Source organism: Camarhynchus parvulus, chromosome 1A, assembly GCF_901933205.1.
Source record: "Camarhynchus parvulus chromosome 1A, STF_HiC, whole genome shotgun sequence".
Lineage (NCBI taxonomy): Eukaryota > Metazoa > Chordata > Aves > Passeriformes > Thraupidae > Camarhynchus > Camarhynchus parvulus.
This window is the reverse complement of record NC_044586.1, coordinates 3,880,455-4,141,754: the sequence shown is the minus strand read 5'-3', so window position 1 is coordinate 4,141,754 and position 261,300 is coordinate 3,880,455. Positions and strand designations below refer to the sequence as shown.

At 42.1% G+C, this 261,300-nt stretch overlaps 2 protein-coding genes across 6 annotated transcripts; one reads left to right on the top strand and one right to left on the bottom strand.

The window, feature by feature from the left end:
• Nucleotides 1-73,370: 73,370 nt before the first annotated feature.
• CALD1 (caldesmon 1) lies at nucleotides 73,371-244,938 on the top strand. Of its 5 annotated transcripts, none has more exons than XM_030960808.1 (17): nucleotides 73,371-73,628; nucleotides 110,710-110,794; nucleotides 141,859-141,952; nucleotides 161,672-161,783; nucleotides 215,041-215,187; nucleotides 216,154-217,063; nucleotides 217,714-217,788; nucleotides 222,202-222,338; nucleotides 227,706-227,955; nucleotides 230,113-230,253; nucleotides 236,682-236,725; nucleotides 236,821-236,899; nucleotides 238,219-238,347; nucleotides 239,303-239,398; nucleotides 241,809-241,889; nucleotides 242,102-242,135; nucleotides 243,250-244,938. In XM_030960808.1, exons 4-17 carry the CDS (start codon nucleotides 161,713-161,715, stop codon nucleotides 243,279-243,281), a joined length of 2,226 nt encoding a protein of 741 aa, XP_030816668.1. In that variant the 5' UTR covers nucleotides 73,371-73,628; nucleotides 110,710-110,794; nucleotides 141,859-141,952; nucleotides 161,672-161,712; the 3' UTR covers nucleotides 243,282-244,938. The 5 variants fall into 5 exon arrangements, with proteins under 5 accessions (XP_030816668.1, XP_030816669.1, XP_030816671.1 ...); XM_030960811.1 differs by having other exon boundaries at nucleotides 73,372-73,628; nucleotides 243,253-244,938; XM_030960809.1 differs by lacking the exon at nucleotides 110,710-110,794.
• Nucleotides 244,939-245,600: 662 nt separating this feature from the next.
• LOC115910561 (aldo-keto reductase family 1 member B10-like) lies at nucleotides 245,601-253,558 on the bottom strand. The gene is made up of 10 exons (XM_030960805.1): nucleotides 253,338-253,558; nucleotides 252,498-252,665; nucleotides 251,358-251,474; nucleotides 250,623-250,700; nucleotides 250,040-250,162; nucleotides 248,728-248,834; nucleotides 248,384-248,465; nucleotides 247,326-247,409; nucleotides 246,423-246,505; nucleotides 245,601-246,108 (listed from the first exon to the last, which is right to left on the bottom strand). The coding sequence occupies exons 1-10, from the start codon at nucleotides 253,404-253,406 to the stop codon at nucleotides 246,066-246,068; spliced, it is 954 nt and encodes a 317-aa protein (XP_030816665.1). The 5' UTR covers nucleotides 253,407-253,558; the 3' UTR covers nucleotides 245,601-246,065.
• Nucleotides 253,559-261,300: the final 7,742 nt, after the last annotated feature.

The window sequence follows — 261,300 nt, the reverse complement described above, 5'->3', positions numbered from 1 at the left end:
TTTTCCTTTTAGTAAGAAGCATTACTTTTTGATGTGTGTTTAAAGCTGTGGCTTCTGGAGACAAACCAGCCCCTTCACTCTCCAAAGCACTTTGGTGCCAAGCAGAGTTGGAGCTCCAAGGACAAGCACATGGAACTGCAGGCTTGCTGAGGACTGCTGACCTTCACACAGAAAGCCTTGGATGCTGGGATAATGGCAGGCAGGGTAAAAGTCCTAAGAAAAGTTAGACATGCAGATAGAAGTGGGGAAAGCACAGCTGTGGGGCTTAAAAATAAAAAAGCATACTGAAGAAACAGACTTGTAAAAACTTGGTCTTGTGGTTGTGTTGAGATTGAGTGGGGAATGGAACAGATCTGGCTGAGCCACTTGTGTACTGGTGCTTATAATTTTGCAGTTAATGTGGCACTGCTGCCAACCCAAAATTGTTCTGGTATTTTATGGTGTATCCTTCCCTTTCCCCCAGTACTTTGCTATGGTAAACACCTCACATTGTTCCAGAGCCATGCCCACTGTTTCTTGTGTTGGGAAAAGACCATCTGAAGACCAGCTTGGCTTCAGTCTGCCATACTTTTGTGGTAAGGACTTTGCTATGAGCCTGCTCTGCACAGCCTGAGGAGAGACTGACTCTACCTAGTCACATTTTCAAAATTACAACTTTGTTTTCTTCTTCCTTTTCTTCCTTTTTTTTTTTTTTTTTTAGTTTTAATTTGTGGAGAGTGCTCCTTCTCAGAGTTCACAATAAATGACTTGTCTTATCTGTCTTTGCATCTCCTCAGCTTTGAAGTCCCATGGGCAGGAGAGGAAGTTGCCATGACAACCCTGCTGCTCAAGGAAGCTCGGAGCTATGGTAGGAACTCTCTAATGATTCAAATAGAGGGTGCAGAAGGGTTTGGAATCTCCTTTTGACAGCTGTGCTGAGCAGATGTTGCTGCCTTTTCCTTGTGTTAGGTGGCCAGAGGCTCTGGGTGTGGGTGATATGAGAGGGAAGCGCAGTTTAGCCTCGAGAGCAGGATGGCTGTGCCATGGCACTCCTCCTCCCACTGCCTCATCCCTTGTCACCCAGCAGCTATTCCAGCCTTGGGGCTGTTCCAGCAGAACTGAGCAGCCAGGTTGTGTCCCCACAACGCCGAAAAAAAGGCAGCAGGGGGAGAGGCTTCCTGTCCTTGCTCTTCCCATTCTGCTGGCGGAGCAGGGGAGGGCAGCAGACACCCGACTAAGGCTGTGCTGAGCTGTGCTGTCCCTCCCAGGGCAATGAAATGGCCTGGAGATCACTTCTGATGGCTCTTCTGAAAGGAGGGGCATTGACCCCCAGCTCAGTTGGAGGCGGCAATGTAGATGATCCCTGTGGGTGCCTTCCAGCTCAGATTATTCTGTGGTGCTGCAGTTACTCCTATCAGGCTTCAGAGAGCAGTTGTGGCCCTAGTGGCACCCCAGCACTACAAATGCTGTTCGCAAGCATTATTGCCTCATTACCAAAGCCATCTTCTCCCTCTGGTCTGTCCCAGCTCCCCCTCAGCACAGCACCTGAATATTTCCTCACCTTTGGTCTGGTTCTTTCTTGAAAGCATGACATTTGGGAAAAGGATTTATCTCTCCCAGAAAAACACTGTGAATCCAGAGACAGCAAATGCTGTCAATTTGGGCTGCTCTTGGCCTCAGAGGAGCCAGGCACTAGTTTGCTGCCATCTTCCAGCTTGGTCATGTCTGCCCATGAGGAGCAGATGGCACACCTGAATATACTCTTTAGTGGAAGTGCCTGTTTCTGTCAGTAAAAGCATTTTTTTTTTCTCCTTGTTCCTGGTGATAATCAAGCAGAAGAGCTGGAAGGTAGGACTGTGCATGTGCTATTAATCCCTTAACCTAGGCTGGGGATTACTCAGCCTTGCTGAGTAATTAACTCCCCAGTGCATCCTGCTTTCCTGGCACTTGCCAGGCTCTCAGTAACTGTGATTAAAGCGAGCTAGACCTCTAAGAGCTGTGGTTCTTCAGCTGTTCCTGAACTGCAGGTTGTTTTTTTTTCCAGAATCTCTATGGAAGGCAGTGATACTCGCTGTGCTAGGGGTGAGAAAGCAGGCATAAAGATTCCTGAGCATCCCTGCAGGCAAAGCAGCTGCAGATGGGCTTGTAGAAAAGCAAGTGGACAACAGGTGGAGCAAGTGCATTGTGGTGAAGGATGCATGGGAAAAGGGATGGATTTTACACTCCTGTGTGCACATGGGGACAGCAAAGTGTCATCAATCTCTCCTGAGAGGCGGTGCATTTTATGTCACAGCCAGAAACGCCCCGTGGTGTAACAAGTGGTGTGCAAGTGAGTTAGTTCTGCTGGGGAATAAATTGCAGTCATCATCTAGGGTCACTTGTGCAGATTAATCCTACTTTAGTCTAACATCAGCAGCTTCACCAGAGCATTCAGTGCTGCATGAGAAAAGGTGCTCAGCAATGAGTAAATGCCAAATCAAAAAGAACATGAATTAGAAGTTGCCTTGAATTTCAGGGATCTGATTTCAGATACTCTTGTATTAATTTTCTCCAAGGGCTCTTGTATTCTTCTGTCTCCCTGTCAGAATTTGTAGAAATTTATAAGCATTTTGCATGCATGCTGTCAAATTGAGCTTTGAGAAGGACAGTTCAGACCTCCCTTACACCCTGTCATATCTTGAAATATGTGGACTGATGTGAGTTATCCAAGCAGAGTGAGCCTGTAGGTGTAGCTGATAGAAAAAGACTCCTGCAAAGTAAATTCTCATTCTTGTTCTGCAGCCTTCCCTAGCACGTTAGCGTGAAAAGTGCTCGTTAGTGATGCAAAACTCATGAGCTTTGTGTTTGCAATGGTGTCTATTTCAACCCATATCTCTAAAGGAATTTTCTGAGTAACATACACATTTCAGTTTCATGAGATGGTGTGGGAACAGATATGTAATTTTTGTTGGACAATAGCAAAACAGAATAAACTTTCCCAGACCTCATTTTCTCAGGTGAAAGCTTTAGGAGGCCCTACAGAAATGAAAAGTACTTTGTTTCAATACTGGAAATCTTATATTCTGTGCTTTCCCTTCTATGTGGTTGGCTTGAGTGTTTTCCAGGGCCAGAATTACCTCCTTTTAACTAGCACTAGTACTTTATATCCTCTTGTCCTCTAGTTCCTTATTTAACTTCTCTACTCTTCCCCTTCTGATACCTTAGAACTCAAATTCCACAGGAGCTTGGATTTTGGTCCTTTTTTCTTAGCTTGGAAAGCATGAGTCAGATTTGGTCAGAATCCACCAGAAATACTGACATCTTTGTTCAGAACAATGGAAAAAAAAATGAACACCGGCAAGTGCCAAAATGTTTTCCATAGAAAGCTTCTGTCTGCACAATGAGGAAACAAATTCCAGTTGGCTGAAAACTCAGGTGGTCCTTAATGTTTGTTTGGGGGCAAGAGTTATCACTTGGCTCTGGGTGATGCCTTTGGCTACTGTTTCTCAGGTTTGTGTTTTTTCCCTGTCCCCTGATGTGGCCGTGCCCTGAACTTCTCCATCCAACCACAAAGTACCTCCAGATGCTCCCACACAGCCTCCTTCCATGACACCTTCCTCCATGGAGTGTCCTGCCAGCTTCAGGCTGCTTATCTGAGGTGCTGAGATGGAGGGAGACAGGGTCAAGTGTGGAAAAGGTTTGAGAGGGAGATACATCTGAAAAAGCCTGAGAACTGCTGTGCTGAGGTATGGATTTCCAGCTGGATCACATTTTGTATTTTACAGTCCTGTCTGCATTCCAACGATGCACGGGGGAAAACGAGGATTTTTATATTTGAGCTGGAAAAAGCCACCCACGTGAGAGAAACACTGAGTGACCTGTTTTCCTCTGAACAGTTTTTATCTGCTCGTTCTGTTCCTCCAGTGGAGCTCTCTCCCACCATGATGCCCAGGGGCTCTTGCAGTGTGTCTCTGTGGTGCTGCATGACAAATGACTTTTTATTGCTGTGGCTGGCCAAGGACCAGTGTGTGCCTCCACCACTGCTGCTGAGATCTGTGGTTGTTCATCACCTCATGGATCAGGTCTTTTGTTATTGATACCCCTCCAAAAAAGCATCATACTCAACAGGCACTGCTTGATGTTAATTCCTTCAGTGTCCAAGGGTGGCGTGCCAGGAATGAAAAAGAATTGGTTGAGTTAACAAATGGAAAAATCAATTACAGGAATATTAGGGGTGCTGTATTAGATATGCTTGTACTCCCCAAAGGATCATCTAAAGGCTGTCAAAACACTGGGCAATCTATTTTCCAGTTTTATGTAGCTTTGACTTGGTTTTCATGGAGATGACGAAAAAGGCTCCACAAACCCTGGTTATTTGGTCTCAGTTCAGAAGGTGCTTAATAGGTTTGCCTCCCATGTCCCTGGTTTTGAGTGTTACACACAATAATTTCCACTCAACTCAGCATTTCTGTAAAAGCAGGTCACTTGAAGAGCTGTCTCAGCTGGATGCAGAGAGTGTGAATGTGTGATGGTGTCCAGCTCTGAGACAGCCCAGGGAAAGGAGGGAGGAGCCTTTGGGCATGCAGAAGCAGCTGCTGGACAAGTGTTCAGCCCTCCTGTGTTCAACATGTCCACTGGTGACCACAGAACTCCTGACTGGAAACACAAAACTGAATTCAGCTCTTTACACTCTCCTTTTGTATGTATGGTCTTTCAGGAAATACCTTTTGTCTCCACCTACTCATATTTTGCCTTATTTTATGTGGAAAATGGGGTTGTTGGTTGTGCAGTTTGCCCCTGTCCCTGACAGATTTTGAAGCCCCCTCCGTTCCTGCATGTGTCCATTACAAAATGCTCCTAATTACCCTCATTAACCTCTGACTTTGAACGAAGCAGCTCCCAAGCATACATCATAGAATCACAGAATGGTTTGGCTTGGAGGTTCAGGGAAAACAAGGCCTCTTGTCCTGGGCTCCCACCCAGAGCTCAGCCTACAGCAGCTGCAGCCCCTGCCCTGAACGTGGTCCTCAGCAGGAGGAACCTTCCAGAACATCCAGCTCCAGCCCCTGCCATGCTCAGGGCCACCTTCCTCTAGACCAGGGTGCTCAGAGCCCCATCCAGCCTGCCCAGGGCATCCACAGCTTCTCTGGGCAGCCTCTTCCAGGGCCTCACCACGCTCACAGCAAAGAATTCCTTCCAGATATCCGACCTGGAGCTGCTCTCTTTCAGCTTGCAGCCATTCCCCCCTGTCCTGTCACTGCCTGCCCTAGGAGTCCCTCTCCGTGTTTCTTTTAGGCTCCCAGCAGATATTACAAAGCTGTATCTGTGAAAAGCTATATGCTGTGTTCACCTTGATTCTTATAACCTGGCATCCTGATCCTTGTTTTCCTTGCAATAAATTGTGGAGGTCCAGCTCTGCAGGGGGAGAGAGCCAGACTCCCCATGAGCCCTTTTTCCCACTGGATGCAGAAATAAAGAACAAGCTTTGAAATGCAACCTTTGTATCTTGTCAGAGTATTTCTTGCTGAGATTCCTGGGAGGGCCCTTAACGACAGCACCCTCCATGGACAGACAGGAAGAGGGCTAGACATTGCAAAGCATGAATAATCCTGAATTCTAGCCTGGTCATCAACCTAATGGAGCTCTGAGTAATAAAATGAGGTTTCTGGAAAAGCTTGAGATTTCTACCTTACCTTCTATTTACAACAGCTTTGTGCATTTTATCTTTGCAGCGTGCTTAAAAGATCCATTTGTTTTTAAAATGGAGTTTCCCTGCCTCTTCACTCATGCTACAAGAACTGTAATAAGCATTTATTCTGTAAAAATTGGAGACAGACTAGAGCTCAGGAGTCTTCAGTGGCAATTTACATTGCTTTGGTAGAACCATGGCATAGGTGTCTCTGCAAGAGTTCATTCATGCAAGTAAATCAATGTCCAAAAATAGCCTGGCCACTTCCAGCTCTGCAAAAGGCATGAAGATCCTTCTCACAAGTCCTTGTAATGCTGTTGCAAATGGCCAGGAAGTTTTTCAAGTTCAATTCAAGCATCCATGATGCCAAGTTGGAAGCGGAGGAAGAGTTCCTGCCTTTTTTGATGAAGCACTTCAAGGCATGTCCCTGATGAGTGTTTTCTTTACCAAGGGGGACTGATGGGACAGGCTTTAGCTCACCTCCTTGGACATGTCTGCAGTATAAATATCCCCACTTGAGCAAGGCTCTCCCCTGGCTCCTTCCATTAGTAAGAAGGACGAGCAGTCCTTTTTAGGATGTGAATCATCAGACCTATTTTGGACATTTCATTTAGGTGAGATTAATAGTGGCCTCCCACTATTTTCTTCTCTCCAGTGACTCAGGGAGCTCCAGTGTGACTAGATCTGATTTGGGATGTGTTTTACAAAAGCCTTTATCAGCACAGAGGCACCACCATGCCTGATTAGAATGGTTTCTGAGCTGCAGAGTTGATTTTAGTAGGTGATACACATAGCGTGCAAACAAACATATGGATTTATACATTTATACCCTTTTAAATCATTTGTCCCAAAGCTGAATTTTGCTGTCCATAAAGAAGACCCAGCAAACCTGGTGTTGTGTATGACTTCAGCTTCTTTTCCACCCCATTTAGGGCCATGGCTTTCCAGCATGCCTTGCAGTGTCCTGTGCTGCCCCAAACCACCCTGAGATGGTGTCTGCAGACTGATGTCTTTGCTCCTCAGCTGCAGCACAGGAAAATCCAGTGTCCAAAGCCATCCTGGGGATGTGACCCTGCTCCTGGTTCTGTGATTGCACAAGCAAGGAGGATTTCATCAGGGTCAGGAGAGAAACACACCCACATCTTTTCTTAGAAAGCCAAATGCTCCACAGAACTTTGCTTCTCATTTTCTCCAGGCTCCAGTAGGTCCTGCTGGGGAGACGGGTCAAGGTGGAGGGAGCTCTTTTCTCTCATTATTGGAGTGTTAAATGTTTTGCAGAATTCTGGTGTTGAAAGCTGCAATCTGAACAGTTGGGAAAAAGTTCAGACCTGCATACTTAGCTTCCAGAAAATGCCCACATGGATTTCTCTGATTGAAGTGGAGCAACCACAAGGGAAATTCTCAGGACAGACAATTTCAAATTCTAAATAGAAATGTAACAGGAAATTAAAGTAAAAAAGAAAGACCTATGACCAATATCCACAAAGAATCATTTGACCAGTGTCTAGATTTCAGCTTTGTAACAAATCTAGGCAAACCACCAAGAAATATGCATTTGTTATGCTTTCCCAGTTATGTTTCTCCAGCTCAAACCACTTGAAGTAAATAAAACAGCCTCAGGAAATCAGTATATTACAGTTGTCATTGATGCAATTGCAACTGTAAAACACATTTTACAGTATTAATGTCAGCATCCAGTCATTACTTTGCAGTCAGTTTAATTGGAAGCATCTGATCATTAAGAGCTCAACCCTGACCCCAGTGATCCTTTCAGGACTTCTTCCTTTGCACAGCTGAGTCTGTGTTTGCTGTGTATAACCAACAGGTAGGAGAGATTTCAAATAATGAAACTCCAGTCTTCCTGACAGCAATTCTCAATTGTTTTTTTGTTTTTGGGACACAGTGGAGACGGCACAGGAAGGACATTGACCTGTTGGAGCAAGCCCAGAGGAGGCCACCAAGATGATGAGAGGGATGGAGCTCCTCTCCTATGGGGAAAGGCTGAGACAAAATTGGGATTGTGCAGCTTGGAGAAGAGAAGGATCCAGGGTTACCTCATCGTAGCTTTGCAATATCTGCTGGGAGCCTGAAAGAAACATGGAGAGGGACTCCAAGGGCAGGCAGTGACAGGACAAGGGGGAATGGCTGCAAGCTGAAAGAGAGCAGCTCCAGGTCGGATATCTGGAAGGAATTCTTTGCTGTGAGCGTGGTGAGGCCCTGGAAGAGGCTGCCCAGAGAAGCTGTGGATGCCCTGGGCAGGCTGGATGGGGCTCTGAGCACCCTGGTCTAGAGGAAGGTGGCCCTGAGCATGGCAGGGGCTGGAGCTGGATGTTCTGGAAGGTTCCTCCTGCTGAGGACCACGTTCAGGGCAGGGGCTGCAGCTGCTGTAGGCTGAGCTCTGGGTGGGAGCCCAGGACAAGAGGCCTTGTTTTCCCTGAACCTCCAAGCCAAACCATTCTGTGATTCTATGATGTATGCTTGGGAGCTGCTTTGTTCAAAGTCAGAGGTTAATTAGGATAATTGGGAGCAATTTGTAATGGACACATGCAGGAACGGAGGGGGCTTCAAAATCTATCAGGGACAGGGGCAAACTGCACAACCAACAACCCCATTTTCCACATAAAATAAGGCAAAATATGAGTAGGTGGAGACAAAAGGTATTTCCTGAAAGACCATACACAAGATAATGAATATATGTACATTTCCTCATGCAGGAGCATAAAGGCAGCACAAAGTTTGACAGTGAGAACCCAAGCAAACCTGGGTCTGAGACCTCAGTCTAACTGTGTGCACAGATATTTACTGGGATAAGAGAGATCATGCAGCAGTTTGAGGTGTGCAAGCTGCCCTCTGCTGCAGAAACCCTCCTGTGTGCCTGGGAGTCTTCCATCTAATCCTGCAGCAAGGTGTGCCTATCTCTATACAAAAGAAGGCAGAAACAACCATGTGCTGCTATTGTGAAGAGCTGGTTATGTTTTGGTTTTTTTTTCCTTAAAGTATTTCAGAAGACAAAAGTGGTTTTTTCTTCTTCCTTTTTTTTTTCCCACAAATTTTAAAAAATGAAACAAGAAACCACAGCTTTGGGGCATAAATATTTTGTTTATAAAAACTGGAAATTATTTTGGGAAGGGTTTTTATTTCTTTTTTTCCAAGATTGTTTTTAAATAGAAAATCGTCTAAGAAAACAGGAAAAAACTCAGTTTTAAGTCTGTGCTGCTTTGTCCAACAGGAAAATATTTAGTGAGGACACAAAGATGGAGGGGGAAAAAAGCCATTGTCATCTGCTACAAAAATACTTGGCATTTTAAGAACATTTTAATGCCTTTGTTTGCATCTTGCTCTGCTTCTTGTTTGTTGTAATTTTATGCAATATTATTTACCCAGGCATTTTGTGAAATACGTCAGGCTCTGAAAGGAAGGTGGCAAAAAGGACAGCTCCTGTCCCAAGACAGCATTCCTGGGGGAAAATCACTGTGCTGCAGCTCTCTGGAAGGCAGAGAAATATGTCACAGAGGAATTTCATCCCACTAAGAATGTTTGCTGTGAGTTGTCTTTTCCTCAGAAGTACAGCACGTACGTCATCTCGCCAAATGGTTGTTCTCACATCAATAATTAAATTAATATTATAATTCCCGTGTTGGGAAACTGCAAATCTCTGTGTAAAACTGCAGCTCCCTAAAGGCTGAAAGTTCAGGGTGGGACTGGGTTATGGGGTGGATTAAGCTGGGGAGAAAGGGGATTTTTTTCTCCTCATGTTGCACCAAACACTCGTTCTAATCCTCAGTTATCAAACACTGGGGAGAAATGATCCTTGTTGTAGGATTTGTTGTTAACATGAGACTGTTTCTGTAGGACTTTGTAACTTTCTGTGCCTGCATGTTGGATTTCTTTTGTCCTGTCATTTCCTCTGGTGGCAACAGGGCTGATAATTAAGGTTGCCAAACATAAAAAAAAAATATATCCTTAGACTTGTCTACATCCTATTTTATTTTGTTAATATTTTTGTTGAACTTCAGCCCTAGAGAATGGTGGTGTTATTGTCCACACCAGAAGCTTTTCTCAGAATAGAATATCAAATGCCAGGTCACAAAGGGCCTGCTGAATCTCCAGTTAGGAAATAATCAGGTTTTGCACTGTAAGGTCTCAGGAAGGAGGAGGAGAGGATGCACTTTGCCTCAAAAGTGCAGGGGCTGGCAGGGAGCTGAAGTTAAACTCTGACATTTTGCCACAGATCTAAGGATGTGGGAGAAGAGGAATAACTCCAGTGGTGGATTTAACTGGAGCTGCCAGACAACCTGCAGAAAATATCACTCCATCAATCAGTACAACCAGCAGCTCCCACCCCAAGAGACCCTGCAGCCCTCCAGGTATTTCTGAACTGGTGGAAATCCATGCTAGACCCTCTGTGCTGGTAATACCCAGGAGGAGTTTTACCAGGGAAAATTGCATTTATTTCAGCAAGGAAGAACCAACAGTGGCTACAAGAATCAAATCAGCTTCCTGCCATGGGTTGGCAGTAGCTGAGGTGTCCCTGCACTGTTGTATTTGTGGGGTGCCCCGTGGCAGGAAGGAATGATGAATCTGGCTCCATGTTCTCAGAAGGCCAATTTATTATTTTACAATACTGTATTATATTAAAGAACACTATACTAAACTATACTAAAGAATACAGAAAGTATACAGACAGAAGGCTAAAAAGATAATAATGAAAACTTGTGACCTTTTCCAGAGTCCTGACACAGCTTAACCCCAGTTGGCCAATGAGTCAAAACAATTCACATAAAACCAATGAAACAATCACCTGTAGGTAAACAATGTCCAAACACATTCCAAAGCAGCAAAACACAGGAGAAGCGAATCAGATAAGTATTGTTTTCATTTTTCTCTGAGGCTTCTCAGCTTCCCAGGAGAAAAATCCTGGGCAAAGGGATTTTTCCAGAAAATGTGAATGTGACACCTGCACCACTGGTAACTCAAACCTGCCCATGGGGGCTGAGCTGGACAAGAGACACCAGCACTGAAAATTCCCATTCCTCCAGAAGCAAAGGCAGCAGGAGCATGGTTTGTGTAGGTCTGTCAGCCACAGCATTACTGAGGCTGGGAACCAGGGTGGCAAGAACCCTTCTCTGTTTGAAGACATTTACCATATCAGGGAATTCCCCCTGATTTTTGAGTATTGCTCAAATCTGGGTAAATCCCCCTGATTTTTGAGCATTGCTCAGCCACTGAAGCAGAGCACTGACATTGCTGGAATAAAAGGCAGGAGCTCTGTGGTTTTCCAAGGCCTGTGAATGGAGCTGGGCTGTCCCAGTTGTGAGAGTCCCATTACAGAACTTTGGCATCCCTTCTACTAGATGCTCTTGCTCCATCTAGTGAGGAAATTTATTGCTCATCCTGGCTTAGTGTTGGCTGTGGAGGAGGCCTGGGGAAAAGTAACATAATTTATGCATTTGACCTATGCAAAGATGGGAATTACCCAGGAAGATTCTAGTTTTGATTTTGTTAGAAGAGTGAGAATGACAATGATTTTAGCTTACAGCTGCTCATTGAAATATCTATTAAATTATTAAAAAAAAAAGACTTGAGGGTTTTTTTAAGTGAACTTTCCCATGAAAATCTATTTATGTTTATGTTCAGTGGGTGGATTTGCTTGTTATGTGAATTGAATGGGGAGGGGAGGGCAAAGAGATAAAATGAAAAAAGTTGGTTTAAGGGGTTTAACTGTATCTGTTACAACCCATCTTTGCTGTTCTTGTTCAGCAGCCAAAACACATTCCTCTTTCATAAAAGAAGGAGCACAAGGGCACCAGCTCCCAGATCTTTGGTGCAATAAAGCTGTCCCTGAAGCCTGTGTGAGGGGTGTGTTCTGCTGGGCACTGAAGAGCAGGGGCAGGGTGAGGAGCACAGAGATGCTCAGGACCCTCTGTGGTGCCTGCCAAACCCCACGTGAGCTCAGAGGGGTCAGGATTTGCCCATTCCTTCTTCTACCCTGCCTTGCCAGACACATTTGATGTCCTATTCCCCCTCTCCTTTGCCCTTTTTCTTCCCAAAAGGCATTTGTTCAAACTATGAGTGGAAAGCAGAAAGAACAGGTTAAAAGAAGCAGACAAAGAAATGGCATTTTGTGCTGTGACTTGCATTTTTGGGTACACAGTAGGTGACATTTTCTTTGGGTAGGAGTTTCCTAATTTTATTTGAAAACTCCTGTTATTACTTCTGAGTTTGTTTAGGCTCATGCAATAGATGCCATATATATATAGTGTGTATATAAATATATATATACACATATATATATATACACACCATATATACCATATATATACACCATATATAAAATATATACACCATATATTAAAAAGTAGGTATATATTCTGCAAACATACAAGCTGAAGGACACAGGGCTGCCATGTCAGAAGGGATTTTTTGCTTTTTAAGTGAAACCAGTTTTTTGTTAAAAAAAAAGATTTAATAAAGAACGTTCCCTTCCTCCACCACAAAACAAACAAACAAACAAAAACCCAACCAAAAAACCCCTGCCAAACCAAAAAAACAACAAAACCAAACATGAAAATATATTATCTTCAGAGATAAGGTATTATCTACAGATGGCCTGATCCACTGGTTCCCTCTGTACAGTCTTCTGCTGTTAGATGCCCCTTGTATAATTCTTTTTGCATGGTACCATTTTTATGTCTTCTGGCTGTCATCTTCAATGCTATCATCAAAAATTCACATCTGACCCAATGAGCAGAATAACATTTGCAGGTAAAGTTGCAATAAAAAATCAAAAACTGGCCTAGGGGAAATCAGAATCTGCTTTCCTGAGCTAAGGAACACATACAGAAAGGCAGAGGGAAAGGATGCAGAAGGGGAAAAGTTCTGGATTGATTAGAAATTGTAGAAATCTGACAAACCAGTATTATTTTTCCTCTAGGGCAATGCTAAATGCATTTGAAAGTCAAAAGACAGCATAAAACAAAGCTCATTTTTTGACACGATGCAAAAGGAATGGATCCACTTTGGTGAAAAAACAGCAAAGAGAAGATTTGAAGCCAAAATCTCTGACCTTGGAGCCTTCTGATGACATTCAGGAGTTGGTGGGTGCCCTGTGGAAGATCTGTGCTGGTCTCAACCACTGCTGCCCCTGGTAGGGTGTTGAAATGTTGCCATGGGGTTTGTAGACAAACGTAAATTCACTCTGTATTAAGGAAATGGGACAACAGGACTGAGAACTGCTTTTTAAAGACCAAAAACTGCCCTGGAAGTTTTGTATTTAATGAATCAGTTTACCTAACAGATAACCAGGCATTTCCTGCCATGAACACAAGCAAAGGCTTTTAGCTGTGCCTGGGAAAGTGGGGCTGAATTAAAGAAGCTCAAGTGGTTCCTTGACAGAAGTAAGGAGGAAGATGGATGACAAGGAAAGGACAGTGAATTTATGGAGTTCCTGTGGAGAAGAAAGAAAGATGTTACAGTGGGGTGGCAGCTACTGAGCAGACTTTGGGGTGGCTAATGTGTGTAATTTATCAAAGGCAAAAGAGACTGGAGAGCTTTTTAAAACATGCCACAGTTTCCTGAGTACAAATGGAGCAGCCCTCTGATTAGTTTTTCAGATCTCTGGTCCTTTGGAAGCTTCATGTTGGAGGACATTCACTTCCCTAGAGCTGGTTTGTGTGTGCTGCCTGGGGGAGAATGGGAACAGGGACAGGGACAAAGACTCCTCTGGTGACAAAATTTCATGGAGCACAGTTCCATCTTCAATCTCTTGTGAGAGACCCAGTCTCTTAGCTATAGGATGCTCTTGATCCACTTGTCTGGGGGATCACTGCCATGGAGTCTGCCAGCACTTGTGCTTCCTCTGGGAGACTCCCAGCAGGGCTGTGGAAAGGAAAGGAAAAGGAAAGGAAAGGAAATTTCAAGAAAATTTCAAGGAAAGGAAATTTCAAGGAAAGGAAAGGAAATTTCAAGGAAAGGAAATTTCAAGGGAAAGGGAAGGGAAGGGAAGGGAAGGGAAGGGAAGGGAAGGATATTTCAAGGAAAGGAAAGGAAAAGGCTGGTCTTTTCCCAAGGTTTTCCAGCCCTATCCCATAATTCCTGTAGGATGTGGAAAGCTCCAAGGTGGGATTTGCCCCTTTTAGGGTCTTTTCCCAAGGTTTTCCATCCTGCCCTCTGGATGAAGGAAAGTTCCTAGGTGGGATTTCCCCTTTTCAGGATCTTTTCCCAAGGTTTTCCATGGCTGATGTGATGGAATCACAGCCCAGATTGTTCAAAGCCAATTGATTGTTGGCAGAACCCAGCTTAGTTAGACTGCACTTTAAACAAAAAAACCAATCAAAACCCCCAGACACTTTGCTTTTCTTTCTTAGCATCCTTGACATCTATTCTAGAAAAAGAAAATAAAAAATAAATATATATAAAAAGACATTTCCACCAAAGGTCAAAGGCACTTTATGGAGTTCAATACACTCTGTAGTTGAAAGGCCAAAAAGTGCATTAAATTAAAATAGTGTATTTTATGTAGGGTATGAGTTGGCACCTGAGATCATCCCCTTGCACCCTTTGCTTGTGGGCCCAGGGAATTCTAGCTGGGATCCAGCCTGAGCACCAGGTCTAGTCTGAGCCTGATCCATGCAGGTCTTCATCCCTGGCTCAGGGATGAACAGCTGGGGCTTGGCTTTTAAGCTTCAGAACACACAAGGGACGGGCTGATGTGTCTGTGCTGTTCCTAAAGTCCTAAACTTGGTCATGCATTTTTATTCAAATGTTCCTCCTTCAAAGAGTGAGCAGTGCAATTCCACACAGTGTCTTTGGATGCACTACAGAAGTACAAATGATATTGGCAGCCCACTGCTGTTATTTTTGCAGTTTATTTTAATTAGTAATCAAATATAATTTTTCAACTCTGTGTTTTTTATTCCATGTCTTTAATGTCTTCCAGATCCACTCCAGGTTCACTAGACTGGGTGGTAACAAAATTTTAATTTTGATCCAGAGGAAACAGCCATGCCCATTTTGAGCATTCCTTATTTGCTTACTTTTGCTCTTTTATTTTTAGCCGTATTTTGTACTGCCTTTTTTTCTCCCTCTGTATTTAAAAATTATTTTAGACTTTTCATTATTATGTGGCATTGATTCTTGGCACTGAGATTGAAGTCTGGAACTGAGTAAACCATGAAATTACTGCCTCAGCACAACCACTTGAAAGTCTCTGTCATGTACTTGGCACTGTGTTTGTCAAAGCTCTGCTCACCCTTTGTGTAGCATCCCACAAAATGTATTCCTCATCCTACAAAACGTATTCCTCAGCCTGGGAAGAGATAGGAAAAGGGAGGGTTGAGAACACCAGTTATTCGTCATTTACCTGCTCCAGGATTTGCCTGCTGAGCCTTAACATGAAAAGTGTTCAAATCTTTTCCTAATAAGTGAAACACTGTAAGGAAAACCCTCTTCTTTTTTGTATGTTCTGCACCAGCCAGTGCCCCAGCAAGAAATTTGCTTTACCAGGAGGAAATGCAGCAGTAATGGCTGCTGATGCTTTGTTCAGCAATGCCCAGGATGGACAAAGTTCTGGGCTGGTGACTGAGATTCCATGCATGGAAACACCATGACTTTGTAATCCTATTCTCTGCATCTTTTTGAGAAGCTGGAGAAAAGGAGAGAAAATCCCTTTGCATAGGGAAGAGAGGTTCTTCAGTTTCCTGGTTACACTCTGTGCTTCAGGAAAGCAGTCAGACAAAGCTGTGATATTCCTGCTTGGCAGAGGTGTTACGGAGAACTTGGAAAAGGCTCTTAAAATCATCAAATCCAACTGTAAATCCAGCACTGCCAAGCCCACCACTAAACCACATCCCTAAGTACCACATCCACACGCCCACTAAATCCCTCCAGAGATGGGGCTTGAACCCCTTCCCTGCTCAGGCTGTTCCAGAGCTTGCCAAGCCTTTCAGTGGGGGAATTTCCCCCAAAATGCCACAAGCAGAGGTGTCTCTCAGCACAGCATTTTTGCCATTCCCACTGCCATTTTACCATTCCTTCACAGCACTGGCAGTGCCTGTGGAGCAGCCGAGGGGCTCTAGGTGTCAGGGTGGAAAACCCAAGGGGTAACACCATGTGCTGAGGCAACAGGGACCATTTCTAACCCTGAGAATCTCCACCAGTGTCATGGAACTGTGGCTTCATCCCTCTCCTGGCAGCAGGGTGGTGTCCCCAGTGAAGCACTTTGGTTTCTTGTCACTGTCATATTATCTGAAAAATCCTCTTTGCCCAGGATTCTTCTCCTGAGAAGCTGAGAAGCCACAGAGAAAAAGGAAAGCAATATTATCTGATTTGCTTCTCCTGTGTTTTGCTGCTTTGGAATATGTTTGGACATTGTTTATCCAACAGGTGATAGTTTGATTGGTTTAATGTGAATTGTTTTAACTTAGTGGCCAGGCTGTGTTGGGACTCTGGAAGAGAGTCAAGAGTTTTCATTATCATTCTTTGTAGCCTTCTGGCTGTATCCTTTCTCTATTCTTTAGTATAGCATAATATAGCATAATATAATATAATGTAATGTAATATAATATAATATAATGTAATGTAATATAATATAATAATAAATTAGCCTTCTAAGAACATGGATTCAGATTCAATCATCTCTCCCTTGCTGGGGTTGCCTGCAAATTCAAGTTTCTCCCTTCTCAAGGGCTGGTGGTGGCCCAGCAGAGCCCAGCAGAGCCCAGCCCCTCCTCTGGAAGTGCTCTTGGCCAGGAGCAGAGCCAGGAGGGGGAGAGGCCAGGCTGGCACAGCAGGCAGCTGGCAGCAAGGAGGCCTCATGTTCCCAGAGAATTGCATTTTTCTTGATGTTAAATTAATATACAATGGGGTGTTATGGATGTTCCTTCTACATCTTAGCCACAGCTAGTTGTTAATGCCAAGTATAATAAAAACGTTTCCTAATCTTGATGGAGTTCTCCCTGACATCTTATGTTTCATTGTCTTTTTTAACTTCCAGCACTTCTCTTTTTATCAAGATTCTTGTCTGTCTTGGCTTTCATAGTCTCTATTCCTTTTAAGGGCTTTCTTTAGTTGGTTGCAAAGTGCATTTTGACTTTTTTTGCTCTTCCTTTGTTAACGTGTTTGTTTGTTTACAGAGAAACAGTGAGGGAGTGCTTGGGGAGGATCTCTCCTTCTTCCTTTTGCTTTAATTCTCTGTCCATCATTTTGCATCACCTCCTCCTTTCTGTGCTGTGGAAACCTGTCAGAATCTCTGGATCCTTGCAGGTTGTTGGATGTGCAAGGTCCTAAAAAGCAGCAGGTGAATCCATGCAAAATAGAGATATTTCCCTAAAATCCAAGCCACAGCTGGTAGATGCTTCTGCCAAAAGCACCAAAGCAGCAAAGTCAGAGAATTATAAAGGGAAAAGCAGTAAAATGTGGGTTCTCCACATCTTTGTGGAGAATAATGAGAGGAGGAAGTTTGAAAAAATGTGATTAAAAATAACTTTAAAAATTCCTTGTCCTGTTATAGACCAAAATTGGTCCAAATCCTTGTATTTTCTTACTATTTTCTCCTCTAGTGCACAAGCTGAGCGAGGTTTCAAGTACTTCAAATATTTCCAAAAGACTGGAAAACTTGGAAACATTTTTCCTGAACATTTTATGTGAAAACTTTCTGGTGTTTTCTCCTTTTCACTGCTGCTGACTTGACTAGAGAAGCTTTACCCTGGAATAATGACACGTGCCTTGCCTTGTGCGAGCTCCTGAGTCACTTCTGAGCCCATATATAGGGATCATTCCCTTTCCTCTGGACAGGAGGCAGTGCCACGCTGCAGAGGGGAAGTGAGGAGGCATTTTTGCTCTGGAGTGACAGTGGAAAGTCTGACGTGGACAGCAATGTGATTACCTCAGCCATCATTTACAGGAGCACCCGGGGCTCCCTCTCAGAAAACAAATGTGTTTAATGGCCAGAGATGCTCAGAATGTCTGTGCAACACGTGGGTTGGAGGACAAGTCTCCTCTTTCCCTGAGCAGTTGATTTAAAGTGGCAATAAGCATATTGGGAGGCAATAGGAAGATCAAAGGATGTTAAATATTGCAGCTGTTTTCTGAGGTATTTTGCTCAAAATATCCGATATAATACCTGATATCTGATCCTCTGCTTGATGGAGCTGATGGCCACAGAAAATGCTGCTCCATGGGTCACTGGGGCCAGGATGCTGGAGGTAACTTTGGTATTAGTCTTTCTTGCTAACCATCTGTCTGTCATCATCAATAACCCTCCCAATCCTTTACCATCCAGGTTCTTGCTTGATCTCCGATGAAAATTGATTGCTTGAAATGTTAAAGTCATTCATCAGCCATTCCTAAAGCCAGATTTGGGGGAGAAGAAAGAAAAAAAGGAAAGGAAAGGAAAGGAAAGGAAAGGAAAGGAAAGGAAAGGAAAGGAAAGGAAAGGAAAGGAAAGGAAAGGAAAGGAAAGGAAAGGAAAGGAAAGGAAAGGAAAGGAAAGGAAAGGAGAAAGGAAGGAAGGAAGGAAGGAAGGAAGGAAGGAAGGAAGGAAGGAAGGAAGGAAGGAAGGAAGGAAGGAAGGAAGGAAGGAAGGAAGGAAGGAAGGAAGGAAGGAAGGAAGGAAGGAAGGAAGGAAGGAAGGAAGGAAGGAAAGAAAGAAAAAAAAAGGAAGGAAAGGAAGGAAAGGAAGGAAAGAAGGAAGGAAGAAAAGAAGAAAGGAAGAAAAGGAAGAAAAGGAAGAAAAGGAAGAAAAGGAAGAAAGAAAGAAAGAAAGAAAGAAAGAAAGAGAAAGAAAGAAAGAAAGAAAGAAAGAAAGAAAGAAAGAAAGAAAGAAAGAAAGAAAGAAAAGAAGGGAGGAAATAAGTTTAATGGTTTTCTTTGTAAGAAAGAGGCTGAGACAGCAGGGGCTGCCTGAGAGTGTCCAGGGCCAGCCAACACTGCTCTAGTATGTGTCTGAATATAAAAATGGGCTCTGGCAAGAGCAGAGAACAAGAAAGGAGCATATCTAAAGCTGGTTCACCTCAACCTCTGCCTGTTTCTTCAGTCACTTGTTCTTTCCTCTTAGACCAGGAGCACTGCTCACTCCTTCCCTCTCCAGCTGTGATTCTTGTCCTTATCATGGGGATGTCACTTGTCCCCTGCCCAGCAAACTCTGCTGTGGCAAAACATCTTCAGGGCAGAGAGGGACAACTTCAATGCCTGCTTCATGTGAAGGGTTTTTATGAGCAGTGCTTCCCCTTTGGACAAGAGGGTAGCTTTTTTGGCTGCAATCCAGGATATTCAAAGGTGAAACAAGCTCCCTGTCAATAGGAGCATCACACAAGTCTGGGTGAGGAGGGGACAAAAAAGGAGACTGGGAGGTGGGGATTTGTGGCATTCACATTCTCTCTTTCAAGGTTTTTTCCTAGAGAAGCACAAAGAGAAGAAAGAGAAAACAATTCTTATCTCTACTCGCTGCTCCTGTTGTTTTTACACATGTAGAAAAGTGTTAAGAAGATTGTTTACCTGAAGTGATTTGTCAATTAGATTCTGCTAAAAATTGTTTTGTTTTCTTGGCCAATCACTGTGTCCTGGCTGTCTGGAGACAGTCATGAGTTTTCTTTAGTGTTCTTTAGTATTCTTCGTAGTATCTAATTTAGTATAGTATAATATCTTTTTAATATAGTATAATGTAACATAATATGGTTTAATAAAGCACTTGTTCAGCATTCTGAATCAATAGAGTCAGATACCAATCCTTCCCTGCATCAGGGCTACCCTGTTTTTGATAGGGTTTGTGGGGTGAGAGGCTGTAAGCAGTGAAATGAGGACAGCACATGGAGAAGCAGCACACTTCTGGTTTGGTTTCTGTTGTCTGTTTTGGTCAGGAAAAGAGTTCTGTGTTTGGAAGATAAAGCAAGCCCTGAGGAGAAGGAGCTGATCCAGGCTCCATGGCTGGTGTCAGCCCTTCCCTAGCTGCAGAGCTGGGCCAGCCCTGTACAATGGAGAGCATTTTTGTGTGTGTTTGGGCTGTAAAGCTTGCCATGTGCTTTGCCCCAAGGGATTAATGCTGGTTGCCCTGCAATGATCAGCTCCCAGAGCAGAAAGGCAGTGAGCCCCTGTGTGTGAAATGCACTGCTCAGCTCTGGCCTTGCCATGCCCAGCAGGGTGAGAGGGTTCAGCTCCTTGCTGTACGTGCAGGACTGCTGGGAGGGGAACACTTGGGCTGCTCAGATGCAGCTCATGAGTTTGCCAGCCCTGGTGGAATGCATCCCTGGATAATTTTTTGTGTACTTTTTTGTTTATGTGCTTGTTCTTTAGCTTCAGCTGGCAGGGTGGTAACTGGCAACTTCAAGTCAGTAGACTCAGGGGTACACACAGCCTGGATTTCTCCCAGTTTCTTTTGGACAGTTGTATGAAACTCTACTTTCAAAATACCTACTGCTCTACACTCCTCTGTGGCAGCAACTTCTGCTATTCCAGGCTTTGTAGTGTGTGTGCTGTAGCCACATTTAACTAATAACTTAATTTAAAAGCTGATGAGCAATTTATTTCACCCTCTGTAGCCAGGAAATAATGATGATCAGCAGTTTTATTAAAAGGATGGCTTGGACTCTGACTCCTTTTGCTGCAGGTTGTAGACTTGCCAGCCCAGTCACTTTCTGCAAACAGCTGATTGTTTTTCTTGGCAATTCAGTGGCCCAGTCAGTTCTAGACATCTGGCTGCTGCATAATTCCAGATCAATTGGTGCACCTCTAATAGCTAAGGTTTGAAAAGTGGCTGCTGCACACTCCTGAGGATGCCAGGGTGGGTGTTTTGGTTTGCTGTGTGTGATCAAGCTGGTCCTGCCTGCTGGTAGCGGACCAGGCCTGAGCTGGGTGAGTGCTGTGTGGCAAAACTGCTCAGGATTCCAGCTGATGGAGCAGGAATCCAAAATATTCCATCAGGACAGGCTCAATCAGAAATACACTGACACTTCTGCTGTTGCCGTTCAGCTCTGGCTTTGTGGGTAGGTGAAAAGTGATCCAGAGCTTGCCAATCCTCCATGAGCACTGAGTGAAAGTTGTCCTTCATTAGAATGTCAGATGTGTGTCCTAAGGAGATCTTGCAGGACAGGATGAACACTCATTTTGCATGTAAGTAAGTGACACAGTCAAGAGATATGAATCTTTCAATGCCTGTACAGCTCAAGCTCAAAAGCAAATCCTAGTTCCCAGAATGTGATGTGCTGCCATCTCAAAGCTGTGACTTCACATTTCCATCTATTGTGTTGAAAACCTGTTGCACTGTGGGACAAAAAACACGGCTCAGAAGGAAGAACAATGCTTGAACAAAGACTTTTTTCCCCTGCTGTCCTTAAGTAAGCCAAACCCCCCATCTAGGACACATTTAAGAGCTCCAGCTGGACAGAGAGGAGTAACTGGTGTTATTGTTGTGCTCTATCTCTCTGAAATGCCTGACAGCCCTGGCACTCTTATTTTAGGTCTGGCACTGGGGAGAAACTGACATGCAAGTAAGGAGGACCCAGTCTGAGGTGCTGCAGGATGGAAAAAAAAAAAAAAAAAATCGCCATTCCCCCTGTAGCAGTCCTGTTTATGGAGCTGGCAGAGGAACAGGCTCTCCAGGAGTACCAGCTAAAGAGAGCTGTGGGAATTTGTCTCTTGTTTTATATTCCCCAAATCCACTTTTGGCACCTCTGGAGCTGAAGGCACAAAGGCAGCTCATTAGGGGCCTTATCCAAACCCTGTGGATGTCACTGGGAGTTTGTGCCAGCAGTGGAGTTTAGTTGTGAGCCTTTATCTTCTCTCCATGGATAATTTGTTTCTAGCATATAGCAGTTTTTTTTTTCTTTTACTCCTCAATGCATCACTTTGTATTCTGTCCTTTTATCTTCTACTTTGGTTCCAGAAGACTTTCAGTTCTTCTTTTGTGATATTCCAGGTTTTCTCTGTATTGACATTTTCTCCCAGCCAGTGCTGTCAGGGAATTTCATTAGCACATTTCTCATGTCAAAATAATTAATGATTTTTTCTTAAACGCTTCTAGGACTTATACCTGTCCCTTCTCTGCAGCATGATCACTTATTATTTCTTCATTAACCAGTTCTCATAATTATTGGGGAACCAAATTCTTTAGCCTACATAGTTTGACTATACCAGTGTGGTCCAATAAGTACAGGTCTCTCACATGGTGCATTTTAAAAGCAAATGCATTCATATTTGCACAAAGCAATTGTATTAGGTAAGACAGCAATAAAACAATGAGAGAAACTAGGGGACTTTACAGGTAGTGGACGAGGAGTGCTTGGAGCTGGCATTGGGTGAAGAGTGTCAAAACAGTGAAGGGCTGCTGGTCCCTTGGGCGTCTCTAAGGCTACAATTATTAAACAAGATTGCAAATCAGTTAATCTCCACACGTGTGGAGGTCTGGGATGAAACTGCAGGTGAGTCCAGGTGAGTCTCACCACCTACTCCTTCTCTGTGGGGTGGCTGCAGGGCTCAAAATTGTGTGTTTCACCTCCCCCTCTCTCAAAAAGGCTCATCCTTTGTTTCTCCCTGCATCCATTAGCCAAAAGGACATTATCTCAAGTGAAAACACATTCCATTATTGTAGTTCTGCTCCTTGGAATGCTATGACACATCTCTCAAATATCAGCTTTGTTAACTGTCAACAAATTGGTGTCCTCTCACTCCCAGCATGTGCACTCATGGGTCCTCTTGGCTCCTGCCCTTACAGAGAGCAGGACCGAGGCTGCAGTCCAGGGAACACTCCCTCTTCCCGACCTTCTGCCCCAAAATTCACCTTCTTGCCAGCTGAACAGTGGGACAGCATCCCATCAGCTCGGGAAGCTTCCTCTCCTTCTCCAGCATCAGGAGAAAATGGCTGGCACTGAATTTATTCACTGCTGCCAGCAGGACTTGAGGCAAAAGCTGTTGGGTCCAATCCTGAACCAGCCTGGTTGTCCCTCCCACCCAGATTTGTTTCACATCCTCATTAAAGCAAATAAGGGCCTTGAACAAAACCACTTGGATGTTTTTTGCAGTAAAAAGCTTCTCTGGGTGCCTGACCCAGCAGAGAAACTGCTGCTGATGGGGGGAAACCACAGCCTGAAAGGCAGGGCAAGGCAAACAAACTCCCAGTTTATCTCTAATCCCATGTTCATCTCTGTTTAATCTCTTATCGCATGTTCATTTTATCTCTAACCTTGTTCACTTAGACAATAGGAGAAGAGAATTTTCTACACCAACCCTGGTGAGTTTTCTGCACCACCCTACTGAGTTATGGTTGGACAAAGGGCTGAGCCTGTTTTGCCCCAGCAGATGAGGCACAGCACCCCCTTTTCCCCCTCTCAGTGGCCCAGAGGCTCCCCTTGGAATCCTGGTGCCATCTAGGCAGAGCAGCTGAGCTGGAAAGGACTGAGGGTGGCTCTGCTCCCTGCACTGCCAGAGCTGGGGCTGATCTCAGGCTTTAAATCCCTGTCAGAGATCCCAGGATGTGGCTCTGGCAATTAGAAACCAGGCATTCCAATCACATGGTTAGAATCTGGGTAAACACTCAGGGAGTAACCAAGGCACGTCCCCCAAATGCGGTGTCAGAGACACCATTTAAGGGAAATGAGAGGGAAGCAAAAAACCCCCCAAAAAACAAAAACAAAAAACCCAAGCAGACAAAAAAAACCCCAAAAAACTCCCCACCAAAAAAAAAAAGCAACCAAAAACCAACCAAAAAAAACCCCAAAAAACAAACAAAAAAAACCCTCCAAAAACCAAAGTGAAACAAACAAACAAACAAACAAACAAAAAAAAAAAAAACCAAAAAACTCCCCACCAAAAAAAACCCAAAAAAACAACCTACCCAAAAACCCCTCTGAATTTTCCTGCTTAGAGATCTGAATTTTAGCAGCAGATGTACCATATCTGAATTTCTGGGGGGCCTCCAAGCATTCAGACTGACCATAACAGTTCAACAGAGCAAATGAAGGGGAATTGGGCATGCTTGTTAGTCAGCTCTGCTTTTTCACCCTCACTCTGGTTGTCCATCCTGCCTTTTCTCCTCTTTCAAAAGACAAAAGGTAAATTTAGGGTGAATGAAGGCACAGAGGACACGTTTTTGGGTTGAGTTTTTTTTTAATTTATTTTTTTTTAATTTTAATGTCAGTCTTGCATTTAAAGTATAGAAAATGCTGCATGGTCTCCTGTGAAGTCAGTTTACACTAAAGTCAAAGCCTTGCAAATATTCAATTAGGAGGCCAGTCAAGTATGTGGGATTAAGTTGTTTATATGAATGTTTGCAGAACCAGAGCGTGAGTTCACAGGCAGGCATGGGAGCTTTGCTTTCCCAGCTGATCCATAAAAAGGGTCAAACACTGTATACTGATAAATGTAGCACACTCACAAAAAAAGCCAGCCAGCCCCAATCCAGTCCTGACTGGAGCTCCCAGTACCAATTCCCAGTTGTTTTATCAAAGTTAAGTTGGAGGCTGATGAGTTTGCAGGATGTGTAATTTAAAAACAATTTCAGAGCCTTCCCTGGGCAGCACTGCACATCTCCACAGCGCCATGTGCGGTTGGGAGCTAAAAGCAGATTCTGCTTTAAGTAAACAAAGAGCTTCCACTGATTACCCAGAAGCAGCTCTGGTGTGAGCAGGAGTGGAAGAGGCCCCATGGAATGAGGTCTGAAGACCCAGGGTAGCATCATTCCCTGGAATTTTCTGCATTTCCTCCTCTTTGTTTCTGCTTCTGGCACCAAATTCCTGAGAGAAGCTAGAGAAAAGTCCTGGTGCTCAAACCCATGGCTAAAATGTGGAGCTGAAAAAAATACTTATTAGGAGGCTCTCAGAACAAAAAACATGGCTAAAACGTGGAAGATAGAGGAGAAAATGAACTCCTGTTATGAGGAGAAGCAAATGCTTTCTCAGCTCCAGATAGAATTTTGGTGAGGACTGGTGCAGTGTACAGTGGAAGAAAAAACTGGGCAAAAGAATAAAAGGTGAAAAGAGGAGAATCTCATGCAATCATATTTCTAAAATTTCATTTGGGAGTGGTGTCATTTTTGCAATAAATTTCTCCAGTCTCTCAGGAAATAGAGAGAAAGCAAGGACTGCAGTGCTCTGAAGGTGCTTGGTGCCTGGGTCCCTGATCTGCTTTCTGTGCTGGTCAGGACAGGGACACAAGAAGCCATCAGTAGTCAGGAATTTCCCCAACCCCAGTGGGCCAGAAGGAGGAGTGACTGCATTATGACTGGTTTTTCCCCCTCTGATTAACTGGCATGAAGTCAGGAAGGCCCCTACACCCTTCTATTATTTTAGGGTAGTTTCTTTAGACAGGTTTTGGTGTTGGGAGTGTGCAACTGGTCTCTTTTGGGATGAAAGGTGCTGTGTCAGTACAATATGTTGCTTTTTTTCCTTGACTTTAAGCACTGATATCTGTACTGGAGTTATTCATAGACTGAACTGTCCAAACAGGGATTCTTCACCACTCCTGCTGCAGAATACAGGCTGTGTTCCTGTTGCTACAGCATATTCTGCTAAGTTACAGCTAGTACAGTCTGTTTTTCACTAAGTGCATCAGTGAACAGTTTAAACAAAGTTAAAAAAAAAAAAAGTACTGGCAACAAAGAGATGACTTATCATTTGCAACTTTAAAAAGGAGCCTGCAGCTATAAGAATCTGGAAATAATATAAACTTAACCCACAGGACTGTTGCATTGGTTTTAGAAGAGCTTACTTTAAAGCTGGTATGTGGGCTCACTAAGAGACTGAGTGGTTGGCAGGGATGCTAACAATTTATGGAATGTGTCTTTGGAAAGGATTAAAGCAAAAAACATGTTGCTTCTTACCAGCTCTGGGCTGGGAATATAGCTCTAAGGGGCGAGTGTTAAATTTTAAGCATCCAGTATGTAAAGCTTTTAGAGAATAAACTTTTTTCTTTCCTTGCCCTGCTGCTAGGGATCAAATTGAGTCCAGACAGGATAGACTAAAAATCATTCCCATCTGACGTCCAGGAAAAGGTCAGGAGTTGCAGCAGAGCTGGCAGTGCTGGAGCAGTTCCCAGCTTGCGTAAGGGCTGTTTGTGAGCTGCCCAAGATAACAGTCAGCATTTTAGCTCAGTGTTCCAGGCCTCACAGAGCTCTGCCTGCTCATTTTGTCCCTCTAAGCTGCTTTTTGTACCCAAGTAAAAGCACAATTAAAACTGAAGCCTGAGAGCCCAGTCGAAATGCAAAATCCCTATGACTTGGTTGGGAAATCTTTCATTTTCTACTTTCATTGGCCCTGTTATGACTCTTTCTCTGCCTTAGGTACTCATGGTCCAGCCCCTTCTTCCTGTGGCACTCCCTGTCCCAGGCTGTGCTGGAAAAGCCAGTGAGGAATGTCTCTGAGTGGCACCATTTTCCTCTGACAGAGATTCCCTGTTCCTGATGAACCCACTCCATATTTTCCCCGTGTTTGTGGGTGGATGTGGTTCTGCATCTGCAAAAAACACGGAGAGAGGACTTGCTGCCAAACCCAGCTTTGTCCCCAGTGTGGAGGAGAAGAGAACCATGGTGCTGTTTCCAGCTCTGACAGCAAGAGCTTTGCTCTGTCACCAAGAGCAAAGATCTCCTCTAAACAGTCTGTCTGTCCTGCTTAGCAGCTGCTGCCTCTGGCAATGCAGTGACCATGATTATTGGGCATCCCAGAGTCCAAAATGTTTGCAAGATTACAGCCACTCCCACAAGGTGAGGCCAGCTGCTGTTGGGAATAGGACATGGAGGCCTAAAAGGTGTTGGAGATAATTCCAAGGGGGACAGTGTCTCTTTTGCTGCAGGAATGTCTGGCACCCCCTCCATCTGCTCTTTCTCCACGTGCTCACGTGGCTGTGCAGGGACAGCCCTGGTGTGGTGGAGTTTGAGGGTCCCCAGGACAAGGGAAGAGATGAGAACCTTGACTCCATGTTTCAAAAGGCTGATTTATTATTTTGTGATATATATTATATTAAAAGAAAACGATATATTAGAACTATACTAAAGAAAAGAGAAAGGAGACACCAGAAGGCCGGCAAAGAAAGGAATGGCATGAATAATAAAATCTTGTGACTGCTCAGAGTCCTGACACAGCTGGACTGTGATTTGTCATTAATTAAAAACAACCACATGAGACCAATCACAGATGTACCTGCCACATTCCACAGCAGCAGATAACCATTGTTTACATTCCGTTTCTGAGGCCTTTCAGCTTCTCAGGAGAAAAAATCCTAGTGAAAGGATTTTTCAGAAAATGTGTCTGTGACAGCCCTGGTTGATGGGGCAGTGCAGGGTGATGCCAGGGTGTGTGGCACCTGTGTTATCTGCCACTTGTCAACACCCTGGGGGTGAAACCATGGGTGAGCCTGACCCTCAGGTGCAGAGCTGGGGGCTCTGCATGTGGAAGATCACATCAGTGGGTCACAGTCATTTTGGAGAGCTTCCACTGACTGTGGGAATTTCTTTCCTTCCCTTAAGAGATTTTGTGGTTTTCTTTCTCTCCAACCATTCATGAAACCCAGAATCCAGTCCTGTAGCATGAGGATGTGAGACAGGATAGGCTCAGTTTAGGAGTGATCCATGCCTCTAGAATTTGCACCAAATGGCTGGAATGTCTTTGTAGTCTCACTTTGAAATCATTGATGTCTTACTGGCTGTGACAGGGTTTGTGTATGACTCAACTTTATCTGTTTAGTAAACAGTCTGACATGCTTTATTTGACAATGAGCGTGTACCTCAGTGCCATAAAAGCACGATATCACACACTTATTATGAGGCTCTCAGGACAAAAAACATGGCTAAAATGGGGAGGTGAGCACCTCTTTCTTCTTTCAAGTGAAAATCCTAAAATTCTCCTGTTGAGAAGAAGTGAATTTCCTTCCAAATGAACTATATTCTATTGAATGCTCACCTTTTTTCCCCCCATATTGCTTATGCTGATGAAATGCCAGAAAAGGTAACACCAGCTGTTCATTGTTAGGGCCCTAATTGGCTCTGATGGGCCTGATCAGCTTCACCTGAGTCCTGCCTGCACTCCCCTGGGCACAGGAGCCCTATTTAAGCTCAGCCCCAGGAAGGGACTGTTGGTTTCCAGCCTTGCACTTGGTTTTTCCTCCTGAACTGCTGTTGGCTGTATGGTTTTGGTGGCTGTTTTCTGCATGGGGTTCTCCAGGGTGAGCTGTACGTTTCCAGCTCTGTGACTCAGCTGCTCTTGAGTGGATTCCTGAATGGACCTTGGGCTTGCTGGGCCTGGGCAGCATCCCTAGAACTGCCTGATCTGCGTCCTGCCTCCTCTGCTTTGTCTTCAGCATTTAGGAAATTTTGTGTTCAACTGCTTCACAAAGGTAAGCAGAAAATGTGTAGCTTGGAATTAACCTGGTGAGGAAAATGAATAGCTTGGAATTAACCTGGTGATAATAGAGTCAGCAAAACCTGATTGTATTTTTGTCCCCCTCATGTATAATTCAATGATTAGGGTGTTTTGAAGCTGTTTCCCATTTCCTTCTCCCCCACAGAATATCTGCACCCCTGCCTTTGTGTGCCCCTCAGCTACTGGCTGGGTGAAAGGCAATAATACGTCTGGTTTTAAATTGCATGCGTGCTCTCAGCTACCTGAAAAAGGTCAAGCAGCATCAGATAACCTGTGTTGCAGTCTTGCTCTTGGGATGGGTGCAGGTAATTTGCAGAAATCATCATAATTGCAGTTGCAAGGGTGTTAGGAGAAAAAAAAGGAAGGTTTGCATGAAGTTCTTGCAAGAAGGGTTGCACCAGAAGGGCCTTAAGAGCTCAGTGAGATGAGTAGCTGCAATCTCATCTTTGTGGCCCTGGACAGACATTTTGGGGAAGGGCAGTGCAGGAAGGCTGAGCTGGTTCATGTGGAGTTCTGGGCTGAAGGACCAAGCTGCTCCTCCACTTTTTCCCCTTCTGTGGCTTTGCTGCTCTTATGACCCCTAGTGAACTTTCTGGAAGGGAACCTGAAGCTAATTAAGAGGGTCATTTTTGTGGCATTGGCTAAATGGGAGATGGAATTTCTCCCCATTTACGTAAACAGAGATCTGGCAGCAGCTGGAGCCCACTGCTGGAAAATCAAGGGGAAGAGGTCTGAAATGGGTTTCAGAAGAAACAGATTTGTTTAAAATGAGGGTTTACAGATCTGTGTGCCTAGATAAGAAGTGTGTGCCTTCACATATTCTGTTCTGGCCCTTAGTTGTGAGGTAGGTCCTCAGGCATCTGACCCTGTGGGGGATTTTCAAAGCTGTGTAAAGGACACTCAGTATTTAATGCCCCAATACTCTGCCTCTCCTATTGCTGCACAACTAATAAAATGATCTTTAATTGATTAGATGCCATCATTGCCTCAGGAAGGGGATTCTTAGGTTGCCTTTTGTGTTATGATGTAACCATAGGTCTTCTGGTTTATTTTGGCAATGGTTTGGACTTGAAACAAGCCTGGCTAATTTGAAATTAAAACAATTGGGTCCTTTATGCTATTTATAATTGGTTTTGCAGTAATTGCTTACTTATAAAGGTTATTTCATTGTCCATTGGGGGTGGTTCATAACTGCATGGTTGACATGATTAAATTTGATCATTGATGAGTTTCTGGGTTCCGAATCCAGGTTTGTGCTCAATTCTGCTGTCCAGACTGAGATGTAGAAAAGTGTGACAGTGGGTTTATTTAATATTGATAACACTGAACATTCCACTATCCTGAGACAGACTCCTCCCAAATTCTGTACTTGGTTTAAGTTAATGAGACTTAGAAAAATATTGAGTTATCCATTTTTCCCCCTCTGCAATAGTATGACCATCATTTCCAATGAAACCTGTAATTCTCCCATGAGCTTTTGTCTCCAGGTGTTCTAAAATATTGCCAATTATTGAAAAACTTGAAGTAAAATGTTATTAGTCCTTCTGTTTTTAAGCTAGAACAATGGACCTGTTAAAATATTTATAGTTAATGTTTGGGCAGCCTGTGGGAATTGGGTTTGAGAGTTTCATTCAGACTTTTTTCATTTCATACCTATATTTCTGTTCTTACTGAGTAAGCAGAGATTGCTGCAGAGTTGGGTTAGGTCCGATACCTCTGCATTTTATTGTCTTAATTGTGAGCTGTGCCTTTGTAAAGAATATTTCAATTTTTTGTTTAGCATAGTGTACATCTGATGGTCTGGTAAATGTTTCTCCAGTATTCATGCCATGGTACTTTCTGCACTCTTGCTGCCCCTGTCCCAAAAGCATTACCAGTTCCCCGTTTTTTAGTGCTGTGGTGCTGATCAGGAGATGCTGATTTCATTTAAAGAGAAAATCTAGGAGCCTCAGGTGGCTGGGATGCTTGCCCAGATCAGGCAGTAATGTGATTTTTATTTTAATGGCAGTGCAAATTGTGGGAATCCTGACTTGCTAGGCTAATTTACACTGGGAACATTTTCCCACCCTGTTGAAGTAGCACAGAAATTGGTGAATTTCAGCTGTTTGTATCTTAGAGGATGACTTTTTTCCTAAGCACACACTGGATCTTCACCCAAGAATTAGCAAAAATTAGGCAGGGGCTAATCAGATAATAAGTAATTCTACCTGAACCAACTGTAACTTCTGTGAAACCATGCTAACAAAACAGTGTTAGTGTTTCTGCTTCTCTACAGGAGAATGTGTCCCCACAGGAAGAGGACACTGCTGGTTTCAGTGAGTGTGCTCAGATGCTGGGATATTTTTTTACGCACGAGTTTTATTTCAGAGGACTCTGCTAATTCTTCAGTCTCTTTCTTTTCAAACCAGACAAACCCATGTAATCAATCTCAGATTCAGTGTTCTGCTTACCTGCTGCTGCCCAAACCCATAGACTCTGTTTGCCCTCAAGCTTTCTTGTCTTTTGGCAGCTGCTCTCATTCCAATTACAAAATATCTTTGGAAATTCAATACCTCATTTTTCTATTATTTAAATTATGGCTCACATTGTAGCTCCATGAATTCAATTAAAGCATTTCCTTACACACGTGGTGTCCATGTGGATAGGGAATAAGAACTTTTAATCCTTTTAATCTTAAAACTGGACATGTGTAATAGTTACAGCATTATAGATCATTCCTCCTTATTGCATCCTTCAGGTAAGATGAATGTTCATGTTGCCTGGAGGAAGACACAATCTGTAGGAGCTGGCTTTAAATCCTTAGGTAGCAGAGGGAATAACGTGTTTTAAATGACCATGTTGGAAGAGGTGACCTGGATCTTTGTGGGGTGTTGGTGGGGTGGGCCAGGACCTGCAGATCTGGGGGTTCCCAGTGGAGTTTTGGCTGTTGCTGCCTCAGCCCTGGGGCTCCCACCAGAGTTATTGGCTGGTGAGCAAAAAGTCTCACTTCTCATCACAGTGAAGGTTTGCAGATCTGAGTGTTAATTTTGTGGGAGTTTGTCTTCAGAATATCCAAAGCTGGCTTGTAAGCTTTCTTTTTGAAGTTATTTTTGCTAAATTCCATTTCTGATGCCCTGAGGAGGATGCTCAGCTGATATCAATCCTTCTCTTTCTCCACCATCCCGCAAGCCTGTTGGGTTAAATTTGATTAAACTTCCAACCTTTGGCCAGCTTCAGTATCGCCTTTATTTATTTATTTATTTTAAAAGACAAAATTCCAAGAGAAAACCAGCATTTGTGTGTAAGACAAAAGCAGGCAACATATGCCGCACGGGCTTGGCATGAGTTTGGTTTGTCCCAGCAGCTGAATGGTCACCTGAGGTCCCTCAGCCCGTGCTGCTCCACTGCAATCTGTGCCTTGGCTGCTGGGTGGCCCCTTGTCAGGAGGTGAAGGTGCTGAAATGTTTGTTCCAGGCTGAGGAGAAACCAATTTGCCAGGAGTGAAGAAGCTGTCCATATTTTGTGCTGCTGGGAAGTGGAGCTGAAGGATGTGGGCTGTAACCCATAAACAGTGGCCTTCAGTTGTGCTTTTCCTTTTGTGATGGCTTGTTCTGCTTCCATTGGAGTGGGAGAATTGTCATTATGGGCCAAGCCAGTGGTCTGCTAGTCTGTTACACTTCTGAATGGACAGCAGCAGAAGCATCCAGGGAAAATTGTAACTGGCAGCTGTTGAAAAACTCCTTTCGACTCAGCAGCAGCTGCTGCAAACTCATTTTCCCTTCCCATCCTTGGGCACCACTTTGTTTGTTGCTGCTTCCTTTAGGAATAGAAGGCACTGCTGTCAGGGCTGTGTGAGCACTGACATTGGTATTGTGACTACAGTGGAGTCTCTTTGCTCTCTTGTCAAGCCTGGGGTGATGCACTCTTTTTCCTTTGCTCGCCATTCCATGTGTTTTCCTAGAAAAATTACAAAGTAAGTGCAAACCCAGCTACTGCATATTTAAGATAACACAAGTAAACACATGCAACAAATTAATTGGTAGTTGTATTTGGTATACAGTCAAGTCTTTTAAGGGCAGGAAACTTGAAAATTGTGGAATATGAAATTTCACCAATTTCCAAACCATGTACTTTGCTGGCTTTTGATGCTTTTGCAAAGAGGTTTTCTCAATCCCTATCTGAATGTCAGTGATTCTATTTCACCATGGCCATGCTGCTAGATGGAGTTGACCTAACAATTTAGCATTCTAGTGAGATGATGAATTCCAAATGTAACCAACTGCTTGCGTTAAAAACCCCTTTAATTTACCAGGTTCTTCCCTTTCCTTGGTCATAGTTCCAAGCGTGGATATGGACACTGCTTGCCTCTTCTGCTTTAGTAACAGGCAGTTGGTTTGCACAATTTAGAGAGTAGTTCAGCAGCTTCTTTTGGGCAGGTTGCTAAATGAGGGAAAATATTTTCTTATTTCAAGTTCTCAGTAATTGTGGCAGTTCTGGTATGATGCTGGTCGCACTCTTGGGTGCAGAGTAGTAAGAGGCATTTTCAGGATGCAAATTGTGTCAAGCATGTTCTTAAACAAGGGAAGTGCTGTGCAGTAAATAAGATTATAACACCTTCAAGGCAGGGTAGTCTGACTCCCTGGTACCATCTGCACTTGACAGCTTGTGATAACACTGAGTTAAACCACTGCTGTGGCTGTGCAAACCAGGGAAAAGTAATTTTTAATGATAAACTAATTATGTACACAACTGCAGGACCTCTGAACCTTAGAAATTAGCCAATTATAACATTCTTCTTTGCTGAAATAGCCTAACAAGGAAGCTAATTTAAGCTAAATGTAATCAATGGTTAGCTTATAGCTGATTGCTTGTTTTCCCAAAGCATCAATTTTTGTAGCTCTTCCTTCCAAAATGATTTTAAAACGTGTCTCAACATAGTAACTGTGTTTTCAGCTACCAAGGTGCTGTCATCTCTGAATGAAGTGTGGTGCCAGTGTGACTTTGCCATGTTTTAATTTCTCCTTTGCCTTTCCATGATATCAGTGGGAACAAATGTGTTACCAGCTGCACTGGGCACAAACAGATTCTGCTTGCAGCTGGCAAGAATTTGGGGGAAATCTACTTGGAAGAACTTGTTCTGCTTTAATAGCAAGGAACCTCCAAAACAGGGGTTTCCTGAACCCTTTGGATGTGAAAAACCATCACAAATGAGTGATTTTCAGTCAGCCTGCCTTTCTTTGGAGGAGATCCTAAGCAATGAGAGCATGTGCAGTGAGCTCTATTTATAACTCAGCTGACACAGCTAGTACCAGTGTCTTTGGCCACTTTCATTCTGTTTGCAGAGCAGTTACTAAGATTCTCTGTTTTGGAAGGGCAAAAGAAGCTGTGCCATCTCCTCCCAAGCTCCTGAATTTCAGCAGCTGAATGCTGGGAGGATGTTTTGCTTGTCTCTGCAAGTTTGGGATAAGCGCAGGGCAGGGTTTAGTGTTTCTCTGCTGAGCTGACTGTGCTCCTGATGGATCAGTAGGATTAATTACCTGGGTTTTAGTCTGTAGATGAATGAGCTCTGTCACCTTCCTGCTGAGGGTGAGACCATTTCTCAGCTTGCTGCAGCACTTGTGGCACGTTACACCTGCAGTGCAATTAGCTCTGCCACGCTGTTAATTGCTGCTGGGGATTAGCAGAGGGCACCACGCTCCTGTTGTGTCCTCTGCCAGTGCTGCCTGCTGTGCTTGGGCTCTCATGGACCACCTGGCTAGGAGGAAACTCGTGAAAAATATCCCTCCTGCTCAGCTGGCTCGTTGCAAGGAGAAAGCAGATCCTAGGAAAAGTTTCCTTCCACTTCCCTTCTATGGAAGGAATGGCTTGGGAAGCTTGGGATGGTTTCTTGATTCTCAAGGAATGCATGGCAACCAGCCAAAGGAAAACCCAAATCCTTTAAGTGGCTTGTTAGTATACGCAATGCCAAAATTGGCATTTTTTTCCTCTTTGTCTGTTCAGGGCTGGTAAACTCCACAATTGCCTTTCCCATAGTTGTATTGCAAGAGAGGATGAAGTTTGCCTGAAAATTAATTTTAATTTTTTAAATGTCTCACAAGTGGGAACACTTGTTCTGTGCACTTTGAGATTCTCAGTGACAAGGAAGGTTAGGAAAGATGCATGAATGAAACTTCTATGTAAATACAAATCACAGAGGGAGACAATGTATGGTTTATGTCACTGTGTTTTGAAATCAGTCCAGTATCTCATATTTCTGATTTTAGTCAGAATGAAAGGTTTTTTTAAACCCCCAATTAAATCACTCAGTAGGGGGATGACCTCATGCTACTTTTACCATGCCTAAATACCCAGACTGAGACAATGACTGAATAGACACAACAAAAAAAAAAGGTAATAGCTTCTCCCTACCATTTTTCTGTGTTTTTGCCACAGTTAGATGCTTCTAATTTTGTTGGAGAATTGGAAATCAGAAAACTGCTCACAGTAGTCCAAAAGAGAATGTAGAAATGCGAATTAATGCTGGCAAATGTCTTGTTAAGGGCAAGTATCTGAGTTAACTCCTTTGATTTGATGGAGCCTTGCATGGGCTTTGGGCACGTGCAAGTTGGCACACAAGATAAGGAGTCTTTTAAATGGCAATTCTTTTCATCAGTGGCTTTAATTGTACAAATAAGCTATTTTACTGAGCTTAGGCACCAAACATTTAATTTGGAAACCAAATGATGCTTTTTTTGTTTGTTTCTTTTGTGGATCTGCAGCAATAAAGATTTTGCAGCACATCTTTATTAAAATTATCTTTTGTTATGATCCCATATGTTTCTTTCCTCCCTGTGTCCCCGGTTGGTTCCAGCAGGTGGTGTGGGCATTGCCCACAGTTATCTGTTTTGGAAATCAGACTATTTGTGATGCACTACCTTTTTGTAGGTGTGAGATTTAATTTTTTTAGGTTCTATATCCATTGCCTTTGGCTAACAATCCCTGCTCTTCCAGATAATTTGTTCCCAGCTTTGTAATGACTAGCTTTTATGAAAAGGAATTCAAACAACTTGAAGAAAACCAGGGCATATTATAATCAAAGTCTGGACTGATCCCCATATTCTGGATTTTAGCATAATTATAAAGCATTTAATCTGCATTTGATATTTATTTTGGGTATCATTTTAGCTTGGGAACGGTAAACCATTACTTTATAGCAACTTGAACATTTTGGAGAGTAGGGCTCTACTGAGATTTCTAGTCTCAAGTTCTTTGCCACTCTTAGAGTCCAAATGCATTTATTAGAGACAATGCTCAGTTATTTAGTGTTGATTTCCAGAAACTGTGAGCTGTGGCTACATGAGACATTGGTTTGGTGGATGGACTGCTCAGTGAGTAAGGAATTGCCTGGATGGTCACACTCAGAGTTGTGGTTGATGGTTTGGTGAGCAAGAGGAGAGCAGAGATGAGTGCTGTTCCACAGGGTTCAGGATTTACAGCTAAAGGGGGCCTGCAACCAAGCTGTAGAGGAGCTTTTTACCAGGCCATGCAGTGCTAGGACAAGGGGGAATGGTCTTAAACTGAAAGAGGGAAGGTTTAGATTGGATCTCAAGAAGAAATTCTTCAGCTGAGATGTGGAAATACATTGTCCAGAGAAGCTGTGGGTGCCTCTTCTCTGGAAGTGCTCAAGGCCAGGCTGGATGGGTCACTGAGCAGCCTGGTCTGGTGGAAGGTGTCCCTGCCCATGGCAGGGGGGTGGAAGGAAAGGATTTTTAAGGTTCTTTTCAACCTAAACCAATCTATGGTTCTATGTGTATTTTTTGTTAGCATTGCCTGGTAACTCTGAGCATTATTCATCTGTTAAGATATCTTTAAGGTTGCTGATCCTGTGGAATTTGCTTGATGTTCTGTGACTGCTGTATCCTTAGGAGACCAAACAGAGTTGGCGCTATCTCGTACTTGAGATAGTATGAACCAAATGCTCCCCCCTTATCCTGAAACTGCTGCATTGCACAAGCTGCCAGGTCCCAAAGGGAGAATTTGGTCTGTGTTTTGTGGGTGTGCTGAGCCACAGAAACTGGGGAGACCCAAGGAACTCTGCTGTGTATTACCCTGGTCTCTTTAGGGGAGGTTATACAATATCCTGAGTTCAAAGGGACCCACAGACATTGTAGAAGTTCAGCTGCTCCTGTGCAGGACAGCCCCAGGAATGTCACCATGTGCTGCTTGGGAGCATTGCCCAAGTGCTTTTTGCACTGCCAGCCTTGATGCCAGGACCATTCCCTTGGGGAGCCTTTTCTGGTGCCTGACTGCACCTTGGGGGAAGAACCTTTCCCCAATATCCAACCTAAACTTGCTCTGCCACAGCTCTCTGGGGTTTCCTTGAGTCCTGCCTCTGCCTGATGAGATCAGGGCCTGCCCATCCTGAGCAAGTTGTAACTGCAGTGAAGTCTCCCCTCAATTTCCTCCTCTCTGGGCTGAACAGACCAAATTACCTCAGCTGTTCCTTGCATGGCTTCCCATCCAGACACTGCACCCCCTTTGTTTCCCTCCTTTGGACACTCTTGAATGGCCCAATATCTCTCTCACTTTGTGGCACCCCAAACTGCTCACCATATTCAAGGTGAGGCTGCCCCAGCCCAGAGCAGAGTGGGACAATCCCTCCCCTGCCTGGCTGATGCTGTTCCTGATGTCCCCAGCACAGGCCTGGCCCTCCTGGCTGCAGGGCACTGCTCACTCGTGTCCAGCTTGTCATGAAAGAGCACCAGACCTGCAATGGAGCCCTGCAGATCCCCACTGGGGGCTGCTTGCTGGCATGTGATGGTGGAGATTCCCAGGGAGACTGGAATGGCTGATCTCTTGCTCATGATTTTTTCCAAAAAATCATTTCACATATTTGTAAGGGTGTTTTGTCTCTAAAAATAGACGATCTCTGAATACTTGCCATTAGAATGAGATTTTTTTTTAAACCTACAAGGAGAAGATATTAGTTTCATTGGTAACCAAGCATCCCTACCTTGGGTGGCAGGTAAAACTGGTTCAGCTGGCCCAAGCTGAATGAAAGATGCAATAATATTTGCAAATATTTCCTGAAGTCAATACTGAAAGTTTTCCTGGTTCTCTGAGGTGTGGACCCCAAGTTCAGTACTCCCCATTTTTCAGATTCTGGTCTCACAGGTGCATACAACTTTTTCTAAGTTAGTGGAAGCTGTATTTATATTTTGTTGGATCCTTCCAAGAGTGAGTAGATTACTGGGGATGGACATGATCACCCTAAAGGACCAGAGTTACATAAAATGCTCCTGCATATCTTATGTAACCCATTCTGGATTTCAATTAATGTTATCAAATTTTTTTTTTGTAAATTTGGCTCCTCAGAGATGAATGTGATTTATTTGTGGACAGAGGAAAGTACGAAATACCAGAATATCTTGGCTTTTTCAGTAGTGAGAAGTGGCAAGAAATAAACATGGCCACTTTCTCATTAATGCAATTACCATAGCCCATCAAACATGTGCTGATAAATTTGAGAGGCTTGTACTATTAATTAGGCATATACATTCATTAGTGCAGCCATCACAAAATAATGAGGGGAGTGTCCAGCTTGGGGAAAAATGCAGAGGACAAGAGCTCACATTGTACAGAGCTATGATGATAAATGTCTCCAGTGGCATAATTTTAACTCTTACCATCTGTTATTCCCTGTTGCCATAGCAACTTAAAATAAATATTAAAAATAGTCTGAAACCAGGAAAAGCACAGCAGGGAATGTCTGTCCTGAAAGAAAACAAACCCTCAATGTTACCAGGAAATAGCAGGGAAAACGACTGATGAGAACTTCAGGAGATTTAGCTGGGAGCATTTTCAACATGCAGGGGTGGGTGAGAGAAGGATCCCAAACCAGGGTTTATAAGCAGCTGTAGGTGGGCTACCAAAGCACCCTCAGATGCTCAGTGCTGTATTTGCCATCTGTTTTCAGCTTTGAGCTTGGAAAGTAATTTTACTTTAACTGTTAGAAGATTTGTGTATATGTGCACAAATATGATTTTACATTTTTGAGAGTTTTAAAATAATTTTTACTTTTTTTTGTAGCTGAGCTAGAGGGCCATGAGGAGCTGTTCTGATGCTGCCTTTGTGAGCCGTGAGCATTAACTGGTGTTGATCAAATGATGCCATTCAAATATTATTAGAACTGAGTGTTTAGGCCAAAGGCAAGGCTTAAAAGGAAAGCTTCACTTTCATGCCAGGCCAGCACAGGAGCTGATTCCAGAGGCTTCTTTCTGGAAAATACAAGAGCAGGAAAAGCTGAGCTGGGAAAGAAAGGCTGAGAGAGCGCATTTAGTGTCAGGGCCATGAAGAGTTGTTTAAGTGATTGCAAGTGTTGTGAAATAACAGCAGTTCAAGAACCTAGGAACTTGACTCTTTTTGGGAGGAGTAAATCATCTGGGGATGCCCTATCTAAAGGAATCCTTGGCTGAGAGATGCTTTGCATGGGAAGAGCAGCCCTGCCTGGGGGAATTGCTAACTGTTCTGGGTGGGTCCTTTAGTTTAATTATAATGAAGATTTGTTTAGCTCCCTTGGTGAGTGCTCCTGGATGTTTTTAGCATTCTCTTTCATTTGTTTGGCACTCACTTCAAGAGTGATTTATGATAAGAGAGGAGAAAACAAACTGAGAGTCGATGTTAGGCAGTGGCCTACCAGGGAACTCAGAAGGAATCACTGCTGGATAACATCCTGTGCAGTGCTGTGAGCAGTGTGTGCACCACGGTGCACTCCAGGCACAAGATCTCACAAATCAGGACAGACTGGGTACACAAAACAGCCTGGGCATGTGCAAATTTAGGGTCTCTGCATGGGACCTGAGGAACACAAATCAGAAATTTTGTTTGGTCCTGATGACCTGATAGGCAGATTTTTATCTGCAGCCTTGTGGTTTCCTCTGCGGCAATAACAAATGCAAATTCTAAAAGGCAGCCAAATGTAGAGGCTTTGATTTGCAGGGAAGCTCTGACCCACCAGAACTGTGACTTGCAGTGATAAAAGTCACTTGAGCTCCTGTTACAGCCACTGCATGCCTGAGTTTTCCTAGAAATGCCTTTTCCTCCCCTCTTCTGCTCCCTGCCACCTCAGAAACCTCGGTGTAATCTGAGTTTTCTATATTTGGCCAGAGCAGCAGATGAGGGCTGCCCTTAGCCTGCTCTGTGTCTGGGAGCTGTGGACACCTCCATGGCACAGCACCAGGCTGCTCAGCTCCTGTGCACGGAGCCAGGAGCTCTGGGAGCTGGGCTCAAAACAGCTGCTGGAGGTATTGCATAACCCTGATGCACCTCAAAAGCCTCGGGTTCACCCCCAAACCAACCTAAGGGAGGTCCAAGGTTTCCCACAAGGCTTCATATTCCTCCTGATCAGTTAATAATGCCAGAAATGAGGCATCTCCTGCGGGGATACGGTCTGGTAAAATCTTTCCTGGTCTTGCTGTGATTTGGGAGAGACCTGGAGCACTTTGTTCTCACTGACACAGCTTTTCCCAGGCTTGCTGTCCCAGTCTGAGCTGAGGTGTGGAGAGTTCCAGAAGGTTTTCTCTGAGACCTGTTTTAAGTGGTGATAAGGGAGCCAATACTGTTGGGATATGACATCAGATAGTTTCAGTCTTTGTTGGCACTCCTCTTTGGCCATGGTGGACTCTCGTGCCCATGACAAACTGAAAATTCCCCAAATCCCATCATCTGAATCTCCTTCAGCTGATCCAACAGTTAATCTAAAGCTCCACTCACTTCATCTGTGCTTCAAGTATTAATTCTGCAAAAGGGTTTCTGTGGAGCAAAAACACTGTGCAATCTTCTGAACTTTTCTCTTAATTTTTTTTCTTGTACTCCATTCCTGTCTGCTTATTTTTGTGGGGAATCCATGCTCATGCTGAAGTGCTTTCTGGCATGCTGCAGGAGGGGAAAGGGTTTCCCAGGAATTCTGGGAACAATCCAATGACTTGGAAGTCCTGCTGGAAACACTACTTGGAAGATGCATAGAAAATAATAAAACTTTCTTGCATTCTGCTCAAAATAGGCTATTATTTAATAGCATATCTAGTTAGATATGGTGGAGGGGTGTGTGTGCTCTGACTGTGCTCAGTGTGTGTGTTACTAACACAGACCTTGTGCTTGGCGGTCTCACTACTGAAGAGAAAATGTTTCCTGCTTTGAGGAATTTACAGCCTGGATGGACACTCCAGGAAGATGGAAAATCCAACAGCAGCTCAAGATGGAGTAGTTCATTTTAGGAAGTTTATCTCTATTTCATGATGGTGATGACATAATTTTTACTTGGAGGGGTAGGATTTATGCTGATGGACTTTGAGCTTTTATGCCAATCTCCTTATGTATTGCATTAGACAGTCCCTGCTGCAAAGGTTTGAAATCTCAGCTAGATTAAGATATCTGATCTCTGCTTCCCAAAAATTCCTCTGTGTTGTCAAGTGAAAGCAGAAAGCTGATGGAAGACATAAAGTGTGCAGAAGGCCTGCCATATTTCACTGGGATTTACTCTGACATCTGTGTGTAGCTCGTTGACTTTTTCCTTTGACCTGAGTAGCGGTGTGAGTTGAGCAGTGTGCATCCAGAGAATTCAAATTATTGTTTTATGGGCCGAGTGATAGCCATGCAATTAGGATTTCCCTCTACTTTGGGATGGTGGCAAACATGTAGCATGAAATCAGCTTATCACAGCTGTGGGAGGAGAGCTAAGGTTGAACTTCCCTGTTTATAGCTTTGCCGTAGAATTTCGCTTTTTAAGGAAACTTTGCAGATGTTTACAAACTTCCACATAGCTGCTTCCTGAAGTTATGCCTTGCCTTTAATCAGAACTCAATGTTTAGATGGCCCAGAAGTTCCCTAACTCCCTGTTTGCACAGAAACCTTGCTCCAGTTAGCTCTGAACTTGTGGGGTCCCCTTAATGAAATAATGATGTCCCCTTGCTGTGTCCTCTTGTATCCCCCTCTTTTCACAGCATAAATTATGTATGTTTTCAAGCAAACCTGAGCCTTGTTTTCCATGAACTGAAGTTTAGTTTGGACCCAGTTAAAACCTCTATGCTGCTTTGCATTTATAAGGGATATGTGGGTTTGTATCTATTAGAGAAACTTCTTCAAAGTTTAGGGCTGGTTTTTGGTTTTTTTTTTTTTGACTGAATGCTATTTTGCAATTATTAGCCATGTTATGCTGTCTGTTTTCCGAGCTGGAGATGTATCATCAAATTGTAAATAGCTTCCAAGCTGCAAAAGGCATTTCCTTCCTTATTCCATCCCCTTAGCTTTCTTTTTTTTGTGCAGGCAGCAGTAGTTTCCACACTCACTGTTACAGATCCATGGATCTGGAGAACTCATGGTGACTATCATTTTATTCTGCTGAGTACTTTAAAAGCTGTAATGAGACTGTGTGGTAAAGTTAATAGAGCCTCCTGGTTATTCTCACAGTACTTGTAAAAAATTACTTGGTGTCATGACTTCATATCCAGATGACTGTATAAAATTAGGAATACTCTTAACGCTTGTTCTCTGAGATATATATATAATTTTAATTTATTGGTGCCATGAAAATGCAGTCATTTTATCAGGGAGATAACTTGGAACTTTCCAAATGCTGATGGATAGCATGCCAAATCTTTTCAGTGTTCAATAATAAAGTTCAAGGCATAACACATTGGACACATGGGAAAGTTCCCTTTTGCAGATGATTGATCTGCCAACCTTTCATTCTGCTTCCAGTGTGCTTGTACTTTGAGATGCAGATTTTTATTTTTTTAGGTTACAGGTTTTTCAGAATTTTTCTTATTTATGCTATTTAGAAACTTAATGTTTTAACCATTAAGTTGAATGAAAATTAAGTTTCATGTTGTCCCTTGCAGGATAGTGTTTAGGGCTTTGTGGAGTAAATGACTGTGCTCAGAAAATGTCATCCCCCAGCTCATTACCTTGTGGTCTGTAATAATTAGATTTGTGTATAGGTAGCTTTCCTGTGGCATTGTATTTTTTATTAATCAAGTGAGAGGTGGAAATAAAATGCTGGCATGGTTTTCATCAAGAATAGTCTTTATTCTTGCATATATTTATTGATTACAGAACTTTATGCCATTATTCAGTTTTGTCAGACCATTTCAGGTAACTTGTTATGGCTAAAAAGATGATGGGTAAGGCATTAACATTTATTTGGATTTACTGAAGTGTGCACCCATAAAAAATAGTCCTTTCCTTGTTTATAACCTTTCCTGTAAGCTCTTTCTAGTACTTCCTTTGCCATCAGCCTTCATCCTTTTATTTTTTTCCCTGAGAAACTAAAATGGAAAAAACTGCATTGGGTGTTAATTCTGTGCTGAAATGACCATGCTGCAAAAAAATCAACCTTTGCCTGCAGCTGCCTTTAATAGTCCCACACTGAGGATAACACAGTCTGTCATTGCAGAACAACAGTCACTGGGATATTCTTGTGTGCCAGCAGTGGAAGAGATGGTTCTGGTACCTGATGTCCAGGAGGTTTGGATGTAACCCTTCAGACACAGATTTTATGGAGTCTGACAATGATTTGTTGGGTAATGCTGGAAAAACACTTTTTCTTCTGCCGTGGCACATATGAAGTCGTGTGACAACTGAGAGGACTGGTTCTTTCAGATGCTGGGGCACTGCTTGTGAGGTGTGTGGCACAAAAACCAGGTACCAGGTGTGTCTTCTTAGAATGCTAAATGCAGGGCTTTGTGGAGATGTTAAATGTCTGGGGTTGAGCAGTTTAGGTGGGTGAGGTTCCAGGAAATGTGCGTGCTTTAACAAACAGACTTACTGGACCTGGTATTCTCTGATTTCAAAGTCTATTGGTGGAATCAAAACAAGTATAATTCACGAAATTATGCATTCTGAGGTTAGCTCAGCTGATTAGAGCATGGTGATGATAATGAATTCCAAGGTCAAGGATTCGATCCCCACATGGGCCATTCGCTTGAGAGCTGAACTTGATAATCCTTGTGGGTGCCTTCCAGCCTGGAATACTCTGTAATTCCTCATTAGCTAAAGCACAGGAAACACATGCATGATATGAGATCATCAGCAAGTGTAATACATGCTTTGAATAATGTTGTAAGAGGCTACTGAAGCTGATGGGAATTTTTTGCAAATTTGGAGTTCTTCCAAGGGTGGCATGTGTTTGTTATCCTTGGGAGTAATGTCCTGGTGTTCATTCCTCATGAAGGATCCATGGCTGCAAGTGAGGTGTCTGTACCTGTGCAGGGTGGGCTCCTTCCAGAATGGAGGATCCCCAGTAGGTGCCTGCTGGGAATGTGGTTGCCAGCATCAGGAGCAGACATGAAGGGACTGAGTGTCCATCCACAGATCTACCAGGGGTGGCATTTTGTCACACGTGCCACCAAGTCACCCAGAGCAAGCACAGTAAATCAGTACGAGAACAAGAGCTCATCCCTCCCAAAGTAGAGATACCAGTCACTGGCAATTCTGACTTGGTTTTGCTGAGAACATCAGGAACTGGTGGGGTTTTTGGATGGGAATTCCTGTCCCTTAAGTGTCCCTTAAGGATGTTTTTTACCTCTTGGTGTCTCTCAATAGTTGGGTTGCCACAATGGCCCTTAAGGCAAAGAGTACAAATGGCACCTGCAAATGTCTGATATTTCTTTTTTATCTGAGAATCTAGACTGTGTACTCAATTAAATGTTCTGTTCTAGAGATGCAAAATAATGTAGCTTCTGGCTCATCTGCCTAAAATACAGGCTTGAGAGCTGTTTTGCAAGGTCCATGTTTCTGCTAATTGTTAATTTGGCGAGCTGGAGATGATTATCAGCATGAGAAGTGACAAGGGTCATCTTTGGCCCACACAACTGCCTAGACTCAAGAATTCTGCAAGTACTCTGAAGCTGCTCCCTCAATATACCTCCCTCTCTTAATTTGTATTTTAATTCAGCCCTCAAAGGCATGTGAGAGCTGCAGAGTATTTCACTGCTGATATGATGTGGCTGTCAGTTGTGTTCTGTGCCAAATTAAGCAGCAATACTTCTGCATGGCTTATCTGTAATTAAATATGGAACCCAAGCCTAATGTCTGACCTTGGGGAATTTAATTCAGTTGATTGTAGTGTTGGTGGGAAAATGAATTCCATAACTGAGGCTGAGATCTGATGTCCCCCATGGTATTTGAGTATTCAAATACAAAGTTTTGGGAGAAGTCCATTTCTAATATTCATGCTAATTTATCATTTTAACTGACATATTAGGATTCCAGAACAATTGTAGGTTAAACAAAAGGAAAACAGGATATTAAAGGATCTGATGGATCCTGTCCAAGTTTTGTGTGAGTCTTTCTCTACTGGCTTTAATGGAATGTGGCCCACTCTGTAGAAATAGTTCTTGAATTCCTTTCACTGGAAACACTGATAAAAATTAATATGGCCCTAAAGTGAAACAGACCTGGGAAACAAAATAAAACTCAGCTCTTGGAATTGTCCAAACCAGAGGAAGTGCAGAAGCAAAACAAATACCATGAGAATGCAAGAGAAGAATGTATTCTTTCAGTTTTAATATTTAAAGTATGAATATCAAAGATAAGGTAATGGTGGTCTATCTGCTAATTAGAATAGTGCTGCAGATATGGTGAAAATGGAAATTTTAAATGTTCAGAGCCTTGCTGGCATTGAGACAGTGGGTATTTGAACGACATGATTTTTAGGATAGTGCTGGAATGAAGTATATCTTATTGACATAACAGCTTTAAATAACCAAAAGTGTACAAATTTAAATATGAAGCAGTTTTTGAAATCCCAATACACCCACCTTTCATTGGGAAGAAAGGGTTCCTTAGTGAGTGGCATTTTCCTTTGTTATTTTAATTTGTATGGAATTGTTTCCACCTTGCATATAGTGTGATGTGGCTATTTTTGTAGTGATGGTTTTGGCTTTGCAGTGTCATGCAAATGGAAATTGTCAGGATATAGAAACTGGATCCTGGAATTCATACCAAAAAGAATAATGAAAAATAGTGTCTTTTTTCTATGCATTAACTGCAATGAATCAGATGATGCAGGATCCCTTTGTGGTCAGGTGGTTTTTTGCCTTTCTTTTTGAGTTGAAGCTATTCTGTGCAGAGTGCCATTGTGGGAAGTCCCCACTCTTCAAGCTGAGAGTAGTTTTAATGTGACTTAAATGGTGTCAGTCAATTTAGTTTTAAATGCAGTGGGCTTTAATCCTGCAGGAAGGCAGTGCATTGCATGAGAGGACATGAAAATTCCGTTTTTTTGTGGGGAAAAATACTAGCAGGCTGTGATAGTATTGAAATAAGTATTGGAAGAATACATTTATCTATTTGCAGAGCAAAGCAGCTTCTAGAAACCTCCTTGTCAGAATGCAACAAGGGGAATTTACAGATATATATATATATTTTATTTTTGTGATGGGTTGTTTCAAGTTAGTTGTTTGGGTGTTGGTTGGTTTTTTTTTTTTCACTTGAATTTTGGCCTCTGGTTTCCAATTCTGAGCAAAGTGTGTTTGCTCAGAGTGCTCTTCTGCTGTGGTTTGCAGCATGAGGTGCAAAGCCCAGAACTCTGCCCAGGTGGAAGCTCTTTGTGCCTGCTCAGCACTGGTGACTGATGAGCATCCAGACCTCACAGCCCATGGTGCCACTGGAATTGTGCTCCAAATAGTGTCTGGACCAACACAAAAAATCCTGAGGGTTTAAGTCAAGGAAAATCCCTCTAACCTTGGAGCAGCTTGCAGGGGTAAATGCAAAGTGAAATCTGCATGAGATCACTCATTGCAGCACAGCCTGGTTAGCAGAGCATCATGTGATCTGTTCCTGCACTGTAAACCCTCCAGAAAAATGTATTTGTTGGGTTTATTTATAGGCACTTCTGTGGTGCTCACCACTGCAATATCATTTAATTACTCTTGGGGTGTTCATGCCTTTAATGGAAAAGGACAAATGTTTTTTCTCTTCAGAGTTTTGCAAGTGAGGACTCATCAGTGTACTTAATCTTAGGTCTAAATTGTTAAAATAACTAAAATAATGGGGTTTTCTTCTGAAGAAAGGCTACTGTTTTGCAGCAGTTGTTGGCAGGTTTCCTAGCAGAAAAGGAGTAATGAATGTACTCTTCATGTTTCCTTAAATGCATTGTGTAGTAAATGGCAAATTAAATTTAAGAAATTCTACTAAGCCTAGTTTTTCTGACCTGCAGCAGTGTTTATCTAGAAATTTGCTTTTTCTGGTAAAGGGCATGTGCCACAGGGACTACAGCTGCTTGGAAAATATTAGTCCCTTTAGTGGCCTCCTTCTATCTCAATCCCCCAAATTCTGATGACAGTGAAAAGAATTTCACACTTAACAAGAAAATTCTATTGAAAGTTTAATTTGGGGGAAATGAAAGAAACTTAACCATAATTTAAGTGGAATAAAAACATTCTGTTGAGTGATGGTCTCAAAATTTGGCCGCTGCCCTCTGCAGTCCCTCACAACCCCAGGGTATAATTCCGATTTTTTTTTTATTAACTGGGCCACCTGGAAGAACATCAGAAGAAGCCAGAATCATCTGAAAGACTAGGTCTCAAAAAAGTGATGTTTAGAGGCATTGGTCCAAGAAGTCTTGAGATGCTGTGTCCTAGCATTCCTGAAGTTAAGGATTATTTTTAGATGAAACAAAACATCTATTTTATTTTTGAGGTTGGTTTGGTCCAAAAATTTAGCAGTTCTCAAAGTAAAGCATTATTTTTATGAGGAGGAAGAATGTCTGGCAAAATACATGCATTTTATATCATTTTTTCTAACTGGATTTTTTTAATCCTAAAAAGAATATTAAGCAGCTTGAAGTCTTAATCCTACTTCTGCTGCTGATGTGAATCCTTAAAATCAATTTATTTCCTCTGATTTTTGAATACTAATATGAAGCCACTGACTGGAGGAAAAACTGCTATAAAGATTTAACTTTGTACCTTTGCACACCTAAAACACAGTAAATAAGTTTTCATATTAAATCACTGCTATTATTTTGGGCCAAGATTCTCTTTGCAATGTGATCCAAAAATGAGAACAGAACGATAATTTAGGAAAAAATGCTGTAACTGTCAAGCCTTTAATCTACATTATTAGCACACCGTGTGTGGTTTCCCTGAAAACCAAAAGCAAGCTGAAAGTTTTGACTCTCATAACTCATATGCACCATGAGTTTGTCTTCTGGTGTATGTTTTGTGAGGTTTTTGCCAGTCCTGAAAATGTTGAAACTTGCAAAGGAGCCTGCAGGCTTAGAACAAGAGTTTTCTAAGTAAAGAACAACTGGAAATTCAGAGGCAGAGAAGCAACCTGACCCTGGAGAGCTTTCTGGTAATGCAGAAAGTCTGAGGAGGAAGAGGTGCATGCCTCTTAAAAGCCATGGTTGTTGGAAATGAACTATTCAAAGTGAAATAAGAGCAAAAAGAACAGGAGGAGAATGGATGTGAAGGAAGAAAAGGAATTTTTTTTTTTGGTCCATGTCTGGAGGGACAAGAACTTGTGCTGGTCCTGCAGAGCCTGTTGTGGAGATACTTTTCTGTGATCAAGGAAGAGAAAAATTTGCAGAGATAGGTGGTTCTCCAAGAGCAAGGAATGGGAGGTTCTCATCAGTGTAATGTGCACACCAGGAACAAATTTTACTTATCCCTGTTGAAAATACTGTTTCTAAAGCTGGGTGACTAAATGACAGCAGCTGTCACTTATCCTTTAGGATTTTGATGTATTGAAATACAAAATGGGGATCACAGATATAGTGGAAGATTTTCTTCCCTTCCACATGCTTGCTGTTCTGATACATGAGGGAGAAACACCTTTTAAAGGCAACACCTTTCTGTCCAGAAGGTGTGAGGAGTTTTTTTGTTTACTTATAGGGCAAAAAAATACTCATTGATAATAGAAGCCAAATCTTGTGTTAGCAGCATTGCGAACACTGAAGACAAGTATGTTAGAATTACAAAGACCTCTGTAAAAATCATAATATTAGTTATAAAGCTCAGACTTAAGAGCCAGATGTCCCTGGAGTTCAGTCATTCCAGTTGGGTGGGTGACTCTAAGTCTTGAGTCTGATGAACTCGAGGAACTTGAACTTCAGTGGAGCAAAAGTTCCTTGCTGTTTAAAATGAGAAACTTTCTTGGCAACCAAAGAATGGCTTCATTTCTGTCCTGTGGGATGCTCCACACACAGAAAGTCCTACTGCCTGACCCTGTTCTTTCTGCATGGAAACAGCAGAGCAGGAGTGTGCTCATGGCTGAGCATCAGAAGTTCCCTCTCTGAGGCTGCATGGGTGTGAGACACCACAGAGACTGGAAGCACTCCTGGCCAGCAGGTGCTGCACTGGTTTCCAATGCAGAACACAATGTGGTGTTGGGGGACAGACCAAATCAGGCCTGGTGCTGTAGGAGAACATCTGTGGGTTGAGTTTTAACACTGAGCTTATAGCAATTTTATCTGGCATAAAAATGGAATGACTTGATGAAGAGAGAGAACTTCAATTCACTGACTTATGTTCTATCTAGCTAAAATTGCTCCAGCATTTTCCTCCTCCCTGTGCTTGTTGGACCCTGTTTTTTGGTGCTGTCTTGCTAAACAATTCCCTTATTTTGCTCTGAGTTGCATCCATTTCATTAGTGGCTGAACCAATTCTGTTTCTGCCAAAAACCTTGAATTTCCCTACTGTGTGAGCTAATGCATAATACAAGATATGTTTAGATGTGTTTGTGTACTTCCAGCTCAACAGGTAACTTCTCCATTGCCAAAATTCCATCAATTCAGGCTCCTACACTGTTCAGATTTGAACAGCTGGTTTTGTTCCTTGCCACCCCAAAAACCCTTTATGTACCTTACACTTACATGGCAGTGATTATTTCCTTTTGGGTTATTTTCAGAGGCCTCAAACAAGAAAAGTCAACTGTACTGCAGACATGTGCCTAGCAGAGTTTTACTGAGACCACCAGCTCGTTTCACATAGGTCATCAAATGGTTTTCCAAGCATGTGCTGGCTTGGACTGGTTTTAAACCATTGACTGAGAGTGGAAATATTTCATATTCCCTGCTAATCCCCTGGGCCTGCTGGCCTCCCACCCCAGTGGCCATTATTTTTAAGGAGAATCAATTAAGTGCAGAAATTCAGCTTTGTGTTCTTTCACTTAGGTCTCCAGCATTCTCTGCTATGTCAGGGAACTTTTATGAAGTCTGGGGGAAAAGAAAAGTAAAATCAGGAGATTGCAAATGAGTGAAGCTTGCTTTTTTTCTAAATGATAACAAAAATATATTTAACTATAAAAAGACGTCAAATAACTTTGCATGCCAACTACAAATTTCTCAGCACAGTTTGAATCCTGGTGCTCTTCTTTGGACAAGCTGGATTACTTGATTTCAAGGGGTTTTATGATTTTGGTTTTTCATTCTTTGCAGAGACAAGCAAATCTGATAAACAATGTATGCACTGACATCTTGAGTCTCCCTAAATGTTTTTTCTGCATTTTATTCCTAATAAGGATTATGAAACTGGCATTTCTAGTCACCACAGTATTTCAGGGAGCTACATCCTTGAATATGAAAGTAGAGGAGGAGCTGCAAAAGTGTGTGGAACAAAATTATGGGAACTTGACATACTGTCTGGAAAATATGTCTGGAAAGCTGTGGGTTTCCTTTTTACTCATATGCCTCTAAGTGGATTTGCTTTATTGCAGTGCCAATAAATAATTTAAGCCATTTATTTGACAGCTTGTGATCCTGTCCATTAGGCTAGTGTGTTTTTTGCTATGAGGGTAGAAATTTCTTTTTTTTTTCCTGCTGGTTCTGTCGTGGATAGCATGGGTAGCTCTACAGCTTTTCTTTTAGTCTTAATTGCATGGGCGTCTCTTGCCTTACCAATGCTGTTGTAACCTCTGCTGAGCAGAGCACAGATAAATGTCTGTTCCCATCTGTAGAAAAAGAGATTAATAAGCTCATTGTTGTGCTACACAAGTCAGGAAAGTGGCAGCTGCTTTGCAGTTCAGGAGTCATCTTTAAGCTCCTTCAGGATCTGAAGCTCTTGAACTGCAAAATGGATGTGGGATTTTGACTTTCTAGAAAGTTTATGAAACCTTTCCAGAGAGATGTGAGGAAACTCCTCAAGAATGCTTGCTCTGAGAATTCCTTATAGTGAAATAAGATTGTTACTGTTAGATATTGACTGTCCCACATTTGTGTGTTTAGCTGTATTTTTCACCTTTTTTTCCCCACTTGGTAACCTCTCTGGGATCAAGTGTTAACAGTATCATCCCTGGTGTCTAATTTTTTTGGTAGTTCTGTTTGATGCCAGTTCAAAACCAATATTTCCCTGCCACCATCCTTCTTCAGTGGTGGCTGGTGGCTCTAGCTATTTCAAAACACAGCATGAAAACCTAAGCAAGACTTGTGAGCCAATTAAAGGCAGTGTGGCAGAAAGTGCTAAAAACATGCCAGTCCTAAGGGAGGGGGAGTTCTCAGTACTTGCAGAGCTCCTTGCTGCTCCTTTTTGCCTGGTAACTCTTAAAGACTGCAGTCAGGGAATTCTTTGAATTCTGAAGATTTGCTTTAGAGCCTGATGTCTTGGTGAGCTTTGTGTAGGTGATAGATTCTGCTGCATCATAGAACTATTCTGAAGTCCAAAGGCTCAGCTACATCCCAAATTAACCAATTTGCTGCCAGTTCAACATTTCTCTTAGTTTAGAAGTTCTGAAGGGCCATTTCTCTGCTATCCTGGTGTAAAAGCTGTTTGGTGATTTGTTGCTGTCTTAGAGAATCTTGCTTTGTCTGTTTTACCTTCCAGATGAGAGCTAAATGTGTTTTTCCTTCCAGTAAACTCCTGTTGGGAGTGTTTTCTTTAAGTGTGGTTTTAGTTCTCTTCTTTGACTTTCAACTGAGCAGGAGAGTAGCAAAAATGTGATCAGATCTGACTTGGTGAGTTCAGTGTGTTGCTGTGCACTTGGGTTTGAAGGGAGAGATATGAACACTGTTGTGGTCCCACAGACTTTGTTCCCAAAGATTCTGGATTTTTAGTCAGCTTCTGCCAAGATCAATGAGAAAAAAAAAATTAAATCTACTTTCTCCTGTAAGAGCAAGACCTTTTTGTAAAGACTGTATTTCTAAGATTTTTCCGATTTTTGTGGTCAAATGCACTAAGATACCTTTAAGGTGGATATATCAGTATATCTAGTATCTACTTGGCAACATGCAACTAAAAGAATAAATGGTAGGAAGGAAAGGTTGTGCATCTATATACAGCAACTTTGGTCTCTGTGTCTCATTTTCATGAAAAAATCCTCCTTTGTGTAGTTTCAGGTTTTTCTCACATGCGATCAGATCAGAGAGTAAGATCAAATCCCTTCCAGCTCTCTCTGCTGCAAGTGGCAAAAGCTCCAGCTAGCCCCAGGAAAGCATTTTGTAGCTGTGCCAGTTGTCAGCAGCTTCCTTTCCTCTGACACTGCCCCTCACTCCCAGAAAGCCCTTTCCTGGGTAAGGGCAGTGTCTGCTCTCAAAGCAAATCCAAATCTTCTCAGAAGCCCTCGAAGGGAGATGATCCTGCCCTGCTGGGATAAGTGGAAGGAGTTCCTCTGGAGTCACTGTGGCTTTGCTGATTTACATGCAAATAATTTGTTGACATATTTTTATAGACTATTTCCATGTTGTCTGGAAATGAGAAGGACTAATGTGTCTCATACTTGCTGACCTGACCTCTTCTGTCCCACTTAAGCTAATCTTCTCCCTGCAAAACTAACTTATCCTAAAAATTTCTCTTCCCTTTTCTGAGTTTACATGATCATTTACAGTAAGGGCAGTAACTTTGTTAGTCCTAACAAATATTTTAGCCTTTGTGTTTTATCTTCCTTCCAGAAGCTGCTGATTTGTATTCTTACCCTGTTGCCTCTTTCCCTCTTGCTTTATGCCTGCTGAATCCCACTTTGCACCACTGTCATGGAACACTGGAAGTTGTGCCTGTTCTCAAAATAATCGCTGCTGTCCTCATTCATGGCATCTTCCAGAACACTGTAACAAAAAGTGAAAATTTGTCAGCTGATGTTTCACCTCCCTCAGTAGCACGGGGTCTATTGCTTGCTCTGATGTTCTTCTTGCTGAGCTTTTGGAGCACAAATAAATACCAGTGTTGACTTTTGTGCCCCAGCATTTCTCTGCAGTCAGAGGGAGGTGTTATCACAAAGTAGGATTAATAATCAACAGGAGGTGTCCATCTTAAACTAAAATCTAGGACTAAAATCTTGGGAGAGAGGTGGGGCAAGTGACATACCTGGGATTTCACAGGGCAGGAAAATCTGGTGGCAGCTGTTGCCATAAGAAGTGAGTGGAAGGCCATAGGGTGGATGAGGGTTCATAGAAACATTTCATCCACTTTTCCAACATTGAGGCACTTGATTCTCTTGGGAAAGGTGCTTTCCTTGAATATGAGAGGTTTATACTGCTCTGCATGAAGCCTTGCACATAATAAATATAAAAATGCTGGGAGGAATCACTGGTTGTGTATTTTGGAGTTACAAGTGCTGAGCTCTTGGGTCTCTCTGCTCCCTGTGGCATGGAAGCACTGGTGGCCACAGGGTGTTGCTGAGTTTAGGCAGTGTGAATAATAGTGGGAAATTAGGAACAAAGAGCATTTGAACTCCTGATCAGCAGTTCAGCTATGCACCAAAATGTAAACATTTGGCAAAACTGTCTGGCACACATGTTTCGTATTTCAAAAGATGAGTTAAAAATTTCTGTAAGCTTAAGGGCTTTGATGTTCTCCAGTTCTTTCAAAATGAATTCCTCCTAAATGAGTCTGTGAGGAATAGATTCTCTTGTCTAAGAATTCATGAAATGTCTTGGAATTTTTACTTTTGTCTTTACAAAAGGAAAGTGTGGGGATGTATGAAATGAAAAAATGGGAATACAGAGGCAGTACCCAGGTTAAGGCTTACCAAAAGTTCCAGAGTTCTTGGCTGAAGACAGCTTCCTCACAACAAAAAGAAATTAAAATTTAAAGTGAGAATATTAACTCTCCAGGATCACTGCCCTTGTTCAAGTAAAACCATGTGTACAGCAATTCTACTGAATGAGCTATGCATGCATCAAGCCCTACCCAATGCTCATGAGGAAAAACAATCCCAAAAATATTTCTTATTGGTTATTTTTGCCCTTTTGGGGAAGAACTTTGACTAAACCAAAACAACATCCAACTAATGTTGAACAATCAGGAAAGACCTTGTATCCAGGAGAAGCCTGGCATGTCCAAGTGCCAGCAGCACAAGGGCTCTGCCACTTTCCATGGGACCCTCACTCTCAGTGACCTCAGCCTGGGCTCCTTCCTCTGCCTTTCCATTTGAACCTCAAGATGACAAAACCCTGGGGAGGAAATTTTCAGTTCAGTCTTCTAGGGAAGGAATTTTTCAGTTCAATCTTCTAATGCTAATTCTTCCCTTCAGTGTACTTCCAAATGATTAGGGAAATCAGGATGTTGGGCCTGGGATACCAATGTTTTCCCTAAATCCCCAAAGCTGAATAGAAGCAGAGCAAAGTCTATCTGTAGAAAGTATGTTGCCACTTTCTTTTTGGTGCAGGTTGTGTTATGAAATTAAGGGTAAATCTATCATTGTTGGTATATTCCAGAAACAGGCAGCAAAGATACATGGCACCCTTATATTTTACCACCAATCTGCAGATATCACAGTATCAGACAAAAGCTCAGGGGGCTGCAGCCTGAATTTTGAGTGCAGGCAAACTGGGTGACAGAGGTGGAAAAGGCCAAGCATTTCTTGAGATTTGCAGCCCAACTAAGATGTGTCTCTTCCTTTGGCAGAAACTTTGGATCCTCTTGTGCCTGAAATCATCTGCTACAGACCTTACCTGTTCTGGTGCATTTAATCACTACTAAATAATCGCTAATTATAATAATTATATAATAATAAAATTTTAATCACTACTGAATAAGTGACAGGAAGAGGTGCTCAGCCTACCTCTGTAGTTTGGCAATGATGCTGGTTCTGTGTGCAGGGATTGTGTGAGGGTCAGGATGTCCATGGAGAGGGGCCACAAAGCAATGAGTGTTCAGAGAGTATTGCCTAGGACAGAGTGGCAGATATCCTCTCCCTTTTCTCTTGCAAATGTCAGAGGTCATTTAAACCTCACAAGAACCCCAAATCAGCAAGAATCATTCTGTTTGGTGAGAGCTGTGGTTTGGGATCAAAATGGATTTTTAACATTTTTACTGGTGCTGAAGTCTATGAAGAATCTACCCAGAGTAAAGGAGATGTGGAACAGGATATCCACAAATAAGTCCAGAAGTTAAAAATGCTGGGTTTTTTTTCCTAATAGGCATGGGATTTTAATTTTTGCTGTACATTTGGTTTTATAGGTAGGGGAAACGTAGAAAAAAAGTATAGAGCTGCTCTTGTACAGGTCCTTATGTCCAAAAAATTACCTCCTCTAATTTAGATAGCTCTTTTGCTTGGGCAGTAAGTATTTGTGAGCACAGCACCCAATGTTTAGTCAGTCTCAACTCATCAGCTCAGCACCAGCATGCTCTGACTGCAGCCCAGGCTCACTCTGCAGGCCTGGCTGCAGAAGCAGATTCCAGAAAATTAGTTTAGCATGTCAGTCCAGCCCAGAGCTCCAGGCTTTGGGAGGAGGGATGAATGGAGGCACAGTTCTTGTGCAGACCACATGGGCTGGAGGCTGCCCTCTGATTTACACACATGCTGGGCTGGGGGGAGTGCACAGGTGTATGTGGAGGCAGAAAAAGGCACTTTTGTGTTTGTTTTTTTTATTGGAAAAAAAAAAAACAACTGTGCAGCCAGATCTGTCCCAGTCTGGCACATGCTTTGTGTCCATCCAGTAGCTAACCTCATACCTGAGGCTAGGTTACAGAATCTGGTGTTAGTTCAGAGTGACTTTGTAGTGCTGCCAAACAAGGAACAGGCTCATTGCTTCTTCTCCCAATCAAAAATACATTGTAAAAAGCAGAATTAGGGTTGCATGGTTTAAACATTAAACAGCCAGCAGAACCAAAGGGAAAAATTTCTGTGTCTGCATCAGCCCCAAGCCAGGCTATTGCTATTACTGTTTTTCCAGCTAGACATGCAGCTTGTGTGAGCAGTGCTTGCTCCTGATGAAAGCAGTGACATTTTTGTGGTGTGGGAGGCAAATGGAGCCTCTAAATGGGCTGGTGTGAAGAGGTGCCAACTGTTCTGTAAACCTCCCCAGTGCATCTGGGCTACTTTTCAGCCTGAACTGACCTTAAACCTTTTCACAGGATGAGGGATGTCTTGGGATGGTGTTTGTATGGCTGGACACAGAGGCCATGGCCTGGCTTCCTCATCATTGTGATATCTGGTTAATTGAGCCCAAAGGATGTGTGCAGGTGTGCTGCCAGCTACAGAAACTTTTCCCCTTTTTCCTCTTTTTTTCTGTTTAAGTAGATATAATTTGGAGATATTGAAACACACTAAGTATTTTGAGTGCTGCATCTTCCTCCCACCTCTACTCCTGTGTTACAGCAGAGCTGAGTCTGGCAAAAAGGTTGAGCCTATCAAAACCAGGCTGGTTGGGAGAGCTAAAAAGGCACTGATCTGCTTGGCCACCCAAGGAAGATCAAAACTGCACTTCAGGGCCTTCAGTGAACTGAGTTGTTCTCCCATGTGTTAACACAGCTTGTGACACTGACAGCTCTGGAGTATTTCAGGTTTTTATCAGTGAGTGGCCAGCCTTGCCCACGAGCTGTTTAGCATGCTTCTGAGACATGTGGGCTGTAAATTGGTTTAAGAAGCTTGAGGCACAGATTGTTGATCTCTCTCCCTCCCCAGCCGCTGTAAATGCTTGTGGAAGTATGCAATGTGTGGGTTTGCAGCTGGAGCAGTTGTGAAGGTTGGGCAAGAAAAGCACAAGCCTCTGTTTGGCAAACACAGCCCAAGGTTCCACTCCACTGTTATTTGCACATCTTACTCCAGGTTCAGGCTCAATGGGTTTGACAAACTCATAGTTTAAGATTCCTGATTAATGGCCCAAGAAATAAAGCTTGTGGTTTTGTTTTTTTTTTTTTTTTTCCTGGGTTCTGTTCCATACTGCCTAATTTTCATTTGGAGCAGGTATTTCTCTTGGGAGGGGTAGGGAGGGCAGGGAAGTGGCTGCTCAAGGATATAGGGTTTGATACTGCAGAACTCCAGTGTGGGGAATGTAAATCCCTTCAGGAAGCCAGCAGGCAGTGTGGGGTTGATGCAGAGGATGTCTTTCTATTAAATCTGAAGCTTCTGTGCTCCAAAACCTGGATGTTCTCTGTGAAACAGCTATAAGAACATTCTTCACATGGTCCAAAATTTTACTTTAACTTCTGCAAACACCCAGAAAAAACCCCAACCCTTAACCAGCCCCCCAGACTGTCATCAGGTAACATGGCACAAATGCAGAGCATGGAAACTTCCATTCAAACACTTAATTCTGAGCAAAGTTACAAGCTACTGCAAAGGGGGTGTCCTGTAATGGAAAATGTGATGCAAGATGAGCTAGAGGAGAAGCTGCCACTGGTATGTGAGGCTGCAGAGCCATGGGTGGCTTGTTTTTAATTCTGCCTCTCCACCTAAGCTGTATAAGCAGCATCTGCCACCAAGGTTATTTTTGCATTAAATTTTAAACTTGAAGTAGAATTTACAAGCTAGTTTATGGTTGTGTTAGAAGTTTGGTTTTTTTAAATTATAAATATACATGCTCTCAAGTAGGATCTTTCAAATTTAATGCTGGGGGAATCATTCATACTCAGATTCTGAAAAAGAATATATTTTTTTTTCTCTGAATATGTAAAATATCAGCTCTGATTCCCTGACTTTCCCTAATCAGGAATTACTCTCAAAGGATGCTCTCACCTTTTTTTTTTGCCTCCAGAGAGATGAAGAGTGACAGAGACTTGATAGCCTATTTTTCTGGCATAGCAGCCTGCAACTTCAACCCCTTCAGCTGTTGACTGACAAACTGAACAGTCCAGGGCTCAGGGACCCTTGCTTTTTCCTCCCCTTGCTTTTTCCTCCCCTCTCCACCCCAGAAGATGACATAATTCCTCTACAAAATGCCACAGTGGCCATTTTTCCAGCCCAGCTCCTTCTGGGAATTTTTAGTCCTAGTTTGAAGACTCATAAAGGTTCCATTACTCTTCTAATTAGGAAATAAAGAAGGCTCATTATTTTGTGAGGGGCAAAGGACTTAAACCTTTAAAGCAATTATTTCCATGGTGAAATCCTACCTATAATTGTGAAATCAAAATGGAAGCCAAAGAGATTAAGATCCCAACAACTCATTTGACATGAGAAAGACTAGGGGGAAAAGCCCCCAAGATTTGATTGCCCCTTTTTGTAGTCATCCTTCTTGCCAGAATGTAAAAAACCTCCCAAAAATCTGGCAGAGTTAGGTTAGCAAGAGTGGCTGAAAGAACTGAGACACACACAAAGGGTTACAGCAGCAAGCTACAAGATTATTTGTAGAAACTGGATGTGCAAAATGCCTTGTGCCTTACAAACTGGGAAGGAGAGGAGTAAGAAAACAATGACCCAGTTTTGCCAAAATCCTCACATTTTTAGGAGTTGAGGAGTACGGATCTTGCTTAATATCCAAGGTTTCCCAGCCGATTTCTACCACTGCACAAGGTAAGGCTGGCTGTCTCTTGCTGCAGCTGAGCCCATTGAGTTACTTGTGCAGAGTTACAGTGACCCTTCCTTATTTGAAGGGCACAGGAGAAGGTAGGAAGGGGTACAAAATCTGCAGGACGTCTCCAAGCCTAGCTGTCAGCTTGCTTCTTGATTCCATTTTATTTTTGTGCAACTTCTAGGTGAAAAATGAACTAATTTAAAATCAGGACAATAAGCTGGTATATCACTGACAATCTGTTTCAAGAAGTCTTCCCAGTTTCCTGTCTAAGAAATATTAATTTGGGGGTGAAAATGGTTTTTCTGGCCAGCCACTTCACAGTGCAAGCTGCACAAAAAACCCTGTGCAGAAAGTGCTGCCCACCAAAACCTGTAGCTCTTTAGGCAAGGAAAGGCTTGCACTTGTCTCTGGACATGAAAATCCTATTAAATTCTAGCTCTGTGTAGCTCCAGCTCCCTCCCTGCACTGAAGGCAAACAGGTCTGGGTGTGACAGAGGAGCAGCCAGCAGAGTGAGGATGAGGATGGTGGATGGGACACAATAAAACCCCTGGAGATTTTAGGGGGCTGATCTTTGCCTGGGCAGGATGTGCCTTTTCACAAGAGCTCTAAATGAGGTTTCAGTGTTGCTGTCTTGATTGGAGGGCAGCTGAAAAGCCCTATAAATCACAGCATCTTATCAAGGTGAGTTTTAAAATCCATCAGCTTCAGGACCTGGATTTGCTGTTGATTTAACAGGAGGAGGATACTGTACATAGAGAGTTTAAATTAGGTTATGTTTGTGTGAGCGTTTTATAAGGAGGGAGTTACAGCTGAAAATATTCTCAGCAGACTCCACGCACAGGGGTGAGGGATGATAAAAATCTAGCTTTCCATTTTCTTTGGAATATTCTGCATATTCAGAAAAGGGAATGTGTCTTAAAACAACAGGGAGAGTTCACTTCCTCAGAGTTTAAAAATCCTTCATCACTCACTACTGTCCCACTTGATTTATGCTGCCTAAGGTGGGCCAGCCACACTTGAGCACTACAATAGCCAAATACATAATAAAAAGCTAAAAAAGTCATAAAAGTTTTACACAGAGGATGTGACCAGCATAAACAGCTCACAACATGTGTCTAATGCACAGAATAGGTGTCTGTGGAGCAAGAAAACAGGCATTGTTTAAAACAAAAAAAAGAAACCTTGTGTTACACTAGACAGTCTAAATTCATAATAGCTCTGACCCTGGTGCCTCCCTCTGCTCATGTGCTGGGATCTAAGCAGAACAAAACAATTTTGCACCAAAATCTTGGAGTGTTTCCATTTTGGCAAAAAGTGCTGTTTGGGCCAGACAGGCAGTGTTGCTAAGGTACAGGGATGTAGGAGTGACTGATCCAAGTCTTTCCTTCCTTCCTTCCTTCAGGTCCCAGTTTTCCTTCCCAGATTTCTCCTGGCTAATCAGGGCACGGGCTGGAGTAAACTTCAGGTCAGGGTCAGTGGTTTACTTCTGCTGTAGAGTAGAGGAAACCCAACAATGTTAAATGGAAATAAAAATGCAAGCTTCAGTGAATGAAGTGATAATTCATCTGAGAATTGCACTTTTGTGCTCATTCCCACTGAGATTTATTTTACAGTCATGCCTTCGCCCCTTCCTTTCAGCACCTCTTGTTGAAGATGAACTTACTGTTTGTGTGTCTGGGCAGAACAAAAACCTTTACAGGGGAATGCCCCCCACTGTCCAGTGTTATCTCTTTACTCATCTGAGCAAAGCTGGCTTGTGGGATCTGCTGTTGCTCTCTAGGAAATATTCCCTGGCTGGGCTTGGTTTTTGAGCAAGCTGGCTTTGGTCAGGTGAGCAATCCTGAGTCTGTGCCTCTCCATTTAAAGCAGAGAGTGGGAAAATTGCAGTGAAATGTCATCTCTAAAACCAGAATATGTGCAAACTGAGCCTTTACCTATCCTACAGAAATATTGCTTGTGGTGACAACTCCTGAGGAATCTGCACAAAGCCAAAGTCCTGCCACAGACTTGATTCTAAATCCCCACTTTCCTCTTGATCTCAGTGCTCTGTTGAACACTGTATCCTTGTGTTTGCTGGAAGAGACACAGATGTTGATTCAGATTTGAGAACTCAGAGCACAGACTGGAGTGCTTGACACCTCATTCAGACTGCAGTGATGTGAGGCACAGGGATTTCTGTGTGTCTGTGCTGACAGTGCTGTACACAGAATATCCTCAGAATATCCCCAGCCTGCTCTGGGCTCTCTGTGGAAAAGGAGATGCAAGGGCTGAGCACTGATGACAGCAGGAATCAAGTACTGGGTTTTTTCCTACACTTTATAAAGTAAAGCTTGGCTATAAAAAAGGGAAGGGTTTGGAAATTGCCTGACTTGACTGATTTATTCCTGTTGTGCATGAAGCCTTAAGGCTGTGGCTATAAACACTGTCTTGTATCCATCAGAGACGCTGCCACCACCACCCCATATACCTAATTAGTTCTCAGTAATGGAACTACAGCCTTACACAGCCAGCTGCCACCTTGAGCTTCAGCACTGACCTTTAAGCAACTTGTTTCTGGGTGTTCTTCAGATTTCTTGGGTCATGTGCAGCTTTTCAGCAAGTTTCTGGGGTTCAGGGTGTGTCTCCAGTTCCTTTTGGGGGAGCTGTGGCTCTGACATGGAGTTTCCCCCCATTTTGTACAGGCTTACCTCTCTTTGTGCTATTTCCAGACCTCTACTCTTGTTCTCTGGACTGCTGCTTTGTCCTGTTGGTGAAAGCAACAAATATGGATATTTTAAAGGCAATTTCAAACCTCACGTACAGAACATGGGCACAGCCTGTGGTAGATGCACGACTACAGAAAAAAGCAAATACTGCTTTGAAAGCCTGGGTTCATTTTCCTCCTGCCATTTGACAGGCTCCTCCAGGGAATGCATCCACCTACTTTCTCTTCCCTCTTTATCCTTGTTTCTGGTAGAGGATTCTCTTTTAACAGCTCTGAGGCCTTTTCTCCTCATCTCTGCTTACCCTGCTCCTCTTCCCTGGAGTTTTGCCAATGCTGAGTGGAGGGCTGCAGGCCAGCAGATCCTTTGGGGCAGAGACAGGAGGGCAGAAGCTTTTGGCAGGTGCTGTTGCTCTCTGAAGTCCTAATGCCTGGGCCATGTGAACCTGCTGTGCACCTTTCCCCAAATCCTGGGGCCTGGATGAATTCCTGTGCCTGTGCTGCTCACACCATGGCAGCAGAGTAATGGACAGGGAGGACATTTAACATCAACAGTCTAGAGCTGTCTTCTGCAGATTTAGTAGGTGTGAAGGTTTTGTAAATATATTTTTCTACCTATGCTCTCCTGATCGTGTTATATATGAATTTAGTACCCTTAATTGCCAAATAAGCTAAAAAAGATTAGGAGTTGTCCTTGTTGGTGGGAACTCTGAAGATCCTGTTTGGATTTGAGAACTCAGAACACAGATTGGAGTGATCTGAGTTTGGTGGGGAAAGATATCCAGCTTTAGACAGGTGTGATCCACGGGAACCCATAAAATACAGCTGAAATGAGCAGCCCTATAATAACCACAGAAACTTCAGCATACCATGATAGTGAAACAAAGGATACAGGAAAATTTTAAGATGGCTTGATGACTGAACTATTCAATACTTGGGCTAGTGGAGCAAACTATTTACTTCTTGTGTTTGTGCACTCCTTGAACTGATATTTATATCTCAGAGAAAAACAGGCAATGTCTGGAGAGAGATCTTGTAAGGCTGGGTTTGTTTGGGGCTGGGTTTTGAGAATTTCCACAACATTAACATAAGTTTGCTTACAGGAAATGGAAGGAAATTGTGATTTTTGGTGCAGGAATTAAAAAATACCTGACCTTTTCAAAATGGTAATGCTTCTGTGTGAGTCAAAGCCTCTCTGATGACATTGCCTTGCAGCTGAGGGAAGCACAACCATCTGGGTTGTTTTTGTTTTGTTTGTCAAACCAGTCTCTCATGTGATACTTTCTGAAAGCTGCCAAATCCTCCCAAATCTTGGGTGGCCTGGGCCTGAAACAATGAGTGGTCCAATTTCCCATACTTTTGCAGTATGTAACCACCAATATATTTTTATTCCTGATTAAATTTTGACAGGGTTTATAGAAAATACCCTTCCCCTTGGAGACAATGAATCAAAATGCCTTTTACTAATCCCTTTGAGCATATGAAGTTGAAGTTCATAAGACAGAGCTTGTACTGTAGGAATTTCCTAATCAATCACAACTAATCTGGAAGATAAGATGAAAAAGCAATAGGGAAATTGGTCACTGTGTCAAAAAGCTTAAGCTAAATATTTTTCTGGATATTTCTCTGCTCTTCTTCACGCATCCTTAATGGCTGCCAAGAAATCATAATAGAAAACAGTGAATGAATAATATCATTTCAGGAGCTGAAATTAGTTCTGTTGGAGTCTTTATTTATGGATTTGATGGATATCACTGGGCTGTATTTCAGAAGAGGTTTTTTTGTTGCTTTTTTTTGTTGAAATGTTATTGAAGGGGTTCTGAGAGCAGTTGTTGCGCATTATCGGAGCATTCGTTTATATTTCTGGGAATACTTTATTACAAAGTATTTATTATAAAAATAATTTATTATAAAGTTCAGTGGAGAATTAGAAAGGATGTCATTTCACATTGTGAAGAGGAGATATACATCAAACTTAACTGGAATGTTTCTTCCCTTTTAATTAAATAATGAACTCGAGGAGAGTTCTGAAATGTTGGAATCCCCCACGAGACATTTGGGACTCTGACCACCCCAGTGAAGGGCTTGAATAGAACTTTGCCTGTTCATAGCATTGTGCAAATTCTATTTAGTGCTCAGTGTGCCTCTGGCACAGGTGGGGATGGAGCTGTGGGAGGGAGAGGGGGACTTCCCTTGCATTTCCCAACAGCTCCTGGAGGCTCCAGGGGGCTGGTGGGATTCCTCTGCTGAGCACTGAGGAGTAATCGCTGCTCATGTGGGCTGAGGGGAACCAGCAAATCCTCTCTCTGTGGTTTTATGAGCTCCTGACATGCCCTGGGGACGGGATGACAATGGTTTGAAATATGGAACTGTACATTGCAGCTGCCCCCACCGCCTGCTCCTGCAGCCAGCAGCTCAGTGGTTTTATGGTGTGGCTCAGGGGCTGTCAGAAATGGGGCTGGTGTCTCCCTGAAGGATGGGGAATTTATCCATGATCCAATCAGAAGTGGGAAGTGTTGCCAGGAGGGCCAGGCAGGGACTTCAGCTGTTTCTATGATATTTGATTTGCATGCATCTGTGTATGAAAACTCTCAGTGATTTTGAAGGGAGCGTTTAATTGTATTTAACTGCTCAGAAGTGAAATTCAATAACCTGAGTGGCATTTTTAAAAATCAAATATGGAATAGTTAAGGCTTGTTTTGAGCACTGAAAGCTGGTAACTAAACCCCAGGGAGCTGGGGGTGCTCAGCCTGGAGAAAAGGAGACTCAGGGGTGACCTTATCACTCTCTACAGCTCCTGAAAGGTGCCTGTGCTCAGGTGGGGTTGGGCTCTTTCTCCAGGCAGCACTGACAGAATCAGAGGACACAGTGTCAAGCTGCACCAAGGGAAATACAGGTTGGATATTAGGAAAAAGTTTTTTACAGAGAGGGTGGGTAAAGTTCTGGAATGATCTGCCTGCCTAGTCACTATCTCTGGGTGGGTTTAACACAGCCTGGATGTGGCACTGGGTGCCAGGGTTTAGTTGAGGTGTCAGGGCTGGGTTGGACTCAATGATCTTTGAGGTCTCTTCTAACCTAGGAAAAAAAGAAAAAGGCAGGAGTGAGTTTCTGAACCCATTATCAATTTAAAGCCTCTTTAACAGCTAAGGACACTTCTTAGAAAACCTATCAAATGTTACTTTTTCTTCTTTGCTTTGCTATGTGGTGTAATAGCGTGCTAAATTCTAGAAAAAGTCCAACTTGTGATATTTCTTCCAATGAATCCAAACAATGGGTGTTAGCTAGGAATTCAGCACAGATCCTGACACTCAGAAGCAGCTCTGACTCAAGGCATGTGCATGTTTATCCTGATGGTTATAATATCATATGTGGTAGATGCTGGCAAGGACATCCCTTCCCTTTACCCAAAAGCATTTAGCAGTGGTGAAAAGACTTTGGTCAAGGCAGGCATAATTCTTTCCATATTTGTGCTTTTAAAAAAAGTTCACTGATTATTTTTTTATTTATGAATGTTGTCTCTGTGGCTGAAAATAATAAAGATGTTAACCATGAGCCACTGGTGACTGGTTTATATCATCAGTATCTAAACTTGCAGCCCTGGGAATTGCTCCTGATGACTTGTGAGGCTGAGTGCTGGAAGTGAGATGAGTGTGGTAGTGGGGCTACCTCAATAAAGGGTAGCACATGATAATCTAGAGAGTTTCATGGAAGAAGAATTTATTTTCTTTACAGGACAATATAATGAATCCTCAACCAAATGCTCTTAAAGATGTCTTTTCAATGTTTAATGGGGAAAAGACTGCTGCTTTTTTGAGCTTTGTATCCTGAGATTCTTATCAAGCCAGCTCTGAGGTCTGTTTTGTGAGGGATACTCTGAACATGTGTCACAGACATACCCATGTTCATTTTTGTGGTAACTCATGAATCAGGAACACAAAGCCAAGGAACACCCATAGAAAACTGTGAGCTGCTTGCATTGCTGGGTTCCCTCTGATGTTGCTAAAGCAGATAAGCAGTGATTCCTTACAGACATTATTTGAGGTATCTGGAAGCATTTCTTGTATCTATTGTTACCAATGCAGAAAGATTCAGGAGCACTGCAGCCTTTCCTGATAAATGGCTTCTCTGAGGAAGTGGCACCTGAGGAGATCCTTGTCTTACAAAAGAACAACTCCAGACAGGCAGTTGAGAGTTGACTGTTGCCTTTCCATTCCTCTAGAAACAGAATTGGAGCAAGGTGATTAAAATGACTTTAAAAAGCATTTAAAATATAAATTCAAAGGACTCAATGCCAAGGGGATGGAATAATTTCCCCAGCATTGTGTCTTGTTAATTGATGTGAGTGTTCTTTGTACAGCTGGCCCTTGGTGTTCAATTGCTGTGAAATATTCTTGGAGGGACAGGAGAAAGTTTGATTTTGTGACATTCATCTGTTTCAAAGAACAGGAAAAAGAGAGGGTATTTGCACTCTCTCTGCAAATATCAGTACACTGAAGGTTACACTAAACTCCAGGGCTGGAGAACTTGGCACAGAAGGGGAACTTGTGTCGTTTTGGTAAAGGAAGGGACAAGTAGAGATTGGAGCCATTCAGATCAGATATTCAATGAGTATTTGATGAGCACTGATCATGGGAGAGCTGGAAAATCATAAAGTATTTCTTTTACTAAGTGTGATCCCTGTGTAGAGAATCTAATTCTAACACTTTCACTGTCTGACCAAAGGGCAGGCCGAAGTAGGTTTGATATGAAGTGCAAAAACATAAACCCCAAATTTGCCATTAACTGTGAGTTCAACACAGTTAATACCTCTTGTACAGCAAAGCACAGGGGTTAAATCTCTTGGAAGCAAAGAAATTTAAGAAGTGCAGAGGATCTGTAGGCTGGAACTGTGAGAAACAGATGAGCTGTTACTCCTGTTTTCTGTGTACTTCTGTTACCTCATCACCTCTTATGCCAGGGATGTAGTTTATATAGAGAAATGGCAGAGCTGTCTGCAATTCACACCCCCAGCTGCCCCCTGAGGAATTCTGCCATGCTACTTCTTAAATGGTAACCACTGAGATGGTCTGGGGATATCACTGGGCAGCACAGAATGAAAAGTAATGTAAAACTGTACAGCATGGAGACTTCTGTCCTGGCTATTATTTTTTTAAAATTAATACTTAATTTTTTGTATTTAATAAAGCTGTTGCAGGAAATTGCCAGTGAGGGGACATAACCCAGAGCACTTCACAGAAAGCTGGGTGTATCTAGATTTGAAGAGGATGAACTGAGCAGTTGGCAAAGCCCCACAATTTCCCTGTGAGAGGGGACAAGGAAAGACATTCCACCATGTCCACTATTACACTAAATGCTGCATCTTTAGAGAAACTCCCTTGGGGGTTCATACTTTCCTAGGGTTGCTGGCATAGAGTCCTGCCTGTGCACAAAGGATTTGGCACATGGAGATCCCACCAGTGCAAGTGCCTTCCACATCCTGCTGCTGTGATCCAAGCAGAGGGACCACCTCATGGGAGCTTGAATCCCAGCTGACAGGACTTGGTGATGTTGCAAGAGGGATAATTGTGTTTCGGTGGGGCCCCTCAGCTCTGGAACAAGATGCCTTGGCAGGAAATGCTGCTAGATGGATGTTGGGGACTTGGTGCACTCCCATACCCAGTTCCCAAATTTGGTTTGTGGGATTACAGAAGCCATATTGCTAATATTTCTTCATTTATTTCCTCCTCTGTTTTTAATGATTTCTTTTGAGGCAGATATTGCAGTTCCTCTTCCCTCCACTGGGTAAGCCCAAGGGCAGACAGAGGTTTGGGCTTAGCAAAATCCTGGGACTGCAGTCGAGGTTCTGTCTGCTGCGCCTGCTCCTCGTCCCTGTAAATTTGTTGTCTTTGGCAAAGACAAATTTGCCCCTTCCAAGGAAGTGGCAAAGGCTTGTCCTGTGCAGAGGGGACTGCAAGGCTGGCAGGTTGAGGGAGGGATGTGCTCTGATGTGTAGCTGTCCCCACAAATGCCCCGTGTGACTTTGGCGCAGGCTGCTCTAGCTGCCTTCCAGGTGTGCCTCTGCCCTTGCATCCCACAAGCTGAGAGGGGCGAGATGCAGCCTCTTCTGAAAATGTTCTTTACTAGGGCAGGTAGGACTCAGAGGTGAGTGCTCAGAGTGGCACAGAGCTGCAGTTTGCTCTGAGCTGGACAAACACAGCTCTGCCCTCTGTGTGTGAGAGCAGAGACTGGGTGCTCTCAGCTCTTCACTGTCTTGTTCTTCCCAGTGCTGTCTCTTTTGAGATGGATCATATCCAGGATGAGCTGAGTGTCTGAACAGTGTGGATAACCTGGACCTATTCAGTCTCTTGTTTTCAGCCTTTAAAAAGGGAGCAGTACCCTTTGCTTCCTATTGTTCTGTATTTTACCTGTAGGGCATGGAAATGCAGCACTGTACAGAAAGAATTTAGGTTCTCTGTAGGTGTGTGGTGTGACCTAGACTGGTTAAAGCTTTTTGAATCTGGGGGAGATGCAAGGAAATATATGGCAATAAAATAAAGCATGAGCTGGCTGTAAAGTGGTGACTGTATTCACACTGTTCTCCTTAGGCAGTGGTAAAGTGTGGGCAGTAATACAGTCACTGTTTGAAGCAAATACTGGCAGAATCAGGTATTCCTGCCAGCAGCTGCCTCTGCTTCATTTTGTTCAGTAAATTTGGTTGCTTGAGGTGCATTTCTCTCTCCATGGCTTGCCACCCTCAGGGATGCACTGAGAAGCAGCTGCAAGTGTTGAATTCTCTTACAGCAGCCAGAGCTGCACAGGAGAGACCTAAATGAAGATCACAAGTGCTGTTTGCAAACATGGGCATGTGTGGGACTTAAATGGGCTTTGCCCGTGCAAGCTGTGCTTTTCAGTTGAGTCCAAGTTAATGACCCTGCCCCAACCTCTGCTCGCTGCCTGAGCCAAGCTGCTGCAGCTGAATGGTTCATTAGCATCAGAGCACAAAGGGGGCTGGTTCTCACATTGCTGTGACAATAGGAGATGTCAGAGAATATTGATTTGATTAGGCTGATACTTGGTGTAGCCTGCTCGAAGGGAGGGGAGAATCAAGGCCAAGGAATATGCCATACCCTCCAAGTGCCTGTACCAGCAGCTGTGTAATTTGTAAGCTGGTTGCAAAAGCAGATGATGGCACCATCTTTTCTGCCTGGAAAACAATACTCGAATTAAAGCCAAATTTACAAGGAGGAGTGTGTGCTGTGCAATTGTTTGCAGCAAAGGCACTGATTTGTCTCAAAATAAGGCACATAGAGACAGTGTGCAAATTGTTGAGCACTGCTGCTTGCACTGTGTGTAATTTTTCATGACTGGCAGTGGGAAACGGAGGTGTTTGGAAAACCATACACATCTGCTGTCCATAGTGTGTACTGTGTGTGAGAAGTGGGCATGTTCTTTAAAAAGCAGGTTCCTAAGAGCAGAGTGCCCTTAGCCTGTGTTCACCTGCAGAAAAAGTGGGTAAAATCCCCACTTTTGGAAGCATTGTGGAAGAGCTTTTTTTTTTTACTTTTCTGCTAGTGAGGGAAGGTGCTGTGAAGTCTCTGTTCTTTGGGGGGCACTGTGTACCAATAGCTAGGCTTAGTTTTGTAGTGGAAAAGTGCAGGTATTCTGTTTTCTTTGGAATATGGGCCACTATGTTGTTTGTTTTGCCTTTGGTAAGGTAAAGTCACTGTGACCATGATTAATTCTTTCTTGTTGTGGGCAAAATATATTTTTCCAGCCGGTTTTTTTTGGGATGCCTTTTTAGTTTTGATCTTTTTTAGTGTATAAATGTGCTTTGCACGTATTTATTTGTCTAAACTCAGAGAAATAAAATACTTCACCTATAATATCTGTATATTACTGGATATACAGATACACCACACCAAAATAAATGGCAAAGAGGTATAATTACATGCCAAACTTTTAATCACTTTAATCCAAGGTGAGGAAGTGCTGCTCATGGAAACACTTCACTAAATCCTACTCTAGGGTGCTTAGTCTATTCCCTGTAGCCTTGGGGCTTTTCTTTCCCAATACCTTTAGGAAAGCTGAAAATTGGTACCATCTATTCCTTGCTTGGTTTTCACCACCTGCTTTTTGATTCCTGCACCTTCAGCAGCACCCAGTGTTTATTCACTGACTGCTTTTGTTAGCACTCTGAAGAATTGTGTTGCTTCTCAGGTGGAAGCAGAGCACAGTCCTTGCCATTCCTGGGGGGTTTGGGGCACTTGGAGTGAGAGGCTTTGTGCCCTGGGTATGGGCTAAAAATCCATGATGGGAATAGCTCCTTGCAGGGCTCTGGCTCTTGCACTGGGTATGAATGAGTCCTAGGCAGACTGAGGCTGGAATTTGGGTTAGGAAGTGCCCCCTTCTCAGTCCTTACATTCTAGTCCTGTGTCTAAGCAGCATTAGTTTTTTTTTTTTTTTTTTTTTTTTACTTTTAGCTGACTGACACTGCACTGCACACAGCCCTGTGTTTGAAGAGATGCTCAAATTTCCCTACTCCCTTTTGTGGTAGTTTTTACACCCTCTCTGAGCATGCTGGTGGCTTTGAAGTCCTATGGATTGTGCTGTTTCAGGCCAAAAAGATATCGCCTGAAGCAGCATGTGTAAAACTTTCCTAAAAAGTTACCTCTGCCTCGTGTCTAACACAGAAGCAGCTTGTCTGTGCCCAGGAGGTAATTATGGAGATGATCAAACCTGCTCGTGGTGTGTGGGCTTCTCCCTCCTGCCCTCAGCAGCAATCCCCCAGCCAGAGCTGCCAGCTGGGTGGCTTGCTCACAAATCCCAGCTCCCTCACCTTCACGTCAGAGGGCCCCAGCTGTGAGCTCCAGCACCTGGGAGATGTGTGAGATGAGCTGTGGAAATGGCACAGCCATAGCATCATTCAGAAACGTCTGCTGGGGTGGGGGAAACCCACACTGGGCTCTCCTGATGCTGTCAGGAGGTTTGAGAAAATGTGCAGAGCCAAACCACTCTCCCTGAGCTGGCCTGGAGGGAGAGAGGAGGCGTGAGCAGGGCTGGGGGTGCAGGGCACATCTCCTGCCTGCTGCTCCTCAAAGGAGGGAAAAGCCAAGTGTGAGCTGGTGAACATCTCCTGGAGTGCTCCTGCTGCTGAATTTGCTCTGGATGTGCTCCTCACCCAACCCAGAGCTCAACCCTGAGCTGATTGTGTCCCCTGGGGCCAGGGGAGGTTTAGTCCTCCTTCCTTCCATCCAAGCAAGAGACACAGGCACCACCTACTCTGGTATAGGCACCAAGGCCTCCTGCAAGATCTGGTTAGCCTGGACACCTTGTGTAAGCTCAAAAAAGGCACCCTCATCTTTGATGGTGGAGTTCCACTTAGCACTTCTATTCTGGAAGGGCTGGGAGTGAAGGATGGTGCAGCTGTGCCTGGTTTTTCAGGGGCTGGATACTCCAACAGGTGGTGAGGAGCAAGAGGAGTTTGTTCATGTTGCCACAGAAGGGAATCCTATCTCTCCTCTCAAGACTTCCTTTAGCTCCCTAGAGGTTTTACAGGGTAGGACCAAGCTCTGCCCCAGCCATGTGACCCTCCAGGGATGTATTTGGTCATTGGGAATGTTAAGACTCCTTTCCATCCCTGTTGTGCTCAAAGCATGGCAGAGTTTCCCAGTAGATTCTTGCACTGCAGAGGTGTGAAGGGAACACAAACCTATCAGGTGATAGCACTTGCTAAAGATTTCTGTGCTTTTGCTGTGAGCATTAGGACAGTTTGACCTACTGTTATCTGCGAAGACAACAAAAAATGCCAATCTGGGGGTGAGAGGCAAGAAGTTTGGTACAGATGGGAAGAATGGTGTATATTCCCTGTGGTATATTTGATGCTCTATTTGCATCCTGCTGTATTGTGGGAATGTGAAGGTATGGGGTGGTTCAGGATGTGTCTCTGGGTGAGATTCAGGCTCTGTTTCTGGAATGGCAGCTGAAGAATTGCAGTGACAGCGGTGGGACAGTGCTGCTCAGCAGGGATCACCTGCACCAAGTCAAAAAAAAAAAGATAAATAATTTTGGGCAGCTCAATAATAGTAATGACTTCATTTTGAAAAGCAAAATATTGTCCCTCCAGAAATACCCCCAAGGTTTTTCCAGGCAGGAATCACAGCTGCTTTGGGAAGAAGGCACTCTGGGGCTGGACCAGCAATGACCCAAGTGGACCCTCTGGCCACCACTGTCTGCTGAGCCTCAAGGGCTTTGTGGTGCCAAAATGCAAAAGGTTCAGGGTGTCTGCACACAGCAACCAGAGCTGCCCCTGGGGGATGATATAAACTGGGTTTCTAGAGCACAGATTTACCCCAGCTTTAAACTGTAAGTTTTGCAGGACAATTTGATAAACCCAGGCTCAACAGAGATTTCCAGGTACTTCTAACATGATTCTTCTGAGGGAGAGCCTGCAGGCTGAGGGCTAAGAATGCACTAACAACCCAAAATGTAGAAGTGCTTTGACTCTTATCACAAGCAGTCCCACCCTTGCCCTGTGTTATCAAACTTTGGAGCTGAGCAATGAGCACTTGCAGGGCCCTTCCTGACTGTGATAACGTATTGATATCAAAACTGTACTTGATTTAGGGGTTTAATTTCTTCATAGACTATTTTTTCCCTATGTCTTACATGTGCAACTTAAAAAACAGGATTTGGGTTATTCCAGTCCCAGAAATATCTTTAGGTCTGGGCTGTGGCACAAAAGGTCTCTCACTGTTGAAACAAAGGGGAGGCTGTGGCTAGCCTAGCAGTCCTGGTGGTGAGGGCAAGGACTACCATGGGACTTCCCTAAATCACTACAACTGTGGATTTAGGCAGGTCATAACTGTATTTACAGCAGGCTCCTCTCATAGGATGCAGAAGGGCACCCACCAGAACTTGACTCTGCATTCTTCAAAGCTCAGGTTTCCAGTGGTATCTCCAGGAAAACTCTGGGCTCTGTGACATTTTGTTGGTTTCAAAGCTTCAAGTCGTGGAATTCAAAAGTTCCTCTCAGTGAAATTCAAGTGAGCAAGAAGGATGCAAACTTTACTTTTCATGATGTAATTATCCCAGAGCAAAATTAGGGGTTTTTTTTGGTGGAATTTTGATGGAAAGGTGATTTGGAACACAGAGTTTGGGATGCTTTAGCAAGGGAGTATCAAAGTCATGGTAAGAAAAAGAAAAAGCTTAAACACTACAAAACCACAGTTTTCAAAAGGTAAAATACCACAAAAAAAACCCAGTTGCTTTCAGCTTTAGGTAGTGCATCCCTTCTGTCTCCCTGTTGCATTGGACACTGAGGTTGTAGGGGTTGATGGCTGTGCTGCAATGAGAACCTGAGGGTACTCCTAACCTCCAGTTTTCTTTTTTGAGAGCCCACATCCCTTAATCCTGCTTTTTTCTTAGCCTGGATTCTTCAATGTTTTCCACCTTAAAGATCTAGGGGATGCTAGGATCCAGTAGAGATTGGTAATTCCTTCCTGAATAATGTCATTACCTCTTTTTATTTGGTCATGGATACATAGGCTAATAATTCCTGTCGTTAATGGAATGACTGAGAACAAGGATTTTGCTCTCTCTTGTCTAGTAAATCCCACCAAACGAAGTCATATATATGCTGTAGGTATTACTTTTAATATTTAAAACTGTTGTGGCCACATCATGGGAGCTGTGTGGCATTAGAAGAATTTTCCAAAGGGTTGTTAAAATGAAGGAAAAAAGTGTCTTCCGAAAGCAAACACCACTTTTTGCTTCATATAATCAAGCAGTGAAATTTACAATGGCACTGGAATAATTATGATTTCTTGCTGTAAATCTGCATAGATTTGGCTCTCTGAATTTTTTTATGCTATAAGGATTAGTTTACTGTCTGTGGACTGGATCCTTCTTGCATTACACATGTGACTAAATCTGTGGGGCCCAGTGGCCAGAAAGAAAGACCCAGAAAGGCACTAAAATGGTTTAGCCCATTCAGCTGCAAAGTCATCTTGCACATAGTTTCCCTCTAACTGGTTTTGTGTATGTTCTTGTCAAATATGAATCTGCAGAACATCACCTGGTCTGGAATCTCATTCCCTTAGAGCAGTCAGCTGCTCTGCAGCCTTCCTTAGTGGCTGGTACATGTTGGGATCTCTGCACTGTGCTGTGTTCTAGGCAATCATTTTCATCTTTATTCTCACACTTAGTTTATGTATTTAGTATGTTTCCATGACCAGTCTTTGTCTGTTTGTCCATTTTTAAGATACCTGCATAATTTGCAAAGTTAGCAGCAGCATGCGATCACTAAAGTAAAACAAAGATAAAAATTAATCCAAGTTTACTTTATTGATATTCAAAGACTGTGCAAGTATTGGTCATATTAAGGAGATGTAGGGCTATTCTCATAGTAAATAAGCCAGGCTTAATTCTAAATAAATAGCTGTGGAGCTACAAACTAAATCTGTGCACCCAAACAGTCCAGCTTGCCAAGGATCACCATCAAAGTTTTGAATCTCTTTAAAAGTTATTTTTCAGAACACGGCTATTCTATCTGTAACTTCCATTGTACTGTTTGAAATGGAATCAGGCTGTGAAGCCTGCCAACTCATCTTTCATGTGCCTTTCCCACTGGTGTCTCTCTGCAGAATCAAGGCTGCACAGCACAGTGTTTCTGTTGCCTTTTACATGTGGTCCTCGTTAAAAAAAATACAATGTAGTTTAGCTGTGGTGAAATTATTTGATTTTAAAAAAACACAACCCCCCAAAAAAAAACCTGGTGCAAAAAGTAAATATGTTTACTGTACCCCTTTCCATTCAGAGCGTTTCCTTTTTTTTAAGCTCCGTTTGTGTCCAACAAGACAGCCTCTTTCTCCAAGATTAACATTTCTTATGATTGTTCCTGACAGAGGATTTACTTTCAGAGGCCCTGCTAAGGATAACCAAAAAAGGGCATGTAGCAAGACACTTTTGGCAGCTCGCACGAATTTTCGGAGCTTTTTAGGTCTTGGTTTTCTGATGAGTGGCTTCCTGAGCATGCCTGGGGAATGACAGGCATCTCTGCAGGCAGGCTGAGCCCACCTTGGCTTGCTCACAGCCATTGGCTGCCCGTCGGAATAAATTGAGGACAATGCATTCCGCCGCCTGCCAATTGTAAACATAAGGGATATGTATTCACTTAGCATTGACTTTTGGGAGGGGCCAAGGAAAAGCTGCACTTTTATTGAATAGGGCTGTGTGTGTGTGTGTGTGAGGCTGCTGCTGTGCCTCTCTCGCTGCGCTCCTGCCCAAGCAGCCAGTTATTCATTTCCTTCCTACTAGAGCTGAGAACTTTGCAGCCAGAGGTAAGGAAGGGCTGGCGGGACGGGTTTGCCTGGGCTTTGCCGTGCAGATGGAGCAGCTCCGGCTCTGAACGGGCTGTGGGAGGCTGGTTCTGCTCTGCTGCTCTCTCTCTCCCTGTCCCCCCTTTCCAGATGTTCGTGGTGAACTGAGGGGGATCTCGGGTGGAGGGGGATACATGTCTGCTCACCCTGCTGGAACTCAATGAGGAGGTGCAGGGCAGGATCTGTGCTGGTCCCACCACCCCGTTTTTCATCCTTTGGTGGAGCAATAACCCATTCTAATAACACTTCTATTCTTTATTTCTTAATCCCCCCCTCCCCATTTTTTATAATTTTTTTATGGAGGCATTAAGATGAAAAACCTCTTTGTGTGTTAAGGTCTGCTGAATTGCTTTTGAATTTTGCAACTTAATATGTGGGCTTCCACACTGCAAGGGCAGTCTTGGGGTGTAACTGATACAGACACAGAGAAATTCTGGTTAATGTAAGTGATCTGATACTCGCTGAAGCAGATGTCCCTCATGGCAGCCTTTCACAGAAGCGTTGTTGACAATAGATGGCATCAGTTTTTGTTTTCAGCCTCCAACATGCTCAGCAGCGCGTTGCCAGAATGTTTCTTGTGAAGTTGCCTTTCCTGTTAAAACGGGGGGGATTAAAGAACGTGCCTGGGTGGGACTGGAGCTCTCTTGGAAGTGTGGCTCTGGGTTTGTCAGAGTGCTGCTGGGGAGAGCTGGCTAGCAGGCTCCCCTTCCCAGCTCCTTTGACATGTTGGGACACTTGGAAAGCATTGTGCAAGGCTGGCTGCTGATAGCATGGTGTTCTGCAAAGCAGGGAATTTCTCAGGGAAAGGGCTGGGAAAATGAAGGGAGGGAGGGAGGAAGTTAGCTGCAGATGAATGCTTGGTAGCTGCAGACACTGACCAAGCTGCTAATCTCTGGCCAGACCTGCAGGGATGGAACAGATTGGTCTCATATGTCAAGTGTTGTTTGGAAGAATGAAAACGTAACTGTTTTAAAATGACTTTTTTATGGAGTACTTGTTTTCAGAGGAGAATTTCTTTTCAGAGTATACAGTTTTTGTACAACTCTGCCTGAGAAGGCTCCCCCTGCTAAAAGGCAGACAGAAGAATAATTTGAGAAAATAACACATTCCCTCCTTGGCAGCAGCTCAAAGAAAATAAGGAGGCAGAATTCTTTTTGTAAGAACCATGTATTTATAACAATTTGTCTATTTTAGATACCCTACTGTGAATGATTGTGTTTGTATGATTTGCCATTGGAGAACCCTTGGACTCTGCCTCCATTCTTTTTCTGTCTCATTAAATGTAGCAGTAAGTCCTCATCTTTCTCTCCTGCCATTTAGACAGGATGGGACCCTAAAACTACACACACCAAAATCAACAGAACAGACTCGTAACATAAATTACAAATGGAGCAAAATTTTTAGTCCATTGGCTTTATTAAATTGGTAATGAGGTAAAGGTAACTGATAAGTTCTGCCCTGCTTTCCCTCATTTTCTCAATATATTTGGAGAAATGATAGGTCTGCCTTTTCTGGAGAAACTGCTTTGATAGGCAATCTTAACAAAACCTGCACATGTTAATGTAGACTAAGTCATGATGGGAGGGAAGAAATACCAGATGACATGACTGTGAACAAGAGACTCAGTTGAAATAATTTGTTTTTCCTGAAAACTCCTCTTTGTTGCCACTTGCAATGACAAGAGGATCAATTCCACAGCCTTCATTCTCAGGATTAGTCCTGGTGAAATCAATACCATCATTAATGGATTCAGGGGTCCTGTGTACTCTGAATACACTTTGACAGTGAGTGATGCAAGCACTTTTTAGGAGAATGAGGGATTTTCTACAACTGCTTCTTCCTCTACTCAGAGCATTATTCTGGCATGGAGCAGAGAAAGGAGTCACTTCCCCTGTGCTTTTATTTCTTGTCCAACACTGTTATGCAATAATGACACTGAAAGATTTGAAAGGAAAGTGGGGAAGGGTGTAAGATCCTCTGGCTGGCATTAGAGGGAAAATTGAAGTGCATTTAGATGGGAAGGTTTTTTTATTGGTCTCATTCATGGGGCCACATGTGACACAGAGCATCTGCTCAGTCCTAGTGCTGCTTATTCCAGGTGGGGAGACCACAAATGTGTAGGGCAAGGCTCTTCTCATGGCTGCCTGCTAGGACATGGCTTCTGTGCTAGGAAGATGCCAGGGAGGCTCCATCAGGAGCCTGACTGGAAGTTGTCCTTGTTTCACACTTCCCTTTGCACAGCTGGAGCAGCCCTGCCTATGGGGGTGATCTTTTCACTGTAGAAAAGTGAGAGCCTGCAGGACTTCCTTCCTGCAGGACAAATAGAGCTTGAATGTCCTGGGACTGTGGAAAATACTCTGATTTCTCAGTAGCTGCTTACATGAGACCTGTTCTTGTGGGCTGCCTGAGTTTTACTTTGTGTTAAAGATCAGTGGAGTTCTTAACCCCTATCTGCCAAGGGTGCAGCTTGGAACATTTGATCCCAGTGTGTGTGCACAGAGGGACAGGAAACCATATATGCCTAAGAAAGAGAGGGCCAGGAGAGCATAACTGTCCATCTGCAGGGCTCGTCTGGACTCTCCTGGGTGTGGGAGAAAGCACCAAAAAAGGTAACAGGGCAGAAGGGGAAGTGCAGTCCTGAGAGCATTTCGTTGCCTTTGAGAGGAGCTTTACTGGGGAGTGTGCAGGATTGGGCTCCAGGTGCACAAAGCCTGAGGCACACAGGCCCGTGAGTGCAGAGAGTGGGAGCCTGCGTTCAAAGTGAGCTTTCATTCTTCAAAAATTGTCTCCTCTTAGTAACTCCCCCCTGGCAGCTTGCAGGGAGGAAGCTGCTGCCTTACTGCTTTGGGAAAGGTGTGTGTGCAGGGGATGGTTTGCTGGCTTTGTGCAGAGCTGCTGGGGTTTAAAAGGGGGTGGGAAGGGATTTGGGGGCAATGCAGTGGAAGGAAATCACCTACCCTGTATGTAAGCACCTCCTCTTGGGGTGCTGCTGCTGCTTGGAAGGTGTGGCTGCTGCTTGTCCAGGGTTTGGCTCAGGCTGAAATTTGACTCGGAGGTATTTGAAGGTCGTATTAGATCTGACCTCTCTGGATGAAACACCGAGGTCACAGGACTGTTGAACTATAGAACATTTTTTTTCCTCTTTCCTGATGCTTTTGTGCATTCGACTGGCCCAGCAGGGAAGGAGGCTCAGCACTCTGTAATTTGGGATCCCTCCCACCCCCGGGGGAGCTTGCTCCTATGCTTCTTGAAACAGATTGGAGCAACCAAAAAGGTTAGGGAGTGTAACTCTGTTATTTAGCTGGTGTGTTAGCTGTGTGGTTTACATCCTGCTTTAAGGAAATGCTCCTTTCCATGCATTTTTCATTTGGAACCTCCACCACAAACTGATGTCTCTTTCCCTCTTCCTGCCCTTCAAGAGGGGAAAATTGTCCATGAAGCACAGGGGCACCTCCTGATCAGAAAATCTTCAGTGTTGAAACCAGAATTGCTTTAGGGGACTGACCTGCTGCCTTGCAGTGAGGGCAGGACCAAATAGCTGAGGAAACAGGTGAAAGAAAGGGGAAAAAGCAGCAACCTCTTAAGCCAATGGAGTAATTTCTCCTTTGAATTTTTTCCTGTGTTCATAAATACCTGGTGAGTCACTTAATGGCCATGTGTCTGTTTCTCTATCTCCAAGTCAAGGATAAGCTGTACCTTTCTGAATTTAGCCCATGGCTCTGCTGGGCTTAGTTCATTAGTGTTTATAAAGAATTTGCAATACCAAAATGACAAGCTTAGGCACTGCCTAAAACCTTACTTTTAACTGCTTTCCCAGATCATCTTAGATGTTTTTTCTTGGTGTGTTCACACAGATATGTATTAAATTTCTAGATTATGAGGAGAAGGCAGACCAGGCTCAGTGGTGACACTGCTGTCATGTCTAGAGGGCATGTCCTGTGTGCTTGAAGATGGAATTGTTTGTGCTGCATCTGGACCAGTCTTCCTGTGTAGCTGTCCATGTATGCTCCAAAAATTCACAAAGGCAGCTTTTGCTTACAGATCCACCATAGTTTTGGAAGCAAAACTACTCAGCAAGCTGCTGGACCTTATCTGCTTGTTCAGTCTCATGTTGATGAGAGCAGTTGAAATTGGAACCCTTGGGGCCAGGCCAAGCTGCAGTGGGGAAAATATTAGGGAAAAGATTTCAGGCAATGGAAACATTACATGTTTCCACACCCTCTTGTGTACGGAATACAAATAAAGAGCATTTTCTCTTGAGAGTTGCTGTGGAGGGTGTGAAGCAAAGTGGGACCCACCCGTTTGCACATTTTCTGGTTTATGTCCTTAAATGGCAAAGAAAAAAAAATCTTTGGAATTTAGCTCATGGGAGGGTTATAAATAGATTTGTGGAGATAAAGTTTTGCTGTAAATGCTCTGGTTTGGGATCTATTCAGAAGGATAGGACAAACAGATGTGAAGAGGAAAGGTATTGCTAAATGCAGGAGGACAGTGTCACTGCACATACGTGCATGTGTGACCTTCCCAATCTTCCCCCAGAATTGTGGAGACCTAAGAGGTATGGAAATCACTAAAGGTTAAATAACTGGGTGTGAGGAGGAGCTGGTGTTCATGATGTTAAATGGCTTAGGGGCCTGAACCTGTGACAGCAACGCAAACAAAGGGCCTGAGATGTGTTGGCAGCTCGTTTTGTGTCCCGGTCCAAAGGAGCTGATTCTGCCTAGAGAGGAGCAGAGCAGGGCTGGACAAACCCTCACCCAGCAGCAGCTCCTGGGCTCCTTCAGAAGTCAAGGTTAGATCCTGCAGGCTGGTGCCCATTGGATTCCAGTCATTTCAAAGGCAGCTCTGCCCAAATGAAGCAGTCTGTGATCAGGCCATTGTTTGTTTCTCATTTGCAAGGCTTTGATGTTCTCTCTTGCCTTTCTCACTGCCACAGGGCATGTTACTACCCTTTTCCCACTTCATTCTTTTGACAGTGAGGTCTCTAATGGTGAAATGGCCCTCACTTGGTTTCTTTTTTTCACCCTGGTAAAATCTTTCATCCCAGAAGCACAAAGGCACGACCTTTTCTGATTCCTCTCAATTTCAGAGGACCTAGCAGTGCTAGTGTGATAGCCCAGACCATTGTTTTCTAATATCAGCTGTTCTGAGGACAATTTCTTCTCAGTCTGAGTAGGTTCAGCTGCAGACGGAGGAGGCAAAGGATTTTATCTGCACCTTCCCGATAACCTCATTTCTCTCAGCAATTTCAACAGTCATTGAGCTGGGGAGAATTTGGCTTTGCTCTGGCCTAGTTTAAACTCATAGGTTTGGAAAAGAAACTCCAAGAGCTTGGCCCAAACGTGTGGAAGTAGGAGTGGGTTGGAGAAGTGTTTGGTCAGCTCTCATTTACCTGCGCAGCTTAACCTGCTCTGGTGCTGCAGGATGCCTCTGGTCAGTGCCACTTTGGAGGGCTGCAGCTCTGGCTCTGCGGAGAGGAGAGAGGTTTTGCTGCTTTGTTTGGCTTTGGGAACAGCTCTTCCCCATGCGCAGAGCCACACCCCTCCTATGAAAATGTGGAGTTTCATTCAGATGTCTGATAAGCCACAGCTGTTGCTTTGCCACTTCAAACAGAGCTTGGATTATAAAGACTGAAGTGCAGCATTTTAATTGCTGTAAATATGAACAAGAGCATTTAGGCAATCCAGATGATCCAGAGCCAAGCATTTCTGTGGCTAATGTATATTATACTGACAAAAGCAGGCCAGCTGAGAATTTCCCTACTGCTGTCCCAGTAATTTAAAACACCACTAATCTCTTTTCTGCTGCATTGGGGAAAATGAGGGAGAACCTGGGCATTAGCTGGCCTGGAATCTGAACTTCATTTCAGTGGCTGTACTGGGATACATTTAGTGATGTAAATGATACTGAGGGTTTTTTTAAAAAATATACATTGCATCTAGTTTGATTTCCTTGGGTTAGAGGAATTCAGAATTCCCTGTGAGCTGCTTGCTATCAAGAAGCTGCCCCTTTTTGTTTGGTTTTCTACACATCCCCTGAAGGACAATGACAGCAGGAAATTGGGTCAAAATCCCAGTAACAAGCACTCGCTGGGAAATGATATTTTGTACAAGAGAGGGCACTGCAAACCCAGAAAGCCAGGAAAATTCCATTGCTCCTCACTCCCTGGTGATTAAAAGGCCCTGCCATATATGGGAAAGGTCTGAGCTTCATTCACTCCAGCCACAATAGTAAATGGCTTATTCACTGGACACAGTATGCAATCAAGGAGCAGATTGACAGTAAAGAGGAAAAGCAGAAACTTTTGTATGTAGTCTGCTTTCTCTGCTGTGTGTTATTAGAAGCTTTGTGAGCAGTTTTTTTTTCTTGTTCCTTTATTTAGATCCCTGTAAACTTCAGTCAGTTTTGTTTGCCACTTAACCCTCCTTCTAAAACCAGACACACCAGCCTATTTCCTCTCCTCCCCCCCTCTATAACCCAAACAAGAAAAGAACATTTCCTTTACCAGTGCATATAAAAACATAGCTCCTTGGTCTTCAGTGCACCTAGTGTGCATTTCTATGACCAAGAACTGGGATTAGTGGACAAAAATCTCAATCTCACTAGGTATAAAGCAGTAACTTTAAGAAAAGCAATGATTAAGTGCCAGTGTTCCAGGGTCAGGGATGGGACCACAGCAGTGAAGGAAATACATGTGTGTGTATAAATAGGGATGAGTTTTGGGGGCAGGAAGGGAGCAATGTGTTTTGGATGGGAGCTGCAGAAGGGCTCCCCAGTGCTCCACGCAGCTCCCAGGGGTTTCCTTTCCACCACATCAGTTTCCAGGTAGTGAAACCCTACACAGACAGCCCCGAGATGCAAAGTCACTGGAGCACAGTCGTGTTTACATTCTTGCTTTCCAGTTTATTTTGTTTGGGGGCTGGTGCTCTCTGCCATCAAAATCATGGGGGTAAAGTAGCTGGTGTAGCTGGATTTTATTTCACATGGAGAAAGGCAGTTTAAGTGCGATAATGTACTTTAAGGCAAGATGTGCTTTGCTGGATGGAGATTTTCTGCAGTTTTCATTGTTTGTTTTGCATTGACCATCTTAGAAATACGTTGTTTGTTTCATATTGGTAGGTTTAGAGATTCTCTGATATCTCCTATATAATTTTGCTGCAAACCCACATCTTTGTGGCCAGGAGGGCTGATGGATCAATTGGATTTCCCAGACTACACCTCACTCCACACCACGCTCCTGTTTCATGGCCATGTTGGACACGGGTGTTACAGTCAGCCACAGGACAAGGTGCCTGCATTTGAAACCAGCAAATACTTTTCATCCCTGGCCAGCAGTATTCTGAGGAGGTGGCATTTGACCATTATCACCAAGTCATGCCAAGACCTGCCCACTGAGCAGCTCTAATGTGGCCAAAAGAAGCACGGTCAAGTTGTGACTCTTGGGTAGTGCAATAGTAGCACAATGATAATTCTGTTTTACAGCTCTTAGAAGGATCAGGGGTAGCCAATTTGGAGACCAAAATAACTACTTATCTAATCTCATTCATGTTTTTTCATTCAGGATGTGGATTGAGAGAAACTCTGCATTATATCAGCTTTTTAAATGGCATCTGGAGCCTTTGGAAAAGGTCCTTGAGCAATAATCACGTTGAGTGCAATAAGTACTATTGCATGGTCAAAAATGCTTTTCATTTCTTCTATTTTTACCATCTCCATGATTCCAAAGGGAGAGGGGAGGCTGCTTTGGTTTTTTACCTCTTAAAAGAGGGAAGTGTAGATAAAGCATGTTTTGGAGTAATTTTTCCTTTGGTTTTTCCCTCCCCGAACTGATTTGTGACCCAGCTCAGTGTTTGTGCAATTTCATTGTGGCTGCCTGTAGAGAAGCTTTGCAGCAGCTCCTGGTGTTTAACCCTGCTGCTCTGCACTGTCCCCATGGTCAGTGAAGATGTTTATTGCTTCACCTGACAACACAAAAATTACTTTGTCATTCTTGTGCCATCTGCCACAGTGACCTAATGGCTTTTCTGAAATAGGCAGCTTTTGGTTTGGTTTTTTCCCCCCCTTCTGTTCACTATCATCTGTAAATAGCTGTGAGATCCTTTCTTGGAGTCAATATATAGCAAACTTATTATTAACAAGTGGAGAGGGAGTAATGGTGTGTTTGCCTTCTGTGTCAGAGTATCTGATAAAGATCAGTCCATCTTAGTGAAAAATGAAAGGAATTTACTGTATGTGCAGGAAATATGTTTTGTTATAAATGAACAGATTGAAGTGGTGACAGGCTGTGAGTCTGACTTACATGACAAAATACAGTTATACACTCCTGGAAGCCTGGAGACTGGTGTGATGAACTGGAAAAAACATTATAATCCGAGCAGGTTATTTCTGTCTCTCCTGTGACCCTTCAAGGCAATGGAAAGTCACTGATGGAAATGCTGTTGGCATTAGCAGGCACAGAGCTGGTTTCATTGGTCCTGGTTCCATGCTCAGAGATCTCTGAGGCTGAATTTAAATAGGTACACTCAGTGTTTCCCAATTTAGAATTAAATATCAGAATCTATAGGTGTAAAAAACCCCCATAACCAACACCAATCTCCCCCCACAAAACCAAAAAGCTGGGAAAGCCATATATAGGTCATCTTGTCCCTATCCTGTAGGCAGTGTAGGACAATTCCCACAAGTACATTCACACATGTTTTGTCCATAAACACCTCTGTTTATTAACAAAATACAATAAACTCTTTTTTTTTTTTCAGTGAGGATTGGGGATAGTTTGCTGCACTTTCTAGATTTTAGCAAGGGGAAATAGCTATCATTCTAAAATGTGTTTCTTGGCCCATGGATATTGCTCATGTGAATTCAAGCAAAAAAAACCCCAAAACCCTAATGAATGGAAACTTGCAGAAGAGTTACCAGCAGCTGCTTTTATTATGGACCATGGCTCTGACATGATCTCACACACGTTTGAGACAAGCGTTACCTCACTGGCTTCAATGGAAATGCTTTTCATTTGCAAGGGAGTAAATGAAGCCAGAATCAGACAGAGAGACCTAGGGAAACTCTCTGGGAGGGGGTTTTAGTCTGGGAAATGTGCTTTACGTACATATAAAATATATGAGCATATCTGCACGCTGCAGTAAATGTGTCAGGCCACCTGAGAGAAAGAGGCCAAGTTCTGCTTTGAGAAGCACCTGTGTAAATCCAAAATGGACTGCAGGGAAAATGTGCCAGGGAGAACCAAAGGAGTATCTAATTTTCTTTGAGTGCTGGAGTGCGTTTTTCATACTGGATTTCTCAGGTTTCCTTGATTAGATGGCTAGAAAATACAGCAAAATTAGGCTGTTCTCAGGGAGCTTCATATTTTTTGGCTCCTTATTTTCAACCATATCAAAGTTATGTTGGTTGTGAAACCAGTTCAGACAAGAGCACCGCATTATTCTGCCTTGAAAATACAGGAGGAAGCAGCGGAATAAGAACTGTATATTTCTTGAGTCAACTCTTCAAAATTGGGCAATATTACATCTTTCTGAGCTTGAAAGAAGATGCAATATTGCCCAATTTTGAAGAGTTGACTCAAAAAATATACAGTTATTTTATACAGCTAAATATTGCGAAATTGGAGGAAGATGGCTGTGCTCTATTGAAAATGTAGCCATGGTCTCAAAAAGGCAGAAGAACTTGAAAACTTCTTCAGGTCCAGTAGAGGTGTTAAGAGGAATATTTTGGTGCTGCAGTGACAGCCTGCAGCTGTGGCATGGGCTTTGCTGTTTTTCTGGGTGTGAGGAAACGCAGTTGAAGATGTGACAGGCATTGCTTAAGAGTGAGTAAAGGACATAAGAGAGGGGTTTTCTGTCCTATTTTGTTGCTCCTCTTATGTTTTGGTAGCCCTGCTTGCTGCTCTCCTGTACAGCAGCACCTGAGGTCAGGCACGCCTGGAACCAGAGCCTGCAGCCTCTTGGGTGTGAGCTTGGAGACGTTGTGCTTTAGGTGCAGAGTTGGTTTTAGCAGGATTTCCCACCAGTGTAAACACTGGTTTCAGATGCTTTTTGCTTTGCTCAGTGTTTGAGGCAGTGATGTTTTCAGGTGTGTGGTGTAGAGTTTCACTGTAATGTGGTTTGCAGCTGATGCTGTGCACTCCCTGGGATGGAGGGAAAATGTTTTAAGACCATGGAATTCAGTAGTGTTAACTTTCATTTTTACTTTCCTTGAGGATTTGAAGGAAAGCAGAATGATGGTAATTAAGCTTGATCTGTAGCCCAAAATTGAGGGGGGGAAGGCAATAAAGTGTAGGGAATGTTTTAAATGGCCCTATCTGCTTATTTAAAGGGAGCTCTTAGGGAGTGGGGTTACAAGCCTCTTCTCAGCCTATTACGGGTTTCTAAGTGCTCAGTGCCTGAGCCAAAGCTAATTATATTGTCCACAGAAAAAGCACAGCAGAAGCTGGTGTCCCTGTGGTTCATACAACTGCTAATTATTTCCAGTGCTGATGCTGAAATGCATTCTTGCATAATTGGTCTGAGATCACCAACTTGTTTCACGTAGATGCAGTTCTGCACCAGGCAGGAATGACTCCTGCCAGCTGCAGGGCCCTGCCAGGTTCACAGTGGTAGCACAAAGTAGAGAGCCTGTTGCTGGAAGCATTTGAGATGATATTTTTTAGCTCTCCTTAGATTTTTTTCCCTGAGGAAACGCAATGCTGAGGAGAGAGAAACTCCAGTGGGAGAGCTCATGTTTGAATACAGCACAGAAATCCTTTTCTTCTGCTGGCGTCCAGCATTCTTCTGTCTTTTAAACCACTCCATATTTCTATTTTAATATTGTCTTTAGTTGAACAGCACTTACCAAATTGAAATTCTGCCTTGTATGTGCTAAACAACACCGTGCATGTTGTAGGTCTTTTAACTGAGACAAAAATGGCCAAGGTCATGTGGAAAGTCAGTGAGGGAGAGGGGCAGAGACTGAGACTTCTGTCTCCTACAGCAAGGTCTAAAATATGCTGTCATCCCAGGGAATAATACCCATAGGTGTCCAAGTTTTGGCCAGGATAGGATTAATTTTTTGCAGTAGCTTGAGAGTGGGTGCTGGAGGAGGAGAGGCTGGACATGACCTGGCAGTGTGAACTTGAAAGCCAGAGATGTCCTGGACTGCATCCAAAGCAGTGAGGGCAGCAGGGCAGGGAGGCAATTCTGCCACTCGGCTCTGGGGAGACCCCACCCGTGAGTGCTGCATCCAGCCCTGGGGTCCCCAACACTAAAAGGACATTGGGCTGTTGGAGGGAATCCAGAGGAGGTCACCATGTGGATCAGAGGGCTGGAGCAGATCTCCTATGGCAGAAGGCTGACACAGTTGGGTTTGTGCAGCCTGGAGAAGAGCAGAACAAGCCTGAGATTAAGCTGGAGTTCAGTGCTGGAATGCAGCGTAGGATCAGACTGCACCCATTTCTGCCATGTCCAAAAGGAATGCAAGCGTTGAAACAAGTGTGTCAGAAATGAACAACCAGAATTGTGGAAACCCAGGGCAGTGGGAATATTTCTCTGTCTGCTCTGGGGTGCCCTGACCCCCAGGGGAGCACTGACTTTGACCCTCATTCATGGAGAATGTTTCCCAGACTTCAAGATAGACTGGAATCCACAAAAGTGTGAAATGGATTATAGAGAGCAGTGTAGGTGTATCACTTGGTGAGAAATTCAGGTTTTGGGATTGTTAGTATGTTGTGGATGGAACAACACAGGGTGTTGTTCTGCGTCCTTCTTCTTCATGGGTTTGGGTGGCATTTTGTAATTGGGCAGAAAAGTCTGCATTGAGGACTCTTTGGGATCAGTTATTGGGTTAAAAGGGAAAATAATCTAGGTGTCAGTTCTTAATTGGATAGTTTAGTCTTAAAAGACCTTGTAACAAGAGATTGTTGGCCATTTTGTGCCTTGCCGCTGAACTCACAGCAGTGAGACTGTTTTACTGATAGGAAATGATCAACATTTACTGATAGGAAATGATCAACATCATCATGAATTACTGTCTCAAGTGCCTTCAATCCAGACCCAGAGAAACCCACAACTGGGACCCCCACACAGAATTTTCTGCTGGAACCTCTCTATTGCAGAAGGACAGGAGGGTACCTAGGAGCAGCTGTTTCTCGTCCAGCTTTGGTGCTGCCTGCTTCACAAAGGAGCACAAAAGTATCTCCAAGTACCAGAAAGAGAATCTTTACGTACTGCATGTGACTTTGCATTTATACAGGTGCAATTGGCTTCAACTGAAGGGCCATTTTGATGAGACAGAATGTCTCATTTATATCTTAGAATATAAATTACGTTTTTGACATTTCTATGAGTAGTAGAAAACAAACACACTGCACTTGTGTTGTTGCTCCTGTGTGCGTGAAAGATGACCTGTCCTCTTTCCCCACATGCATTTTCTGTATGGACATAATGCCCCTATTCAGCATTCATAAAGACACCAGTGGCTACCCAACGTGGCTGCTTGATGAGGAGAGGCATTTGCAGAATTCCACCCAGCTGAAATCACTGATTCTGCAAGTGGAATTTGTTTATACATTTTTTTTCTTCGTTAAAAAAAATGCAATTAGTGGTTTACCGTGTTTATATGGACAGCATCAGCTGGATCTTGTTCCAGTCCATTTTAATGTGATCTACAATAAGCATTGTGGAAAAAAATTCTGACTGGGATGGCCAATTTTAAGTTCAAATTCCCACTGTAAGTAAGCAGCTTTGTCAAGCTTAATTAATCTCCTTAGGTGATGTCAGGAACTGGTTTTTTTTTGTTTGTTTTGTGGTTTTTTTTTTGGTTTTTTAAGAGATAGAAACAAAGGAGACTGAAGAGAAGCAAGCTGTTATCCTACAAATTTAAGGGATTAAATACTGAACTGTTGTATTATGTTGAAGAATCCAGTCAATTCAGCACCCAATACTCACCTTTTCTATTCAGCAATCCCTAAAATCTCTTTTGGGGAGCCAGCTGTGCTCTCATCCAATTTCTCCCTATCAGGGCAAGGGTGCCAGTTCACAACTTTGGGGTGTGCCAGCCATGCTAAGAGGGCAGAGTGTCAAAAAAAGCTGATTTGTGTGAAACTGAGGGACCGTGCTATCCCAGACTGCTTTCTCTTTTACCTGATTGCTTTATTTTGTATGTATTTTGCATTACTTTATTGATCTTTGCTACTTCTGGTTTAATAGCACGGTAATATAAAGCTTGTGGACAACTTAAGTAGCTGTTAGGCAATTACATTGTTTAATAAGCAGTATACTACTTATGGCATTGAAACCCAAGCAATATATGTCTAGCTTTTCCTCTGGTGGAGTTAATTTCTAACCACTTGTCATTCTACAGAATATATCTGAAAGTGGTGCAAAAAAAGCAATTGTTTCCCCTCTCCCTTAAGATTTAAAAAATCTTCTATGTTCACTAGATTAGTAAATAAAGAGTTCTAGAGAAAAATGTCTGCTTTGGAACCCCCCAGCACAATATTCAGAGATCACACTTACAGGCAATGAAATACCTTTAGAGGAGTTCCACATCATAAGTTGTAGGCACTCTCCTGCTTGTACTCTGTGGGATGGTATTTCCAGCAGCTTTGAATGAAATGTAAATGTAAATTTCCAGAATGAAAGTAATCGTTCCTCTTCTGGGTTGTCCCATGGCACATGCACAATATCATCTGGATTTCCCCAAAACATTGCTCTTAGGAACTTTTAATTGCCATCATTTGGACTGGGAGTTGCTCTCCTAAAAGAGCAGCTCTGGCTGTTGTGGGGATTTTTGTCAATTTTTCCTGTTCAATATTATTTTAGCATTTCTTCTCCTGCTAACAGCTGATGCAGACTGCCCAAAGAAATGTGTGCCTGCCCTTGACTTTGACCCGTCTGTATCCATTCAGTGGCTTGACATTTCCTAGATTCTAGTTGTGCTCAGTGAAGGCAAGGAACTGAGGGGACCTGAAATGTCATTTTTGAATGCTGTGCTGTCTTCAAACATCTCTCTCACTGCTCTATGGCCAGAAGTACCTGATTTTGTTAGGACTTTCAGCTGTTGACATCAGCCTCAAAATAACATCATTTCTTGTGCATGAATTTATGTAGATTGAGAAAGGCTTCAATTGACAGAGACCAAAGATTTAAACATTTAGGTAATTGCTGTCTAATTATCATAGCCTTGGTGATGTGACAAGGAAAAAGAGAAAAGGATATAATTAGTTTGAGCCATCAGATAAGAAATATAGATCCTGTAGTACATGCTAGCTGCAGTATTTCAGTTCCTAAAATGTGTGTATGGTTAGCAGCTTTAGGCACTTGGTGCTGTCTTTGATTATAACAGTGCTGAACTTGAGCTGCAAAATTGAAAGTTCTGATTTTCCAGTACATCAGTAAGTGAAACCTAAACCCATGTAATCTGTAAATGTAATTACTTTAGCAAATGTGTTACAGCAGGCCAGGTTTGACATGAAGGTACCTGTTTCTTATAGCTGCCCAGTGTCAGAAGACAGAGGTGATGGCTTGGGCTGTGCTTTGCAGGCAGAATGCAGGAGAAAAATTATTGCTTTGCATTCTCCTGTGTGTACATTAAAGTGAACTAAACAGACTTGCAGATCTGACCTCTGACACTTCTTCCCATTATTTTCTTCTGTTTAAAGCATCTTGCTGAGAGTAGCTTTTCTTTTAAATTTCAAAATCTCTGGTAAAACTGTAGTTAAGTGGGCAGCTTCAAAATGGAACACTTGATAAAATCTTGAAGAACACCTGAGCTGTGACTGATCTCTTTCAAGGTGGCAGTCTGCTAGAGCAGGACATAGGACTCTTGCACTCCATCACTGGTGCTGCTTTGGTTTTGCTTTAGCAGAATTTTTGCCCCCTTTCCCTTGGTTACCTATCTAGCAAACATATTTGAGATTTCTGAAGTAGCGGAGAGATCAAGGGCTGACTGCAGCAAAGCTTTTCAGCTTTGGCCTGCGATTTCTATGGTAAAAATAAGATCATGAAAGGCAGTGATTTCCATGGTAAAAATAAGATGATGAAAGGCTGTGCAAGATCTCTCTCTGGTCAGAGCACTGGCACAAAGCACTGCTTGCACTGGTGTGGGTTTCTTCGTTATTCTCCAGACTTTGGTGCCACTTCCTGTTGTGGACAGAACCTTATAAATCTGCCCTAAGAGCACCGTTGTTTCCTGACTTTTTGGAAATTTCAGCAGCTATTTTTCACAGGAATGCTGTGGCTTGAGGCTTAATTAGGGCCCAGGAAGTATTTAGAGGTCTGCTGTCCTTTAATGAAAGGTGCCCTGGAAGTGACAAGCTCACTGTGATGTTATTAACTCAAGTGATGCCTACCAAGAACTAGAGGCAGATAAGGCTATCATCAACTGCTAAGCTTTTCTGTTCCTGCTCTTTGATCTTGCAGGTTTCTAGTTCTTCCACTTCAGCAGTTTTGAATTCCTCCTCACAAAGAACACCTATTGAAGTAACGTGGGCCAACTGATTTTTGGATCACTAATTCAAACAACTGGGGCAAATTATTAGGTTTACAGTTTCAGGCTTAATTTAGAGCATTGGGGATTTTAGAATTGCTTTCTGGGAGCATTTAGGAACAACTGTCTTGAGTAGCCAGGGTATGTTACAGGACAAGAGTACCTGTGGGATCTTCCTGAGAGGTGGCCTCATTCTTGTTCTCACATATTCTGGTCTTTCCAAGAGTCATTTTTCTCCTGTGAGATGTTACTGGGAGTGTTTTTTGTGGCATCATTAACCACTCTGTATCTTGATCTTAACATCCTGGACTTCATGCAGCATCTGGATATAAAAGCTGCAGTGAAAGCCTAAACTTTGTGGGGTTTTTTGTTTTGCTTTGGGTTGCCCCTTTTTTTTTTAAAGAAGCAAAGCTGTAGTTTCTGAATGACCTGCAGCTATTATGCAGGCAAAATTCCTGCTCTGAATGGTTCCCAGGATAACTCTGCATTGTGTATGTCCCCATGCAACTTGTAGCTGGGATTTGTTTTGTTTGCTTGCAAAAGAAAATTAATATGTCATGATGGGCAATGCTCAGCACATAAGTCAAATTGCACAAACAACTGAGGATTTTTGTGTTCTTATATCTGTCCATGGATAATATTTAGAAAATAAAGTCATTTAAAAACCTTAAAGAATTTTGGCTGCCTTTCAGAAATTGTGGAGTTAAGTCAATAAAATGCTCAGTAGAGATTGTATGTCCCCAAACATATTTTATCTTGACAGGTTATATACTATTGGGAGCTGCAGCCATGACTTGAAGCCAAGTTGGGAAAAGAACAGTTCTGTTACAGGGCTGCATTTGATGGGAATCTGAGGAGGGGAAGGGAGAGAATTGTGTGAGCTCTGAGAGTGCCAAATGCAGAAAGCTCTCGCTAAGCTGAGCTCCTGGGCTCTATAAATCACTGTAACATCAGTAGGTCTTTACTGATTTACATCTCTTGGGCATCTGTTTTGGTTTTTATTTTACACAAACCTAATTTCTCTGGATGCATGAAAGCATGGGGTTTTAATAGGAGTTATATTGATGGGCAGTAGCTTGGAGTCTGTGTATGAAAGTTTGTAGTTGGTATCATTGACTTAAAAAAATTAAAACAAGTAAAGTGAACAAGTATGGCAATGTCTACCCTCCATGACCTGGATCAAATCAATTCATGATTTCTCTGCACTGATTTGGCTCCATTGAAGTTTGCTCATCACAGATCTTGCTTCTATGCCAGTGTGTGACTGGAAAGAATAGATTTTCTGAGTAGGAGACTGGAAATGACGAGTTATGTGACATTAGAACAGATACTTTATTGCCCTTTGGGTCCTCCCATCTGAAAAGAATGTGAAAAATACATTCAAACAGCAAGGAGGATACACTGTGCTATCTGTTGAAGGAAGCTCAGCAGATCTAGTCCCACTATTGCAGGATTGTAACTCTTTGGGTTTACAGAGGCAGAAAAGCGGTGCTGTGGAGCAGCAAAGTGCTTTATCTCTGTTTTAGTTAGCCTGCACGGGAGCCATGTACAGTCCTGCTCCTGTGGAAACCCAGGGCATTGGGAATATTTCTCTGTCTGCTCTGGGGTGCCCTGACCCCCAGGGGAGCACTGACTTTGACCCTCATTCATGGAGAACGTTTCCTAGACTTCAAGATAGACTGGAATCCACAAAAGTGTGAAATGGATTATAGAGAGCAGTGTAGGTGTATCACTTGGTGAGAAATTTAGGTTTTGGGATTTTTAGTATGTTGTGGATGGAAGCAAGATGGAGGGTACAGGGTGTTGTCCTGAGTTTCTTCTTCATGCTTCTTCTTCCTCCTTCTTCATGGGTTTGGGTGGCATTTTGTAATTGGGCAGAAAAGTCTGCATTGGGGGCTCTTTGGGATCAGTTATTGAGTTAAAAGGGGAAATAATCTAGGTGTCAGTTCTTAATTGGACAGTTTAGTCTTAAAAGACCTTGTAACAAGAGATTGTTGGCCATTTTGTGCCTTGCTGCTGAACTCACAGCAGTGAGACTGTTTTACTGATAAGAAATGATAAACACCTGAGTCCCAACATGAGTTACTGTCTCAAGTGCCTTCAATCCAGACCCAGAGAAACTGACAACTGGTATCCCACATGTTTTTATCCCAGTGAGAGGCTCCATGTAAAGGTGGAGGTCTGGCACAGGTGTTCATTCATCCCCTTTTTTGGGAAGGTAAATTCTCTTTGCAGGTACTAAAGGGAAGTTGCATGCAGGCAGTGCAGAATGGGCATGGGCTGCAAGAGCTTCACTCGAGGGCAGGGAGGAGTAAACTTTGAAGTGAATTTGAATGATATTTTGGCTTACTTAATTAGCAGAAGTTGGAATGGTTTGGGGTTCAAGTTGTGAAAGAATTATAGAGGATTTAAGTTTACTTCTCACTCATCCTCTATGAGCATATTGGCTAGGATTTGAAAAAGGGAGTTGAGAAAATCTCATTTTGAGAGGCTGTTCTGAAACTTTTGCTTTGGGGAATCTTTAGTATCATGTAGATCCTGTAAGAGGACATGGGACTATTGTTGCTTGGTGAACTCCCCTTTTGCATGTCCCCTTGGAAACCTGACTTCTAAAAGACCCCAAACACTCTTAAAGTAAGGAGGAGCTACAATAAGAAAGTTTGACAGGCTGAATGTCTTAAAAAGTATGACCATAAGTCACACAGCAGTATTCACTGCCTAATAGGGTTATGTGGTGTGTTAAAAAGTTAAACAAATGATATTTAGACTTGTAGGTTTTTAATTGTTTTTCTTTCATAGAAATATCTTGAAGATATTTTGCTGTGTTGCTACTATTAAAATAGATATTTTGGACTGTTATGGTTCACTTGATTTAAAAAAAAAACCCAACAACTTGGAGGAATGTTGATATTTTTCCTCCTCAAGATGTTCTGTCCTTGAGTCAATGAACAGTGAAGGGATAAGGGATGATAAGGGATGCAGTTCAAAAAGCTTGGCTGCAGTGTGGAGGCAGCTGTTGGGAATTAAAATCCTCAGAGGACCACCCTTCCCCACCATGGCTGTGTGTGTTGGCCTGAGAGGCTTCATCTGTCACTGGAAGTCTTTGTTAATCCACTTAGGTGTTGTCAGATAATTCTGTTGGGAAGGCTGGGGTGGTGCAGTTCGCACACAGAGTGAGATTGACCACTGTGGAATTATTTCTCTTATGTGAGAGAAGAAATAGAAATATTTCCCACATTTTCCTATGGGAAATAGGTTTGAATTAAACACCACCTATTCACCCATTCATTATCTCAGAGCTGGGAGGCATGGAAAGCTACTGGTGAAATTGAGTTTAACAGGGCATTAACAGGGTCTCAGGGGTGGCCTTCTCCAGGCTCCCTGAGCTCAGGCAGTGCTGCTTGGCATGGTGTGCCCTTCTCTGCCATGCGATGAGTACCAGGCAACATTTTATCATTTTCTTTCTCCTTTTGCACTGAAGGGTGAAACTGGAGAGCACTGGAGCCATTTCACAAGGACAGGGGCAATTGTCTTGCGCTGTGTTGTGTTGACTTCAGCTAAAGCAGGAGCAAGTCCTTAAGGTCCAGGAGTAGCAATAGCGAAGTGTGGCACATTCAATAAGGTGGAAGCTGTGTCTTGTTTTTCTTCATGGAGAGGCCCTACATTTGAATTGAGAGCTCTCACTAGCCAAAGAATCTCTTGATTTTTTTTTTGTCTTTTGCTGACTCTTGGTCTTGAAACAAGATCAAGACTTGGGTAAATAAAAATTATTAAAACATACCCAGGAGCTAAGATACTTAATTGGATACTCAATTTGAATTGAGTTCCTTACCTTTACTTTGATTAATTTTCAGACAGATACCTGCTAAATGAGACTGACTTGAAGTTCTGGGCAATGAAAGGCACAGTGTGATGCAGAATTGCAAGGTCAGATCCAGCTGAAGTCAGAAATTACTGAGAGCTGTTGCTGTCTGAGAGTTCACAGTGATTTAAGGCACACAAAGCAATATACTCCAGCAGTGTTCAGGAAATGCTCTTCAGCTCAGTTCTGAAGACACATTTTTCCACTACACCCGTGTATATTCATTCTAATCTTTAGTAGATTGCTGCTCAGGACTTAGTGGTGTCTTTAGGGAAGCATAATGAAATCTGTGTTGCTTAGTGTCTGCTGTAACTTTTTCTAAATAGAGGGTTTCATAGCCAGCATCTTTCATCAGCCCTGGATTCCCTCAGTTTGTTAAGCTGCAGTCACCTCTCACAGTCGCCTTCACTGGGGGTGTTTGCAACGTTCTGCTGAAAGAGTGAAGCCTGTAGTGCTGTGAAACAGTGACATAAACTCATGAGGTCCCCCAGAGAGAAAAGAGTTTATTATACTGCATATACTTAGGCATGGCTGTGGTTGTATAGGTCATCTGGCTTCTCTACTTTTGAAGCAATTTGCTGTTTCTTGTTTTCATGGAATAAGTGGAATTATTTCTCTAAATGCTGAACCTGCCATTGTTGGACAAATTTTGCACTTGGCTAAACATATTAAAATATTAACTGAGGCTTTCATTCCTTCAGATGTTTCTTCTGCCTAGGTGTTGAGAAATTGCACGATGGTGGCTGGCAGGGCAAAGAAAATCTAAAGCAAGAAGGCTGCAGTGAGTGATTGACAGGTGATTGGTACAGATTTTTAAATGTGAAAGTGTCCCAGTGTGAGCCAGCTGAAGTTAGTACTCTTATTCCTGAAAGCACCACTACAAGCATGAACCAGTTAAAGTGAAGTGGCATTTTGGAAGTGAAGTCAGGGTTTTTCAGAGATCACACTTCAGAAAAGCAGACATTCTTTTTTTAGCTTTCACTGGTAGAAATCCAGATGCATGCTTTAAAACAGTTTACTCTGGCTGTAGTCAAATAAGTCAAGACAGAATATTGGTCCAGATGGGGATGCTTAAATCACCAACTCAAGTCTTAATTTCTCTTCTTTTCCTTCAGTTTACCCTCCCTTTGAAATCTGGTCACCCAAGAATTTTCCTGAATGCTGTGATGTGGAATATTTCCTTAAAATAGTATCCGCTGAGTTATTTTAGATTGCTGATTTACTGCTGTCTTTCCTATGTCTTTTTAGGTTTTTAATTCTTTCTGCAATGATTCTCCATTACTGTCAAGCCTAGGCCAGTAATAAAAAGAAGCTTCATTTCTTTTGTTTAGTTCCTGTTTGTTCCATGTCCTCTGATTTCTATCATGACAAAACAGGCTAATGGTGAGCTACCCCAGTACCTGGCATGATCTTTCATGTTATGTTTCTTGAAAAATATAATTTATTGGAAGCTGGCTTGTTAGAAGTACTGGATGAGTGGTGTTGAAATGAAATTAATTGGCTTTCTAGAAGAAATAGCCCAAACAGAAGCTTTTATCAGACTTCTCTCCTGCCCTGAGAGAGCCCAGCTGTTAGGAAGTGGGAAGGGATGTGTGCAGGGTTCATACTCACACAATGGTTGGCCTTTTTTATGCAGGCTGTTGGAAGGGCTGCTCATTTATAACAACTGTTTGTGTGAGCAAGTGAAAAACTGTCAGGGTCCTGTCTAAGGAAATTGTGATCCATGGGTGCAAAGCCTCATCAGGTGTCATGAGGTAGATTAGTAAAAATAAATCTGCAAATTTTTCCAGCCATACAGCCCTGGACTGTTATTGTAAAATGAGTAGAGATACTCAAAATACACATTCACTTGGGTTTTCTTTCCAAATCTGAAAAAAACAAATAGTCTATCTAAAGCCTCTTTAATGGAAAATGATTCCCAAGGGGTTAGAGAGCTTCTGTTTTTTTTTTTTTTTCCAGTAATGAAAAAGTTAGCACTGAAACAGGAAGTGCATATAAACATCTACTCAGCAAGCCCATGACACATTTATATAGTGGAGAGTTTAGAGGTTAAGAGTGTCCAGTTGGTACTGGGAATGCTCCAAGTTCTCCAGGCTTCCAGTTTCATTGTTGTGTTTGAAACCTTAGGGAAAAATACAAGTACTTATCAAATATTTGCATTGATCCACTTGCTTGCAAATTACATGCAGGAATGATATTTTAGAGATTCCTTGAATTTACTCAGTGGCTGTGGAAATTCTGTGGTCTGCCCTGTCCCATACCTAAAAATTTTGCTGTTTGTCTAGCTGTTAGTTTTCAAATTTCCAAGACAATTAATTAGAAAAAGAAGAAAAATTAACACACTGGAACAAGGAGAGAAAAAATATTTCAGTAGGTCCCCTACTGAGGTAAGTTTTTCCAGTGCGGGGGTGGTGGGAGAAGCAGGGCCTGGAAGCTTTGTCCATAAAATCAATGGTGGGATAATTTCCAAGGTCAACAGAATATGCTGTGGCTGTACTCCTGTAGCTCCCATAAACACTCCTTTGCAACATGAAAATGCCCCAGCTCCTCTGGGATTATCCCTGAGGAATGGGTCAGCAGGGGAGGCCTGGCCCTCTCTGTCAGTGTTTCTGTCTGGTGATCCTTGGGCAGATGGTCCTCGGGGAATTCCAACGTGATTTTGGGAAATGTGTATTGGGCACGCTGGTCTCTTTGAACAGTTGTTGTTACAGAGCTCCTGAACTGGAAATCTCAGGGAAAAAATATGAAGTGAGGAGCAGAAGCGAAGGAGAGTCGCTACTGGGTGATATTACAGCTGCTACTACTTGGAATCCAGCTAAAAAGCACAGAGGATACCAGGATCAGGAGGGAGGGGGGATAGTAAGCAGTGATGAAGATGAGGCAGTTGTAGAGTGCAATCTGTACCATTCAATAAAGTGACTCTGCTCAGATAAATTGTTGTAATGCAGCCAAAACCAAAATCATACATGAAGGAACAAGAGAAATGGAATGGGGGACTGTGTCTTCTGTGTATGAACAATATAGAACGCTGTAATAAAAATCAAATCTTGGTACCTCCTTGGGGATGGATATTGGCTACTAACTGGCTTTGTGATTCTAGCAGAGAAAATCCTGTGCAATAGCTGGAATCTGGAACCAGACAAGTAAATTAGACACACATTTTTATGCTCAGGGTGATGAACCACTGGAAGAACAACGTTTGGTCGATTCTTCTCTTGATGGTGGTAAGAAAATGTGGCATCTGCCTTATGTCACAGAGCCCACAGTTAAGTAAGTTTTTAAAAAATTCTTTCTTGTAGCAGAAGTCTCCCCCCAAGTTCTATCTAAAAACTGATTTGGGGACTATGTGTGCACGGGGTCAAAATTCCCACTACACAAAGCTGGAACCTTTCTGGCCACCTCTGAAGTGCAAATCTATTGCAGCAGGAGTGTTGAGCTTGTTTAATTAAAACTCCAACAAGAGTAACTTTTTTGCGATGTTGTTAAGCTGTGCTATGGAGCCTGTCTGGAGCTGTCGCAGAAAAGTGATCCAGAGATGTCTGCAAAGACAAGAAACACAAAATAAAATGTGTGGAAAATGAACTGCTACACACCAAATATGAAGGCTCTTGTTGGACTACTGCAAAATGATTTTTGAGGTCCCATGCATTAAGGAACCAGAAACTGGGGATAACCAGCAAGGTACACACTCCAGGGGCTTTTCTGGATGGATTCTTTCATGGGTTCTTTCTTTTCTGAATTCCAGTTCTTTCAGGCTGGAATTTATTGTAGATTTAACTTCGCATTAATGACACATCCACTGGAGAAAAATGAGAAAAGTGAGAGGTACTGCTCTGCTACATCTCCAGAAGGAGAGCAAACTGTTTTGATAACTAATCATGATATAGGCACTAAATGTGTTCTTGGGTCACTCAGTGTGTCAGTACACAGTAGGCATAACAGTGCCTACTGTGTACTGACACCTCAGTGACATAACAGAACAAGAAAATGTAATTTAATGCTTGCTTTATATATAACTTATGCAGAATGGAATGAATTTACTTTGAGCTATCTATGCCTTCCATGCTAGTTTTGGTTTTAGAGTTTTAGGAATAAAGAAATACCATCTTCCACTAGGTACTTATCAAGAGATCAAATCAGTGACTGCTGACCAACAGTTTTATAAGACAACGTGGACCTGAGTTAGAAACCAAGCCCCATTCCTTTTAGAATGTTTGTATGCTTACTTTTGTGCAGAAGCCAGGGTGGAGGAATTCTTTGGTATTTTTTTTCAAGTGTGATATGGTAAGAAAATGGGTGCGGGTGAAAGAGAAGATTATTAATTCTTCTGTGGCATTTATAAACCCAAGTAACTGGGAAGGTTGCAGAGTAAAGCAGATATTATGAAGAATCAGAAAATTTTGTCAGTTTTGTGATTTAGGGTCTTTTTATTACTATTTTTGGGGTGTTTTTTTCCCCCAGGTTTGCATTAATATTTCTAAGGAGGGCTAAGAGAAAAGAATTATGAGAAATGACAGAATTTAGAAAGAGACTTGAAATTGGGAGGAAATGTGAGGGAAAGACATGAAGATGGCATTAGATCTGCAAGTTTGAGGTGAGGCAGAAGAAGAGTTGTCAGGAGTGATAGACAGAAACCAGGAAGATGGGTGCAGGTTTTTGAAGAATCAGTGTGAAATAATGCTGTGAAAAGGGGTAGGAAGGGATGAACAGAAGATTTCTAAGTGATTGGAATGATAGAGTCCTGGAATGAAATCAGCAGTATCAGCTCTGGGCACTGCTGGAGGTGTGATAAAGTGTTTAACACAGGTTTTGAAGGCTGTTTTATTTCCATTTAGATGTGATGCTATTCAGTGTATTTTAGACTAGTAGTGGCAATTTTGTTAATTGTGGCACTGCTCCATCTGGTGGAAAATAATTTTTTCCTGTTCAGCATGGACACTTCACACATCTGATGGTAAAAAGTGATTGGAAAATCCACCCCCACCCCCTTCCCCATGTATTTCAATGCCCCAAATGCAACTAACTACACTTTGAAGCCCTGAGGGAAAAAAAAAAAGTAGTGCAAGAGCAAAATATACATGCAACATATGATATTACATGTATATTTTTGTGTAATTCTCTGCTCTCCAGAAGTTTTTGATAGTTATCCACACTATCTTCCTGCTTATCATCAGTGTTTCGGTAACAAAGATTTGTTTTGTATTTTTCTGGAAACTGTATGTGGGCAGTATTGAATTGCTGTATTCTGTGACAGGTCTGGTTGTAGTTCCACCTTTTTTTTAAAATTTTTTGGTAAGCACAGAAAAAAATGTTGGTAACATTGTTTTTGTGAAATTCAGGAGCATGCTTGTGTTTTATTTTTGTTAATTGAAACCATTAAAATATGTGCAAGGAAAAATGTTTAATCTGTTTCTATGACTCTGGCCCCAGGTCAGTGTTCCAGAGTTGATGTCCTGGGTAGGACACATCATGGCAGAGTATCAGACTTCTGCTCTGACTGTGATTAACTGGCTCAGTGTGAACCTCATGGAAAATGACAGAAGGTGGATCTGCCATCACATGAGCCTTCAGAAGGAAATTTTCACCAAAATACTTGGGTTAGTTTGAGACAGACCTGGGTTTAATGTAGAATTCTTCATATTTTTTGTGTGTTCAGTACTTTTGCTTCCATTTTCTCTGCCCATGAGTTTGAGTCTTGATTTCTCAGTAGGATTCCAGGACACATTTCTAACTTGCTCTTTTGTGACTCAAAGTTATACTTCCAAATGAGTGCTTGCATAGGCTTCTCTGCTGCATCTTTCATCACCATTTTCAGATGTCTCCCTGTAAATGTCAGGCCCTTCAGCACCCCGATGACTTCATGCACCTTCATGCAGGGCTGGTGGCCTGGGATATCCTACAAGTGTGTTTATCTTGTCATCACCGCTTGTGCTTTGGACTGGACCTGCAGAGAGATGGCTGAGTGATTGCAGCCCCTGCTCTGCGCTATCCCACTGCCTAAACTTGCCCTCTTTGCCTGCTTTTGGATCTGGCTGAGTCCCAGGATCAAGGACAAGAGGAATATTATCTCCCCATGGCTGTGAGCTGGAGAATGTGTTGCTAAAAATGTTCCTGGCTGCGTGCAGTGTGATAGCATCTCAGCATTTTAGCAGGATCTGCCACACAGCTGGAAGTGCAGCATGCTCTTGTGTCTGTTTGGTCATCTTGCTGTAAACTGTTTATGAGGATTTTTATCAAGATGATCCATCTTGAATCCCATGTGTGTCATCCCCTTTGTGGTTTCAGCAGGGCATTGCATAATGATTGAAAGGACTGCCTGATTGATAAGTCTGATAAGATCCATCTGATCAGCATGGCTCAGGTTTGTGTGGCTCTCAGCTTTGATGTCTGTGTGCTCTGTTTGAGTCTCAGGTAGCTGCATGGCTTTTAACCACTTATTACCCAGTTGTACTCTTAAATTCTCCTTGTTCTCCTTGCCAAGCAATTTTATTGCCACCTTCCATTTTATGTAATATGTCTGGGTCTATGTATTATATTGCATTGTAGTGTATATTATTACATTTATATATATATATATATATACACACACACAGACACACACACTTTTTCAGGCTTTGTAGTCTGGCCAAAACAATATTGCAGCGTGGATTGGTTGTTGGCTTGTTGGGCTGGAAGCAGTGAATTGAAATGGACCATGTGAAGCAGTGCTCTTCCCTATAGGTTCAGTGCTTTGACAGTGTTGTCTTAAATTGAAATAGCAGGCAGATATTTGCTGGACTTGGAATCACTTACTCCAAGTGACTGACGCTGTGCTATCTGTCATTTTTAATGAGTATTTAACTGTTGGGTGTGAAATGGAGAAAGTAGTAAGTGTAAAAGATATGATTTCCCTCTGCTGCAGTGGTTTGCAGTCCATGTAATAGTAGTTGGTACTGGCTGGAATTAAGTCTGGATTAAAATTTGGGCACTAGCTGTAGAACCCATGCATGAAACAAAAAATAGAGAAATAAATTCCTTCATGATAGCTGATTTTTTCAGAAATGCCTTTTGGTTGAAGTACTGCATGCATTTTACAAAGTTCATGTACCTCTGCAGTTTATTTTAAGAGATCTGAATTTATTTGGTGTAGATTTATTTCAATTATCTAATCAGAAGCAGACACATAACTTCTTAGGCTGTCAAAGGTATTCAGGAATGTATGACAAACTTCAAAGGAATGTATAAGATCTTGCTACACATCTTACTATGCATTTTTATAGACAAGAGTTAATTAAATTTTCCCTTTCTGCCCAGAAATTACTTTTAGGCTAAATTAAGTACGTGGGGTTGTAAGGCTTTTCAATGTTCTCTCTTTCTGCTTTAGCTTTGTGACTGATTAAACAACCAAATGCTTATCTGGATCAAAGAAATAATAAGCAGAGGGGGCATCCTTAGGCCAGTTATCAGTTGAAAACAATTTAGCTGTCAGGTATCCAAGTTCCAAGGCACAGAGCCCACCAGAGGGATTAAGCAACAGGGACTGTGTACAACGTTTACTTGCAAAGAAGAAACTTCCAGGGGGAAAGCAGCTCAGTTTCCCAGCTGATGTTTCTGCAGGCGGGGTTTGCTGGGGAATAAAAGGACTGTGCCACCCTTGGGAGCCCTGCCTGCTGTGGGGTGTGGTCCATGAGTTACCTGGTACAGGATAGCATCCTTCCCTGCCTCCAGATTGGGAATGCAGCTTGGGTTAACTCCTGTGGAGACTTAATTTATGTTCACTTGCTGGGAGGGAAGGGGAGAAGGAAAAGAAAAAGCTCTGGTTATCTGAATATACAGCATTCAAGTATGTTTGCAGGGACAATATTTCAAGTTATTAGTCTCAGCAATTTAGATAAGAGCATGTACTTTCCTGCAAAAGACAAGGCACAGTGTCTTAATATTAATACCTGACAGAGAGTAACCCTGTGTGATAAAGTACATAGATAGCACAACAAGGGGTGAATTAGAAATGCCTGGGAAGATATATGATGCCATTAGTAAAACATGGAGATTTATGTGTGACATGAACATCTCTAAGATAGCAGAAGCAGAATTGTACTACTAAAGCTGCCTAAATGGATTTCTTTTCTTTCCCCCAGATGCAATAACAAAGAGATCTGAGAGAAAGGGTTATCTAATGAGTAAAGTACTGCCTACAATTTGGCAGACTCACCATTCCCTTCAAATTTTCCTCTGTATCCTCTGGCAAATGACTAGGACTCAAATGTGTGCAATCTGTGGCTGATGGCTGTAATGATGGCGATGTTTTGGGTGTGACTGAACACAAGGGTTGGGTTGCCCTTCCTTGGCATTGAGGTACCCTGCTACCTGCTGAGAGTGGCCCTGGAGGAGCAGGACTGGCCAGCAGCAGGCACCAAGCAGAGAGGTCTCCTGGAGTCCACTTCTTGAGCTCTGAGACCAGGATACAGGTGAATTTTAACTCTGCTGGCCAGCTTGTGTGCCATTTTTCATCTGCCAGGGCTGCAGGGTCAGGGGAGGGAGAGAGTGGCTTCATCCTCTCTGGTTGAGTGTGCCCTTTGCTGTTTTACCCTGATAATTGCTGCTGTGGATTCCTGGTGCTGTTTGTCATGCCCACTTAGGCTCTGTTTTGCATGCATGTAGAGCAGTGATGAATCCTCCTTCAGCCATGGGGCAGTCCTGCCCTTCTTGCCAAGGGGGAGGTTTTATTGTCTTGTGCTCATTAAAACACACAGAGATGGAGCCACAATTATAACTCTGGAATGGTTATGATGGTTATAACCCTTTCATGGCCCTGGAATTTGAAAATGCTCTACTGCCTGTTGGGAGTTCCTTGCTGTACAAAGTGAATTCAGTTAACCAAGAACTCATTTTTTCAAGAGAGACCTTTTCTTACAGTGCAGGAAGTTCTCACTTGTGGAGAGCCAGCATGAAAGTCAGCAGTCAGTTTGTATTGTCTTAAAAGCAGAGAAGAAAGAAAAACTGTCATAGTACCTTGAGGAGGGAAATTTTAAGGGATAGCTCCATGTACAAGTAGAGAATGAAAGTTTCTCTTGAGCAGACCATCATTGTGTAGTAAACTGAGGTCTAATTATCTATGTAAATTGTGCTCTTTGAACTGTTAGTATTTGCAGAAGAATATATATAGAATTTATATATTAGAACATGAATAGAAGTTCTGCTGGTTTTGAGGTAAGGCAGTTCAATACTGACGCATGTTGTTGGTAATTTGGGGAAAGTCATCTGGTGCAATGGTGGGTGTGCAACATTTCAATGAAGAGTTTTGTTGGGACACTTGGGAAATATCCTCAGAAATTTGGGAATCTCAAGTTAAAGATGATCCCACCCTCTCAAGTACATGGTTAGTTTGCTGATTGGAAAAAAAAGGTCATTTATAAGAATAACCTCATGTTCAAATGTGGAGCCCTTTTACATTTGGTGAAGTGCCATTAGTAATTTGGTGAAGTGTCCTTAATAATTAATCATGTGTGAAAATACTTCATCTGAAAGGTCTCCAAGATCTTTCCAAAGGTGAGTTTTGTGCTAAAACTCATTGAAAGTATCACTTGGATTACCAAGAGTGAAGCACAGTGAGCATGAAGATTTAGTTTTAATTTACACTTGAAATGGGAGAGGGCAAATTAGAAACCTGATTCATGACTAGTGGGCTAGTTATCTGACAAGACTTTGGGGTCTTTTCCTGAGAGGTGGAAAACAACTCCAACATATCCAACTGCTGCTTCAGAAAGGGTACAGAGACATTTACAAATATCAGAGATGCTGACTTTGTACTTTTTGATGCCTTTTTCATTTTTATGAGAGAAGTTGACCAGAAACAGCTCCACAGCGCGTAACCCTTTATTGTTTCGGGGTTTGTAAGTTCCATTTTATTTTTCATAGTGTAATTTTTTTTAAATCTCATAGTCTAAAATGAAACAAACCCTCACTTTTATGATGTGCAAGCATATATATTTTACATTTATTTTCATAACTTCCAATGGAAAGAAGTCCTCCAAGGAGCTGTTGTCAGGTTAATAAAGCTGGAGTCTGAGGCTCCACAGAGCAGGGAAGTCCTTGAGCTTCATTTCATGACATGGATGGTTCTGGATGCTTTACAGAAACCAAGATGTCAGGGTGTCATTTAGCAGCACTTGTTTTCAGTAGCCACACTGAAATGAAGAGCCTGATGGAAAGTCTTCAGTGAGTTTTGGATCAGATCATGAAACAGTTTGCCTATGAAACACCACAGAATTTAGATTTAATAACAGATTTTATTGGAGACCAGGCTCTTTATATATGTAAAAAAAGACTTTAAAAATATGGTTGGAATAAGTGTTTGTGATTCCTTTAAACCAATAAATGAAGCCATTCTAGTGATTTCTGAGAAAAGTGAAAGTTAGTATGTAGAAACAGATGCTGATTTTTTGGCCCTGCTGAAACTGATGATGAAGCTTCTGTCCAGTTGTAGCCCTCAGATCTGGCAAACTCTGTGGTTTTCTGGCTGTTGATTGTTTTTAGCAATAGCTTCTGGCCATAATACCCCAGCTCTCTGGATGTCCAGTGCCCTAGGTTATTTCATGTCTGTGAATCCTGTGTGAATGTTTAGGACATAAATGCAGGGCATTTTTATGCCACATCTTGGTATGCCTGATGCTTTGGATTTATTCCAGAATGAATGTCAATCAGTGCAGCATAAAGTAATTCTAATAGAGAAATATTTCAGGCTTACTTATTTTGACTTGTCACTGTTGGCAGGGGGCAGAACTCTGCACAGAAACTGCTGAGTTTTCGTGTAACCCCTGCATTCTTCTAGAGTAAAATGGACCAGCTGAACAAAAAAAAAAACCTCATAAAAATCACCAGAATGAGTGTGCATGCATAATAGAGAGCTCCCAGCCAGTCTTGTTAAATCCATGTTTTACACTGTCACACAGTCATGGAATGCATAACAATAGCCTGGCTATAGGTCAAGGGCCTGTTTGTTCTTTCATATTTCTCCTTAAGTTGGCAAGTGGACGCACTTTCTGTCAAAGAGAAGATGCCAAAAGAAAGGGCAGGGTTTTTTCCAAGTTATTTTTGAAAGGCCTTGATTCTTGGATGTCTGATTAGGATATTTTAGACCTGGCTGTCATTACCCTGGAAATCAAATGCTGCAGCAGCTTAATACAAGCAGCCAAAATCATTAAAAACGTTCTAAAAAAATCCATCTGAAGATACAGTTTTGCTCAGCTGCACAAAACAGCAAGGCACTAATTGTAAGCTTAGCAGGGGATTCATATCTTCTGTCTTACATCAGTTTTTAACCCAAATTAAGTGTCTCCTTTGAAGAGCAAAAGATGGGGTTGCTGTGTTCTCCTTTGTGTTCTCATGCACATCCACACACGTTTCTGTAGCAGAAGTTTGTTTCTGTGCTTGGGGTTCCTTCTCTTTTATGGATACAGAAAGTTGAATTCTGGGCTGGATTCTGTGGGAGCCTGAGCTGCAGCATCCAGGCTGGGTGTGTGCCTTCCCTGTCTCCCAGAGGTGAGGAGCAGCTCCACTGGGTGGAAGCACCTTCTTGGGTGTGAATTTCTTCAGCATTTCCCATCTCCTGAAGGGAGAGGCTGCTGTGAGCCCAGGTCGGTCTGATGCCTGGGCCATGGATCACTGGGTGACCCACAGGTGACATCCTTGTGTTCAAATCAGGAGAATTTCAACAGCTCATTTGTTTATTTTATTTTATCCTGTTCCTCAAATAGCCTGGGATTGTTCATGGCTTGTTCCAGATCTAACACAGTTCTGTCCTGCATTTTCAAAGCTGATTCTTCAAATCTATTGTTCCAAAGTCTTCTTTTAAGCTTGGTTTTTCTGCAGTGTTTTGCTTTCTTTATCTGCTTCTGGCATAAAAAAAATATGAAACTGAACAGCTCTAATCAGAATTATTTCTTGGGCAACTGTGAAAGCAGCAGTTTGAGATGAAACTCTCTTTTAGCCCAAAACCAAGTGCTGTTACAGTGAATACCTTGGAGGTTGTAAGATTTCCTATACAAAGATTGCCTGTTTATATGGTATTGGACTCCAACTTGATCTGGGATCTCCACATTGATCTGGGAGATCATCTCTCCCAGCCTCAGGTTATCTACCTGCAGAAAATAGATGATGATTCTGAATTACTTTCAACCCTGTGTTAGCTGCAAGGTGTCAGGTGGGTTTTTTGGTATTTACTTTAAAATAAATCTTTAATAGATACTTTCTTTCTGTGATGTAAAGTGGCTTTATGATCAAGCTGCCCAGCACTGCTTTTGCTGAGTCTATCTCCAAGTTCTTTACGGAGGAATTTGGCATAATTTTCCCTTTTGTCACTCTGACAAAATGAAGCACAAAAAAAGAAAAATGATTCCCATGACAGCACCAAACTGGAGGTGATGCCAGCCAAGTGCTTTGTCCACTGTGTCATGCTGTGCTTTGAAGGGCACTAATCTCCCAGTCCAAATAACATCAAACATCTTACTAAAACCATCAAAATATTATTCCTCAAGGAGATAGATGGGGTATGAAAACAGGGAATATACTTTTAAAGAATCTGACAGTATCATAGAGCTGTAGCAAATGACAAATAGTTTGAAAAATGTAGCAAAGGGTAGAATTAGATTAATTCAGAGATTCAAGAAATAGCATAACTTGTGCTCTGTCACCTGACATTTTAGCATGCAGAGGTGAGCCAGACAACTCTGTTGTTTTAACCCATACTCAACATTCCTATCAGTAAATCTGCTCAAAGGGCCCCATACCCATATTTTGTGTGGTACTATCATTAAATCCTTTTTTGCTACTGCCAGGAATTTCATTATGAACAATCACTGATGTAACACCAAATCTATGGAATATTAAACAGATCTCAAAATCTGTGGAATAAAATGGACTCCTACCAAATCAAAAAGATGCAGTATTTTTTCTTGGTACTGTGTTTTTTCAAGTGGCTCATTCCAACATTTTCCTGAACATATTTCAACTAAAATGTCTCAAAACAAACGTTTTACAGTTTTCAGGTTTGGGGTTAGGGTTTTGTTAATTAACGTTGGTTCTGTTTTCCTCTCCCCCATGTTTCTGACACACAGTTTTTTGGTTGTTTGCTGCCTTATCTTGGGTTTTATCTCTAAATGTGTGGCTTTGACAGCTCTGTGATTGTGTTGTGCCTTCCTATTGCCACACAACCTTCAGTCCCATCCAACTCTCAGCCTGTCACGAAGCTGTGCTGGGCGCCTGCTGTCAACACAGCATTTGTCAAAATTCAGTATTTGGTGCTCAGTACATTTCCCACTTATAGATCTCTAATTGTCCTCCCGATGCCTGTGAGAAAACATGGAGCAAAAATGTTGGGGGGGAAAATAAGTAAAACAGGACATGACCTTCTTTGGAGTATATATATGGAGGAATTAAAGGATCCCCCAAAAGGATATTTCTTTTTTCTAAAATGCCAATGTTTATGATTGATTACAGAATTGATTAGAGGCAGAAGGATAGATGGGTGGTGGATGTATGAACCAAAAATGTCTGAACCAAGATTTTAAGAGGGTTCTGTCTGCACATGCAGCATTCACATGTATGCTGTATTTTTGGATGCTGACAAGGATACAACATTACCTTACATTTTTCCTTGTTACCTAATGGAATATCACACGTTGGGCTGTCATCAAATTGTTGTTAAACACAAATTGTCAGAAATTCAGCTTCATGTTCGAGTCATGAAAGGGACTAAAGCTGTGCTTTGAGCAGGGCTTGTGCCTAACTGTGCTTTTTCTCAGCAGTGGTGAAAAGTACTGTGAGAAAACAACTGCTGGCCTAGTTCAAGTAACAGACAAAACTGCTTGAGGTCTTTAAGTGCTGTTAGAGGAGGAACTCAGGGACTTAACTTCTTTTACACTTTCATTTTACCTATAAAAATATCTTGCTAAAACACCGGAATTTTCTTTCTAACTTTGTCCTATGAAAATGGGCACTTAAGGGAGATTTTCAAGAGCACATGAGAAGTCTGTAAGCTGTCCCCTGTGACTCCTTTCTGTCACATTTCAGTCCTCAGCCTGGCCAGCTGGAATAGTTGGGGATTTGAATCTCAGGATGACCCTACAGAGCATTTCAAATGTGCTTTTGTAAATGTGTGGGTTGCTTGCTGTAAAACACCAAGGAGGTGCTGCTGTCTGTGATGAGTGGTGGTTTCTTGTTGTCTCTACAGGTGATTGTAAATGGAAGATGACATTTCTGGTTGCACTGAAAGAGATTTTTTTTTTTTTTGCTATTTGCATCCTTTAAAATGCCTGCAGCCCAGATCTGCTTGGGTTGTAATGTTTTTTGGTCCTAGGGGCTGAATAAAACCAGGCCAAGTAATCCTTGGGAACTTCTGTGACCAGAATTGCTAGGAAGCAGGGAAATTCAGCTCATCTGATGCTTTCCTCTGAATCAGAGCCATGCTGATATGGTTTCAATGGGTGTTTTGGCTGCTTTTTCTTGCTTTAATAGCCTGACCCAGGGCTCCAAAGATGTTGAGAAATGCAGGTTTGGTTTCTGTAGGTTTTCTCAGCACTTTGGTCAAACAAAACTTCACGGGCTTTGCCATTTCCAGAGTGTTGCATCGAAAGAAGGCATTTTGTTTCTTTGTTTAGGTGATGGAAAGGAGGATCAAGCTTTTTCCAGTAGATTGGAAACAGGTAGCCCTCAGTGCTGTTGGTTTTGCTTGCTAATGCAGGTTTTACCATCTAAGTGTTCCCATACTTAATCCCACAGGCCATGGGCATTGCCCTCTGTGAGAAACATTTCTGGAAATGATCATTTCCCCTTGCTACAGAGAACAGAATTTCCCATTGGAAAAGAACAATGGAAAAGCCATTTGTTTGATTTTAAAATGCTCAATGGTCTACTGCTCTGTTTAGAAGCAGCTATCTCTAGTTGTAAAGTTATGAAGGGAAGACAGTGCTGACTCCTTGAAGAGGAAGAGAAAGTTTTTATTTCCACAACTGTTTGGGTTTGGTACTCAAACCTCAGTTTCTCCCACCTGGTAATTAGTTGATCAGTATGTAAGTAAATATAGGGATGAGATGATCTATTATAGGAGGTTGAAGAAATAATGAGGTAAATAAAGTAAATTAATTTGTGTTGCACTTAGTGTTCCTTTTAAGAACAAAGTGCAAGATAATTCTCAGCTTTCCTTTGTGTCTGTCAGCCAGAGATTTCTAGACTATGAACCAAATAAATTCATAGAAGCTTTTTAGTTATTGGTGCCCCTTGACTTTGATATTTTGCAGGCTATGTGGTATGAAACATTATAAAATTATATCAGCAAGTAGATTAAAAAATTCCTCTGGCTCAGTGTTGTCAGCATTTGCTCATTCATGGTATTTCACTTGATAGATCACAGAATCATAGAGTGGTGTGAGTTGGAAAAGGTCTGAAGTATATTTGTGAGTTTTGTTTCAATAAGGAATTCCTGAAGATATTTGGCAAAATGAATTCCCTTTTTAAAAGTTTTTTTTTTAGTACCGTGCTTAGGACTACAGAGTAAAAACAGCCCAAGAAAGAAAAACATGTCCTTGGTCAGGAATATATATGTGTGTGTGTGTGTTTTGGCTCTGCCTCAACAAACCTGAGCCTCACTTAAAGAAGGTGAGTAATCTTGTTTGGTTGGTGAGGAGAACACTTAAGTACCCTGTGAATGAGAGCACTCAGGAAGGACTTGGTGTTAAGATATCACAGGAAACAAGGCTAAGTGAAAGCCTTAGGAAGAAAACAAGATGTTCTTCTGATTAACACTGATGTCCACCTTCAGGGCTTTGTCTGCAAAACATCTCAGCAGTCGGGAGGTTACACAACTTAAAGGTGTTTCTCTGTACTGTGTTGTACCTTTGAATTTATATTTTCTTCTTTGGATGTAAATGATGGGGCATTCTTTCTCACAGCTACAGTAAATTAGGCAGAGTTTCTGTTGAAACACCTGGATCACTTCATGTAGCTCCATGAATCCTGAAAGACATGTCAGTCCTTGGATTTTATTAGTGATTGGAGTAGTTTGGCATTTTATTGATGGAAGGATAGATCTGGGTTTTCTCTGGGTTAGAACATACAACTGCAATTGACTTTAATGGGAGTTTTATTAAGGCTGAGATAGTCCTGTAACCTGGATTTATGCATTGCACAAAGAGGACCTGCATTCCTTTCACCAGGTGTGCTGGATTTGGGAAAACCTGCATTCTTCAGTATTTGCTGTGATACAGCCCTGGGAAGTTCAGAATGGAGTTTCCTGGGGGAACTGCCGTCTTAGCTGGTCACAGCTGTGATTTTCTGTCTTGGCAGCTCTAGGGGCAGCAAAGGTGTTTGCTGTTTTTGTAAAACAACAGGGTACCCCTTGTGTTTAGCCATGGTGGAGCCCAGTGCTGCTTGTGTGAAGGAGACTTTGCCTCCCTCCTCATTTCATCACACACAACCTTCAAAAACCCCCCTTGGCAGGCAGTATGAAATTGAAACAAGCACCTCAAAATTCTCTATGATGAGCAAATCCTGCCCCTGACACTCCTGCTTATGGATTTAGGAGAAATCCTGTAAAATTGCACTGCCGCTTGCAAAAGCATGATGTATTGTTTATGGGGCTTATTGACATTTCTTGCTTAAGACAGTGACTCTAATGAATACTCTTTAGCCCACTTGCTGGTTGTGTTGATTAGGTGGGAAGGTAAACTCATTTCCCTAATTAAATGCTGATTATGAAGCAAGCTTGTTTTTGGTATCTTTCTTCACCTGGTTTAACAGATAAAAGAATTTCTCTGCACCTTGTAATTACAGCCTTTTGTCTAATGAATATACGAACATTTGAAAGTTTTGTGTTTTTTACTGCTTCTGTAGGTGGAAGGGGATGGGAGTCACCAGAGCCCCTGAGCAGCTTTCCCAGCTGGCTGAGGTTACTCCAAATTGGAGTTCTGAGTCTATTCTCCCAAAAACTGCCTCCAGTTCTCCCCCTGCGGCATGGCTCAGAGGCAATTTTTTCTCACCACATGCTAAGTTATCATTTCTCCCAGCCATTGCTTGAAGGTGGCTGTTCTACCACTGTTGCAGTCAAATTACATGTACAGACAGACAAACAACCTGTCACTGAAGCCCATGGAAATGCAAGCCAGCAGCTATGCACAAATAGCCAGAAGTTTTTTGCATCTTTGACTGGAGGCAGCCAGCAATCAAGAAACTGTGCTGGTCTACAGCCAAAAGAAATAGGGAATTCCCTCAGTTAATTTTTTTTTTCTCTGAAGTGATTAATGAGGGTATAATCAGCTTTGGCTCCATATTAATTGGTGCAGTTTGGATATTAAACTTGTCAGTTCTGTGGCTGGTGCTTCCCAGGGTGTTTTGAGGATTGCATTACTCTGTGGTTGGGTTACAGTCATGGCTGCAGGAGCAGGTGAATGAATGGAGCAGTTTTCCTTGCAAGTGGGAGCCACTCTTTTCCCCTAATGGGGGCTCAGATGCACAGAGTAGTCTGGCTTTGCTTGCTTGGGAGTTTCTCCCTCACAGAGGAGTCCCTGGCAAGAGCAAAGGAGCAGCAAATCAATTTAGTCAGCGGTGCAATTGTATCTAGCACTGCAGCAAGGATCAAGATCTGTTTTGCTTTCTAGATCATCCTAAATGTCAAGTTTCTTCTGCCTTTGGTGCCCTCTTCAGCCCCCCATGTAAACATTTCTATCTTTCCAGTGCCTGTGATAACCATTGGTTTACTCAAAGAATCCCTTGGGAGCTGAAGAGGCAGCATCTTCCAGGCTCAGGGGCATCATATCTGGTGAGATATATGCTTTTTATGCCTTTGTTTCTTTGTTTTGTTTTGTGGTTTTTTTTCCTGGAGCTATTGTTCAGTTGAGACAATCTCTATCATGAGCCTCACTTCAGTGTTAGCTTAGTTTCCTTTGAAACCCAAAGTCTGGTATGGGAAAAGGTTGTTTTGGGTTAGTGATCAGCCTGATTTGAAGACAATTTGTGGTAGCCCTTGATCAAACTGAGTGCCAGAAATTACTTGTATATTTGGGAATTTTCCATCCCAATTCTTCCCTTTTGTTTTTTTTAGTGTTTTGTGCTTTTGCTAAGGATTATAGCTAAGTATGTGCATGGTAATTCAGCTCTCTAAACACCGAGAAATTTTTCCATGTTGTGGCTCCATATTAATCTGCTGCTTCCTGGGAATTACCTGAATGGGAAGGAGGTGTTTTTCCCCTGGGAATGTTGAACTCTTGTGTCTTTGTCATTAACCCTACATGTGGCCATCTTTGCACACACAAGGTACAGCCTGAGGTAATGAGGTCAGCCCAACAGCCGCTCTGGGCTTTCCCTTGGTGAAAGGTTATGAATATGGAGACCATTATGTGTCATTAAGATAATAATGGTGCTGAATATGTCAGCAAAGCCAATGGCTCTCTGCTCCCCAGGTGTTCTGGTTTTGGTTTGATAGGGACATGTAACAAAAAATTCTGCTTGCCAGGTGGGAGAAAATTTGCCTTTCAAAAGATTCAGCACTTGATAGGAATCCTGCTAATAATAAATAAATGTTCCCAGGCTGCACTTGGTCTATAATTGCTGTTTAGCCCAAATTGCTCTGAGTGAGGACACTCCATCATTCTGGCTACACAGGTGGAGGTGATGATGTCATGTGTAGCAAATTCACTGATGCAAAAGGATGGAGCACGTACATAAAATAATAACACGATGCAGTAGTGGAAACTAAGGAAAGTTAGTTCAGTTTCAGTAGTGGAAACTAAGGGAAACAAAAAGGAGTCAAAATTTGAGTGAAGCAGCCAGCCTTGATGAGGAGGTGAGGAGAGTGTTTGCCTTGAAGGGTTTCTCTGCCTGTAGAGCACCACTCTGGAGTGACTGTCGCTACCAGGGGCTGTGTTTGCATGGTCTGATCCTGACTTGCCCTGTGAGGGCAAGGCTTCTAAGGAATTATCCTTACAAAGGATAATCCCAAGGAATTATGGCCACACCTGTGGTAGAGCTGACAGCTCTTGTGCCTGCATACACTTTCAGTGAGTTTCCACCTCTGAGTTCTCTTTCCTCAATACCTTTTTTCTCATTTCTCATGTTCACAGGCAGGTTCAAGTGGCCCAGCAGAGCAAAGTCCTGAGCACAGAGTTCCTGTGGTCACCCTGCCTGCTCTTCTGGTCCCTGGCTATCACAGAGTGTGTCAGGAGATGAGGGAAAGAGGAGGCAGGGTGAGCTGGGCTGAAGCCAGGAGGATAGAAACCTAAAAGTGAATTTGTTGGGCAATAGTGGCTCCCAGACACATTTTTTTTATTTGCATGTGGATCTATAAAGGCTCCGGTTTCAGTCCTTGGGAATAATTAAACCTTAAGCAGTGATAAACAGTGCAATATTCAATTAGTGAGCTGCCCTGACAAAGGCATGTCAAAGTAAGTAGGGGTTTTTTTTTGAGGCTGTTAACTGTGCTGACAGAGAGTTGGTTAATTCTTGAAGGATAATGTTTTGGGCAAATTCCCAGCCTCCAAATGCCTGCAGGCAGACTTGTCCATATTTGTGGTATATTTGAGGTCTAGTGTTCCTCCTTTGGGCCATATATTTTAAGAGGGAATTTTAATGGAAGGAAACATTGCTGCAGAGCAACAGCCTTCTCTGAAACGCTTTCCAAAAATATGTTAAGGCCAAAGGTCTTGTTTTTTCAGGGCAAAAGAAGTGAATCCTCTAATATTTACTCAGTTATAAATAGTGATGGGCAAGGCTCTAAGGATGAATTCCTGGAAGATTGTATCAGGGATAGTTATTCCCCAAACTAAGCAAAGGCAGTGGTTGTCTTTTAATTGTTCCATCTTCTTTGGCACAGAGAATACCGTTATTAAACAGATAGCAAATAATTACAATAAATTTGAGGTTTTTCACTCCTCTCTTGCTTCTCTCCAGTCCCAACAGGAACCAAAATGTATTTTATTTCCAGTAAGAGATGGCAGTTTAGTGCTGGGGGGAATGTTCATGGTAAATGTTTTCGTTCTCCAGCTGTGGCATCAGTGAGGTGGCAGGAGAAGGGGCAACCCCATGGGGCAGGAACTTACCTGGGGTGCAAGAGGTGCTGCTCTTGTCCAGCTGGGCTTGGACAGGGAACTGCATTTCATTTATGCACCCCTCTCTTCCCCTGTCTGTAAATAGGATGGGAGATTCTAACTTAGAGAGAAGCTGCTTGAAAATGTTGTTACTTTCCACTGAAAGCTAAATCTGCTTGGTGTCATTGCTAATAAATAGGTGAGTGTTATCTGATTCCATTAGCAGGTTGGTTTGCCTCCCACAGTGAAATTCAGTCTCTCACAGTGTAGGCCTTGCAAAGTTCAGCATGCAATTTCTGCATCACCAAAGAGCTGACATGAAACCCAAATGAGACACAAGCCTTGCTGAGGAGCCTGGAGGCCAGAGCCTCCAGAAGTGCTGTGACATTTCCCAACAGGAGCACAGCATCTGAGGTGTCTTTACAGGCTCATGAGTCTGCTGGACCCATAAATTCTAAAAAACCAGAAAATGCACAGCATCATTTCTTGGAAAAGGAATGCAGTTTCTCATTTCCTTTTTAATTTTCTGTATCAAGATTAAATGTACAGTAACTGAACTGACTGGAAAATCCGTGTTAGTAAATACTTAATAACAAATGAGACTTCAAATAGCAAGAAAAAGTATTTTTCAGACACTGATGTGCTTTTGTGCAGATGTGTTTTGTTACTACTTCTTACCAGAGAAGAAAAAGTAAAACTGACTTCTAACAGCTTTTAGGTATCATTCCAAAATACTGCAGTTGAACATTTATTTCTACTGATGTAAGACAGGTATTTAGCTCTGTAAAAAGTTGTAGCTGGACTCTGTAGGATACTTGAAACTTTTGAGAACTGATTTCCCACTGTAACCTGTTGTATGCTATTTGTACCCCAAAAAATTATAATTAATTTCAGGTACTCAAAAAAAAAAAAAAAAAGAAAAGGAAAAAGACACAGGGATTAAATGACAGAATTGCTGCTTTTTTTAGTGGCTGTTGGTACTATCATATATGCTGAAGCATTCCAACCAAGGGCATGTGGCTGCAATGGAATTTGATGTACAATCAGTTTTAGGGAACAGCCTGTGCCTTGTTAATATAATCCATAAAAGGCTTTCAAACTTCCTGAAACCAGTCCCTTCTGTTTCCAAGTCTGCATATGATCTCATAGGAAATGATCTGGGAGAGGCCAGCTAACCCTTTTGCATAATCAAGGTAGCATTGTTCTTTTAATGCCTAAAGTGAGTTGTTTCACTGCTATAAACTCAATAATCCCCTTCTCTTCTGTCAACAAATCTCTATTATCAGGCTTTGCAATGATTTTGGTGGCATTACAAAAGAGAATAAGTGGGACACAAGTGGGCAAGGTTTATTTTGCAGGCAGGTGAACAGCCTGCACCTTGCCAGGTTTCATAAAGGGCAGTACTAGCAAAACAGCAAGGAAGATATCTGCCCTTTATACAGGTGTATATATATATATAAATAAATAAATGTATATATAAAAAAATATAAATGTTTTCATAATTTTTGATATTGTAAAACCTCTCTTGCTGACATTAGCAGTAGAAAAGTGAAGAAAGTGAAAGAAAAAGAAGTCTTGAAAACCTTGCTCTTTACACAAACCCAGAGTGCCTCACGCAGTCCATGTTCTGTTACATCCTTGGGATACCCAGGATTTCCTCAATATATTTAGCCCAAGAAGGGAAACACTCCAATGAGCTGCTGTCCCTGAGAGCCTTGTAGGGCAGCGAGCCTGAACCTTCCCTGCCAGGGCAGGGAGAACAGAGGCTCTGGGCTCTGTGACTGTGCACAAGTACAATTATGGTCTAGTCCATGTCAGCAGGCTGAACCAGCTGCCTGACTAACAGGCTGGAGTTGGAGTGAGCCTAAGCAGAGGGCTCTGTGGCACCCTGCTCGCTGCAGAGCTGTTAAATTTGGCACTCTGCTCTGGGCTCCACTCAAACATTTTCTTAACCATATTAGGACACGTGGAAATTGGCCAGCCTTGGAAGGACTTGCTGCTTGTGCTTGTATTTTATAGAGTAGGCGGCCACTGCTTTGCTTGAAAACTAGCAGGTTTGATAGAATAACACAAATAGAAGCCTTTAAAAATTGTCATTGAAGTATGGTAGGGGAAAAAAGAGCATTTCTCAAGACAAAAGATATTGTTATAACAAAGTTTGCTGTTCCCTTGTGCTTTTCATGTTTAGATAGTGATAATCCTGTAATAAGCAGATCCAATAGTTATGTATTGTGCTGTTATTCAGGTGAAAAAACAGTGAAATGAGACTGGCTGGCTATGCCATGAGAATTTGCTGGCATATCCAAGGCTGGGGAAGGCAAAACCCTGCATTGGTGACTCTCAAGGCTTGCTTGAGTTTGGCTTAGGGAGCCAAACTCCCTGGTGGTGATGCAAGAGCAATGGGCCTGACCTATCTGTGTTGTTTCAGAGGTCAAAATGTCTGAAACTTCCCCAACAAGGGATAGAATATTACACTGGAGAAATTCCAAAATAGAAAGTCTTCACTATTTAAGTGACAACTTTTAGGTTCTTAAGGGTTGGGAATTTGTCGAGCAGAAGTGTTGGTTAAGCATATTATCAGGTCTACCCTATGCTCCAGTAGATTTTGCTATTAAAATTACTTTTTTTGATCAGTAATGTTTTAATAATTTTTAATTCACTGCTGCTCCCTGTAGCTGTAAACTTTGGTTTCACTAAAATTATTATCTTTCTAATTTTGTTCCAACACTTGCACACAGTTGTCACATCCCCTACTGAAAACGTATTTGATGCATCCATAGCTCTTTTAATCTCTTTGTAAGTCAGTCCCTCTCTGCTTGCTTAACACTTTTATGGCTGTCTTGTGGTTGTCCCCTGGGTTGTTATTGTCCCTGAGGAAATGAGTTCTCCAGAGCTGAATGAAGTGTTCCAGGTGTGATCATCACAGAGCTGTGTTAGGGATATCACCTTTCTGCCCTGTGTGTTTCATTTAATGTTGCATGGACCCTTTCTGCCACCACTTCAAGCATCGTTTGATGCCTACTACAGAAATAAACAGGCCAGATTTAAGCTTTTCAATCATAAATTTTGATAACCTTTCTCAAAGATGCAAAAAGGGCTGAATCCATGCCTGTGGTTTGTAGCTCAAACAAGTGTTGGAATCATCACTTCACTTCTGACCTTTCAGCTTTTTGCTGATGGTCTGTATGATCTTATACAGATATTTTGGTTACTTGACCCTCATGTTGGTGTTAGTGGTAATAATACTGTAGTAGCTGCATTTCGTAAGGCTGTGAGGGTTGGTTCAAGTTTGTGCATGATCTGGAGAATATAAAGAAGGGGCAATGTAAAATATTTGGGCAAATGGCTGCAGAAAACCACATTACATGACTTGTAAGCTTATGCTGTCCAGGCTTGTGGAAATTGAGGAGGGCCATAAATAAAAATCCTGTTTCTGTGTAATGATTTATTTGCTAAAAGAAGAGCGGAACTAAATCAAATGAAAATGATGAACTTTATATTGAGTGTAACCTCTGCAAAACTCACTAAAGACCCACTGAGAATATGGTTTGAACATGTCCAGGTTTCCTTTGTCATTTTACCCAGCTGTTAATTTTTAGTCTGTGAGACCAGCACAAGCAAGAATACATTTGGTTGACAGTCCTGGAAGAGGAAGTAAGCCTATCTTTTATTTAGGCATGTTGATATCAGCACAAAATGAATGCAATATCATAAAATTGTAGCAGAGCTAGGAGTGGGGCATGGAGAGAATAAAATATTATTTTTACATGTCCTCTGAACTCGTGTAAATTAAGGCACATCACAAATGATTCTTCTGAATCCAGGTTGGTAAAGCCCTTCACTGGCACAGCATATGGATTTGCCAGGTTAAAAAACCCTGAACCTGCATTCAGTTGATGTTAATTTGTGAGGACCAGGTCTTTATTAGTGATATATACCAGGGGAGGGGGTCTGAGTATTGTAACATATCTGAAATCCAGGCTCACTCATGGGCAGTCCTCTTAACCAGGACCAGTACTATTCATGTCAGCTGAGAAATTTGCAGTGATGGTCCCTGAGGTTTACAAAGCCATGCACCATTGACAGTTTTAATAAGCTAAGTTTGTGTTTGGAAGTGAATGCTCTGAGGTGGCTGAGGATAAGCAGTTGAAAAAAATCTTTTAGTGGTAGTTCAATTTTCCACTGCATTGTAGAATTTGGTGTTTGGAAGGTTACAAAACCACTTGGTGAAAGTTACTGCCCAGGTGAAGGCTTCTTTGGAGCCATGGATGAGGACTGAAAGGTTCATGAAATATTTAAAAATGGTAAGGAAAGTACGCAAAGGTGCACGAGTTCCTGGGGTAGGAGGGGAGGGATTTTATATGACTTTTTCATGCTTGCATCACACTAAAACAAAATAAATAGAAATGCAGCCTCAATATTGAATCCACTTAAGGGAAATGAAGAAGGAAACATTTCTGTTGGTTTCCATTTTAGATCCATTACGAAAAGGACTGCTGTAGGGCTGTAATTCAATGCAGGAAGCATTTCTATGGAATTTTGGCATTAGGTGGACTTCCCAAGAACAGCTACTGTCCAGAAGATATTCCAGCTAAAATCTTCTGAGAGCAGTTTGAAATGTTGGCACTATTTCATCCAAGGTCTGATCCAACTTGAGCTAGGAGAGGAACAGAGGAGGCTCTGATTTGGATCTAAATGGCTCCTCTCTACACTGTCCAGCTCGCACATAAAATGTTCAAACAGAACACACTGGCCAAGCAATACCCCCAAATGACCCCTTATAAAGAATATGAGAGAGAAAAGGTTGCACAGAACTTGTATTTGACTGGACTAAGATAAATTTTGAACCACAGGCAGGAGCAGAGGACAGTGAGAGGGGAGATTGTGGCAGGGGAACGTGGCACAGAAACAAAGGTGACCCACACTGTTCTTGTGGGAAGTACAGCCTGGCTTGGATGGCTTTGAGCAGCCTTAGCAGAAATTCTTTCTGCCACAGCTAATTCACTTTTTACTGAATTACTTAGCATCTGCTTGTGGACCTTTCCCAGATTTAATCCCAAACCACCAGGACTGGATTTGAGCTCTGTGGGCAGATACAGGAATATTCAGCAAGATGTTTTGGGTTTTTTGTACTTCAGTTTTCCTTTGGAATAAGCTGACCTGAGAGAGCCAGATTAGGTTATGTTATGAATTTGATTATGCCAGAGGTATATTTGGATGTCAGCAACACCTAAAAGTGATCAATTAAACGCAATTCAAGTGCATACAAGCGATCAATTTAATTAAATGCAATTCCTGCCCAAGGGAGTGTTTCCAGCTTACCCAAAAATAGGCCCATGCAGAGAGAGGGAGCAGAAATTTGGACTGCCTTGTCTAGACGCCTTAAATTCTCTTTAGGAGAGGGCTGGGTTTGGAGCCTGGTCTCCAGAAAAGGCTTCCAGTGGCTGACGTGCTCAATCCTGCTGTGGTCTAAATATTGATGTCATTCCTACAGGCAGAAGAGTCTTGATTTGAGCTGAGGGGGTCTCAGACCCTTGTAGGTGGTGGCTTTGAAGGCCAGGTGACTTTGCTGAAGGAGTCACCTCTACGATTAGTAGGAAGGATGGAGTGGCTGGGCTCACAGAGAACCCAAACTCAAGGAGTCCAAGCACAGGTCTGGATGAGCTGGCTATAACATGGACCCAAACTTCAAAGCCTTCAGTGAAATTCTCAATAACCCAATAGGAGATTTTTGGGTTTGACTTGTTTTCTTAGACATGAAGAACATATCTGGGTGTGTCCTAGATCTTGCCTCCTATTTTATGTGCATAAAAGGCAGCTATTTTGAAGCACTGCTAAATCATTGTCCAACTTTGTTGCCCTTGGGACAGAATAATGGTGTTGCTTTGGATATTTTTTTTCTATATGTGGCCCTCCATATGCCTGTGGCATGTAGCAGAGTGAGCTCAAGAGTTATAACAACATTTACTTGTGTTTTGAGGAGAAAAGTCTCCTTATTGCTATTTTTCCTCTCCCCTATTCCCCACTCCCTATCCTTTCTGCTTCAGAATTTTAATCACTTTGCCAAAAATTTGATTGAGTAGTTTGGATATAAAAAAAAGATTGTTTTATGACTCTTAATAATATGTGTAGATGTGCACATGAAGTTAAAAGTGCATCTCATGCTCCAGACTGTAAGCTGAATGCTAAGGGATACAGCAGAAGAATTTCTCCTGTTTTATCCTGCTTTTAATTGCATGATTTGATAGGTAAATTGCGGATTTCTTTCATCTCCTTACAAATATCTTATAGCCATTTTTGGAGACAGAATGCTGATGCTGACTGAGTGGTAGCTGTAGCTGATACCAACTCATGTTATGCTTGTGATCCAAACAAGAGTAACAGATCAGAGCTCTATAACAACAGGAAAAGGAATTTCATAAGCAAATTAAATAGGTGGGGAAATTCAAGTGAAAGCAGTAGTGGTTATGGGGAGAATTTCAAGGATGGGAAATAGGTACTCAGTGGAAGTCAAAGCTGGTATCTGTCCATTGTATTTCTTTAAACATTCAGATTCTTTAAGGAAAAGGAATTGAATCAATGGATTTAAAACTGTATGCTTGGTAAAAAAAAAAAAATTCTGCATCTTGAGTTCATTACACTTAGACAGGCATCTCAATCTGGCTTTAGATGGGGGTTTTGTATGGTGGGTTGATTGCTATCTATGATTAACAATGTCCATAGTCAAAGTGTCTTGGGTTCTGGTTTTGTTACATCTGTCCTCAATTTTTGATACCTTCTGGCTCTGAGGATTTGCTGTCTGCCAATTGAATCCTTGGGAACCTTTGCAAGTGTCTCTGAGGAGAAGGTGATGACCATGCACTTCCTCTGTGCTGTGCTCTTGTGAGGAGCTGCAGCTTCCTGCTGTTCTTGTGAACACACACAGGCAGCACTTGGGCTGAAACTGGCAGGTAGTATTAAAAGATATATTAAATAATATAGAAGACTGGAAAAAAAATTGTTGGTGTCTAATCTAGTTCATTCTATTGGCCCAGAGCAGAGTTTACTATTTGAAGTGATTTTTGAGCGGTGTATTTTGTTCTGGAAGTGTCCCATGCAGAGCTTTGCAGTTTGCCTCACTTGACCTGTTACAGTGCTTAATTATCCTTCCCTTTACACAGTTTTCCCAAGGGTCTTAATTGGTAGGGAAATTGCTGATGTCAAGGGACAAAATCAGTCTCTGTTGCTCCATTTTAAGCACATTGCATCTTCTCCTGCCCTCAGGGGATGTGAGGGGTTTATCATTCTCTAATATATGTGTGAAAATCACTGGTTTTTAGGCTTGGCAAGCTCGACCCTTCCAAATTCTCCATGGACGCCACGTTTCCTGGAGCGCTGGCAACTTTGCTTGCTCTCTTCCAATAGTTCCCCTATTTCCCAAAGCAATGTGTACCTGTGGATATACTCAGGTTTCCAGCCAGGAACTCAGCAGTACCCAGGAGGGAAGGAGTGCTGTTTGTAGCTGCTGTGTTCCCACACATATGACATGAGTGTGATTTGCCACTAGCCCTGCGTTAGAGTTTTTTGACTCTTTTTTTTATTTTATCTGTCAATTACTGCCCCAGTAAAACATTACCTGGTGTTTGTGAAGGCAATTATCAAGCCACTATCGTATTTTTTGGAGACATTTAACCCACAAATTGAGAATGCTGAAAGCTGAAAATGACCTAATTTTGCATGTTCTGGCTACTTGTCTCTTGGCTTGTAATTCTTAGCTTTCATGGGTTTTTTAAAGCTATTAATAGGAAGATTTGTGTCAATGATTATTGTTAATGATCTCTCTGATCAATGGCTTGGGCTGCCTGATTGATTCAGCCACACTCAGATTCATGGAGTAGGTCAGGTTGAAAAACAAAATACCCTGAAATAGGGAGGCAAGCCCTAGAGCAAGGAGGGGAATGAAAATGCATGCATGAAATGCTTCAGTGAGGTTCTTGCAAGTGCTTAGAGAAGCAATTAGAGAAACACTTTGGGAGAGCAGGATGTGTCTGGAGCCAAGTTTCTTCAACACCTATGGGTGTGCTTCACATTAATTTTTAATATCTGCTTTTAGAAATCTTGAGAAAGAAGAGGTAATGCCGTGACAGAAGAACAAACATATTTTGCTGAAAGTGGAGTGAGTCCTGTGGAAGATATCTTGTTATTAAAATGGAAGCCACCTCCTTCCGTGCAAGAGGGACAGCTTAAAGCAAGGTGCTTGCTCCTCTAATCCCCCTTGCTACACCATGACTTAAAGACTTTGCAGTCTTTGAAGTAAATTTCCCAAAGCAGTGGGAGAATCATCCTGATCTCCCCCAGCCTGGCTTCCTAAATGCTCAGGCGGTTGTTGATGAAGAGGAACAGATCTTATAAATTCCCTGAAGAAGTAAATTGAGAACACCTGCATTGCTGTACAATGAAGAATACAAGGGGTATTTTATATTATTTGCCCAGGTGTGGGTGTGATAGATGGGGCCAGACATCAGTGGTGTAAATCTATGGGTTCAGTGTGGGCAAAGCTGAATCTGGCCAAGATTCTCAGAAGAGACTTCCTAAAGGGATGAGCTTTATTGTGTTGGTGACTTCCCAGCCACAGCGCTCACCCTCAGAAATATCCAAGCTCACCTCTCAGGGCGATGACTGATACACTGTGCATTTTCACAGGGCTAGGAAAAGGAAATACCTGCTGTTTCAAACTTTCCCATGTACTCTGTGGGTAGGGACATATGTTTTTAAACTCACAACATTGTCTTCCTTTTGAATCTGCTGGAAGTTTTCCATCTGAACCTTAGGAATATTTAGTGCATGGTACCGTGGCGAGTATGTAGACCTTAGCTGGCTGCTAGTTATTGTTTATAAAATTATGTTTGTGCATTTACAAAATGGTAATTGAAATCCATGGAAACATGAAACAGACTTTCAGGTATGTTTTGGGGCAGGATCTGAATTACAATAAACATATTGATAAGTCACTTGTGCGAAGGTAGGTATTTGTTTTCCTCTTCACAGTGAAACAAAAGTGTAAACACTGAGCACTTAGTTAGTAATATGCTATCTTATTTTTGTAGATTTGTGGATAAAAAATCAAGTGTTTTCCTTTTCCCTCCCCACCCTTTCCTCTGGGGCATTGTTAGAGCCTGTCTGATCCATAGAGACCTGATCCAAACCTAAGGAGCTTGAAACATTTTTTTCTGGATTAAAAAAAATAACAACAAAACCTGGGTTTGGTAATTTCCCCAAGGCTCAGGAATGCTAGTGATGTCACTTTTCTTTCCTCAGAGCTGCTCTTAAGAGTTCATCCCTGTTACAAAGGCCATAATGGATATTCAAGAAACATTTCAATAAAACTGTGGCAGCTGAAGTCTCCATCTCACCAGTAGGTCATGGTTCAGTGACAAATTGTCCATGAGGGCTCATAGTTGGTTATCCTTAAAATTAGAGGTGAAGTGTAGTGCTCTTTCAAGAAAGAGGGTGTGAATGAAGGAAATTAACTGCTCACAGTTATCATGAGCCACTCAATTTCTGCCCTGAAACCTATGTAAAGACCCACTGAAGTCTTGTATGGCATCAATTGTGTATTTATCATGTTTTCATTCCATAACGTATACCTACTCTTGAAAGCTGATTTAGATGACTGAAACACCAATGGAAAAAGGAGAATATTTTTGCATACCTTATGAGTGATAACAATGAGACCTCAGATATTGTTGTCCCTGTTTTGTAGCTTTTGCTGCCTTGAAGTTTCTAGGTGGATCTGTTAGATCAGTGTTAACAGAAGGGATTCCTTTCATCCTGCTGGGAGAGGTGTCAGTGCTGTGCTGCAGAGATGCTGCTAGGAAAAACAAGTTGACTTGTTTAATGAGATTTAGGTAAGGCTGACATTAGGCTTGAATGCCATGGCTCCTGTAGATGTGCCAGAGGATTTTCCTGCCCCTAAATACGACCAAAGTAAAAGCTAAGACATGTGGCCAGTCAGAAAACCTCCACAATGGTGAACGCTTGGCATATAGCTGGATTGGATCTTTGAGGATTGAAGTTATCCTCTCACTGTTCTATAGCTTTTCCACCTCTCACGTGGGAGCTAGCAAATATGTGGTTCCCTGGGATTTGGTGTGTCTCAGAGGGAAGCAGCATGAAGCAGACTCCAGCATGTTGCTGAGCTCTCTCAGTTTTAGGTGGGTTGTGCAGTGCTGGCATGATTCGCCCTGGAGTTTGTCTCAGGCAACCTTTTGGTTCCTCTCTTGGATCCTGCATATTTCGTGGTTGATTTAGCTGGGTTCACAGAGCTTTCTGTAAACCATGGAGTTCTAGGGAGAAATTTATGGGTTTGAAAGAATAACCGGCTTCTAGGGCAAATGGCACTGTCTCTGATTACTGTATGAAAGGAAGCTTTGGGTTTACCACTAATTGCAGATAAAAATTAATATTTGTGAAGGAGACACGTATGATTTATTTATAAGTGTTTTCTGTTTCCATAATGAAATTTCCTTTGGGTTTAAGTACAGTCATTTGGAGGAAAAAGCAGAGGTCTGTGGCTCATTAGTTTCTGGTGGTTGTCAGAAGCCATTAATCAATTGCCCCTTTTACCAACATAGGTCCTAATTCAGCAAAGCATTTAGGCACAGGCTTAACTATAAGCATGTGTTTCAGAGCACTTTGCTAAATCAGGGCTTTAATGTGATTCAAGCTTGCTGCATTTTTTCCCAAGTTTAAGTTTACCCTGAAATGACAGGAGTCACTAATACATCAGCTCAAGTGTCATGTACCTTCCTCACCTGTCTTTCTAAATAGCCATATGCAAGGGGGGAAAAAATTGGTCAATTTTCCCCTCATATTTTTCAAATCCTACCTCAAAAGGAGGTTACTGTCCTGAATAGTAGGGCATGTGAAATAGCAGCAACCCAGGAGCAAGAGGAGTGAAATGTGGGGAAAGCAGATTGTTTTGTTCTCTGCAATCTCTGTTTTTGCTAAAGACTGCTTGGTTGTGAGGAGGAAGGAGGAAGGCAGCAGATCCATGTTTTGATACAGCCAGATGAATCCTGGTATGCAGGATCTAATAAATCTAGGTGTAGAGTATGCATGCATACTAATCTACAGAGGGGACAGATTCAAGCTCACCTCACTCTTTAATTCTCCCAAGCACTTCTACTACTACTCTTGTAAAAATTACAGTGTGACTTTCAGCAGTGACTAAAGGTCAAGAGTGAGGATTGTGTGCTCAGTCCAAGTCTTGTCCTCTTACACCTGGAAAAGGATGCAGCCCAACCACAGCTATCCTGCAGAGAAATTCCCTGGAAGGAGCAGCACCTGCAGTGCTGCTATAATAATGCCAGCATGGCTGCTGCCTCCCACCATGTCCACCTTTTTCTCATTTTTTATTCCAGTAAGAGGATCAAAGGGACCTGGTTTGGTTTTTTGTTTTTTTTTAATTCATGTATGATTCATAATTTAGGAGAGATGATTGAGAGCTCTCAGAAATTACTGCAGTTACTAGACCAATACAATTTTTTATGGTTCAGCAGGAAGTTGCATATCTTGAGAGTAAAGGTAACCAGCCCTATAATCACTTCAGGAGTCGTTTGGCATAGAAGAGAGTATAGATTTTGGGCAATTTTTCCCCAACCTGTGAAAGCCAAAGTGACATCCATGTGTCACACAGTCTTGATTCGTTTCAGACTTTGCAGTAAGGATGCTGCCTGTCGAATCAGCAGAAGCACTTTTTGAAAAATACAGGTTTCCTTTGGATTTTCTCCTCTCAAATGTTGCTGTCATTCCAACTGGTTTTGCTTGTGAAGCCTGACATCATCTCAGCCTGAGGTTGTATATGGGAAGGAAAATTACTTCATTGCTTCATGTTTCCATTTTCTTCCCTTTCTGCATTTGACAGCAGCAGGAGCACGTGATGGAATGGTGCACAAAAACCTTTGCTGTGTACATTGCACAGATGGAAATGACAAGTGAGCTTTGGCTTTCAGGCTGAAGCAAGGCCCACATTGCTCCTAATGGACCTTGACTCTGCAGCATGCAGTCAATAGATCAGTGTGGAAAATTTTGCGTGCTTCCTTTGACTTTCTATTGGTATTCTTTCTATCCTGGGGAGAAGAAACCAAAACACTTTCTATTTTCTGTATTAATAGTTTTATACCACACTTAGGGGGAGCTTAAGTGTTGTTTATGTTGAAAAGCATTCCAAGGCCTCAAGGACTTAAAATCTGATCAGATGAGAATCAAAGGGCAGCAGGGGAAGAAGCAGCATTGAGGTAACCCCCTGTCCCCAGTCTCACCTCAAAATCACGTGACAGAGCTAGGCAGAGAAGTCTCATCTTGAGTCCTAGGGCACAATTTTCTCTTGCTGGTAAAAGGATGTATTTAATAGGCTTTGGCTGATAATTGTGGCATGCTTTATTTCTGGAACCCTGACAAAAATTGTCACCCTCACCAGTGGTGGGATCTTTTCAATAAAGCTTGTTTTGCCACACTAGAATGAGTTACCAAGGCAGGCAAAGCATAGGCTTTCTGTGGTATGGTTTTTAAAAGTTGTTTTTAAGTTTGTAGCATGCCCCTTTGAGTGATTTTTGGTTTCAGAAGGTTAAAGCAACACTTATAGAACTTTTAAGATAGCTCTCTTTTTTTCTTCACGCTTTGATCATGCAGTTACTTAGAATCCCTCGTTGTCTTGTGCTTTTTAAGAAGTTTAGGAGGTTTCACATCTCTTACCTCTATGACTTGCTAAGCACTGTGTGTTTGAGAATTGCAGCTTCATCAGGAGCAAAAACTGTGCAAAACTGTCCTTAGAGATGCTGAGCAAATATAGGTGGTCTTGGAAAGTGTGAATCCTTAGCCATTCATAGAAGGCACTTGACAACAGCAGAGATGAGATCTTGAATAATTACGTAAAATAAAATGCCTGTGGTTTTATTCCAGTCTATGAAGTTTAACAAAGGAAAAGGGAAAGGATGGTCAGGCAAGAAAGGGAGAAATGGTGGGATATGTGTGATTAATACAGTTTTAACTTTGCTGTCTGTCATGACACTATGCAGTGATGAAGTGGATGTACTCTGTGATTTATTTTCTTCTACTTTAAAGTAGTGGAGCTCTAAAAATGACTAATGAACCTCCTTTCAAGGTTCATATCTATGACCTAATTCATGTGTGCAGGAATCTTGTCTTCCTCTTAACTGCTGCATGAAGTTGAGGGTTGCTCATCTACAGAGCATTAGAGGCCAAAGCAGAGACCCTGGACAAGTTCCAGCACTAATAGCTGCATTCCAGTGGAAACAGGAATCAGATGTACAGTGCACATTATAGGCTAATTGGCAGATGCTATTTACCATATGTTAATTGCAAATTGTATTGGAAGTTATGATGTTGATTAAGGCAGCAATTAGAGCAGTTCCTTGTAAGATGCTGGGTTTTTAAAGATAATTGTTCCAGTAGAAGCATTTTTATCAGAGTACCATTGAAGCTTATTCTTTTGAGAGAAGCCTTATTAATGTGTATTTTCTCTAACCTTGGTTCTGCTTTAGAGCAAAATCTTATTTATGTGTATTTTTCTAGTTTCTCTAGAAAAGTTCCTACCTGAGGAAGTGTTCTTCTGTACTTTATTTAGACTATGGAAGATAGTATGGTGTGTATGTTTGCATACTCTTTTTGTGCTAAATCTGTTCCAAGATAGAGCATATGTGTGTGTATGTATCTATAAAAGTGTATTTGATGCAACCATTTGTATGCCCAAATAGGGATTTTTCTCTGGAGTTATTAGAGGTGAATATGATAATTCATGGACCACCAATACCCTCAGTGGGGATGCTACTATATAAATGAAATTCAGCTTATTTGTGGACAAATTATAGTCTGGAGGCTGGAAATCAGTTTTTGGATTGTGCAAAGCCTGTGAAAAGCCTGATGTTGCGTTGTCTGTGTGGCGTTTGGTATTTAATAGTGGAGGAAAGAGCAGGGGAAAACTGTTGCAAGAACAAGATCCAGAAGGTGCTCTCATCCTTCAGACCAGCTGAATAGGCATAATCCTGTAGTTCCTCTCTGGTACAGAGTGGTCCCAGGATTTTTGCTGCTGCAGACACCAGCTGCACAGCCATGGTGGTTTGTATTGTTAAACCTGAGCAGTTCTCCAGCTGAATCTCACTGCTCACTTTCTTGAGATTACTTCTGTTCTGGTAACTGAGCTGGCTACCTTCACATGGGGCATCTAAAGACATCCCAGAGGAATCAGAGCTAATTATCTGGTTGCCCTAATGATCCTGGTGTGGAAGTGGGAGAAATTGCAGAACCAGAAATCCACCATGGATCCTATAGCCTGTAGTCCTGTTCTGAAAAATGTATTGAAAGCCCCTCTTGGCACAAACTTGTGACTACAAGAGGACTTGTCCTGTGTCACCGCACCTCCCTCATGCCATGGTACTGAGGTTTCCCTCTGAATTTAAGTTGGAGAAAAGCTGATTTTCTGTCATTGTTCTACAGCCAAAATAGTCAACCAGCACCATGTCATTATAACAAGATTTTAAGCTGCACAAGCAAATGTGAGGAAAAAAGCTCGTTTTTCTCTTCTTGAAAAAAGTACTTCACATAATCCATAGTGAACAGTGTGCATGGCTTTGAGAGAACAGTTTATATCCATTCTCTCAAAGTGCAAGGGACTCCAAGCAGAGAAAATCACCATGTTGAAGGAGAGGCTACTTTGATTTATGTCATCTTCAAAGTGTTTGGACTTCCAGTCACACTCCACGCTCTCAAACTGAAATAACTCTATCTGCCCAGGGATTTGTCAGGGCTCAGCTGCATCTGTTCAGCATTGTACTTTTCATTGAAGTAGTGCAACTTTTTCTACCTAGAAGAAGCTGTTTGTGTATTAGCCAAAGGCTGCAGTTGTAAAGGCAGCATTGAACTGGTGAAATGGTATGTGTGAGGTTTTTGGTTTAGGGTTTTTTGTTTATTTCTTTTATCCCCCTTTTTCTGCTCTAAATTGATGGTGTGATCCATTATTGTTTGGCTGTGGACCTGTCACCAAGGAGGTGCTGTGCAGGGTACCAAAGAGAGCAAACCAGCCCTCCATTCCTGTCTGTTGAGGCAGGTATTGAAAAATGGAAACAAACTCTGTCACATGATTAGAAATTTATTATAGACAGCTTTCTCATGAATGTCTGTCTGAAATGCTGTTAGATCTGGCTTGAAAATGGAAGAATGGCAAACTCTTTGGGGGCTGAGAAATCCCTGTGTCTGCATTAACTTCATGGAGATTTTCATGTGTTACCTTCAGGGATGCTTGGTCAAGCACAGGAGATCCTGTGGCAGTTCTAGAGGGACACCAAAGATATTCCTGCTGTTTTGTACGCTTAGAACAAGACTATACTTGGGATTTGTCTGAACCTTCTTCTGTTTTCTACATCCTCCTCTTCCCTCCATTATATCAAATGATTTAGATGTAATTTATGGCTATATGAAGAGGCCCTTCAGCCTGTGTAAAATGTGTGCCTTGGTTCTGGCTCAAGCAAGGAAGCTGACACCCATGGATTTGCTGTTTCTGGAGAAGGCAGCAGTTCATCTTCTGCCACATTTGTCACTGCCCTCTCTCCCTTTTCAGAGCATACCACTGAAAGAATTTTACAGAAACCAGTTTTGTGTTTCTAGGAAATGAATAATTTGTTTCTTTCAGAGTAAGTGGCCTTTTTTTTTCCCTGTAAAGAAAACCAAATAACACTAAAAAAGCTGTTTCGCTGTTTGACACGCTGGGAGGCCCCATGTAAGGTCTTCATTCACAGAACATATCTGTGGCTGTACAAGTTATTTTCTTTTTTTATAATGAGCCTTTTGTAAAATGAGACCAGAAATCCCTCCTTCCTTCACAGGTTTGTTGTGAGAGTGAAATCTTTGAATCACTCATTATTGCAGTGGAAATCCTATGCATAGCACAGACAGAAACAAAAACTGCAATGTGGTTGAATGTTGACTAAAAGTGAGGAGAAATATATTTGTGCTTGTGTATTGCAAGGAACCATAGAGATTTAGGTGAAGAGATAATAAAGTATTACCTGAAGCCTTCTCTGGTTGGAGTTTTAGCTGTGTTTTCCTCATGCTGGAATGCAGCTCTTTTCATTTCCCACAAATATGCACGGAGCAAAGCCATGAGTGGGGCCGGGATTTGCTACTAGAAGGATCCCTAAAACTACTGTCCAGTTCTGGCACCCTGGATGGAAAATTCAGAATATTCAGACATTAATTGGAAGTCACCCTGTGCCTAAGTGGGCTGCCAGAGCTGCCACTGCTCTCAGCAGTGCTCTGCCCAATTCCTGCAGCCCAGAGCTGCCATTCCAGGCATTGCTCCGCAGCACTGAGCTCAATGGGAAAGAGTCAAGGAGCACTGGCTGGAGGAATGATGGAGGCCAGTCCAAATTCCACTGGAGGAATCCCCAGATTATTTTTTTAGATTATCCCTAGATAATTTTTTTAGAAGGTTTCTGATCTCTAGCGGGTAGAAGTCAAAATTAGAAAAATGTATCTGAGATGATGAATGGCCCAGAGGAGAACAATCTAATTGTTCTGATGAAAGCTGTTTGGTGGATCAAACTCAGAGCTACAGCACCAGCCATTGAACTTCTCAAACTCCCATTCTTCTCTTTTCCCCACCCTCTTTTCTTTGATTATCTATTTTTAATCTCCTGTTTCTGGACACACAGGTAGAATGAGCCCTGTTGCAAGCAGTATTTGTTTATCATAAGGCTTTTTGTACACTCCTTCTATCTGAGAGTAAATCAACAGAGATTCCTTCTCTGATGGTGTGTGGGCCTCTCTACTAGACACAAAATCATGCAGTGCAGAATGTCTGTGGTTTTGGTGCCTGAAGAGGGGGTGAGCACCACTGAGGATACTCTATATACTAATTATATATTCTAAATATAGAAGAATAATTTCATAATGCCTTGAAGTGACACCATGAAGCTGGAGGTGCTGTAAGAGCTGCTCTGGGCCTTGGTGTAATGGGCTTATCCAAGCCTATTGTTAAATCTGTCTCATTCCCTTTGTGCCAATCATTCTGCCCATCTTTTTCACCTTCTTTGATGCCTGGGTATCACTGCCTCTCTTTGTTTTTAACATCTTTCCATTGCTGCAATTTCCCAGGTTCTCTTTCACCCTTGTGTTGTGTGTTCTGGGTGTGTTTTTATCTGAAGCACAGTGCAGATTTTATTCCTCCTGTCAGCTTTTTTTTCACTGATCTGCAGGTGGTAATGTTATTTTAAGTATTCATAACGGAGATTTAAACTGTGAGAGGTAGTGAGGCCTAATAAATTCAAAAGCATTGGGGTCTGTAGAGGTCAGAGATCCTCTCTGTGACTTACACCAAAAGAAATGAACCTAAACTGGTGGTACCTTCATGTCCTTGTCACAATGTGGCGGTTCTGATGGAGTTCTCTGCCATTCCAGATAAAATTATCCTGCTCTCAGCTGGGAGAAATGTTAACTTGGCTCCCACAGCGGGGATGAATACAGGCAGCATTTCTGCTTCATTCACAGATTTTCAGCAGGGCTGGGAAAGGAAGATGGAGAGTATTCAAACAGAAATGTGCTTTGAACTGTGGTTGTGTGTATTACAGGATAGGAGAAATTAGTGCAGTGGGTGACTATTGTTTAGTTTTGTATATTTTGACAACTTAAAGATCAAGGAAATCCTGATTTGCCTGACAAGAGGGCTCTGTTTTTAAATAAGAAATGCATAAAATTTAAGCATCAGTCTTCTTGAATTCCACTTGGTGAATGAGTTCTGATGTCCATATGATACTTTTGCTGTGTATCAATCTAATGTGACCTTTATAGAAGGGTTGCTTTGGACAAATGGCACCAAGACATAAAGTTAATAAACTCTCTGTGAGTATTGCTAACAATGAGAGCTGGCAGTAGACAACATCAACTAGTTTCCCATGAGAAACAAAGACATATCAAAGGGCTGTAAATAGCATTCCATTTTCTGTTTGCCAGATGAAGATGGGACTTGTCGATGGTTTTGAATGTTTTACCCATTTTGGCACATGCTTGCATTTTCAGTGGCTTTAGCTGCTTGGTCTGAGATGTAAAAGATAAAGTAGTGCTGTTACATGGTGAGAGAAGCCTCCCAGCATTTTAAAACAGCAAAATCACTGTTATTCTTGCTGCTGCGGTGGTTCTTCTGAATAAAAAGACAGATGGTATTTCTTTATTACAACTCCTTCCCTCTAGACAGGATAGTCTGTCTTCCCCTTGCACTTTTGAGGTTTATTTTGGTTCCCCTGTCCTGCTCAGAATTCATCATTGTACCCTCCCTCCCATTTGAAAGGGAATGGAAGGAACCTCCCAAAACTTTTTCTCGAGTTTGATTTTTAAACTGAGCTGTTGCAGATCTTGAAGAAAAGCAAAAACACTGTGAGAAGGATAATAGAATCCACCTCAGCAGGAAGAATTAGGAAGCTTCTAATCTGGTAGTTAAAGAGTCACCCTACCTGGGAAAGAAAGTTTAGCTGAGAACCCTCTCTGACTTTTTCATGTAACCCTTTGGCTTTGGCAGCAAGTGACGATCTGAAAGATAAAACCATCCCTCCAATCATGTTTAATTCAACTAAAATCTATTCTTGCAGGGAAATTGGTGTAAAACCCAAGGAGGCTGAAGCTTAGCATGGGTAGGGTGTGCCAGTGCCAAGTTATTTGTCTCACTGAGATTCTCTTATTTTCTAATCCAATTTTGTGTTGCCACATAAGAGTTAATGTTCATGGAATGTTTCAGTGTCATGCTTTGATGCTTGGATACCCAGAATTCATTCTGTTGTGTACTGCTGGTCACTAAACTGTTGAGTTATTTATGTTTTGCTGGGATGAGGAATAACATTTCATTTCCAAAGGCCTTGTCTTTTTCTTTTTTTTCTTTCTTTTCTTTTATAGTTTGGGCACCAACGACTTGAACTCTGACTAGTTGCAGTAACATTTATTTGTGAGCCAATGCCCTTGAGACAAAACAAACACATTGCTTTGCCTAATGTGGTTATCTTTCCTATTCCAAAAAATATGCAAAGCATAAAGAAAAATGTTTTGTAACCTCGTATCCTCTTTCTCCTGTGTTTACTGTTGCATGGCAAATAATATGCATTATGGTATTTAGTTAGCTAAGCTTTTGCTCTGTGGTCAACCACAAATTTTCTCTGGAGTCAATGGAAGATTCAAATACTGGAGGAATCTGGATGTGAGTCAGCACATAGTGACCAGAGCTGGGTGAAAAATTATTTCTGTCTTTAAATTTTCATGAATTCAAATCTTTCTGAAAATTCATTGGGATGCATAGAAGGTGTGTGTTAAACAGAAAAGCAGAAAGAGACACACTTCCAGTCTAATCTATTTTCAGATCTCCTTACAAGATTGAAGGTTGAAATGCCCCTCTGTGCAGCTGGGGGTGAATACTGGGGCTTTCTCTTGTAAAAATGGACGTAGAAAATTTGCCATCCTGTACTCTGCTGCTGCTGGTCATGAGTCTCTTTATAGTTGCTCTGCACTGAATGAATAATTAAATAATTATTTTCCCTTTTTCTTTTAATGTAAGCTGGAGTGATTCCAGACAGTCCAGGCAGGGAACAATCCTGCTCCTGAGCACCCTTTAGGTTGATGATGTGATGGTACTACCCTGAGATGCAGGATGTACATGAAGTCAGTTTTATTTCACCTTAATTCTCTTTTCTCACCCTTTAGCTTAGTGCCTAATTATTAGGTAGACCTTTCTTTGATTCAACTAGAACTGATATATTTGCTCAGCTGAAGATGGATATTTCTACAGAAATTATACATTTCATTGATCTGGTTTGGGGAGGCTTGCCCCATCAGCTCCTATGTGTTTTATCAGAACAATTGCTACTGCCTCTGGATATGTATTTCATATGAGTAATGGCCTAAAACATCTTAAATAAAATGTGTAACTAGCAAAGCAGATGGTGAATTAGAAAATAGGAGTTGGTTATGCCTGATAAGATTTTGAAATGTGATGTGGAAGCTGTGTAAAGAAGAGCTTGGTAGCAGGAACCTTCTCTGAGGTCAGGCATAATAAAAGCACACAAGGAATGGGAAAGATGAATGAATGAAAAGCTATGGGCAAGGAAGCTAATGAGGTAGTCAGCCTTTAAAAATAGTTAACCTTTGAGTCCTTGGAATGTGTGAAAATCCTCAACTGAGTCTTTGGATGCTTTGGTTTTTCTCTGCAAAGTGAATCCACACTCCTTTGTGAAGTGAGGACTGCAAAGAAAAAAACGTGAGATCTTCACTGGTCTTGGACACAAAGAAATTTCACAAAAACTAGGACAAACCCCTAACCAGATGTGAGCAAAAGCTACTTTGGTGTCAAAGAGAAGCAAGGCTGAACTTGGAAGGATGAACATGGCTCTGCTGAAGCCTCCATTAGAAGGGCTGTCCTAACAGGATTTTTACCCTTCACACACGTGCACTTTAGTCATGCATACTTGTACAGCTAGCACAGACCTCAGCAGCAGAAGACAAAATAATTAGCAAAATTAAATTTTAGTCTGACTGTTTTTAATCAAAGAGGCATTGGTGTGAGAGAAAGAGGATGCCTTAAAAATAGGGGGTTCTGTGTGGTGCTGCAGATTCAACTAAACTTTATGACCATGTCCTTTTTTGCAAAATCTATAAATACTTTTTTGAAGGGGGAAGGAGGGGACAGAGAGGGGAGGGAGGTTAGGAAGGGAATGAGAATGAAGTAAAACAAAATTCCTTTTTTTTTTTTAATGGAATGCTAACCAATCCCTTGGCAACAAAGGCTATGTTTATTTTTAATTAAAAAATAACATAGCTGGGTTGACTTCAGTTTTCCCAGCTGCTATTCTTCCATCACAACAGCTCTCTGGCCTCTTTTCCCTTGCTGATTTCTTTCATCATTTGCACTTAGCTTGTATGTGTTACATGGATTTTATGTAATATTTCCTACCACTGCAAGCAAGACTAACAGTCTAAACAAGTAGCTGGGGCTCAGTCATCTTGACTTTCATCTGCAGTACCTGAGCATGCCCTTCCTTTCTGAAAAGTTATAGGTGTGACCAGGATAACATTTTTTTTTCCACGTGCACATTCCTTGCTGTTTATATGAGGAGAGATTCAAAACTGCATTTTGAAGTTATGACTTGTAGTTCATTAAAATGAATGGAGTGGGTTTGGCAAAGCTCACGTATCACTGAGGACACAGGTAGTGTTTGAAGGCTGACAGGCAGCCTTGGTGGTTTCCCTCTAGATGATGGATTGCAAACTGCCAGGTTTTGTGTTTGCATGTGGAGTGAGCAGGTAGAAAATAGACAATGCTTGCCATGCCTTCTCCTGCAGCTTCATTTCCTCCATCCATGGGGCAGGACAGGAAGAATTCAGGGTGATGATCCTTTTTCCAGCACGTGGTGACAAAGCTGGTTAATTATGGAGTGGAGCTGATGGTGCCCATCTATAACAATCAATCTGCTCTCCTGAGCAGACTAAAATTTCAGTATTTGTGTAGACATCTAGAGGCCCTTGAGTATTCAGGCCTATCTACTCCTTTCTGCAGGCATTTTTAAGCTAATTGAAGTTGAGATAGTAACGCTGCAGCCTTAAAGGGTTGGTGTAGCAAGAATGTGAAGAGGAGTGAGCAAATAAGCTGGAAGAACAGTAGAGTAGAGAAAAAAAACCAGGGCAAAACCATCAAGATATGATGCGAATAAGATGCATGAGAACTTCTGTGATAGAATAAGTGGGTCTGAACTCAAAAGGGTGTGTACCAGTCATCTCTACTAAACACTGCAGAAATGGAACCTGAAAGCATCAAAGCTCCAGCTGCTCCCAGACAGCAGCTGGAACAAAAGCAGTGGTTTGTTGGGTCACTGGAAAAGCCTATGGAGGAAGATATATGTATTAATCACCAATAATGTGACTACTGGGACATTCTTTGTGATGCCTGATTTGCAAGCTTTCCATACCTGATAAACCCACTTAAAAGAGTTTTTTGCATTGTTTTTTTTTGCATTGTTCCTGACTAAGTGGCAGCATTCTGGTGCAATGTGATATTTTTCCTCTGTGGAAGTTTAACTCTGTCCATCTTGTCTCAGTCAAAATGCAGAAATTTGCAAGCCCAAATGCAGAGGGATGCTTATAATTTGAAGAAATTATGTTATCCAAGAATTTTTTAAGGTGCAAAAAGGGACAGATTGGAGGTTTATGGGAACAACCCCTAAAACTGATAGGATCAGAGGTAGGAGATACCAGGACAATAACAATAAGGAGTAGGAGGAAGAGGATCTGGGCCAAGACATTGGTTTAAGTTTGGTATAGCAACAATGTGAACAGGAGTGAGCAAATAAGCTGGAAAACAGTAGAGCTGAGGGAAAAGCAGGAAAAGAGCAGAGGAACAAATGGGGCTAAACCATCAAGATGTGATGCAAACAAGATGCATGCAAACTTCTGGGATAGAATAAGTGGATCTGAACTAGGTTATCCTGTGAGGAAGGTGGTAGAGAAGGGATGTAGAAAGTGAAGAGGTTAATTTTTTTTCCTCCTTCTTCTTTTCTTCCATTTCCAAGTTTCTGGAGGATGGTTCAGCAAACTGGTGTGTGCTTCCTGTGGGAACTGGAATGCTGTGTCCTTCCCTTGTTTTTGCAAAGGAGCAGCATTGGCTCATTTCCAATTTCTTCTTTTGGAATGAAATGCATTACCCCTTGTAAAGATGGTTTCTTTGAGATACTACTTAAAGATTTGACAATAATCAAATAAAACAGTGCTTGTGGTCAACTTAATCATTTGTTCCATGTCTTTATAGGTGATTAGAGAATTGAAATTTTTTGAGCTGAGTGATGTTGGGAAAATACTAGATTGTCTTAGCAGGAAGGAGGTAGGAATTTAGAAAGTAAAAGTTAGTCTGAACTAAAAGCTGAAATAAATCCAAAAGAAAAGAAAGTGAAACCAAATGTTTCCCTCCACAAAATTTGGGAACACTCATTCTTAGGGTTTAATTTTGACTCCTTTTAGAAACCTTGCCCAAGGACCAACCTAGAAAATGGAAGCAAACCTTTTGCCTCATGGAGAGGGTGTTCTCCAGGGACTTTGTGCTATCCTATCTCCACAGAAAAACCCATGTGAAGGGAAGCCACAGAAGAGGTTCACATGAACCTTCCCTGCTGAGGGAATGCCTTCATTTGCACAAAGCTCTTTTCTGAACTCTTTTTATTTTTATGGGAGCTGCGAGATCCAGGATCCACAAATAGAAACTTTTAGTGCTGGCACTAATCCTGTCAATCAAAATTCTTCTCAGAAATGCCATTAATTAAACTTTCCTTAAAAGGATACAGCTCACAGAATTTTCCCTGCAGCCCCCTCTCTCCCATTCCACTAGGGTATTTCCATTCAAAAGCTGAAGATGACACAGGAGAAAATCAGAGCTTTTACAAGAGACCTTTTTGTTGTTTCAAAATTTTTAGCTTACTTACTCTGTTTCTTTTTGAGCAGATTCTTTTATTTGAAAAGTTAAATGATGCTAGCAGCTGTCAAAATATGCTTTAAAGCAGGCAGTTTCCATTTACTGTCTGCTGGAAGAAACTATTTTGGAATTATTATGCTGTATTTTTCAATGGATTATTAACAACTTGGATTAGAGCTCTGAGCTTTCTGGAACCCTCTTCTGAAAGGGACAGCGAATTTGCAAGCAATTTGGGACTTTTTATTAGCAGTAAAGAGTTCCCCTCAGAAGCACGTTCTGTAGCAGACAGGCCTGCATCCACTGCCAGTGATGGAGGGGAGCTTATGTTCAATTTCCAGATTAAAAACAGGGACATCACCAGCTTTGGATTTTAAATTTTAAAATGTTTTCTCTTGCAAATACACAGTTTGAGAGGGGAGTGCTCCCCTTCAGCTGGCTTTTCCTCCCTGTGCGTGTTGCTGCTCTGTTGGCAGCGAGGTTTATGTGAGGACAAGGGGCTGCTCTGGAATGGGCCTGGCCTGTCCCTGCTGTCCCTGATGTCCCTGTGAGAAGAGCAGATCCTGCATGGAGCAGCTGAGGAGCACAGCCCTCTGTTTATTCCTGTGGTCAGTAAGTGCTGAGCAAAGCAGGAAAAGAAGAGGAGTCTGGTTTTCTGCTAATGTGAATGCCACTGCTGTGTGGTTAGCAAATGGTTTCTGCTTAGTAGCACAAATGTGGCCAAAGAAGGAAGCAAGTGCTAGATTTGCATGGCCAAGGATGCTGTTCCAGCCCACATCTGACAAAGATGCACACATACTTTGCTTATTTGTTATTCTCTACTTTCAGGAATTACCACGCACAGATCTCACAATCTACTTTCACTCAGTATGAGCTGTACCAAACCCTCCTTTTGGGTGTGCTTAACCTCAGGAAGCACTTGGCTTTCTTTCCTGTTCCGTGCCAGGATGTGAAGAATGAAACCCTGTATGTAGGGCAGTCATTGTATCTGAAAGATGCTCACTTTTGTTGAGAGAAAATCATTGTGAATGTAACAGGAGTGGCTTTCCTCCAATATATCAGTGTGTCCTGCTACTGTCCTGGTAATGTCAGTGTAAGCATAATTGGCATTTTATGATGGTGGAGGGGAAATTTGTCATTTTCTGAAGCTTTCACGAGTTTCTCATTAAGAATATCTTAGCAGTGTGGCAGAAGGGAAGGGGGAGACGTGGAGCTCAGGTACAGCAAACTGTGTTCAGCAGAGCCTGTAAATGTGTGTTTAGCCTGAAGCCAGTGGGATTTGACTATGCTTTTTTAATTTAACTCAAGCATATTGCTGCGTGAGGTGTTTTTATCATCTTTGAACTGCTGTTTTGTGCTGCTAATCTGTGTGCAAGTGTCTGGGTGAGCAGCTCACAGGTGCGAACACTCCTCCCCTTTCTAGGTCATGCTAGAAGACAAATTCCGTGGGCAGCTTTTTTGGGTATCCTACTGATGGATGAGTTTGAGGCTTCTTGTCCCCTCTGCTGCTGGCAACACTCGTTTGCCAAATCCTGTATTGAAAAGTCATCTTCTTGCACACAGCATGTTCAAGGAAAAACTTTAATTGCTCCCTCTGTAATGCCTTCCCATGTAAATAAATTACATGACAACAGTGACAACCTAAAAATCAAAAGGAAAAAAGTAGTTCTGGAAGAAGTGGGTATTCAAAGAAATACTTCACCTACATTATTTTTTTTTAAAAGGTGGTTTCCTGCTGTCATTCTCATGACTCAAGGGAAAAGAAATAATTTGCACAACAGCCAATTTTGAAATCTATGGATAAAAATTCCTAGCTGTAACTGGGGTGAGATTCAAGCTCAACAGCCACTCTATGGCTGTCACACACTGTGAGTCTGTCACCATGGGAGTGGGGACAGATGACAGTAAAAACAACCAAACCAGTGTCTTCTTAAAGGTGCCAGTGAAAGGACAGAAATTGAAATTAAAGAAAATCCATTTAGATGTAGGGAACAACTTTATTACTGTGAGAGATGAACACTGGAACAGATTTCCAAGACAGACTCTGGTGTCTCTGTCCTTGGAAATACTCAAACCCCAACTGGACGTGGTGCAGCCTGCTTGGAGCAGGGAATTGGACTAGGTAATCTCCAGAGACGTCATCTAACCTGAACTATTCTGTGTTTCTGTGAAATATTTGCTATTTTTACAGACTAGAGGATGAGTCCTTTTATCTAATAAGTTGCTAACTCAGAGTGCAGTAGGTAGACTGGGTTATCTCCCTTGTCACAAAGAATGCTCAAATGCATTTCTCAACTACTCTTTGTTCCCACTCTCTCCTACTGATGTAATTTCATTTTCCTAAGTGGTTACACATGTAAGTGGGACTGAAACCCAGGTGTGATATTTCCAAGGGAGCTTTTTAACCACCTTGCTGTCAGGTTTGGGATTGCACCATTGTTTGGGATGCAATGCTGAATACTTGGTGTGCATACCAGCTAACTGTGCTCTAGGTGAGTGAGGACTCTGTCACAGGATTTTTTTCAGTGTTGTCAGCTGCCGAACCTAATGGAAAAAGACTGCCATGGAGATCAGTAAATATATGGATTCCACCTTTGACTCAGGCCTTCTGGAAGTCACAAGCTGCTGTAGAGTATTTGTGGGAAGCACCATTATGTACTTTCCCTGTCCCTGTGTCCTACTCTGAACATCTGATATTGATCCCTGCTGGGATCCCTGGATAAAACGGAATACCCGCGACACAGAGTTTGAGAACTGGGCCCCATAACTTCATTTCCATTCAAAACTACCAGGTGTAATGGAACCAGATTCATTAACAGAGCAGAGGGCAGTGAAACCACGCTTTTCTTTGTGTGTGTATGCAGATATTTTTAATAACCCTCCCCAACCCGCATTTAAATGTCATAGGTCAACTGCTGAATGACCTTGGATGGGATTTGTTTTCTCCAGTTTCTATCATCAAGAGAGCAGCAACTCCTGAACTTCTTAAGCCACAAAGTACTTCTGCTGAAGCGTTTTTAAGAACTTCCGATAAAAGCATTTCAGTTACTACAATTGTGTTTAATGGCTACTGTCCCGTGTTATCTGGGAATCTATGATTCCCAGAATTCCTACTGGGAACAACAGTGCCCCTGTTAGCTGGAAATTGAGTGTTGAATGTGCAGTGCTGGGTGTGGGCCAAGGTCTGGGGTGCTTTTAATGCCTTTGCACAAATGAGAGCAGAACATGAACCCAAAGTTTATGGTCAGGGGAATTTGAAGGACTGAAGAATCAGGAAAAATGGTGCCAATTTTACCACTGAAGATTACAGCCCAAAGTTGTATCCAAAGCTGAGGGATGTTTGTTGGATTGGAGGGTTTGGATGTATGGAGTCTGTTTTTTGACCTGGGCCTGAACTTCCTTCACGCTTAAGTTATATAGAAATTACCTTTTTGTTAAATTGTTCATAACCCTTCATAGTCAGCTAACAATGGAACTGTGGTGGGAGAGAAGCTCTTTTGGAAGGCAAACACTATGAGAGAATATTTCAGTCATTTTATTGTTATCACAAATTATGTTGAACTTGACTCACAAAAGTGTTGGTTTAGAACAGAACAAATGCAAGGAGAGTAGCAGAAAAGGTCTTCACAACTGTGGGAAAGAAAATAAAAATATTTTTGGGGTTGTATCCATTTTAGAAATCTTGAAGAGATTGAAAGAGAACAAATGGTCTGAAGCAGAAAAGGGCTTTTGGACCCAGGACCCTCCAAAAGCATGATCTGAATGTCTTGAAGTTATTCCTGCTGAGAGTCAAATGGGGCACATTAAACCATAGAAATGAGCAAAGTAAGATTTTCAATTTAGTGGAAAAGTTGGAATTAATTCAGTGACCTGGAAGGGCCTTATTATTCATGAGTTGAAGCTCTGGACTGATAGAGTCTGGTCTGCTCTTGCTGTTAGCAGGTGTAACCAGGGAGAGGAAGAAGAAGATTTAAAGTTCTTGTTGTTATTTTCAACCCTGAAAATCAGGGTTCTTTTCTTACATTGTTCTTTTTTCTTATGTGAGATACGTACAGTTATGCTCAGTATAAAATTGGGGTTGAGATCTCTTGAATCTAGCACTGAAACTCCTAATACATTGGATCAAATTCCTGCCTTTGGCCACCCAGTCTTTGCAATAATGTGAATTAGTGACAGGTGTCTTAAAACCTAGAGGCCAGACTGTAAAATTGTTGTTGAAATTACAGAACAGCCATTTATATTGAGTCCTCAAAAGTCTGAGGTTATTCCAGGGAATAACCAGAAATGAATGCAAGCACCAACCCCATGCTATTATCTTAAAATGACTGAAAATAGGTTGATTTTTAAATAATCCATTTCCTCTGTTGGCAGCAGATGTTCAACATGAAGGTCCTCGGTTCTAAATAGAACAGACCACTAGAGGCTCTCTGAAGAAAGCTTGCAGTTTTTATTTTTACTCTGGTGTGTCTGTGCACTACCAAAGAAGTAGCTGAATGTAGAGGGAAAGATACCCCAGTTCACTGAATCTTGTTCTTTCTGCATTTTCTGGTGTCCATTGTGGGTTTCTACCAGGTCACCCAGAGATTGTTCAGGGTGGGAAGCCTATTCTAATCCATGGCAACCCTTTTAGGGAGCCTTCTAATATTCTCATAGAGCTCTTCCTCACACTCCAAGAAGTTTTGAGTGTCATTGGCTCGTTTAGATTTGATTGCTGTTTGTAGAATGGTCTTAGGGTTTCTTTTTTCCCTCCTGCACCTTTACTACTGCAAAATGAATTCAGTTTGCCTGTAGAAATTAATTGCTACAAACTCTTTCCCCACTCTGTAGTACTGACTTTTAAGTTTGATTAAAATGAATAGTTTTGCATCATCTACAGACTGTCATCTTGTTGTTTATCTGCCTTTGCAGAGTACTTTTTTGAACATTTTTTATTCTGCAGAAAATATCCTATATCCTTAGGGGGGTGGGCTGGAAACCTGTCTGTGCTGTGAAAATTCACTGCTGGTCAGACAAGATGTTTCATCTTATTCTAACAACAAGAATCTGTATAAGCTTCATTTCTTAAAGATGTTTTAGTGACTGATTTGGTTAAGAGATATTGGGAAATCAGAATCTCCTTTGTCAAATTGTAATTTCTAGAGCTTTTGACAGTGGGTTTTCTTGGTGTCTTAAAACTTTTAAAGTTTTATTTCATACCTAAAAAAGCCCTGGCTTTCTAGGAGTGTCATTAAAGACTTTACCAAAGAAAAATGAAGAATGCAGAGTAATTATGCCTTTGCTAAATAAGGTCCTTTTTTTTTTTCTGTTTTTGTATAGAGTTCACCTCATTTTTCTGGAGTCGTCATTTTGATTCATCAAGCAGCTGGTTTGTTACTGAAAAGCTCAGAATATTTCCTCTGATTGCCTTCCTGTGAGTATGATCAAAGAAGTTATCTCAGACTTCCTTTCCTGTGGTATTCAGAAGCTGGGGGGTTTGTTTGAGGCTTTTTTTTTTCTTGTGTGTTTTCTTATTTCTTTGGAGGCTGATCCAGATTCCTGTGAAAATCAGTGGAGAATCCTGCAGCAGACCCCTGGCTCCTGTCCCTCTGGTGTCACTGACACCAGTGACTACTTTATTCAGAATTGATAGTAGATTTTAAAGCATTTCATGTGGAATTTTACCTTCAACTCAAAAATCATTGTGTTTTACAGTAATCATTTTGTTGGTGTATAGCCATTCTTTTAAAAGCCCTGTTTTCTCCACTGGATTTTAGCAGTTTTTTCTTGCAGTGGGAGTCTTAAATCATATTTATTTGTGTTATGATCATATGCTGGAGTGCTGCTATCCTGTTGTGTCTTCTTTTTGGAGCAAGCAGCCTCTGAGAAATATGTGAGAGACCAAGTAACTGTGTTTACTGACCATTTACAACATGGAACACTTAGTCATTTTTTTTTTTACAAACATTGTTCTTTCACTGCCAGAACAAGTGGGGGCTCACAAACCATTTAGAGGAAGTGTTTATAACGTGTGTAAACTTTAGCCCCTCAATATATGGAAATTCCAGGCTGGAGACAAACTGTGGACTGGCTCTAAAGTTTAAGGCAGTGTCTGTGACAGCAGAATGATGGGTCAGAAATATTGCCTCAGCATTGAGTCAGCTCCCTTAAATACCATCATCTTCAGTCAGTTCAGGGTCTAAGGAGCTGCTGGTCACTGGTGGGGGACCACTTTCTGTGCCTGGGCCTCCTCTGCCCCTCTTTTTTTGGCAAGAGCAGTGAGGAGGAGGAGGCGGCACACACAGCAGAAGGCAGGACACTGCTTGCATTGCCTTTCATCTCCAGCAGCCTTCCCTCCCCATCAGGATCGCTGGGTCCGGGCCCATTTCAGCTGGTTTTGTCATCATCCTTGGGGAAGCAAATTTAACTTTGTCTGCACTTCTGGGAAGGTTTGTGCAAGTGCTAATCGTTGCAGGCTGTTCTCTGCCCTGGGTGTTGTTTTGCAGTTCTGTGTTACTTTTGAGCCTTCGGTGGGGGGAGTGTTTAAAACTGAAGCCAGATGCAATCTGGTATTTCCAGTTGTAGGAAATGCTGATGTTTCAAAATTAGGATTTCTTTTCGATTCAGAACCAGCCAAACTGTTGTGGAATTTCCCATGGAACACTTCTTCCCATGAGATGTCTAGCTTAAAGTTCCCACATGCTTCCACAAGTAGTGTGTTTATGAGGTATTTAAATTCCTTAAAAATATGAATCCAGGCAAAGGAGGCCATACTGTCCAAAAGCAAGTGGGGTCATAAACGCGAGTCCTCTTTGCCTGTGCTAAGGATTGGATGCCCAAAGAGAGCAGTGACTGCCCTCCAGAGTGCTTCTGATACCTCAGCAGTTGGAGTTGTATCTGTAGACAGGTGTTGAAAGAAGGCACTTCAACCCCTCAAAACTGAGGCTGAGCTGGGGCTGGTTCCTTATTTTGGTTCAGGAATTGCATCTGAAAATCCATCCTCTAGGGGCTCAATCATCTTCTCCAAGTGTAGGATGCACGGTAAATGTCACCTCTCTCATCCTGAAGTCCCCCTGGTGCTTGGCCAGCGCTTGTCAAAGTGACAAAAGAATTCTGTCACAAAGGCAGAATCTGATCATATTTTCCATACTTAACATCCACTTTCACGTGGCAAAGCTGAACAGGGGGATGGGTTTTAGGGCATGTGAATAACAATACCATGGAATAGGCCATTAGTTGCCTTTAAAAAAATCATTAAAGCAAATGTTGTGGACCAATACACACATTTGGAAAGGAAAAAAACAGCATTATCTCTGTACTGGAAACGAGACACATCTCTATCTGAATATAAAGGGCAGTAACAGTTAGTGTTATCATGACAGTCCTGTAAAGTCTTCTGTTAGTTTTTGAATACAGTCAAACCTGGCTTTGGAAGGCAATGTGACATGCTTATATGAATTACTTTCAAGAATAAGTGCTACCCTCAAAGGTTAAGGTTCAGAGTCACTGGGTAGGGAGGATTGGTTTTTATTTTCCCTTGGAAATGTTTGTTTTGTTGAAAGATGTTTGCCATTAGGAAACATTGTGTAAGAATGGGTTTGGTCAGCTTTTCTCCTAAATAATAATTTAGGAGAAAAGCATTTTTGTAGAGTCTCTGAAGATATTTCCTATGGCTTTGTGAGGTAAAGTTAGATGGACAGAGGGTCTTCCTTCTCTCATCCATCCTCTCTGCTACTCAGAAAAGGAGGGGCAGAACTCAATCTTGCCCAAGTTTCCCTGTAACTACAGCTGGGGCATTTTTTGGGCAAAACTCTTTTGTGAGAGATGAGAGCCTGGTGGGTTTTGTGTGGCTGAGGAGGTGTTACAACTGTTTGGAGTGGCTGTAAACAAAGCCAGAGCATCATTTAGATATAGAAAGTTATTCTTCATTTAAGGGTGAACCCAAACAAGTAAACCTGTTGTGACTCATCCCAAGTTTTGGATGAAGAACATTTTTTATTTTCCAGAAATTACAGCACCTAGGAATTGTAAAATGGAAATGCTGGGTAGCTGAAGAGAAATCTGCTTCTGACAAATCATGCCTTGTCAGACAGAGGTTTAAGAACATTTGAAAAAAAATTATTAAAAAATTCTAAACAAGCAGAAAGATCATATGTAAGGGCAGAATCACTGCTGTGCTCAGGGTGAAGGGAGTGGAGTTGATTATTTGCATCTTCTCAGTAGGTAGGGAGCAGATCCAGCTCACTGGAGAGGAGGTGGCTGGAATGTGCTGCACTTTGGCTCTGCACACTGGCAGAGAGTCCATCAGGGAGCAGAGACAAGCAGAAGCTGTGTCTTTGTCCTCTGTGCAACTTCCCGGGGCCATTGTTGGCTTGGTGTGTGTAACTTCACAGAGCACACCAATCTCCCTCTGATAAATGGGCCCAATTGTTCAGAACCCTGATAATGATTACACTGTGCAGCATTACACAGATTTTCCTTGCCTACACTTTGGTGATGCTTTCAGATCATGCTATGCCTTGGCCCAGTGTTTCTGTATAATGTGGAAGTGAGAAATGGCTGAAATTTGAAAAGAGTATCTCGTCTCCAGCTCGTGTTGTGTACTCAGGTGTTGTGCTGGGGTAGCCTCAGCAGCACGCCATCATTGTTAGATGTTGGTATGAACTGAGCTTGAACTCCCAGACTCTGGAAGTTGCCCATGCCTATTTTCCAACAAGAGATTGATTTTTTTAAATTTTTTTTTTATTTTTTTGCAACTTTTTCTCACATGAGCTCTGTAGGTTTGGAGCTGTTGAGTCTTTGGCCTGACGCTCACTTTCACTTGAGTCCCTTTACACAGTTAAGGCACTCTGAAACAGGGGTCTTAAAATGAAAGTAGATGACATTTAATAGCTTAAATGAGAAACAGGTCCCCTAAAAAAATAAGTGAAATTGGTCTTCCCTAAATTGTTGAGTGCTGACCTTGAAAAAACCCTTACAGTCTCTGTAAGCAGACTGGAATCTGGAGAACAGATACCCCAAACTTCAAGAGATTACCTGAGGCAGGGTTTTTTCCTGCTCTTCTTTTTAGGATAAAATTCTTTTCCATTACACTTGGTACCCACGTGTCTGTCTTAAAGCACTATTTATTTGTCACTGAACTTCAGAACTGCTAGTATAGTATTTGCTGTCTTCTTTAGGATTTTTTAATTTGCTAGTTTTAATGATTTATATTTAACATGTATTTTGGTTATGTGAGCTTGTTAAAGACTCTGTATTTTGAATATTGGGAGGGCTTTTTTTATGTGGGAGGCAATGTTTAAATATGTTTTGAGAAGGGGGGAGGCAAGAAAAGCTGTCATCCATCAAGTGGCATTAAGTCCAACTTTGAAAGTTTGATACAAACTAAATCTGACTGTTAGTGCAGATATGATACAAATTAGCTGCGACTTTATGATACCAGCTGTTCCTCTGGCAGGGTAAAAGGGCACATAACTAGAATAGCATCTTTTGTTGAAAGCAGCATTTCCCTTTGTTAAATGTGGGAGCCTCAGGCAAAAAAATTGTAGTCTCTAGTTATGTGACATGTGCAGCCTGCAACATGTTCATGGAGCTCAGGAGGCTTTTTACTGATGTTTTTCAAAGTCTGGGTTATCTTAAGTGTTCTATTTTTGCAAGTTTCATCACTGAGACACAAATCTTTGTCATGTTTTTCCCTTGTGTTAAAAGTGAGGATAATCTAAGTGCGGCTCTCCTTACACGTACAAAGCAAATACTGAATGACAAAACACGAGCAAAGTCTACAGATCTCAATGTAAAATTTAATTGATTTAGTAATTTTTGTTAATTGTTCTCTCAATTTTTTTTCTTACCAGAATTTTCAGGGCATTTTATTCGATTAAAAAGTCTGCATAGTCTCTAAAAAAAATAACAATGAGCACTGACTGAGATGTCACTGCACATCTGTGTCCCTGCTGTATCTCTGACCTTAACACCACACTGACCCTGGCTAACTCAGGCCACAGAAAATTGGCTGTAGCATGTAAATAAACCAAAACAATGGAATTTATGAAGAAATCAAATTAATCTTACTTCTGCCCCCGGAAAAAGAGCCAGCAATTTTTCAAAATTTATTACTACAGGTACCAGACATACTCCATTTGAATCAGTCAGGGAAGAGCAATATTAACAATGGAGTTATGTTATTAGTACACAAATACTTAACCAGGAGTACTAAAGGGAGCAACACTGGGGCTAGAACTGCCCAGAGAAGCAAAATTTAGGTTGAGTATGTTTCACACTTTCTTAGCCACTGTGAGAGATGGTAGAGCAAACAAATCCACCTCCTACTGAAGATGGAGAAAATAAAAAATACATGTAAGTAGAATTGTAGCAAGCATGTGAGTGAAAAGGCAGAGTTAAGGTTATTGAAAAATATTCACTTCTACTTGTAAACTTCTTGAAATAAATTTTAAAGATAAATACATTTCAAAAGAAAAGTTGAGGGTGTAATAGCTGTTGAGTTTTCATGCATTGCTGGTGATAATATGAAGCATAAAACTGAAAATTCCAAGCACTACTAAATATGACCCAGCCATTTCTATTGCAAACATCCAGTTTTACTGTCTAACATCTGTTTCTGAAATTATGTCAAGTATTTATTTAAAATGTCTTACCATGATAGTCTAAGTGACAAGAGAACATCTTGTTTTCATGAATGTGTAGAGGGGTATGTCAACAAACAAAGGTCCATACATGACATTTGAAGAACAAAACCCAACCACAAGGAGTTCCACATTCTGTCTTGATTTTTTTGTTGATGTAAGAGTCCCCTTAGCCAGCTTTCTCCTTATGGTTATATCCTTGCAAACCTGGAGTATCTCCAAGGAGAGCTTAATGTATCCCCTCCATCCATGCAAGGAGGCTGAGAATTGGAGCACAGGGCTGGCTATAGAAGCAGCCAAAGTGAAAATGTATGTGAGATGCTAGAGAAACGTGTTAATCACAAATGGGAAGAAACAACCCAGAGGAAAAATGACATGGAGAACTGAAACAGGCAGCATTTTAGCAAGAAAACTGTGCGCTATCAAATGTGTGATAGCTGCAGAAGCCATCATCACAGTTGAGTTTTAGGGCCATGATGTAAGATGTGAGAAGGGATGTTAGCCCCCAAATCCTAGAATTTAATATTTTTATTATCTGAAAATGCATGCCTTTTAATGAAAACAACTTTCCCCCCTCATTTTGAGTTCTAAACTATTGAGTTGTATTGTTCTGAGCTTCAAGTTGCCATATTGTTCTCCAAGATGCTGACATTCAGTGGTGAAATAATAAATAATATTGGCTCTTTTGGGTGTTTGGGAGAGGGAAGTTTGTACTCAGATGTGCCAGCTGCCTCCCATCCTCTGGGGCAAGCAATTTGTGCAGTGATTGGGTTGCAGGGAAGTATTTGGGTGTCATTTCAACAGCACAAGGAGACCTGGGGCTTCTGGAGAAGCCTCTTTATCCACATGTCAAGTTATTCCTAAAGTTGGGTTACTCTGAGATTTATGGTTGATGATAAGGAAAATTCCTTTATTTAAAGTTCCCACTGTTTTGAAGATGCTGATTATTCAAGATGACTCAAGTGTGGGTGTTTCATTTTGTTACCCCTCTGGCTGGTGCACTGCTACCCTCATGGTCATTTGTGTCTCAACTGGATTAACTTGTGAGGGTCAGCAAATCTTTATTTGTTATGGTTATTTAGAATCTGAGTTTTCCCTTTGGAGGGAGCAAAACCTCTATTCTGTAGCAGTAAAATGGGTCAAATTTGACCTTGAAAGTGAGTCAACATTTAAGGATTTGCTACTGCCAGTCAGTGACATGCTGAACATTAGGTTCATTCTTACATATCTGTATTGATCTTAAAGGTTCTTTTCTTTCCACCCCTTTTCCCCTTTCTTTCCATCTCTTGATTTCAATTTACTTTCATCTTTTAATTTCTTCCACCCAGCCCAAAGCAAAAATCTATAAGCAATGGTCTTCAAAGCATGGAAGCTGGCTCCAAAACCAACCTTGCTTCAGTTTTAAAACCTTGCTTGAGGGAGCCAGAATCCCTTTACTTAAATGATTTCATTTTCAAGCAGTATGAATCATGCAGCAACTGCCCAAACTCTGGCTAGAATATATTGTACATGTGTTTGTTCTTTAGGCAGTAAGGAGAGAATACAGAACTGGAGGTCATTTGAGTTACAACTGCTTTGGGGGATTTTTTTTTTTCTGTAAAACATTCCTTCTAACAAATGCAGTTTAAATGGGTTTGTTTATTACGGCGTGGAATTGGAAAGGCCCAAACTAACCAGGCTTTACACAATGTGGCCTTCTTCCAAATTAATCTAAAATATTTTAATCCCTCTGGAGTTTCTTTATCCTCTGCATCTGGGCTATAGTGGAGACACATTTTTAACATTTCTTTGAGGAAAATTACCTTTTTCCCCTCCAACTGTACTCAGCAAGGTCAATGGAGCACTGTTATACGCTATTTAAACATCTGAGATTCATCATATATCTGCACAACAGAAAGAATCATCATAAAAGGTCTAATGAATCCCGACTGCTAGCCAAGTGAGGAAGTCCCCTTACGGATACTGGGGATTAGAAACAAAGAATACATGCAAAACACAGGTTTTTACACTTCAGCTTTTGCAATTAATAACTAAACTACCCCTCCAGAAGGGAGCGGGGATGTTTGTGACCCCCAGAACAATTCTGGCAAATCACACCCTGCTGGAGCCAAATGCTGAAATCATTGCAGGGGCCAGGATGTTCTCTGGGTCTGGCTGGGAGCAAAGGGGTTCACTCTCCTTGTGGGACCAGCCTGGAGGGGCTGCTTGCCCTGGGAAAGGAGGTGCTCCAAGCCATGGGCAAGTTCCAGTGCTGGCTATCCTAGCCTCTCCTTGTGTGCCTATTCTTGGTTTTAAGCCCTTCTTGCTTTTCTTGTTCAGTAGCAGGCTTATGGGACTGAGCACCTTTTTACTACCTGGGAATTGAAATACTGAGAGAGGCCTGAAAATTTAAATTTTTGTAAAATTATTTATCAGGCATTTCATAAGCCACTGCTGCTCCTTCAGTTGCCTGTAGTTCCAGTCAGCCTGAAATGGCCGCAGGGAGCAGATGCAGCTGGGATCTTTTAGGATGATTTGTCTGGAAGTCTTAAATATGGACATTTTTATCTGAAATAATGCTATTTAGCTTTTTTTTTCCCTTTGTATATGACACCTGGGCTGGTTTAATATCTGTGTTCTAGACTCATTGATCCTCTGAATCCTGCTGGATCAGGAAGCTCAGATTGTCGTAGTTGAGATGGTCACAATACAAAGCAACACTCCATTTTCAGAAGGCTTCAAATCCTGTTTTTATTATAGAATGCATGGTTTTTATACATTCTTACAAAACTCAGGAGTTTACACTTTTGGTCATTGGTCAGGAAAGACAAAGTGCTCATTGGAATAGACAGTCATAGGTTTCTCTGATTCATCCTTCTTTCTTGGTTTCTACGTCAATGACCTTGGTAGGAAATTCTTTCAGGGGCAAACATGGATCCTCTTATCAAACTTCCCTCTGGCTCACAGAAGTGGCTGTAAAACCTCTTCCACATCAGATAACTTTAAGACTGAACTTCTGAGGGAAAAATGAAATGCTGAAGACCTCTGTCCTATGAAGGGTTTTAATAGAGCTGGTTTTTGATCCTTATCACTGAGTTCTGCAGGAACTGCAGAGAAATGAGCTTCTCTGCCAACCCAAGGACAGGCTGGTGGCTTTACCCTTAGTCCTGGTTGACTCTTCCTTTCTGAGCTATGATGTGTAGGGAGCAGCACTGTTCTCCTGCCCGGGGGGCTGAAGGATGTGGGATGGCACAATGGGACATCACCCCATATGTCCCTGCTTTCAAATGACGAACCATACCTACCCAAACACATTTTCCTCATAGTCAGAGGTATTCTGGGACCACTGCAAGCCATACAGTAATGGAATAAATTCCAAGTGCAGCAGGAGACCACATTGGAGGGAAAACTCATTATGTGCCAAGGGCATTTCTTTGACTTTTTCTACCGGTACTGGAAAATATCCCCTAAATAATACATCTGGATGTGGAGGAGAAGAGAGCGAAAAGATGAAAAACAATCCTTTAAATTCAGTAGGAGCCTATTTAATGGCTTGTTTAATCTGCCAGCTGGCACAGCATTGACTTCTTGCTGCACATACTTTAAGAAGACCTATGTAGTTCTTGGAAGTGAGTTTATATTAAGTTGTAGAAACTTAAATATGGATAAATTGGCAAGGCTGCTTTTTGGTGCTTAATAGAAATCAAGAAACTGCTTAGTCATCTCCAAAGATATTTCTGTCTCCTTTTCAATATAAATACCAAAACAATATGGACTTAAAGCAGTAGCAAAGATGGTAAAAATTCAGATTTGTTCCCTGGGTGTGCTCTCTTTGAGGTATGTGCACATTGTTCAGGCTTTGAAATCACATGTATTCCCTATACAACACCTTGCTTTGGGCAGTGTTTTTATAATGTTGTTTGTGACACCATTTTCTTTGAAGTAATATTATGGGTTTGCACATTATGAATTTGTGTCTTGTGCAGCACTCTCTGGCTAAGAAAACTGGTGCTATCTTTATGTGGATTTTATTAGGGGTGTCTTGCAGATGGTATCACCTAATAGGTTCATTTATTTTATGCGACTTTAAGTGTTGATGCATTTGGATTTTAATTGGCTTTGTGTGAAGGTAGATGGGTGCAACTGAGAGCAAACTTTGTGCGCAGTGCGATGTAAATAATTACACTTACACTTCCTGAAAAGTCAGGCTGCACCAAGATGCATGTCTTCTGTTTTCAATTACTTTCAGTAGTGGAAAAGCAAGGGAGAAAGGATTTAACTAGAGAGCAACCTGTCTTTTATGTTTAAGGGACTCCTTTAACAGGATCTGAAGTGACGCTTGTCAGTATTTACAAGTTGTAAAGGTTTTATTAGATTCAGGTAAGCATTGAAAAATCTGGTGGTTTGTTTATGATTTTCAGATATGGATTTTATTTTCTTTGTTCTCCTTAAGGGTGCAAGCTATTTTCTGGTTAGTGTGTTTTTTTTTTTTTTTTTTAAATCTGGAGTATGCATTGTAAGTTTGCAAGTGTTATCATCTGGGACTTTGGCTTGATTCTTCTCTGCACACATCCAACTGCACCCTGTGGCTGTGAAAAAGGGGCTTCATGTGCCTTTGGTGCCCAGAACTTACACTGCGAGCAGTCATGTGTGCTCTGTGTCTCAGTCTGAGCTGGGTGGAATTACATGGCAGCAGGGGAGGCTGGAGGAGAGCCCATAGGGGTTTAGGAAACTTGTGGAAGAGGATTTAGGAAATGGTAGTAGGTAACATTTAGTACAGAAATTATATTTATTTTCCCCCCCTCCACCTATTTATTTGATGGATTTTTTTTTTTTTTTTTTTTTTTTTTCCTGTGGACCACACAGATATCTGAGGCGCTGTTCCTAAATAAATGAAACATTTTGAAAATTTATTGGCTTTATGCAGTGCTCAAGCCTAACTTTCTTTTGTCACTTTAATACAAAGCATTTATGTGTGTCTGTGTGGGGCACAGGACACTGTCAGGTCTCACCTGTCTTATTTGACTCTGAGCCAGGCCAAATCCTCACTGTTTTTGGGTCTTCTGGTTTGGTGACATTGTTTGTTTCCTTGTTTTCAGCTAAACTCAGCCTATAGTGGGGGTTTATAATGTAGACTTTGAGGGACATACATCTATTTTGTACATATACCCTGTTTGCATGGTCATGTTGAAAGGCTTTGTGTTTTGGCTGCCCTGCTTTACCTCTTTAAAGCCAGGACTGACCTCCTGCTTCAGCTTTCAGCCAAAATGACATGGAACTGCTGCTCATTAGAGATAAATTAATGGACCTACTTGGCAGGAAACAATCTGGGTTTCATTTTTAAAGATGACCAGAAGTGTGAGCTGGAAAAGCCCAACAGAAATTTCTGCAGCTGGATCCATGCCAGGTGGAATTCTAGAGATTTCCATGATGTTCTGCCATGGAATAACTGGCCTTTCAGCTGCAATGTGTCTGTCATGGTGACATGTGTTGTTTTGGTCTAAGTGTAAAGATATTGGGCGGGAAGATGCGTTGAAGTTTAAAAGCAACTGGCAGCACCTTGAAAATTTATGATTCATTTCTTCCAAGGAACTGGTTGGATTCAAAATACTCAGTGTCTCTTAGGGGAAAGCTAGTTAAGCATCAGCAAACCAAAGAACTTTGCTTGTGTTGTGGTTTTTTGGTCATATTTCTATTTTCTTTAGAAATGCAGGGCTGATGTCTAAAACCTAGTATTGTTGCTTGGTGTTGGCTCAATAGAGCAAGCAACAGAGACTCCCTCAACTCTCATTAGAGTTGATCCTAGAGCTGGATCCTGGAGCTGCATGTTCTAGCACAAAAAGGGTTGAAAACACAAAACTGAAGCCACAGTAAGCTGGCTGCATTGTACCTTCATATTATTTTCTATTACTGTTTTATGACTGACTATGTAGCTTAATGTATCATGATTTTCTGTTTTGAAACACGTTCCAGAAAACATGTGGAGTCTGAAGCCTGGCTGAGTGAATATTGCTGTTGGAACCTCACCTTAAGATTTGTTCAAACATTTCGTTATTTTTAATGGCATTGCCTTAGCCTTTTAATTCAAGACCTGAAAGATACAGAGAAAGTGTGTAAATAGAATGCTAAGACATTTGTAAAACCTGTTTGGAAACAAATACATTTGGGAAATGAATTGGTGAAGCTTCTCCACAGTTGTGCAGCTGCTTCTGCCTGTGTGATACTCTTTTCCATTCTCTGTGGTTTTGGTGTTTTTTCCTAGTAGAAATCAGTGGGAAATTGGCATTGTCATTTAACAGGGCAAGAACTGCACTAATCTTGTGATTATTTATCAAAATGAAGATCTTTGCTGGTAGAAGCAGATAAAAGGCAAGAGTAACTATTGGATGATAGCCCATGAGCTTGCTTCCAAGTGTTTGATTGCAGGAAGAAGTGAACACAAGTCAGAGCTCATTTGGGGATGAAGCACTTTTACAAATGGCTTTGTGGACTACAAAATCTTTTCTGTTTCTTTGTGTTTTGCCTTATCATCATTACCTGCGTTATTCTGACTTATGGTTAAACATTGGTAAAGGGCAATGAAGCTTTTACTGCACTTTGTATCTGCAGCAAAGGCTGAGTGTTCCCTCAGTGGTAATGGTACATGTAAAAATAACTCATTTCCCACAAGTAAGGGTTGCGAGAGTAAAAGCAATTCTGCCTTTGCATGTGTGTGCATAAAGGTACAAGAGCATGAAGCAGCCTATATTGGCAAAATCTGAGACTACACCGAGCTTCTGGCATGCAGAGTATGCCCATGGAGCTTCCATTGTGCATATTAGAGGAATCTGGCCTGTGAGGGTGGAATCCAGTCCTGATTGAAGTCTCTGGGCAATGTGCCAAGAATTCCAACAGGACCAAGATTTCAACTCTAGCTTGTGTATGAATAATATTTCAGTACCTTCTGATCTTTGGGGACCACATATTTGAAATAATTCAGAGGACACTTGGAGGGGAGAGTCAAGGGTTGATCCTCCTGCCATGAGAACCAGTGGCTATGCCAGCAGCTTCCAGCTATGTCCTGTTCCTTCCTTCTTCTGCTAATGGGAAATGATAGACAAATGTCACAGAGATCAGGGGTGGGACCAGTACATGCAAATCCAAATGTCAAGAGAAAGCTCTGCCTGGCCCTTAAGTCAATGTGCAGTAGAGGAAAGGAGAGGAAGGAAGGAGGAAGAGGAGTGGAAATGGCAGTCAGCCTGCCAAAGGGAGTAAAGATAAATGGGGACTTTCCACTGCAACTGGCTGGCTCTGAAATGAGAGCTCCTGCTGCGGCAGCAGCACCAATGTTTGCTGACACCTGTTTAAGCTGTAATTGGAAGATTAACCCCCGATATGCAAATGGACAAAATTTATAAAAATATGAAAACCTGTGACCCATTGTCCATTTTTGGGTGTAGCCCCTGGGTGGGCTTTGTCTGCCCTAAGAGTACCTAAAGGCCCTTCAATAAATTTATTTTTTTATTAATTTTATTTATTTATTTATTTATGTATTTATGAAGGGCTTTTTAGTCCCTTAACTTTGTCTGGCCTCTGGTTTTAGGTAGTCCTGAAAAGGCATCAACCCAAGAAGTGAACTCTGGCAGGAACAAAATTCCATAAAAAGCTCCCTGCCAACATTTTCATGTGGTTCTGTAGCAGCAGGAGCTGTCACAGGGCCTGGCACCTTCAAGAACATTTGTGACATACACTTTGGCAGCCTGTGCTGCAGGCAGGGCTGGTGAAACCTGTTCAGTACCTACTGCAATTGAGGGTTTGGACCATGGCCTGGTCCTTTGGGCCACCAGTAGCTTGCAAAGCATCAGCTGGGAATCTGTTCTGTATAATCACTGCAGATTTTTGGTCAGGTTGCCACAGAGGTGTTCATTAATCTATTCATCAGGTTTGCAGATGCCCCACCAATGTACATGAGCTTCTTTCACTGCCATGGAAGATGAGATGGAAAATGTAATTCATACCAAAAGCAGAGGTTGTAACAGATGGGGGGTTTGATTTCCATGTTGAAATTCTTTGTAATTGACTGCCTTCTTCTCATAAAGTCAGTTTGGAAATAGCTGTAAGTGAAAAGTTTGAAGAACTGAAACAGGGACCTTGAGAAAACACCAAAGTTTGATTTTCTTATGCCAAGGTTGGTTTGCCATTGATGAATTGCCCTTGCAAGTCCTAAGAAGCGTGGTCAGATGAAACAAGGAACAGCTACATAGGAATCAAACTGTGTTCATGTGACCTAGTGTATTTATTTTGCCTCAAATCCCAAAATGAGCTATTCTGTTTGGGAAGGAATAAAGCTGCTTGATATAGGTTTGTGGGTATGTGTGTATATATGTATATGTACAAGAGTTTATTTTCTGCAGTCAACATGAATGCTTGGCCAAATTTACAGAAACAATTGCAGATGTGGTTTTGCATGAAAGGAACATTGAAAATTAATTTATGGAGCCTTACTGTTGGTAGTATATGATTCCAGTGATATCTAACATCTTAGATTAAAGAAGGAGCATGCACGAGGTGTGACAAAGGAGAAATCAATCCTTTGAACTCCACCTTTTGATTTAAATGAAGTCATGCCTGTTTCTAAAAGACCTGAGTGGCACTGAATGCTTCTAAAGCAGAATTAATAGGGGAGCAGTGAAAATAATTTCCAAATGTTTTCTGACAGATTTTAATAAAAAACACATTTATTTGTTTTGACTGAAGATAGATTAAGGAACTCTAATTCTCCCAGATATTGCAGTAGAATGCTTGTCATACCTGCATTTCACGGGTGCCAGATTAAACAAGTCACATTTAGACAATGAGTGTTGCTTGCTGAGTTGCTTTTAGCTTCAAAAGGGGCAATTGAGAGGTTATGTTTTCACTTCTGAGGTGGAGGAGGTAGAAAGAAAGGGCAATGGTAGTCTTAGGGATACAGCGCATGTCATGGCATTTAGCCAGCTAATGCGAAATATCCTTTGTGCTTCTCACTGACCAGTCCTTTTCTGACCTTTGGAAGGTCCATGCTTTGACACCAGGGCTTTGAGCCTCCTGAAGTGGACAAAAATGGGAAAATGGGACACTTGGATTAATGGAGTGCAAGTCACGAAGCTGAATGCACTCTTGGTTTAAGTCAAAATTTAATAGGAAATTTGATGCTTTTGGTGGTAGTATTAAGAAAAATACGGAGGGCAATGACAGCAACAACTTAGGTCTTCTGTCACCACCTGATCCTGCAGTGAGGACAGGTCAGACGACAATCAAATGTTTAATTGCAAGCACATGGGTGTCATGGCTGGCAAAGCTTTGCATCACTTCCCTAAATGTCTCTCATGCCAAACCATGACAATGGGAAGAAAACTTTGTGTAGCTGCGCTTGGAAGGGTCCTGAAATTTCTACCAGATCCTGCAGAACTGGGATTGTGCAGGATGGGCCTGTGCTGGTATCCCACCTTTATTCACCATCCTGAGAGGCTTGTTGGGCACAGAAAGGGAGGGGACACACCTGAGGCACAGCATGCAGAGGTCTTGAGATAGGATGGGAAATTCAGCAGATTTCTCTTGTTACAAGGAAACTTAGGCCAAATCCTCTTGCTTCCCTTCAGGTGAATGAGGAAATTGGGAAATTTGCTGTTGTACGAAGAGAGAAATAAGATGGAATGTGCTTGTGTGATGCAGTCACCAGGCATGGGCAGCACAGAGCCTTGTAGCTGGTGCCTTGTGAGGGCTGAGCTACAACAGAGGCTGGATGGAGTTACAGAATAAAGCAGGGATTTATTCAAAGGATCTCCTCCATGGGCAGCACAAGAGCCCAGCCAGGGCTGCACCCAAGATGAACCAAAATGGTCCCAAAATGCACAGCCGGGCACAGGGTCTCTCCCTTTGATCAGTTCTGCTCCATTTGCATCTTGCAGTTCATTGTCCCATTCCAGCTTTAGGTTATGAAGTCCCATCCTGCTTGTTTTTCTCTCTTCAGCCCACGTTTGTACTTTTGGGCCTGAAATTTGGATTAGCTGGTCCCCAGCTAGAGAAGGAATTGTTTTGTCTCCCTGCTCTGTGCACAGAGTTCACCATCCCCTAATGTGAAGCTCAGACCCACACACTAAAGCAGCACAGAATCTGAAAAATATAAAAGCTAAACCTGAGGCATCAGTGCAGTGCATGGCTGTGTCATGTCAGGGAATTTGCTTTTGTTTGAAGTTTCTTGGCCCAGCCAGGTTGAAGCTGGTGTAGAAGTTCAGCCAAAACATCAGAGCCTGGGAGCTCCTGCAGTGTAATGGAAAGGTGACTGGAAGGTCTTGAAAGACATTTCTTGTTAAAGACCTGAGTAGTAGTTTGCATTTTGCTTGCTGCCAGACTGGCTCATCTCTTTTTAAGACCCCCTGGATGCTGAGTTGTCACTAAAACCAGTGCTGGGAATAGGGTGAGGACAGTGTTAAATCTGAGCCAGAGCAGGAGGCTATTCTGCTCTCCATACTGGATTATACAATTATATGGTTGTGTGTGTATTTCTACTCAGCCAATTTATTGTTTGCTTTCAAAAGGCATATTCCCACCAAGCACTAGTAAAATACTTTGTCACATATTTGCAATTACCATGTGCTTTCTACCTGGATGAAAGCTTGAAGAAAAAAGACAAAACTTTCAAAGTCTCTCATGGGATGAGACATAAGGGGGTGTGGGATTTGCATGTGTGTGCTTTGTTCTGGGAGGGATTAAATGTGGCTGCCCTTGAAGAAAATACTTTTTAGCAAGACAATGAAAAACTCAACAAATTTTAGCAATAAACCATAGTCAGCTGAAGATCCAAAGGCATTATGTGAGGTGCAGAGTGGGAGGGAGGGACTGGTATTGCTTGTGAAGGATTTTTTGGGGAGAGATGACATTTTCAGGGCACACACTTTGCTGTGATTCTGATTCAGGCAACATGGCAGTGCAGGTAAATTCTTCACAGGTCCTTCTTTTGAACCTGGTGGTGGAAAACCCCCACAAGTTTACTGCAGATTATTTCATTGGTGTAAAATCTGAAAAGATGCTCAGGGTCTTGTTTTGAAGTAGAAACAACAACATGGTAAGTGGTGGACCTTTTCACACTGTAAGAGTAGCCCATGTTCCAGTAATTTGCACATAGGTATGGATGCCAGGGGAGTAGAACTGCTCAAATAATTTCAGACATCCACATTTATTCAATAAATATATATATTTATGCTTCTTTAAAATTTATTGGTGTCTAGGTGAATTTGATGAAAAACATACCTGAAAATAATTTGGAAAAAAATAAATTGACATATAAAAATATTTTCCATTTTAATTTGAAGCCCCAAAATTTACATTTAAAATAAAACTAGGGAGTTTTTCCTTTTGAGGTTGGAAGAAGGATTGCTTTTGTAACAGTTTTCTTGAAATAGTTTTCCTCTTTTCAGAAAATGAAATTTTTTGGTTTGACACCAACTTATTAAAAATAAGTGTTACAGGAAAATAAATATGCAATCAGAGTAGAAAAATGAAATGTCTTTGCACACTTTGGAAGGTCATGCAGAGAGACATTTTCCCAAGTGGCTTTGAAGGCAGGCCATGGAGGGGAGCTTGGTGGAGTGTTACATTTTGTCCCAGGATGTTTTTACTCATGAATAATTTTAATCTTAAAAAAGAAGCATTAAAATGTGCACACTAAAAAAAAAAAGGCTTGTTGAAAACACTTCTAATAATTGATACCTACATCAGTAAGTAAAACAATTTCTGAGTCTTCTGAGAATCTTAGATTTTATACCATGTATAATAATGTGTATTGTATTATATTATATATTTTTGTGGAAATGGGAAGAAATTTTAGTTGTTATTGTCAAGTGGTTCTCAGAGGTGAAAGACATCTTGTCATTTCTGGGAGACAGTGAACAGCACCGAATAGCTGACTTCTTCAAGTGAACCTTCTGGCTGATGCCTCCTTTTCTTGCACTAATATGGCCTTGCTAGCTAAAGGTCAAACAGTTCACCTGAACTCCATTTCCCAAGTGGCTTCCTGAGTTTTGAAAGAGAGATTTGGATTGAAAGCTTTCTGAATGTCATGCAGTGGCTGTGCCTCAGTCCTTTGAGACACTCCACTGGGATAAACCCTTGACATCCTCCCAAGGCATCCATCCATCTGATCTTCACTGCGCGACAGAAAAGTATCCTGAGGATGGGGAAAATCTGCTGCATCAGGGAACTCCTTATCACTGCTGGGCAATCTCCCCAGTGCTCCTGGGGAGGAAAAGAGGGGAGGAAGAACAGGAATAGTTCTGGTTTGTTGTTATTATCCTCTTCAGACTTCCTCAGCGGGGAAGAGCTCGAGCTTTTGGAGATGAGAGGTGGTGCTGAGGACCATGTAGAGCAGTGGAGGATGGGCTGGGATATTTGGAGAGGGCACGGGGGTAATGCTGGTGCACAAGGCCTTGAGCAGCCCAGAAGGAAAGTCTGTGCCTTGAGAGGTGCCAGAGGGATGTGCCTGGCTGGGTGGGAGCTGATGAAGGTGCACATAAATCAAAGATATCAAAGCACATCTGCTTTGGGGAGGCAAAGCAGGTAAAAGCTTTGGGATTCTTGTTTCTAGCATGTGAGCTGTCATCCAAACAGCCAACTCTTTGTTTAAATCCCTGATGGTGACTGTGCTCCACAGACTAAATGCTGCTGCCTGGTAAAGTCTTAATTCCTGAGGACACTGTCATTGCACAGAAACCCAGAGTGCTGCTTTGAACTTGTTCTGTAGTGTGCCATTCCTCCTTTGATCCTTGTCTCCCAGCCGGGGGGAACCACATCAGCCCTGCAACTCACAGTCCTCCAGTAAAGAAACTGGGGCCAGATTTAGCTGCACATGTGGGCTGAGATGGAAGCACTTTTTGGGAGAAAATGGAAGATTTGCTGTTCTGGGCTCTTCAAGGGGTACCCAGCACTAACAGTAAACACAAGATTGGCAAAAAAATCTGTTTACAGCTTGTTTTTTAGATGCATGGTCTAACTGAATTTATAAAAAGGCAGCAATTGTAATGTCTCTATCAGATTTGCAAAATTAATCTTTCCCTTGAATCTCCACAAAACAGCCCCAGACAAATGCGAGGAAAATCGCATCAGCAACATCAAAAATTTAAATCCCCCAATCTGGGAACAAATCAAGAAGAAAAGTACCCCCAGGGAAAGTAAACTAATAAAATAACCTCCACAGAACCCCTGCCCTCAGCAGTGTTTTAATCCAAATAAAGGGGCAGAAAAAGCCACAAATTCCCTGAAGCCAAGCAAGGCTTTGCTGGTGCCAGTGATTTTATGGGGAGGGCACTTGGCTGTTGCCCCGGTGGGCAGGAACATAAATAAAGCCACGAGACAGATCTCCATCTGCAAACAGAGCCCTTCAAATAATGCCCAAGTGCACCTTGGCTTGGTTTGCCCGCAGCTGCAAGCAGTTCCTGAGCCACCTCTGGAAGTTTTGGGCTTTCCCTGCGGAGTGAGGGGCTGGGAAAAGTGGATTTTGGGGGTGGGAATGCTCCGAGTGCAGCGCCGGGGCTGGGATTGCAGAGGAAGCTGAGGCCTCCAGCCCTGCACAGGAAGCAATCTTAGAGCAGGCCTTAAATGCCAGATTCCAGGCAGAGTTTAACTAACCACTGACAGCTCTGTAAACAAAGCAGGGACAAAAAGAGAACAGCTTTCCCTTTTCTGGTAGTCATTTTTGGTTTGGGGGCTGCAGGGGAATTCTGTAATAGTCGGCTTGATGGGATATAAACTGAGGCTGGGAAGGCTTTGTATATGAAGAACTGTAAAGGGGAAAATACTTCATGGACTAAATCATAAAGAAGAAGGTAGGGCACGGGCAAAACGCGCGGATTCAGCTACAAAAAAAGGATTGCTGCTCTTCGTTCTTTGAGCAGGATTTGTACATAGTTTGACTTCCCCTGGCTGGTATTTAAAAGCAGTGGCTTATTTTTCTTGTTTCCCTTTCTTTTTCCTTTTTCCCTCCTCTTTTCTCTTTTCTTTTTCTTTCTTCTCTCGTTTTTTCTTCGCTTTCTTTTTTTCTGCATTTCTGAAGATGGGGGTGGGAACAGCCGGCCGGGGACTAACTTCTGCAGAACTTTTAATTATCTGTGCAGCTAAAGAAAATAAGAACCCTCTTGTGCAGTGCTTTTATTGCTTGCGGTGAAAAATTGGAAGCTGGAAGTTAAAAATCCTGCTGAATTGTTGCTTTTGTTAGTGGAAAAGACCTGTGACGTTACAAATAGCTAGTCTGTGGCTAGCAGATGTATACAGTCCTTGCTTGAAGCATGTTGATTTAATTTTAACTAGGAAACTAAACGCAGGCACGGGCTATGTTTATTCTACAAGACATTTCATTAATCTTGTTTATCTCAACAATACCGAGGAAGTTGAGTTTTTTTGATGGAAAAAGAAAATAGTTACAGCGAAGCTAAGGCAGCAAAGCAAAACTAAATGGACTCAGTTGGTTAGATGCATCCCTTGTGCTTTCACTCTCATCTAAGTGCTCATCTCCCTTTTAGATTTGGATCTTCCCAGAGCTTGGAACTCTTAAACACCCACCATGGATGACTTTGAACGCCGCAGAGAGCTCAGGAGGCAAAAGCGTGAGGAAATGCGCCTGGAAGCAGAGAGGTGAGTTACTGCAGCTGGAAAATGGTGCTGGTGCCTGGCCTTTGATTAGCAGTGGCTGTGAAGATTTCTGCCTTATCTTCCAAAGAGTCCTTGTGCTAAAGATATGTTCCAGAAAATCAGCTTTAGTTAATATTGTGGGGTGTGTGTTGCCTAATTTCCTTAGACTGCTGTAAATGTCTGGCTCCTAGTTATTTTGCTACATGGATAAATGGAAACAGCAAAGGTGGTGGAATATGGCATAGAAATATGGCAATATTTCTATGTTTTCTATGGCAATCAGAGAAAGGAAAGCTCATCCTCAGATGCTGTGTGGGTGCTGTGCAGAAGGGATTGTGTTTGCCAGATATTTATATATCAGATATTATATATGCTAAAGGTAAAGTTATCATATATGAGTTGAAAGCTGGGATACAATTGGTATATGTAGTATATGTGTGAATTGTCTGCCATTACTGGGCAGTTGCTGTTATGTTTGTACTGCCTGTTGCTTTTTATTCATTTACAGTCACTTTATGTGGGCAGCAAGAGCAGCATTTGCTATCAGTTGTCACAGATTTACTTTGGTGAAACGAGAGCAGAATTTGATGTGGGTATGATGATGATGTCAATTTATGAAAGAAATACCATGACAATATTGGGAATGACATTTCATTAACTAAACCCATTTTACACCTGTACAGTTCTGTTTGCTTTAATGAAATTTCGTGATTTACACTGGTATAAGCAGGGAGAAAGGCTCCATTTATTTTTGAAATGTCTTCAGTGATAAAAAAATTTGATTTAGCTCATTAACACTGCATTGATTAAAAAAAAAAGCTGGGTTTAAGCACATTTTGTTCTAATTTTTGTACTTAATTCTGAATAGAGACTTCATTTTTGTTTCTTCTTCTTTGAGCAAAGATGTTAAAGGAAAGGCCAAGACCTTGGGGTTTGCTGGGAATAGAGGCCTTGAGTGGTCTGTGGAGGATGTTAGGGGCTGTAGTTTGGGATTTTCTGTAGAAAAACGCCACTTGGCTTCTCTTTGAAGACCTCCAGGCTCTCGTTGAGGGTTCAGAGGCTGCAGGGTGACCTGGGCATCAGCCCTGTGGTGTGGCTGGTTTGGGCAGGCAGGTACAGCCCCAGGGTTGGGAATAGTGGGCTCTGCCCTTGCCATCCCTGGAGCTGAAGCCCAGGGTGTCACCTGTGTCCCATCCTGCTCATGGGAAGGGGATTTCCCATGTCTGGGGTGCTTTGCTGGGGTTTAGTGTGCTGCTTTCATGGAGAGGGTAGCTTGGTGGCAGCCTGGCTGGAGGGGAAGGGCTTGGGCCCATGTCCCTTTTTCTCTTCATCACTGCAGATGTGCTCCATGCCCTTTCCCACACAGTTGAAGGCTTTCAACAATAAATTACTGTATGCTAAATCTTGCTGTCCTCCCTTTGCTGCTGCCAGCTTCGAGCATTCAAGCACAATGAGTCAGACCCCTTAAAAGTCACAAGACTGCTTTAAAAATCTCAGGATCTTAAAAATAATTTAGTCTGGACTTTGTAGTTTTGGTTTGCTTTAACAATAACAGAGCCTGATTCTCAAGTTGGGATGTGACTCCGGGAGCTGGGACCTCCCAAATCCTGCCCCAGAGAGGGCAAAGTGGGGCAGGAGCTGAGCATCTGCCCCCATTGCAGGGCTCACACAGAGGGAAGGGCAGCAGCACTGGGGCTCTTATTAACAAATGAATATGTGATGCTGCATTGGTTTTGGCGAATCCAGATTTTTGGGGATTTGGGGATCATCTTTGCCTTTAATAATATGACCACAACACGTTCACATGTCATAAGCTGCAGAAATCTGCTTGCCAGGCTTTCCTCTGAACACTTTCAGGTGGTTTATGAAGTGGGTTGTGCAGCATGGAGGTTGGAAATGCTCCTTCATATGTTCTGAGCAGAGGCCACTTCCCCAGCTCTCCCATCAGGGGGCTGTACCCTTGCTGTGGGGAATCCAGCATTGGTGGAAGTCATTTCTGCTGGGAGATGGAGAGATGGATATCTCTGTAGGCTGTGACATGCTTGCCAGGTCTCCCAAACACTGTTTAGGCTTTGAGTAGAACAGCAAAGCCAGAAATGCCAGCAGCCATTCCATCAGCAGCGTTGTAACTCAGCATTTTGCCTTTTCCTGGGATAAATGTCCATTGGAAGCCTGTCTTTCTAGCAGGATGCTGTGCCCAAGAAAGACTGAGGGGTGAAAATGTAGCAGCATGGACTCCTGCACCACATGCCCAAGTGGCTTGGTGTTATCATGCCTTCTTCAGAGCCAGAGGCTCTGTTGCGAGTGGTGAGGATACACAAGCTGTCAGGTTCCCAAGTGCCTGTGATGCTGGAGCCACTCGTGTCCAGCTATTTAATCTTTGGAGAAGCTTAGTGTAAGCTCAGTCCTTGAGATCTGATGTTAGGCTTTGTGTTTTGGGGTTTTTTTCCATTTTCATTGTTGGAAATGATACTTTTTTGTGCTGTGTATTCCTGGGTTCATATGCTTAGGACTGATCCTGAGAAGTCATTTTGTCTTTTGAAGACCAACATTGCATTTCACCCCTGGTATGTGCTGTGGCTAGTAGTTCATGTAGAGGCAACTCATGATAAAATTGACACCAACTCAAAAACAAAGTGTTTTTGGTTTTTTTTTGCATTTTAAGTTCTTATAATTTCAAGGTACTCCAGACTTTCTGGATTCCCCACACAGGCTCACTGTGCCCACCCAGAAATGTTGTCCAGCCAGAGTTATTTTTTTAAACTATTTATATTTCTCTGGATCTCTGGAGGCCTATCAATGTGTTTGGAGCAGCGCTGCAGACCTGTCTAGGGGGCACATTTCCAACAGCAGACATATGGGATGTTGTCCAGCTTTCTCCCAGGCTGTCAGATTTATTGCATGTGCTCAGCCTGGCAGGGACCCAGCATCTCAGGTACCTCGGGGGGGAAGGAGACTTTTCAGGCACAGCCTGGGAAAGCCAGGACAAAGTATGGCAGTGTTAACTTGTGCCCATCTGGCAGCATTCTGTATCTGCTGTGAGGTCGGGGAAAAAAGGAAAACCTCCAGCTGTTGGGATGATGGGATGTGCTACATCTTTAACTGCTCTGTGGCAAAGCTTTGGCTTTGTGCTGCTCCCCAGGGGCAGGGGGACTGCTGTGCCTGGGTTTTATAAAGCCCTGAAGTACCAGCCTGGGGCCAGAGGGAAGCTTTGCACTGATTTCAGTGGCCTTTGGATTAAGCCCTACCTGAGTTATTCCAGCCAGTTGATTTATGAGGCAGTGGCAGCCCTGGAAGGAGCTGGGTGAAGGCTTTGCCTTCCCAGCCCCAGGGTACATTGTGTGCTGGAGTGTCAGGGCTGTCACAGGAGTGAGCTGCACGTAGCTGACAGGAACAATCCCATGTGGAATTGGAGCACAGGGGACTGACTTCTTTCAGCAAGGGAAAAAACAAATACCACCTGCTGCTTTGGGCCTTCTTCCTAGGCAGTAAAAGATGTTCTCTTGAACAAAACCATCGGGTTTTGTCATTTTGATGTTGTAACTGATGCTGGAAGAATTTAGCCTGGAGCTGGGTAGAGTCTGTGTGTGTCTGCAGGGGTGGTGCTTTCTGAGTATGTTGCTGGTCCACTTCAGTCTGCTGCTCTGAAAAATTGAGGTGAAATACTTCTTGTAATGACAATGGACCTAATTTCTTGACTTCAGCCTAACCAAGAGCAAAAATAAGCCCCTTGAACTCTCTAAAGAATATTTCTCAGGTTAATCTCTTTAGCACTTAAGCCTCAAATTTGCAAGTGGCTGACTTGCCATTGTACCAGCAATGAATTTTCGCTTCACTTTGTGTGATTGTTGTTTTGTTTGTATTTGGTTTTTATTTGTTGATTTTATTTTTTTTTTTATTTATACTAGGAAGTTGATCCAACTTGCTCCATTGTCAGAGCATCACTACTGCAGACTTCAGGAAGGTCTTAGGGTCATTGTCAGGCTGGCCTCCATTCAGCTGAAGCTTAACTTTGAATTTGAACCAGAGTTTTGCCCTGTGTCATGCTCTTCCTTAAGGGATTGCAGATCACATCATGGGGAAGGAGAGATGTTGGTCATCCTGTTGTGAAAATGTGGCAAAGAGAAGGGGTTAACTAGATCAAGTACCAGTTACTAGTACTACTAGTTATTTATATACTAGTAATTATTACTAGTAATTACTATTACTAAATTCACCCTAAAAAAGGTTATGTGAGTAGGACATAGAGAAAACACTGCCACAAAGCCGTATGGTTCCTGATATCATTAATTTCTAAAGGCAGTGGTCAAAGATTGCTTTATTTTTTTTAAAGAAGATCCTGCAGGTTGGGGATGGCAGCAGCCCTGGCAGGAGGCTAAAAATCTCCTGGGTTAGTAAATTGCTTAATGCAACTTTGGCTAAAACAAGACACGTGGTTAATCCCAACTTGGTATAAATGAAAAAAGAAGTTAAATGAATTTCAGTTTGGATCTGTGAAGGAGTGTAGAGAACTAGAAAGCTATTTCAGGTGCTTTTTGCTGTTCCTGTTGAGCCTGTTGTAGCTCTGGTATGACACAAAAGACTGATTCACTAAGTTAAGAAGGTCAAACCAGCAGGGTACATCTTTGCATGTTTTTTTATCTTCTGGAGAGGTTAACACTGGACACATTTGTGTCCTTAGCATCTTAATGCTTCTGGAGAGCAAGGAAGTGTCATCCTTGCCAGCCACAGAAAGTAAAAAATGTCCTTCTTCTGTCCAGGACAGAGAGGGTAAGCGTGTGCCCATGTCAGATCAATGTGAATGACCACAAATAACTTTTGAAGCTGTTTTTCATTCATGCAGTGGAGTTAGCCCTGGTATGGGGTGTACATTAGTGAGAAATGTTAGACTGTTCTGAGTTTACGAATTACACAGAAATGGCTCCTTTTTGATTTCCCTTTTCATGAAGCAGTAGGAGTTGCCCATTTCTTGTTCTCGAGCGTCTGGTTATGTTTTTATGAAGAGTTCTCAGAGATTATGCTTCAACTGAGGTTGGTGTTGAGGAAAGGAGAATATGATCTTAATACAAGTTTTCAGTGAGTGCCTGTTTGAACATAAGAGAAGCTGGTTGCATGTGTTCCATGTCATTTTTCAGTATTCATGTTTTATTTCAGAATTGAATTTCCCCACAAGTTAAGCCTCTGTCCTCCTAAGGGCTGTGCTCCTGTCTATTCCAAGCCTCTTTTGCTACTAGAAAAAAAACTACAGTGGTTTTATCTCTCCATGAACTTCATATCTCCTGAAGTTGCGAATATTTTGGGGATTTCTGTTTGTCTTTCTGTAAAATACTCACTTTTTGCTAGAGCCAAGACATGACATCTTCTGCCCAGGAGTTAAACATCGAGGCACTGAATAAATAAGATTAGAGATGCGTGAGAGTTGAGAACAAATTGAAGCAGAGTGCTCCAGCTGTTAACCTGTCTTCACAGCTGCCTGGAGTTCCAGGACTGACAGGACATATTTGGATTGTTGAGGTGGGTTTGGCCCTTCACACTGAATCTCTCTTGTGCAATTTTTGGAGTTCATTCTCAACCCAGGCAGAAAAGCATGACCCAGTGGCTCACTAAAACCTTCTATACTGCAGGCACTCTCAAGTGAGGGTGGATACTAAACAATTCTTTGCTATTGCAGCATTTCAAATGCCCTGGAGGGAATAACCAAATGTATGGAAAGCTTGGTGCAATTCAGTGGTTAATTTTTTGTGTTTTTCAGATTGCATTTTCTTTGAAATGCAAGAGAAATGTTTCATAAAAGCAGTTTTCTTCTTCCAGAGAGCTAGACATACAGAGTATAGTCTTCACTGAGCTGAACCCACTGAAATTCCTAAACAGACAACAAAATCAGGTCCTTAGTATTTCATATGATAATCCAGATAATGGATTATAGTGTCTTAAAATCAGTCTGTAATCTGTGTACTATGTGTGCTGTACCAGCCAAGCTTTTAGGAGGACAGCTCCAATCTAGCACCCAGAGAATTGGCAAAATGCCCCATCTTTCATCTCTTGCAAACACCAAGGAATTTTGGAAATGATTGGGTGAAAAGAGTCCCCTGCAATCCTGTAATCAGGTAACCCACCTACTGCCAATGGAAAACCTGCCCTTTGTTTCCCACTGTAAATTTATTAGCTTTAACTGGATCCTCATGAGCTGGATCTTATTTAAATATCTAATAAATACAGGCATGGAGACACAGATTTTTATGCTTTTTATTGATAATTCTGACAAGCATGCCTGCTTAAAAGAGCAATATAACATGGAATTGAATAATGATTTTCAGGATTAGACCAAAACATAGGTACTGCACAAAGAAAATCATGAATCTCAAGAAATGGAGCTGATATAGCACAAATAAGTGTCAATAACTTTCCTGCCATGTTTAGGTTGAAAAATTACATGTATTTAGTATTTTAGATGCAAGTTAGCAGTATGCAGTCTGTTAAGCCAGGGCAGACTGCAGCACTCTTGCATCTCTGCCCCTTCAAACAGTGTAAATCATATCTGCCACCAGCATTTTCTCATACAAAACACTTCAGATACTTGAAATGCAAAAAGGCTGTGTCAATGAGCATTGGCCTAAGGTTGCGAAGGCACAGAGGCTCCAAACTTCCTGTGCCATCCACAGCAGGGCACGTAACCTCTGTTAACTCCACGTGGCAGAGACCAAAGGCATTGCCCTAAACTGGCTCAGAGTTAAAAAAGGTTCTGTTCTTGGTCCCTGATCTACTTCTGTCAGACTCCTAGGCAGGGAAATCCCTGCATTTCTTCCTAGACAATAAGGATGTAACTGAGCTCTCAGCTGCTTAATCATTTTCCATGTGCTTGATATCCACAACTAGGGCAAGTGGCAGAGTTAATTTAATTCATTTTATAAAGCATTCTCATGCCATAGGATTATGTTTACCTCATCACACAAATGCACGTGCTTACAAATGAGTTGGCTGAAAAATCTACATTAACCCTTCTTTTGACTAAATAAGACCTTATATTTAATTTTGTTTAAAGAAAAGCAAAGGGAATACTGGGTTGTTCCCATACAGAAGAAGCTGATGGTTGAGTATCCCTGTGTCTTAGGAAAAGTCCTAAAGAATACTCTTCAGGCAAATATGTTTGATAGATTTACCTGCAGTAACGTACTCTGTAGGCTGCATATGTGGGTTGCAAGGGTCTGGACAGAAGAAGAACTAATGTCAGCCTTTAAAACTGCAAATTTGCAGACTTGGAATGGTATCTCTTAGTTATTACATTTAAATGCCTTCTTCTAAGAGAACAAGAGCATTGTTGAACTTATGCCTCATGATGTTACTATTATTCAGGGCATTCTGGGTTCAGAATGGTAGAAATTATCAGACATGAGAGAAATTGCAGTTATTGCCCAGCTGTAAGAGTCTTTAAGGAGTAACATGAAAATAAATTTAGCCAGAGTATTTCTAGGAGCATCTGCTTCTCAGTGTGAATTTGCATTCTATTAACGTCTTTATGATCTAATATCTGAAATTAATCCAGATAATCAGAAGATGAGATTTCCCCTTAAAAAGCTGAGGCCAACTGGTTTGCAGGGATAACAGATGAAATGAAGTCAAATGCTAACAAGTTTTACACACGAATAAGCAGAGTTATGTAAACACTATCAGATTGCTGGCAGCCCGGGCAAAGCCATCCCTTCGCAGCTCAGTTCAAAGAACCACAGAGGAAAAATGTGATTTACAAATGAAACCCCAAGCTGATTTCAACTTGCAGAAGCATCTCATTTGGTCAATTAGCTTCTGCATTTTTGGCTTTGTGCCTTGAAACAAGTTTTTAATTACTGAAGATAAATGTTTATAAGCAGCTTTATTTCTCTCATTGTAGCCCACTTATTGGCTCGTGCTAAACAAGGAAAATCCCTCTTGCCAACAGATTGTCCTTGCCTGATCAAGGTCTTTCATAGCATGAAGGAACTCATCAGGTGGCTGTGCTTCTTGGGCTAATTAATTCATCAGCACACAGCTCAGGAAGTGTTCCTGGCCAGAAAAAAGGTCAGTGGGCAACCAGACCTTGTGAAAAAAGTCTGGTGACAGCAGAGTCCTCAGGAGCCTGAGCAGAGGGTCAGGTCAACACAGTGATACAGCCACAGATCAGGAGCAGTAGTAGTTGTGTTGGTGTTGCAGCTGAGCCCTCCTCTTCCTGGGGAGCAGCAAGGGTGATGGGAAGTGGAAAAGTAAGCAGGATGCATTTCTTTTTGTTTATTGGAAAGTATGAACCAGTGGGTAGTGTATGTGACAGTGAAAGGTTAGCTTCATGTTGGTTGACATTAAGGAAATATAAATAGATGCTGTTTTGCTCCTTTTTATGTCAAAACTTGTTGGTTGGTCCAAATAAACTTGCTTATTATAAACTTATATAATAAGTAAACTAATATAATAAATAAACTTATTTATTCAAGACTATCTTTGCTAGATAGTCTTGAATAAAAGGCCAGCAAGTCTGTCGTGCTGACATAGAAAATCAAGGGAAGGCTGCAACTCAACAGCAAATTGTGACTATCTTTTTTTGGTTTTGGGGTTTTTTTCTCTGACATTTTTCTAAAAACATGCCTCAGTTTCCTTTAAGGTAGGTTGTGACCCATTTTCAATGCAGACATAATTGAAGCAGACAGCAAGGACTGCTCTAGCAAAGATTATCTTCTCGGTGGACTGGGTTCTAGAGCTGAGACCAGAAGAGGTGCTCTAAATTGGTACCCAAAAGAGGTACTCTAAATTGATGACTCCACCAAACTTTTGAGCTTCTTCAAAGGTTTGGTGAAGTTACTTCTCTATGCTCCTACTTTCCTCTTCCACCAGCTTGAGACCACATTTTGGTGTAGGCAACATTTTGGTGTCTGGATGATTGATTGATTGAATTGCACAAGTACTCCCTTCTTAGTGAGGCCTCTTTCACCTGATGCAGACATATCATGGCAAATTTTAAAGTCAATGAAGTGCACAGAGTGGAAAGAAACCAAATCACCATGACTTGATTTACTGCTGGTCAGCTGAGCCTCTCTCAAGGTGGGTTTTATTGTGAAACAGCTTGGGAGGGGTGAGCACAGTCACATTTGCACTGGGGGGTTTTCACAGATTCAATGCACTTGGTTTCAAACCAGGTTGGAGGTAATTTTCTTCTATTTCTGTGCACAAGCCAGGACTCTGTAGCTGTGATGCTCTTCTAAAGTCACTGAGAACACAGGCAGTTATGTGTTCACAAGGCACATCTTCCTACCACCAGACAGGTTCCTATAAGTAATAGCTTAATTTGGAGAAATATATCTTTTGAGGTTGGGAGGTTGCTTTTGAGCAGAATTCCAACAAGCAGACAGTGTTAACAGGAGCAAGCTGGTTTCATTTATAACACTGTCAGCCCTCTAGTGATAGGGAAAAGATCATATACTCAGTGTATCAATCCTGGGAATTTCTGAAAGGCAGAGTTATAATTACAATGCTGAGAAAGATATAGGGCTGAAGTTGGCTCCAGAGCAGAATGCTTGCTTAATCCAAAGAATAAAACTTTTTCCATCTGTGTTTTTTAGCAGAGAAAAGAAATATGGTGGTATAAATGGCTTTAAATGAAATGGACCTTTTGGGAGCGGGGAGAAACAACAAGCAGGAAGCCTCACAAATTTGTTTTTTGGTCTTCACCTGAATTCCAAAACTATTACTCAAAACTTAGCCATCAGATTTTCACAGAAATGCTTACAGCTGGATGTGAACCCCCACAAAAGGCTGCCTCTCTACCTCCCACTTTCAGTGCTATCATCTCCTCCGAGGACCAGAGCACGGCAGAGACTGGAGAGGAAAGCCCTTTCCATAATCCATATACAGAAGGGGTTTTTTGTCCTTGTGCCCCCTCATGAGATGATTATATCACTGAATTGGCATGCCACATGATGCCATCCCAGAGTCTTCCACCTGCAGTGTGTTTTGTCCCTTTTTCTCACATAGAAAATATTTGGCTAGAAATGAAAAAAAAAATTGTGTGTGTATTTCCACAGGAATAGGATGATGTAGTGTCTTCAGAATAGGTTTCCTTGACTAGCCTGTGATCACCAAACTGAACAGTCCTCAGAGCTTTTCCAAGTTCATTTTCAGCCCACACAAAATGACAAGCTTGCTCTGGGCACTGTTGCTCGGATCATTCCCGAGATTCCCCAGCAGCCACTACTTCAGTGTCTTAATAAGGCAGTACCAGAGCTGGGAAGGACAAGGAGATGGATTTTCTAAACACTGGCTACACATGGGTTCCTTTTATGGTCCAGCTTGCACAGTGGGGTATTCCTCTGAAGGTCAGGACAGGGATAACAAAGTGCTTCCCACTGCAGCTAATTTTTTGAGTGCAGGCATCATTTGTCTGGTGCCACACATCCAGGCTGTTCTGAGGAAGAGGAAGAAATTGTTGGGTAGGGAAGTGTGGAAAGAAGGGGAAAAAGCCGGGCCTGAAGTTCTGTGTATTTGGCATTGATGCTATTGCTGCAGGGTGGATGGATTTGTGACTATCATGATGGATGGATTTTGCTGTTATTTCACAAAAAAACGTCCCTCAGAATGTCCTCTGTAGGATTTCAGGGATCAGGTCATCCCACAGCAATACCAAGGGCAAATTTTCATGTCACGGCCATGAATTTGGCTCTTCCTTCTCCCAGCAAAATGAGATAGAGTGCTAATGACCTTTTCAAACCACTGAGTTAGGATAGCTGGAGGGTTTGTCTGTGCTGGAATGCCACAAGAGGAATTTGTTTAAGGAAAAGATTTAATTCCACTCCCCCTTCCCCTTCTCTCTTGTACAAGCTAGAGAGTCTTTTCTCTCATTAGCATGTAATCATCTTAGACTGGAGGATTGAGTAAGTTCCTTCAGGGCTATATTCTCATTTCTCACCCAAATTTCTGATGGCATGGATAAGTAATTTCAATATTGTAATCAGAAGGACTATATTGGTGATTAAATTAATATGAGAAAACCTCCTACTAAGTAATAAAAATATCATCATGTTTTTTCAGGCCTGAATATAAGTGGAGCATATACATAAATTGAATTAAGAAAATATATCTTCAAGGCAAACCTGAAGTGTTCAGGCAAATCCAATGGACTTGTAATCTAATTTTTAGTTTACTGATTATTATCAGATGGCCTAATACAGTACCTAATAAACTATGAAGATAATGAAAGACTTCAGCTGTGTCACCAGCTCTGACACTGTTTGAGTAAAGAGAAGTGCTTGAAGGTGTTGTTTTGGTGACTCATATCTTGAAAGTCTTTCTTCATCTGTTTCCCTGTTGCTTTGCTGGCTCCATCCTGATTTCACCTATGGTGCTCACATCATCCTTACAATGAGATCCTGATGTACTGCCTTTGATATCGCCATAGGTCTTGCATGCTTGTGGTTATGCTGACTTTGGAGGAAATGTGACTTCTCAGTCTGTTGGCTGTGTGGTTTTGCTGGATAGAGTATCTTGCTTTGAGGAGATAAAGGCATAAATGCACAGAAGTGGAGCAAAGACCACAACACATACAGTTTAGCTGATGAAAGCTTTTAAACTCCTCTCTTTGCTTGAAGATAACAGAAGAATTCTGAAATTCAAGCGAATAGAAATAAAAATGTTTTAAAGAAGGGTAGGTCTAGGAGGAAAGGGTTGGCTGCCAGTTAAACTCAGGGGACCCATTTAACAGGCCATGTCACACGTTCAAAGTATTCCATGCTAAATTGCATTCTCTTTCAAGGCTTGCCCTCCTTTCATTCTGAATCCTGTTTTTGCTGGTTGTGCATGTTTAACAATTACTCTGGATTTGAGGGATTGGTGTAACTGAGAGCAGGGTTCATCTGTCCCATCCTCATTCCACTGCTGGAAGAAATTCTGGTAAGATGTCGTGGTGACTAGCAATGACTTTTCCATCACCAGCCCATCTTCATTTATTTATTGGTTGTTCTTCCCTCAGCTTGGGCTGTACCCTGTCATCAGTTTCTAAGCCAAATTCTTTATGGAAGTCAACAGGGAGTCCCTGCGCAAAGGGAAATGACATAATGTTGCCCTTTAGTCCTACCTACAGAGAAGCAGGCTTGGGAAACGTACAGATTTTCCTAATTAGCCAGCACTGAATTTACAGCATGTGTTCATTTTCTATTGACATCCGGCAGCAACCCAACACGTTGTAAATTCGACCGTTTGTATTCCAGACAATTGTTTTTAATCAAAATATTCTGGATGTTGTCTTTATTTGCCTTGCATATGGTAGATGTTGGGGTCTTCAGTGCTCTGAGGTAAAAAAATGTGCCACTTGAATGGGCAACATGGAGTATTCTCAGCTAAAAATGTTTCCTTGTCCCATTGGAGTGCATGATTTTGTAGGCTGCCACCTTTTACTGCATTTTGCTGGAGATGTGTGTCTCTACAGTTTGTGAAACACTTTTGATATGAAAGACCCTTCTGTAAATGTAAGCTGTTATTATGTGAACTCTCACCTTCCACAAGGAAAGGGCTTCTGTGTTCATGACCTGCTTCTGTAGTGCCTTCAAGCTGTTCTTCTGCAGCACAGGATACACAGAGTTGTAGAATGGGTTTAAAATTGAGACTTTGCTAATAGGACAGCCTCTTTGCTAGTTAGAATTCAGACTCTTTAAAGCTTAGATGTTTAATTAGATGAAGTAAGAATAAACATAAAGAAATCTGGCCAGAGCAGAGTGCTTGAAAGGGAGCTGAAAGTGATTCCTTCTATTGGGAATAGCAATGCCTTTTTTACTGCTTTTTCTCCTCATTTTAGCACTGTAGTGCTTCTCATGATGAAAGCTGCTTTGTACACCTCTATAACCAGAGCTTCTGGCATTTTCTCAATTATTTACTGAATGTGTGTATATATATATATACACACACATATCATCCTTTTAGCAGGGTAGTTCTGTTCCTTTAGCTTTCCAAATGGGGAATGAGGAGGAACTCAGCCACAAACCTATCAGAAGGGATGTAGTAGTGCTTTTGGCTTGCCTCTTTGCTTACCAGATCTTCTCCAGGCTCCAGAGGTTGGAGAATGATGTGCAAATCACCCAGGCCCACAGCTTTTAGCACCTGTACTTTGGTACAGGCCCCTTTTAGAAGGAGAAGCCATGAAAAGCAGCCTTGGTCATAGACTTCAGGAATCATTCTCTGGAAGTTTTAAGGTCTTTGGAGGTTGGCTCACCTCTGTTACATCTAATAAGGACTCTGTGTATGTTTTATGGCAGGGAAATTGCATGTGGAGCCACTGCTTATCTCTGCCACTGGCTGTTGGCTCCTGGATGTTGATAGGGAGATCTTGCAGTGTGTCTGCTGGTGATTTCTCCTGGCAAGGGAGGCTGATAAGGTGGATAGGCTGATAATGCTGGGCCTACTGGCTGCTGGGTGGCTGGCACTGAGATGGCATGAGGTGATTTGCATGGGCTGCAGGGCTTTTATGGAGCAGCTATGCTTTTAATAAACCTTTTCAGAAGCTGAAGAGGAGTAACACCTCCTTGTAACCCCTTTCCACCTGGATTTTGTGGTATTTCACCTCTACAGGTTTTGTTTGAGGAGACTGAAGGGTGTTTCAAATGCCTGTGTGAGCTTTAGAGTCGCATCTTGAATGGTCAGTGAACAGGGCGCTTTAATGTTGCTGAGCGTGTGTGTGAGAGGAGGATGTGGGAGACATCTGGAGACTTATTCTGTCCAAAACTAACAAACAAGATGCTGCATTTTTGGGAGAGCAATCAGAAATTAGGGCAGGACCAATACCAGACCCTTTGACTGGAGGTGCTCTTCTGCCATTTGTGAACTGGATTCATCATCTGGGACAGCAGCTATGGCCGTATCAGACAGTATTTGTGTGTTTTCTTCTTTCCTCTCTCTTTTCTTCTTTCCTCTCTCTTCTCCTCTCTCTTCTTCTCTTTTCCTCCTAAACCAGAGCCATGACCCTGTTTCTTGTAAATGTACCTTTGTCATCACAGCTTTAGGCTGTCATAACATATTTTACCTCAAGCTCCATCTTTAATCGCTGAGTGGCAGACCTGGGAATAGAAGCCATGGCTCAGCCACAGGACCTCATTGCCTCTCCAGGGCAGAGAACAGCTGGGAGCTTTCTTACAGAGCAGCCTGCTCTGCAGTTTGCTTGCAAGCTGTATTTGGGTCCCATAAACTGGGGCAAATGCCACTTCACCTTGTAATAAAGAGCAGTCTGAGTCTCAAAGGGCACAGAACTGCCTGCAGTTCAGGCAGAAGAGGGGAATGTGGTAGCTGAGCCTGTGCATTTAGTGAATGTTAGGAACAGATAATAAATTAAGACTTTTAGGGGTGAAAAAAAGAGGTTGCTTATGTAACCCAACTGTATTTGTTAGGCTTCCTCCTCCCTAGCCTGGTTCCCCATTATTTATCAATTAAATATGCTGAGAGTAGTGAGCTGTTGACCACGAAACCAGGGAGGGGAGCTGTGGGGTGTAATAGTTGTTATCCTGTTCCAAAAGCTGTAATATGGATACCAGAAAGAATGAGAGGCAGATGCAGAGGATGCTGTTGAGTTGCCATTGGTAGAACAAAATGTTCTGCACTATCCAGCCATGGCTGTTGCTGTGTGTAAAACCATACAGTATGAGTGAAATGTGGATGTCAGTCTGGAGCTCTTGTGGGGTTTATAGGCTCCTCATTATGTTGCTACACTGTGTGATAGATTACACTGCCATTTAAATTCCTCAAACCAGCTTATTTTGCTGCAGAGACTTTGCTTCCACTGAGAGTTGCATGTGAGTGAAGAGAGCCTTATCACTCAGGCACTCCAAGCTCCCTGTTTGCTGTTTCTGCTGTCAGCAAAATCCTGATTGACTTCATCACAAAAACTGGATGAAATGCTTGTAGGCTTGTTTTCCATGAAAACCTGGATGGCTGGAGGGGGAGCTAGGAGAGAGTGCTGAAAACTGGGAATGCTTACCCCAAACCCTTTTTCGTGTATGAAATTGAAGGGGGAGGGGGACAAATTCTACATTTCCTGCAAGGTGACAATGAGCAGCTCTGGTTTTCTCCAGATGGAGAACATTCTCTGATGATTGCTCCATGGATAGAGGCCTTGCCTTCACTGAGCTGTGATCCTGGTGTCCCTAAATTGTGCTTAGTAACTCCTCTTTTGCTGTACTTCAAATCAGTGTTTTTCAGTACTATTTGGAGTCACAAACTGGAAACAAACATCAAAAACTTAAACAAGTTTCAAGGTCATATTTCGTTTAACCTGTTATTCTTTTCCTGAAGAGCAAGTCAGTCCAAATAATGACTTTTAAAAGTCTTTTTAAAATTCAAATATTAGCTTGAATTGAAGGAGCCAAACTGAAACCAAACCAAAGCTGAGCTGAAAAGTATACATCAGTTGAACTTTATGAGCAGAGTTGTACTGCAGAGTTGCTTACACATGTGCAGTGAAGGGAAGGACCTCTGCTCTGAAATTCTTGTCATAATTAACACAGGGTGTGCACAGCTGATTGGCAGTGAAATGGCAGAACATACAGTCAGGCAATTACAGATAACACAAACTGTGGTCAGGACTCATCAGATTGACTGTGGAGTCGCTGGCAAATGTGACCCAGACACGGGGATTGCACAGAAAGATGAGTTTTATAGGAAGACCTAAAAAGGAACAAAGCAAAATCTCTCACCTGCTTCTACACTCCAGGATGTTACTGCTTGCCGGAGACAAAAAGGAAGGACACAGTTCCTTTGGGGGAGTTAAGGTGGGGCATTTGTGACCCTGTGAGATCCATCTTTATCATGTACAGGTGTGGGGATCCCTCTCCCCACTTGGATCATAGGTGGGTCTTGTTCTAAAAAACCACATCAGCAGTGGCTGCAATGCGCTACCATGAATTATCCAAACAAAGCCTCCCGTGGATTTTAAAAGTATATTTACAAGCAATTTTATTTTTCCTTGTTCAAGGCTGAAGGCAACCAAAACAATAAGAAGTTGGCAAGTGCTGGGAGTGATCAGACCAAGGCTAGTTAAAAGATTTAAGAGAGGAAGAACACATTAGGAAGAATAAATTTTTAAAGCATCTCCCATGAGCTGAGTTGATGACTCTGCCACAGGTGGTTGCCCAGTGGTGCAGGATCATGTCCAGGGTGTGGGGGTCCTCCTGAACTGTCCCAGGCAATCCTGGCTCCAGGCTCTTGCTGTGAGAGAGCTCCTGGGCTGAGACATTTGCACACTCTTTATTTCAGCTCAGCACCTCGCCCTGCAGTGCTCAGGTGTCAGCCTTTATGGCAGTGGGCATTTGGCCTGTGATAAATGTACCAAGGGGCTTTTCCTTCTCTCCCTTGAGTACTTAAAGCTCCATTGTGAGCATTCAGGAAAGCTGTGTTTAGACTGAGTTGGAAACGGGTACCAGCATGGCTAGCTGACGCAAGAGTGGTTTATTTTCCATTTTAATAACTCTTTAAACAGGTCCTGCATTTGTATGTAGCTCCTTTGTTGGAATAAAAATCTTTGTTGGAGGCTACCAGACAGCTATAAATAGCTGTCGTGAGTATTTATGCTGAGGATAATCTCAGGAGAAGATATTTTTAACTTTGCACATTGTTTAGAGTAGGAAATTCTTTTAATGCCCACATTTTCCATTCCCAGTGCCATTAGCTTTTCCCCACCCCCTCTTACGATGTGTGCCTCGCTCGCTCTTTCTCCCTCTTATTTCCTTTAAGGTTCAAGGTTACAGCCAATCTGCTCCAGAGGCAGACTTGAGTTTATTATTTTTTTTTAAGGAAAATGCTAACTTTGGCCTTTTGTGACTGTGTGGGAATTGAGTTCATTTCATGGGGCTATCAGAATGTAAACGGGATATCTCACCAGGCTGTCCCCGTAAATTGGGTAATGAATGAGCACTTTATTTCTGTTTCTCTCCTGCATGGAACTCATGTGCTTGTTAGAATAACAGGGGCCAATCTATTTTATACTCCCACAGAAAATATTCCTCTTTATTTTGGCAAGTTTGGGAGAGCTGCTACTTGTACCAATACTTAATGCTGGACCAGAAAAAAAAATAAAAAAAATAAAGGCATTATGCTGAACTAGACTTGCAAATTAAAAATATGGTCCACAACAAAGCTTGTTCTTACACAAGCCAATACATAATTTCAATCTACAAAATCATCAAATATGTGTTAAATTGAAAGTGAGAGGTGCAGGCTGTGGGCCAGATTGAAAGCAGGTAAAATTTGACATAATTTGATGCGCAGCCTTTGAGAGAAATTCACTGTTTACTTGTGATGCAATCTAGTCAGACTTTTTTTATTTTTCACAATTCTCTTTAGTCTTAAAAGAGACTGACTCATGCAAAGCCTGACAATAAATGGGAATTGGGTACCTTCTAGACAGAGAAAACCTAGATTGTCAGTAAGAAGGATTATTTGTCAGCAAAAAATATGTGAGATCTGTCCTGTATGTAGAGTCAGATTTTAAAAGGTATTTCAATACGTCTTGAGATTTGCCTTTGAAATCTCTTTTCATCTCATGGGGCTGCACAAAAGACAATCTGTGCTCTTGAAAACCTCACCCAAGCTCCCTGCTATTCCCAGCAGCCCTGGAGCATCTTTTAGCCTGTATGAGGGGATGGTGTTTTGTTTTTTTTAGAAGATGAAAGATATTTTAAGCTTCTCTTTCTCTGCACAGTTGATAAGGATTTGTGGCCTGTAACCTACCTGCCCATGTTTGTAGAACAGTGCTGTTGACTTCATGGGAACTGTTTGTGTTTTTGACAGCTTGTGTTACTGTTAATTTGACTATTTAATTTCTGTTTGCCACGTAAATATGTAGGTAGATGTGCACACATACCCTGCAGTTTTGAAATGCTGCTGTGCTGGAGGCAAGGGCTGGTGGCCACACAGCTCATTTGCTGCCTTAATGGTTAAAGAAAATTAATTGTGAGGACAGGAAAATTTTAAAAAAACAAACCCTTCACTGCAGACTGTACCTCTCTTTGGCCTGCTGAGTGAGCAATGTCATGATCACAAAGATCAGGGCTTAATTTCCCATCTGTAATGTTGTTTGCCTGAAGATCAGAGGTTATTAAACATGACTACTAAACAGAAAATCTGACCTTCCAGGCTATGCAAATGTCAGAGAAAGGAGCTTGGTGGGTGGAGAGAGGCTGAGGGCTCAGATGGACCTCACAGGGGAAATGGTGGTCTGTGCTGAGCAGACCAGCCAAAGGGTTGGGACCTGCTGTCCAAAGGCAGCTGATGACCCCCCCCAGGCAGATTTTTGTAGTCTTGGAAGGTCTCTGCTGAAAACCATCAAGAACCCACCTGGATAAGTGTGAGCTTTGAAGCCCCCTGTGCTCCCCTTGCTTGGGCTCAGCTGGGAGGAGCTGGCTAATAAGGAGGGATGGGAACGATGGAACTAGCCAGAAAATAAAAACTTAATAATGGAAAGGAACAAATGTGGTGTAGGTACAGAGACTAAATTCCTAAAGGCCCTGGGGATGGGGCAAACCCAGCCAGGCACAGGGACACAGACAGATCCAGTCAGAAAGGTGAACTTAGATCATGACCAATGGTGAAGGAAAACTGGAAACTTGACCAGAAAACTGGAAACTTGACCAAATGTAGGAAGGTTTTATTAGCACACTGACTGGCTCCCAAGAACCCATGGTTCCTACTGTGGTCTGGTCAGGTGTCCCCTCCCCTCAGTGCCCTGCGTGCCAGGTTTTGTGGCCAAATCCCTGTGTAAAAGCACCTGAGGTAGAAATCTCAGCAGGGTGAGATCCCACAGATAAGAACAATATGAAATAAGCAGCTACTCTGGGGGAATTCTGGCCCTCTGCAGGCAAAACCCAGGAGAAAAAGCAACAGCCAGATGGAAGCAGGACTTGGTGCTATGCCCTGCTGCAGAGTCAGTACTGGCTGTGTTATTCCAGCAGGGAGGCCAGAAACCATGGAGGTCAGCAAGGATAAAGGTGATGGATTGCAGTCACAGTGATGTCTTGACTCCCAAGCCAAAGGTGGCAGGGTGTGCTCCAAATGGAAGCTTTCTGCATGTGCCACAGCCTTGACTCAGAGGTGGCTTTGCTGAGTGAGCTTGCAAGGGTGCCAGGTGCAATGAGTCTGGTAAAACCTGGCTGCAGACCTCCAAGTTTCTTACATTCCCAGTTTATGATTTCTTTCACTGTTACCTTGCCTTTCTTATCTGATGAAACTGTGGCTTTATTGAATCTCAGTATTTTTCTCCTTTCTCTATTGTCTAGAATGTGACCAGATCAAATTTCTCACTTCTGTCATGACCATTAGTAGTTTAGTTTTTTTTTACATGAAGCTTTTTTCAACAGTAAAATCTCTCCCAGACTGTAGTTATATAATATTCAAGGTCACAGTAATCATAACAGAATCTACCTCACTTATTAGGACTGTGGTCATGGAAATTAAAATTCCCTGGGAAGATTTTTTTTGCAGGATTTTGCTACTGCACACATAATTCATGGGACTTGATCCATGAAAGATGACGCCATTTTTAGGCCCATTGCATTGAGCTGTTTAGTATCCTAAATTTTTTAGTTGTGAGGTAAAACTAAAAAGCCTTTGGGCTTCTTCTCCCAGAGCCTAAGGAAAGAAAAAGTTTGTAACTGCAGAATTTTTAGATATTGGTGTTGTATGCACATCAAGTGGCTTTGAATCCAAAGTGTCATATGATTAAAAATCAGCATTTTTATAGACGTACAGGGTTTTCCCAGACACCTTGTGTTGCCCCTGTGTCCTCCCTGCTCAGCTCTAGCTCACAATCATCCTTACAGGAACTATTCATGTTGGAGGAAAAGCTTTAATGTGCATTTAGTGGTTTCACTGTGAGTGGAGGAGGAATGGTGAACCAGGGGGAAGATGACCAGCTGTAAAACTTGTGTCATTTTCTCCATTCATATTTATCTATTTCTAATATTCTTTTTCCTCTATCCTGGATAGCTGGGGATATATTTACTCTTTGAAAACTGTGATGCCCTATGTGATAATTTTCAGAGATTGTCAGGACAAGAAATTTGGTGCAAATTTCACTGAAAGAAGAACTTGTTGCCAAAGGGATCTCCTCTTCAAATGTCTTCCGACATGAAAATACAACTGAGCCCTCAGTATTGAAAAGTTTATTGTAAACAAAGAGATGTGTCCAGTTACTTGGGGCTTATGGGCTCCCCTCCACGAAGTAAACACAGGATGTGATTTGTGGGGGCTCTGTCATCAGTGAAGCTGCACTGAGATGAGTTTGGCTTGATCTTTGTCAGGAGCTGTCTAGCACAGCTCCTTGCCAGAGGTAACTTCAGCAGACACATCTGATGCCTTGAGAGGGCTGACCTATAGCAGAGGCTGGATGGAGTTACAGAATAAAGCAGGGATTTATTCAAAGGGTCTCCTCAATGGATGCACCTTGGGCAGAACAAGAGCCCAGCCAGGGCTGCACCCAAGATGAACCAAAATGGCCCCAAAATGCACAACCGGGCACGGGGTCTGTCACTGTGATCAGTTCTGCTCCATTTGCATCTTGCAGTTCATTGTCCCATTCCAGCTTTAGCCCCTGCAGTCCCACCCTGCTTGTTTTTCTCTCTCCAGCCCACGGTGTTTGTGCTCCTGGGCTGAGATTTGGATCATTTGTCCTTGGTGCCCAGCTGGAGCAGGAATTGTTTTGTCTCCCTGCTCTGTGCACAGAGCTCACCATCCCTAATATGAAGCTCAGAGCTAAAGAAAACTCTGAAGCTTACACACTAAAGCAACACAGAATCTGAAAAAATATAAAAGCTAAACCTGAGGCATCACATAGGCACTGCTGATACACAGCCACTGCTTGATCAAACCTTTTGTTAAAGTCTTGCAAAGCAGTTAGACCTGGTAATGGTTGATACAACACTTTTGTGGTAAGAATTTGTGCTGCAGACATTCTTCTGTGCCCAGCCTCCGTGGGGAGGAGCAAGGAGGACTCCTCTCCTTGGCTGGTGTTATCTCTTTAGGATGAGCTGTAATAGCTTGAGGGGTTATCTCTGCAATCCTTTGGGCTCCCACTGCCAGTATGGCAGGTGCTCCCTCCAGCACAATCTGCTGAAAGGTTTTCATTGCTGTTCTTAATGCAGATTGAGCCTCTGACTGCTGTAAAAATACAGCAATTCAATAGCAGGAGTGGATGTGTGCTTCCTTGGACTGCAGTGTGTCACAGAATATCAATATCATTGCCACGTTTTCCCTGGGTAAGGATGCCTCCAAAATTTATGTGGTGGCTTCTAATCCATCTGTGTGGGCTACAAGACTTGGACTTGTACACACTCCTTGCTGTCAGCAGGATTTAAGGAAGTTTTGAAGAGCATTGCTGTGTTGCCCCCTTGCATTTCTGGATTAGATTCAAGTTTTATTCAGCTCAGCATGTTTCCATCAAGGCAGGCCCTCTTTAATTCCACTAGTGAAAGTATGGAGGGCGTGTGATTTCTGGTAGTGCACGGGTGTGCTGGAGGTCACCTGAGGTGTGGAGAGCCTTCCCAATCATGCAGCAAGGTGACAGCATGCTAGGCAGAGGATTGAAATTACTACAGAGGAAAAACACTGCCAGAACAACAAAATTTTGCTAACTGATCTGTGTTGAAGCAGTGCCTGACTGTGTCACCCTAGGGCCTTGGTGGGACAATGCAAATTCCTTGAAATTCTGCCTTTAATTCTGAAAGGATGATAGTTTGTTTATAGTGTTCCCGTAATTAGATGGTAATTCAAAAATAATTTTGGAAAAGTGTTTGACATCAGTAAAAATGTTCAGATCTTAACTTCAAAAAAAGCACAGGCTCTTGTAAATATGGACAAAGGTAAGGGCACCATGGAGTATCACAGTAAGAGACCCAAGCCTGTGCCAATAGTTGTTAATTTCGAAGGAAGCATTAATTTCCTTTTCCTGTTTTTCAAGAATTTTTATGTGTAGGAGAAATGCCCCTGCTGCATAAACATTTTTTAAAATAATGGCTTTAAAGGGCATGAACGAGTGCCTGAATCCAAATGTTTTGCTAGTACTTAAAGACTCTTTGTTTAACTCTTGCTTCCTTTTTTTTTCCCTTCTTTTTGACATAGCCATAATATGGCTGGAGCCAAGATCAGTATAGGGCAAACGTGGCCAAAAACCAATAATAAAATAATAGTATCTGCCTGTCCATCATAATCTGCTCTATTTGCCTGCCTAATACTTTAGCTAAAAAGAAAAAAAAAAAGGCAAAGCAGGAAGAGGAAAGGATAATTTTCTTTCCTCTGCAGCTACAAGAGAGCAATTTGATCCCAGCTTTGGGTTCACTTCTCACTGTATTTCCTTTGGGGACATTTGTCATCTTTCTTCAGGGGAAAAGAGAAACACCAGGTGATGTTTGTTTCTGAGAACATCATTTTGAGACGGCACCATGTGTGCTGGACTGTATCTGGCTCCCTGGATAAATAGAGGAGCACATTTGGTGTAAGGAGGCTAAAATGGACCCACAGACAAGGGCTGGAGCACCTCTTAACTGCAAGGTGATCTGACATCAGTTACAGAATTAATAAAATTCTTTGCGTGTGTTTTCGGGGACGCACAAAGCTCTTGGGGGGAGATTTTGGAACCCTGGGTGCTGAGAATTTTAACTTTTCTGTGCTGAGAGACACAGACCATCAAGAGAATATTGCATTTGACCTGAGCCCATGAAGAAGGCTTCCAAAACTGATTGATAGCTGGGATTATGGGTGTGTAGTTTGAGTAGAAGTGTGTAAAGTGGTGGAAAACTTAGAGTTTAAGGTTTTCGAATACAGTAATATATATGAAGCTAAGATGGAGGTTTTAGGGCAGAGCCTGGTCCTTCTTCCTCACCTTCTTCTCCATGAGTTTGGGTGGTGTTTTGTAATTGGACAGAAAAGTCCACATTGCAGGGCACGAGGGATCAGTTATTGGGTTAAAAGTAAAAATCATTTAGGTGTCATTTCTTAATTGGGTAGTTTAGCCTTAGGAGACCTTGTAGGGAAAGACAGTTAGGCATTTTGTAGCTTTTTAGTAGAATGCTGTAGAACCCATAACTTGTAGGACTGTGATATAGATAAGAAATAATAAACATTTGAGCCCAAATATGAAATACCATCTTTAGTGCTTCAATCTCAAACTTGAGAGCGGCAGAAAGGAAGTTAAAGAGTTGACACTTGGGCAGGTTCGAATGGTAAACTGTAGCTTTTGAGGTGATGGGGTAGGAAAAGCAGTCCTTTTGCCCAGGCTCCCACTAGGACAGGGAGCTGAGGATCAGAGAAGGAACCATGGCCTGTTTGATGCTGAGGGCATGACTGGGATGCTGCCTGGCCTTTCCATATTCCATGCAAGACTGGGCAAGGCTCTGAACTCCCACTCCTTTAGCTGGGCTTTTAAGGAAGGATTGTGAAGCATCTGGCCCTCAGCTAGAGAGTCAGAAGGCAGGAAATGCCTTTGTGCAGCATTTGCCAACTGTGGTTTCTGGTATGTTGGTGGGTGGGTTCTCAACATGTCCATCTTGATAAGAAAATGCCTAAAGCCAGACCCCGCTCATCCTTCATCAAAGGATCATTTTCTTTATCTCCAGTTTCAATTAAATGTGGAGTTTCTAAAAACAAAAAGGCACCGTGCTCCTCTCACAGCCACATTTAACCTCTTAAGCCCTGTTTTGTGCACCAGGAGTAACTAAGTTACAGCTGAGGATGAGGGCTTATCTTCCCAGTTCAATCAATTCCTCTCGACTTTCTCGAAAGACTTTTGCATCCCCTGAAATTCTGCGTGTCATATCATAGGTGAGAACTTTTTTTCAGGGAATGTTTTAGAGGAAAAAACATACCAGAAGGTTGGTTATAATGCTTGAAAAATTGTCCCTATTTTGTTTTTTGTAAATTATAAAAATGTAAATATAAAAATAGTCTCCTGTCTAGTGAATATTATTATTAATATTTTTCCTACTAAGGAAGAATGGAGAAAGAAAACATCCCATAGTTTGATTGGGTTATTTGAGACGTATATAGTCTGGGTTTTGTTTTGAAGAAGTGCACATTTAAAAAATGTGTTTGGGATTCAAATGGGAGGGTGTGGAAAAAGTTGGGTTTTGGAAAAAGATTGTATTTAAGAAGAATACATTTTAAATAATGCTGATAAGAATAAAATACCAGTGAAGTGGTACTTGCTTATTTTCTGTACAGTTTCTTACACCCCCAAAATATCTATTATCTATTAATCTTTGGGTTCAGAATTGGTCCAGGCCAGCTGTTTTTGTAAAAGTTCCTCAGTGTTGTGGATGTTAACTTAAATTGCACCAAGTGATGCAGGAGCCTTTGTCCATGGTGGTGTTCAGAGAGGCAGGACCTGCTGCTGGTCCCTTCCCACTGCCAAAGTGGGGGCATCCCCTCTGGGAATTGCTCCAGTTTCTCCCAGCTCTGTGTTTCCAACATTAAAAAAGAGCTAAGTTAAATCACAGAACATCACATCAACAGTTGTTAGCTTACTCTTTGCCAGACCAAAATGAATTTGAATTAAACAAGTGGTTTAATGCTTCCATCCTGCTTTTAGGTTCTACCTTGGCATTTGGAGCTGAAGGGATTTTTCTACTTCCTTTGTGGTCTGAAATCCTTTCTTAGTCTTAAGGTCAGAATTTCACAGCAGCTTTGGTGTAAATAAATGAATGCTGAGGAAAAAGCTGCAAACCTTTCCCAAAAGAAAAAAAAATGCTTTCAGGTATTAGAAGTGCATGAATTCCTGCCAAGTTTTTGAAAATGCTTCTGATTTCTTTCTTTCAGACTTTTCTGAAATGTTTATTTTAAACACATTTTTAATATTTTTGAAGAGCTCAAGTGAACTAAAATACTGGTGGCCATTTTAGAGAGAGATATTTCTAATTATTCCCATGGAAGCCTTGAAATGTCAGAAGCTCTCTAGGTGCAAAGATGATGCCCTAAGGACAGGTTTGTCTTCAGTTGCCTGTGCTATGAAATGATAGAAAATTAACTTTCTGAATGTAAGTAGAAAATTCACTTTCTGGATGTAAGTTTTTTAGATTGGAAGGGTATGTTCCTGTTATAATGGCTGATTCTGGGAGGAAGTTTGTAATACTGCATATGCTTTAATCTCTTCTGAACCTCCAAATCCTGTAAGAGCCCCTGCAGGAGGAGTTCCTGGAATCCTTCCCATCCCACGAGGTTTATTCATAAAATGTGACACTCTGAAGCAATGTCTCAGGGCACAAAACACCATCAGGGCATGAAAGTATAGCCACAGCTCTAAAACTCAGGCTGCAGCTTTTGGCAGATCTTGAAGGGGAGGTTTGCCATTGGGAAAAGGAAATTATTTTTCTTTGTAGGCAGTGGTTGATATTTCTCTTTGCATACTGGACTGCTACTGACTATTTTGATAGCTATTTTGTTTAAACCTCCTTGAAGACAAGTCTGTCTGTTTTGGGGAAGGCTACGTTTCTTTTAAGCCTCTTATTGCCAGTTTTTCCAATTTTTTCAGCTTCTATGAGAAGCTGAGTTTTAAGGGAGGATATTGGTTAGTGGCAGGTTGCAGAGAATGCAAACCCATCCCAGCCAGTGAGAGCTGACAAGGATTTCTTTCATATTTAGTGGGGGAAAAGGGGATTTTCCTGTTTTTTGAGGAGCAAAAGAACAACTGAGGTTCAGACCCTTTCTTGCAGCACACCAGAAGCCCCTACAAGGCTGGTGCAAGTTTGGCAAAGGTCTGCGTTCATACCCAGCTCCACTCCCTAAGGACACTCTGCGGTGACATGGCAGACCCAGGAGATGCACAGGGATGCTGATCCTTTGAGAGTGATCAAGCCACTGGGTTCCAAAGATGCTGAGAAGGAAGTAATTCAGCATTTTCCAGTTTCCCTTAAACTGGTGAACACTCAGAGCTGCTTTTCCTGCTGTCCCCTGTCACTGCAGATGGGAAGAAACCAGGGGCTCGAGAGCTGGCTCAGACCTGTCCTGTCCTGGTGGTGTCAGGTATGGCCAGAGAGCCATTTTCCAGGAGAAGATAGGAAGTAGATCTAAAATTAGAGTTGTTCACATGGTGTTTTTATAAATTACAACAGCTTCCAGGTACTTCAGTGCAGAAATAAGTATTAGCACTTGAGTATGCAAAGAAAAAATATAGTTGGGTCTTTTATTGCACTAAATTTAAGTAATTTAAGCCCTCAGGTCATTATGCCCTTGATGCACATGCTGTGATGAACATTTATCACAGAATAAATTAATTTGGAAAAGACTTCTGAGATTGACCTATGGCCACATACCACAGTGAACTAGACCATGGCACAGAGCCACATCCAGCCTTTTCTTACACACCTCCAGGGACAGTGACTCCACCAGCTCCCTGCATGCTGATCACCTTTCTAATGGTCTAATCACAGAAAGGTCTAATCAGTGAAGAAATTTCTCCCAATTTTCTGTGAAGAAATTCCTCCCAATGTCCAACCTAAACCCCCTCTGATGCAGATTGAGACTATGTCCTGTGCTATGATGATTCAATTTTAATTTCTTGGTGCCTTTTAATGTTTATTACCATGAGATAAATCACTTTTTCTTCTTTTGAAAGCCTGCAAAGCCTGGATGAGGCAGAGCCCCAGCAGGGCAGGCAGAGAGGAATTCTGTGCGCAGGGAGAATTCTGCTCCACGGGCCAGGTGCAGTAGGGTTTGCATTTTTTCCCTTTCCCACTGCTTTCCTCTAAAATGTTAGGTGTGAGCCATGGCTGGAGGCAAGAATCCAGCCTTGATGGAGCAGAGTCCTGATCTGATATGACAGGAGTTGTGGATGTGTTCAGCCCTTACCCTTTGCTTTTAAGAGGGAAGTCCCGTTAGATTGTACAGATGAGACTTGGAAGATTTCATATTTGGATTTCCCTAAAATGAGAAGAAAGGAAAGAAATATTTTGTGTGTGTGTGTGTGGGTTTTGTTTTGGTCTCCTTCAAGAAAGGAGAACTGTTGGAAAAATAGGTGTTGGATGTATCCTGTTTCTTGAGTAGTCCATGGAGTGTTGCACTTCTAATACCATTTAATGCCCTGTGTGGTTCCTCCCTGGAGGAAGCTGGCAAGGCTTGCTGCACAGGGACAGTAAGTTTGATGTGTTGCTAGCTCATCTTTATAAACTGAAAATGGGTTGGGATGGGAGTGCTAAGGAGGTTTATCAGACAGCAGGAGCTGTGAGTCTCAAAAGCAGCGTGGAGATGAACGTGCTGAAGGAACCTCTGTTGTGAGCCATGGAAGTGAAGGAGTAACAGAGACAGTTCAGATCCACCCTCTGCCAGTTTGCTAAAGTGGATTTGAATGAAATTGAATGTACAACTAGCTCCTAATTTCCAAAGCATTTCTGTGTGGGTTTAGCAATCTGATTCCTGTCAAACCCAATGACTGTCACATTGACGCAAATACCAGGCAATATTTAGAAAATTTAGGAAAGGTATTTTGCCAAGCAAGAGAAAAAAACCCAGCCCCTCTCTTTTAACATGCATTCCTGTAGGAATTAGAAATATAGAAGAAAGGGAAAAAGCATACTGAAGTGTTGACCATTCTAACAAAAATTACACTGTACTGGTCTTTTTTTGGATTTTTTATTAAGTTTTCCACTGGCTGGAGGCTTTTGAAGGAAAGAAAAGAAAAGACTCATCTTCTGTCTTGAATTAACGTAGTTAATGATTAACAGAGCAGTGCAGTATGTGTGGTGCCTTTTAATTAAATCAGAAGAGACATGATTTGGACAAGATTTTAGTTTCACTTTGAAAGTTATTAAATAAACTGACACTGTTTGCTCTCCAAAAGTTCCTGGGAGCATCCGGTTAGCTGGTAATCCCCGTGCAGCCAGTGAAATAAAGCTGCTTCTAAAACACCTGAGGGCCAGCACCAGATATTAAAAATGACTGGTCCAGTCAGACCGGGGCATAACTGAGCATTAACCTGCAGGGCCTGGTCTGAGGATTCACTGTCAGTTAGGGATAACAAAGGTCCAAACTGAGCGTTTCTGGTCAAGTTTGCATTTTGAATACCTCTGAGCTGTTCAAGTGGCATAAGCTGTTGAACAGTTGGTGCCTTTGGTGGAGTTTGGATGGCTTTTGCCTGCTGAGTTTATGGGGTTGTTTGTGAAGTGAGATCCTGACTGGAGCTTGGATGTTGCTCACCACTGAAGTTCAGAGTATCGTAAGACAGGAGCTTTTGGTACAGGAACATCTCCATAATTGGCCCAGCAGGAAAAGCTCTTCTCCTCCCAGAGCTGTGTGCATGTGTGCACACATAAAACTCTCTCAGCAGTGAAGGATCAAGCCCAAAGCCTGGACTCAGACCCTGGCTTCAGACTGGAGTGAGACACTGGGTGCTCTTGCTGGCATGTGGTGGCACACAGGGCTGAACAGATCCAACATTTCACACCCTGAGCTTGCTGTTATTTACTGATCTGTCTGTTCAGGAGCTGTGGCTGAGGCCTCCACCCATGCCCTCTCAGCAGTAAAATCAAGGCAGAGCCTGTTTTGCCTGGAGATGCATCTCTCATCTGTGTTTGTATCACACCTACCACATTGTGGCTCCTTCTGGCTTTTGTGGCCAAGCTTGAAGTGAATAGTTATCTTTGCAGCATGCCTCCAATATTTTAGAAACAACAATAATCTCATATAAAACCTGTTGTTGAAATTACCTATTGCCAGGGACAGTTGGGGCAAAGAGAGCTTACATCTACATTATTGGCAGTTTTGTGCAGCTTTCTGTTTTGTGGGCTCTGCAAGTATTATCCTACATGGCTGTGAGCAGAAGTCCTACAAGTCTGGGCTTTGAGTGTTATCATTCACACTGATAAAGCTGAAATTTATTAATAGCCGTTATGATTCAGGTATAAATGAGAGACAGCACATTTTAAAGTTTGAAAGCCAAAATAACAGATTGCTTTTTATTGCTGTGAGAACTGCCATGTGTCCCTGAAATGCATAAAACACAAAAGAATGGGCATGGAATTGAGTGGGGAGAAAAATGGACTCCTGCTCAGGGCAAGAGGGCACCAGAGTCTGTCCTTCACCTGTGGCAGTGCCAGGGCATAGGCAGAAGTGATAAAGCCTTTGTGATTGCTTCTCTCTTGCACTTTCCTCCATTCCAGTTGTCTGGTGACCAGAAATTATCTGTATCCTGGTGGTTATATGGAAGCTGTTGTTTGGCTCTCCGTGTTTATCTGAAAGCAGTGAAAACATGACATAAAACAAAAGCTGTGCTTTGGTGGAAGTGGTCTGTCACACCCAGGAAATATTATGCTGCTTTATTTCTGGATTTCCCCATAAGTGACTGATAGAGAATGCAAACACCAGCAAATATGTTTTTCTATTCAAGTTTCAATTTACAGTGATAGTTCTTCTTGGAATATGATTTTAACACTTGTCTTGGAGTTTGCTTTGTTTACTGTTACAGCCATACATGCAGTCAGTAAATTTTCCAAATGAAAAGCAGGATAATATTACCTCAAAAACTAGAGGACAGTCAGAGAAAATTAAATTCTCTTCTAAAATCAATCCTGTCTCAGCGAAGCAGGCATCAGATAGGACTGAATGCTGCATGGACTCTATATGGGTCTTATCTGGAGCTCCATATTTTGGAAGTGTTTATAATTGTGGGCTGCAGGCTCTTGCATTTTAATGTACAAGGCTTGTGGTCCCAATCCTGCAGAACCTGTCTATGCAAATAGTTCTCTTTTCTGATAAGACATTTGCTACCTGGTAATGTGTCAGTGTGAACATGCAAATTCTGCTTGTGTGTGGCTCCATGATTTGCACATGCAGATGCCCAAACCTACATATTTCAATTTGAGTATGTATTTTAATGCATAAATCCACATACATAGCTGGGTACTCACAGGTTTCATTGAACACATTATATTTTTTGACACTGCTGCTCTTTATGGGCACCCAAGTAGTTATAAATATGGGATAGAGTTAAAAAGAAAAAAAAAAATAATTTAAATTTTAATTTTTTTTTTTTTTTTTTTTTTTTGAAGAGTTTTTTTTTTTTTTTTTAATTTTTTTTTTTTTTTTTTTTTTTTTTTTTTTTTTTTTATATTTTTAATAATATAATTTTTTTATTTTTATTTTTTTTTTTTTTTTTTTTTTTTTTTTTTTTTTTAAAGTAAAAAAAATAATTTTTTTTTTTTTTTTTTTTTTTTATTTTTTTTTTTTTTTTTTTTTTTTTTTTTTTTTTTTTTTTTTTTTTTTTTTTTTTTTAGAGCCCAGTGTTAAAGAATGAAGGGAAGAATAGATATCATAACTGTAGGATGTATTCTTAATCTTGAATCCTGAAAGAGCTTGGAAAACTTATGACTGGGAAATGGCAAAATCTCTGTTACTTGGGATATTTACAGCTTGACTTGGGAAAAAATATACATAGTAAGAGACAGCTCAGCATTATTTGATGACAAAGTGCATAGTCTTGTTTTTATAAGTGCTCAAGAGATATACTCCAAGAGCTCATGTATGAGCTGCCAGACTTTACCTTCAGCAAGTGATTTAATACACAAAGTGTTGTTCATCTGTGAAATAAATTCCCAGCTCACATGCCAGTGTCCTAGAAGGAAATCTCCTAGGATGGTGAGTGCAGATGCTTTTTGCCCTGTGAGATGCATCCGCTGAGTTCCCTGCAGTGAACTCTTTTGGGGCATTTCAGAACAGACCTTAAAAAAGCCAGCAGAGTTTGTCTGCTCCGTGAGAACATGAAAGAGACTGTGGCATCTTTCATTTTTCCAGAGAGGGAACAGTTAAAAATATTCTTCAAATAAGGAGCAGATGTTAATGTGATTAGAATGGATTTTCATAAAAAACATTTGTTCTCTTGCAAAATGCCAGTAGCTCTGCAAACTCCTCTACAAGTCTGCCTGTTTCTTTCAGACTTGTGGGACAGAGAAGGGGCAGTGCAGGGAGAGCTGTTTTCTGTCTCTGAAACCAATCAGGTGTGTTTCTCTAAGTTTCCTGTTTTAAAATTGCCTCAACATGGACAAAGCAGCTAAAGAAACATGAAGGTATTTGAATAACAGGACAAGAACAGTGAGCATCACAGAGAATTCCCTGTTGGCAAATAGGTACAGAAAAGAATAAGCTACATATGGAAAGGAATGGTCTGGACATATGCCTCTGTCAGGTTCTAAATTCACTGTAGTTTCAAAAGAAACAAAGATTCACAGGCTTTTTTGATCAGCTCACTGAAAACTCTGTCTTGCCTGCAGGAATGGTTAAAGTAAAAATAACAAACAAAATATTAAGTGGCTCTCTGGATGACCTCTGGACATTCTTATTGTTAGTATGAGTAGACATTGGAACCTCCCAGTAATAATTTCCTTTTTGGAAAGCTCTCATGTCTCCTTCCTCCTCCTCATTTTACTGTTTTTAATGTTCAGAAAATAGGAAAGGCCCTGTAGTTCCTTTCATTCTGCAATAGATGACCTTACACTCTGCTACAGCCATTTGCCTTGAGTTCATTGGCATGAATGACACCTCACAAGTGCTCTAGTGTGGTTAGCATTTGTTTGCTCCAGTTTTTTTCTCTTTCTAGTGTCTTCCTTAGGGGTTTTGGTGTCCTAGATCTCTGAAGCATCAGGACATACAAGGAATGCAGGTTGAGACACGTCTCCTGTCCCATCAGTTTTTGTGCTTTAGATGCCTGTGTGAATTTTTGAGATTATCTGGGAGGTGATTTGCCTCTTCCTGCTCCATATGCAAGATCTTCACCTCAGGGCCACGGTGTACTGAAAGTATCCCTCTTGGTTAAGGCGCTGAAGTAAACAACAAACATTTGGCTTCCAAATATTGAAGGGATTATGAAGTGCAGGGATCGATAGCAGCCTCAGATCCTGCTTTTCCAAGGGGTTACAAGCATGGCACAACGTGTTTCAGCTTCTTTCAGAGAAACTAGTTCTGCAGTAAGCTTAGGGAGCTGCTGGATCCACACCCAGCTGAATTCACAGAATGACCAGGTTGGAAGAGACCTTCAAGATCATCGAGTCCAACCCATGCTCTAACACCACCTCAGCTAGACCATGGTACCCAGTGACACATCTGGGTGGTTTTTAAAGACATCCAGGGATGGTGACTCCACCACCTCCCTGGGCAGAACATTCCAGAACTTTATCACTCTTTCTGTAGAAAACTTTTTCCTAATATCCAACCTGTATTTCTTTTGGTGCAGTCTGAGTCTGTGTCCTCTGGTTCTGTCACTGCTGCCTGGAGAAAGAGCAAAAGATGGGGTGGGGTTTAGCATACTTTAGAACAAAGGGCTGGGCCTACAGAAGGTGTGCATGAATAAATAGCAACTTCATGGGGTACTGCAGGCCTGTTTCTGTGTGTGTGTAAAAAAGCCCTTGTACAGGGGAATCATTCAGCTATCTATACAGCACAGGATTGTTACCTTTTCACAAAAAATCTATCTCATAAAAAAATGAGAGAGAGTTTTTTGGGAGGAAAAAAGATCCAGTTATTGCATATGGGACTTAAGCAGACCATAAATTAACATCAGTGTCCTGAGCAAAGTGCAGTTGTTGGATTCTTGAAAGCTCTGAGGAAAAAGGAGTCGGGGTTGATGCTCCCCTGGCTGTGCATTGTCCATGGCACTGTGCAGAGGGTGGCCTGCGTGTCACTCCAAGGTGAGAGTGCCACCTGCTGAACCCACATGTTCCTCCCCACAGACAGGAGAGCTCACAGCAGAGATTCCCCTTTGGGGTACTGATCCTTCCACAGCCACTCTGGTAATTTATGAGGGGTAACAAGATCACAGCCTGGAGTGGAAAAGCTCCAGGACTGCACAGTGAATGGTTTCAGTTTGCTCACATTTTTGGGCTTTGAGGGGAAGGAGTCTGAGAGTCAAGCATATGAAGCTGGTAACTGATGGTGCCTCCATTTAAATCTGTTTGCATTTCTATTTCCTGCCCTGCTCACTGGATTACTTGGAAGAACACTGAGGACAGCCTGTTAGGCTGGGTTCAGCTCCAGCCCTGGATTTAATCCTGTTGTCAAACAAAAGATAGTTTTACCTTGACTGCAGTTGAGCTTGCAGCAACTCCCCACCTCCTTGGATTTGTTCATGTTTAGACATCACTCTCAGTCTTGAGCTGACTGATCCAGCCTGACCTTTCACAAGTTAGACTGGATGAAAGTGCCAGCAAAATGCTTAGGCAGTGATTTACTATCAAAAGGCAGCACTGTTCCCTGGACCATTATTTTATATCTGGGTGCACTCATCTCTCAGCAGGCTGGAATGTGACTTTCCTGTGAGCAAGTGCTTGTAAAAGCACCTCTGTGCAGTGCTGAGGCTGCTCAGATGAGCTGCCTGAACAGAATCCCTTCTTGTGAGAGCTGAATGGGAAGCAAGAGTTTGTCAGGCAGCTTGAGCAGCTGAGGAATCTGCAGGAATTTCTGTAACTGGGGGCCCAGAAATGATGAGGAGGCTCTATTAGAGAGAATACAGTAAAAAGAAATAATCATAGGATCACAGAGCAGAGGGGAGGGGGATACAAGAGAGATAATGAGCTTGACAACAGGCAAATGCAGAGTGTCATTCCAGGAGCTACAGGACCAACCAAATGGTTAACCTGTGGGCTGGAAAGAGCATCCAATGAGTCTCACATGCCTGAAAGGATAATGGCATTTTTATTATCTCATTCCACGCCCTGATCATCCGTCCATTTGCTCCCTGGAGCTGCCAGCAGTTTGCACTGATTCATCCTCTGCAGACATGATCAGCAGATCACACTGCAGGCAGAACTTGTCCAGCCTTTCCAAGTGAGTTGCCAGTTTGTTATATCTGTATGGATTCAGCCTTGTGGTGCTGGGGTGGTGGAAATGGCAAGGGCAACAGAACAGCTGGGAAGCTGGTTGAACTGGGAAATAAGCAATAGATTGGGTTATTTTTGCTTCTTTTTTTTGCTATATTGTGCTCTCTTGTCTAAAATCTTTGGATTCATGCGTTTCTCTTACCTGAATTGCAGAATTCAGATTGTTCAGTAGTAGAAAAATGTGTTGGGAGAAGTGGCTAATTGGAGTTCTGTTGGTGGGAAGTTTGCAGAAGTTTCATAGTTAGTGCGAAAGCTTTCGCATAACTCAGATTGCTTAATTCACTGAGTAAATAAAGCCCTCGTGGCACATTCATGCCTGAATGTGGAAGGGAAAGCAAGAGGAAAAAATCAATTACCCTGTGTAATATTGCCAGTAATATAATCTCCTTTATTCCTGTCCTGTATTGTTTTGTTGGTCTGCTTTACGAGTTGATGGGTAGGAACCAGGATACTGCTATGTTTCTAAATTGCTGTGATTTATATAAGGGTTTGGTTTAAAGATTGGGAGAGGTTTTGAAGAGAAACTGGGATTTCTATGCCTGTTTTTAGAGTTTCCAGCATGAAATCCTGTGCTCTTGGAGGGAGAGGGAGCTCAGGGATTTCCGAAACTCAGCCCCTCCAAGAAGTCCCTTCCAGGAATCTGAAATCCTTCCCTGTGATTTCAGAAACTGGGTAAAAAAATAATAATTTAACTAAGGGCATGTCAGATGACATTTTTTTGTGTCTTGTTCTGTGGTGAAACACAGCCACAAGCCACAGTAGCCTGCCCTCCCATAGTTCTGTATGGGAACAGGGAGCAGCCATGGGGTAGCACCAATTTCTCTGCACTCAGTGCAAGGGGAAAGCAAGGGAGGGGAAAGGGAAAAGCAGGTGAGATTTGGACGCTTTAGTGATTTATATAAGTGATGAAAACATTGCCTTGTGATACCTGATGTGGGGAGCTGGCCCTGAGTGCAGGCTGGACCTCTGATGTGACCTTGAGATCCTTTCTAGTCTGTGCTGGACCTGGTTTAGTGAGGTGTGAGGGTCTGGCTGTTTTGTTTAAAATGCTGGGGGCCTCTGGATATCCTTGCTGGGAGATATTCTTCTCCAGTCCCTTTTGGGCAGGAGAGGGAACCAGCAGTGTGCTGCCTTTATAGTTGGCATATCTGATGTTTTGAGGGAGTAAAAGCAGGGAGCAAAGCCTTAGCTTGAGTGTGAAGTGCGTTCACTAAAATTCAGTGAAATTCTGCCTTAGTGAAAACAATCCTTTTCTCTTGAAGTAAGGCTAGCTACTGTAGTGTTGTTTTCCTGTATTTTGAGAGTCCTGGGTCCTGTAACAGCTTCTAACAAAAGCAGACACACCTTGAAAACCAGACATGGGTTTCTTTTGTCAAGACTCACAGTAGCATGCTTGGGGAAGAAAAGCAAAGTTCTCTTTGGCAAGGACTCCGAAGAGAAATCAAATGTGTGGCCAGAACTTGGAAACTGATTTATTCCTTTGTAAAAAACATCTCCATGACCTCAGGCCAAAAGAGGGAAGACACCTTTAGCATTACCCACAAAGGTTTCTTCAAAGCATTGCTCAGAGAAATACATGATGAAATACTGCCCTTCCCAGGCTGAGGCATAACGTAATCATTCCAAGGGCTCATGGCTTCTCAGGAGATTGCAGGGGAAAAGAAAAGGAGTATTAAAATCCTTATAAATTCACTCTCTGGAGACTCTCCAGGGAAAAGGAGGAGGCTGTTATTGCATTATTTTGAATGAGGTACAATGTGATTGTTAACTTCTTGCAAATGTCCTCTAATGGCCCCTTTATATGATCATTTCATCTGCGTCGTCTAAAGATATTTTCTGCGCTTTCAGTGCACTTGTGGTATTTGTAGAAAATTCTGTAATTGCTAAATAGCTGAATATAATCCTGTTAGCATTCGATACACTAGAAATTAAAAGCAGAAGCTCTCAGTGGAGCCAAGAAATTCTGGTTGGCCTGAAAACATGAAGTCTGTTTAATGAATGTGTAGGGATTGGCTTGGCTCGCTGTGCTGGACACCAAAGTGTTTACTGTGCAAGTTCCTAGAGAAAACAGAAGTTCTCTTTGCCAACAGGTAGAATAGTTTCTTCCAGCCAATGATAACTTCTGTTCAAACTTCAGTTTGGTTGTTGGAAGCTCAGTTTTTTGCAGCATTTTCTTTGTAATGTAGGTTATCTTTTCTGTATCTTGTCTGGATGTTCAAGACTGATATCAGCTAATTTTTTAGGAGAAGAGAGAGGTTTAAGAGAACTCCTCCACAGATAGCAGTGGTGTTGGTGGCACTGTGTTATCTGGTTAATTCTGCTCCAAAAATTGATGCTGATAATTTTCACTTGAAGCTCCCCCCTTCTTCTCTTTTGACCATGCTCTTCATTGCTGTTCCCCAGTGGGCAAAGGCCTCAATCCTTAGTTTGTAAAAGCCTTTTCACATTGCTGAGGTAATACAAGAAGGACATAATGTAACTGCAGACAAGACACACAAAGATGTTTTTCCATAGTGAGGATATTTTTCTGGTTTGGAAGCAAAGAATCCCAGTCTCAATTTCTGAAAGTGGCTCTTCCCCAGCAGGGACAAGTCTAAACAAAGAACTGAAACATTTTTGATTGGGAGTTTCTGTGGCAGAGAAAGGACAGATCCATAGGGAAACATCTGAGATTTGGAGCCTTCTTGTCTCAGTGAAAAATGTTTTCAGCATAAGAAAAGCTCTCAGGAGCACAAAGCTGGAGTGGAGTTTGGAGCATCCACCTCAGTCTTAATTTGAGACTGTGAGCATCAAGCATCTAAAGTTTTGTCAGAGAACAAGTGACTTGGAAGAGTTTCATGAAAATTCTGAGCTAAATTCTCTACCCTGTGCAAGCCTTGGTTCAAGCCAGGAACTTGCTGTGAATCCAAATGCCTGAAATGAGCTGTGAGAACTGCTTCTGATGAAAGGTAAATTTAGTAAAACCTAGAAATAATGGGAGAGTTTTGGCCGGAGCTCTTTCAGAATGGTTCAGAGCAGAGCTGGTTATGAGTTCATGTCAGGTTTCAGAAATTGAAAGAATTTCTTTCAAATAAAATAATTTCTTCTAAATTAAAAGAATAGGAAATACTTTATTTTTAATGAATTTTCCTACACTTTCTAAATAATAAATTACTGAGTTGCACCTTTGCTGTTTTTGTAAATAAAGAATTCAGATTTTTAAAAATATTTTGATTCCAATTCACCTACCTTTCAAAGAGAAAATTAAAAAGGAAAAAAAAAACTTACATGAAAGATTTGCTTTCCCATTCCAGGCTGAATTAAAAAAAAAAACCAGCCCTGAACATTTTCCATATCACTTCACTCTGACAAGGGTTTTTGCTTCTGCTTCAGCAAAACTAGAAAATTCATTGTTAGTGCAGATCTTAAATCCAGATAGCTCCTCTACAGCCACGCTGTTGGCATAGGTGTTCAACCAGTGGTGGATGGGGGTGGTAGAGCTTTATCCTGCTCCTTCATACCCCTGCCTGCCCCTTTCCTGCCAAACCTGCGCTCCCCACCTACCCTCTTCCCAATTCAGAGTAAAACAGGAAAAACTCAGGGAAATTCTCTGGTGATTGCTTTAGGCCCTCTTTGCTTCTCAGTTCATATATATGTACATATTTCCATATAAAGCAGATGAAGTCAATTATGTCCAGTAAATTAAATCCAATGCTTAAAAATGTAACCAAGAAAAACACTTCCATCAGTCATTGAAATAATTGAAGCATAAAAGCTCAGCTTACTGTAACTTTTCACTCTACCCACGTTTTACTTTGTAAAAAAAACCCCAAAATATTTGAAAAACCCTTTCTTGCACTATTTTCATGTACTGACTATTTGATTTATATTTTGGGATGTGTAAACTCTTAAATGTGGTGAAAAAGTCTCCTTGAGTTCAGTAAGGCAGCTTGCATGTATAAGTGGCTGCAGAGCCAAGTTATAATTACATATCTGTATAATGTTAGCCTTCATACATTTATCCATTCCAATTTTAATTCTCCATTTCATAAAATCTATGATCAAATTTTGGAGCCCAAGCTAAGCTGATGCTGTCCTTTTTAATTTAGGACTCAGCCCTTTTATTCTCCTTCTGTGCTTTCCTTTTATTAGCTGCCTTCTTTTTGTGCTGATGTGCAGCACATATTGTTAAAGGCACTTATTAGAGCCGGAATTTTACAGCATGGAGACTGTCCTAATAAGGGAAAAAACCAGCCCTTTATTGGTGAGGTAAGAGAAATCAGGCAGTGGATAACTTTTTTTGCTGATTGAGAGGGATAAGGTGCGGTTTTGGCAGGTACCGCATTGGTTTGGCATTTGCTGACACGGTTCCTCTTTTCTGCAGCTCAAATCCTTTGCAGAGCAGGCAGGGAGGGCTTCCCCCACTCCCCCTTTTGCCTTGCCCTCCCCTCTTCCTTCTCCTTTTCACAAGTGCTCAGCTGCTGCTGTGCAGTCTCACCCTGACACTCAAGCTGGATGTGGTAACGAGACATTTTTGTGAGTCCAGCAGTGCAATGCTGTAATCACCTTTTTGGGGAGCAGCGAGCACTTTGGAAAACTGTTTTCCATGTGGGCTTTTTTTTTACCTCTAAAGCATTTAAGCAGTTTGTGAAGCTGTCAGAAAAATCACACTGTACTCCAAAGTATTTCAATACAATTTCTCTCTTCTCCAAAACCCACTACTGAAGCAAAGTACTAGCTACAAGGTTTAGTTGATGGCTCATCTGTTTTTTCCTTCCAATTGCTTTGGATGTGCATATTGAATTCCAGAGATGAGCAGCACATCCCAGGCTTAAGTACAGGCTTCACATCTGAACTCAATGTAGTTCCTTGACTTTTTAGCTGAATTATGGTGAACAAAGTTTCAAATGAGGGCAGAAGCTGGAGTTTTGGGTTTTTTTGTTCCTCAGTCTCTGTTTATCTCTTGGTAAAAGAATACTAAGCCAAATATTGGCTCTGCCTAAATTCACTTTGTGCTGCATCAGGAGACTGGAACTGATGTAAAGCAGCTGTCCCCTTTCCACCTGGTGCTCTGGTGTTTTTCTTTGATTGTAGGAGGAATAATAGTAAACTTAGTCACTAATACCCAGTTTTCTCTGTCACTCTTTTGCTTATTTTTTCTGAATGCTGTACATTTGCTGGCATCACTTGTGAAGCAATTTTTTTCCTCTGCTCCCCACCATAGCAATCCTAGAGTACATATCCTGTCATAATTGAGGTTAGCTTATGTATGGAAAGGATGTGAAAGACAAATGGATGATAATAAAGCAGAAAAGGAAAATAAACAGCTTTAGTGGCAGGGGTTGGAGGTACCAGTTCACATTAAGCAAAATATACAGATACACCATTAGGTGTGGGCTACTCCCAAAAGCTTAATAAACAATCTTTTTTGAGGGGATTGGTAGGGTTTGGGGGTTTTTTTTGCAAGATGCCTGTTTCTATTCAGACCCTTCCTCAGCCAGCATTTCTCTTGAAGATCAGGAACTTGGCTAACTTTGTCTTCATTTTTAATTTCCATCCATCACTTTTCCGCACACCTTGACTAAGCAACAGTGAGAAATATTCAGTTTCTCATGAGCAAGCTTGGCTCCAGCAGAACCTGGCCTACCAAGTGGAGAGGATTAACTCTCTGCAAGAAGTTTCACTCTGAATCTTTTTCAGATCACTTTCAATCTGCTTTATACCACTCTTTAGCAGGATCTGGTCCTGCTGCAGGTCTTTGAGGTGAATGTTGCTGTATTACAGAACAAAAAAATAAAAGATGATTCTGGTTCCAGACTGAACATGATTGAGAAATATCTCCTAAATTGTGTGCTATGTATTTTAAAAAATTGACAAAAAAGCTCCTAGAGAAGCGGTCTATGTGCATTTGTTTTTCTTCCCACGATTCTTCTGGAAATGTGGAGGCCTGTCCTAGAGGTGTGTCCTTGAGACCAATGCACTTGACAGTACAGGATGTAAAATTCTGGCTTCTGTTTGGTTTGCTGAAGCCAAATTGCCCACAGGCCATTTTAAGCATAAAAATATATTACATGTTTCTGAACAGGAGGTTTTTTTGGCTTGCCAGATTCCATCTGCAATTCGTTCAGCACTGGAGTTGCTGGAGCGTGATTGCAGAAATACCTTTTAACGTCACACCTGTTGCTGTCCTGGCTCCTTCCTTACTATGGGTTTTTGTTTTTGAGGGATTTTTTTGGTTGTTTTGAGTTTGTTTTTGCTTGTTTGTTTGTGCTTCTTTTGTTGTACCTGATTTAATGGAGTTTGTGACTCTGTGATGTGGGCCACCATCGTCACACACTGATGGCCATGGTGGAACCTGTGCAGTCTCTTGGGTCATTTTGAGGTTGTTCCTGGCTTTCCAGCTCCCATGTGCTACAGAGATATTCTCCATTGTCATGTGTTTCCTCCCCCCCTCTTTTTTTCCCTTTCAGTCATCTCTTGATAGTATTTTATTTGATTATTTTGCAAAGCCCAAATGAAGTGTGTTCTGACCTTACTGTATTTTCTTGCACGCTGATGTCTGTAAAAGAAGAATTCTATTTTTAAATTTGGGTGTGTATTCTGTGTAACACTCATCTTTCCTCTGTGAAGCCAGAGGTTTTTTTTAGGATTCTGTTTGTCCTGCAAGAGGAAAATCACTGGCATGTGCTCTGGGTGTGTAAGATGATGTTGTGGTGCATCTTGGCCTTAGTCATCTCCCTCCTCCTGGAACAGGAGTGGTCAGACACATCATGTCAGCAGTTTTCTTTCTCAGGATTGCAGAAAGCCCAATAGCCTAATTAGCAGAGGCCACATCTGTTTCCAAAACCAGCTAAATGCTTACTTTAGTTAGAAAGATGAAGTTTGAGGACTAATTTTCTCCTTGCTCCCCTGTTAAATTTGCCATAAAGGCTGTAGCAAAGCAGATTTGTTGCTCTCTGAAAACGTAGCTTTTACTCAAGGCTTACCAAACTCACAAAACTCTCTGAATGCTGTAGCAGAGCTATCTTGGTGTTCCCATAGTCCTTATCTAAAAGGCTGTGAAATCTTCCCACTGACTGCATGTGCATTAGTGATAATTTGCAGCCCATTCAGCTGAGAACAAATATTCCTTTCTTGCATCTCTGAGAGCTGTATTTGGTCCGTTGGCATTTTGGGAAAGCCATGGGGTTAATTACTTACCTGAATTCCTGGATTCTTCTCTGTCTTTCAAGCTCACCCAACACCCTGTGAAGTGCTGAGGTAGGAGACAGTGTCTCCCACCCAGTCCTATGTTTATTGCCCCTGAACAATTTTGGGTGGTGGTATTTTGGTCAAATGTCCTGAAAACCTGTTTGTGTGTGATCATAGCTGTGCACCAGCACTGGCAGTGTGTCCCTTGCTCACCTTGAGCTGGCAGAAGCACCCCTAAGTACATCCAGGAGCACCTCATTGGCAGAATTAAGATAGCTTGAATCAAGAATTAAATTAAATTAATTAAGAATTAAAATAGCTTGAATTAAGAGCAGTCTTAACTTATTTTTCCAATTTAGAGTATTGCTGATCCCTAGACCTTTTTGTTACCTTGCAGCTGCTAAGGGTTATCTTCTTCAGGTAGATAATGACCATATTCTTGTTTACTCAGTAATCTCACAGATTAGACCACACTCTGTGTGAATAGGAATTCAAATTCTCTTACACTTCTCCTAATTCTATGCTGTGCCAAGTATTTGTCATTTTACATTGCCAAATCCTCGCTTTACAGATGTTGTACTTTCACAAAAGTATATTAAGTGTAAATTTACTGTCCAGGGCTTGGGGTTTGGCCCTTCCCAGTGCCTTTCAGGCTGCGTGACTTAAATTCAGTGAGAACTTTGATAAAAGGATAGATGGAACTGCATCTCCCTTGCAATGGCCTTGGTGTGTGTCTGTGAATGGCTACAAGGGATTGCTGGGAACAGGATGAGCAGTGCCTGGCTGGATCAAGTGTAATGTCTGCTCTCTGGTGTTATTTCTGGGGATCCATCTGCTGTGCAAACGTTGTAGAAGTCTCAGTGACAGCCCAAAACCCTCTGGCTTGCAGTCCAGGTGAGAGAGGAGAAGTTCTGACTTTGAATCAAGACCAAGTCCTGCAAGAGCTGGTGTTGGAAGGGTTGGCTGGAATTCAGGTCAGTCCCATCTCCCCTGTGGGACCAAAGAGGGAGCGTTGAGAGCTGTGGAAATGCACAGAAGCATTCCTGTGTGACTTCCTGCAGTTTCTCTAGGACTAAAACCTCTCTGGTGCAGAGCTGGGATTTTCTCACTCCACCAGCTTTTGGGAGTCCTGCCTCACCAAATCCTGCTGAGCTTTCTGTACCTGTAGAAGCTTGAGAAGGAGAAGGGTGTGGCAGCAGGCCACACCTTGTTTCCACTCCTTGTTTCCCAGAGATGATCCTGTACCCCATTTCTAATACTTTCAGGCATTTAAGTGTATCTCAGTTCCAAACCAAGTGCTTTAGAAGGTTCCAGACCGTGTTGAGCCCTGCTGATCCCTGTGAAAATTCCGAGGTGCTTTTGCAGTGAAAAGGCCACAGGATCTCCTGGGCTAAACTTGCTTTTGGCCCTTCCTTTCCTATTTCCCAGCAGGCACACCTCTTTTTTGAAAAATGTAGACTACTGACTCGGAAATACCTAGCAACAGAAGGCTTTATTTAAAATGTAGAGGAGAGCCAGGCCATCACTTGATCAGAGAGAGCTCAGGGGCGTGTCTCTTTGCTCGGTATGCCAGAAAAAGACATGTCAGGATAATTCTGTCAGTGGCTTTCACTGACATGATCAGGACATGGGTATCCCGGTAATATCTATCTCAGGATAATTTCTGTCAGAGCAGCAGTGGAAGTCAGCACAGTGCAGCCGCTGGGGATGGGGCTGGGAGGAAGGAGTCCACATACCCACAACAACTCCCTCCGGAAGTTGCTGGAAGAGCTCCTTGGAGCTTCAACAAGTTTTTTGGAGCAGGTGTGAAGTAGTGCAGCCAAAAGAGAGCCATATCTGCTCTGTTTAGACTAAAAGTAGTACATTCATCTATATATCTGTTTTTCCATTCCATAAACTGGCATTATAACAGCCATAGTACTCAACACACGGAAGTCAGAAGGGTTGCAAGGATTGCTTAACATTTGTAAAACATGTTGGGATCTTTTGATGGAAAGAATTTAACCAGTGCCAAGAATTAGTATAATAACAAGGGGAAAATAGCCATCAGTCTGCATTCACTTCTGGAATCTAATGGATTATACCAGAAGCCTTGGCTTAAACATCTGTGGGTGTGTACATTTAATGATGAATTTCTTGATTGCCCTCTCTGTAAAAATGTCAGGTGAATCTGTTAGACAGCTTTGCTTCTTGGTGATGGAAACTGGTGATGATCAGGGCTTGTCTCCTCTCACCTTTGGGATCAGATCCTCTTTTGGCAGCCCTTGCAGTCTGTTTCCAGTGGCTGCATTGCTTTCTTATCACAGCAGCTCTTTGCTGTCCTTCCTGTCTTGTTGCCCACCTGTGTGAAGCATTTTGCAACTGACTGGCTATTGAAACAATTACAATTACTGACTGGCTTCCTGTGTGGAGCTGCTGTTCCAGAATGAAACTGAAATTAGCAGCAGCAACACCAACAAGGGTGCCATTAATAACTGCTGTGGTTTGAAATCACACTCAATACTGCACCCTGTTCCTATATCCCCACAGGGCAGTTTCTCTGTTTTAGGTGACTCTTTACAGCTGCCTATGTCCCTTTGGAACTCTCCAGGCCGAGGGCACTTTTAGGGCAAGCAAATTGTTATTTTCTAATGTTTCCTGGTTTTTATCTGGATACTTCTGTGAACAGCTTATAAATTGTGGATAATTTGTTAGTGAGTCTTTGAAATGGAATAGGTTTTTGTTGGATGCTAGAATTCTGTTGTCCCTCTCCCCCCCTTTTTAAAGAACAGTGGCTTTTGGATTTGTATTTGCAGTGTGATTAATCAGCTCTCATGAGCTCAGTCAGCTTTCCAGACAGTATCTCCAATACTGAGTTTGGTAATTTCTTACAAGTAACATCTCTGGAATAAGGATTCCAGCGAGGCAATATGAGAAGAACAAGCACATCTAAGGGAAAACTAATTGAAAGGATAAAGGCAGGATGTTTTATTTTGTTTGTGTGGGTGTAGTTACAATGGCTACATTTCAAACCTCCAGCTGTTTAATTTGCACAGTGCTGTTATACGATGTCTGCAAATTGTTGTACCATTAGCGTGCTGTTCAAAGTGCTGTACATGACCCTGCAGATGTGTACAGACCTGTTTTATGGAAGGGTTCTTTACCTTTCATGGAGGTGAAAGACACATCAGGATTAGCTTTCACAGGGATTCATGGAATGTATCTGCCCCTAATCCTGTTAGCAAATGACGGGATCTGCACTAATAATTCCTCTGCTGCCTGACTGAAAGTGCCTCCTAATCACCTTGGCTGTTGACAGTAGGCTTCTTGAACACCTCAGAAAGAGAGAGATGCTTGCCCATGCTAAAAGCAAACGGCCTTGAATTTCCCTTGACACAAAATCCACACCTGCACAGCATCCGTGAGTTGTGTGCGTGGGGATTCAGTACCAGAAAATGTTGAGACATCTGATTTTCATTAATTGTTTTTTCCATTCACCACATGTTGCAGCACTGGATGTATTTGTAATGCCATATTTCCCCTCAAGTGGTTTATTTCAGTTAGCATAAGGGTTCACAGTCTGCTCTGTTTTGGTGCATGTTCTGGCCTTGCTTTTTGTCTGCTATCCTGTTTGTGGCATTTGTTTTAATAGTCTGCTGTGCTATGTTCAGGCTGTGTCCTCCTAGTGCATATTTTGTGCTGGGAAGAGTGGATAAAAAAAGATTATTCTATTATTATCTGAATAATTATCTGGTAAATGATTTTTCCAGACTCCCTGTACATGCCTTGTACTTTGTTGGTCAGCACAGTGCTTGGTGTATTTCTGAAAGCTGCAGCAGACATCCCCAGGGACCAGTCTGGCTCGGAGCAATAGCCATTTAATGACAATTTCTAGTCCCCTGGGAAAGACAGAGCAGTTTTGATGCTTCACAGAGACCAGACTAATGCTACCACCCATACCTTCAATGGAGCAAGCAACAGAAATGCTGGGTTCTGGCTGTTTGTAGGTGTCTCAGACCACAGAACACTTCAGTCCAGGCTGAGATTACTGTGTGATGTGTAACCTGGGTAGTCACAACCTGCTGTGTCACAGTTTCCCTGCCATCAGTCATGGAGGATTTTGATTTTTCCAGGCCCTGGACAGCCCTCTGGAGCTGGCTGGATGTTGGTGACAGCCACTTGCCCTGTCCTTGCTATTCCTGGAAGGATCTATTTCCCTGTTGTCCCAGTATTTCTCTATCAACGTTCTCCATCCCCCACTGCAGGGATGGAGGCTCCTGATCCATTTCCTGTGGTCTGTCTCCTCTCTCCCTGTCCACAGTCCAGGGACATTTCTTGCTCCTGTGCCACAGACCTATTCTGCTCTTCCTGTTTCCACATTCCTCCTTCCTGCCCCACTTAGTACCTCTGTCCCAAATCCAGCATGAATTTCAGGGTCAGCCCTGAATCAGAGACTGCTGGTTTGGATATGAAGCCATCCAGAATCTGATCCACCCCAGGCATGGCAGCATTTCAGTGATAGATGAAAAAACTCCTTTCAGGGTGGCTCCAGCACTTTTGGTAGGCATTGTCCTTGATGTCAATCCATGGGATGTTGGGAATTTTCTTCCTTTTAGCACTTGCCCTCTGTAGAATCCTGGCTTGCAGTTCTTCATTATACCCTGCAAAGAGAAGAAACTGCACGAGTGCAAAAGGCAATTCTGCTCAGAAATTTGTCATCTTTGAAAACCAAAGCCTTGTTCCATCTCCAGTTTCACAAATCTCTTGTTTTGTCAGGGTGGGTAGTGAATAAATATATGCTGGAAGTTGATTGTGAGTAGATTGGGCATGGTGATGGAGGATTAGGGGGTGTGACTGAGATTGGTTTGGATGTTAATGTTTCAGTCCTCAAATAAGTGATTCTCTGAGATAACTTTGTTCATCTTTGTCCTTACATGATATTCAGTGGAGCAAGAGCAGGTTGAAATGAAAGAAGTTTTGTGTGTATGAGACCTTATCTTCGTGGTCCTGCATTTCCTTTTAAATACAGCACTCTTAAAATGCAGCAATCCTATTCATCTTTGTGGAGGAAATGAAGTGGAATTGTTGGTTTGTTAAGAGTCTCTTTATTTCCTAGAGTGCTGCATTAAAGAAGCCTCCAAAGCTGGTAACCAGGGTGAAAGTAGATAAGCAGATGAAATTGAAGGCTGGGTTTCTAGGTCAGGAATACATACATGATTTATTGTAAATTCAGTTTGTGCTTTCCTGAAATCATCAGTTTGTTCTTGTTTGCTAATTTCTGAGGATGCAGCTTTGAAATAAAAAAAAAGTAACGCCAGAAATTATTTTTTTTAAGTTGAAACTACATCTTTTCAAAAAATATTGCCTGCTGCAGCTACTGGGCTAAACTGCACATTGAGTTAGATCTTGATTTTGGATGCAATCAGTAAGCTAGCAATTTGACATATAAAATTGCCTTGAAAGCCATATTAAATATAGCAGCCCAAAACCACAAGAAAGAAAACTTCTTATTTGTCTTTGTAGAAATTGTGGATTGTGCATTCTAGGGCAAATCCTGTAAAGCCTGACTTATGCCTCAGCTAGGCAAGATGCCCATTGTTCTCAAGTCATATGCCTGAAATATTACTTACTGGGTAAGGCTGTGGCATAAATTATTTTGGATTTTATATGCAATAAAGCACTAGAAGCTGGAGGTGGTGGCAGCAAGCAATTTGCTCCAGAGTCAACAAATACCACATTAACCACAGTGGTATGCACACTGATTGGGATTTGCTCCCACTTTTTTCACGTTTGGAAAAGCAAGCTTGTTTTGTACACTTTTTTGCATGTTTGCCATCTGCCAGAGGAACAGAGATCTGGGTGAACTTCACCAAGCTTCAAGGGAAATAGTGAAAAATTATCAGGTAGAAGGCACTTGGCCAGTTATTGTTTTCTGCTTTCTTTTCTTTTTTTTTTTTTTTTTCTTCTGTTTTCTTTTTTCTTCCATGTGAAACTTCTAAATTAGAACAGATTGGATATGCTGCTCTGCTCACTGGCAGGTCAATGCCATGTCTATTGTTATGCAGTAAAACTGCAGAGCATTAGGCTTCACATATTGAGAAAATTATGTGCTTCCCCTGGTACTTTTCCAGCAAGCACTTTTATCTAAATATAATATACGTTGGAGGCAAATTTGACATTGTTTCGGTAGCGGGAGGGTTTTACCCTTCATGTTTGCAGCCCTGTGTTGGATTTATGCTGAGGTGCTCAGAGGCAATTTACCAGAGCTATGTGGCTGTGGTTGCAGAATCTGCTTGCATTTCATATTATGAAACAGATCATCAGTTTTAAGCCATGAGGAAAGGGGAAAAAAAAAAAAAAAAAAGAGAAAAATAGGCTGGTGCATGAGTCATTCTGCCTTTGTGCAGAGAGATGCTGTGGTGGTACAGATGGATCTAACTGCGAGGCCCAGGTTTAGGGCTTAAGTCTAAAACCAAAGGGACTCTGCTGTTATGAGCAGGAAAAAGGAAAAGAGACAGGGCAGTGGAAATCTTGGACATCTACAAAACTGAAATTTGTATTTTCAATGGAAGCTGGTAATTTAGGAAGCCAGGGACTTTCCTAGAGGCTTCAGCCTCAGTATCCCCAGCAAAGAAATCAAATCTCTGGATGGTTTTGGCATTAATTACTTGGTAGTCACCAAGGATTTTTGTTGTCACAGTGGAGCCGCTTTTCCTTGTGGTTTCTACTTTGCATATCACTTTTTATCTTTCATTCTTTGATGTGGATGGCTTGCACCCTGGATTTCAGAATCCCACTGTTAGAGGGATGAATGCACCTACTCTTTCCTTACCTGTTAAAAAACCTAAATGTCAAAAAGACCAAAAAAAGAAACCATAAAAAAAAATTCACAAACTGAACCTCTCAGAAGGCCTTTTCTTTCCCATGCTTAACTGTTTTGTCATGTAAACAAAATAACAATCTTCCAGCCAAGTCCTTAACCAAAGTAAATAATCTAAAGGTTTTGCTCAGCTGAAAAAAAAAAAAGTGTTGTTAAAACGGCCAAGAGTTTTAGCCTTTAGGTATTTTAGATCAAGGCTTAAGGTAGAAGAAATGATTCTAAAGATGTATGGTAGGAAATTAAGGATGCCACGTCTGACAGAAAAAAATGTTCTTCTGAAAACATATTTGATAAGAAAAAAACAATTATCTATGAAATCTTTGGAGTTATGAAAAAGAAGAAAGTGTATTAGGAACACAGTATGAAAATGAAGTGAAGGAGAACATAATACACTGAAAGATGCGTCAGTCTCTGTTTTGGCCCAAGAACTGTGGGTGTATCTGGGTAATTTGCCTGCTCAGAAGAACAGGCCGTGTACCTGTAGAGAATGGATGGATAAACAGAGTAAAAATATTTCTGAGACAAAGGTAAATTGTGGGCAAAAGGAGAAACATGTACTGTTTGTAAATGGAAGGCTGTAGTGTTTAAATCCAGCAGGTGCCACCATATAATCTAGTCTAACTTCCTATATGTAAGTGTTAGTGGAATTTCACCAAGCTATTTACAATGAACCCAAAAAATCAGAATTATTTTGTAGTATAACTTCCAAAAAGGCATCCATCTTAATGCAGAGATGCAAGAGATGGATGTTCCATCATTTCTTGTGTGTGTAATTATCCTCACTGTTCAAAACATGTGCTTAATTTCCAGTTTTAATTTGTCTGGGTTTCATTCCCAGCCATTGGTTAATTTTATCCACTTGTCTCTCCTACATTCAATGTGGAAAAAAAAATGGTGCATGTCAAATTGAGAAATATGTGAAAAATATGGGTGTTAATAGCAGCATTCATGCACACCATTGGACTGAGAACTGTGGTGGCATGTCTGCATGTCTCCACCATAATCCCCTGTTTTCACTCACTACATCTTTTTGAAGCATGAACAGTTTGGACCGGAATTCTGCTCATTCCCTCATTAAAAAAATGAATCTTCTTGACCAGGTCTGAGCAGAATGCTGGCAGCTCTCACCGAATGATGGAGGAATGATTAGAAAACAGTTTTCTGCACAACTGCCCCCCACCATTCAGCACATTTTTAGGTATGACTTGAATGAAATACAGCTGAGATTGACACGCAGAGCTTGAAAGAGAGAGGCACAGCCCTCTGTGGAAGCATGTGCCCTTGTTATGGTTTTATTTTTTATTTTGAGGTGAAGATTGATCAGTTGTTTATATTCAGGTTTTGAAGTGTGCCTATCACAACACAAATTAAGCAAACAATAAAAAGACTAAAAACATATTTCATCATAAATAAAATGGGACTGAATGTCAACAGTGACACAAAGAGCACTCCCCAGTGGGTATTTTAACAAAGTCCATCCTCACCCCACCCATCCTTTCAGGAAGAGCCTGGGTAAATAGAAAGACTTTCTAAGAGCACAGAAGGCCAACAAATTCAGCTTTTATGGGCTGAGTCTGGCAGTGAAATCTGTCATTGAGGACATTTTACTGACATCCTCCATCTGACATAAATTTGAAGACCCAAATCAACAGATCTCACCTCAGCTGCTGTGGTCTTACGTAATAAAGGGCAGAGGTCTTAGAAGTAGGTTAGGTTGCAAGCTGGAGGTGCAGCAGTTTGGTACAGGATGGATGATCTCATTTCTTGGGGTGGGTCACAGGCAAAATCAATCTGTAATACATGTAAAATCTCCAGGATAACAAAGCAGAATGGGAAAGAGCTGGCTGAATAGGTGCAGTTGTGTCTAATTGAGTCCCTGTTGTGAGGGCACTGCTGAGGATGCAGGCATAAAACCCAGACTGGTATTTCAGTGAACCATGGAGGAAAGAAGAGGCAGATATGAACTGCTAAAAATCTTAAAGGCTTTTGTTCTGTTCGGAATTTTTTCATATATTTCTGACTCTTGAAATGGAGTCAGAGTTCGGATCCACAGCATTTCTTTCTCCCTGCCTCCTCTAGAATGGAGTAGTGGGATCCAGCTCAAATTAGGCAGGTTTTTTTCTACTCCTGTGAAAAATGAAAAAAGAATTTAGGTTCATCAGGTTTATTTTTGACTCACTGAGGGCAGATTTTGCTACAAATTATAAGGTTTCTCTTTAATCAGGATACACACTCTTTAGAACGGGGACCAGCTTTTGCCCAATCTTCATAAATTGCCTAGTGTAGAAGCCCATGAGCTTGATCAGGAAATTTCAGTGCTGTCATAATTCAGACAATAATAATAATGTACTAGTACTGGGCAAGGAACTCCAAACCCAAAGTGCCTTAGATAATGCTTGGGCTGATTTGAGGTTTCAAGTGGAAACCAGTTAAATCTGGCTTGTATGAAATGCTTTCAGCCCCATGATCCTCCCAGCTATTACCAAGTTTCTTGCTGCGTTATAACTTTACATAAATTCAGTGTTTGGTGTAAAATACAGAGTGCTGTATTTCTCTGAAAAAGGTCTGAAGCAGATGGCCACATCTCCTCTATTCCCAATCCAGCAGATTTATTTTTCACTCCAAGTCCCCTCCATTCAATCTGAGGGCAACATTTTTTATACTTACTCAGATGTTAATAAGGTTTGTTGTTGAGTTCTTCAGGTCTGGGATTTCAGTCCTTGAGAGCTGCACTTGATGATCCTTGTGGGTCCCTTCCATCTCAGAATATTCTGTGATCTGAATATTCCCCATGGGAGTGTTATCAGCAGGCTTGGCATACCTCGTGGAGATCATGCTGTGCTGTGGTCTCACTGCCTGAGGCAGCTGGAACAGCTGCTTGTGGAGAGATACTTGCCTGCAAAGCCACAAATGGATATAAGTTCAGTTTAATTGAGTTGCCGGGTGTGTGCTGGGCAGCAAGTGCTCTCCAAGGGTGGAGGAGCAGCACAGGCCAGTGTGGATCATCAGATTTCCATATGTATGATAAGCAGAATGGAAATCTTGGAGACATACTTTTTATTATTTATTTACTCTTGCTGAAGGATGTCAAAAAATGTAGGCAGTTCGAAGATAAGCTCTGGAGAGCTCCCAGATTGATTTTGCTTGTGATGGGTTGCTACAGAGACCTGTTGCAGTGGGAGAATGAGGGTCACCCCTTACACTGAAAGCAGTGTTAACACAATTGTAAGGAAAACAAGAAAGAGATCTCCTAAAAAACCTGCAATTAGTTGTTCCTTATGCCTGTTTCCTGATTACTGGGTAGATTGCATGATTGCTGGAGAACAGAAGTGAATATTTAAGGTGATTCTCATGAAACTACTTGGTGTACTTGCTTACTGTAGGAAACTGCTGTGATATGTAGCAAGGTGATGGATGTGTTTAGAATCATAATAAGAGACATTTTCAGCTTTCTTAACAGATGACCTGTGCGATAAGTGTCCAAGGACAGGAAGTACATATCTGTTTAATAGATAAGATTTTGTGGGAATTTTTGCTCGGGGTATTCTTTTTATTTCCTTTTTTAGTTTGCGGAGCAACTGGTGGTTTACAAAAAGGCATTTTAAAGAGGCTTTTAGAAGCAGTTGTTCTCCTTGCTGTGTAGGGGTGCTCTGTGTGGGTACAGAGAGTGGAATAAACTTCTTCATCTTTGTGTGGTCTCACTGCAGAGACAAATCCTGAGCTGTAGACACTGGGTGTTGACTCAGTTGTGGCCATTGTCCAGCTGCCACAGGCTGGGAGCATTGTGTCCTCTGCTGTGCCCTTACAGCTGGACTCCAGAGCTGAAATATCATGGGCTTCGTGCAGCCAGAACATCTTACTAATGAGGTCTGTGGTCAGTTTGCTATTGCAGTTTTATTCCAGTCTCCTTCTTGTGGAAATTAAAGACCCCATTGGTTTATTATTGTATTAATATCCTTTCTGTTCTAGACCTACATGAAATGTTGATACCCATTGAAGTTGCTTGCAAATGGCAGGAAGTGTTTTTCCTTGCCTTCCCTGCATCACACCTTTAGTGATTTTAATTCAGCTCCTTCCTTTCTTCCTCATCCCCCACTGTGATCCCTCATGGCCATGCTGCTCATGGTTTGCTTTCTCTCTTTGGGAAGAGTTGTTTCTATAAAGAAAAGCCTCTTAAATCAGAGCATGAAAGTAGCAAATTAAACACTTTGGTGCACTGAGGATGAAAATGCTGTTCTAGGTCTGGCAAGTGGCTCGGCCATGTTTTACACTTTAAATTCTGAAAACAAAATTGGGGTAACTGAGTCCATGCCGAACCTATACTTTCACCCTTCTTTCAGCAAAGGAGAAAAGTAGTACCAGAACATGGTGATGGGAGAGGTTTGGCCCCAGACAGTCTGATTGATGGCTAAATCAAAATTTAGTCACTTTTAATGTTTAAATATTTGCAAAACTAACATTATCTGTACTTTGTTTTGCTCAGTGCAGAACTCTTTTTTTTTTTCCTATGTTCATGGCTGCACTGCTAACTTAAAAATGTGACTTAAATATGTGACTATGTAAAGAAGGGAGGCTTCTTAACCATGATGTGTCAGACCACTGCCAGAAGCAAAGTAAATGAATGTCCTGACTGGGCCTGGCACATGTTAGCTTCCTAATTCACTTTCCCTGCTCAAAAAGATAAGAGGAATGCAGGCCTCTCCCTTTATCTCACACAGTAATAACCTCAGCGAAGATTTGAATGGGACACAGGATTATTAGGATTTTAAGGTCTTGCTTTGCTTTTCAAGCAGGATGAAACTAAATGTAATCATCTGTTGGGGCAGATGAATACAATGGGTTCTCAGCTGTAGGCTTTCATCACAGCAGAGATCTTGTGTGATTTGGCCTGGCAGGGCTCCAGGCTCACAAACATTTTGTGGGTGTCAGATGTTTGGCACTCAGAACCAACCACTGCTGTCATACTTGTGTCTCCCTGCTTTCTAGTCTTTAAAATGTAGAATTCTGTCACTGTTTTTAGCATGTGATATTTAGAGGAGGCTAATGAAAAGCTGCTTTGCTGAGTCCAGTTTCAGTTATGTGGGCTTGATCAAGTCTGCTCAAATGCTGCTGTGAGTGCTCCAACAGGATCGTGGTGCAGGCTCAGAGAATGTTTGCTCAGCTACAGAGCTGGGCTTTTATGGATTTGGTGTTTTCTGGCAGGGACTGTTTTCTCAAGTTCTCTTCTGAGAAACAAAAGAAAACCAGGGTTTGAAATGATGCATCTCAATTTCACAGCATATTTTCCACAACAGCACGTGGAGCAGCCGCTGTGCTCAAGAAAACTGCTTTTTGTGACTTTTTTCAGTGTCCAGTGTGCCATAGCACCAATGTGTCCCTGTCCCTGTTGCAGGCTGTCCTACCAGAGGAACGATGATGATGATGAGGAAGCCGCCAGGGAACGGCGCCGGCGGGCTCGGCAGGAGAGGCTGCGGCAAAAGGAGGAAGGAGATCTCTCAGGAGAAGCAACAGAGAAATCTGAGGTCAATGCTCAGAACAGGTAAATGTCTGATGTTGTTTACTGACAAGCCAATGGTAGTTTTTGTTCAGAGCAGAGAAGTGCCTGGAAGAGGTTTGCTGTGGTGCTTGAGTTTGAAGTGCTGGGTTTGGCCATCCTTAAACTGAGGAAGGACCTCACACAGTGAGGATTAGCCTGGCTGTGTCTATGTGGTAGGGTGGGAGCATCCCACATCTGGCTCATGGCACATATCCAGGTGTCCTCAAGGCTGTCTGTGGGGTAATTCAGCCAGAGCTCGTGGAGGCTCTCAGATTCTCTCAGGCGTGGGTGCATCTGGCCTCACAAAACACCACAGGGGTCATGGCACCTAGTCCTCAAGGTGTGGCTTGCAAGGTGCTGGGTGTGAGCTCCAGAGCACAGCACTCACTTGGAATTGTCAGGGTCAGGCAGGTGTAAAGAGCAGAAAAGCTTATGGAAGGAGGTGACACTTGAAATCATGGGATCATCCAAGTTGGAAGAGACGTTTAGGGTCATCAAGTCCAACCATCAACCCAGCCGCTGCTGGCCCCTAAAGCATTATACCATATCACTGCTATCACCACCCACTTGTCACAAAGCTGAGTGGCCTCCCTGTCTGTCCAGAGCTGGCCTTCCTGTGTGTCCACCATTTGTTTAGCTTCCCACAAATAATAATATATATAATATACCCAGATTTCCAATGACCATAACACAACTGATAGAAAAAAACCAAAATTGTGATGGCAAGTGCTAATAGATCAGTATCTATTATGATCATAAACTGCACAAGAAGCAGTTTATTTAAGGCAAGGAGAATGGCTATAGATAGCAAAACAGCAGCTAAATTTTGAAGTGTGTAACCTGTTGAGTTTTCCAACTGTGGAATGATGATACAAGCTTTTTTTCCTAGAAAGAGTGAAGCGCATATATTGTCAGAAATAATTTTTTGGGTTTTTTATTTTTTAACGCAAGCCTGTCCCTTTCACACAGTGTGGCAGGAGAGGAAAGCAAGCGCTCCACAGATGATGAAGCTGCATTGCTGGAGAGGCTGGCGAGGCGGGAGGAGAGGCGCCAGAAACGCCTGCAGGAGGCCCTGGAACGCCAGAAGGAATTGGACCCCACGATCACAGATGGGAGCTTGTCAGTGCCCAGCAGGAGAGAAGTGAACAACGTGGAAGAAAACGAGACCACGGGGAAAGAGGAGAAGGCTGAAACACGCCGAGGGCGCTGTGAGATTGAGGAGACGGAAACAGTTACCAAGTCGTACCAAAGGAACAACTGGAGGCAAGATGGAGAAGAAGAGGGGAAAAAAGAAGAAAAAGACAAGGAGGAGGAGAAACCAAAGGAGGAAACCATAGAGGAAAATCAGGTAGATGTGACAGCAGAAAAATCCACTGATAAAGAAGAGGCAGTAACTGTAAATGCAGAGGAACACAAAGCAGAGAATGATACAAATGCTGTGCCAGAGGGGACGCAAAGTGTGGCTGATGCTGTAGATAAAGAGAAGCTCAGGGATGAGGAAAAGGCTGAGGAAGAAAGGAAGGAAGCAGAAGAAAGGGAGAGGTTAAAAGCAGAGGAAGAAAAGAGGGCAGCTGAGGAAAAACAGAGAGCAGAGGAAGAAAAGAGGGCAGCTGAGGAGAGGGCTAAGGCAGAAGAGGAGAAGAGGGCAGCTGAAGAAAGGGAGAGGGCTAAAGCTGAAGAGGAGAGGAGGGCAGCTGAGGAAAAACAGAAAGCAGAGGAGGAAAGGAGGGCAGCTGAGGAGAGGGCAAAGGCAGAAGAGGAAAAGAGGGCAGCTGAGGAAAAGGCTAAACTAGAAGCAGAGAAATTAAAGGAAAAACAAAAGATGGAAGAACAGAAAATAGAAGATGAAAAACGCCAAGCAGCTGCCTTAAAAAAACAGGTACAGTAAGCATTTTGCACCAAAATAAGACACCTGTGGTTTGTGTGAAATGTAATGCAAGAAAAGATTGAATTTGGAATTTTCTCACAGATCTAGTCCTGTACTGAAGTTACTAACACTTGTGCTGTTGCTCTCTATTTTCAAAAGGAAATCCTCTCCTGCTTACCAATAATTCAGTGCACAACAGGCCTGCCCTCACCCCGTCATTCAGAGAAAACCTTGCATGTTCAGACCTCTGCATGTGCTTTTGCTGCCTGTTTCCCCTCAGCTGCTATAAAAACTGGCCTAATGCAGTAACCCATGAGGTGGAGGCAGACACATCTTGGCAGAAAATATTATGAGCACCTGTTGAAGTGTGTGAGGAATGCTGTGTGCTAAATGCAATCACAAGAAAGGGCTCTGTACTGGGACACGTGAGCATGATGCCACGGCAGGGAGAAAGGCCCAAAGGGGGGAAATTGGGAGGATTTGGAGAGGGTGGAGGGGGCACAGCTGCACACAGAGGTGTGGGCACAGCAGCACATGATGGAGTGGTGGCTGCACACTGGATTGGTACGTGAGCACAGCGTGGAGAAACAAAAAAATGCAAACAGGTGCGATGGTTTTGTGTTGTAAAAAATAAATAAATTATTGAAAACCCAAAAACCAAGGAGGAAGAAAAAATGGAAGCTAAAAAGGAAAAGCTGCCAGAAGAGAAGCTCCAAGCTACCTCCATACAAGATCAGGTAACTCACAAAGCATTGATTTAGATGTGATAGGGAAACCTGAGATATGAAAACATTAAGGCACCTATAAGTGAATGTTGATTCTTCAGCAAAGTACTTAAACTTGTGCTCCACTTCAAGAACATGGGTAATCCTGCTGAAATAAATAGGGATGAAGCTCCTTAAGTGCTTAAAATTAAGTAAATTCTTAAGTAGTTTGTTCTTTTGGGGCTTTAGGACCAATTCCTGTTTGTCTTAAAACAAATATTTCAGGAAACTCAGTTCAGTCAACAACACAAGTATGGTTTTCCCTCTGGGGATGAATTTTTCAGTACAATATCAACTAATCATCCTTCTCTGGTTTCCTCTCACTTTACTGTGAACTTTTCTCCTATGAACCAAACCTACTCTAATAATAATAATCATCATCGTCGTGATAATTAATAATAATCATCATAATGATAATAATAATCTAGGCCTTTTGGCCAGCAGACTGCCTTAACTAATAATTCCCCTGCAAGCTGCAACACCCCATGATGTAAACTGTGCATACCCAAGATTCTTCTTTTGTTTTAAAGAGAAAAATCCACCAAAATTACTGCATTGCATTTCCACTGTAAACACAGGAGCTGGTGCCATGGTGTTTTACTGTATGGTAAGTAAATAAGATTTGGGGACCATTTACTCTTCAGGGTGCAGCTGGACACAGGGAGCCATGCTCGGTGCTGTGCAGTGGTTTTGGTTCAGTGCAGCAGCCCTCAAACCAGCCCCTGATTCTTATTAAGGGAGACTGCTCAGAGAGTGGTCAGAGCCTTGGAAATTTGGACCCATTTGGGTTCAGGCAGGTCTGTGTGGCTTAAAGGGAGCCACAGCACAGATTTCTGTCTCTCTGGTGGATTTGGGACCATTGAGGGTTGTGGAGGGTCCACTCCAGGGTCCTTAGCTAGCAGATGAGTTTGGAACACCCTCAGAGAGCAGTGAGGAAATACCTGCACAAAAAATAAGGGATGGATTATATTAAGAAGACAGAACCAGTTTCCACTATTCACTTTTGCATGCAGTCTTTGAATACTACAAGTAAATGTAAAGAGGAGTCTGTAGCTGACCACAAACTTTGATTTGTGGGAACTTGAGACCCAGCTGTCCTGCTTGTTTTTATGCAGAGCTCGGCCAGCTCTCCCTGGAGCTCTCATCATGCTTTTAAACCCTACCCACTGGGCTGGATTATTCCAGGAAATTGGCAAGACTTATAAAAGTTACTTGTGATTTTTAGTCTTTCCATCTTTGGATGCTGAAGCTGAGACAACTTAATAGAATCCCACTTCTAGTGCAATGCTGAATACCCATCCTGAGCATTCAAAATGTCTTGAAAGTCTCGGTTGTTGCTGCTTTACTTGTGAAAAAAATTGATGACCAGGCAAGATCAGGCTCCCATCTCCACTTTCCCCCCCCCTTTCCAGGACATACAAATTCAGTCAGGTCTCTTTCTGAATGTGCATGCAGCTAAGAGGATGCCAGTGTTCCATGAACAAGACCCTGGGGGAACAGAATGTATCTGCATAATCAGGTTTTGCTTTTGCTTTGGACCTCAGAGTTCAGGTTTTGATTAATTTGGCAAGAAAAAATTTGTCTCTTTTTCTGAACTTCTGCACAGTTTTTCGTTCTTGAAAGTGACCTGAGAAGTTCACAAGACCAGGCTTTCTCATGATGTGAGGCTCCTGGTATTTCCTGCTTCCAGTTTGGCCAGACATGCTGCAGCAGTTGCTTTTCTCATGGTGTTTGGGGGTGGCAGCTGCCTCTACAGGGGAGCCCCAGACCCAGATGCCCACAGCTTTTAACTCCCCAAATAACTAAGCCCAAGTAAGGACTTGGCCCCAGATGGGCCCCAGCCTCAGTAACTGATTTGCTTCAGTCTGAAGCTGTTCCAATTAAAGATTTAGAAATCTCAGTGCTCAAATAATAGCATAAAAATCAAACAGAAAAGGGGCAGTATGGAAAAAGATAAAAATATAAACTTGGAAATTTGTTAACAATGCCTTTGGTAATGTTCTAGCTTGATATCAAGATTTGTGAGATTTATCACATGTGAGCACATGTGAGCTATTTCAGTTCAGGTAATATCACCTGTCTGCTCCAAGTAGAGTCCTTTCTGAATTCAGCAGAAGCTGAATTAGTCTGTAATTAGGCAATGAGACAAAGTTAAAAGATACTATTTTGTTGCCTACCTTTGAGATACAAAAGATGCTGCTTCTTTGCTAATCAATCTCTGCTTTGGTATTAAAATTAGTAGGAGAAGGATTGAGCCCAAAAGATGTGAAATGTTTCTGTACTATCTTGTTTCACCATCTTTTTGAATGAAGAGGCCAAGCTGTGTTAATGGTTTTCTCAAATGCAGACACATTGTCATAAATCATATTGGCCTCTGAAATGCTATTTCCTAACCTATTAATTTTTAAACTATACTGTTTTAATATTAGTTTTCTCAGTGATTTCAATTAAGATGTAAGAGATACAACCCTCCCTAGTGGGCCTGAATCCATAAGGCAGCTGGAAGGGTTGGCTTTTTAAATAAGACTTAGGAAGGTCTTGATGAAAATCTCAGCAAAGGAAATGTTATGCTCTCAAAACCCCAGGACAGACATCCTGGCACAAGGAATCTTGCACCAATCAGCACAGCCTGTTTCAGCATCACCCTGAATGGGGCTGAAGGGCTGGGAGATTGCTGCTGTGAACATGATCGCCAATTTGAGTTGGGAAGGCCCACAAGATGATGCTGTCTGGTGGCATTCAGCAGGATAAATGAATAACTCTGCTTGTCTCAGCCCAGCAGGACCATTCCTGGAGCATCATGGCCAAAGAATGCACAGCCATGGAAGCTGAGCTCCCCTCTTGTCCCTCAGGGAGCTGCTGCTAGGCCTTGTTGGAAGGAGAGGGTGGGAAAATCTGCACTGCTGCTGCTCTCAGAGCAGAGCAAATGCCTCTGTTGGTTGTGCCCAACATCCCCCACCAGCAGCAAATTTGCTGAAGTGGTTTAAGCTCACTTCTAATGTGTGGCTACCACGGTGGCATCCATTGCTCAGCTTCTCTGAGCAGCAAACTGGCCTCAGGCAGAGTCAGGCTCTGACTCTGGGGCTTCACTCTGCACCAGCCTTAGGAGGATCTTGGCTTTGAAGGCTCTGAACTCATCCTCTGTAGGTAAAGATTTTGCTTCTCCAAGAGTTGAGATGGATGGATGTTCTTCCTCTTTGATGAGGTGCATCTTAAGACACCTTTAAGAGCAGCTGTGTTGCAGACAGGACAGTTAAAGAAGTTCTTTGTCTTTCTAGTTAGCAAATGGGATTGAAACAGGCTTCCAAAGTGTTTATTTTCTAAAGGTCTCCATCTGAATTCTACACAGAAGGCATTTCTTGCTTGCCAGCTAGAACCTTCCTTCAGCACAGAGCTGGGGAAAGCAAATAAATACTTTGGAGGTTCATCTGCTGTTGAAAGTTGGTTTTGGCTGGTAGTCTTAACTAACAGAATATTTCTACCTGAGGATGCATAACTTAAATCAGTTCACTTTCTTCTTTTACCAATATCTAGCCATGACTCAGCATGCTGGGGTCAGGCCATCTGTGATATTGATAAATATTTCAAGCTCATAACTCTGAAGAAATACTGGAGAATTAAATTTATGCACAAAATCTTCTTGAATACTATTAAGAATCATAAGACATAACTTTTTAAGGATAAAGGGAATTTTTACTCATGTTTTCCAGAGCATTTAATCCTTCCCAGGTTTAAATATTCATGTCTGATAATGCTACCCATGACCAACCCCAGGCGGGACCGTGCTTTTTGTCAGAGTAAGTTTTGCTCTGATATCAAGATGATTTTGTGTTTTGGCCATTGTTCTTGCAGTAATGAAGTTTCCCTCTGCTGGGACACTGAAAAGAGCATCAACTTTGTCAAACAAGCTTGACATTTGTTGGAGGTTACGTGTTATTTTTATTGCACCAATGCCCTAAACCTTGTACCAAAAATGTGTTGGCAAGTCCCAGAGAGTTTGCAACCCACAATCTTAAGAAGCAAGAGGTGAATGATGCTGCAGTGGGAGGAAGAGTTGGGGATGCAGTTGCAGAGTGAAGCAATGTGGTGGCATAGTCCCATGGCCAAAGCCAACTTTCACAGAAGACTGATAATATTATTTTTAAGATGCTTTGACCAGGAATTCAGGTCAGGACAGCAAAGTGACAGTTGATCACAGTTTAGAGCTTTGCAGACCACTTCTACCCTACAGCACATAAACAGTGTAAAGACAGTTCCCAGTCTTGCCAAGAAATTTCTATTTCTTTTCTCAGCTGTTATTTAGAGTGCCTCATTCTAACTTTTTTTGTTTTTCTTTTTTGGTGTGTCTTGTGTTTTGTTCTGTGATTTGCGCTGTGTTCTGAACAGGATGACAAAGGTAAAGCCCCCAAAGAGGAAATGAAAAGTGTCTGGGATCGTAAGAAGGGTGTTCCGGAACAGAAGGCGCAGAACGGAGAACAGGAGCCCCCTGCCTCCAAACTGAAACCCACTGAGAATGCTTTTGGGTGAGTGCCAAGGGAGAACTGGCCTTGCTTGTGCCACAGGGGCCATCTCTGGGGCTCTGAGTGGAGGAACTGGCTGGCACCATCAGCAGTGGCTCAGGTGTTCCCTGGGTTGCAGTTCTGCTGTCTCCTCTCTGCTGCAGGAACATCATGAAGTTCTCAAAGCAGCTGGGAATGGCCTTGCTCCCCCAGCAGAGACAAAAGGCTTGGTTTTGTTCTGCTGGGACTTTGCTTCCTTACTTATTTCTAATATCTGCACGGAGGCCAATAGTGATAAAACCCTAGATTTTGTGTTCTCTATTTTTTTAAGTCAGATCGCACCTTTTACTGTAGTAACCTATTTCCAATTACCCACCTATCTTTAATTAACAGAATAAAGCACAGTCCAGCTGTGCTTTATGTGCTTTCTCAAATGTCCAAGAGAGGAGCTCTAGAAAGAGCTCCTCTCTTGATTTCAAGGCAAACATTGAAATTAATGGCTTCTCTAGAAAAGTGTTTCTCCAGTTGGGTAAAACCACTCCTAGCCAAAATAATGTTTTTCTTTTCTTCCCCCCTTCCTTTTTATAAGCTGTGTCACAGTTTGATTCTTTTTTTTTAAGGAAATATTTGGCTTATGGTTATATTGGGAAATTCAAAGAAGGTAACAACTTTCTAGTGAAAATTTCATTTAAAAGGATCCTGCCTGCTCAAAGCGTGGGATACATGAAATAGAAATGAAGTTCTTCCTTTTAGCAGGAAATCAGGAATGGGTCGGTTAGAAATCAAAATTTTTCTCCTTGTGCCTCTCTCTTCCTCTTTTACATTGACACAGGCAAAGGAAAGGTTAAGGTCCCCAGGCACTTTGAGAAATCTGAGCATGGCAGATGGGATTTGCTATTGTATCTCAGCATTCCCCTCATGATTCTGCCGGGAAAAACAAACTTTCTCAAAATAAAATGCAGTTCAAAAGACCCTGGAGACACCCTGACCTAAGGCCAAAAGACAGACAGTGATGGAGATGGAACAACAGGAAATTGGCCTTGCTCAAAACTTGGGTCACATCATCAATAACGAGAATGATTTTCTAAAAATATTTCTGATGTGTTTTCATTTGCTTTATTTCCTGTGGGAGACAGACATTAGTGGCAAAATGTATATTTGAGTTTCCACTCCATTTTTTTTTCTATTTCTGTTTTTCTTCTTCTGTTTTGTGAAATTGTGAAGAAGCCTGTTCAATGACCTTTTATCAGCTGAGTAGATGATTTGGGTTGGCAACATCAGCAGAGGTGCCAATGTTTGTTGGGTTGTTAGACATGAATTAGGGCTATTTTCTAATAAACTGCCCCCACGGAGTTGGGCTTTGTCTGGAACTGTTCTTTGTTTTTTTTTTTTTTTTTGATACATCAGATTCTATTTAGAAAGAATATAACTTGGCTAACTTTCAGTGGTGAGAACTGAGAAAAAATAGGGTAGTGGAGGCTAAATAAAAATGTTATCTCTCTTTTGGTCTACGTCAGTCAGTAAGAGAAATACAGAATAAAATCCCATTTTATGGCTTCCCCTTCCCATCTCCCCTCCCACCTGCCTTCCTCCCTATTCTCATACAGGACTGCAAAAGTCCTAAATGTGATGTAACGTGTTTTTTCACATTGTTCTGACGTTTTTGGCTCCCACAGGCCACTTCTTTCCTTTTCCTCCTTGTCTGAAATCTGGCAACCAGCTTAATTCCTTAATACCAAAGAGGTGCTTACAAAACTCTTCCTCCACCCAGCACCTCAATACTAATTTCCCAATGCTGACAGCAGAGAACACAGATTTTCCCACAATCTGTTGAAAACAGAGGCGCTGGATGTGGAGGAAAATAAGGATAATTACTGCCAGTGTATTGTTTGCTATTTTGGATTGTGCAGAACCAGTCAGGGAAGACCTGTGAGCAGCATAAGAATAAAGTAAGTTCAAAACTTCAAACATCCTTCTTTGTAAGGAGGCCAAAGAAATCACCCAAGGTCTGCAAGCAAGAATGTCCAGACTAGATTCTGCCACTGGCTCAATCAGCTGAGTAGCTGTTGATTTCATTGAGGCTGAATGCACTGAGGGCCAACCTTCCTTCTGCACTGATGGAGAACAAAGTGGCTCTTCCTCAGCAAAATCTTGGCAAACATTCTTCATTCCCTTCATTCTGAAGGCCAAATGTTTGCCCTTGCCAGGGGGATAATTTTGTCTGTCTGAAGTGACCTCTTCCATCTTCTCTGGGCCCAAAGCTTGCAGGTCTTGGTGAGTTGGCAACCCAGACTCAGAGACCGAGAGGCAAAGGAAAAAAATATTGAGGTTCCTGAGTTTGTTTGCTGGAGGGGCTACAACCTTGCAGTGAAACAGGAAAGCCTTAAGATAGCCAGGGATTTCTTTTGTCCTGTGTATTGCATCTTTGGAAATTACATAGTGCCTTGTAGGGGCTTGTGGAATATTTTGGGTTCTCAGTACTTCTGCAAACTTAACCAGAGGTATTCCAGGCTGGACACCCACTCAAAATCACACCTCAGGTATTGCTCTTCCCTTTGTTTTTGAAAGGGCTAGATAAAATTTCAAATTAAATTTCCAATGTCGTGTCACAATACTTGGTCAATTGTATATGTATTTTTCATTTAAAAAAAGCAGGAGCACCTTACTGTAATCTGGCATCACTACCTGATGCAAGCCCTTATTTGTGACCACTTAAATTGTCATATGTTTCTTTAGTGATACAATTCCCAAATCATGCATGCTGTGCTAGAACCAAATTTCATTCAATTTGGTAAGATCATGTAGGGGTAGAGGACTCCGTGTTAGTAGATTTTATTTTGATATTGAAAGTACAAATAATTTAGCTCTGGTCCTACAGCCTCTTTTATGTGGTTGACTCCATCTGCATGAGGCATCTGTCTGAATGAAGAGCATCTTTGCAGGATTGGGTGTGATTGACTGGATTGCAAATTTATATGGAATTTGTTTTTTATGTTGTCATCTCTCTAACAGTTACTGTTGGAATCTTTGATTTATACTGTCCTGTGATATTATACTCTGCAGCACTCTCGTTGCATTAATGAAGTCATTTAGCTCTTTTTTTTTTTGTAAGATGCCAACAATACAGAAAGTTTTTTTTTTTTAATTCCATAAATACATTCATCATCTTTTTGTCAATAGCACACTTAGAAATCTTAGGTACCTATCTCCTTGTCAGCAGGAACATTAAACACACTTAAGGAGCAGACATTTGTCTAAACACTGATGTAATTATTTAACAAGGTGATGCTATCTGACTCTGTTGGAAGCATGCGCTTCACCTATGCAAATTCTTCAGGTTTGGGGGATTTTTTTTGGCATTCTTTCTTTCTGTCTCATGTATTACAGCTGCTTGGAAAACTCCTGTTTTTCTCCTGTGGAAAGTTACCATTAATAATTTCCAGTTCCTTACTAAAAAGTCATATTTTCCCCAGAAAGTGTAAGCAAAAGACCTGATGAACCTTTCTGTTCCTACATGCTGGTGGAATTAGAGTGATGGGTGTTATACCTGAGATAGGAATCTTTTTAGTTTTTTTTTTTTAAAGAAACACTGTTGAAACTGGAAAACTCCCTCTCTTCTCTTATTTCCTCCTGTTTTCCCCGAGTCAAGTAAATTGTTCTGTCCCCAAAGATGCTTGTCTTTTTCTAGAGGGTTTATAAAAAATATTTGCCTTTGAAAGCAAAGGATAAGTGCATCCTTTATGACACAGAACAGAAAATAGGGGTGGCACAAGTTCTCTGGCACAGTGTGTGTGTGGGAGAGACTCCTTCCTCACTGGCAGGGATGGGAGAGAGGTGCTCCTTGTAATATGGCAGCCTAACAGTAGCTTTGATTCCCAGAAGGCTCAGAATGGGGGAAATTGTACTTGAAAACACCAAGGAAAAAGGATATAGGTCCTAGTTTTGGGGAAAGTGTGAAAAAACACACGACTTGGCAGGAGGCTGAAAGCTTTCAGTACAAAAGGTACAAAAGTACCTTTTGTACAGGTACACTATTCTAGGTGTATTTTCAGAGGAAAGCTGACATTTTTAAAATGTTGTTAGGCATCCAAGGTACAGTTTTTTTTAAGGTGGGTTTTGTGTCTTGTTAGGTAGAAGTTTGCTACAAAACCTGACATATGCAGCTCTACACATTCTTTCCTCTTTCTCCATTTTCTGATGGAAATGTTTTGGGCCAGCCACAGCTTGCAAGGAGCAAAATGTCTCAGAAGGCAGCACCTTGCTCTTGTGTGTCTCCCTAGACCAGGGAATGCCCCTCCAGGGTGGAGTTTCCAGCAGACACACCACTCTGTACCTGGTACAGAGTCAATTACAGCCAACAGCACTGCCTCAGGTGGCAGGGAACCAGTCCCTGCTGAAGGAATCTTCTCCTGGCTCAGTTTCCTGATAAAACGTGCTAAGAAAACCCCACATCCCTCCTGCCAGCTCTAAGAAAATCTGTTTAGACATCGGGGACTCAAAATTGCTTGCATTTTGAAAATCGTCTTATGTGCGCTTTTGATTATTTCTGTCATTTTGTGTCAATTCAGTTGATCCTTCAGAGAAGCTTTCTTAATAATATAAAAAATGGGGCATTGTGGAGACCCTGGGGGGTTGGGGGCATTCCCTGGTCTAGGGAGACACAAGAAGCTTCCCTCAAAAAGCTGTTAGACAACATTGGCTCCTTCCCTTGTTCCTATGTATTGGAATAATTACCAGTATACCTGGATGGGATGTACCTGAGCTTGTCTGGCCCTTGGTGCTGAACCAGATAGCGACAAACAACTGTGGTGTTTCACCCCACAGACACTTTTGGCTGGCTGGGTGCTGCAGTTGGGCCCGTGGGGACAAGTCCAGGCCTGCAGGAGCTCTGGTGGTGGTGGGATGGATCTTCCCACCATAACAGGGTCTGCTCATCAGGTTTCCCTCTGGCAGAGAAGCTTTAAGGCCATGGTGAAGGAAAGGAGTCGGTTCTGATGGAGAGTTTGGATCCAGAGCTTTATTCTGGCCCACAGGCTTCTGAATGCAGCACCAGCTCCAAGAGAACTCCCTGATCCCATGGTTGCTGTTCCTTTTAACCCAGGGAGAGGGGCAGGGAAGGGGTAGGGAGCCACCAACCAGGTACAGGAGGGGAAGTCTTAAGGGACAAAGGACGCCTGGATGGCCCAATGCCCCCCCCAGGGGTAGAGGGCATCCTTTGAATCTGCCAATCACTTGATGCCCTTCTGGAATTCCAGGACTGACAGTGCTGGGAGGGGAAAGGAGAGGTGATTGATACAACTGGGAGGGAATTATCATGGGAGGGACCCGAGGTTCTGGGGTAAACCCTGAAATCACAACATGGCCCCATTTTCCCTTTGCTTGCCTTCCCAGGCGCTCTGGCGCGAAGGGCGCGGCGGAGGAGGCGAAGCCGGGCGCGGAGGCGCTGAAGAGGCTGGAGGATCAGCGGCGCCGCCGGGGTGAGAGCGAGAGCGAGGAGCTGGAGAAGCTGAAGGAGAAGCAGCAGGAGGCGGCGGCAGAGCTGGACGAGCTGAAGAAAAGGCGGGAGGAGCGCCGGAAAATCCTGGAGGAAGAGGAGCAGAAGAAGAAGCAGGAGGAGGCTGAGAGGAAAATCAGAGAGGAGGTGAGTGTGAAGTACGGGGTGTTGCACTTGGGTTTATTCCACTATTACTTGTGGTGTTTTTAGGGTCCCCCGTGGCAGGAAGGAAAGGATGAATCTGACTCTTTGTTCTTAGAAGGCTAATCTATGATTTTACAATATTATATTAAAGACTGTTATACTAAATTATACTAAAGAATAGAGAAAAGATACTTACAGAAGGCTTAACAAGATACTAATGAAAAACTCTTGACTTTCTAGAGCCTTGACGTAGCTGGACCGTGATTGGTCATTAAGTCAAAACAATTCACATGAAACCAATCAAACAATGGCCAGTTGGTAAACACTGTTTAAACCACATTCCAAAGCAACAAAACACAAAAAAAGCAAATAAAGTAATTATTGGTTTCATTTTTCTCTAAGACTTTTCAGCTTCCCAGAAGAAAAATCCTAGCAAAGGGGTTTTTCAGAAAATATGATAGTGACAATTACTATTTTACTTTCACTCTCCTTGCATTAGTCAACAGCTCTTTGTAGCATTGTCTAATGAAGACCTGAGGTAAAACATGCAGCATCCAGGTGATGCAGTGCTGGATTTTTCCCCAGCCAGCTCCCAGCTCCATGCCAAGAGTAGGCTGTTCCCAGAAAGCAGCACAGTCTGGGATGCAGCTGTGGGGCTTTATCTCTACAGCACAAGCTGATAATCCTCAAGAGCAGGAGCAAGGACAAGAGAGAGGTCTTTATTATGGTGTCCAAAAGGATTTATTCTATGGAAGGGTCAGGGACCAAAGACACAGAACACAGCTGTGTAGAGGTTTTTAGATGGGGGCAGTTCAAGGGGAGGTGATAAATCAGCAGCTAATTTGAGATATCCTGGGCAGGGGTAAAGGACAGGGTTCACAAAAGCATCTTCCAATGAGGGAAGTGCCACATGGACCCCACATGGACATGGAGGGGTGTGTTGGGTCATGTGGACTAATGGGAGGTCTCACTTTAGGGGATTTCTGAAGGGGAATTCCAAGCACGGGGTTGGCACCAGGTAGGATTGGGAGCTCAGGGTAGATTGACAGTGGGGTGTGGGAGTATATTTTGGACCAAACCATTAACTTGGGCAATAACACAACATACCATTGGGAGTAAAAACACACCACAACATCCAGGGTGTGAAAAAAATGTTCTAATTCTAGCCTTAGGACAGACAGGGCTCTAAAATCTGTTTTTATGAGTCAGGATTTCCTTAGAGATAGCTGCAAATTTCTTATCTTCTTGGGGATTCAGAATCTTGGGGCAGTGTAATAGCCACGGATTTTTTTTTTTATACATTATACAGATTGAATTACAAAGTGCATGTCGAAATTTATCTGCTGCAGATGGGCTGGAATGCTAATGTTATATATAGTTACAATGGGCTAGATCTCATTAGGGAGATATTCTTGTCTATTTAAATATTGAGTATCCAACACATCTGTTTTCTTGTACTTCCTCTGCCAAGGGACTCTACAAATAGGATTTCCAAGTCTCTGGTGCATAATTTAGGAATCCTAGTTGTTTGGAAAACAAATGGTAAATGAATAATACTGATAGTATCTGGCAGCTGAATGCCAATTCCTTTAATGTTCTGAGCTCTTTGCAACAGAACTCAGCAGATGCCAAGATTGCACAGTGCCCCAAGATTGCACAGACCCCACTGACCAGTGCTCACACTGGTGTTGCTTTGAGGGCTTCTGGTTTGACTTGTAGCTCATGAAGCAAAACACATCTCTGGAGGGAGATCTGCAAGTGTTTAATCTTGGGTTTCTTGGCCACTTATTGATTTTTTCAATGTTAAATATTAACCTTGGCACAATGAGTGTCAGAGTAGAGGGACACAAGAACAATACCAGTGTGATACATGAGAATACAGAGAAACTGAGCTTGAGCCTTTTTCTCTGTTTAAGTGGAGCTCTATGACAGTGAATTTGGTGACTTTGCTGTGAGGGGACACTAGAGCAGCACACACTAATTGTCTTCCTGGCATGGATTGGCATTAACTCCTTTATAAATTTCAGGCAGATCACTGAACTATTTCAACTGGCATAAAACCCCGTTTTTAGAAAACCTGGTAAATGTTTGCAGGGCTGCACAGCCCTGTGGTGGTGATGTAGATTCTGAAAGAACGACTATCCAATCGTATTTTTCAAGGAGGAAAAGAGGAGGATGAAGGAAGAAATCGAAAGAAGAAGGGCTGAAGCTGCTGAGAAACGCCAAAAGATGCCAGAAGATGGTGTGTCTGAAGACAAGAAGCCATTTAAATGTTTCAGTCCTAAAGGTTCATCTCTCAAGGTAACCTTCCCCACTAGCATCTATACAGGACATAAAAAGTGGTGGGGTTTGCAGTCCCAACCAACAGTCCAACATCAAAAGCAGTGTTGAAATACTTCTAATCAAACCAGGAAAATGCTTTGGTAGACTTAACCTGAAACCTCTAACTGAAAGACTTTACTCATTGGGATGATTGAAAATTAGATTTCCTGCTTAGAAATAGAGAATAGACTGGCAGCTGTCTCTTTTTGATGAAGAATCTCCAAAATGGATCTTCACCTCCATGAGAAAATGATTTTTGAAACTTAGAGCAATAATACTGTGTTGTTTTAAATTTATCATAGGAGTGCTCTGTGAACTGGAGTAGAATCACAGAATCATTTAGGTTGGAAAAGATCTCTTAAGAGCATTAAGTCACAAATGTTCTCTCCCTCCTTCCACATGCACAGTTATTGTCTTGCTTGCCAGAGTGCTTTGTCCTTAAGCATATTCAGCCTAATCATCATTAATTGTAACTGACCTGCATGGGAATTCCAGCTTATGTCTAATCCCCCTAAAAATAACATCTAGAAGTATTGGGCTGGATTTCATTTTCTTACATAACAAAAAATTACAAACCTCACCCTTCTGTTGCTGCAGGATTTCTAAATGGTCTTTTGTGGCCTATATTATATTAGAAGTGTGATAAATCAATTAAATGGTCTTTCAGCATGGAAGAGGAATCCTGGCCCCACTGAAATTATTGGGAGTATTGTTTTGGAATTCAGTCCAGTTGCTTTCTCAGCTCAAATCTATTAATTTCTCAGCTCTGCAGATCTATTAATGTTTTCAAAGTTCTTTTCCTTTTTGCATTTTGTGTCATTAGTCATTTAAGAATCCAAAACATTTGTCCAAAAGGCCACTTAGTGGGAAATAAGAGAGAAAAGAACCAGGTAGGAGCTCATTGAAGCATGAATCGGATCTCCATGAGATTAAAACTGTAACTATTGAGTGAAAAATTGCATTTGGACAAAATTAGCTTTAGCTACACTTTGATCCAATCTGGAGATCTGTGTCTGTTTTGGGTCCAGTTCTAGCAAATACTGAGTCCAAATGTTTTTGAACATCTGAACCTGAAATACTGGGAGAGAATGCACACAGTTGTAAACAAAGATTGCAAATCTTCATGACTTACTTTGATTAGATAAACCTGGTCTTGCCATTTTGGTTGCTAAAGATGATGCCTATAACAGCCTCTTCTTCCCAGCCCTCCTGGGAGGGCTTCCTTTTCTCCTGTTTATTGAGATGCTTTTTATGACATACATTTGGAGCTTTAATTCACAGAAGGCTCAGAATGGAGGAAATGGTACTTGAAAACACAAGGTAAAAAGGATATAAATCCTAGTTTTGGGGAAAGTGTGAAAAAACATGGGACTTGGCAGGAGGCTGAAAGCTTTCAGATACCTTTGGTACAGATGCTACACTATTCTAAGTGTATTTTCAGAGGAAAGCTGACATTTTTAAAATGTTGTTAGGCTGCAAGGTACATTTTTTTTATGATGGGTTTTGTGTCTTCTTAGGTAGAAGTTGTTTGCTACAAGACCTGATATATGGAGCTCTACATATTTTTTCCTTTCTCTGTTTATCTCTCTGAGAAATTGATGATACTCCACAGATTCCAGCCCAGTGTCTGTGGGTGGCCAGTGTAGATGTGTAATGTTGTAAAAGTTCACACCCCAAACTGTTTCTTGGCACTCTGTGGTCAAGAGCTAAGGGGAGAGTAATCTCAGTTTATTAATGTGATGTGAAACTTGATGTCAAAATCCAGTTATGAGAAGACAGTCTATTTAGTTACCTTTAATTTGGACTGACTTCCCAGGCTGGTCTCAGCTGGCTGGCATGCAGCTGTCTCACTGTCTGCTCTGCACTGCCCAACTTATCTTTTCATTTGTAAAGCATCTGGCACAGGTTTTCTCCTGTGATGGATGTATCAGCTCAGATCTGCCATGAGTCATGTGAGAATCCCAAATGCACAGTGGTGGTGGGTGCGTGGTTGGAATTAATACTGAAAAAAGGAAGGCTCAGTGTAAAAATCATGTATGATGCATGTGCACATTCTGGCTTCTCCTGGGTAACAATCTGGCAAAGCACTTTTTTGCTCCTTCCCTGTCCTTCCTGATGTGATAAGCTTTTGGGAAGAAGTTCACAGGAGTGGCTAGTATGAGGAAAGTAGGGTGTGCTGATTGCCAAGGGAACTACAAGAACAAAGGGAAGAAGGGAGCTTAACTGAGCAGCAGTGTGGCATATTGCCATCCCGTGGGTGCTGCATCTGTCCACCAGGCAGGCCATGGACTGGCTTGGCTTGCAGACTCAGAACTGAGAGACAAAGATGTGCAGCTCCTCCCCATGTATGACACAGCTCATGGATGCCCAAATGTACATGTGCATACATGAACATGGACAAAATACACATATCTGCTTATATTTAGAAAAAACCTGCTGTGATTGGCTAGTCTGGCCTCTAAAAATCACAGTGTTGACAGCTCCTGTTGTTTTAACTGGTAAATACAGAGTTTCCCTCAAACCTGAGACAGCACTTCAGCAGAGCTCCCACAGTGTGGAGCTCTGTCAGTAACATCTCGAGGGTTGGTTCCTTCTGAGGGGGACAGTGAAAAGCAAACATGCCAAATAAATACAGGCCAAGTTCATCCCTAGCTCAGGGACAGAAGCAGCTTGGATGTCTCAGGGCTGGGTGGACACCCTGTGGGCTGCAGTGGTACCAAACTCCTGTTCAACCTCTGTCCTTGTTATTTTTTTAAAATAAGGACAAAGCCTGGAACAAGCTCTGCTGCTCTCTCATCTGCCTCTAGCTTGTCCTTTCCCTAATTTAGTTAATGCAAAACATGATGCTTTCAAAGAATGGCGTTTCCTGAAAAAATCTTTGATCATTTGACTTTTTAGACAAGTTCATTCCTCATATTTTGTTTGAAAAGGAAGGTTACTGAGTCTTTTTATTCTTTTCTCTGGGTTAATCAGGAGAGTACAGGATATTTCAATACTAACACATCTTGGGGATGAACAGCACCACTAGAGAAATGCAAAAGCAGTAGGTGTTGAGGGGAGGGAGCAATGGCAGGAGGCTGGGATATCCCTGCCTTTGGAGAAGATACCTCCGGGAAAACAGGGGCTGATGTGGCAGCCAGCACTCTCTGCAAGGCTGATACCTAACCAAGAAAACAGGACTTTTCAGAGACATTTTTTTCTTTAAAGACCTGTCTTGTCCTATATCATTATTGCTCTCAATACCTGACAGCAACTCCACGCAATCAGTTCTCCCTAGATGAGCTATTCTTGAGGCAGAGGGAAAACAGAATGGTAAGAGCAGGATATGTGACATTTGTTTTACCCCTTCTTTGATGCTGATGGCAGCACTGGAGCCTGGTAGGTAAACTGAGCTGAATTGGCAGACTCTACTCAGGTGCTGCTGACAGCAGAACTGTGCTTAATGAAGCAAGAAACTGTGTGAGCCACTCAGGGGGGATAAGGAGAAGCCTCTCCCAGGGACTCCTGCTCCAGTGGATTTCCACTAGGTCCTTCCACATGTTGGATGTGAGGCAAAATTAAAATACAGGGTTTTCTGTGTTGATTTTTTATTCCACTTCCTCCTTGACACATTTTTTTGAAGATAGGTTTGTTGACAACTTTCTGTTGCATAATATCCAATACACAGTTTAAAACTCCTATGAATCAATGTAATACCTTTTTCTGAAACAAGTTTTACTGGGAATATGCAGTGGTTTTTGTTTCCCAAGTCATGGTCTCATATTGTGTGTTAACTCATTCTTTCTGGTCATGATTTAATTAGAGTTGACTTTTTTGAGTGCTTGTGTGTTCTGAAAGTATTCCATGGTCACAGAACATAATCCAAGCTATTTAACAAGATCCTGATAAGATGAATGCAGTAAAAAGATTATTTTCATTTCCTGAAAACTGATAAAACATCTTGAATTTTATGTTAACCACCTTGCTTTGCCTGTTTCTTTTCCAGATCTATTTTGTCATACTGTTTACTGTATGTGCCAAACGTTTTAAATTCTTTGCATGGAGTTGGTGTGATGTGCAGTGGGTAAATGACCTTTAGATGTTGCTGTGCAGTCTAAATGAGTTTGACTTCTATGTTGAATACACATGTGTACAGGTTTGTTTGCTCTAGGTGTATTCAGTGTCTGCTTCTGCTGTCTTTTGAGGAGCATATTCTAGAATAAATCCTCACAAAAATGTGCAAAAGGTATTTTATCCCTCCATGCTTCCCCAGCCAGAGGGCTTTGCTCAGCTCTGAGGGTTTCTTCCTAACTCTTTCCTGTTTATTTTCTGCTTTTGCTTTTTCACTCTTCTCTTCTGAACAACCCCTGACTTCTTCCTGATCCCACAGCTGATAACCGAGTAATAACACAGCTGACAACTGAGTAATAACTGAGTAATACACAATGATAACTGGTAACTGAGAACTGCTGTTACCAGTGGGTGAAGAACAACCCCATTTTTGTCTTTTTACTACAACCACAACAAAAATGTTCCTCTTCTTTCCCATCTCTTCCACCAGTGCCCACTCGAGCCTGGTTTTCCGGCTGTGCAGAAGCGTCTCTCCTGCCAGCACATAAAAAGAGTGAGATGATCCTATAAAGGAATTATTGGGCAGTTGCCTTGAGTCCTGGTTCTTTGAGGGAGTCCATATTATTTGTCCTTGCTGCCCACCAGGGTTTCACTGATGTTTATCTGAGGATAAACTGGAGGCTTTTGCTGGAATAACTCATGATTTGTTGCACTGCTGGTTATGACCCAGAAATCAGCACTGGGGGAAACTCCTACTGTACCATAGCAGAAGTGAGGCCATGTGTTTCAAGTGACCATCCTTGGTCTGTTTGGTCACTTTCGAACCATTTCCCTGCTGGTTTTGCGGCATTGCCATCTTCTCTGGGTGGGAGAGCTGTAACCTTTTCCTGCGGGTGTGCAGAGCTCCTGCTCCTGCCGGTCTTTTGCTGCCACCTTGTGACATCCTTCCACTGAAACAGGGGATTTGTCCTGGCAAAGCCCATCTTTGCACTCAGGACTGGTTTTAGCTCGTGTTTTGGCAGCTGAAACTGGCGATGGAAATGACTCTGTAAATTGTATGTATGTTTTAGAGCTTCAGAGGTGCCTTTGAGCTGGGTGGGTGGTAGCTGGAGCTCCTCCAGTGAGCTCCTCTGGCAAATTCTGCACTCAAGTGAGCTGCCTGCTTGCAAGGGCTTGAGAAATAAACTGTGCATGCCCTTTGATGGGATTGCTGTGGGATTTGGTATTCTGGGATAGCCTTGGATGCTAAAGGCACTGAAGAGAACCATTTAAAGGAATGGCTGTCATTGCCTTGCTTTAAAGGCACGAATGCCAGAGCAGCCATGGTTAAAGTAAATTGAAAATGGAGAGCCCCTGCTGAGACTGGGAATCCCCAGGAATCCAGCCAGGCTGATTATTAATCATTTCAATCCCCTGGACCTGCTTGCATGTGTTTTACTGTCAAGTGGAACTGTAGAGCCTGGCATGAGAAGTGGAACAATGCAATGTTGATAAGACTTGAGGAAATGTGATGAAAATGTTTCTTGACCCTGAATACAAATAGATGCACACACTCCCCATCTCTCCACCTCCCAAAGGGAAATGTTTTAAAGCTTTATTCAGGGATGGAGTTTTTTGTTTTCAAAGTATTGAGAGATTTGACAGAAGCCATATGAGACTTTCATGAGTCTTCCTCCTTGGAGATGTCACAATATTTGCCTATTTACAGAGTAGAAAATAATGATGAAATATCAGATACCAGTTTGTATAATAACAGCTGGTAGAAACTGATTCAGCAGTATCCTGAACATGAGAAGAGTTTACACTGATGGGTTTTTTGGAGCCCAAATTTAAATTGATTGTGTCCTCCAAAGACGTGAGTAAGGGAGGCTTTGTGGCTGAGCTCCAAACCTGGCCTAGTCTGATCCCTCAGCTCAGTTTTTATAAATTTAATAAAGAAAAACTTTATTAAATTTAAAAAAACTTTATTATCTGTCCGTCTCAAGAGATACATACTTGCTTTTGTGTGGGAGATGTGAGGATGACCTAGGTTTTTGTGCATATCAATCCTTTCCATGAGATAGACTTCTTCCCTTTTCTTCTTTCTGTGTTCTTCATTTATTCTCTTGCTACATATAAGGCACTGAAGAAATGTGTAGGATGCAAACGTTCACGCAGAAAATATATCCACTTTTATGAATTGTAGCATAACAGGCTCCTATCTATAAAACCTTTGTGTGTGTCTGTGAAATTTCTGTTGGAATGCATCTCTTTGAAATTGACTTTTTTGACATTTAAAATGACATTTCAGGCTGGCCTTGCACAGGCTGACCCTCTATGAACTCTAAACTTAAAGCTTTTGTTTCTCTCTTTTCTAGATAGAGGAGCGAACAGAATTTTTGAACAAATCTGCTCAAAAGAGGTAAAGCAAAGAAACAGTAAGTTCTGTTCTAACAGCAGTGTTTAAGTGGATGGAATAATGATTCTTGCCTTTTTCTTTTCTCTTACTTCCTACAGTGGAATGAAGCCCACCCAGACAACAGCAGTTGTCTCAAAGATTGACAGTAGACTTGAGCAATACACTAGTGCAATTGGGGTAAGTTAATTCCAGTAAATGGATCTGGTTACTAATGGCTCTGGGGCCTTTAATCAGCCTTTGTTTTGCTATTCAAGAATTGCAGGGGTTTTTGATCACAAACTCTTCTTTAATGTGACTTCAAGAACAAAGTGCTTGAGGCACATCTGTAACCAACATCTAGAGATGCGTCTAAACGTAACCTCAGATTTGGGTTTTCCCTTTCATGCTGTAATTTACTGTTTTGTAAGCTGGCAGTAGCTTTGGAGGGTTCAGCCAGCCTCTTGAGTGACAGTCACATCCTCTGCTTGGCTGGTGAGAGACCTGTCAGCACAGAGCTGATGGTCATCCTGAGCAGAGCTGACCTAGCAGCTGATTTAGGAGAACAAGGAGCTGGCTCTGTGCTGCTGGCTGCCACCCCACAGTGAAATTCCTTGGCAAAGACAGAGAACCAGTTAAGCAGTGACAAAAGGGAAATCAAAATCACATTAAAATGCAAAACTTGACCCCAGGTGATTTTGAGAACTGTGCCTAAGAGCCAGAACTGAGGGCTTTTCCTGTCCATAGTCCAAGGTAAAAGAGGAGATTGACACCACAGAATCCAGCTGCCATCTGACTTGAAATATTTTTTTGCTGAGTTTCTGATTTGTCCACAAATTGCCAAATTTGCCTTGCTTTGCAATTAGAGAGGCAAAGCATCACTCATACAGGTTCTTATTCTCATCCAGTCTATGATATGTAAAATGTGCAAGAATTTTGAAAAGAAGAAAGAGGACAAATTTGGCTTAGTGTTTTTAGTAACCATGCAAAAGACACATTTGCCCCAAAAAATCACCCAAAAACTCACACCCAATTCTCCACTCTTCAAAAGAACACCTTTTTTCAAACATATTGGGATTGCTGAGATTACAACTGAACCTAGAATGCTGAGGTTCAGTTGTCTGGGGCAGATGGAGCAGTCTGATGCTGAATGACAGAACAAACTTTCCCCCTGCCCCTGCAAAGGGATTCCCTAGCTCAGGCTTCCAGGAGCCAGGCATAAGCTAAGATTTTAAATCCTTGGAGCAGTTGTGTGCAGAGCTAAGGTTTGCCGTGGGTTTTAGAAAGGTAATAAACACAAAAATAAGGGATTGCCACTTTCCCAGCTGGTTTTGTCAAGGTGCAGCTGCAAATCCAAAAGGGGAGAGAGTCTCAGTGGCACCTCTTGAGCTGGGTACTCCTTCTCATCTTTGCATGATCAGTGCTAGAGCCACATGGAAATGCTGCATTCCCCAGAGTCAAACCACCCTGCAAATCCAGCTCTCAATGCCAAGCACCAACTGGCCCCAATTTTTCCCCAGGGCACGAAGGCTTCAAGACCTAAGGCTTCCGACCTTCATGTTCCGGCCGAGGGCGTCCGTAATATCAAGAGCATGTGGGAGAAAGGGAATGTTTTCTCATCACCTTCTGGGGCAGGAACACCAAATAAGGTAGGTGTTTAATTATCCTAGTGATTGTAAAGAATTGTGCTCTTACTGTTAAGGACCTGGTCTTGCATTCATATTCCTGTGAGTAAGCCTGTCTGCTCCTGTTGGCATCACTGGTGAAGGATATCCCAAAGGATCCTGAAGGCCTCAGAAAGCCACAAGATGGTGTGGCTGCAATATTGAGTATAATGGAAGAATTCAGTGACCTACTGAGCTCAGTTATGAGACATTCCAGAGCCACATCAGATATCTTAGAAAAATACATCTGGGTCATTCAAGCAGAGTACAAAGAAATTCTTTGGGTAGGGCAAAATTCTTTTGGGGAGCAGAAGAGCTTTGAATAGTGATGATATTTTCTAGATAATTCATAGAAGCATTTGTGAGACCTTTATCTTTTTTGTGTAAATCCTTGAGGCAACATTTTCTTTCTATAAATTGAGGCAAATTGCTGAGCATTTATCATAGGCAAAAAGATGAGCTGTGGATTGAAGTGGGTTATTTATAGATAGCAATTAAATGTCAGTAATTTGTTCTAGCCTTTTAAAGATTTAATGTTTTAAATTTTAGGCCACTTCTCTATTGTGTACTTCTTTTGAAAAAAAAATAATTTAACGAGAGAAAAAAAGTAGGTTTGAGCTGATGTCTCTTCTATTAAGCTAAAGATTTTTGGAGTTTGGCCTTGTGGTAGAAACAGCATGTTTATATCTGACATTTATTACTAGGGCAGCAGTAATGTTTTTGTCAGTCCATGTATATAATTTTTGAAAACTAGAGGGCAGCAGCACTGTGTAATTCATAGGGACAAAACCTTCAGAGCACACAGGCTGTGAGCAAGCCATAGGCTCAGTGAGGACCTTTCTATTAAACCCAGGCTTGGCTTTGCTTTTAAATCTAAACCATGGCAAACAGAGCAAAAGCCATTCTGAAAGTCTTCTGATTGGATTTTATCATTTTGCAGGAAACTGCTGGGCTGAAGGTTGGTGTCTCCAGTCGTATCAATGAGTGGTTGACCAAGACCCCAGAGGGCAACAAATCCCCTGCTCCAAAACCTTCTGTAAGTAAACTTGGAACAACCATTCTTCAGTAGGTGGGCTCTCTCCTGGGGCAGGGGGTGCTTCCTCCACCAGCTGATAGCCTTTGGAGGAACTCTGCTTTGTGTCCTCTTGGCAGCTCCCAACCCTCTGGCTGCTGACTCCTTGTAGCCATAAAATGGGGAGAGGAAACAGGGCAGTTCTTGCTTTAAAGCTCAGAAGAGGCACTTCTCTGGTAGAGGATGACTTTAATTTACCACCTGTGAAAGGCTTACCATTAATTTAGAAATTAGCAGCCATAGACCCCAGGTTGCACACTTACACACGCTTGGAGTTTGGTCCTTGCCCTGTAAAAATCTTCCAAGTATGTTTTAAAACACAACTGAAATAATTTTAGTTCTTTATGAGCCTAAATGTAACTCCTAATGAAGGCCCTTTAGCCTGCCCATTAGTTCAGCAAGAATCAGAGCAGAAAATGCTGTTGAGGTAATAAACTGGGGATGTGGGAAGCAGCAGGAAGAGGTCTCTGTGGGGTGGGGAAGGGTAAGGATGAGGAACCTTAAATATCCATATTGGAGAATTGTTTGTCATGTTAATGATTCAACTTCAGGATTTTGTTAAAGAGCTGATTTCTTCCTGTATCCTTGTGCATTGTTTTCCTGCCAGTTCAGCTGCCCTTTATGAAAAGTGCAGCCTGAAAAACACTTTCTCATTTCGCACTCCTGTTTGTCCTAAAGAGGAGTTTGAAATTTGCAGCATTGTCCACTACAGAATCTGCCTCCAGATTTTTCTCTCTTTTCTTTTAAGTTGCGTCTTTTAGACAATGTAAAACTAATCTCTTGTTTTTCCCTCAGCCAACTGTTTCTATCTATGTCTTAATTTCCCTCTTTCTCAATAGATTGTTCTTTCTTCTTTCAATGTCTCTGCTTGAAGGAACGCGCCCTCCTCCTGTTCTTCTTCTTTGGGGGTCTGTTTGCTAAGTTGGTCAGGTAAACCTGTTTATAATTGACTATGAAGGTTTATATGCATCTCTAATGTGTGATTTTTACTTTTTTTTAGTCAGGATAAATCGAAGGGAAGGCTAGAATTTCTTATTTAGCATATAACTTCTCACCTCTGTCACATTTCACCAAAACTGAAAAATGTTCAAAGTTTTTGTGACCATCAAGATTCTTGTGGGTTTTGGAAAAATATTAAATTCAAGGCAGAGCAAAGATTTCAGTTTTATAGTGAACCCATGCCACAGATCCCAAATTATTTCAGGACTGTCGAAGTGGATTTGTGATAATGTCCCCTGCAAATGGCTTTGTGATAAGGTTGAAATTAGTTTCTTCCTTCCTCTGTTACTACTGAACTGCCTTTTTAAAGAGCAGAATTGGCTTCAAGTTTTAATCATCAGCAACTCTAAATTATGATCAGTTCTAGGGGTCTCTGCTGGGTGCAAATCCCCCTTGAAGAAATCTCATTTCCATTCATCACTGAGCATATCACAGGTGGAAATTCTCATGTGCAGAAAACTTAGCTCCCTATGGATGGCCAGTACAAAATCCTGGAAGCCATGCAGGACTTGAATACTTCCTGAAAAGGACAGTACTTATGTCCAGAATTGTTTGGGTCTCTTGTTTGCCATGCACAGAGGGAGATATCAGTCCAGCTGCCCAGCAGATGTCGTTTTCATTTGCAGCCCTCCTTTTCCCCAAGAAGCTAATTGACATTTTTATGGCATTTTGATTAAAATCTCAATAATACACTCATTTTCAGAGATTACTACTATTCTTTAATCACTTTACCTCAGCTGATTTGTTTTTGTTGGGATTTTTGGGGTTTTTTTTGTTGTTGTTGGTTTTTTTCTATCAGGCTAGTGATCGGCACATCCCAAGGTTGCAAAGGATGCAATGGAAATTTAAATGCATATGAAGGACTACAGTGATAAGTGCTGAAATCTGTATTTAAGGACATAGAGCAGGATCTGCTCTTCTGTTTTTTAAAACTCCAACTCTGTTTTTTACATAATTTTTTAAAATAAAATATTTTAATTTTGCCCTAAAATAGCCAAGAAAAGCTACTTTTGAATTCCTCCCCAGCAGAAATACTTTCCTAAAAAAAGTGGGGATTTTTTTCTCCAAAAAATTGGATTTGATTTGTTTGTAAAAATGAGGGTGCAGTAACTCTTCACTTGAACATACTGAGTTAAGACCAGTCTGTGCCATATGAAATAGATGCAACAGGATTGTTTTCTGTCTAAAAACATGGATATGTGTGGAGTTATTTTGTGAAATACAATTCTTTATAACTGATAGACAATGTAATGTGGACCTCTGGTGGATATTCCTCAGTTTCTCTCGTGAGGGAGTTGCATTTTAACTTTTTCTTTACCAAGTGAAAATAAACCTGAACTAATGTTGGTTTCTATTCTCTGCCATTAAAATACAGGATTTAAGACCAGGAGATGTCTCTGGCAAACGTAATCTCTGGGAGAAGCAGTCAGTGGAGAAGCCAGGTGCTGCTTCTAAGGTAATAACACTTCTGGGTGGTGTTTACAGGATAATATTCTGTTCCTAACCCACCTTTTTATCTATAAAAGAAAGCACTATGAGGTTCAGAAAGCAGTGTATCACTTTTATATTCACCTTTGGCAGAGCTGGGTTATGTGTGCACATCCTGTTATAAATAGCAATTTTCTCCTATATGGGATTTTAATAATGTGTTTTTGCTTTTTCAAACAGGTATCAGCTACAGGGAAAAAATCAGAGACTAATGGTAAGTGATGCCATAATGCATATATTGCACCTGTTTCTGTCATTTAATATATATTATTACATATATATATAATGTAATCATGTTATGCATATAATGTTAACATAAATTATATGTATATTTAATAAAATAACACATGCAATATTTGATTATATACATATGATAATACAATACAAACATTGTAATACCTATTATTATACAGAAACATTGCCACATTTTTGCATAGGTGTACCTGTGTTTTAAAATTCTGCAGCTGTTCACGTTGATGCAGAAAACCCTTTTTGCCTTTGCCTTTCAAAAACTCCATTAAAATATCATTGAAACATGAATGGTTGAGAAACTGCTTTTGCTGGAGCTGTGCATTGGTGTCTTTTCAGGGCAAAAATAGTTATGCTATTGTCATTTTGAAACCACTGGTTGGTGATACACGACCTAGTTTTACAGCAAGAAATCAGCAAAATAGCCCTCTTAGTTTTTTTATTTTTAAATTTTATTTAATATTTTAATTTATTTTTTTATTTTAAAGCACTCCATATGAAGCAAATTAAGCTAATTGTATGGCTAAGAACCAGTAGGGAAGAATGGAAGTTCACTGACCAGTTTAATAGCTTTAAGGATGCTTTGCAACATCCCTCAATTCTTTGCTAAGAGTGAAATGATTGAATAGAGAAACACTCTTGGTTTCCTACACTTCACTGTGTGCCCACACATTTTTAGTGGTTTTATGTAAAGCCAGATGTATGCTGCACCTGTGAACTTTGCTTTTTGGTTGAGAGCCGTGCAAAGCAGAATTGTTTTGCTCCTCTTGTCCTTTTTCCAACCCAAGTGTCAGGAGAGGGGTTTTTGGGCTGGCTCGGGGTTAGTGCAGCCCTGCTCCCATGGAAGGTGCTCTCCACCCACAGGAGCAGTCCCAGCACAGGGGTTTGGACACTGCTGAGCCTCTGAAATCCTGATTTTTGTCCTCCTGGGGACCACCTCAGAGCACCCCAGTACAGGAGCAGAGCAGCACCCAGCTCTGTCCTGCTTGCTTACACGTTAACCTAGAGAGCTGTGCTTTTTCTGTTCTAGAGATGTGTCTGGGTTGTTTCAAGCCATATTTAATCTGTCGCTTTCTCAGCAGGTTTGAGACAATTTGAGAAAGAACCCTAGAAGGCCACTAAAGACGCTGGACCAATCAGTTTGGGGGAAAAAAAAAAAGGAAAAAGTGCTAAATTGTTCTTTTTATATTTATGTTTATTTACCAAAATGTCTTTTTTTGCATTATCCCAGTTAAAACCATGTATATTAGCACTGTATTTAATAATCAGTCTAGACATTCATCAGAATAGTACTGCCTTTGCACAAGAGCCTTTATTCCTGAAGAAACCCATGCTGTGAAATATATAGACTCTCCTACTGAAAGTCATAAATATGTATCTGAACAGTGATTTCAGCTGGCAATAGAGGTCAACCCAAAACGCATGTAAAGTGAAGTTGCTTGGGAAAGGTGTGCAGTAAACCTATAAAACCAATGGTTACTTTTGTAATACAGAAGTCTTTTTCTTTCTGCACTTTAGACTAAGGCATGGAAGAAATATCTTTAGTTGACAATGTAATATTTTCTGTAAGTTGCCCATGTCATGAGAAATACTGCATCAATAATGTGTTTTAATTTTTTTTTGTTTTATACTTTTTTTTTAAGTATCAATTTTTCCATTCTAGTTTAAGTTAATACCTAAATTTGGATGAATATGTTAGCTGACAGCGGTACTGATATTTCTTTTTGTTGTTAGTGACTAGTAATTGAATGCAATCTAGAATATATATACACACATAGCTTTACAAAGTTTAGCCTAAAGGCACTACTAATGGTAGAATGCTTTAATATGTGCTAGAGTATTATATTTAGCAATAAACATACATAATTAGCCAATATCACAGCTTAAAAAAAATAAAGACAAAATCACACACTTTTCTATAGTAAGATTTCATAATTGTCATTAGAGGTATGGTGAGATAAGTATTAAAAAAAATTTAAATGTCAGTTGCCCAGTAATGGGTAATTAAAAAGAAAGTATAGTTTTTAAAAGAGGAAAAGGTAAGAGTATAGAGGGTCAAAAATAGGTCACTTGTATAAAACGTTGTAGTTTAATTTATATAAAACTACCATAATTAAAAAGAAAAAGATGTAAACAGAGTTGGAGCTTGTTTCAAATGACTGTACACTAAATCTTGCCATCCATCAGTGCCCTACACCAGGTCCAGAGAAAATGAAGTAAACCTCTATCTCTGTGATGCTTCTTTTTACCTCTCTCCCCTGGATATCTTATTGACAGATGTTTTCATTTGTACATAGTAAACACATGACTTTAGGACGTCAGCTTGGTTTGGATTTACATGCCCTACAGTTTAGCATTTACATCCTACAGTGTATGGGTGGCATAAACTGAGCAACTCAAGCAGCCCCTGAGCTCGTTGTTAACAGCTTTGTTGTGCACCAGAACCCCCAGGACTTCCCTTATCCCCACTTCCATGTCTTACAGCACCTGGCTTCTTCCTAAAGAAGTGTAAATTTCAATTTCAACCCACAGCTGGGCTCCCCTGCTTGGCTGAAACATCTTGTTTACATCTAGGGATGCACTAAGTTATCTGTAGGGGGTGAGACTGTGCCTGACATTGCCTGTGAGTTGTTGTGGTTTTTGTTTGGGGGTTTTGTAAACACTCCTCTGAGTCTTTCAAATACATCTGATAGCTGCAATAAAAACAATTTGTTCAAACAATGTATTCTGAAACTGCGTCTGCAATAAATGGAATATTTCCATCAGCAGCCCCGTTTGTTAATGAGCAGGAATGCACCAGTTGTTGTAAATGGGGTAGGAATTGTGCTGAGTCCCTGTGAGATGAAGAACCCCTCAGGACATCCCTCCTGATGCCACAAACCAGCTTGGCTTTAGCCTAACAAAATCTGAAAAAAAAAATTTGGATATGAAAATACTTGAGTTTGAATATGAAAATATTTTAGAGCAATTAACTGTGAAGCTGTCTCAGGGTTTGCTTTGGTGATTTTTAAGAAGAGTTTTTCCTGTGCTTTTCTTAGATAAAGTGTAATATTCTGGGTGGTGCCAGCAGAGTTGCAAAAATCTAAGTTTGTTTGAGACTCCCATTCTGATGTTGGAGGCAGCCCTTGTGTTCAGCTGTCTGGGTTTTACTGTGAGTTATTCCTGCCCATGATGCTGCCTTCAGCTTTCCCCAGGAATCACAGAGGAGTTCAATTTCTAGATTGCCAGAGGAAGGGGTTGTGTGAGGCAACTTTTGTTCTGTAGGTCCTTACTCTAGAGCACAATCCTGTTTTGAAGAATAAGCTACAAAGTGATCTGTATGTCCTAGTACAGAAATTATAGAAACTTATTTCTATCTGTGTTAAAATTTGTAAAACCCCAGACTTTAGAAAAACTATATATAAAACAATTTAAGGACCACGCAGATCAATTTCTGTGGTTAATAAACTTTATTCATATAAAATTTTAAAGCATTAGAAATACACTATGAAAATCACAAATATATAAAAAGCGATGCAATTAGAGCATTCTTTGACAGTCACTCATGAGCCAGTATGACTGACCATACTGGAAGTAACTTATAAAAAACTCCATTTAAGTCCTTGTTTTTTGTTAAGCATGTCTCTAATTAAGGAAGACCAGATAAAAAGGAAAGGAAAAGACACTGTCTTTTTACTACTAATCAAAACCAGATTTCTGCTAAGTATCTTTACAAAAATCCCACCCTTATTGCTGCATTCTTATATCAGTTAGTGGTCTCATCCTTAAAAAAAGAGGAGGAAAAAGTAACTGCTCATAACAATTATCAAGTACAGAAGAAGAAATGAAGATCAAGCTGCAGAGCACATCTAATCTGGAAGGAGGTAAATGGAGGTCCTGCAGGAACCACCTGCATTTAATACTCTGCTTTGAATGGGTAGTCCTTGTGGTTGACAGCTCTGAAAAGAGAAAGACTTTGTTATTCAAGCAGTGCAGAAAATGTCCTGAGCAGCATTTCCCTGTTGCAGCCTCCCTCCCCAAATGCCAGTGTACTCTGCAGCTGTCACTGAACTGAACACAGGCCTGGAGAAAGCCCCTGGAACACCAACATGCTGGAGGGAACACTCCAAATGAATCTCCCTCCTGAAGATTCAGAACATGCCTCATTCAAGTTTAAAGTTTTGGTTTTGGTCATGTGTGTTTTCAAGACTGGGTGAGTGAAAATACAGACAGAAATAGGACAGATGGATACTAAGGATAATAAGGAACGTACTGGATCACTGGAACTGCCCTCCAGTTCCTGTTAAAGCTGAGGATGACATCCATCTCCTTTTTGGACAGTTCAAAGTCAAACACCTAGCAGGAACAGAGGAAAAAAAAAGCTTTTTTTAGTTAGGTTTGTGAGTAGTTAGCTCCTAAGTGTGCTTCATGCACTTTGGACTTGAGGTAGGAATGCATTAAGCACATTTAAACAATCCTCTCATTTCTCAGGCAAATAAGAACCCTTGAAATCATCAAGACAATCTTTTTGTTTCTGAGGTGCTGCTCATACCAAGCTCTTACATTTCTGGGTGGCTGAATTCCAGCACTGCTGCACTTTGGGTTGTAATGCACACAGAGAAGACTTTAGGTGCTCAGGATGTGTTACAAATACTGGAACTGGAGGTAAATTTTCTGCTATGAGAGAGGGCTGCTGGCTATCAACTGCAAATAGTTGCCTCACAGGTCATCATCTGAAGAGTTATTGATGGGGTTCATGGGAAAAATAACTCCAAACCCTCTCACCATGGATTGAAAGCAATACAAAGGTATTACATAAGATGCCACACCTTATGAACAAACATCCAGCTAAACTTCAAACTTCACTGCCAAGGGGAGCCACAGCCTCACAGTGAGACAAACTCTAACAGGTCTGGTGTTTGTTCTCAGCTTGTTCCGTTTACACCCTAAGGACTTGTTAACCTTTTCCCCAAGGGCAAGTCCAAACCTGGGGCAGCCCTGGTGTAACCCATTTCTCTCCCAGCAGGAACAAAATGCTTCTCCCCAGATTTTCAAATCTCTCTATCCCTCTTCCAGTGTGCCTCAGGTGCTGCTTGGAAACACAGAGGGGCTATGGGTGTGGGTGCCCATCCTGCACAAAACCAGGCAGCAGCATTTCCCAAGGGAAAAGCTTCACCTTCATGTTCTCCTCAACACGGTGTGGTTTGTCAGACTTGGGAATGACAATGATGTCTCTTTGCACCAGAAAGCGGATCAGGACCTAGGAAAGAACAAAGAGGAGATGAACACTGAGGTCCCAGGAAATCTATTGAAACACAATTTGTGGATTTTTTTTTCTTTTAATCTATAATTTATTTTTCACTCTTTGGAAGACTACCACTTTGCCCCCAGGAATTCAATATGCCAGGATTTGCTCAGGTATTTGACAGAAGACTGCAAAACCATAACTTTTTCTAGCCTATATTGTTTCTACATTGTGGCTTTTGCAGGATTTGTTTTGGTTTTGTTTAGGGTAGTAGCAAGGGGAGAAAACTGATGATGCTCTGGCTTGTATTATGTGAGTGCTCAGACTCAATGAGCATAATGACACTACAGATTATTTTGGGCTCACAGGTAAGTACTCACGAAGGTTCAACTTTTGGAAGTCCATAAAAGGAAAAACATATTTACAGAATTTAAAAGTTCTCCCCCCCAAAAAAAAAACAACTGTTGCATAAAATGTTTTCATCCTGCTCTGCCCTAAAGTATGATTCTTTGACTGCATGTGAACACGTGGCTTTGTTTCAAGTGCAGTCTCTGCACACCCCAGGCAACAACTAATTTGTGTGACTAGCAAACTAATAGCGAGAAAAAAATTCTTAAATAATCAAGCAGCTTTCAATAATTCCTTGTGAACACAAGCAGAATGAAAGCAATCAAATCTGTCTCCAAATTACAGGACTGTTCTGAAGGATAACTTAGCTGGAAAAAGGAATAAAAATTTAGGAAGGTGAACACCTGAGGTAAGCATGTACCATTCCTGATCAGTCCAACCCAAAAGCTGGCGCTCAAGACCTCCTTGAAAACGGCTGATGATTTTTATGAATGCTTTTAAGAACTTGGGCAGAATGAAGAGTCATTAATTTGACTCTTCAAATACGAAGAGTCATACATTATAATGTATCTCTAGAGAAAGTAGCATCTGCTAGGACTGGCCTGTAAGACATCCGAGGAGGAGGAATGGTTTGCTCTTACCTGGGCAGGGCTCTTATGATGTCTGGCTGCAATGTCTTTAATCTTGGGGTCATCCATAAGTGTGGGTTCCCCTGGCTTAGCCCTGTTAAAAAACAGAGATGGTGGCAGTAGAAAGGTGATGGCTTCCCTGTAGGAGCCTTACATCATGTGACACAATCTGCATCAAGACAACAGAACTTTTCTCATTTTAACTGCACCATTTACCTAATTTAATCATAATAATAGTAATAATGATAATAAAAATGATAACAATGATGGTAATAATAATGATAATAATAATGATAATAATCTTCCTAGTTCAACTGCAGTGTTTTGTATATATAAAGGCTGCAGAGCTCTCCTACCATGGGCGGTTAGGAGAGCCCAGGGGGCTGTAGGCTGTCACAGCAATCCCTTTGGATTTGCAGTACTTGACCAGCTTCTCCTGGGTCAGGTATGGATGACACTCCACCTGCAAGCACAGAAAGATGGTTGATAAAAGAGGCAGACTTTGCTGAGCTGCAGAGCATTACATTTTAAATCCTCTTGGGTCAAAGAAAATGTGAAGACTTGACTTCCAGTATCAGATTCAAATCTATTTTATGAAAAAGTTGTTAATGTTACAGCAGTACCTAGAGGCCTAGCAGAGAACAGAGCTTTCTCATGCTACATATTACCCACAGAAAACAAAAAACAGATGAGAAGAGTGTTATCTGTGTGGAATCTGGGAAATGAGCCTTCCTGGACTACTGCAGGGCAGGATTGCATTGTCAGAGGGGCAGCTTAGAATGCCTCAAGTTTATTTTCTGCTCTGATGCACCCAACCTCTCCTTACCTCAAGGAGCCTCTCTCATTCCTGAGGAAGCTTGGGGAGATGATCTGAGCTACCCTAAGGAAGCAAGTTCATGTTACAAACAGATTTGGGTAAGACATCCTGGAAGCAACAGGAGCTCCATTGGGATGCTGCTCAGCTGCCACAAGCCATGGCATGACCACAGGGCTGTGTCTGTGCCCCTCACGTGGCCCTGTGCGCACACCCAGCTGTCTCTGGACACCAGGGCTTCACTAGCAGACATGGTGACATGAAAAACTTGTACAGGAGTTAACTTACACCTGAGCTGGTGTAGGGATTTCCCTGGGTACTCCCCATCTGGAAGAGATGGGCATTCAGCACCCTCAGCTGCGCGCAAAGAATTTTGGAAATGGAAGAAGATCCCTAGGCTGCTGCTGTCCTGTGATTACATTCATGAGGTATGTGGTGAGAATTTGTTGTGTAATTGTACTCTTCAACCTCCTTTCTATAATGAAGCTGAGGGGTTTCTTTTATGTTGAAAAATAAGTCCTGTGCATCCCTGGATAGTCCCATGCTGGTGCAGAAACTCCCAGTGGGGATTTTGCTGAATATAGTTAAGATTACTCTAAATATTTATTATATATTATTTACATAGAACATGTGTATAATATGAATTTAAGTATACTCTGATTATATATACACACACATATTCCAAATATATTTAGGAATACTTCTAAGTGGAAGGCTCCAGCCTCATGGAAAGGGGATCTAGATAATCCTTAAAGTATGGATTCCAATCCTAATCAATTCTATGATTCCAATCCTAATCCATTCTATGATTCCAGACTGCAAGGTTAGCTGAGGAAAGGAAAGAAAATTCTCACCTGGTTCATTACAGGCCTGTGCTTCAGTCCTGGCTTGTTCAAGATTCTTTCAATCTGCTCATGGTTAAAGTTGGAGACTCCAATGGCTTTTACCAGGCCAGCATCCACCAGCTCCTCCATGGCCTAATGAGTAAGGACAACCAAGGTGGGTGTGAGTTGGTGGTATTGCTATCAAACTACATTATTTTATTTCTCTCAAGCTTGTGGCAAATGAACAAACAACTCACGCTAGATTAGATTACATAAAAGTATCTTGGTTCATAAAAGAAAATAGAATCCTAACTGTATGAACACCCAGTACATTAACAGCCACACCTAGATTAATCTGAAGGGTTGGTTCTACCATTGTGTGTATCCAAATGTTTTAGGAACAGTAACTACAGAGCTGACAGCTTCCTTCCCTTTAGCCTTACTAAACGCATCCCCTTCTTGCTCCCCAAAACAAGAGATACAAGCAGGTTGAAGTACAATTTTGTGTGGCTGTCCTTCACACCCGAACGTATCCCTCAATTTCATTTTGCACACAGATCTCTGCTCCGTCTTTAGAGCTGATACTTTCTCTGAAGGGCAAATACTGCCTTACCTCCCACGTGTCCAGGAAATCTGTGTCACTGGGAACACTGTGCCCCTTGTCATCCAGGGGATGCAGCTCTTCACCAGCCTGTTAAATCAAGGCAGGTTATACACAGACTTTTTAAAATGGGTAATTTCCTACAGTGTGCCAGCACTTTGAACTGCATTTACAGGCAGCAAGTTAGCAGGTTGTTTAAACATCTTGCATAACTAAAAATGATGCTTGCCCATTAGTATTCTCTTTTGGATGAGGGCCATATTTTGCAAAATGAGTCCCTGCATGCAAAGAGTGTGGGGATTAGTAATAATTATGTAACTTTGGCAGGCCTGGAGAGGAGGGAACTGACACTCCACAGCCCCTTTATTCTAGTTTCTTATTCATTTTACACAGATGTAGACTGGGGGAAGAAACACATTCCTTCTATGCTAGGCTTCACTTTTCACTGCTGGTCACTTCAGGCCAAGCCAACATCCCCAAAAACTTAGATGTCCATGCTATAACCACAATCCTGTGCTGGTTCCCAGAAGACCCAGGGGGCTCACACTTACACCTCATTCCAAAAGGCATGAAAAGCCCAGACCCCCGTGATAAAACACACCTAATTCTTGCTACCACAGGGATCAGGGAAGAGCCAAATGAACCCCCAAATCCCAGCTGTGTGATGAAGATGGCCACAGCAAAGATGAGAGAACTCAGCGACGTTCCTGGGCAGGTGAGGGGGAAAGGTGTGGAGAGCAGGAGTACCTTGAATCCCATGGGGAAGTGCATCAGGTAGAGGTCGAGGTAGTCCAGCTGGAGTGCAGCAAGGCTCTTCTGGAGCCCTACCTTCACCAGGGACCTCTCATGGAAGGTGTTCCACAGCTGTGGGAAGAGAACAAGCCCGACTGTCACTTTACTGTCACTTTACAAGGCAGACCAGGGCACAGAAGCTTCTCACTTGGAGGTGTGGGAGGAAAACTCCCTCCCCACTGAAGTCAGTGCATGCTGATGATGAGGATTTAACATTTCACTGCTAAGGCAGGACAAACAGACCCCAAAGCCAACTGTCATGGAGGTGGCGTCAGGATTCCCACTTATGAGAAGATATTCTCAGGTATAAATGTAACAATCTGGCATCTGACATGGCAAAGTGTTACAGTTATTTTTTTCAGCCTAAATTTTCACTATTGAGCAGCTCATAGATACCTTCTTTCTGTCTCTTTTAACTGGGACAGAAAAGAGAAGAGAATGGAGAACAGTTGTCAATTTTACTTAATTTTTGAAATCAAAATTCAAGCTTTTAAAGAGATGAACAAGTATTAAAAGAAACCATGTTCTTTAACAAAAACAAAGTTTAACATGGGAAATCTTAGTTATACTCCAAGTTTTCTGGTTTTGCTGGTGAAAACCCCCAAATTTGATTAGCTGAACTATTCTTTTTGTTAAGGAGCACATCTGGGATGAGTGGATGACATGAGGAATGAAGAAAACACCTATAAAATACTTTGATTTCTGTTCCCTTTCAGCATTACCATTTGTACATAACAGAAATTTCAAATGTCATGCTTAGCACTGATGAATCCAGACAACTATCTTGCCATTTTTTTTTAAACTTTTTCCCCCCTTATGCTGGGTGTGTCCCACTGAACATTTGTACAATTGACTTAATCGATGTCAGGAAATTATTAGATCAGCAATAGCTGTGATATCTTTCCTAAGTTGTCAGCAGTTCCTGATAAAGCTGAGTCCAAATTGCAAATATAGGATGGGACTTTTCAGACACAACAAGAAAACCATGAAGTGAACATCAGAGAAGGGAATATTACTTTAATTTTACTTTACAGCTACAGTAAGGGTTCCTCTGCAAGAAAAGCTAAATGCCCCAATAATCTTGCATCCTTGTACCTTAGTGACAATGAAGAGGTCTCCCCGTTTCACAGCTCCCTCCTTGATCTTCTGCTGGACTGCGTTCCCTATTTCATTTTCATTCTGGTAGAAGTAGGCACAGTCGAAGTGGCGGTAGCCGGCGTCGATAGCAAACTTCACCACCTCCTCCACCTTTCCCGGAGGAGCCTGGAAGCAAACAGAAGCCAGCCATGAGCTCTGCCATGTCCCCCTGGCAGGTCCCAGTGCTGTGACAGCTCCTCACAGTCCCCCTTTCCAGCTGCTCCTGGGGTTTGCTCATCCCCTGCATTTCACTGGAACCCGACGCAGTTTCCAGGCAAGCGGCATTTCTGCCGGGAAGGCGTTTGTTTCTGCAAGACCTCCAGCTCTGCCACTGCCAGCAGCGCAGCCTCCACTGTCATTTCTCCTCTTTGTCCCCGTGCTGCCCAAGGAGTTTCGCCACTTGGCCTTCCCCAAATCCTCCCGGCCAGGGCGGCTCCGTGCCCAGAACCCTCCGACCGCGACCCCATCCCGGGGCTGCGAGCGCTGCCGCTCGCTCTTTTTGCTCAGTTTCTTTCTTTTATTCTGTGCCTCCTTCCACCTTCCCCAGCCCTTAATTTGTGTTTTTTTCTGCCTTTTCCCCCTTGCCTGTTGCTCCCCGCTGCCCCTGCCCCCGCGCCTGGCATCCCGCCCGGTTACACAAGCGGCCGCCATCGGCCGCATCCTGCCCACGCAGGGCACGGATCCCGCTCTTGGAGGGCTGGTTCCTTCTTTATTTTACCGTTTTTAACTTCATTTCGCATCTCGGCATCTCCCGCCGCATCCCCGCCCTCCCTCCCTGCCTTCCTCCTGCGCCGGTACCTGCCAGGTGCCCAGCCCCAGGGCGGGTATCTTCATCTTGTTGCTGAGCTCCACGCAGGGGATGGCCATGCTGCCGCTGTCCGTCGGTCCGTCCGTCGCTCGGAGCCGCTATAAGGACCGGAGCTGGCCCGGCCCCGCCTCGCCCCTCCCCGCCTCGTCACCGGCGACACACACGGGATGCCCGTCAGCCTCTGAGGCTGCAGGAAGGCTCGGGGCTGATTTAGCTGTTGGTTGGAAATGAGGAAACCCAGAGCAAAATGTCTCAGCAAACCCAAAGCAAACGTCTCAGCAGCCGAGCTGGCGCTTTTCACGCGTTCTGCTGCAAAGAATCAGCAGCTCTGGAAACTCTCAAAAGGTGTATGGATGTGGCACTTGGGTGTCACTCTTGTGCTGAGAACGACACAAGGGCAGGCAGGAGGCAGTGTTGTAGGAAGAGCAAAGAAGCTTTATTCAAGAGAACCGCGTGGTTTTTATAGAGTGATACGACAGATTCTATTTGATTGGCTAACTAACAAAGACATCTTCCTCACAGTCCTTGAGAAGAGCAGAAAGATGAAGTAGAAGAACACCACCTGCAGATTGTTTATGCTTAACAGATTATCACATCCTCTCAACTCCCTGAGAATTCCCACAAGTCGCTGTGAGAAATGCTTGCTGTTTCTCTCTCTCTGTCCCATGGCATCCACACCTGGGGACACGGGTGGGTGGCAGATGTGGTGGGGACCGGTTGGACTCCATGACTTTGGAGTCTTTTCCAACCTTGATTATTCTGTGGTACCACAGCTGGCAGAGCCTGTTGGCTGCCAGGAGAATTTCTGCCTGAGGCAACGGGTGCCTGTTGGAGGATTTTCTCCAGTGGTGGCAAATGGACTGAATTTTTCATGTTTTTCCTCAAAAATATTAGGCTTGCCTGTTGTTCAGAGAGGAATTCATTAAAATGGAACGTGGCCTTACCTTTGAGCTCATTTCTGTGTTCCCTGTCTCTGCAGAGGGCTGGGCTCCCTGCTGGACCAGCAGTCTGTTGAAGGAATCTCTTCCCTGGCCCCCAGTTAAAGTTTCACCCAGTGCTGGTAGGGTGTCAGATGCTGCACAAGGGATTTGTGATTACAGTTTGTCAACACAGGGTGCTTTAGTCCAAAACCTCCCCTGCTTTTTGCACAGGGTGAAAAGTTGTCTTAGTTGAAGATGGTCATAATACAGAGCCACACTCCCATTCAGAAGGCTTCAAACCCCTTTTTATTATAACATGCATGCTTTTTATGCATTCTTACAAAACTCAGAAGTTTACACTTTACGCATTGGTCAGGAAAGACAAAGTGCTCATTGGAATAGACAGTTTCAGGTTTCTCTTATTTATCCTTCTTTCTTTCTTGGTTTCTATGTCAATCACCTTGGTAGGAAATTCTTTCAGGGGTAAACATGGATCTCTTATCAAACTTCCCTCTGGCTCACAGAGGTCTCTGTGAAACCTCTTCCACAAGAAGAGATATTTAAAGGCGGCAGGAGACTCTGTATGAGTGCAGTGCCTCAGAAATGAAGAGGCAGAGCCTGGAGGGACTGGGCTGCTTGGCTGGCAGCTGTCTGGAAGAAAAGATGCTGCACACCACGGAGCTGATGTAAGTTCATCACCCTACCTTAGGCATCTCATGTGTCCCACAGACTTTGTGTTTAGTTGTCACAGCAGGGACGCTTTGCTGCTCGAGTCTACTTTTTTTCTTTTCCTTATATTGCTATAAACTCCTACTTGCTCACTGCTGATCCCTGACCACCAACTTAAATGCTGTGGAAGTTCCACTGGTGTCATCTTGTGACTTCTACGGTGTAAGCAAGAATTAAATATTTTATACTTAGTTTTTAATGTTTGCCTACCAAAATGTAGAAGCAGCCATGAATTATTGAGCCACTAACTGTGATGTTTGATGTGATTTGTTAAAATTTATGTGCATTTTCATTGTTTAAAGTGCTTTTATGGGACAGTATTTTCAGTTGGCTAGTAAATGCACGTTCAGGGTTTAAATATAAACAAAATCTCTTCCTGGTTTCCTTGGCCTGATTTCTAAGCCATTGGTTTAACCAAGCTTTATTGTCATCTTTCTTTTGCCTTGGATGTCATCACACATTGCAGAATGGGAAAAAACCCCAAAGTGATATGAAGTAGAGACAGAGAAGCAGGGAATCAGATTTTTCAAAGTGGCTGATAATTCCAGTATGGTCAAACTGGAGCAGTGAGAGGAGGTGTCTTGTATTGAAAACAGATATGAAAAAACACATAGGTCATACAACCCCACCCAAAACAAGAAAAATACAAAGCTACTGTGAGAGATTAGATGAATTTGACAGAAAAATGTACCAAAAAAAAAAAAAAGTTACAAAAGTCTGTTGAGATTTTATAAATTTAGTAATGGTATATTGTTTTTGAGGCTAGAAAGGACCACGCTATTCTTCTTACACTGATCTCAAATTGCATTGAAAAGATTTTATACCAAACCTATGTCATATCCATACTACTTAATTTTTTATTAAAGGCCCTTGGGTGCTTACAGCAATAGGAACTGATTAAAATTGTGGACAGATTAGTCTAGGAAATGCTGAGATGGAGCTATTAATTGCCATTTATTGCTTTAATTGCAATAAATCTTGGTGTGGAATGTATAAACCCCACATAATTGCCTTTTTTTTTTTTTACCCATTTGTTTAACAGAACCATCAACAATTTTCCTCCCTACAAATTTTTATTTGAAGACAATGATTTTGGAGTGAACTTCCTGCAGGCCAGGGAGGAGCAGGGAGAGATTTTGCCAACTCAGCCACAGCATGGGCTGGCAGAGGAGAACTGCTGGAAGGACTCTGTTACGTGTACAGGCTTTTCTGTGCCAACATTTTTGTTCTGATTTCTTTATCTGCATGGAGAAAGGCAACTCGTCATTCAAAGCCACATAAAACCTGACTTTATGAGGGTTTAAAGGGCTTTAATTAATTTCTAACTGCTATTATTTGCTGGATGCAAGTATGGGTGGTGACTGGGACCCATTCACCTCAATTTTTAGCTGAGTCTCGGTGATTTCACTCCTTGCAGAGCCTGGCAGTTCCCAAGGGCACCCTGGCGTGATATTTGATGCATCAGAGCCTGCAGGCACAGGTGGTGACTTGTCCACAGCCTTGTTAATCATGGCCAGGGGTTGCTACCACCTGACTGGAAATTTCCTAGTGTCTGATTCGGAGCTGTCCCTCCTTTGGAGTGACTTTTCTAGAGAGTAATGGTGCCGCTTCGTCAGCAGATTTTGCTGAAAGGCAAAAAAAGGCAAAAAAAGGCAAATCTCTTATGTGAGCAGTCCAGTGGGAGTGTTTTGTCTAGACAGAATCATATGTGGTGTTGTGAGGTCCCCAGGACGAGGTGAGAGATGAGAATTTGACTCCAAGTATTCAGAAGGCTGATTTATTATTTTATGATGTATATTATATTAAAAGAAATGCTATACTAAAACTATTCTAAAGAAAGAGAGAGGATACATCAGAAGGCTGGATAAGAATGAATAATAAAACCCTGTGACAGGCCAGAGTCCTGACACAGCTGGACTGGGATTGGTCATTAAGTTAAAAAATTCACATGCTGGGTAAACAGTTCCCCAAATCACATTCCAGAGGAGCAAAACATGGAGAAGCTGAGGCTTCTCATCTTCCCAGGAGAAGAAATCCTAATGAAGGGATTTTTCAGAAAATATCACAGTGGCAATTATAGAACCATTAAGGTTAGAAAAGATCTCCAAGACTATCAGGTCCAGCTGTTAGACATGAAAGTTTTTAGGTAGAAAGTCCCAACATGAGTCAATCTGGCTGAGAGGGCTCCTTGGGGAAACAATCTGCATTATTTTCCTGAGCTAATGCTAAGGACCCTGTCACAAATGTCTACTCCTGCAGAGCTGACGAAACATTGCAATGTATTGATTGCAACAACAGTGAAACAACAAATGTGATTTTTTAACTGCTAAGAAGGTAAGTATCACTATTTATATTTTCGTAGACTTGGGGTTTTTTCGTGTGACTCTAAAGGTATACTGGGCACCTTTTCAGGATATGCAGTGGGTGAAGATTGAGACATAGCACAGAACCACGGGATGGTGAGATGGGAAGGGACCTCTAGAATTCATCTTGAACCTCTTCCCTGCTCAAGCTCAGAGCTGTGTCCAGATGGAGACACCACAACATCTCTGGGCAAACTGTGCCAGTGCTCAGCCACCTTTGGAGTGGAAAAGTGTTTTGTAATGGTAGAGGGACCCTCCTCTGTCTCAATTTGTGCCCATTGACTCTCATCTTGACAATGGGCACCACTGAAAAGAGCCTGGCTCTGTCCTCTTTGCACCTTCCCTTCAGGTGTTTATGTACATTGACAAGAGCCCCGTTGAACCTTCTACTTTCCAGACTAAGGATCCTCAGCCCTCTCAGTCTCTCCTAACAGCAGGGAGGATTCAATCCCTTAATTAATTAATAATTCCTTGTGCTTTGGCTGAGTCACCTCCCTGTCATGCCCTGGGCAGGCCTGCTGGGGCACCCAGCCCTGTGCAGCCCCAAATGTCAGCCTGTGGGTGTGGGCAGGGTGAACGTGGCAGTGCTGTGCAAAGTGTAGCTGGCACTGGGCAGGAGATGATCATTTTGCAGGGGGCCTTCTTGTAGGATGCCTTTGGCACCCAAATTTTTCCCTTTTATACTGTACCCTGTCCCAGTCTTCAGCATGTTTGTCAATTGTTGCGTGCTCTCAGCCTGTCTCTAAAAACAAAAGTAAACAAGCCCCAGTAACTTAGAGCAGGAGAGGTCTACTCCTAGTGAGACAGATCTACTTCTGTCAGTCTTACTTGCACAACATCATGCTCATGGATCTGACAATGTCAGTAGGAAGTGGTACGTCAGTAGCGAAGAAAGTTTTTATGTGAGAGAAACATTTGTAGAATGCTTGGATTGGTTCTCCCCTCGGTGAGCGCAATGGACAGTACCCAACATTTATCAGCAAGCTGTGGATTTTTTACTGAAGTCATTTCCCTGCAGCAGCTGCCTTTGGAGTGGTTGCAAGACACCAATTTCAGTAACACTGAAGTGAAACTTTTCGCCAAAACTCTGAGAGCAGGGTTAGCAATTCCTTGGAAAGAATCACCAGAGCTGTGTCCGCTGAATCCCAAGCTATGGCCAGTTTCTGCAGTGTGGTGATGCCTTTGCTCCCCTCTCCTTGGGGCTGCTCTACAACCTTTGGGATTCCTGTTAGGTACTAAGTGAGGCCTTTTGAGCTCTCCTGGACCACAGTGGGCTGTGCCAGCACCTCTCTGTGAGTGGGAATCCTCTCAGAGCTCATGAGCCCTCAAGTCTCATCCTTGGAGGGCTGTTGCTGAAAGCTGATGACAGGGCCTGGGCTGAGAACTCCATTCCTCCACCCACTGAAAGATGCAAAGACATCAAATGTGAGTATTCCACTGCCCTCAAGGGGAATTTTTAACAGGTACCTTTGTACAGATAGATATAGGTATCTCTGTTTAGGCACGCATCTGAATTAATTCAAATACCCTCTCCAGCAGCAATGGTGCTATCGTGAATCTGCAACTACGTCATTTTAGTAATTGTAATAAATCCTATTTAATCACTTTATAAATATTAAATTAGTCAATGACTGAGTGCTGTTAAGCCCTTTTGCACCTTACCCTTTTGCACCATTACCCTTTGCACCTTTTCTTTTTTGCTCCCCATGTAAATTATTCTGAACTGATTCTAATGCAATTTTCCTTTGTATGCTTCACCTGTGTGGTGAGTAATGGAGTCAGTCTTGCCACTGAACTCTGTTAAATTACATCTTTACAAATTTATGTTAAAACCTGCTTTCACTAATGCCTTTAAGCAGCCTAACACATTCGTTTGCCACATCCATAAGCACACACTTTAACTGTGTTCAGAAAAGCCTTGAGTTAAATCCTGTAAGGGCTTTCTCCAGTTGTACAGTCTGACTGCTGCTTATTCCTTGCTTTTTTAGGACCTTTCCCCCTCTGAATATTGGATCTCTTCTATTGGAGTTTTTTGGAAAGAGCTGAGACAACACCTTTGATCCAGATAAGAACGTTGACAGCTCAGATCACCTGAGATTAGCCATACAAAGGAAGCGGGGGTGGCTGCTCCTGGACAAGAGTGTAGGAAGGTTGTGATGGATGAGGAAATGTACTGGTCTGGCAGCAATCCAGCTCTCTGCACTCTGGAGTGTTGATAGAGGCCCTTGTTTATGAATATGAACAAACAGATATGTCAGGGTGACATTCCTGAGAGGATATTTACATTTACTAACTGGGAATAGTGGACTTTTAAATGGGGTGGATGATGGCTCACTGTTGTCATTGCTGCTGCAAAAGATTTGTCTTGTTTGCTGCAGTCCCCACATGTCAAACTGGAGATGACATTAATGAAGAATCTGCTCTGCCCATCCTTCTCCACACTCACCTCACTAACTGTGCACCCACAACCACTTTGGTTGGATACAAGACTAAGTGCATAACTGTCACTGGTTAAAAAAATAGCTGAAATTATAAATGCTAACAAGCAGCAGCTAGTTAAGTTTGAGCAGATGGGGGAATGTCCAAAACTGAATTTCTGAACTCTGTGACAGAAACCTGATACTGCAGCCTGGCTGCAACAAGTGCAGGCTCTTGTAGATTACCAGGACTGAACAAAAGTGACACATCCCAGGAAGGAGCTTTAATGGCCTTATTAAAATAGGTGCTCTTGTGCCAAGAAGGAGGTACATTGATCTTGGGAGGGGTGAGCTAAAAGTGGAAGACTGGTGATTGTAAATATGCTCAGGTGACCCTGTAGTGGGAATAACTCTTGATAAACTGGAGTGAACAGCAGGCTGGTGGTCCTCCAGCATGGACAGAGTTCAACAGTGCCTTTGTCTTTCTGCATTTTGCCTTTTGTCTTTTTGTGTTTTGCCTTTTTGTCTTTTGCATTTTTGTCTTGTCCCTCTGCCCAGGTGCTGCTTTGGGCATCTCCCTCTGGGTGAAGTGACAGAAATCAGCATTCTCTTTGTACTTTAGTTCTGAGTTTGTGGCTGTCCCAGCTGACTCACGCATGTAGAAATGGTGAGTAACCACATTTATGTAAACAGTGTTGTTTGTTTTTATTACACTGCTACACTCGAAGTTCAATTGTTTTTTTCTCACATATCTCCTTGTATCTTACAGCAGAGTTTTCAGTATGGTTGGTGCGTATGGGTAAAAAGAAGGGTTTTGTAACTGTCTGCAGATCAGTTTCCAAATGGAATTTTGTAACTCCTTTGGCAAGAGAAGACAACCATGTGCTGAAACCAGGTCAGGGCAGGTAAAGTGACAATTTTATTTTCTTCTGTTCAGAAAATCAAATTATCAGCAAAGCTGGACTATGCTAACAACCCTGCGACAAAGAGTGCACCTTTTAAATGTCTTTAGGAAAAACAGCCAACTTAACCATGTTTTAAGTAAAAAGAGGTGGAAAAGGGGTTTTCTCCTTCTTTTCACTGTTAAAAGTGTAAGAAAGCTTGAAAACCTGCCTGCTGTTATAAAAGAATGAAGCTGTCAGGCCCCACCTTTCCCTAGATTGTGGGCAGGGTGTACTGCCATTCATCCTTCAGTTTTGGCATAATCTTGATCTTAAAGCTATTTCTTTAGCTGTAGATATGTTCCAACCTTCCTAATGTATTTATGTGACCTCCATAGAATATTAGCATTACCTGGATGTCAGCTGTGGACTTTTAATAAGAAAGTATTATACTTGTCTTTTGACTGTGAAAATCAAATTGCAGTGTTTAAACCTAGTTTCTAAGTTTTCTTAGTTCTTTCTTAGGCTGATATTCTATAAAACCTGATAACAGTGCTTTAGGAGAACAAATTTATTGCTGATCTTCAGTAAATTGGAAGGAAAGTGGAATTGTAACTGGTGGGGAAGCCAGGGGAAGGCTTAG

Bases quoted from the DNA above. Each gene is read 5' to 3' on its own strand.
- LOC115910561 (XM_030960805.1), bottom strand. From the start codon at position 253,406: ATGGCCATCCCCTGCGTGGAGCTCAGCAACAAGATGAAGATACCCGCC. The intron at 247,410-248,383 runs GTAAGAGCAAAC...GTTCTTTCCTAG, and splicing joins ATCATAAGAGCCCTGCCCAG to GTCCTGATCCGCTTTCTGGT. The intron at 246,506-247,325 runs GTGAAGCTTTTC...TGTTCCTGCTAG, and splicing joins GTGTTGAGGAGAACATGAAG to GTGTTTGACTTTGAACTGTC.
- CALD1 (XM_030960809.1), top strand. From the start codon at position 161,713: ATGGATGACTTTGAACGCCGCAGAGAGCTCAGGAGGCAAAAGCGTGAG. The intron at 217,064-217,713 runs GTACAGTAAGCA...CCAAAAACCAAG, and splicing joins CAGCTGCCTTAAAAAAACAG to GAGGAAGAAAAAATGGAAGC. The intron at 242,136-243,249 runs GTAAGTGATGCC...TCGCTTTCTCAG, and splicing joins GAAAAAATCAGAGACTAATG to CAGGTTTGAGACAATTTGAG.